Source organism: Sylvia atricapilla, chromosome Z (genome assembly GCF_009819655.1).
Source record: "Sylvia atricapilla isolate bSylAtr1 chromosome Z, bSylAtr1.pri, whole genome shotgun sequence".
Lineage (NCBI taxonomy): Eukaryota > Metazoa > Chordata > Aves > Passeriformes > Sylviidae > Sylvia > Sylvia atricapilla.
This window is the reverse complement of record NC_089174.1, coordinates 18,144,504-18,388,296: the sequence shown is the minus strand read 5'-3', so window position 1 is coordinate 18,388,296 and position 243,793 is coordinate 18,144,504. Positions and strand designations below refer to the sequence as shown.

General features: G+C 37.8%; 1 protein-coding gene across 1 annotated transcript; it reads left to right on the top strand.

Moving 5' to 3' along the window:
• The first annotated feature begins 465 nt into the window (after positions 1 to 465).
• EFNA5 (ephrin A5) lies at positions 466 to 203,712 on the top strand. The gene is made up of 5 exons (XM_066339284.1): positions 466 to 1,500; positions 166,534 to 166,826; positions 196,253 to 196,318; positions 196,714 to 196,794; positions 201,940 to 203,712. Exons 1-5 carry the CDS (start codon positions 1,376 to 1,378, stop codon positions 202,059 to 202,061), a joined length of 687 nt encoding a protein of 228 aa, XP_066195381.1. The 5' UTR covers positions 466 to 1,375; the 3' UTR covers positions 202,062 to 203,712.
• The last annotated feature ends 40,081 nt before the right edge of the window (positions 203,713 to 243,793 follow it).

The window sequence follows — 243,793 nt, the reverse complement described above, 5'->3', positions numbered from 1 at the left end:
TGCTGCTTCAGAGGGAAAAGGGGAGCAGCTGTTGGGCAAGACCGAGAAGATCTGGGGTGGTTGTTTTTTTTCGATCTCCTTATGTAGTCATCTGAGAGGTGGATTATTTTTCTCTGACCTCCTCCCTGCTCCTTCAAACTGTTTTGTCCTTCCGCAGAAGTTGATATTCATGGGACTGGACCCTGCTTTATCTCAGAGAGGCTCCGGGAGGCTGAATCAGGAGATTTCCGCACCTCGCCGTATCGCTCCATTCGTTCCCCAAGCAGGAGAGGCCAGCCAAGACCAGCATCATCCGAGGAGTTTGCAGGCTTGATTTTGCACTTCTCCGAGATTTTGCTCTTCTCCACGCCCTCTCATAAAGCAATTGTTTTTACTTGCATTTCCTTGGTTTCCACGCCGCTACATTTATTGGATTGGCCTTTTTTTTTTTTTTTTTTTTCCCTTCCTGTCCCCCGTCCCTTTTTTTAATTTTTTCTTTTTTTTAATTTTTTTTTTTCCTTTGCTGTTGCTCCGTCCTTGGTGCATCCACCGCCCAGGAAGAACAGGAAGGACAAGAAAACCACTCCACAAAGTCTCTTTCAAGACACTCCGTGCTGCAGAACAGGCTTCTCAACTCCATCAGCGCAGCAAGCAAACTCCTCAGGGCTTTTGCTTCTTCCCCCTCTTCCCCTCCCTCCCAGCTTCCCCTTTCTTTTTTCCTGTTTTTGTTTGTTGTTCATTTGCGGGGAGCGGAGGGCCAGAAAGGAAGACACAAACTTTGTACTTTGAGATCTGCGGGTACTTCTCCTCCCGCTCCCAGCCGGCGGCCTTTAATATATTGCCAGGACCCCCCGTGGGCTTCCAGGCGAAAGATCGCCTTCCCCTCCTCCTCCCCGCTCCTCTGCCCCGTCTCCCGCTCGTTCGCTCCTTCCATCCCCGCGCACTCGGGCCGTCGGCGCCGCCGGGGCCGCTCGCAGGGCGCGGAGGAAGCGCCGCTCTCGCCCGCCCGCCGCGCCGGCGGGCCGGTGTATGTCGTGCCGTGGGCTTCGTGCGGGACTCCCGGTGAATGAGCACCGCCTGCCGCTTGCCGCCGCCACCCGTCTCGGCCCCCACCACCCCCTGCCGGGGTGAGGCTTCCTGAGGGGCGCGGATCGCCCTCCCCGCCCGCTGCCCGCCCGCGGCGCCAGGCGGCCTCCGCTCGCGGCGGCGCGGCACGCCGCGGAGCCCACCGCCTCCGCGCTTCGCTTTTTATTCATTCGCCCCACAACTCCCGCGCCCCGGCTCGGTTCCGACTGCCTTCTTCCCCGATCCTTTTTTTTTTTTTTTCCTTTTAAATTTTTTTCCCTTTTCTTTATTTTTCCCGCATCCCGCCTCGGCGCGCCGCCGGCCGGGCGCGATGCCGCACGTGGAGATGCTGCTGCTGGCGGCCGCGGCGCTGTGGGTGTGCGTGCGCGGGCAGGAGCCCGGCGCCAAGGCGGTGGCCGACCGCTACGCCGTCTACTGGAACAGCTCCAACCCCAGGTACGCGGGGCGGCCGCGGGCGCGCACCGGGCGGGGGTCGGCGGCGGGCGCACAGCGGCACTCCGGCGCCGGAGACTCGTGTCGAGAGACCGGCTGCAAAATAGAGAGAAAAACTTTTCTTTTACGGAGGTTCAGGGCTGCAGGAAGCGATAGTGGGGCTGCTGGCGGGGGTGATTTTCTCCTCTCCTCTATCGCTTCCTTCCGAGACTTTCCTGGGCATGGGCCGCCGCTGGCTCGCAGGAGCCGGATGGATGCGATCCATGCCCCCCGCCGCGGGGCAGCCCGTGTCCTCTGCCAGCCCTGCTCCGGGAGCTGGGCGGGGATGAGGGGCACAGGTAGCGGCGCCCCGGTGGTGCCCCGAAGGATTCCTCGGCGGGCGTGCTGCCCGCCGCTAGCGGGGAGTCGGCCGCGGGCAGGGCTCTGCGGCACCCCGGGTGAGATGGTTATCGGGGGCGGCTTTGCCCGGCCTTGCCCTGCGCTGCCCGGGCGGCAGGGGCCTCTCCCGGGCGGGCTGGGGGTGAGGAAGCGGGGTAGGTACGCGGTGCCGGGGTCTGCCGGTGCCGCGGACACGGGACGGCGCATCGCCGGGATACCCGCAGTTGGGGCCGAGTGGTGCTGGCGCAGTCGCCCCGGTCCCCTGGCGCCGGAGGGTTCATAGCAGCAGGCTCTCAGTGCAGTTCAGTACTTGAAGGAGAGGTTTCATTTAATTTTTTTTTTTTTTTTTTTTTTTCCCTGGAGCTTTCCCTCATGTTTATCGTCAGAAAATTTCAGTCATCCTCCAAATGGTATCCGTGTGTTTACGTAAAAAGTCCTCTGGGTATTAAAAATTTTTGCCTTGACAAAGTGCCCGTGGCAAGCTTACTTTTTTCTTTTTCTTCTTCCTTCTTTTTTTTTTTTTTTTTTTTTTTTTTTTTTTTTTTTTTTTTTAACCCGTCAAGCTAGTCTAAGTAAATTTGGGGACGTTTTATCTTAGGTTATCTCTTTTTTATGCTTCTGATACTGTTGTTTGGCTTGAGATTAGCACATTGATTTTTGTCACAGGTCATGTTTTTGAATACATCTCTATTGCCTGCAGAAAACTCCGCTGCTTGGTATTCCAGAGCAGGTTTAAAATAGGTGATGCAGGAAGTAATCGGCAGAATTTACAAATGCCCAGGGTTAGCTAGTTTGTCCAGCACTTTAATACTGTGCTCCTGATCTCAGCGCCTCAGCAATTAATAGTTGGCATAAAAAACTTGAGACAAAGAGGCAGAAACAATCATGTTTCTGTATGATGAGCATCTGTGATCTAAAATGTCTCCCTGCATTTTCCTCTTTCTACATGTGTTATGTGAAAAATGCTCTGAGTAAATAAGATGAAAAGTTACATCTCACATCACCCATCAAAGAACACATGTCCCAAAAAATTGCTTGCCTCTATAAACCAGGACTTTCATTTCTGTTGTTATGCAAAATGAAATGTAACTGCTTAAAAAATAAAAAAGAAGTAACGTTCTCAAATCCCACTGGGCGAAAGGAGGATCATTGAAAGAAATAAGTTTGACTAAATTCACACATTGCTGGCATAACAGGTAAAATACTTTAATAATATCCTTAGATTCAAGATTTTTCGCTTCTGTTGTCTTATGCGTGATGATCTTAACTGTATGTAGGTGAAGTGAGTTGAAGGTGCAAACAATGCTTACCTAGGCATTATACACTGAATCCTATTTACAGGGATTCTAGCAAGTTTAATAATATATTACTACTATTAATGGAATCTTTTATTAATCTAACATCAAACATCAGCAGACTGCAAAGAAAACTTAGTTTTGTTATTTTTCCAAACAGTAGAAGAGCTGATTTTAAGATGTTTCTAAACCTTGTGTTTTAAAAACAAACATTTCTTGTCTTAAAATACTGCTCTTTCACAATGGATATGTCTATTTGGACATGCCATGTGTATTTGTGAGTTAAAAATATGAGAAAGAGCAGGGTGCAGATGTAACTCTCCTTTGCTTTATACAGCATGTGCCAGTTCGTGTGTGCTTTCCAAGTAACACAAGCATTTACAGAAAAACAGGCAGACACCTGTTTCGGTAGGTGGAAGAGACCCAAAGAAAAGCAAGCACTTCTCTTTTGAATTAGTTTTAGAACTAATTCAGAACCTGAGCTGAAGGCAAAATTGTCTTTGGCTATCAAAATTTTAAGAGCATTTAACAATGTTGCAGGAATAACTTTGCAGTGATTTGTCTTCATCTAGAGTCATACTCAGGAGATGAACGTATGTAGAAGTAAGTAGAGATGCTTACTTGTTGATAGCTATTTGAAATTAGAGGACAAAATATACGGTCATTTGATAAGCACTAATACTACCATTGTGATTTAGCTTACTTCTATATTGTATTTATTCAGAACTAACAAACTGCTATAGAACTAATTAATTCCTTTAAAAAATGAAATATTGATCCTCTTAATAATGATAAAGGCACTCTAAATTAAGGTTTCATTTAAACTTTGAAGAATTTAATGATTGTCCTTCCTTCAGATTTGATGGTTTAATTTTTTATTAGTATTAGCCTTCAGCAACTTACTGAAATACATGAAGATTTCATTCTCGTTGAAAGACACATTTAGCAAGTTGAGTGGCCCAGTTGATAAGTGTTCCTGGTGTGAACAATGTTTGGTAAACAAAAAATCATGGGAGTCTATTAGCAAAATTCAAATTACATTGCTTGGTCAGTTGCCAAAGTTCTGCTAGAACAATTAGAAAGTGTATGGTCATTATTGTCAGCATGTATGAGTAGCAAAGTTGTGTATTTTTACGGAGTCAAAGTCAGTTCTTGGAAATGTTTAAAGTCTTGCTCTGCCTTACTTTTCTTCCATATTTAATTATCAGTGTATACCCTCCTTAAATACTGTAGTCTAACTCCAGGTGAGAATATGCTTAGGTATTAAAATTTTGAAGTATAAATAAAATAACTTTCTTTAGTCCTTTTTTTTTTTTTTTTTTTTTTTTTAATTGGAAATGAATCCTCAAGTAAGCTCAAAAATGTTATTTCTTTTGTTTATTTATGTAGGCTTAGAATTAAGTGTACGCAAATTCTGACTGTTACCTTAAAGTGCATTAGTCTTTCAACACTTGCTTGCATAAATATTTTCTTATAAGGGGCTGCAAACTATTATCATCAGGGAATATTATTCTGAATACAGTGCACAGTTTTGGAATGGAGCATATGAATTTAATCTTGATTGGTAGTGTCCTTTTAATTATAATTCAGACCGAATATTGTATACCAGGGCCAAATTTTGAAGTGGTCTACCTGCTTCATGCCTGCTACTGTTTTTAATCTCGTCACTGTTCAAGCTGAACTGCTTGTTGTAATTATTGCTATGTTTTTCTGCTTGCCAGGATTATGCTTTATGATTGTGGTTTCTATTTAGATATTTCCCTGTAAGTTGTTTCAGTGTCAGGTTATGCAGCTTCATAAATTAATTAGTTTCAGGGTGGTTAAAAATACTTGAATTGCAAGTCTAGTTTCTGGTCATACATAGAGGCTGTAGCTTCTAGTCTCACAAAAGCAATTTTTTTTTTATTAGGAGTATTAATGGGGTAGCTGCATTTTGTACAAGAATATGGTATACTATATCCATAGAAGAATTGTTTTAAAGACATAGGATGCTGATTTGTTTTCTCTTTGTGTATTTATGTGGATAAAAATCAATAAATCAGATGGTAATTAGAGAATTTAGGTACTGAAAATAGTTTCAGCTTCAACTGGTGATTTCCCATAATTAAACTGGATACCACAATTTGGTCAGTGTTGCTAGAGGCTTTTTTTTTAAGATATGTATTTGGAGCCAGCAAACAGAAAAAAAATTAGTGGATACTTCTGAAAATTCTGTGCATAGACCAAAATTTCACGACCTGGATTTCTCAGCCTGTGTGGAGTTTGCCTGAGTATTTAGGCACTGTTTCAGAGAAGCACTTAACTTCTTTGAGCTCAATCCTTACACACCTAAGTTCTGCTGCAGTTGTGTGGGTGGATAGATGTGTGCTTAAGTGCCTCCCTGGGCCAGCCGAATTCACAGATTTAGTTTTGAGAAGCTGTGGATGTGGCAGCTCACGAACACCTGGCACTTCTTGGAGCGCACTCATGGGCTGGATGGATGTCTGAGTGTTCTGCCATCTGTTACGTGTTTGTGGATTTCACCATAGCACGTTGTTTTCATGTGCTGAGGTCATGTGGGTGGGTTTTTTTTTTGTTTGCTTTGTCTTTTTTGTTTGTTTGTTTGTTTTTGTTTTCCATATAGATGTAGTTCTGCCTATGTACAGAGTTGAGGGAAGCCATACAGAAATGGCTGGAACAGGAAGAAAGCTGTTACACATGTTAAGAAAACGAAGAAGTTGTGGGTGAAGAAGGGTAAAGACAAGGTGTTCCCTTTAATGTTGGTATTGCGTATGAGTTTCATATATCAAGGGAAGCATAGGAGCCTAAGTACTTGGGGTATACATACACTTCCTTGTACCTATAATATATGTGTATTATATATCTAAACCTATTTTGAAACAGCATAGCTTGCATTTTGAGAGCATTTTATACAGCAGCTTGCTCTGAGAGCTGAAGAAATCTCTGGTTCCTTGTAATTAAAAGATAAATAGTAGAGTCATCAATTCTTTATACCTACTTTCTCTGCTTCTAATAGTTTCATTAACACATTGTGTCTCCAAAAGAACATTGGTGTTTATTTTAAAAGTGGGTGTTTGATACTATTTAAAACCTTTTATGGAAAAACTGCTTAAAGAGCAATAGTTTCACTGGCCTCCACTTTTGTATGAAAGGCATCTTGTTAAAGTGGTACCTGATCTTCATGAAATGCTTCTTATTAAATCTTATCCAAGTGCACATAGTCAGGACACTTAATTGCATTCTTCCTTCTGGCCCTATATGCTTTTTGAGAGGGACAGATAAAGATGAGCCCTCCTTTCTCTCTCCTGTTGCTATGATTCCAGCAATCATGCTGGGCTGAAAAAATGAATGAATGCAATTAGTCCTTCAGGAGTCATAGTAATTGCATTCATATGAACAGGCAGGTGTAATGTATATGGCATATGTAATGAGGATATATATGTATTTCAATGTTTGTGTATATATACTTGCATATATATACACATACCTCTGTATGTATGCATTGAAGTGTGTCATTAGGTGGTGATGTGGTGTACAGTGTAGCATGAATATTGTGTGACGGAAAAAATCTGAATTTTTTTTTTTTTTTTTTTTTTTTTTTTAAGTGTTTACAAAGTGAATGGAATTTCCATCAAATTTCCAGGTTTAATCTTCCAGCTAATGTATTTTGTGTTAAAGTTCAAAGCATTAATCCGAAAATTATTTGTAGATTTTGTGTTTTAGTTCTTGGCCATCTTCCCACTTTCATGTGTTCTTCACACACTGGTAATTCTTGGGTCAGTAGGTGGGCAGGTAAATAGGCTAGCACTTGGGTGCACCAATGTAATATGAAACAGAAGAATTGCATGAGTATGCTTTGAGAGCTCTCCTAGCTTATTTGAGTGCCTTATGACTTCTTCTTCCAGCACCAGTCTGTTGCTGGGTGGAGGACTCTGGCATTGTTGAAATAGTAGACTACTAGGAAAACATGTAAAGAAGGTTGGTCATTGGGAACAGCTGAGAACAGATGCTAAAAAAGACACAACCTTTCCTAATGAAACCATGACTGGACAGTAATTCGTCCATGCCTTTGAGATATGTCTCCATTGCTTTGTGTTGCTGTTTTTCAATTATATTTTTTTCAATACAGTTAGAAGTATTTTAGATCTGAGATGTTCTTCCAATAAGTACTCTTTGCTCTGCTACCTAGTTCTGAGCATTGTTTTTAAAAAATATCTTCAGTTTCATGATTAATCTAATATTCCAGTGTTTCTGAATGGTCTAATTCACTTCTGAGAATAAAGAGCCCTGTTTTGTTTTTGTTGCACTTGTGCTTAAAATTTAGTCAGCCAGCAGCACACCAGCATAATGAAACAAAAACATTTGGTTTGGAATAAACAGACAAGTTATTGAAATTGAATTCTGATGGTATTACAGTTGTTATGAGTAAGCCATACTGTAAGGTTCTTCAGCACAGCTGAATGGACGAATAGAATCATTCAGACATTAGGAGTCTCCCTTGCATTTTGCACTCATCCTTTTCATTGTGGTCTCTCCAAGCTAGATTATGGTTGAGCTCATTTAAAGTGGTGCAAATTATTTTACATTGTGCAAACATGTATAGATATCTGAAATCCTCTTTTTTAGGAAAGTGAGCCTAGACTGTTTCATTACAAAAGCACAAATTTGTGTTCTTACACAATTTAGAAAACAATTTGTGTTAAGATGAAGTATGTGAAAATACATGTGTAAGAAAACCCCCACTGTTCTGCAAGAACTGAGATTGTATTTCTCCACCACAGAATGCCAGAAAAATGCAGAAAAAGAATAATAAACCCCAATATATGTATTATATGTATATATATATTTAATCTGGGGAAACATCTTTCATATTCTGCCATTGACAGGTTAATGAAAATACATTGTTAGATCCTAGTTTTATGAAGAAAATGAGTTTATTTTAGACTGCTGCAAAATGTAGAGACATAGTTTGGTGTCCATATTATGTTAACTGGTGCACTAAGAGCTTTTTGGCCATTTTTCTGTTTAAATGCATGACTAGTTAAAATGCTGTAAAAAGAAAAACCAGCTAACAAGAAGATGCACAAACGTCCTGTTAATTAGCAAGATCTGCTTGAACTGCTAATACCAGTTAAAGCAAATTCCTCAGGTTCTGCAATTTTTACTTGAAAATTACAATTCTTGTTGTTACTTGCATTGTAATCTAGTGGAGGAATTTTCCTATCCATGCTGACAAATTGCGTGGAAAAAGGACCTTAGACTCACAAGACATGTAAATAAGTTATTTTTAATGTTCTTTTTTTTTTTTTGCATCATTAGATCAGCATATTAAGCTATTAGACAGTAGTATCTGCAGTAAAAAAATCTTACTTTATGTTTATCACTGAGTAACTTCATCAGACTTTTGGAAAATCATTTTATTTGATAGGCACCGTCTTTAGGTTTTGATTACAGTCTTGAAATAGTGGTGCAGAATGTAGAGAAGAGATAATTTGTTATCATCTGGTGAGGCAAAAAAAAAAAAAAAGTATGAGAGATATATTTACTTTGATGCTGGTCACCCTCTGCTAAAATGTATTTGTTTCATTCTGAAAGATAAAATTTGGCATTTAAAAGGTGCATGTTTGGACAGAATATATTTTGTGCCATAATTAATGTTTGCCATGGAGCATTGACCTTCTTTATTCATTAAAACAATATAATACTTCTGCCCCAAAATTACTTAATTTTTCTTGCTTGGGGGTGGATGCTGGCAGTAGTAGGCATGTTCACGTGGTATGAGTTGTTCATCAGTAGTAGCTGAGCACTGCAGCAGTTCCTTGGTGGGTGGCAATGAAGCACTTCTTTTTTGTAAATACATTGTTATTAAAATACTATTACTGTACACAGGATTTTTTGTTTCAATTTTTACTTTTAATTTGTTTCAAATTTGTAAATAAATTTGCGTATCTTTATTCACCCTGTGTCTTTAAAACTGGAGCTGAATACATTCTAACTCTTTTAATCAAAAGTAAACAAAAAAGTCTCCCAAATCTCCTGATGTCTAATATTTTGTTGGTTTTGTAGTACTGTATAAATAAAATACAGATTTTTTTTTTAATTTTTTTTTTGTGAGGATACAAAGAAAACAAGTATTTTATTTTACTTACTGGTAATTTTGATGATGATCTTTGTAGCACAGTTGTCAGTCTTCAATACTAATTCATTAGCATTAGGTAAGGACTTCTAGGAGCATTAATGATGTTGGGTCTCTTGCAATTGTTAAAAGTTGTTGCAAGAAAATGTACCAATTAGTGCTGTTAATGACCAGTAAAAACAGTGGCATTGGATTTCTGTTTGGTGATTATGGTTCTACCCCCCACAATCCGCCCCACTTTATTTAATGCCTGATCACATTTTTCAAAAATAGTTATATATTCATACAGGAAGGGCATTTGGTGAGCAGAAGTTAACAAAGTAGGAGCTATCAATCCTACTCTCTTTCTTATTGTTTCCAGAAAAGAAGGAAATAAAGAGAGACTCTGGAATTTGAAAGTATTGACCTTCTGACATGCACACACAGCGTGGTCATTGCACTGGCACACAAAGTGCCTTAAGCCACCATAATGGCAAACTGCATTTTTGAAGTCACTGATATGAGAGCCAGCTGGATGGGGGATGGACAGCCAACAGTGATTCTGCAGCTATTTGTAAGTTACCACTTCAGAGCCAGACAGCTTCACTTTTATATTCCCAAACTTACCACTTTGGAATAATGTTGCTTTGTTCTGCTTAGCCAGGGATTTGTGACTGCTACATAGACTTAGAACCGTTTGGTCCAGAATTGTGTGGTCATTCTTCACAGAAATCTGCTTCACAGAGTAATTTCATTCATCTGGTCATGGGGGAGGGACGAGAAACAGCAAAGGAACGTTCAGATAAAGCATTCTTCAAGGAACTTGTGCATCCACATTAGCTAGTCTCTTTTTAAAGGTAAAGGCAGAGATTTGGATCAAGCAGTTAAAAGCCAATTCAGACCAGTGTTTTAAGATTACGTGTGATCTCTTGGATAGGCTTTGCATGTATAGTATGGAAAAGACCTGTTATTTTATGTACTGCAACAGCTCTAACCCCTGCCCCATGTATTTATTTATTTATTTATTTATTATTTGTTTACAGTTATTGCTCCAATACACTTTTACATAATTTTGCGGTTCTCTTGGGACTTGGTTTATTAAAAATTAGTGATCCATCACTAAGTGGGGTACAGTACAAATACTGGTGCTCCCAAAAGGCAGTTTTTGTGCCAAATCAAAAGAAATAATAGGGATACAAAAGCTGCCAGAAAGCGTGTCTCCCAATTGCTAATTAATCAGGCGAAAAAGCACCTCAGCAACTACAGCTGAATGTGGAACAGTTTATTGTAAATACTGAATAAAGATACGTTAAGAGGGCATAGCATCTCTTTGTTTGTAGCTATGTATAATTTAAAAAAAAAGTCAACTGTGTGCTGGAGCCAGTGGGGAATTCTTTTATGTTGATGACATTGTCAGTGCATAGACCTCTTTCAAGAAACTTCATGCTATTAACAAAAAAATGTAAAGATTTTGTGCATTTTTTTCTGTCAGTTTTTGTCTGTTTGTGGTAATTAATAATAATATCTCTAGACAACAACCAAGGCCTTAGAAAAGATGTTTTAAAAAACTTCTATCTTCACTAATCTGGATTACAAGGTATGATAGAAAAAGAACCATTACTGTGAATATCTGGTATCCAAAGCTGCCAATCACTTTTGGCACAGCTCCCATCATGGTCGCTGTGCCCATAATTAAATGCCTGTCATTAGTGTATTTTTCCATAACATTTACAATGGAAAAGGCAAGGGGTCCTTGCAGAGCTACAGCTGTCAGGGGAACAATAAAAACTAATTACACACTCTGCTGTCACCATTGTCAGCTCTGCTTTTGGGGCAAAGAACATGGGAAGTGTGTGCCTAATAATTATATATATATATATGTATATATATATATATATATATATATAGTATATATACAATGCCTGATTGTGGAAATTCAGTGCTATTGAAGTCATATTTACTTGGAAGATTATTATTCTTTATTCCAAAGATTTTAATTCTAGGGTTATATTTGTCCCTTCATTTATGGCCAAGTTGCATACACTTTTCCCTTTGCTTTTGAGACACATTTGCCTGTCTCTAGTTCTGTCTTGCACACTTTCTGGTAAACTGAGCTTTCTAATAAAATTGCTGTGATCAAGGCCTGTATTTGTCTGCATTTATTAAATGGGTGGGGTTTGTATTTTGTATGCTTTTGCTTGTGCTTTGCATGGTAACCTGGATTAGAAAAAACCTGAATGAAAGCAGCTAGTTTGTATGTTCATGTTTTTCCTGTTTCTAGCCCATAGTGTGTAGGTTATCTTAAGTGAAATCAGGCTAAGATTTTGGTGTACTGCAGTAGGGACTTGAGTGAAATGTGCACTTGTTCCATTTATCCTTGCACACACATTTCCATACATAAGCATAAATGCATAATTGCAATGTGAATTATCTTTAAAATTGTTCTTAAAGATGTTGAAAGAGTTAAATTTTGTATTCACTCTAATATTTACTTTATTTTTTTGCAGCTGTAAAATGAGCAGTTTATTTAAGCATTTTTTTGGCCACTGATTTAAAAAGAATGTATCCTCAAAACCATAATTTTAAATGTATTTAGGTACCAAGAATTGCAGACAGCAGCCATGTGAGATTTTTAAGACTTCTTGGTGCCTAACTGTCCTAGATTTTATTTCAGCTTTTCTGCACATGTAGTTTCTTAAATATGTTCCAAAAAAATGGTCCCTTAAAATTGATTAAGTAAAATTGTTTAAATACATACCCTCACTTTTAAAAGTAGAAGAAGTCAGTAGAAGCTGATGGGTAGTAATGAGGAATAAAAGTCTGATTTTTTTGCACTGTATGCATTGACAGACTTTGCAAGGTGTGATTTTTTTCAATTTTTTTTTAAATACATTTACTATTGCTGGATTTTTATTGCAGTATTTTTGGAGGTATTCTTATCCAATTTATTAGCACAAAAAGATTTTTGAACTATGAATGGGAGTTGATTTAGGTCCTGTACTGATGGTTTAGTTCTCCTGAATATGAGTTTCAGTAGTTAGGCTTGTCAATTTTTTTGAGGCTGCACGTGAATCAGATCTAGTGGGGGGCACAGCAGCATGGGATTGTAGAACCCTGTGGGCTTTGCCTGGTTGGATGCATATAAGTGCTAGACTAAAATTTTTTTGAACGGTTTTTGCAGAGTTGGGATCTCTACATTTGGGAATGGAAGAGGGTAAAAGCAAGCCTGGTTGAATAAATAAAGTTTTGCTGTCAGCTGTTTCAAAAGTGAGAGTTGGCTTACTACATGTGATTTCATGATAGGCATTAGTGAAACTCTGAGGTGTTGAAATGCCCTATTATAGTGTAGTATGGTTTGGTATGAGACAAAAATATTAAGATCATGAAGGTAAAATAAATCAGATAGAGTAGTACACCACTGGGATACTTGTGTTTTGTGCTTTCCAAAGCAGTACATGCAATATGTTGTTCTCTTCTTGGTGAGATACTCCTTAAAAACCAAGTGGATCTTGTGAATGCCCAAATAGGATGGCATGATTTCCTCACTGAAATCACTAAACCACTATATTCAGGAAAGAAGTATCTGTTTTCTAGAAATTCGAATAATAGCCTTCTTAGAATAAGAGAACTCCCTGGAGAATGCTACTTCTCCTTGTAAATATAAAATCTTAAATACATAAACCATGTAATTTATTACCTGTTTACCAAAATGATGAGCAGTTATTCCTGTTGTGTGTCCCTGCAGTCTGCGATTGCTGAGAGAGCAATTATTCTTAGGCATTTTCTTTTCATGGAGTATCAATTTTACACTTTTCTTGGTTTCCAGAAGACTTGCTCTTGTCTTGTAGCTGAGAGATGGAGCATAAGAGGAAGATACATCTTGAAGGAAATACTAAATTTGAGAAGATACATATTGATGAAATAAACTTGGTAAAATAGAGTCTTGTAAAACATCCAATTCTAATTTTTATAATTTTACAGGTTGTTAAACTTTATCCATCATTCCTGGGTGAAATTTGATTGTGGTTTTTTTGTCTCTGTGTTGGTAGATCCTGTTTTAAGACATCGGGCCCAATTTAATACTCTGTGCATGTTTTTGTAGGGAGTTGCCTGCAAAATTTCTGGAAATCTTTGAAATTTTTATGTGATGATTTTTAAATTACATTTCAAAGTTTCATGTGAATGTTATATAACTTCTTGTGTTACTTCAGAAATGTTATAGAAGAATGTATACACATTTTTATTGAGGAACTTCCATATTAAAAAGTCTTCAGGCAAACTACCTTCAAAAAAAGTGTAGTAAGAACAGTTGCAGACCATGATCATTCTGTAATACACATACTGGCATAGTCCTCACTCAAAAACGTGACATATAAATCAGTCTCCAAAAATCTGTATTGTAGATGGGAAATTCATTAGCAGAAGGGTTGAGGGGTTTGTGGGTGTAAAAGAGATTCTTTGTTGAAATAAAACCAAAATAAAAAGAATGTTGTTATTTGCAGTATCTTTAATCAAGGTGGTATGAAATTTCTCATTAAGGTTAAGATTCACATTATCATAACAAGTGACAGTGTGGGTGAAGAAGGAAAATTAATTACAGAAGTAGATCATACTTGCATCTTATTGTATCACAGCTATTCACTGCATTCAAATTCCAAGCAAACCCTTTCTCTGTATCATGATTATATAAAACATACTTGCCAAAAAACGTTTTATGAGGAGAATCTCCATATTCTATGCTTCTACTCCAAAGCATGATAGTTAGCTTAAAAGAAAAAAAAAAAAAAAGGTTTTTTGGTGATTTACAGCATTACTTTATTATTACTTTCTCAGATCCTGTGTCTGACTGAACTAAATTTTATAACTTACTGTAAAAAGAAATCTCCATTTTCCATTTTCCATACTAGCTGTCTTGATTTAGTGCTCATATAATGGCCTTCTTCAGAGCAAAGCATTTGGAAGACTTTCCTAAGCACTTAATTTTAGGTGTGGAGTGTGGAGGTAATGTATTGTTACTGATGAAAGCAATTTTGCCTTTGTAATCTGAGTGAATCAGATCATTGCAGTGCCCAATTAGGATTTCTATACTTGTTTTTTAATGGATGACAGAGGAATGATTGCTTCTTTCTGTTTGCATGCTTATTTACTTCATAATGCTAGTATAGTGGATACATGCAAGACTTAATTTTTAGATTAGGTTTAGTATCGGGTTGCTTTAATCCAGTCTTCCTGAATTAACAGTTTTCTTTCAGATTCAGTCTTATGTTTAAAACAAAATGTTGTCTGCTTTCCACCATGTAATGGATATGTCAGAGACAAAATGAGTCTTGGTAGTGTCTTTGGTCCCCAAAATACGTGATGTACCCAGGTGAAAAGGCCCTGTGGTTTTCAGTTAAATGTTCTAGACACTAGTACTCTCACTCGTGCTTCCTGTTAGGGGTAGATTTGTTACTGGTTTTAATCTGAGAAACACTCTCATCTTTAAGAAGGAAGAGAAATACTAATTTCTCAAGATAATTTCATTGGTTTTAGGAAGAACATTTCCTGCACTCCCCGCTACTGTAGTTGGCATCAGTGCAGTAATGCTTTTATTTAAATAATGTATCAGAGGGAAGAACATTGTTTACACAAATACTACTTGCCAGTTGAGGAACTATCTCCTTAATACAGCACATCCTGATTTATGATAAAATGGGACAACTAATTACTTGTTCTGCAGTGTTCCCTTAATAAGTGATTGGGAATAAACTGAAAGTGGTATTCTGCCATATTTATCTCATGATCGTAGAGTAAAAGTAATGGCATGGTAACATACTCTGACCAGATGCTGTGCTGTATTTGCATGAAATTCCCATTGAGTTTACTGAATCTTCTTTTATTTCCTTATGTTGTAGTAGTAGAAGGGGATGAAGTAAGTATTTACTCTTCAGTTGATAGTACTTCACTATGCCTCATTCTCTTTTTTTATTCCTCTCTAAGTTTCAAAAACATTACTAGTAATCCTAAGATGTTTTGTAAAATAGAACATGATGAAATGTCTCTAAAATTTTTTACCCTGTGTTTTCATTTACTACTTTTGCAAAGCCCATTGAATTTACCTTTTTTTTTGGTGGTTGTTTACTGAATGTTTACTCCTCATTAAAACTACCATTTTGATCATGGTTATATATTTATTTTGTAAAACTTATGCATCCATGCATTGATTAAAATTTTCACCCTGCCTATAAGGTTAGTAGAAAGTAATTTAAAAGATGGGTAAGAGATGTTTTTTTACAAATTGAACACAGTATAAAAATGCCCCTGCTTATCTGAGACTTGGAAGCCTCATAAATTTATTATTTTGAACTCTGTTTCATGAAGAAAGATTTCTTATATTCTCAGGAGTTTTACATGTGTTGTAGGAGTATTTGTGATTTCCTTTAATTATACTGTGTTTTTATACCTTTATGCTTGTAAGCTTTCCTGCATTTCCTTAAAGTGAGAGGACTGGAATTGGAAATTCCGTCTGATGTTGGCAAGGTTTTAAAATCAAACAAATGCCACGATGATAATGCAACATTCTCCAATGAAGCAGCTTGAACAATCAAAACTTCATGCATCTGAAAATTGAACATGCAAGGTGGAAAGATGCATCTGTTCTGCTGTTAATGCCCTTTAACCACAGGGCTGACATAAAATGGTTTTTTTTTTCAAAAGATCCTGACACATCTGAAGCTAAAGCTATAATTTTTCCTGCTTTAACAGTAGCTTGTCAGATTCTTTGCCTCAAAACTTTCAGTGGAATCTAACATGAGAGAGCGTGTTGAGACAGGACTCCAACCACTCTAAACAAAAAAATCATATAGCTGCCTTTCAGTTTGAACAGGTAGATTATGATTGTCAGTCCACTTGTATTTTACTGTCAGAAATGTGATTTTTGGGAGGAGTTTTTTTTTTTACTATGTGGATTCTTATGAGGAGTAAGAGGACAAGCTACTGAAGAAGGAGGGGAGATTCTCTAAATTGCAGCCTCAGTTTTCTGCCATGGCATATCTTTTCATTTTGTTGGGTTTTTTTTCCTGCAAGCTTCTAGGTGCAGGTTTTCTACAAAAAAGAAAAATAGTCCTTTAGTTTAGAAATTTTAGTGAAAAAAAAAGTTTATTTAAAAACTTTTTTTTAGTATCATTAGTTATGAAGCACCCTTTTTTGGATAAAAGTACTTGCATCTTGCATGTAACTTTGGTCCCTGATGTGATAAAAGACAGTTCTTAATCTTTTTTCTGTCTTTGTTCACTTGATAAGCTGAAAGCCTGTTTCTTATATATGAATTTTAAACTTCAGGATCTTGTATATGTGTATCTGTGGAAAAGGATGCATTGCTGTAGTCTACAGTCACTCTGCGCTTTGAGGTCATGCCATGACCTAGGTGTTGCAAAGAGAATGTGTGTTTTTAGATAGCTGCTGAGGTGGGCTTTCTTTGCAAACTTTATTTACTTGCATCACTTTAAACGGATTTGCATGTAGTACTACCTGATATGTGATTTTGAAACTTTGCTAATCAGCTTTAGAGGAAGAACTACTTTCCTAATTATAAGGCTGATTACTCTTCAAACATAAGTTGTTGTATTGTAGTGTGTCCTTTTATCTTTCTTGTTCCCCTTCCCTTCTCCTTTTTTCCATTTTGTTCTGTGACCATGAGTATTTCTAAGAAAAAATACTTTTGTTTGTAATCTCTTTATCCCTTTAATTTCATCTTGTTAGAATAAAACCAGGGAAGGTCTGGGAATTCCCAGCAAGTGTGTTCTGCCTGGAAGGAGCCATGAAACTGCAGTAAATATTGATTGGATCCCTGAGTAGAGCCTTGCTCAAAGCTCACTCTGAACACTTGAAAGGCGCCTATTGTTCCATCTTAGTCAGTACTCCATAGCCGAGGCTAAAGTATGCAAGTGTTAGGAGAAGAAGAAAGGCAGTGGGAGAAATTAAACAGCGAACACAGCTGAAGGCGTAGCTGCTCAATGCTGAGGGAAGGGAAGCTTCCAGCAGAAAAGTGGCAAAGACTTTGTGTAGCTTGCATAAAGCATTGCAGAGGTGGAATGTCCAAAACCACCTTCTTTCTTCTGAAGTGCTAGATGAACAGAGCTTTAGTATAATTTAGGTGGGATGTGGAGAAGAGGTACAAACTTCTTCCTTTAAGGGATGGTGCCTCCCAAAGACTGCAATCATTTGTGAATCAGTAAGCAGTGAAGGTGGATTGTTGGGCAGCTCTTGCTGCCTCACAGTTTGAGGCTCTAATCAAAACAGTGATGTATGAAGTATTTGGGAGAGTTCAACCACTCATGTTCTGTTCCACATAGCCGTTGCTTGGCTTTACAGAGGAAAGGCAAAATGCAGAAGGATGTGCTTTAATTAGGCCACCACTTCTTATTAATTTATTTGGAAACACAGCTTGGCAATAAAACAGAGGCTGGAGATTGTTGTCTTTCCTTGGCCAGTCCACCCTCATCGGGGAAGCTTCTGCCAGCCAGTGCCAGGTGGGTGATGGACCCTTTCTTTAAGATGCAGTGGGGAGCTGTCTAATCTGTTAGTACTTTCTTGTCCCCTTTCTGTTTTCCTCAGAAGCATTTTTTCCTAAGTTCCTTTAGAATTCTTGTTTGCCAGGATATTTCACCTCATTGTTGGAAGAGTACTTATATTGAGTGGCTGGATAGTACAGCCTACTACATTACATTCACCTGAACTGAATCTCTGTATGCATATAGATCCCTGACTTGCTGTGATGAAAGTGGAATTCATCTCGCCAGGCTTCCTAGCTCCCTCCCTCCCTTCCTGCCCAAGAAAAGCCTTCAAAGAAAAAATAGGATTAGCATTGTACCTGCTGCCAGTCTTAAAAAAAAAAAAAAAAATCTTTCCCTGCTGATTAATTTTTGCTTCTGGATCTGTGCTCCTTAAATATGATGAAAGAGTTGTCTCACACATTTCACAATGGTCACCTGCCCTCCTCCCTTTCTATTTTGTCTCAGTTATGTTCTCCGTTCCATCTTGTCTTTCAGTCTAGATGATGTAAGGAAACTTCAAAGGACCCATGACCTCCTTTTATTCCAGCTTGCAAGACAAAGCCTTGCCCTCTGCGTTTCAGACTACGGAAATGACAGTGTATCTATCTCATTATTGTAAAGCATATTGGGATATTTTGAATATGAAAGGATCTGTATAAAAGCAAATTCTGTTTACTTCACCTCAGATGGGAATAGGATTGTCTTGTTACTGCATTAGTCCTTTATCTAAGAAGGAGAAGTGCTTGACAGTGTGCTAATAACAAAGAGTCTGCACTGTGTTTTGCTTGCATCCTCTAGCAGCACTGTAACGGGGAGAAAGACAGCCTCCATGGGTGCGGTAGAAGAAGTTGAGACAAGGATCAGAATTACCTAAAATACAAAAATACCGTTGATGAGAAACTTGAAGCTCAGTGCTTTAAAGCTAGCAAAAGCATCCTTTTTCAAGTTCATAGAGAGTAGTACTATTTCAAAGTGAGAAGACTTTTGATAGGTAGGTGACACATTTTTGTAAACTGCTATGGAACAATGTTACTGAAATTTTAGTTTACCAGAATTTTATTAGAGATTGGCTTATTAAGTCTATTGAATGCTTGGAGGTATAAAATCTGTTTGCTTGAAGTATTGTATCGCCACTCCACCATAAACATTTTCCTCCTTTTTCCCCCTATTGAGAGTCAATACCCTATGTAAATATTATATTTTGTTCAAGGTCCTTTATCTGTTTTGAAGGCAGAAATGCATGGTTGAAGGCATTTGTACTTACATGTAAAAGAGGAAGGTTCATAATTCTTTCTGCAGTAAATCTGTGTTCCTTTGAACCAGTATTTTAAACACTTAACAAATTTACATCTTCTTTTTCAGTTTTAACCATTTCTTAGGTTTTGTTCTGCCTTGGATTTTAAAGCAACAGCTGGAAAATAGATTTTATTGAAAAACATGGCATCACAAACACCAACTTGAAAAAGTTAAACATCATTAAAAAGAATTTTTGTGCACGCCTCAAGTGCAAAGTGACTTCCAATACAGCCCGTATAAGGTAACAAATAAGGCCCTTGTCTGAGCCGCTTTTCTTTCCTTTTGTGTTTTTTCTTAAATACTGTTCCCATTTGGGTTTATACCTCCCTTTGCAACTACCACAACAACTTTATACTATGATTGATACTTTACAGACAGGGAAATTTGGAGTTGCTTCTTCTTCAGCAGTCAGAACAATCTCTGTTCCATATGCTCTAAGATCTTTATTTTAGCCTTAAAGCATGTGTGTATGACTGAGCGTAAAATGCCTACATTTTGGAATGTTTTTTTGTTAAACTTGGAAAACTACATATGGTTTCTTTGTACTTGCCAAATTTACTATTCTCAGTGACATTAATTTGTGAATTGTCTGGCATTTACTAAAATAGAATGACCAATCAAAAGTTCTCATATGATGCTTTTTCAGTTTCATGCTAAAAAGAAAAACTCAAAATTATGTTCCCTCACTACTAGAGCTGAAATTTCAACTGTAGTCATGACTTTTCTAGAAAGCTTACAGGTCTTACCGTTTCTGTGTCTCTGCAATGCTGTATTTTCCTCACAGCTCCATAATGCAATTTTATTTTTTACGCTACACTTCTAACCAGCTGTTTTCCCATCCTAGCAGAAGTCAGTTTGAAAAATAGATAGTTGTTGATACTAACTATTGCACAATGAGTTGCATTTATTTTCTTCATAATGTTTGGATTCTATTATTCTTTAAACATTTATCTGAATTTCAAATAAGTACAATAACGGTACCATATTAATGCAAAATACTCTGTTTCATATACAACTCATTCTAAGTTTCTCTTAGAAGTTCTACATTTACTTTAACTATTTTCTAATAAAAAAGTTATACACGACATATGTTAGTACAAAGATGAATTAATTTATTGCAATATTTTTATTTAATTATTTAAAAAAATCTGATTCTGTCAGGGTTTTCTTAAAGGGATCTCAGTTAAAATGCTGTAAGGACTGGGAGGAGTGCTGTTTCTCCAAAAATTTTCTCAAGAGTATTTTATTTTACAGTAGAAGTGTTGCTTCAAATTTGCTTGTTTTTCACTTTTTGCATTTTGTTCTCACACAGCTTCAAGTAAACTATGTATATTATTAGAATTGTTTACATTCTTCCTCTCTAGGAGGAGAATGATGATTGATGGTGATGGTCACCAACGAGGTCGAAGAGGTGGCTACCTGTGTAGCCAATCTAGGCCTGTCTGTAAATTTATATATATATGGAGTCAGAAAAATAAAGTAGAGGCTTTCCTGCTTGACCTCCTGCTGGCCTGCGTCTTCCTTTCGTGCTCCTAACAGCAGCCGCAAGTGTGACCCTCCGTCACATAGAATTTTGCAAAGAGCAGAATTTGTACAAAGACCTGTTAAAAGTGTCTCCCTCTCCACGAGGACTGAAGCAATGGATGAGTTACATTGCCTCCTGCTCTGCTAATAGTTCACATCTTTCACACCGAAAAAATCTTTGTTGAGGACAAAAGAAGAAATCTGCTCATAATTCATGCAGGCGCTGGTTTGCAGTTCACTTCACCATAAGCAGTTTTCTTTTTTTTCTTTTCTTTTTTTTTTTTTTTTTTTTTTTTTTTTTTTTTTTTTTTTTTTTTGGTGTAGCTTGTTTCCTATGGCAGTTTGGCCTTTCAATGAATTTATTAAAATTAAAAAAAATAGTAAGTTGCTGTTCTCCCAGGGCACAGGGTTTGTTCCGAGCCAGTTCCTTGCTTTGGTTAGATGAGTCAGTCTTAACGGAACACAGTTAATATGTCTTTGCCCCTGTGTTACAGCTTCAGAAAAGAGTTGAATTTTATGTTTTTCTATATTTGTTAACCAGATTCTGCATTAACTTCTTCATTTGTGATTAACAAGAAATGTAAGAATGATGTTTAGAGCAACTAAGCTTAACGTAGTTTGATTAGTCCGAAAAAATGGTACTGTAAGTGAGGAACATAATTTTATTTCTTGACAGTCAGTACTGAGTTTTGTTGCTATATTTCAGGACACAAATTCTGGACAGCATGCAGGTGTATAATCTTATTGTAATGGAGTTAACTTTTTCTTGGGAAGGGTTATTTGAATTGTACAGTCGCCTGCACTGATGATCTGAATGTATATATTGAATGTAAATTTCATATTTCTGATAATTAAACCAATTAAATAAAAGCAGTTATTGCCAAGCTCTTTTGTATAAGTAATTGCCAAGCTCTTATGTGTAAGCAATTTTCCTTCTATTTTTCCTTATTCTTCACATTTTTGTGTATCCCTTACTACTCTGTTTCTCATTTAATGTAACAGTTTTAATATTATAATTTGGATTTTACAGCCAGAAAAGTTTAGGATGCATCAATGAAGGGTCTTTTTGAAGCATTAAAATTTGCTTCCCTAGAGTCCACAACAATCATAGGCATTTTCTTCTGCATAATTACTTAAACTTTTGTGACGTATTAGAGTGGTTGTAACAAAAGGGCTTAATAAAGTAGGAACCTAACAGGGTCCTGAAGATCTCCACTGTAATTTATAATCTCTTACATGAACTAAAATTTCAAAATAACCTAGTCTTATGTAATTTTTGTAAACAGAACATGAAAATGGTTGTTTTCTCTCTGTGCATGTTAGATACAAGCCTAAATCATACTTAAAAATCAAGTGCTAGAGAGCTTACTTGTTGGTTTGACACAAGGATTCTCTCTAAAAGCTGCAGTTACTCTGCCTCATGGAATATCAAAATTGGCATGTTTTACAATGATTTGGACGAGTTTCAGCAGATAGAGTCCATGATATCTGGTTTATCACTCTACCTTAATGGAGAATAAAATGTGATACAGACTCATGTATGTGTACACTTACATGTGATGTTTGGTCTAACTGGTCTCATTTTTTAAAAGAAAGTCATGAAAATCTGGTCCAGTATCTGTTTAAATACTTTGAACGTGTCATTAAAGTGCCTGTCTGATCAGGCACCTCTCTGAAGTATGGTGACATTGCAGTATAAGATATTTTGATTCTTTTGCATAAAATAGTTTAAGGAAACTTAAAATTTATAATGCGCTCTGTAATGAATAATCAATAACCAGAAATAGTTTGATTTTTCAACCTGATCTTTTACTTGAGCAGTCAACCTCTGACATGCTTGGAAAAAATGCTTGTTTTCAGAAATGGATTTTGCAAATATAATGCCTCAAAATGCAAAATTTATAAATTTCTGCTAGTGAACAGATGTGTCATTTTATCCTTAGGGCTTTAGATTATGAATTACATTAATTCATATGCTTTCAACTATATTAATGCAGAATTTTAAAATTCTGGATGCTAGAATATTTTTAAAAACCCTATTTAAGTTACAGCAGTTTTTGAAGATATGTAAATTGCACATTCACCTTCAGTTTTGAGTTTATTTTCTTATTAAAATATAACAACTGGCTAGCTCATATTCTTCATTTCCCACATCCTGTGTATTTGACATAAGTATTCAAGAATGCCTTTTCAACAGCTTGTCTAAATGTTGAAATGAGAGAAAGCTTTCACTTACTTGGTGAATTGTAAAACACATACGCAAAAATCCCTCCTCTTTGGAAGGGCTAAAGCTTTTCCTGAAGGTTAATAGAAAATAAAGAAGTGTAGCAACGTAGTGTTTGTTTGAAGAATTTGAGCCAAGGTGTCTATTTATGTCTAATGGAGGATGACAGTGAAGGATTTAAGAAGTCACCCCACTTATTGTCTGAAACACAAAAACCTTCCGCCTGCATCTTTCAACTTGCTTCACCACTTCTGAAGAAGCAATGGGCAAACTGCTGAATTTTTATTAATCAGCTTAACCTAATGAGATGAAAAGACCTTTTCAGAATTACTGAGGGAGAGATACACACATATGAGAAAACCATTTTTGAATGCTTTCACATCTAGGCATTTTCTTCATACGGCTGGTATGGCAGACCACAGTTCTGCTTCTGGCTCCCTCACCTGCCTGCCTGCCTTCCTTCTTTTTCCTACCTCATTTTAGATCTTCTGTAAGCATAAGTTCATGATGTGTTCCCCCCACACCCTGCCAGGAGCAAGTAAAAGGAAGACATAATGTAGGTTTGGATGGAGATACCTTTGGGAACTGAGGCAAGAAAGCCTAAGCTGATAAGATGTGACTCTTCTGATGGGGGCCCTATTTGGATAGCTTGGCTCTTCTAAATTCTTCTTTTCCTTTCCCTACCTCCCTCTTTCCCTCCCCCCAGCTCCCTCTCCTTTTCTCTCTCTTGTCAAGCCCACTTCATAAATGGCAGCAGCTGGAGATCTTTTTAGTGGCATTCAGGGATTACTGCCCTTCAGGATTTTAATAAGCCCCACTGCCTGAAATGCCTGTGAGGGTGCTCTCTGAGACAATTACCATTCAGGGCTGGGATTGAGGGCTCTTCATGGCCCAGATGGCCAAGGGGCTGTGTATGGGCAGATAGCCTTCCCCGAACAACAGATCAGTGGTGCAAAGAGGGATGTGGGCTTTCCCTCCCCCCCCCTTTTTTTTTCCTCCCCTCCCCCCCCATCGCACTTTCTTTTCTCTCTTGGCTAAGTTGAGAGGTGGGGAGAAGGAGAAAAGGAAGTGAATAAGGAGGTTCTATCACTTTGCAGCTAATCAAAGCTAAGTTTGCTCATCCTCTTATACATAACTGGATTTAAACTGTGACCTCTTAAGAACTGCAATTTGAGGTTACATATCCCTATTCACTGTAAGGCAGCTGCTCTCTGTAATTTAAAAATACAATACTGCTGATTATGAGGGTATTTCTTAGCCGCCCTAATAGGAAGAAATAACCTGGAGAGGACTAGAACAAGATCTCTTCTTATTTTAGTACTGGGAACAGAGGACAAAAGTTGCAGGCAAAACTAGTTGATAGCTGTGGATGTGTGGGACTGAAAAATACAGCTGGTTAACAGAAGGCAAGCATTTAGCTGAAAGGAACTGGTCATTTTTTTTTTTGCTTTTACCTGCAGTATGGTATGGCTTCTAGATGAAGCACATAGAAATTAATTGGTGGATTTCTGAAAAGACTTTTTTCTCAGCTAAAATTTTAGCCACTGAAATAAGGGAAGGGCATGGCTTAGGAGAGAAAGTTTGAAGCTGTTTTTTTGCAAGAGCTCCTTAGCAGCTTAAGAACTTGCAAAGCTAATTTCAGTACAGCCATAGCTTTTGGGTCTTGCAGTCCTGTGCAAAAAGTGGAAAATGTGGCTTATTAGGTGAACAGCTGTTCCCCGTCTGGATGGACAGACATTAATTTTTTAAGTTTGGACCCCCTGATGTCAGAAAAACCAATTTGTGCCTCTTCACATTAAGATTAATATTTGTGATACAGAGCCCAATTGCTGTCCATTTGCTTTTGACTGGATGAATACTTCATTCATTTAGATCACATTTAATAAGAAAATAAAGTTTAATAATAAAATAGAAGCATGCAATAAATGAGAGAAATTGCCTTAAATAAAAAGCATATAGCTGGACTGTCTTATGGCTGAATAGTTTGGATGAATGTCACTAATTCTGTAGTTACTGATGTTGAGGATTCTTCTCCCTTACCCCAGTAACCTGTAGCAAGTTAATTTGTGGAATGGCTGAAACTGCAAATCAAATTTAAAAGCAGTATTTGGCTGGTCTCTCAGAAGAAATAATAGATATGAATTGGCAGTAGAATTTTGCTGATAATGTATCTACAAACAACTCTGCTTCATAAATTGTTGGTTCCGAAGAGTTACACGAAATTAAAGCAGAATGATAATTTCTTGCTTTAGAATGTGTAGCAATGGCTAGGGCACACAGTCAGGTCCTCCTGTTTATTTTGACACTTCTGAACTCTTCCTCCTTCCTCAGAATATTAAAGACTTTTCAAGTAGAGTAATTGTGTTGAGGGATATCTCTGCAGTTAAGAAGTCATTTGTAATAGAAAGAGTAATGCAGGTTGACATTTCAGCTCATTGAAATAATTGGGATAATCATGGAAGTGGAGTAAGATGAGTAAAATTTGTGCAGTTTTAAGAAATAGCTTTTCTTAATAGTATATTTTCAGTCCTCAAATTCAATTTACATGAGAGATAGCATTATAAATTAGAAAGATTTATTTAACGTTGACACTTGATTCTTAGGTTCAGCTTGCATTGATAAGGCTGGACAACCTCAGCCAAAGATTTCTTGTGTATGTATAAACAGTACTTCAAGAAGCTGGTGTATAATTCTGAGACTTCTGAGAGACCCAATGGATGTACTACTGCATTTCAGCTATGGTTGCAGGATGTGTAGTTTCATGCTGGAACATCTTAGCACTTATTTTGATCATAAATACAGGTGCAGTCATACAAATAGTATAAATTGTGCTCTTCAAGGACATCAGTGTGATTCACCAGTTGCCGTAATGTTGGATGAATAGAAGACAAAGTAAGAATGTCATGCTGAATCAGGATAAAACTATTTAGATTAATCAGGCTGAAACTATATGCAGAACTATTTACAATAATGGCAAAATTACTGTGGTTCTGTGTGTAAATGTAATATTATATTTGCTTAATGGACTCTTAGTTTATCATTTCAGATAAATTCAAAATTTTGGAGATTTTTTCAAAATATTTCAAGTCTCTGCTATGTGTGATTTATGTCAGGAATGGTGTATTTTCAGGAGGATTTTTGGTCTCTCTGAAGTGCCATGTGCATCTCATTACCTCTGATCATTGCACAACATCCAAATATTGATGAAAATAATTATTTAGGCTCCTGTGTGATATTACCTATACAAGATATATGATAGTGTTTTTCATATGCTCAGCATCTAGGATGTTCAACATCTGGATTACTTCTCAGCCTTCAAGGTTTTGCCAGATTTTTTTTTTTTAATCTCTTCTCCCCCTGCCTCCCCACTTGTAGGATAAGTCTAATTTTTAATGCCATTAAGAGGTTAATTTCTCACCCACTGTCTTCTATCAGACTTATTAGTTAATAGCAAAGCCTGCTAGAGATACCCTCCCAGATAGGACCTGAAAAACAGTTTCCAGCAAAGGTGGCTTATTTGTATCATATAAAGAGCGCATACACTGGAATACTTTTGCTCTCTTTTCTCTGTCTTCCAGCATGATGTGTCTGATTTTAGCCTTTTCACATTTTCTTTATTTTAGTGTCAGCAGACAGTGTATGTGCAGTAATTTACCTGACAGTGTCTACTGCTGCCAGGTCTGATGGAGTCACAGAACAGCATTATAGTGCTTTTCTAAATGTCATGAGCATTTCGCTAATGGCTCTTACGGTCTGAATGGATTCTCCCCAGTTTTTGTTTTAAAAAATGTGTAACCCTTAATTAGAATTTTTGCGTTTTTCTAGTTAATAATATATGCTGTGAAGTAATTCCTCGATCCTGGTATTATAAAGGCAGGTGTATAAAGAAAATAGTTTTCTTTTCATTTGTCAACATTTACTGTCTTTTTGTGTATTCTGTTTTCCTGAATAGCTGCAGAAATGATTGTGAAAATACTTCTAATTATCTTGGATTAACTGGGTAAAATAAAACCAGCAAAAGATTGGTTGACAGGCTATTCCCATAATTTGTAGATACTATTTATATACTTAACCAGTGGTTTTGAATGTCCTCCTAGTGGAAGCAACAGTTTAACATTCAAATATAAATTGTTTTATTAACACATATTTCCTTCAACTGTTGTTTGATTAACTACAAGATCACATTCTGTAAGCAATAAAATACTAAATATTTTCACTTCAGAATTTCTAAAATTTTGGATTTCTGTCTCATGTCTTTAATGTTGTTTGTGTTTTTAGGTTTCTGTTAAGGGTGAAGGGTGTTGCATTCTAAATGTCTCTGTAAATACATCCAGACCATGCTGTTCAAAGTGCTGTCCTGCAACACAGTCTGACACACTGTAAATGGACAATACTTTTTTTTAGATTGTCGCTAGGATGATAGTGTTAGTGGCAGTATGTGGGAAAATTAAGGCATTCCTAAAAATACAGTGAAATCAGCAGTTAATAGGAATCTTTTTTAAAGCATTCTATAGATATTGTTTCCCACCATTGTTTGTTGGTGTGGATTTGTTAAATTAGCATTTTTTTCCGTTTTCTCATGTAGTAAATGAGGGAAGAAATTTTTAATGCCACATAAAAAGGTAGTGGGGAAAATGCTTCAAGGAATTACTCCAAGTAAAATACTTTGTTAACCAGTTGGGTCCTTGATATTGGATCTGGTTTTATGCATCAGTTTACAAAATTGACTTAATTGGTGTTTATTCACTCCAAGTGTCTCAAACAGTAAACAGGAATAAAATTGTTCAGAAGTGTCTGCACGTCATTTCCTCACAACTTGCCATGACTCCCTGGTGCTTCTGGTTTTGTCGGATTATTAGTCTGTGAAGGAAGAGATAAAGCATTTCCTTGTATTGAATTTGAGCACGCTCTGTGCTTTGGGCAGAATGAAATATTAAAGGCTGTTTGCGATCTCACAGATGAGCAGGGCAGGCAAACTTTCTCTTGCACACAGAAGTGGGAAGCAGTGAGTTAGAGGTATCTCACTTAGTCGAGTGAGTTAGAGGTATTTAAATGTTCCTGAATTTAGGAGATTTGTTCATGGCTGTATTTCCCTCTCACATACAGGGACTTTTCACCCACATGGTTTTGAATGGCTGCTTTAATTATTTTTCTAAATGTCTCTGGACCAAATGTCCTTGTTAATCCTTTTGTTGACTGTGGTTTCATAAACACAATAAACATCACTAATTGTAATAAACTCTCCCTGTCTAACATTCCTGAAACAGTGGAACCTGCAAGACATGCTTCAGCAAATGACAGGGTGTGGATGTACTGCTCTCGTTTTCATCAATAGAACAGATTAATTACAGTTGGGAAGGACAGTAATAAATGATAGAGCCTACTTGGGGAAGTAAAATACTCTGGGGTACTGGGGTTAAAATACCAGGGGTGGAGGGTGTCATACATCTTTATTCATTTTTATAAATACATAAAAGTTACGTAATAGTATACCGTCATTATATATGTAGTGAGGTGGCCAGAAAAGGATTTCTAAAGTGTTGAGCAATGTTTTTAATACTGTGTAATATGACACAACTGGTAATTGTCTAATAGAGGGATGTTGTCCATGGCAATCCTTCTTTTATTAAAATTATCTCAGCTCACTGCTGAGACCTTCCATCCCATGGATGGCTGGTTTTACAAGTTTGGCCTTATCTGTCAAGCTGCCTGTGTGGAACCAAACTGAAATGTATCTATATTACTTAATGAGAAACTTTAAGTGTAGGGAATTCTCCTACTATGAGGCTGTCAGCTACCTAAGCCCTAAAATCCATTATAATTACCATTTCTGAAAAATGCCCCTCATTATGGCACATAAAATGCCTGGCTGCAAAGAACTGCTCTGTGAAGATTGTGTGCTGCAAACCAGTCAGCATAAAATAAAACTCTGGGGTAAACAGTAAATAAATAGACATTATACTTGATACCATTTGCGCATTTTTTGATGAAGGAGATTTTCAAGTTGTCTGGCAATGAGACTGCAATTTCATGCATATCGTATTCACTGCAGAGGAACTTCGCGGTTCTTCTGCAGTCCAGGGAGCTTTTCTTGTCTGTTACAAATGAATGTGCTGCCTCTTGGAGTAGGTGGTGCACAAGGAGTTAAACAGGGCTATTTGCCATCGATCAATACTGGAAAAAATATGCAGTAAGAACCTAGTAACCTTCCAAAGAATTTGCTTTGAAATATTCATACAATAATAAAGGTGCAAATCCACCTCTTTATTTGAAAGGAACTCGGCAAAGATGCATCCAATAGGAGGAAATATGAAAACACTTTTCCTCAATTACCAATCGTTAGCTCAAAGCAAGTAATGAAATTGTTTCAGAAAATAGCTGCATGATTATTTATTGACTTTGGCCACATTGATTTGCTAAATCATATGGATGCTATTAAAGTTTGCTGTTTTAAGCAACAACACCCTCTGCCCCCCTTCACCCCTTTCGTTCGATTGTCATGGTCAAATCCCAGCACAACATTCAAACCACAGTTTTGAGAGATCATGCATTTGAGTTATACATGTAATAGTGTCATATTTCTTAATTTTATCCCCTTGGCTATCCCTACCCCTTGTATTTTGGAGCTTTTCTGTGTAGCACAGTCTGCAACTCAGATACAAAACTATGAACTGTGTTATTAGATGTGTACTGTTGGTTCAAAACTCATTTAACTGGAGTGTGAACTGTATTTTTCAAGCTGAAATATTCAATGTATCCTACATTACAATGTCAAATTGTACTAGTGAATTTTCAAACAAAAAAAGGTAATCTAAAACTATGTCTCTCAGCTGCAGGGTTTTTTTTTTAACAGTTCCCTGGTTATTTTAAAATAGCATATGTTAGAGCTGTCCCATATCTTATTACTCTGAAGGCTGGTGACAGAAATGCTGAATCATGCAAAGGATATTATAGAAAACTTGGAATATGTTTAAATCCAGATATTGCAAACTTGTACCTTAGCCATTTTTATCTGAGGAGGTCCCTCTCTTGACCTTTACTTACACATTTTGAAGAAAGTATTGGCTATTGTGAGATCACTCTGAGTAACATTCTAGGAGCAAAACGAAACTCACAGGAACAGAATTTTTAAATTTGGTATCAATTGTCCAAGTGGCACCACCAGTGCACAGAATTGCCTAGCAGAGGAAATTAACTCCATATAGTTTATAGAAGAAACCAGATTTTTCTAACATGCTGTTACTTAAAAAGGAACGTTTCTCTTTCTCTCTTAAGTAGCCTAAAGCTGTTTGATAACAGCCTTTTATAACATTAACATTGCATTCTTCATCTGAAAACCCATTTTTGGCTTTTCCTGTGAATGGATTAGAAGGGAAGGGGTCTACAGAGTTTGCCAGTTTCTCTGGACTGTAGACTTTGAAACTTGCATCTTCTCATATGTGTGACTCTCAATGCTTCTCTTCCTAGCTAAAAACCTCTGTTTTTTAGATCTATTGTTAGACCAACAGCAGCACAGAAAATGGCTCTTCCCATGATGTGAATGGGGGAATTGTCAGTACATTAGAAGTCTGAGCCTTTCCTACAAATGCATCGCACCCACCAGCCACATATCACTGCTGAAAGAAACATGGCACGCAGGTGTTTAAATTATTTACACTCATAATCGGCCTTTATGTTACATTGCTGAGCCAAGGCTCTGTTATTCTAGTGCATAATTGATGGTGCTCAGTAGTGGAAAAGTTAGAAAAGCAGAAGTAATGTGATGCGAAAGTTGAGCGAGGCAGCTCCAGCTGGCTCAGCTGGCCCGAGCCGCCCGCACGGCCACCTGGAGAAGGCAGGGGACCAGGCTGGGACCAGGCATCACATCAGGAGCTTGATCTGGCATGTGAAGGGGAAAGGATTTCTTCAGTCAAACCACGTGACCTGCAAGAGCTTGATGCTTTTGTAGTTTGTCACAAATCACGTCTGTACATCTGTCGGAGAAGTTCCAGTTCTGTATGTCCCAAAAGGAGGAGTTTACTGTGAATCCTGCATGATTTTAGATGGTGCGAGGGCAGGTATCAATGGATGGCAAAAGGGCTGTATTGCCCTAGTCATTCTGGTTCAGATTAGAACTAGTTTATTCTAGAGCAAACAGTTCCACAGTCAGGTATATCTTATAAAGGCTGCAGACCTTCGGAAATTCTGACCACTTAAGCATACACAGGAATCTCTCACAGACAAAAAAGATCCAAAGACTGCCCTATTTTGTAATGACTTTCGTAATATTAAAACAATGTTGGATGCCAGTACATTACAGGATACACCCAGTTATTTGAAAAAAATCAATTACATCATATCCAAAGACTTTAGCTAACTTATAAAGCAACTTATATATCTTCCCTCTTTTTGATAAATATTGAAATACTTTTAAAGAAAGTATGTGATTTAGAAATATGAATTCATTTTAAAGGTTCTTTTCTGCCCTCCCCTCCCTTCGTTGAGCTTTTTCAATATTAAGTCAGTACTTTTTTTTTTTTCTGATCCTCCAACATAGTACATGTATGTGATATGTGATAATGCACCATGATGTGACAGAGGAAGAATGATTATAAAAACCTGCATATTAAACAATAATGGTTGCTGGTTTGGGCTTTGGTCTGTATCTAATAACATCTGTAAAAGTTCAGATTATTTTGGAAGAGCATCAGTTCTGTTGCTAATTTATTTAGATGAATGTCTTAATCACCAAATCCCTCTGCAATTCTTTGTCATTATCATTAGGATATAAAAAAGGATATTTCACATTTACAGAAAGAAGCAAGATGGTTATAGTAAAAACTTGGCTGCTTTGTTAGTTGCAAGTTTCTTTAGTTTATATTATTGATCTCTAGGTACGCTGATTTATGTATATCTTGTATATCTGCCCTTTTTTTTTTTTTTTTTTTTTTGGTAACACTATTTGTCTTTGAGGCAAGCAGTGCTTTGCCATGTGGTATAGTTGCAAGTAGATCTCTTGTGTAACTGGAAATGAATAGTGCTAATGAACAGGACTTTCAATCCTGTGAAAACAAGGGCTTGCAGCCTGTGTAAACACTACTGGTGTAGCTGAAATGGACATATTGTGACAAGGGATTCATGGCTGAAATAATGACACTTTTGTGCACCTTGCTTCTATTTTGACAGAAATTGGTGCACTTCTAATAGCTGGAGCCCCTGACATAAACACAGTGTCTAGATACACATGAATGGATTATGTATTTTTATACTAAGTAGAATTTTATACTTTCTTGTGTGCATGCTGTAAATGACCACTATTTAACCTCAGCATGTATTACCTTTAATACACAGGAGTAGTGCTAATGTTGGTACATTAATATAGTGTTGTCACTCTGTGTCAATTCTTAGGTGATAGGGTGTCTAATAATTCACATTATTTCTAAGTAGAGAAAATAAATTTCGTACTCACGGTTAAGAATTGTGCAGAGATCCCAAATATTTTCATCCCTATGCTTTAATAACTTTGTCTTGTTAATGTTTCTTATATTAATTCTGCCAGAAAAGCCCAAACAAACAAACAGCAAGAAATAAAAAAAAAAAATGTTGTAAGGATTGTTTTGATAATAAAAATAACAAAAAATATACAAAATTATATTTCATATAGGAAACACTGCCTTGTAACATTTAATGAAGCAACACAAATCCTACAGCTTCTCTGATGGTGGTGCTATAAAATTCCCTAATATACTTTAATGAAGGGAACCTGTGTCCTGTTGAAAATAATGACTATAGCAAAGTCTTGTTCCGTAACATTAGGGAGGCAAAAGCAGAGCAGAAAATAATTAGGCACTGAGGAAGAAAACATCTTAAACACTGTTTTTGCTTGGCACTGTTTTGACCAAGAGCAGTAAAGGTACAATAGTAAGATGTACATTTTTTCAGTTAGAAATATTTTGAAGAATTTTATTTTATTGAAGTTATCTTCCCACTTTCAATTATTTTTGTGTTTTAGAATAAAATTAGTTCTTTCAGATCATTACATACCATTTATATGTTTTTCTTTCTGTATAGATAAATTATTATGTATTTGTACAAACTCACTTTTTTAATATTCTTTCTATACCACAAATATACGAATATTAGTCTCTAAATCAAGACTCCAGCCTACCTTTGGCTTTGAAAACGAAGGTGGAAGAAAAGACCTTGTGGAAGAAAAGACTTTATGGTATGATCAGAATCTGGTTTTCCTTGGCTTCCATTCTTTAATGTTGATTCAAAACATCTTCCTGAGTTCTGGTTCTCTAGTTAAGGATTTAGCAATGGCAGAAATTCATACCCCAGATGAAGGAATGTAGTAGCAATGGTGACAAACTCAGTATTAAAGGCTGTGTCAGCAACGTTCTCATGTGCCAGCACTTTAAAATCCAAATATGTAGTCTGCTTTGCTAACTGTCAGTGCAGTTACTTTTACCAGTTAGTGAGTCAGCAAGTGTAAGTAGTTGCAATTTGAGAAGCTTGGTATTCAGTTAAAAGGTTTTAAAATGTGATATATCAATCTGTGAAATACCTTCAGCTGTATGCTACTAATATGCATGGGTTTCTTAATGTCTTGTTTGTGTCCTAAGATTACAGTGCTTCAAGGTTTATTGTCTTGTTTTTGAACTATTCTGTATTTCTAAAAATTTTTTTGTACCTTATCTGTATATTATTTTAAAAATAAATTTGTAGATATCTAGTGTATATTTTTAAGATACCTGTATATTTAGTAGCTATAAATATGTATGGATGAGAAATTAAAGAGTCCCCATTCTGCTTCTTCAGGAAAAAATGTGCTCTGTATTATCAATTTAGTCCAGTTATGTTCCTTGTTAGACTGTAGGAAGAAGGCTCCGATCCTTTTATATTTCACTGTAATTGTTAATTAGCATTAAGTTATAGAGAATCTGTCTTGTAGAACTACATAACTTGCTGATCCAAAATTAAACTGTTAATTATAGAGCTACAGGATCTACATGTCTTTTCAATTCCTCCAGGAATGATGACTCAGTCAGTGTACTGGGCAGCCTGTTCCAATGCTTGACAAGCCTTTGATTGAAGAAATTTTTCTTAATACCTAATCTAAACCTCCCCTGGTGTAACTTGAGGTCATTTACTATCATCCTATCACTTTTTGGCAGAGAGAAGAGCCTTAACCCCTTGAGCGCTTGTACAGATAGTTGATAGACAAAGATATAAAGATATAAAACAGGCTTCAACACTGGGTTCTGGAGAACCCCAGCAGTGACCAGCCACCAACTGGATGCAACTCCATTCACCACCACTTTCTGGTTGTGGACATCCAGCCAGTTTTTCACACAGTGACACTGAACCTGTCCAAGCCATGATCACCGGTTTCTCCGACAGAATGCTGGGGAAAACGATGTCAAAGGCTTTATTAGAGTTTACTCAGGCAGCATTGACAGCTGTCCTAATCCACTGAGCAGGTCGCCTTTCATAGAGGGAGACCAGCTGAGCAGTACCTATCTTTCCTAAACCTGTGCTGGCTGGGCCTGATCCCCTGGCTGTGCTGCCCGTGCTGTCCATGATGACACTCTGGACAGTCTGCTCCATGACCTTTCCCAGCACTGATGTCGGACTGACAGTCTTGCAGTTCCCTGGATCCTGACCCTCTTTGATGGATGCTGTATTTGCTAGTCTCGGGTGAACTGGGACCTGCCTACCAGGACTGCTGATAAATAATGCAGACTGGCTCAGTGACGGCTTCCTGGGACCCATATGGTCACCGCAGTCACCGCAGGTCACTGACCGTGTCTACTGCTTGGTAAACAGTAGCCAGTATTTATGGGTGGAGTTAATAGTTGGGGTGTGTTTTGAAATCTGCAATTTTTGGTTTGGTGAGAAAGGTGTGCTTTGGAGTGGCTTGTTGGAGTACAGCCTGGGACATGGCTAATGAACTGTATGTCAAAAGTGTGAGAGCTGCCTACTGGATCTCAGGACAGTCCCCCCAGGAAGGGACTTCAAGAGATGTCTAGTGCAGGTAATGTGCTGTAGCCATGATGGTCTCTGTGGCCTCCAGCTCAACTCACTCCAGTTTATCTGATGCAATAGCACACAAGACAATAACACAAACCATATATAAACCACGAGACCTTACAGTGCTGTGCCCAGAGGGGTCTGTGCAGGGTGTCCAAACCACTCATCTATCACGGTAAGTCAGGAGGGACCGAGGGTTTTACTTCTAAGATGGTGTCTCCACCTTCTGACTGTCATTCCGACTGCTGGGGCTCACTGAAGCATCAAATCCTTTCGTGAGCACAGGGCCTGCCCTCTGCACGCTATCACTGCAGAGCAGGGGCCGTGCTGGCACTCAAAAAAGAAATTAAGCAAGAATTGCCATGCCATTCCTGCAGTTAGTTCATTGTGCAGGAGGTAGAGGCTTCAAAAAAACATTTTGCCCTCATCAAGTAAATCTAAACATACTTATTAATTTTAATCCTTAGGGTTGATTTGTTGTTTCATATCTCTTTTATGAATTTTTCATATGCTATCTCCCATGCTGTTTGGTGTAATCCACTCTCAGGTGTAAATCTCAAGACATCTTCATAGCAAAAGTTACTCTTTTTTTTAAACTTTCTTCTAAGTTCTTGTAAACTTTCTATGTTTATTACATTAAAGTAATAAATTTGAGAGTTATTTCTAGAGAAAGGCTGAATTTCAGAAGCTGACAGTTGCCTTCTTGGCTGCTATAAAAATTACAGTAAGTAATTCCAAAACTTGTGTCTAAGATGTGCATTTGAATAGTTACCTTCACAGGTAGTTTTCCTCTTTTACTTTCTTGGTAGTTTTATTTTTCTTTTTTGTGTCCTGCAGTATAGTTCTGTGCTTGATTTTGTGGAGACAGAGATGTCTTTAGGTGGGTATGTTTATTGAATTGTGCAGACTGTTTCTAGGGAATTTGGTATCTGGATGGTCGGGATAGTTTCATGGCATTTACCTGAATTCTTAGTGGCATTATTTATGACTTGTGCTCGTGGAAAGAACATAAATAGCTGGGGAGAAGAACATGCAGGGAATATTGTCCTGCAGATAAAAAGAGTGTATTTCTGTATTTAGCTTATCTTTTTCCACTGGAGAGGAAAGAATTAGTGCATCATTCAGGGACATAGAAGATTTTTCTGCCAGATTTGTTTATGGCATGAACTTAGTATTTTTTTGTAGCTGCCAACTGGATTTTTAAAATGTCTTTGGAAGTAATCAGGCAGGATTGCAAGTATGAATTGTAGTGGTAGCTGGTTGCAGGCTTGCCCACTTATTCACAGTTTTTTATAGAAAGTTACGTTTAATTTCACTTAATGAATACTCACAACTGACTCCACTCAAATGCTTTGATGAGCCATTAAATTTAAAAATTTCGTGCAACTGTGAACTACTGATAGAGGCTAGTAAAAGGAGTACATTGACATACATTTCGCATGATTTACTCAATACCGATCTTTCTCCACCCTCCCCCAAACAGGAGACACACAAATGGTGTGACAAGATGTGACCTCCGCTCGTGATGATTCTTATTCTTCTGCATTAAGGTTAACTGCTTCTTAGAGTTTTGATTTCTTTTTCTCTTTGTATTTCTTGTAAGAAATAAACATAAATGTGTGTGTATATTTAATAACTCGCAGACAACAAATGGGAATATGGGAATTAAAATATGACATAATTAAATCAGATAAAAATACCTTTTCACTTGGAGAAGGAAGTCAGATGATTCTTTATTCTCAAATATTATTGACTATTTGTTCTAAAAGAAGAACATAACTAAGCAAGATTAATTAAAGTCTGTGAAAATAATTTGTATAATCAAGTAGCCATTATTCTTTGCCTTTACTGATCCTTTTTTAAGTGAGAAAGGAGTATTTTCGCATGCGTATGGATTCTGGGGGCCCAAATTGTCATTTACTTTGTATATATAATTGAGGGGCAAAAGCAGTTTGTATCTCTTTGAAACATTTTTTTTTTTTTTAATTTGTAAAGGGGACAGCTTGGGCAACAGATGAAATAATTCCATTTCTTTTCTTCTGATTATTTTCCAAGTTTATATAAAATATCTGTCAAGCTCTAGGATGAATTGTTCTTTTTTATATTCTTGGATTTCAGTTGAGTTTTAGATAAAGAAATTTGGCTGCTTAGATTACTTTTTATCTTAAACATGTCATGTTGTCCTCCCTTCATCGCCCCAAAATAGTCTTTCATTGCACTTGCTTTAATAAATGTAAAAGCTGAGGATAATAGATTAGAACTAACTATGGTACTGATGGTACTTCATGAACAGCCCACTTTTGGAGTAATAAATTGCTTTTTTTAATAAAATAAATATGTTTAGAATAAGTTAATTGTTTAAAATTATTTTGCTAATTATTTTTCTATAAAAGCAAGTCATATCTCTGTAGTTTTTCATAACCAAGATTTTGAGGAGGGGAGAAACTGTGGTTAAGTGCTTTTGAAAAGAGCCCAGTGTGCCTGTGAGGGCTTTTAAAAATATTTCTACCCCTTTTGTAGGACAGTAGGAATTTGTGGGAAGATGTTATATGTCTTAAAAATTAAAAGCTGGAGAACTGTTAACATAGATTTTTTTTTTAATTGGATGAATATTAAAATTGTAGTAGTATTTCTAGATACAAGTTAAATTTATGCTGATGATCCTATCTATACCTCCTGTGAAGACAATAAAAATTGCAAACAGATGGAAAGCTCTTATAACAAAATCATATGGAGGTAAATATTTCACTGAACACAGATTATGTGACAGAATTTTTAGTGGAGTCTTACAACAGACATTGGATTATTAAAGTACACTAGTTACCTTCACATATATTCATAATTATATTCAAGAATCTTCTGAGTCTTGTCCTCAGAAACATTTATATAGGCATTATAGATTATATACTATTCAAGAACATAGACTCTCTTATTTTTTGCACAAGAAAAGGGGAAAGCCTAAGGGAAAAAAAATGCAATTTACTATAAAAATCCTGATTGGAAATATATTCCATATATGGTTCATCCTCTTTGAATTGATCTAGTGGTTTTTTCAGTGCCATTTCTGATTTAAAGGACCGTTCTGAAAAGATGATTGCAATTTTTCAGAGCAGTTGTGTGGCATTTTATTTTCACTTTGTAAGGGAAATGCAGCAAAATGCTGCAGCTTTTCCTTTTAAGTGTTTGGGTTTTTTTAACTAGGTGAAGGCGTATTCAGTGTTCACCCTGAGTTTTGAGGCTGAGGTGTGAGATGTATTTCACATAGATTTCAGTGTTTGCAGTGTGGGATTTCCTTCCTTGGACTGTCAGTCTGGGACAACAGGCACAGCTATTTGACACAGAATAGCAGGGGAGCAGGACTGTATGGCAAGTTTTCTTTAGAAACTGAAAAGGACACTTCACATCTACCTGAGGAAACCTCAGAAAGTACAATATTTAAAAGTATTTCTGGGTCATTATATTAGGATTGCTGTCAGGTTAGTAACGCCTTTGAACCGTGAGGACCTCCAGATGTCCTGATGAATAGCTGAGTAAACTGTTGCAAGTCACTTGAACTTCCTTCAGGCAGGAATCTCAGCTGTAAAAACTGACATCGAAGCATTGCTCTTCACAGTTCTTCAGCACTGATGCCAAATAATGATTTTTAAATCCATGTTTGTGTTCTGGTATCCGTAAAGGAGTGGGAAATAGTTGGTAAAGGAGATGTGGGAAACTGGAGACCTGATCCAAACGTGGTAGATTTTTCTAACGGTGGGTAATTCTTTAGAGGCTGTTGATACAAACCAGGTGGAGTAATACCAGAATATCTTGCTGACTAGATACTGGAATTCAGCTTTTCATTTAGTTAAGTGGAAAGACCAATTTTTGACCTTTTGTTTTGTAGGGAGAGAACCCAAGGAGAAGAATGAACTGCATTTTTTCCTTCTTGGACATACATTTTCTGAAGTTCTGCTCTGCCATTTTTGACAATTGTATTTTGCAGTGAACAGTCCATTCTGAAAAAGGGTAATTGAAGATAAACTCAGATATCATTAATGTCATTAATATACAGTTTTTAAATTTTGTGTCATTACTGGTAGATTTTTCCTTTAAAACAAACAAAAAAAATTATGCCTTGTGGATAGTTTCACCTTTAAAAATGTCATCTGAAAGTCTCCCCACATTTTTTGTTTCTGGCCATGGCTACTTCAATAATGTTTAATAGCTGGTATCCAATGAAGGGAAGCCACACATGTATTAATTGCCTTTAAGGAACTGGGAATTTTAAGTCACAGTGCAGTGTTTAAGGCCCAAAAATCAGGTCTATTGACGGAAGTTTTAATATCTTCTTTAGAAGTAGGAGAGTAGAGGTAGCAGTTTGCCACACTTGAACAGTTTGGCAAAGATCTAATCTTGCTGAATTCATTGCTTGTGAGTTATTATTTCTAATCACATGCTTGATTGAATCCACCTAAGTAACTCTGACTGAAAGGCAGGGAGTTAAATCCAAAACTAAGTATGTGTTTTAACTGAAAATAAGGATCATCATAGAATGTGTTCTCAGTCAGCACTTGACATTCATCTGAATGTATAGCTTAAAAGGAGGGGGAAAAAGGTAAAAAAGGTAAGCACTGTTCTGTCCTTTGGCAGGAGCAGCATATGAAAAACTGTGATTGAACTCTGAGGATGAAAATGGAAGCCCTGGATCACACGGAGAAATAATAGAACTGGGCCCTGATGGTGTTATGCTAAGTGTGGTTAATATTGCCAATGTGCTGTGAGAGGAAAATCAAGTGACCCTCCTTCCAGAGATTGCCAAGTCATTTCAGAGTTTCAGAAAGCTACCCATAAATGAAAGAACTGGTTTATAGTGTAAAACAGGACCACATGCAAATGCTACTAGCTTTTGGAGTATACATAATATAATCTTGCCAGGACATTTCTCAGATGACAAGATCTTAGATGAATAGTCTTTTTTTCATAATGATGGAAACTCCCAAGGAGGTGCTTTTTATTGTTCCTAAATTGAAAGAAATTAGAGATTATGACACTGGAATAATCAAAATGTAAATTATTTTATTTTTAGGAAAAATGTACAAAAGAGAATTGGTGTACTGGGTTTATTTGATTTTGGCGCCCTTTTTTTTTTTTAAGCAAGGGAAAGTAATACTACTTGCGTATTCTCTTTGTGCATGTATTGGAGTTTTTTCTCTGTCCTTCAGACATTTCACAAGAAGTGTCAAATGTTTTGACTTGGTTAGAACATTTGGTTTGTTACAGGTAGATGATGCTGGTGGAGCATCATCTACCTGTAAGAAACAAATTTGTTTTACAATTTTGTAAAACAAAATTGTTGTACATTTGCAGATTTTGCATTTTCTAGATGTGATAAATGAGAGTAAAATGTGGATGCATGTTAGTGCAGGTGTTAGATGGTCTCATACACTAGGAAGAGTACTTTGTGAAGGATGGTGACCACAGACAGGTGTTTGAGTGGCTGTAGGTTCCCCTGGGATCAGAAGGTTAGACAAACTGCCCCTAGGATTTAAACAGGGCAGTTGTTTTGTGTCAGTTTAATTATCCCTATGTTTTGTGAGCCAGTCACTCAAGTGGTCTGGAGGTATTAGGAAATTGGAGGCTTTAACAGCTGTGAGGGCAAAGTTCTGATTGGGTTTGTTTGGTATTCATTCACTTTGTGATAGTCTTAATGCAAGTGATGGGCTGTTTAGAACCATGAGGCATGCTTAGTGCCAGTACAAGATTAAATCGAGACACTATCTTTCAGCAGGAAATGCCTCTCTGTCCAATTTTATTTATATGAATTTACACCGCAACTCAGTTCTCTCTGCTTGGGGTCATTACTTTGATTTTAACTTAGCAATTTAACTCCTGAAGTGCTTCAAGTAAAAATGTCCTTGAAGGAGTAATAAGTTTAAATAGCTCTGAATCAGTTGAAAATAGTTTTTTAATTTAGTTCAGGCTGGGAGCACAAACTGGCAGGAAAACAAATAAATGGATGAGGAAAAAAGAGATTAAACATAGTACTCATAGTGTGCCATACAGTCAAAGAACTAAGAAATAGGACAGAAAAGTTAAATATATCCTTTTCTAGCATCTTGGTATTATTAAATATCTAGTGTTAATAAATAAAAAGTAATCAGCCCAATAATATTTACTTTAATACTTGAGAATTTTGTTTGTTTGGCTTTGATTTTTTTGATGACATTGCTGATATAGGAGATATTAAAATGTAACTACTGCTTCCTAAATGAACAATTTAGTTACTAAATGAAGAGAAAACATCTTAACATAAATAAAATACAAATCTCTAGTCATTTCAGCCAACACCATTTCTTTTATAAAGCACTTGAGATTTTATTTTCATTAGCACTGAGAGGTACTTTGAAATGAGTAACTAGCAAATAAGCAAACCAAGATAATTCAAGTTTATATTGTTGAGTTAATAAAACTAATAAAATCTCTGCATTTCCCAAGGTTTTCCATTATTACTATTTAATTTTTTATACTGCAGAGAAAATTGTTAGGGTTATATAGGCTTAGGCATCATGGAAATTTTCTTGACCAGTTTTATGTTCTTTTATGACATGATGAAGAAAATGAGGCTCGTTTTGTAGCTTGTGAACAAGGAAAAGGCATCTTTTTAGTGGTTTAATCTGGGTGATTATTTGGTTCCTCATTGTCTTTTGTCTAATGTATTCTTGAGGGTTTATTTCTTCAGCAGCTTTTTCTCTAAAAGGATTCTGGCATCACAGTGTACATTTTACAGGATAGTAAATAAAAAGTTTGTTAGGAGCTCCTTTCCTTTGGCAGTTACTCCATTTTATTAATACCATGATGAGTATAGACATCAGGAATTGCAGTTCTACATAAAGTGCCCCAGTCACTTATGTTCTGCATAGGTGTTGTGCTTTGCTGTACAGTTGGCAGGTTTTATCTTCTGTGGTGGTGAAAATTTTTAGTTATTTTAATTTTAATCATTACTTTTATACACTATCCGGTTTTTTCCTAGTTCCTCTCCTCTCCTCTCCTCTCCTCTCCTCTCCTCTCCTCTCCTCTCCTCTCCTCTCCTCTCCTCTCCTCTCCTCTCCTCTCCTCTCCTCTCCTCTCCTCTCCTCTCCTCTCCTCTCCTCTCCTCTCCTCTCCTCTCCTCTCCCTCTCCCTCTCCCTCTCCCTCTCCCTCTCCCTCTCCCTCTTTATTTTATATTATTATATTTATTTTATATTTTATTTATATTATTTTTATTTTTATTTTCTTCCACTTCTCCTTGTAGCCAATATGCAGGCACAACACTTTGTGCAGAAGAGCTGAGAAGATCTTTTGCTTGATTGAGCAGATGTTTTGCTTTTTCTTGCTTTGTGGTAGCAATGTGGTGTCCTGAACAAAGGCATGCTTTGGAATGAGTGAGTCATCAAGAAAAAGTAATTTCAGTGTATAACTGAAGAAGAGATTATTTTTTCCCTGTACCTTTATTCTGTGAAGCTCAGTTTCCATCCCACAGTGGTCTGATTTGTGGCTCACAGCCCATTGTCAGTCCCCTTTTCTTCTCCCTTATTTTTGGCTTTGTGGGAACATCACATGAGTCAGTAAGGAGTTAATTTCCAACGAACACTGCTAGGAGCTTCTCCGAAGTGTTTCGTGCAAGTTTTTGGTGTTTTGTGCCGTCACTGCCCATCTTTGATGCCTGTGTGGGTGCAGAGGTGTGTGGGGACAGGATGGGGGGTGGTTGTAGGGTGAGTGCTGCAGCCCCCGGCTGCCCGGTGTGCCAGCGGTGCGGTCCTCATGCCCTGCCTGGCCCAAATCCTGCCCGGGCTGCTCCGCTTTCTGCCCAGGTCTGATAGTGTGACTTCATTGCAAAGACTCTTTGAATAGGGAAGCCGCAATACTTAGCTTTTCAAAGCCTGATTTATTGGAAAATATGGAAATACCAACGATGCAGCGTTCACTAGTCTGTGTGAAATGGGTATTGTAACCTCTGAACCTGAAAGAAAAAATGTGTCGTACTTCATAAGATTATTGTGCTCGGCAGAATTTCTCTGTGCATTATATTTTCTTTGTATGTTCAGAAGTGGAGGAATCTACAGTATTGCAATGAAACAAAAAAACCCCTCTGTAAGTCGGCACAGTTGGCAGAAAGTGCTATCACTTTTTTTCTCCAAATGAAAATTGTCAAAGCATGTTGTTTCCTTCTATAAAAATATTACAGCTTGGTGTAGCGTTTCATACTTTATCAATCTGGAAATAAAAGGATATAACTGAAGCTTATATTTTGAGCAGATTTTGTTGTTTTCTTACATGTTGCCATCATCTTGGGTTTTATCTGTCCTTTACTATCATTAACCGTATTGGAAATGTTTCTTTTTCTGTTATTTCCCTCCCCTTTTTTTTAACTTTATTTTGTCTTTTGTCAAAATAAATTGTATTTTTTACTGTAATCCTCGTTACAGAGGATTCTGTAAAGAGTCGTTCAACTTGATCATTTTTTTTAAATTAGCTAGAGTGGAAATAAGGCAAAAGTAGTATACTGACTAGTTTCATATGAAAATATTTTATTGGATAGAAAGTAGAGTGCAAAAGAAATAAATAACTCCCCTTTTTATTATTCTTTATTTTTTATTATTCTTTTAAATGCCCCTGTGTTATTCTTTACAAAGAATGTTTCTTGTGATTTTTCTTATAGCTGTGTTTGACTGTATGCTGACAGAAAGCCATTTTGCCAGTGATTCAGCAAGAATCTCAAGCTGAATCTCCCAGCCACCCTTTTCTTTAGGATTGTTTGGAGGGGTAACTACAAAAATTATTATTTGTTATCACTCTTATTTTTTCTTAACCAGTCAGGCTAGCATCTTGGCTGCTTGCCAGTTTCAGTTTCATTCCACTCAGGAATTATTTGCTTCATTCCTACTTGAACCTGCCACTCCTAGAGCTCATGTTTGTAACTGAGATGGACAGATCAAAGGAGTCAGAGCCCCAGGAAGAGGGAAGTAGGGCAGTCCTCATTGGCACAAGAAGCAATTAATTTTAATTTTTAAAATTATTATTTTTTTAATCTATAAGAGAGTTTAGTAATGGAAATTGTGTGAATTAAGTAAGTACTTTCAGCGATAAATTCTGAGTGTTTAAATATAATATTTTTAATAGGAAGACTTGGAGCCCTTTCCCGGTCCTGAAAACAGTCTGAGCAAGGCTGCTGGCATCCCAACAGGGGAGCAGAAAGACTCAGACGAGTAGGTGCCACGCTGAACATGATGAGCTCTTGTCACAGGGCTGAGTCCACAGAAAATACCAAAGAAGCAAGCCTGCCTGTAATGCATGTACCAAGTACTTGAATATTTGCTGTGAAGGAGCAAGGGTTTCAGCTAAAACTGTTTTAATAACTGTTTTAGATTAACACCAAACAAAGAAAGGTACTTGTTTTTGCAGTAATTTCTCCCAGATGTTATTGTGCATAAGTCTGAAGTTTGCATTTCAGTGGAATAAATATTTTGGTCAGAGCCAAAATCAGAAACAGGCAGAGGGTAAGGAGGAAGAGCTGCACCCTTTGGAAGAAGATGAGGATCCTTGCCTTTAATTAGCAGGCCTAATCTCTTCTTTCCACTAAGTGATATGATCAGTTTCCTTTTTAAATTGTGTCTTTGTCGTTTGGGTAGTAGTAAAAATAGTCCTTTCCTTGCCCTTGTCCAGTTGTTCTGCATCCCAAGGTGGGTTGCAGTTGTGCTGCTTCTCTTTACTGCCACGCTGTGGAAAAAGAAGCCTGGCTGGGATGCTGTACAGGATTTTCCACAGCATGGCAGTAAAGAAAAGCGTTGCAGTTTTATTTCACTTACATTCAGGGCTGCCTCTTATTTCCCACCCTCCTCCCTTTTCTTCCCACTCATACTAAGCAGCCAATAGATGCATCCTTACAGTTTTTGTCTGGTGTAGGGACTGATGTGCTGCAATCTCGCATACAGTGTCCGTGTGTTGGTTGAAAAATCACTATGGAAAGAAATGGATTTCAAATAATGTGTTTTGGTTTAAACATGTAGATGTGAATTTAAGCATCAGCACCATATTGGGAGTGGTGTTGAGAGTCACATTTCAGAGCTTGGGACTGAAGGCATCACGTGGCAGGAGGAGCCTGCCCAGTGCCTAATGCCGTCCAGCACTTGGGCTGGCATGAAAATCCTCCTTGAGAGGAGAAGTCTGCTCTTGGGGGGAGCAAATGTGCTTCAACAGAGTCTGCATGGAGCCAGTAATTTTTGATTCTTGAGACTTGGACTCTTGCCAGATTAGCTTTTGGTGACCAGCTGGACAGATTTACTGAATGACATTTAGGTAATAAAAACCAGAGTGTTAGCAGTTAAATTTTGTCTGATCCACTAACCCTTTACTGTTAATGTAACTTAAAAAAATGTGCTGTGTTTGCCGTCCACATGCTGGTATTTTGTTCAGTGAGGAAAGACAGTACTAATGTCTGCTTTATCTGCTCTCTCCTGCACAGTTTTTGGGGTTATGCATTTATAGATTTTTGTCTATTCCTGCCTACTCCCAGTTCCTACATTTCTCTTTTTGCCTTCAAAGTAGTTGAAGGAATACAGGAGTAAGCAGTGGGGAAACTCACAGCCCTCTCTTTCACTTTTAGTCCTTTTCAGGAGGAAAACAGTTCAAAAAATATTAGAAGGTCAAGCCTGCTCTAAGATATTGCCAATTAAAGGCCATTTAAAGACACATGAAAAATATTTGGTTTTCTCACCTTTTGTACATTAAGTGACACTAAGAAATATTCTTTCTTTCTAATTTCTCATGTGTACAAGGAATAATTGGTGCTTTAATGTAAGAACAGCTAATGGGCATAGCTGTCTAGAAATATTTAAATTTGCTTTGCCACAAGACGAAATCTTTTCAGGTTTCAGCCTCTGCTTTCTCTGCTCCTGTGAACAGTTGGGAGAATGAATACATGTGACAACAATGCTGTGACAGCTATGAGGTTTTTATTGTTTTGTTTTTTGCTGTGTGAGGGTTTGTTGGGTTTTCTTCCTTTCTTTTATGTGTTTGGTTCAGGATGTTTTCCCCTTGAGGGTGATAGGGATAGCTCAGTGGCTTAGTTTTCATCCTGTTTTTTTGGACTCAGTCAATTCTTAATTAAATTTGTGGCAGAGAGCTTTGTTGAATATTACACCATGTGATGGTGAATGGGTTTGTGTAATACTAGCATTATATTTAGTATATTCTACTAAAATAGACTAAGACTGCATGATATTTTCCAGTATGACTATGTAGAAAAGTGCTGCTGTCTCTTCCCAGAGGTTATTAGGTGTTACCTTTGAGTGGTCATACAAAAACCAGATTTAGATGTTTTAGAATTAATCCTGCATTATAAAAATAACAACGGGAATGGTAGTTACTGCTAAAAAAACCTGTAATTTTCTGGGAAAACCAGTCTTTTTTGTAATGTGTGTTCTTAGCAAGGAAAAATACCTTTCCTGCCTGAAGTCATTAAGGGTGTTACAGTGAGATTGAGGGTGAGGTAATGCTCTCTAGAAATCAGAAGTTAGGTGAAAAAATTGCAATCTTTAGCTATGAGTATATTTTCTGGTCTTTATTACAAAGAACAGAAAAGCAAAGCATTAAAAAAAAAAAGAATTCTAACCTTCCTTTTTTATTAATTTTTGTCTTCAGGGTTTTTTAACTTATATATTATCTTTTTAAGGACTGAACTGAAAGGCATGATGAATTTTTTCCAAAGAGGTGAGATATTTAATCACAGACAGTAACAGACATGGTAGAGCAGCCTCTGACTGGAGTCCCAAGTACCTTGATGTTGTGGATATTGCATTTAGAGCTTTGTTCCAGTGACACTGGAGGAAATTTTTTTTTTTTTAATGTGTGTATATATATATATATATATATATGACTATGAACAGGTCATAGAACCTACTTTCTTGTGACTGTTAGACTGCATAAAGGCATATTGTTACAGTATTGTTTTTGCTGGCATCACTTGTTGATGTGCTTATTGCAATAATAATCTGTCAAACTAGGACCAAAGCACATAATTACATAGAAAAGCTGGACTGTGAAAAGCACCTACCTGCTACTAAGCTGCCTCTGATTCGTTGTCCCAGCAGGGAACGTCAAACTGTTTGAACACTTAAAAGAAAACCAGTCTTGATTGTGTCTGTCTGCTTTGACCAGGCACTCCTTTTGGTTTTTTGTGATTGCACTTGAAACTTTTTATTCTATTCTGTCTCTAAATGTGTTGGTCATCTATGGAGTAAGGTTCACTCTTCTGATAGACTCCTTCTTAGGAGGAATGTTCAGCTCTTGTGTAATTGGTTTCTAAGCAGTTCTGATTTGTCTGGAAGTTTGAAGCCCAGATATTTGCCTTTTGAGTTATGGCTATATAGATGGAATAAACATGGAGGGAGAGACAAGAGGCAGAGAAGAGGTGAATAATAAAATGGGAAGAGGCAAAGCTCTCTTTGGGGGGACTGGAGATTGTCAGCTCTTCAGTGGTTTGGAACAGCCTGTGCTGTGTCCTGTCCACTGGTTCCCTCTGTTTTCTCTTCCATTACCTGTGACTTTGGTTTTCATCCCACCCTAAAATGACATGACCTGATTTGACATGAAGGTGAAGATGATGGTAAGGGATAGGAGGCTTTTATGCCCAGGAGTATTAATTTATCAATTTGTTAACAGTAGCTGCTGACCTTGTTCTCTTTGAGTGCATTATGTGCAGTATTACAGTAATAAGTTGGGAGATAGTCATGAGAAGATGTGAAAGGGAAGAATTCCTCCAGGGCATGAATCTTCTTTTTCTTTTAAGTTTTGGATTCTTAGTACCAGGCATGCTTTCCTTACTGCATGTTAAATTTAAATCTCAGACTATGGAGGTTTTTTATTTGTTGGCTGGGTTTTTTTCCTGGATAGGCAATAGTTTTGTACATGGTGATGTGTCTTGTTAACAGTTGTTGTTTTGGCCTTTAGAGGGGATGATGGAATACAAGAAAAGTTTGATCCAGCAACAGAATTATCATCCACAAAATAGTAGGGGAGCATGTGACCTCCAGTTCCAGTTTGTAGCTCACTTAATAATTAAAACTGATGATGTTCTGAAATTGTAGATTTACAGTACAGTATGGTACTTGGATAAGGAAAAAGGTTAATTCTTTTCTTGAATAAGTTGCTCTACCAGTTGTGTTTATTTCTGTGATGGTGTTGCCTCTTTTGTCAGATTACATTATATTCTTACATGTGCTGTGGGGAGAGATCAGTGTTCACTTACTCTTGCTTGCGCATGTACACATACACATGCTTACTTTCTCTCATAATTTAGGGGGTTAAGGGAGGGAAAGAGAAGAATATAAACAGAAAAACCACATCCTGACAGCTGCCTCCAGTTAGTCTTGGTTTCCCCCAGATTTTCAATCTTATGATGGCTCCTAATTTGTCCCACATGAGTCTTCTCCCAGTGGGGCTGTTTTCCATTTCCTTTTTGCTTTCATTTGATCCAAAGTAAGCAGTTAACAAAGAATAAATCAATTCAGACAGCTGTCAATGGACCATCAGCTTTCAGGTGTCCCAAACAGGAAGAAGAGGGCATATTATTTTGAAGGTAAGAGGAGTACTGAAACCAGATGCCTGTGTGGACCAGGGAAGTATATCCAGGTCAAATCTCTTTAAGACAGTATATTCATAGTATGTCCAGGACATAAATTTTGGGATGCCTGTTAGTGTTTTTTAACATGTGTACAAGCCTCTTAATGCAAAAAGCTTTTTAGATTAAAAATACATTGAGTGCATGACTTAAGATGAAAAATCACAACACTTTACTAGTAATTCATGAGATCACAACACACTTTCCAAAGAGACTGGTTGGTGTAAGCAAATATTGCAGCTGCCAAATATGGTGATGCTGCATTTTTTTTTCTGATTTTTAAGATGTGGTTCCCTTCAAAGTCTGAATGTATCTTCTTTTATGTAAAGGAGTGTCGAGGAGCAGGGTAGATAATGCACCTTTCTCTTAGAGATGTATAGAGCATGTCAGAGCAGCTTTCTCCTGCCTGTCCAGTTAGGTCATTCTCTTCTAAGTACAAATTACTTATCTTGCCTGTAAGACTCAACAAAGTAATTTATCATGTCACTTGAAAAATTCTCTAGTCTGTGTTTAGGAAAGCTCTAAAGGATTCCTGTGGCATTTCCTCCAAAACAAAACCCAACAAACCAACCCCAACCTAAACCAGGAAATTATGCCAAAATAATACACTTTGCATTGAGGTCTCCAAATAAGTGGCTTTGCAGCTAGTTGCCTGCAGGTCAGTATTGGCTCTGCCTTCGTGTATTAGAGTGAAACCTATCTCACTAGCTATCTATGGCTATGCAAAAACCTATCACTATTGGTGAAGCTCTGCTTCCACTGAAATTTGGAGCTCTGTCTACACAGGCATCCTTCCTGTTATTACCTAGCTTTGGTGACATGTTGTGATATTATTTCCCCCTCATCTCTTACGCCGTTTCTGTAAGAGTGCTTTTCACAGAGATGATTCTTACTACAATGATAGGTGGTACATTTTTGTAATGGAGGTCTTGGGACATAGTGCAGTGTTATGCAGGTTCTCCCATTTCTCAGAGAAGGTGACACGTGGGAAGGAAGTGAGCTGTGCATCCTAATTTTCATATTCTTCAATTTCTGTTATGTGGAAATAACTAACAGTGAAGTAATTATGCATTGATACAGAATAATGCAATTGGCTCTGAACACCTAGTTTTTTCTCAAGCAAATAGTCCTGTTTTCATCTGGAATTCAGGGAGAAGTGGGATCCAAGAGATACTTAGGCTTCTAAAGGGTAAAATAAACTAATTCTCACAGTAGTGTTCTAGAAAAGGAACATACTGGGGGCTATCTGGGGCTTGGAAGTGTTTGCCAGGAAAAGTTAGTTCTGCTGAAAATGAGGAGAGCGATGTATAGCAGAAATGGATCTTGAGATCTGCCAGCTCTCATGAGAGGGAAAAGGCAGGTTAGAGGAAGCTTAGGGTCAGGACACTTCTGGGAAAACTTTTGCACAGAGGGTTGAAAACAAGCAGACTGAGGCAAGCTTAAATAAACACTGAGTTTCAGAGAAAGCAAGCAGTAGAGCCTGTAGGTGGCATAAGGTGCCTCGTGTGGTTTTGTTTTGTTTTTTTTTTTTTTTTTTTTAAATTGCACAGCTTCCCAGTGAAATGTCAGAGAAACACAGAGATCTGTGCCTGTGATGACTGCTGCAGGGATGGTAGTGGGAGACTGAGATTAGGGGCAAATACAGGGTATTCTGGGGAGAGGGTATTGAACTGTAGTTCAATAGACACCAGGTGTGTTATCTGTATTCTGTGCACTGTTAACAGTACCAATTTTTAATTTTATTCTGCTTTTAAAGAGGAATTTGTTTATTTATTTTTTCCATTTGGCATGACTGGTAAAGCTAACATATTTCGTAGCAGTTGCTGTGAGTGTTTCTGTTAGCTGACATCTTGATATGTGAAAATACCCCAAATTTCTCTCTGCCCTCACAGTGTTTTGCAACTGTTTCAGTATTTGTTTTCATCAAAGAAGTGGGATTTTGGTAAAGTACAGCAACAAACTGGGCACATGGTGTGATTCTTGGGACTGTTCAGTGCAGGGCCCGCAGTTTTCCTTGGTGGTCCTTGTGGGTTGCTTCCAGCTCAGGATATTCTCTAATTTTGTGATAGATGTGATTCTCTAATTTCTGTTGGACATTTATGTCTAAGTGAACAAGTTGTGTTGTAAGCCATATGCAATTTTCCTTACTTATGCTAATGAGCTAAAGGCAGTGTAAATGAGAGGGTGGGGGGTAGAATTGATGAGGGGTCTGGGTAGGAGGAGTCTTTTGCTAGAGTTGGGAGCTGTAGCAATAGGAAGGCACAAAAAAATCAGATATGTTGTACCAGAGTGAGAAAACAGCACAGGCAATGTGTGTACACAAATTTATATATTTATGCTACTGCAAAGAGGTGGTTTATATTTATGTAACTATCACAGGGGTAGGTGTTGAAATAAGTATCAACAGTGCACAGTTTATGGGATTTGTATTGCTCTTTGCCCAACTGGGTATAGTAACACATGCCTGGCTCCTTCAAAACATTCCTTTCATCCTCAGCTAATGCTGCTTAATGGGCCTGGATAAGGACTGAGTAAACAGAAGCACAAGTTGCGTGGTAAGTGTGTGTATGTGTGTGTATGTGTGTGTATTAAGCTTCACTGTTTTTAGTCTCCCCCTGCCAGCTTGGTGAAATAGCAATTATAAAAACATTGCCTGGAATGGAGGAAGAGCCTTGAGTGGCTGTCATCTCTCACCTGTTTTTACATGCTTTTACTTCAGCTGAATCATTACTTTCTCTTGAATTGCCTTAGAAGTGGATTCAGCTCTGCTGGAGTAAGAGAAATAAATCAGTTGTATCTATACATATTTACTAATTTCTATGCTAAAGTGTGAGAAAATAAAAGAGGTACAGATACTGCAGGCTGATTTTGGAGAAGATGAATGTGAGATGCTTAGTTGGGAATGAAATCTTTTGCTTTGTTATTATATCCCCACCCTGTCCCCCACCTTGATATTTATCTTAATATTTTTACCTTATCCTAATATTTTTACAAATGAAGCATAGTATGAGTTTCATTCTTGACATGACAGAGCTTAACAAGAAAACTGAATATTTGCTGGGATCTTTGCTTTGGACCTCTTATTTACTTTTTTTTAAGATGGTATTTATGCTCCTCATCTACCTCTTCCCATTCCCAGTCCTTTCTTCCAGGAGAAAAAACAGCAATCCTTTTTCTTCCAAAGTTCTTAAAAAGCCTTGTCCTGCCTCTGCTCCATCTTGTACCCTGAACTGTATGAGTGGACATAAAGACATGTGTCTACTACATTGCATTATTTGTAAGAAGTACAGAGTAAAGCAAGTTCTTCAGGGATTTTCATGAAGTTGAAGTGAAGGTAACTGAGGCAGCTTGAAAGAAATACAATTTTCTGCATGTTTTTTCTGTATAAGCTGAAGCTGAGAATGTAATCAGACCACAGCAGTCATGTACGGTGAAAGAAACTGCCACTGTTCATTGTTAGTCTTGTTTCTTGTCTATTCAGTGTCTTAAGCTGTAAGTAATAGATCTTGGCCTCCAGTGTGGGGTGTAGCTGTTTCCCAGTGAGTCCCTGGTCTACTTGGTTGTTTCTGCATTTATTAAATCACACAGAGGATCTCACTTTGCAAAGAGTTGTTGCCTTTCCCATTCCTTACGAAGATGAATTAATAATTTTTCTCTCTTAATTAGGTTCCATCTGCCGTTCCTCTCTTGAATTCTAAAGGTTATAGTTATTACCATATTCATAAAATCACCCAGCTGCATAAGAGAACTCTAACAACAATTTTAAACCCAAGTTCCTCTGTTATGCCTTATTCAGTGTGCGTTTTCCCATCAGTGATAGGCAAGCTGATCATGTGGGGCAAGTCCTGCCAGTGTTTTTCAGTTGTCTTACAGCATACCATTCTGCCAAGAGAAGTATGTCTTTATTTCAATAAAACTCATACAGACTAGAGCTTCCTAACACAAAATGCTCAAATATCCATAGCTTCTGGATGAAAGTCTTTTTAATATTTTGGTTTCTTCTAAATCTGTAGTGCTTAGAATCTTGTTGCTTGGTATTACAAATTGAATGCCTAAGAATATATAATGGTATTTAGTTGAGAGTGGATTTGGCATGAACAGGCAGCCTTGGCCTTCTGTCTCAAGACATCTGAAAAGAAAGCCTGAATAGACCAAGATGAATACTATGTGAGGATTGAGTGATGATTTATATTCCCAAGAAGGGCAAAGAGCACTGAGGATCTGATTTTATGTGTGTGTCACTTCAGGTACAAAACCTGCAGCTACAAGATAATCACATTGCAGTCTTCAGCACAAGGTTAAATTTTCCTTCTCTCTCACTTTTCGTGCACTCTTACCTTTCTCTGCTTTTCTCTCCTCTGTTCTCACTTAGTCCATAGCAACTATCTGAAGGTAAGGCTTACTTTCATCTGCTTGCCATTCGTACATTTCTTCTGATCTAGGCTTACACTGGTTGTCTTTTAAATGATAGTATGTTTGCTAGAAGAAAGAAAATAAGATTATCCCTAAATTGCTTGCTGGACATAATCCCTTTCTTTTTAGAAATACCGGTTTGTTCCACTGATACCTAGATAATGTGGTCACTGTCTGAAATTTCTGTTTTAAGGAGCTGGCTGAGCGTCTTGCATTGTGGATGATTCGCCACATCATCCAGTGGATGGTTGTCATTGTTTCTGCCCCAGCTTTTCTTTCCCCTCAGAGTCTGCAGTCCTGTGCAATATACTTTGCTTCTAGGTTGATTGGAATGAATGTGCAGCATGACAGATGATTTCTGGCATGAGCATCAGACAGTTCCTGCAAATCAGAGATTGGGGGGTCTAAGAGGTGCAATTTTTCTCTGGCTGATGTTAATAGCTTATTTCTCCAGGCAACTTGCTACACCCAACTCAAAATTATTGCCTGTTCAGTGTTGTGTATTCACTTATCCCTGAGCCAGAGGTTACCAGCTTTGTACCTAGATGCTAAAAGGTAATATGTGCCTCTTCTCCCTTCACAAGTCAGTGCATTAGGGTGAGCTGCTGAGGAGAGCAAGTACACTGGAGATTCTGTATGACGATGGCTGAGAGGTTGCTCAGTAATGGAGGGGCTGGCTGGCAGCTGGTATTCAGCTGTCCCAGCATGGTTTGCCAGAGACATCTGTCAGTGCCCTCAGTCCTTTGTTATCAAGGTGGCAATTTTTTGCCTGCCTGCAGTGGTGAATTACAGTGCTCAATCTCTGTCTGTGTTCTTGTTTGGATTTATTTCAGAGGTTTTAGCTTCATGTTATTTGATAATGGCCAGGGAGCTCTGGAGCAAAGTAGGTTAAATGCTTGTTAATTACTGTTAATACCGTTCTTTGCAGTTGAAAATGATGTACACTTACTCCTCACTACCTTACATCTCAGCTGGTTCCCTACCATGCTGCCTTGACAGAGGCAGGCAGCAATATACTCATCACTGCTGTCTGTGACTTAAAACCGGTAAGAAGTGTGTGGAGTGCAGAGTTGATTTGTATACTTGATGTGCCAGTTCATTCAAATATTGAGGTACTGGAGGAATAATCTTAGCTGTGTTGCTATTTAATTAACTCTTGATGTAGCTGAGAAAGTGTGCACAACTGTGTAATTTACATGCTGACATCTATTTCAGAAACTAACAATTTATTATGGGAGCTAAAAATGAGACCACATTTAATTTCAGCTTTTGGTAATAGGGTTTTTTTTTAGTCCATTGCCAATTGTAAAGGAGCTGTGAGGCATCTCCTCAGTAGATTTGTTTATGTAGCATAAATTGTACACACACTTGCAGAGAGAGCCCTGGGACATGGATATTTGACACTAAGCAGTACATTTTCTTTATCTAACAGTCCTCAGTGGATGGAGTATATTTGGTTCCCATTTACAGATTAGTCAAAAGTAGTTGTTGCTGATCTTTTGCCAAGTTGCTACATTCATCCCTATCTCCATTGTCTTTTGATGTCTTTAATGACCTCTTGGAATTTTGGTAATTTTAGGAAATATCTCTTTGGGGGGCAAGGAGTAAGGAGAAAGTGCCTCAATCTCTCAGCATCATCTTAACTGCAGTTATGCTCAGGATTTGGAGTGTCTTCTTCCATCTTTAGTTTGCAGCTGTTATTCTTGAATTTGATGAGAATCTGTTGTGGATTTTCCCCTTTTACTAAACTGAGCAAGTCTGCCTGGACAGGAGTATGATGCATGTGTATGTGGGCAACTGATGGCTTTGTTTGTACTTTTGAAATCGAGATGCTGCTCTAGCAACTTCAGATTTATTTATTTTTTTTTTAGCATAGAAATATCAGCTCCATATCTTAGAAGGCTGAAAAGCTGTAAAACTAATAAAGGAAGAGTTTGTTTTTTTTAAATTTAGGTACCTCTTATTTGTAATTGAAAATTACATCAATTTAGGTCTAATTTGAAATGTAGAATACAAGAAGGCATTGATAATGCTCACTTGTGTGACTTGTGTCTTTCCTTTTTTTTTTTTTTTTTTTTTTTTTTTTTTTTTTTTTTTTTTTTTGTGTGTAAGATGAATGGATGGGAAGCAAACCTGTAACATTTTTTCTTTCTGACTTAACTCACAGGTCTAGAAAATTGGTAATTAGCAGCTGAGAAAGACTAATATAATTTTTGACCTTCTTACTGGAGAAGGTGTGATGGGGATGACACTCAAAAAAGTGACTGGTGGTGTTTAGAATTAAATCCTGCTTTCAGGGGGATTAGTAGCAATTGCTGAAGCGATGAATAAACAAAGACTTAAAGGCTGGTCATTTTAGAATGCCTTAAATGATAATGAGGAAACAACAGCAAAGGATTTACTTCTTTGCTTAACAAATGCAAGAAGTGCCCCTCCACTGGTCTTGTAAGGCTGAAGGTGTTACCTAAACCCTAGGAAGAGAAGTGCGTTTTTGTTGCACTGAAGTGTGCTTGCAGTAAAACTCACCACGGAACAGATAATCTTGAGTGCCATCACATGACACCTACAGGACACCAGAAAATCAGGCCCAGCCACCACAGGTTTATGAAAGGCAGATGCTGCTTGGCCAACCTGGTTTTTCTTCTATGACAGGTGTGATGAGCTTGGTGGATGAGGGAAAGGCTGTGGTATGGGTCTGTCTGCACTTCAGACAGACACCACTGACACCATTTCTCACAGCATTCTCCTGGAGAAACTGGCTGCTCATGGGTTGGGCAGCTTCACTGTTCACTGAGTAACAAACCTGCCTTGATTTCCAAGCCCAGAGAGTGGCGGTGAATGGAGCTACATCCAGCTGCTGGCTGGTCACCACTGGGGTTCCCAGTGTTGGAGCCAACCCTGCATTATATTTTTATCACAGTCTGGATGTAGTGCACCCTCAGTCAGTTTGCAAATGATGTCAGGCTGGGTGGAAATGCTGATCTGCTGGAGGACAGGAAGGCTCTGTAGTGGGATGTGGACAGCTTGGACACATGGTCCAAGGCCAAAGGAGTGAGGTTCAGCAAGACCAAGTGCTGGGTCCTGCCCTTGGCTCTCAACAGATCCTGCAGTGCTACAGACTGGCGCAGAGTGGCTGCCCGGAGGAAAAGGACCTGGGGGTTCTGGCAGACAGCAGCTGAACATGAGCCAGCTGTGCCCAGGAAGGCCAAGGGCACCTGGGCTGTGTCAGCAACAGTGGGGCAGCAGGAGCAGGGCAGGGACTGTCCCCCTGTGCTGGGCACAGGTGAGGCCACACCTCGAGTGCTGTGTCCAGCTCTGGGCCCCTCAATTCAGGAGGGACATTGAGGGGCTGGAGCGTGTCCAGAGAAGGGAACAGGGCTGGGGAAAGGTCTGGAGCACAAGTCTGAAAAAGAGTGTCTGAGGGAGCTGGGGGTGTTTAGCCTGGCTAAGGAGGCTCGTGGGGGGACCATTTGCTCTTTACAACTTCCTTGAAGCAGGTTGTAGTGAGGAGGGAGTTGGATCCTTCTCCCAAGTAAGAAGTGATAGGATCAGAATAAATGGCCTCAAATTGCACCAGGGGCGTTTTAGACTGGATATGAGGGATATTTTCTTCACTGAAAGGCTTGGCCAGATGTTTGAACATGCCGAGGGATGTACTGGAATTGCTGTTTCTGGATAAGTTCAAAATTCCTGTTGATGTGACTGGGGATATGGTTTGGAGATATGGTTTAGTGGTGAACATGGTGGTGCTGGATTAATAGCTAAATTCGATTTTAGAGGTTTTTTGCAATGTTAAAGATTCTATGATCCTTTTTCTCTGCCATGAAATAAGCTAGCAGGTTTAGGTCGTGTGATTTCAGGCCTCCTGTGAGGCTGCCATGTTACTTATCATAGGAGAAAATAAAATGTTTTCCTCTTCTCTCCCAAACAAAAGGGAATTCTGAGACAGAGACAGACAATGAAGCATTGCCTGTGCCATAAAAGCCAGAATGCTGTATGCATTAGTGCTTCACAAGAGTGATCAGTGAAATTACTAGATGTAATTGATGTTTGTGCAAAACAGGGAGCATTTATTTTTTTTCCTTCTTGTGGTTAATGTTCAGTGTGATAATACAAATGAGTCCTCCACAGTGCTCCCTACTCTGGTGTGTCACGTGTACTTTTTATCTTTTCCCTTTGTCTTGTGGGTGTTAGCAGTTGGTAAATGGCTTTTATGGAGGATAATATATTTAGAAAGCAATTTCCATTTGAGATTTTTACTGCTACCTCTCCCTCTCTGTGACCTAGGGTGTGGAAGGCTGATATAATACAGTTATCTTTCCAAGCTGAGTCACTTTAAAGCATGTGCTTGTAATATAAGGTTTTTAATAATCTCTCCTGCCACAGAGCAGAAACTGGTCTCTGAATGAGGACAACCAGATGAAACTTGCTTCGGTGTAAACATGGCTTGGGCAGAATCAGCCAATTTCAAGGCGGATTAGTGTCAGTGCACTGAAAACAGGATACGGAAAGTATGAATATAGGGAGAACTTGAGTGCCCCTTCTGAAAAAAGGGAAAATCTGGATGGGATTATTTCCCTCCCTCTCTCTCCCCAGATGCAAAATCTTGTCCTGTCTCATGAGCCTTTTGTGCTTTTAGGGTGGGGCAGCACCACAGGACAAAAGTGAAGGGAGAGCTGGCTTCCAGTTCAATCGAGCAGAGCACAGCATGGGCTGTTGTCTCCCCAGGCCTGCAAGACTGCCAGTCCAAATCAACAGGTTTCTGCTCCTGGTGGTCCTCCCAGGTGCTGCGCTGTTTGCTGTCCTATTTTTGACCAACTTAGCGTTTGTGTTTAAGTGTGGTTGGTTGATGACCAGGCTGAGGACATATATGAGGGTATATTTTAAAGAAAAAAAAGCCTTACATAGTAACATATTTTGAGAGATTAGTACCTGTTGCATTATCAGAGAGTTTTTAAGCTTAGGATATCAGTGCTTCTGCAGAGACCTTCTTTTGTTCAGAGTCTATCTTGTAACCTTTCTGTGGGAATGTTGTGTTGGGGCTGCAAGTACATCTTTTTGTCTCTTAGGAGAGGTCCTGGGCACTGTGACTCAGCTTGCAGCAGTGAGTTGGATAAAAAATGGTATATATTGCAGATTTACCCTTGAGAACCTGACTGATCAGCCTGTGGCTCATGTCATCTCTAACTTTTTTCTTACCCTTTGCACCTATGTGATGATAGCTCAGGACTTGATGCATGGCTGAATGGGTTTCTGCTGCAGGTTTGGCGTGTGGAGCTTTTATTCTGTTAACTGTACAGTGTATCTGAATATTCTCCTCCTCCAAATAATCCTTTTCTATGAAAACAGTAAAAGGTACAATTTGTCTTGGAAATCTTATTTCATGGCATTTACAAACAGCTTACTTATTCTTAGTACTCTCTCAGATGCAAATTTTTTAAATGGCCTTCTAAAATTATCTGAGAATGAAGTTTATAAAAAGCAGAGGCCTTGCATGTTTGAAATTATGAAGGAAAAGAAACCCACAGAAATTTCATTCTGATTTCCATGTTGGGAGTGATAGCTGGGGTTCTGCCTTCAAGAACAAAAGATTAGCAAGAGGCAAAGCTTTCTGCTTTCTGTAGGATTTCTGAAGTAATGATGTGTTTGTGCCAACTTGCAGCAGCTCATTGAAAAGCATAGAATATATTACTGGATCAGCTTGCTCCTTAACTGTGTAATATAGGATAGGCATAAATGTGTTTCATATTAAGTGGGGTCGTACATTTATTTATTACCTGATTAATGTAATCTTTCCTATTGAAAGTGGTGTGTTTCCAGATTACATTTCCTAGTGATTGTTAGTATATAAGTTCTCCAGGGCTGTACAGTGAAGGGGGTTTCTCTTGGGATGAAACATTTCTGGAAAAAGGCTTCTTTTTTGCTGAGGAGCTACACGTTGATTGGCAGTGTTTTCTAAGCAGGTTCAGCCAACAGCATTCACATAATTCACAGAGATTTCTGTGAAAGATCAGTTCTCTTTACCAGTGGCTTTTGGTCCCCCCAGTTTACATTTTGACCCTTTTGGCAAATGTAAATCATCCAAAGAAATTTCTTTCATTTCTCTGGTCCCATAACAATGGATGCAGTCTAAGAAATGGGGCATTTCAGCTGTAGTATTTTGGATCAGCTTCTAATTTTACTAACCCTATTTTATTTTAATCTTCTGGCACACACTGTAGATCTTGGCAAGCTGAAAAGCTGTGGTTCAGCTGTTGTTTCCATTTTATTTTCTAAAGATGTGAATATGTTTACCCAAATAATGAAGAGCTGTGAAAAGAACATGATAAATACTTTCTGCATCTCCTTTTCTCCACCGAGTTATTTCAGGATTATATTAAATACAAAATAATTACCCTGCATCTCAGGAAGTACCCAATTACTTGCTTATAGTAAGGTAAATTTAACCTGGGGACTCCACTTATTCTTTGAAACCATAAAAGGAATACTGACTGCTAGTGCCTTAAACTGTTTGTCCTAAAAGCCGTAATTCCCCTTTCTAAAAAATTTCCCCATTTTCTAAAATCACTGTTTATGACCTTTGTTTTGTTTTGTTTCTCTCATACCTTTTTAATACAGCAAACAGTGGCTGTAATGTAATTCTCTGTTGCAATATGGAAGCAAAGAAGCAATGTTTTTACAGAAGTTACTTTTTCCAGAGCAGAATCTCTCAAGCAGTTAAGCTTGCTTTTGTTTTAGAATTGAGTGCATGCACCATAGCAATAAAATTTCCAATTCAATGGGAAACAGTGTCTTTGAACCGGGCTGGGGAGCAAGTTTTCTAATTCAAGTCCTGAGCATGACTGTTGGTAAAGGTAGAAAAACATTGTGCTGGAAGGATTATTTTCAAATTGCTTGATATCACTGAGGTCTTTGAAGGAAGCTCAAAAGAGCCTAGTTCTGTTCTAGCTATTCTAGTGTTATGCAAAATTGGTAACAACAGCTTGCTCTCTTCTGTTGCTAATTTTGGTCTGTACTTATGCACCTGGCATTACTGCAATTGCTTTGCAAATTTCATAAACTTGTAAGGCAGGAGTCATTAAGCATCTGTTTATAACTATGGAAGAAATGCTGTCGATACTTTTACAGAGAATCAATTTTTTTATTCTGTTTTGTTTTTACTTTGACTGTGCGCAGATTAGGTTGGATAATAAGAGCAGCAGTATTGGCTCTGTCTTGCATAGAATCAGATCTTTAGTTCTGGTAATAACAATATTGAAGGTTTCTAAGAAAGTTCAGAAAAATGTTGCACGTAGAAATCCGTGTTCTTCCTTGATGTGCTAGCCTGGCAATTGGCAACTTAAATTAAGAAAAAAAGGAAGGAGAGGTGAAGATCCAGTTAAAATGTTGATTCAGAGTAAGATTTGGAAGCATTTTCTCTTCTTTTGACTTTTTAACATGCACTAGATTTCTTCTCTGCTTTTTTACTTCTCTAAACACTAGCATTTTACAATATCATTATTTTAGGTGTAAGGAATTAAAACAGAAGAAACTTATAGGGCTCTTCTTAGATGTTCGACTGGTCTTACTATGTGTTTGCTGTGTATTTGCAAAGTCTTTTGTAAATTAATTCACATAATATTTTCTTTAGTAGTGGGGAAATGTTTACGTCACCAAAGTGTGTTCCGAACTCAGAAATACTGCTACACTATATGAAGACACCTTCATCCTAAAGCAAATCAGTAGAGAGATGCTGATATTTTGATGACAGTGGAATTTCTGGAACTAAAGATCTTTACACCACTCAAAATGTAGAGAAGAAAGAAGTAGTAGAAGCAGATTAAATATTGAAAATTATATTTTTGTGAATGTAATTTTAAAATAAAAACAGCTGGGTAATAGAACGTCAGTACAAAGTTGGCCTAGAGATTAATACACTTAAAAGGTATTTATATGGATAAACTTTTATTTTTGCTTTTAAAATTCATTGACCTTCAGTAGTAGGAATTGCTTCGGCTGCTGTGTGTGTCAAAAACTTTTGAGTGTGTTAAATACTTTCTTGCAGCTTCTGAACTATGATTTTGTCATCTTTATGACAGAATTTAGATATTGCTGAATGCCTTGCCAGAGCATGTAAGATGTTTTTTATGTTCCATCTAGTCAATTATATGCTTTAAATGCCTCTCTGAACATTTAGAAACAAAAGATTTATTAACAAAGAACATTGTTTTCTCACAAGTTATAGTTGGTATAAGCGGGAAAGAGTGAAACAAACCTTCACATAACGTTACTGAACAAAGCAGCAACAGGGTTATAGATTAATACAGTCTTACATGTGAAGCAAGAGACCAGAAACCATGTCTCCTAAAACAGATAGGTAGAGTGCAGCTGGTGCTCCTTTAGCCTCCTGGGGTTGGCTGTTACTCCTTTTCAATTTCCCCTCATCCTGAGTTCCCAGTTTTAGTCTGGTGAGGATTTGAAAGATTTTTGCAGCTCACTGCAGGGATCTTTCAAAGATATGCATGGGAGCAGCTGAGCCATTTGAGCACAGAGAAAGCTTGAAAATGAGCTGACCTTGAACAAAGCATTTTGCTTTGGTTATCACTGAAGGTAGAAGGGCTGCCTGTTACTTTGTGCCAGACAGTTCACCCATTGAAGTGAGAACCTTAACTTCCCCTCGGATTAGCTGGCTACTAAGCACTCTTCTCCGGTGCAGGCTTGTGCAAAATCAATTTGTTTGCCACTTCCAAGTTTGAGGATTGTCTTTTAACTTACTAAATTTTTACAAAACATTTGGTACAGATGTCTGCTAAACAGGATGGAGTAGTGCTGTTCATTTTTTTCCCCTTTAAAAACAGAATGTTTATATGTACAGAGTAAAGTGCTTCTCTAATCAAAGGCATATCTCAAATCTCTACTTAAAAGATGGTGTCTCCACCCTCTGCAGCAGCCAAATCCCAAATGAAAGGCATAGCCATCAAGTTTGAAATGAGGCCCTTGGGTTGTTTTAAATTCCAGCATGCTGAGATTTTTCTCAGCTTTTGGATGGTAAACAAGATCTGTGATTTCCATCAATGATATAATTTAACTTTTGGCAAGGTATATGGCTTTGTTCAGGAAGGAAGGATGAGCTCTGTGATTGCAGCTACTGAGGGACACCTTTAAACATTTAGACAACTAATGTTGTCTTTTAGGTATCTACTAAAGCAGCTTTTTATGGTGCTCAGCAATTTAAAATAAAAATTGTCTTTGTCTTTCTAAAATGTGGCAAAAGACTGTGCTCAGATATCTTTTAGGGAGCAAGAGGCAGGATGATATCAATTTATGTTTTGTAATGATATTCTTTCTTGTTCTGTTGGACAAGTGTATTTGGATGCAATCCATCTGGAATGTTAGGTGAATGTTTCTACTTTGATAGAAAAGTCTCACTGTGGTGAAGACCTGTTCTAATTTCCAAGTGCTACTAAACAAATTGCAGCTCTGGTTCTGTCAACATTATCTCTTGAGGTTTTAATAGGTAGGAGTCACTATCCTTCACTGTCCTTCAGACAAAGACAGATGTGCTTTTTCCCCCCTTTCTGAAAACACTACTGGTAAACAGCATCGATGTACAAATACACAGCTCCTTTGCCAGAATTCCAGGTGGGTACTTACTGTTCATATGTTTGTGATTCATTCGTTCAAGAAAACAATAACCAGATATGAATTACAGCTTCAGGTGAACTTTGAAGGAGGCATGGAACAAGAATGCTGTTTACAGTGTTGAAAGTGAGGATCTTGGCTTAGGTTTTGTGACCTGAAAAGAAGTGCTGGCAAGGAAAGGTGAAAACCTGTTTGGTTGGCCTGTGGTCTTTTTGATCTGTGGACACAATTTAGCATACCATCTGGGGAAAATGTCATCTGCTGTGCTGGCTTAGAGAAAAAGTAGACAAACCAAGAACAGTATCCAAATATACTTTCTGTTTTTCTGTTGCTCTTGTAGCTGTTCAGTCTCATTTTAATTAAAGGATGAGAATTCTACATCTGCAAGGTACACTGCACAGCTATCTCAGCCACTGGATACAAAATTGCAATGATATATTTAATGATATTCTTATTACAGTGTGTTACCAGGACTGTAAAGATGTTTCCCTCTGCCTCATCTTCAGCTCCCCCCACCTCCAGAAAAAAAAAAAAAGCACAAAAAACCACCAAAAAAAAACAAACCACCAACAAAACCTTGATTTAAATACTTGTAAACTGAATTTATTAAAAGGAGCGCCACAAGCTACCAAAGAAAAACTGAGGTTTGCTACTTTCAGTATTACTTATTTTTAGTTAGTTGTTAATGATAACGCGTGCACTAGATTGCACAGGATTCTGTTTGAATCATGCATGACAGAGTGCTCTAGAAGTCACATTGATAAACTGAGTTGCCAGGTTTGTTTCCTAGACTATATATATTACAACTATATTGTACTATAGCATACAAGCATGGTTCTTTTAGTTTCTGGGGTTTTTTTTTGTCGTTGCTGCTTTTTTGGGGTTTCTTTGTTTTCTCTGTTTTCTCTCTCTTTTTTTTTTTTTTTTTTTTTTTTTTTTTTTTTTTTTTTTCCCCCCTTCGGTTTGGGTTGGGTTTTTTGTTTGTTTGTTTTTACAAACCGATCTACAGCTCTCCTGTCAGGTTAGAACCTTCAGAGACTAGTTAGAACCTAAAAGAGACTAGCTTTTGTGACTGAAACCCAAAATATATGTAAGGAATTTCCAGCTGTCCTACTCATTTCTAGAATCTAGTGCTCCTTCAATAGTAGTCAAATACCAGATATTTTCTCCCTATAAAATTCCTAACAGACATAGTGTATTTCAGACTCCTTGTCTTCCGGTCATGCAATTCTCTGCTGAGTATGTCTGGAAAATGAGAAATAAACAGTTATGAATTAGAATGAAAATGCAGTACAGTATAACTAAAGAAAAAACATAACTGTACATATATAGAAACCGAGGGATACATGAGAAGGAAAAGGGGAAGAACTTAAGTAAAGCACACTATTTATAGAGAAGGAGCCAAGTCTTCATAATAATCTGAAGAAATTTTTCTCTTTGCAGGACATTCAGGAATATTGGGCAGATAATATGTTACTGAAAGCAGAAAAAGAAGCTGCTGACATAAGTTAGTTGAACATTAAAAGGCAGTTAGATCCTCATGCTTTCTTCCATCTTCTGCTGTGCTGAATTAACCTTCTTCTAAATTTTCTTATTTATTGACTGAATATAATCATCCCTGAGAATTTGAGAAATATCAAGAGCTTCATGATATGTATGTTTTTAGCTAAAGCTGATCAGGCTGAAGGGATTACTCTCCCAGTTGCTTTTCAAAAGCAACAAAAAGAGTATTTTGATATTCTTACAGAAGGTTCTGCTGCCTTCAGCTACAGCTACAGGTCTTTAGAATAAATAATCAAGGTTGCTGATAATCTTTGGTTCCCATAATAATCTGGGTTTAAAACAAAATACTACCAGTAAAGGTGTACAAACCTGCCCTGGCTTACTAGGGTGATACCAGGCTGCATTGAGGAAGCAGAAGAGGTGTCACTGGTGCAGTGAGAGTAGCAGCGTGCCTGTCATCTGAAGCAGCAGCATGGGCAAAGTACAAGTTTATTTCTGAATCCTCGTGAAACTTGATTTACCCCTATTCCTTGGTGCAGAGCACCTCTCTGCTAGTGAGAATGTGGGGAAAAATGTTTGGGAGGATTAACCTGTCTCCTCTTGCTGCACTGTAGCCTGAGGCTACAGAGTGGGACTGAAAATAAATGTTATTTAACAATGTGTCAAACCCCTCATTTATCTAATTTGATAGTCACAGAAGATTTCTGAACTGGTGCAAAATGGTAAAATTACTTGGCTAAAAAAACACCTGTTGTCTTTTGTGAGAGAACACTTTACCAGTCTTTCACTTTATGACAGGTATTCTTACATCCCTGAGCTCTAATATTAATTCTAGTATTTGACCATTCCTCAAAATACTTTATAAACAAAACATCTTCTTTACATCTTCAGAGGAAGCCTATAAAGTGATTACTGGGTATATTATCAATTTTTTTCCCCTAGACCACTGAGGAAAACCTGGTACTATGACATAATCTTCTTAGCTCACTTCCTTAAATAACCTTCTAAAGCTATATGGTTGTTGGACTTTTCTAGGCTGTGAATCTGAATGACACAATTGTAATGTGGAAAGTACTGTAAATTTATCTTTACCAATCTAAATGTTTTGAAATGAAAGATGATCATGTGTCAAATTACTTACTAATGGTGGGAGGCACGAGGGAGTTGATTAAGGAAACAGTGTCTTGGTAATAGCTTCACTGTTTCTCCACATTTTGGACTGAGCCAAAATGTTGATCACTTTGAAATCTGGTTTGTGTAGAGCACTTGTTAAGATTAGATTTGGAGATGATCCTTTAAATGGCTGAGGTTTGGTGTGTGTTCAGCACTTGAATTTACTGTGAGTCTTCAGAGACCAAGTCAATTTATAAGGCACAAAGATATGAGGTCTTGAAGGCATGTGCTGGAGGGGGTGGTGGCCTTTGGGGAATAGTTCTTGCAGGGGAAGGGTTACTATGGTGATGCCAGTAAAGCAAAAAATGAGGTAATACATTTTGATGGTTGAAGGGAGAAGTGAACAACTCTCACAGATTACTTTTTGATACCTTGGGCAAGAAGAATATGTTTTGATTATTTTTTTATGTTTAACCTAATTGATCGGTTATGAATTTCTGTTTGCAAAAGTTACATTTCACACAATGTATTTTCACCTTTTGGACCACTTTGATTAATCATCCATGTCTTCCCCTGGATGAGAGGCAATGAAAGACTCCGGTTTCCCTCTTTGCTGTATTTCAAGGATTAATGGAAAATAGTGTCATGCTTTGTCAAGGGATGATTTTTCATATTAATGTTTGCAAAGCAGAGACAATGCCCTGTGCTGTGGCTCTTTACCATATTAAACAGGAATGTCCTTCAAAGTCTTTGTCAGTGATGGTATAAATCAAAGTGAAAAAAAAATAGTGCATACTGAATTTAACAAAACTGCATTTTTTAATATTTAAGTAGGCTGAACTTTTTCCCTGTTTTAAGTTCATCAAGATCAAACTCGAAGTAGACTTCATATCCACAACTGAAAATTGGCAACCTTTTCCTTTAAGTTAATGGTAGTCCAAACTCTTCCCCACTGCTTTTGTCAATATATCTTTTAAAGCTAGCATTAAATTTAGGTTTGCCTTAGTCTTTTCTTTTCCTAATTCTTTGTTCTTTTTCTTCTTCACTGCTTCAGACCCAAAGACTTCTTTTAATAGACATTAGTTAAGGCCGGGAATTGAGTAGACATTTGTGAAGGAGACTTGAAATTTGGAACAGAATTGTCCTTTATAGTTTTTCCATGGAGGAAAAAAAATCTTCTTATGAGAATAAAGACTTTAGCCTAATCTCTTGCCATCTGGAAAATGTAGAAGCCAGAGGTTGTTGGCACCAGGTCACATCCCTTATGTAAACTGTCAAATTCTTTTCATATTAATGGCATATCAAGTTAAACCCATGAGGTTTGTCATTGGCTAGACTAATTTATTGATATCTTTCTTCTTTTTTTTTTCCTTAATTTTCATTCTCCCCTATTAGTACTTGATAGTGTTGACTGATTTGTGATAAACGTTGATCATCTCAATTTAGTGCTGCATTTCTTAAGCTTTCCACGTTGCTCAGTTCTGTAGTAGAGGATGATGTCTTTTAGAGCCCTTAATGTGAAATCCCCATGAAGGGGAGAATTTTCTCAAGTGACTTTTGCAGCTAATTAGTTTGAAATGAAGCTGGAGACAACTGTTAGGTGCAGTGAAATGGCCTGACACATGCCACCATATATAATTCTAGCACTTCAAATTTCTGGATGTGTGCCAGGATTCAGTGTGGTAGTTATGTGTGGATGACTCCTCCACAGCCTTAAGCACAATCAATCAAATTAAGGCTTCCTTTCCCTCCTCCTCATCAGAAGGATTTAGTGTGGTGTTTGCTGTTGCTTTTTGTTTGTTTGTTCTATAAGAAGGCAGGCTGTGGGGAGTAGTTTTGCCATCATATGACATTCCCCTTCTTTGTGCTCACAACATGCACACAGAAGTAATAGCTTGACTCTGCTCATTACCACAGGAGAAAAAACTCATTACCACAGGAGAAAACAGTGTGGGGATGGGGCAGAAACAAAGAATTTTTATAATAATTAATTTTTATTCCAGGAAGGTAACTGCTTTGAAAATAGCCCTTAAGCTCTTAGCTATATTGACAGCTTTATTCAAAGAAGGTACACATGCCAACAGCTACTGCAACCAAAGTTGATATGTATTGATTTTTGTTTTCTCAGAATTTTTTCACAGCTTCTCTCCCATCGTCAAAAAGAAAGAGAAACCATGAGCTGTATTTTAAAACTTTTGATAGTCTAGAACATTTCACCAGTGAAACCCTCGAAGACTTATTATTACAGAAAGTAGACTATAATGCTGCATGTTGAGAATCATGGCCAAATAGCAGGAAACCATAATGTTTTGTTGGCAGAACTTTACATCCAGAATATTGTGCCAGAAGGTAAGTGTATGCAAGAGAATAGCATAGTTGCTTTCACTACTACTTTTCTTCTTCCCTTTCCCACTCCCTACATGATTAATACCTTATCTAAAGAGGAACAATAAACCAAAGGCAAACCTAATGGTTATGATTTCTTGTTTGCTTTAGTCATTATGACTCCACTCACTTGTAGATTCCACTTTGTGATGTTTTCTGTGGGGAAGAGCAGTCACAGGGCAGAGGTTCCCAGAGCAGCCAGCACTTCCTTACTCTGGGATGTGTTCTCCCACAGGGGATAGACAGGAGGCTTTCTCCCTGCCCCTGCTATCCAGTATGGCTCATTTGAAGTAGTGTAGTTAAGAGAGGGGAAGCTTTCAGGGCTGGCAGTGGCAGCTCTCAGAGTAAGTTGCCTGGTGCTTGTTTCCAGCACCAGCATTGCTGTCGGAGTGGGCAGAGCCAAGTGGAACATACTGGTAGATTTTCCTAAGAAAGCGTTTCCAATTGATGATAGTGGGAATGTGCTGGCGGACAAGCTCCCTGCCTGTGTTACATAGGATTTTCTGTCAAACCCTGAGATAGTACAGAGGCATTGATAAAAGGGGCCCCACTCTGGTGCTGCACAAAACTGTTGCTACAAAATACCTTTGTCAAACCCCAGTCACAAAACAATGTGAAAAGGGAGGATTGAATTAAGTATGAAGATGGGATGAAGAGTAGGAGTGTGATGGAAGGGACAGTAAGATACAAAACTCTTATGTTCAGAGTTCTTTGCATTACAGTAACCTCAAATAATGTGGTCTAAAGTTGTCTAGCAGGATGTAAAATTATTTCACGACTGTGCTTCATATGTATTTGCCTACATAATTTCAGCATTTGCTCATAATTTTAATTTAAGGAAATGTGTATTTCTCTCAGAGCTATGTCTCTGCTCTCCTGTGGGACTGCAGCCACATGCTGCTGCCAGCTTGGGTTGCACAGACTTGTAGGGTACTGTGGCTGGGACAGTATTGCAGCTTAAATCTGTTATTTTACTGAGCCATTTTCTTTTCTTCTATCTTGTGGTAAGATCTTGTAGTGGTACAGTTGATCCAGATACAGCTGATCAGGTTAAAGGTTTCTTGGCAGAGTATCAGTGTTGAGGCAGATGGCACAAGGTGCCCTGGGCAATTAAAGACAGATGTGGGGAGGGTAGCAGGTCAGCAAAGAGAGGAGGAGTTCACACAGTCCACTTCAATTTCACTCCTTTTACTAAATGAATCTGCACTGAAGTAGTTCTAGGTTTTTTCTCCATATTTCTCACCCCTTCTCCCTCCCCTCCCCAACCCCAATCCCAACTCCAGCACCCCCTCTGCTCCTTGCCCTCCCCAAAGACACTGCTATGCTCCTGACTGACGCCAGGGAATTGTATACTTTATTTATAATATTTAGTACTCTGTGTCTGTTCAAAAGGCGTTTCCTTAGCTAGGTTTTCTATGGTACTGCTCTGACAGAGATTTTGCTGGCTGTGGGGAAATTGCTGTGTATGAATAATAAATACCATCTTTAGGGAACAACCGTTACTTTTCAGACAGTAATACTCCCAAGTTATGTTATGTAGTTGCTAAAATATGTCAAGCCTTTCATTTCTTGGGAGTAAAGGAAGCTTGTACCTCTGCTCTGTATTCCTCCACACACAAGGGTGTATGTGCACTCCCTTGTCAGTATGAGAATCATTGACTTGCATTTGAAACATGCTAGAAATTCTAGCAGGAGAATACCACTGTATTTTTTCTTGTACTGCGGAGGGGAGCGTGGATTATCAATTTTGGTATGATTTTACTTGGAAAGCAAAGAGCTGAGGTACATTTGTTTGCTGTTACCTTTTAACTGTCAGTTTGTAAGGTGAGTGACATCATTTAGCATCATTCCCCCCAGACATTAACAACAATAAAACAATAAATAAACAAACAAAAAATAAAATGAAATAGAACAGAATAAAATAAAATAATTTTTTTTTAAATCTCTTTTATTTGCTTTAGGTATGTTACGGGTACTCAGACAGCAAGTCATCTGCACAGTGAAACATTCACTGATGGTGTGTTTCAAGCTTGTAACTGCAGTGTGTTGCTTTATCTCTGAGTGCCTTGGCTTGAATGACTGACCCTGTGGGTTCTCGTGTGCTACCCCCGTGTCAGATTATTTGCATCCCTCATGCTGGAGTGCTTCCCATTCTGATTGAGGCAAACCAGAGAAACAGAAGCCACACAGCAGGTTGCACAGCTTTTGACGAAGCTTTTTGCACAGACCACTTTAACTGGGAGTGATCCTCAATAACAGTTGCTACCAGTTCTACCATTAGTCCCTCACTTTCACTTACAAATCTAATCCAACAAGTTAATGTTAGCAAAATATACATTCTACAGAAGCAGTTGAATTTACATGCTTCAGACAATTAACTACTCTTGCAGAGGTTTTTTTGTAAATTTTTGTGTATATCCTTGGAAATTTATTCTGCTTTAATTGTTTTTCCTTAGAAACAGTCTTGTGAGTACTCTTTAGTTTAGATAAGGCTCACACCTATTGCTTTTTAATGTGCTCACAATTAATGAAAATGTGCATATTGTGTGTAAACTCACCTGTTAAAATTCCCTAATACACAAGGCCTTATTGTTCACAAATTAATGTCGTGAATTCATTTGGATGTCAACCAGGAACTTGTTGTAATTGCTTACACATAAGTAAAATCTTTCCTTGTGTTTTAATTAGTTGATGCAAGGGATTAATATGATTACATGGAAGGGAGCACAGTTTCTGTTTTAATAAATCAGGCAGTGTGGGTGCCAAATCAGCCCTCAATCTCATTTGGGCAGAGTGCTTTGATAAAGGCACTGATCAGACAACTAAGGCTTCCTGTGGCAGCAGCAGTGTAGATCACTGAGGTTTGCTGATACTGTTGATGTGCAATGCGGGATATTAATCAGGACTAATTATATGCATTGGCTATGAAAAATACTCAAGGCCACTGCAGGGCATGCTTCCGTATGTAATTGCTGACTTTAAGGTACTGGGTTAATTGATAGAAATTAAGAGAACCTTCCATTTACTGATATTGCATTTTGGAATACACCAGTTCCTTCTTTGCTATTTGGTCCATTTAGTTTTAAACACATGCCAGTGTATGGTTAAGTAGACATCCATTACTCTGCCTATTTTAAGCTTTCTTGTTTTGTACCTTTCAATTTTCTCTTAAACCTTTCCAGGGAGGCAGAAAACAATTAAATACTTCTAATAATGGTAGGCAGCATGGTCTGAGGCTGCTGTGTGCAATGTCCTTAGCTTATGTTAGAAAACCAGAAGAACTGAAGGATGCTGCTTTATGAATAACACTGAGGGCTACTTTTTTGCTGCGGGTTAGAATCTGCATTTTTACCCTACACATCGGTAGGTGTTTTGATAGGCCAGCAAATGTGTATATATAGGAGATAAAATCTAAGTCCAGCACACTGTTATATCTATGTATCTGTGTATGAATTTGAGTCAGTGCTGTCCTTCTGATGTATGGTGCAAGGGAGCTTTTTTGGGAGGGCTGAGGGGTGATCTTCAACACTTGTCTGTTCAGAAGGTAAACTGGAGTAAAGAAAGTTCAAGCATTTTTCGACAGAGATGAATTACAAATGTTTGTGAGTTCTTACTATCTTAATCCATCAAAAATAAACCCTGAGATTGATTACAGAACTGCACAGCACTGCCATTGAGGCCTTTAGCTAGAATAATATACCAAGAGAAGAGGATTCAAAAGGTATTTCTCCTGCTATTTTAGTATGCCCTTCTGCAACTCTCAGTGTAAATGGAAGAGGGAAATCTGAATATCTGGGTTAAACCTATTTTTATTCAGGTTTCCTGTCCCTGCTTTCTTAATGTTTGCTGGATGAACCAAACAAAATCTGTGAATCAGGTCTTGCTTTTTTAATGTGTTTTGTTGTCATCTGTGCAGGAATGAGAAAAAGGTTGTTCTGTCTTTATGAGATTTTTTCTAATAATAATTGTGCTATTGGTAATAGAGCTACCTTTGCAGAAATACTTGTTTACGTTTCACTCAGCACCATCCATAACAATCAGGAAACTTTCTACTGTCAGAGCCTTTTTTCCTTCAGTCTGAACTTTTGTGGCATAAATTGCTTGTAGATGGGGTGTGAGCCAGTCCATTCCCATTGTCTGTGCAGAACTAGCCACGTGAATGCCACAAATTAATCACATCTAGCGTGAGAATAGAAAGCTCTCACCCACTAACACATTTTTGAAAGCACTTTGAATCCGAGGGAAAGAACCTCTCAAATGAACATGAAAAATGTTGGGCTTTTGAAGGCCGGGAATTGTGCAGCCTGACCGGACCTGTCTGCTGCCATGTGGGGAGAGTGAGAGATGGAAAGACTACCAGCCTGGGAGGTTTTCTGCTAAATGATCTGCTTTGACTGACTGATGCTGGGGTCGTAAATGTGTTGCTGGCCACAGCCGTGCTGGCGCTCAGAGTGCAGTGCCAGCTGTCTGCCTTGCTGGGGAACAATAGCAGTATCCTTTGGTGTGTGAGAAAGGGACATTCAGGCATAATGCTTTATTAGACTTTGGGATAACCTTTTTTTTTGCAAACCTCAGGATTCTTAGATAGGAATTGTACTGTGTCATTTATAATTAACTTTTTTCTCCATATCTATTTATGCATAAAGTTCCTTAAAAGTTGTCCATGAATTGGTCAACATTATGCAGGTACTGTCCTTCTTTTTCTCATTAATTTTTCGTATCTGAAACTGATGTAATTTTGAAACATTCTCTTTTTATAATTTAGAAGGGGAAAAGAAAATGCAAAACACTGCATGACAAAGTTGGGTTGGGAATACTGGCAAGAATAATTACTGTATTTCTTTGGGCCATACTTGTGATGCTGAGTCTGAAGAGAAGGGTACTGACTGAAGGGTATTGTCCTTTTCTTGCTTTTCCTCAAGACTCTTGGACATAAAGAGATGATAGATGGAGAACTTTTGAGCCTCTTTGTTTCTTGGGATTCTCAGAGTACAAATTCTTTGGAACAGAAGCAGTTTCTCTGTAGGTACATGCATGAAAGCAGATACATACTAGCCAGCCAGAACATACACATAACTTCTGTATTTATATAGTTTCTGATAACAGTGAACATAAACTGAAGTGGTAGCTAAAAGACGTTTTAAAGGGTGTGTTAAAAGCGTGGCGTTTGCCTCTTCAAAAAACTGCAATTGAATAATGTTTTCCTAATCTTTGTTTAAACATTTACCCTTGAGATGCTAAAAAATCTTGTCTAATAGAAAAATTGTACTTCTGACAAACACAGACTTCACTGTGGAAAGCCAGAAATTGTATTCGCAAAGAAAATTAAAGATACCATGACATTTACATAAAGATTATAATAAATACAAAGCATCAAGTGTGCATACTTTTTTCTGGTTTTGTCTGATCACCAGAACATCCTAGCTAAATGGAAAGTAATATCTAATGTGCAGCCTCAGTTCTTGAGCTGCAGGCTTTGTATTATTTTCTTTCTTAAATCCTCGTAATCTTTGTTTTTTGCATCACGTGTACTTTTCTTCCTTCTTTCCTTTTCTATGCATAGAAAGCACACAGAGCCTGTGGCATAAGGTGGGGGCTGAGGGGGCCACACGTCTGCCCTGCAGCATCATGGACTTTTCGTGGCTTTGCCTTGGAACTCCTCTCACACCACTACTGCCCTTCAGATCTGCTGCAGCATCTGTACTTTTTCAACCTCGAGCCTCAAGTCACTCTGAAGGTCACATTACAGCTAACCCCAGAGAGCAAAAAATGAAGTAAAGGGTATACAGTTTCTCAGAGAGATGACCCTTCTGCACTTGGCCTCTGGAAAGCTCTGGTATAATGACAGAGCTTAACAGCTTGTGCAAGCACTAGTGGCTTGGGGTTAGCCCTGTTAAACAAATGGCTGTCTCACGTTACTTGCTGTCCCTATCATATTCATAATTTGATATTCAAGAAGCACCCTTTTGGAAGTCATGAAAAAGGAGGAAGTAGATAAAAGAATTGCAGAGACTGGGTGCTTTGTCACTCACAGATGTAATTTAGAATCTTTTTCTGTGTATTTTTTTTTTTTCATCTCTCTGAAATTAGCTTGTGGATGGTACTATATGAACAAGGGAACATCACTGTTTTCTGAAATGCTGAAAATGCTAGAGAATTATGCCTTGTAGCTTCTCCAGAACTAACTGAAAAACACATATCTGAAACCATGCCCTGAACCATCACCTGTGTAGGTACAGAACTTTTTTTATGCCAGATTCAAATCTGGTATTGTTGTAGGGAGAAATACAGCAGTTGAAGTAGGGAAAGGCTGGTTTTGGCACTCACTGAGATGTCGTTAGCAGTATGGTAAGTATTAGATACTTCTGTCACCAGAACAAATTCTTGACTGCACTCATCCTTAAGGCTGTTGACAGCTGTGTCTTTTTTTCTATCTGTATATTATTTTGGACCACTCATATTATCACAAGCTCTTACTAGTGTTCTTATCACTTGCTGAGAAACCTGAATTCAGAAAACCGTGTGGAAACCCTGATGGTGCACTGAAGGCAAAAAATACTGATCTTGATCACTGATGAACTATAAATCTTGTTCTCTGAGTAGCCAAATAAATTATGGAAAACCGATACCAATACCAGCTGCAAAAGGCTATCTGCTCTTCTCCCATCCTCTTGCTTCTCATTACCTCTTTGTGTCAGCAGAAACATCTGTTTGCAGCAGTTTGGATCTATGCCAGTTCAAAGGGACTTTGAACTTATTTTGTAAGTCAAGTGTTCTTTGTAGTAAAGGTATAAATAGCTACTGAAATTGTCCAGCATGGTCTGAAGTGCAGGAAAGGAAAATGTTTATTTTTCAAACCCCTTTGTTTAAATGTAAGAATTCAGTTCACTTATTCTAAAAGGTTTGTATCCTAGGTTGCAACACAAGATGTAACCAAAGGTATGTATTCTATTACCATCTGTTAAAACCAGGTGGGGCGGTGTTCTTCATCTCTTCCACAACCCATCCTCCCTCCCGGGGATATCTTCTGTTAATGGGCCATTGAGTCTCATTGAGTGACTGATAAAATTACATCACCTCGTTGTGAGATGCTCCTCCCAGGGGGAGGAGCCCAGCATTCCCATCTGGATAAAATCTGAGATTCAGAACACCAGAGCAGCCTGTTTTCCGTTGGATTCTCAGAGGAAGACTGGAGGACCCATATCACCACTACTGGACCTTCAGAGGAAAACAACACCCTTCTGCAGGATCATTGCTTCAACAGAACTCCGTCTGTCACTCCAGGAGGACTTGATTGAACTGCTACCAACACCCTGACCAACAATGTGTCAGGCTGTATTCTGACTCTGTCAGTGTTTTAATTTGTTTGATGTACTACTGCATTTTTATTATAATTTTCTTAGTAAAGAACTGTTATTCCTATTCCCATATCTTTACCTCAGAGCCCCTTAATTTCAAAATAATACTAATTCAAAGGGAGGGAGTTTACGTTCTCCATTTCAAGAGAGGCTCCTGCCTTTCTTAGCAGGCACCTATCTTTCCAAACCAGGGCAGTTTGTGTAGTTGTTGTTGTTGCTTTTTGGTGTTTTGTTTTGTTTGGTTTGTGTTTGGCTTTATTTTTTTCAGTATGATTGGAAAAAATGTATCGGGTGTATAATCACTTGATAGCTATTAGATGAAAAATAAATTTTTTATAGCTTGAGATGTAACTTATTCTGTGATGCTGTTTTTTATTTTTACTGTAGTTAAAACTGAAATTCCCTTTTACAATGACTTGCATTAGTACGGTGATATTTATTTGTACAGTATATTTTTTGTTAACTGCCAATGATTCTAATATTTGCAAAAGTATGTTTGTCTCTGCTAGATCCTGAGAAAGTGCAGATATGCACAGGTATGCTCTCAAAGTCAGAGGAATGCTGTTCAGCAGTAGGACTTCTCTGTGCCGTGGTATGGAGGCTAGCCAGTATAATAGGGACTGTGATAAGAGCTGAGTACCCTATTCTCTCCGGTTGCATATTATGCAAATATTTCTTATGACATGATAGATTTCTTATGAATAAATAGATTTGTACATTTGTTTCATAATGTAAGAAAATTTTTATAAAAATTTAAAGTAAATTTTATATAGCTCCTTTCAGGTTTTTTTTTTTTTTTTTTTTTTTTTAATATCTCAAAGTACTTCATGGTAATTGGTTAGTGACCAGAACCAATCTGAATACATTATATCAAAAGCTGGTAGACTTATCTTGTCACTTTCAAAATGTATGTTGAGGTAAGCTATATATATGTGCATTTCAGTTTAAAGCTTTCTGGATTTTTCTATTTTGAAGTGAAAATTTAAATAAGTTTCTTTTCTAAAGGATAATGGGCTTTCCAGATGTATCAGCAACTATCTTTGCTGTTTATGTTTGAGCCAAAATATGACTGACATTCTCTCTTAGCAATACCACTCATTATACTGCGAAGATCACTACAGAAACCTCCTTCTTCAGCAAAGAGTTGTTTCAAAAAACCCTTATTTTCAATAATTTATTCGCCCTGCTTTGAGAGAAAATATTCTTGCTATTCTTTAAGATATTTAATGCAATGTACATGCTGATGAAATCCTTGAGAAATAGTTACTCTGTATTTAGTCACAGACAGATCACTACTAGGTTTTGGACTAATGAGTCTTATGAATTCATGGCATACGTATTTTCTGAAAAGTACAGGTGACACTGGGCCCATATTTCTACTCTTCTTTTTAAATATGCCTTAGGTCATGGTTGTAAGCACCTAGTCACATTTGGTTTAATAAATCTTTGTAAACAAGCACACTGATGCTTCTCATTACAGCTCCATGGAGCATAACCCCCACACAGCTACATTTGACCTTCTCATATCCTCTTCCCTATTGCAAGCAATGTTGTTGTATTATGTCAGTTCTTTAATAAAATACAGGAATTGTTGGAGGGGAGCTATTCACTGGCTAATGTAATTTGAATAGTAATAATTTGAATTCCAGATTCAAAATGTCTGTTATATATAGTATTTGTATGCTATTTTTCTGCATATTTGATCAACTGCTCTCTTAGCTAGCAAGCTCTTTGAGGTCTTTTTCTATCTTTGTAGCTAAAAACTGCTCAGTATGGCATATAGTGTGGGCGGATGCCTAGATGGCTGTGTTTACTTTCTGCATTTGTTGTCTAAAGTGCTTAGTATTAATATTAATGCTGTGCTAATGTTTCTTCAAGAAACATGCAGATATGAAAATCAGAGCTCAGGAGAAGGTAGAAATAAGTGGTAATTACAACCTATTTGTTACTCTAGTCCCAGTTTTAGGGTTTTAGGGGTTTTTTTGTCTTCTGCCATCATTCCCCAAAAATCTTTTCAAAAGAGACATGTCCACTCCATGCCCTCTGCCCAGATTCCTGTAAGGTTCCTCAGTGCCACAGGCAGAATAATTTGAAAAGAGAAGTTACAGAGATGCTTTCTGTTGCCTCTGCCAGAGAGTAATGTGGACTGAAAGTTCTGCTAAAGAGAATGCTCGTTCATGTAGTTTATTAAGAGTTGAGCAGATATTTGGATTTTACCCTAGCAATGCAAGCTTGGCCTCCATAGAGCAAAAATTATGAAGCTGTTTTTTTCTGGGTCCTGATGGAGGCAGAAGAATACTCACAGAATCAGCAATAATAAGGATAAAACACAATAGAGTGCTTTTTCCTTTTTCTGGAGGGGGGGGAAAAAAAAGAAAAAAAAAAAGGTGAGAGAACGCCTTAACTTGATTAGTGTTAAGGGCATGCATGAGTCTTAGCTGGGATCTAGTAACAATTTTTGTGCAGTACAAATACCAAAATATCTTCTGTCAAGAGGGAAATACATTCATATTTCATATCCACTCCTCAGCTCTGTACACACCAGTTCTTCAGCAGGCAAAAACTATAGCTTGGTTTCGCTATATTTTAAACAGTACTTTGTACTGCAGCCACAATATCTGATGACGACTGAGCCTGATAATATAATGCAGGAAGCCTTAAAGCTATTGATACTTTAAGTACAATGTTGCAATAATGGTCTAAGAGGCACATTTGTTTTTCCGTCAAGGATGTCAACTGGTTACCCACTGCAGCTCAGAAGGCTGGCCTTTCGTTTGTTGTTAGTGAGAGAAACAAAGAAGTCACAATGAAACCAGCTAGAAAGCCAAAAGAGAATAGACCTCTGCTCCTGGGGCCACAAGGATCTGCTTGCTGCGTGTCCTGCCGGACGTTGCAGGATTGCTGTATGAAGGTTTTGCAGGTCTTATGCATAATGGAATTGACTGGCAGACAATCTGATTTGGGAGTTCCATCCAGCCACACATCCCTGTGTTGACTAATAAGCCACTGACTCACTAAGTAAGCCTCGTCCTTACCTAGTATGTTTTTGCTTAACAACTTGTGGCCTTGCAGGAGAGCCCTGTTTACATTGTAGTCTTTCCCTGTTTTATTATTTTTCCCTTGCCTGAGAGCTCTGCTAGGTTCAGAACCTCTAAGGTCTCTGCAGGAGACATGCCTGCATTTCTTCTGAGCTTGTTTGATGGTGTTACTGGTTAAAGAGGTCGGAACTGCTGACATCATACAAGTTAATCGACTGTTTTGAAAGTTGAGGCAGTGCTGTCACCAGTATAACCACTTTGATTCTTCGTAATTACCAAGCCAAGTAATTTCTTGATTTGTGTTGCTGAAGGAAATAGCTGTTGGTGTTCACTTCTGTTAAGTATGAGTTGTTTTAAAATCTTTTAAAAGGATATTTGTTACAGAATTTGAAACTTTGATTTAGGTTTCTTTGTATGACATACGGTAAATATGCATAGATAGCCCAGTATTTTTCCAAATCTGCTTTTATGGCTTTGGCATTTGCTAGCAAATAACCAGGTGCAGAGTTTTCTGTAGTGGTTTTTGTGCTTTGATATACCAGTACTTTGACATCTAAATACTCTCTTGTGTGCCTAAACCTGATGGTATCATGTCACCAATTCATAACAAAGAGAAAACTCTGAGACCAGATATTTATGCCTGCAAAATTTAAGGCCTGGTCAAAGGCAGGGTGAAGCTCATTCATTTAGTTGTTTGTGCATTTTCTTTCTTTCTAAATTCATTCTCCATTTCATAGGAAATAATTTTTCATGTACTAGCCAAAAACTTAAAATAGTGTTCCCTCTCAGTAAAGCTTCTTTCCCCTTTTATGTGAATTTTTTCCTACCAAAAAGCAAGGTAGCCAACAGAGGGAGCACACACATCTTGCATGTCGGTAACAGCCTGTGTTAGGGCAGATAACCAGGAGCCATGGCTCAGATGTGCCACAGAGAGCAGTGTTAAAATACTGCATCACTGCAGTGATATTTGAGCACATGCAGAATGTAATTGTTTTTCACTGGTAAAGTCTATCTTGATTTTTACTTATTTTGGAGGGGGATAAATCATCCTTGCGACATAAAGTATTGCTGAGGAAATAACACTTGGAAAGAGCATTTATGGAGGTTAAACCAGCACATACATTTGGATTTGAGTTTTGTTCCTTTTTTAGATATAACTGAGTGAATACAACACTGCTACTGTAATGAATACATTATTTATTAGTTATTTGTTTTCAAGATTCATGAGGGCAGGGACAAAAGGGTAGCATCTGTGCATAATTTGAATACATGAGTATAGGCCATAATCTACTTGGAAAAAATGAGACTGTAACCCTTCCATTAAAAGGACTTAGGAACAAATACTTACCACACGTAGGTGGTGTCTCTGATCCAGTATCATTTGTTGTTACTGTGATGTTCTGAAATTGGAATGTACTGCATTTATGTAGTTGCTGATGTTATTATTGCTATAGTATTTATTAAATCAATTTTCTTTGAGATTGCAAGGCTTTCCTTTCAGCTTTATATACGGTTGCATGCAGCATTGTGCACTTGAGTTTTAAATTATTGTTTTGATAGTCTGCTTCACATTTAGTCACTTTAGCCTAATCATGCAAATGTTTTAGCACATGTGTGACTGAATCCATATGAGTGGTTTCTCTGAAGTAAGTCAATAGGACTGCTTGAACAGGAAAGGTTTGAATATTAAGCAACAGAACTACAGTACGTTTTACAGAGACAGGAAAACAGATTTATTAACTTGAATTTAAAATGTGCATTCCCCCATAGGTGGGTTTTTAAGCTCCGTATTTAAAGGACATTGGGCTGAGTTTGTAAGGCAGAGCTGTAAGAGAGGCTTGCCAAACTCATCTCTCGTGTATTTACAGAGACTGCTAAGTATGGAAACGGCTGAATTGGGCTGGTTTCAAACTGGGGAAATCCACAGATGTTAGTCTTTGTAGCTTGCTAGCAGTGCTCTGAGACACCCAGCCACCCAGTGAGTACTAGTGTTAAACCTTTGAGAATGGAGTCTGCTTTCTTGGCAGGGAATTTATTAAATCAAACACTGACCTTTTTTAAAGCCAGTAAAGGCAAGTGTTTCCTCTATCTGGGTATACAAACGAAATCTGCAGCATTACAGTCATCCAAGCACACAGGCACAACCTGCTGCCCTACCCCTTTGTAAAGGAGGCACCACATGGTGATGACATAAATGGTGTTGAAATCCTGTAATGGTCTCCCAAAGGCCTTCCTATCCCAAGTGTGCTATTAGTTTTTACTGAAGGAGCAACTTTTGACTACACAATATAAAGAGGAAAACATTGCTGGTAACAATAAGGGTTTCTGTGAGTTGTAGTGAAAATGGATAGCTGTATTGTCTGCCAGGAACTTGAGGCTCTCCATGGGTGAGCAGCATGTTTTAAGCTGCGGGTTTTTAGATTAATTTGGTGTGTTTATTCTGAAAGGTAGTAGGCATGGGTCTTGGTCTTGTCTTTCAGGAAGATGCGGTTCTGTTTTCAATTCTCCCGGAATGAAATTGATGCAATATACTAGTCTCCCTTATTGTAAAAAATATGTCGTTTCTTACCTCCTGGACAACTGTTGTCCCTGAAACAGGGGTATTTAACTGCACAGTGTTTTTTACATTGCCTAGTAGAACAGATGAAAACAGAGCTACTAGGTAACAGAGAAGGCAAGAAAACTGTGCTGTAAATACATAGAATGGAGATGCAAGTATTTCTACCTCAGTGCTTGAGCCATTACAACATTTTCCTTTCGCTTGTTTATTTGGAAGACAAAGAGGAAGAAGTTCTTTACATTGCTGCAGCATGTAGAAAACATACATATTTTGTACTCGTAGCTGAATTGGCTTCTTATTGTCAGACTTTACTGCTTGGACGTGGGTAAGCAATGATGCTAAACTTGGGGAAACCACAGTGCCTAAATTTGGCACAATTGTATTTAAATACTTTCTTATATTTATAGGCTTTTGAAAATCATGAAAATAATTAGTAGCAGCTGCTCTGGAAGTACAGTGGACTATGGATAATGCAGTCTGCATGGGTAGCTGAGGTTTAGAAACAAGCGACAGCTTTTCCTTTAAGTTAAGTTTATAAAGAGGGCATTTTATATTTCATACTCTTTCAACACTTGGATTATTTATTTCCCCTTGAGCAATATGAGACTGTAATGTGAAAAGGTTCTGGCCCTTCTTCCCCATTCATATTAGTGATTAACAGAGTGAGTAATGACTTCAGGTGCCTTTGTGGCATGGTGATCGCAGGAGTAGAATCCGACCATAGTGAAATGTGGTAACAAATGTAGTGAAGTAGGAGAAAGGCAAAATAAGTTTATTTTCCTTTCTGTTTGTGTTTAAAGCCAAAGCCTAAATAATGGCATTGTCCTGTTGTTGTTCTTCAATAAAGGGAGTAGTGTTTCCTTAAATCTGTAAAAAAATAAAAATAAATTAAAAAAAAGTCAACCAACAAAACCAAAGCCCAAAAGAAAAAAAAATGGACAAACAAAACCCCCCAAAAAAACCCAAACAAAAAAACCCCCACAACCCAACAAAACCGACCTTAAAACTTCCCTGTTTTAAAAAATAAATAAACCCCAGCCTATGTTCTTCCAGGAACTATTAAGCATTTTATTGTTGAATTGTTCCATAAAAGTCCTAGTTTCCATTCACGGTAATTTTTTTAGTTTTGAGAAATTTATTAATGTGCAAGAAGTTCTTGGAGGAAAATCCATATTAACCTTGTGCAAGGGAAAGACCAAAACAACCTCGAAACTATTTTATTTGAGGACTAAGAATAGACAAGATGTTGAGATGGGAAGAAAAGCAGAGTAACTATGCCATCTTAGCATAGCATCATCTGTGTAATGGAAATTTCAGTTGTAATTGTAATGAGAGAGAACTCACTATGAACTAACTATGCAGCACTATGCACATCTGTTTTAATAACTTTGAATTAACTTCAATAAGTCATGTTCAAGTTGCTATGGAAGAGCACTGAACTATGTGGTTGGCACTAATCAATGCTAAAATATACAGGCAGACTGTGAAGAATTTAATGGGTTTCTTTGTGTGGTAAACTCTTTTAAAATGCATCTAACTGCCTTGCCATCTAAACCCCAGTTCTGTTAGGATTTTTGAACTCATTATATAAAATTGCATGCCCAACTTGCACCTGTGACATCCGTCACAACAGGAATAACTGGTTTACTACTTGCATGCCTACATATATTGTGTATACAGCCAAGTTTGTTAAAAGTTAACCAACTGTTGACATGTTTCTAGAAGTACCTCTGAAGTGAGTTGATGGGTTTAGATGAAGCTGGAAGAGATGTTCTTGAATTTTACTTCAGATTCACAGATTACGTTTATCCCGAATACTGAAACAAAAGGTTCAGCTCACTGAACAGCTTTCCTGTCTGGCTTCTAAAACTGCTTATTCGGATCAGGGAAGTGGTAGCTAAGTTTATTCATGTCTTGACTTCTTTACAGAAGCAGTATAAGCAGTACTTAAAATTACTTTAAAAGAAATGGTAGCTGCTGTGAATTGGTACCTGTCTGCATGGATGAAGGCCACCAACTTAGTTCTTGTATTTACTAAGGCGGCCTTATGTGTTTTGTCACTGGGCTTGAGGGACTTCTTGATGTAATTTTTTTGTTGCTTTTAACCACATCTGAACTGCTACAGCAGCTAAGAAATTTGGATTTTCCATAGTCCTATGTCTCAAGAAATACCAGGGTTAATACCATTGCTGTACAGACGCTTCAGTGTACAAAAAGAAGTACAGTTCTTGATACTGACGACACAAAATTTGCATCTTCTGCTCCTCCGTGCTAGGTGTGTGTGTTTGAAAGATCATGCCTTGGAAAGCGTTTCTGACGACATCAGAAACTCTCCCATCCAGCATGAACAAACTGGTGCTTGCAGGATTTTACCCTCTGTGAAGCAAGAGACACTAGGTCAAGGTGTCAAGACCCATGTGTGGGGCCTACCATGCAGTTCACATGGGTCCACTCCTCGAGGTTCTCCAGGTCCATCTTAGTGGCATGTTGAACTCATCTCTAAGGTTGTCTATCTGAATCCATATTAGAATGAGAGGGGTGCACACTCTTAGTGGCCTGTGAAATCCATTGTGGGAAACAGTTAACTAGATCTTACAAATATTCCTGTTAAATTCATGAAAACTTGCATATCTGATAATTAGTTTCTATTGTCTATGATCTGTAAGTAAACATTACGGTGTGTAAAATGTATGGTATGGGCACTAGATGGTAGGATATTAGTCATCCAGCTACTCCAAGAGAGATAAATATTATTTTTCACTTGCAGCCTAAAGAATCTGTGTGCACTACAGCACCTTTGTTGACTTTACAAGCATGTCATAACTTGTAAGTCAGGATTTAAACTGCCTGTGTTAAAGGAGTCCTTTTTTTTTTTTTTTTTTGTACATCAGAGTATGAGGGGTGATTGTTCTATTTTTAATGTGTTAACCATTTTCAGACAAATGCAGTACAATATTTCCCATGCTCTATGTTTGCAATCAGGACTAGAAGAATAATACAGGGCTACTTTTTTCCACAGTTTGATTAAAACAGTCCTCCTTATATCTGTTAGATTTTTCAGCTCAGGCTGGTATCCAGCTCTTTCTACTTCATTTTTCCATTCATCATTCCTGAGAGAACAGAAGGAGGAATAGATATGGCGTTCTGTGCTTGCTTAGGCCATGGCAAATAACAATTCATCAATATCCTAGCTTTAAAAAAGACCATTCTTTGGCTTGGGAAGAGCATTGCAATTTACCTAGAGTCCCTGGTGTCAAGAAAATCACCTGACCAGATCTAAACCAAAGAGAATCCTGCACTATATTCTTAGAGTTATTAATTAAAATAATGACTGTGTTTTAAGAGAAAGTGCATGAATGCCTTTGTTGGGTGACCTTGATATTTGTGGATATTTTTTGGAGAAAAGTGTTCAATGCAATAATCGCCCGACTCCACAGCAAGAACGAGAAACTTAAGCACCACAAAATATTGCTGAAGTGTTTTTGTTTCACAGAGGCTCTTTTAATATTGCTGTTGTTACAGAGCTGTTGTTACACGGGGGAAGAGTAATGTAATCAAGCCAATTGGCTGCTGGAGATATTTTTTAATGTACTGCTTTGGACACAGTACATATGCTCTGCAAATAAATACAGAATTAGTGTTACTGTTGGAAGCTCTTACTGAGAATGAGTGATTTGTCTTTGTTATGAAAGGTGCATATATTTCTTCTGTTAGCTGTTTATCAGACTGCTGTTTTTATGCTTATAGATTCTGAGATGGGATTCATCATTTGTCAGCTTGTGAGCAGATGTTCTAGAGACAACCAAATTGATCACAAGGATTAATTGAACAGCAGTACCAGTGTTGGAGGGCAGCTTTTACAAATGTCCTGGTTTGGAAAGACAGGTGTCTTCCAAGGAAGGCAGGAGCTTCCCTTGGAATGGAGAATATAACCTCTCTCCCTCCAAATTATTATAATTTTGAAATCAAGGGGCTCTCAGGCAAAGGTGTGGTAATAGGGCTAACAGTTCTTTGCTAGGAAAATAAAAATAGAAATGCAGTAGTACAAAAAAACCCACAGATAGAGTCAGAATACGACCTGACACTGTGTTGATCAGAGTGTTGGAAGCAGTCCAATAAAAAAAAGAGTGGCTGCAGTCCTCCTGGAGTGACAGATGTGGTTCTGTTGAAGCAATGATCCTATAGAAGTGTGCAGTTTTCCTCTGAAGATCCAGTGGTGGTGAGATAGGTCCTGTCTTCCTCTGGGAATCCAATGGAAACGAGGCTGCTCTGGTGTTCCAAATCTCAGATTTTATCCAGGTGGGAATGCTGGGCTCCTCCCCCTGGGTGGAGCATCTCACAACAGGATGATGTAATTTTATCAGTCACTCAGTGAGACTCAGAGGCCCATTAACAGAAGATATCCCCTGGAGGAAGGATGGGTTGTGGATGAGATAAAGAACACTGCTCCACCTGGTTTTAACAGATGGTAATAGAATACATACCTTTGGTTACATCTTGCATTGCAACCTAAGATGACAAACTATATCTCCTGTTCTGGCCCCTCCGTTTCCCAGTAATTTCCAGTCGTTAACTGTCCTCCAGAAAGTTACAGGATGAAAGAAAAACCTGTTTCCCATGTGTGTGTGTGTCTGTGTGTGTGTAGACAAGTTTGGTTTTTATTTGGAGAAACACTATTCAGTACAAGACAAAAAGATGACAAAGACTGAGTCTGTACTGAAATGCAACCAGTCTATAATGCCATCAGGGAAGGTACATTTAATATTGCTGGCATTATAACTCTTTAGGAAGTATTGCCTGCTGTTTTATCATGCTGATGCTATGATGATTTACTTCATTGTTTGCTTTGTGTACGTATCAATATTTCAGCAAAGTTAATGGCAAGCTAGAGATAACATGTTACTTGTCAAAATTGACTTTCAGAAGTCTGATTTGTTCTTAGCTGATACAAAAGAGAACTTCTGGAGCTATGTTGATTACACAGCTATTAAGGCCCTTTCTTGGCAAAAATGCCTCCTTTTGTACTTACGGGTTGTTGAAAATTGTGGGCTGCTGCCAGAGGACTGAAGAGTAAAACACATGATCCTGAAAGATGTGGCTTTCAAACCACAGGTTTCTGACCCCAGCCTTAAGTAATTAACAATGGCCTTTGGAATGATGCAGTACTCAGTAAGAATTGCTGAGATAAAATACCTGACCTTCTTCCAAAAAATGGCAGGGTTTGAAAGCAGACATTCTTTTTTATTGAGAGCTAAGAGCAGAAATTTAGTTCTTTGTAAGCTCTGTAAATGGACTGGGGAGGAGGTAAGAGGGGTTGTTGTGAAATGTCCTGGTCAGAATGGCAGATGAGAGAGCACACTGTGTTCAGTGCTCTACAAGCAACACTGGATTAAGAAATGTGCTTAGAAAAACTTGTATGTTTTTCCTTTAGAAACCAGAAATCTCATACATAGTTTTTCATTTAATACAGGCCTGAATATTTTCTGCCGTGTGGAACTTTTATTTCCATAGTGGTTTTCTTCTTTATGCCAAAAAGGAAGTTGATCTGCTTAACCTCTTCGATAACAGTTACATGTTCTGCTGAAGAGACACAAAGATGAAGCTTTTGATACCGTAGTTGATGTATTCAGATATTTACAGCAGTAAGTATACATGGCTAGCCGCTGAGATCACAAAAGGCATGCATTATTTGGCATGCCAAGGCCTGATACCTTGACAGATGGGCAATGTTTGTGGAAGATGTGTTTTTGATGCAGTAAGAAACGTGACAGGTTCAATGCATGGTTCTTATTTTCTCATTTATTGAGAGGTGAAGAAGGGGTTTAGATGACAGGGAAGAACATATGTTCCAAGCTTGGTGTTCAGGTTGCTGCATATTGTGAGCTGCCTGTTACCCATGTATTGGAGAGGATTCATTACCAATGATAAATATCATAGACAAGCTTGTGTGATGCTACACAAGCATAAAAAATTAGGAGAAGATTTTCACTTTCTGGGTGTGAGTTTTAGGAATTTTGTCTATCAATAGGAAAATAGACTCCTTCAAAAAGGTGCTGTCTTCATCTGAAGTTCAGTTCTCAGAAGGTTAAAAGAAATTACTACTGAAATTCACAAGCTCCCCAGTATATTCTCTTTTCCAAACATTTCTTTTGCCTGTTTTAAAACCTCGAGTTCTGCAAGTAATCACAAGAATCTCTAAGGAGTAGATCTTTTCATGCATAGAGAGGGCTGGATGTGGTTTGATATCCACACAGGTTGCAGAGGAAGAAGCTCATCTGTGGTCTGCCCAACAGTGGGAATTCCAGGAGGCTGCTGTGGATGCCAAATTCGGGACGTGTGTATACTCCTTTACTCTGTTGTGCTCTAGAGAGGTAGAAAGGCTTCTTGTGTGTACGAACTTTGAGGTTTTCCCCCTTGCCTGCATTTCTAACTCAACAAATGCTAGATTCAGTCTGCATTGAATGCACTGTCCTGTCTGGCCATGACTTAGCCCTCCTGATTTCTCCCTGGACTGCCTTCTCTGTTCCTTACATTGTTTTATTTGCCTACCACATGTGTTTCATTCAGAGATTGTTTCAGTGTTATTAAATTCAATTCTAAATTATTTTCAGGCCCAGCTCTGCTTCAAACTTGTGTGTATTAATAGCAGTATTTGCAAAAAATGTTTCTAAATTCTAATGCTCTTCTGTCTTTATCACACTGCCAAACTTAAGATATTTTTCTCAGATACCTTCTTTATGACTGGTGCTCGCTTTCTCAGGAGTTGAGGGTCCTCAGAATATCTTACATCCTCTATTTCAATGTCTCAAGTTAGGCACTCCAGACTGACTCACAGACTTAATGGACATTTTGGAAATGCAGCTTTTAATCTTTGTGCCCCAATTTCCTCTTGTAGAATGCAGGTTTATAGAACTTGTCTGTATCAAATGGGAATATGAGGTTGTGAGGATTAATTAGTTAATTTTTAAAAGTAGTTTACACCCGTGAGGTACCATATATATATATGCTGATAGGAGTTCTTAATGTTGCTGGATTTTTCCCTTATGTCTTCTACATTTTGTTGGTTAGTTTGACCTGGTTAAAGAGAAAAAAAAATCAGTCATCTCACCAAATTCTCTCTGTGTTCTTTCCCATATGTCTTAGCTATCCCCATATATCTTAGCTGTTGTTCACCTTTTTTACTATTCCTCTTCGCCTTACTATCTAAGGACTTTTCACAAAGATTAATAGTCATAGCCAAGTACTTGGGTTATCTGAAGGATTCTTGGGTTCTTCTCTTTAAAAGTAAAAATGCTGCTTTAGTTAGAAATTTTGCTATTGAATGGTTTGTTATTTTAGTGATTTCCTTTAGAAAGTAGAATTAGTTGCAGAAGCATCCTCCTGGACAGAAACTGGAACAGTCATAAGCTACATTATCCCCAAAAAACAATTTTCACCAGTGATCAGGATGCAGTGATCATAGGAAGAATATGATTTATTGAGTGAAGTCAACTTTTTCAGAAGTTTTGGTGGTGGTTTTGGGCAGCCTAGATGTTGCATAGGTAATTGCTAACTGCTTGTTCCTGATTTGCTGGGTGGCTTGAGTTGAAATTACAGGGTCTGATCTGCAAAAGTAGTGAATTCTCACTGGGGCAGTTGTAGTCTATGTCTTGAACATGAGTGACAAAGTGCTAAACACCCCAAACCATTGCAAATCAGGAGGCCCAAACTGTTGGTCACTCTTGCATTAGCCTTTTTCTGCTTCAATTCCATTTCTGTACCATACAGTTAATAATACACTTCAGCTGACAGAGGTGTTCAATGTAAGATTTGTCAATATTTGCAATCTAAGTAAATTCTTGAGTAAGAGGCAGTGAGAAGCTTCTGTCATTTTTTGTTGCAAGACTTTTTTGAATAGGAAAGGCACACTCAGATCTATTAACTGTAATGCTTTCTCCTGAAAAAAAAAAAATGTAACTGTTCTTTGAACAGACTCTTCCCTGTCTGAGTTAATGATGCAGGAGTCCCCTAGAACCAGTAGTACCATGATCATATTGTTATGGACTGTATTGTAGTAGATGCAGATTGAGACCGGGGTAAAATGGCAACTTTTAAGCATTTCATAACTTGGAAAATTTGACTTCACAACCCAACAAATATTTTTAACACTCTTCTGAAGTGTTCACATGCATCTTCTTGCATAACAAATCAGTGTCAGGGATCAATGGAAAAGCTGGTATTTGTAGTTCACCCTGTAATTCTCTGCTATTTCAGCTAATAAATGGTAACAGCAGCAGGTTGTCATCTTTTGCATAGTAACACTATGCAGGGAGGGTTTTGCTGATGGGCTTTGACACCTTCTGACAGCAGGGTTGTGGTGGAGTTGGGTGTCTCCATGCCAGGCTCCATAGGGAAGCATTTTCTAATGGGCATGGATTCTGCTATCCTTCCTTCTGCCTTCCCATCTGTACTGTCCTGTGTCAGGATTTTTTCATGTTTAAAACACTCAAAAGTAATGTTCCAGTCGTCAGAAGTTATACAAATAAGAAAGATATGAAAAATTGGGTTTTATAGATGGGAAATACTGGAATAGTTTTGTCGATGTTGCCCCCGGTGTTACTTTCAATGTAAATGTCCTTGGTGAAAGATCTGATTTATTTCTCAGTTGCAGCAATTAGTTCTATATGTTATTGTTCAGTCCTGGTTGCAGGATTGTAGTGATAATGAGGAAAAAAATGAATAAAGAAATTAATGGTAATTCCAGATACTATGCTCTTATCTGCAGAATAGTAGCTGACTTCTCACTGTGGAATAGATGAATTACCCATGCTGTTTTTGTGGTTTGAATTACTGCAGAGACCATGCTCAAACATCCTTTGTCCTAAATTTGAAAAAAATAGACATAATCCAGAGAAATTAATATAACTAAAGACCATGTATTATTTTCCTAATAAAATCCATTAAATAGCTGGTTAAAATCTCCTCCCTCCCCCTCTTCACCACCATTTAGATGCAGAGATAAAGTGGAGAATAGCACTATGTGGACACATTAAAATAAATCACAGAGTTGCTGATGCTGCTTGCAAGAGATTGGAGATTAAGAGTGATTGGGTTTTTTTCCTGTCTTCTATTTTTGTATGTGCAAGTTAGTTTTGTACTCAGGAAGGTGAGAGACAGAGAACACCTGTGTTGAAGAGACACCTTTGCAAGTGCATGCTGATGCTGCTCTTCAAAGCCTCAGATATTTTCATCTTGGACCTCTCCTGAGAAGAAACAGCCAGATGTCAGCTTGCTTTAGTTTTCTCTTTTTTTCCTTTTTCCCCCCCCTTCCTGTTTTTTTCTTCCTTTTTATTTTTTTTTCTTTTTAATTTGGCATGGGGAACACAAATGAAAAATTGAATTTTCCCTTTGGTACTCCTTTTATTTTCTTAATGCTTGGTCCCTCTGGAATCTTTGCATGAGATTGATGTTTTCTGAATGAGTTCCATTGAAGTTTGTTATATGAACAAACTCGTAACACTCACTCTTTTGTTCATGGGGTCTGAGTGAGGGAAACAGAATAAGGGGAGCAAGGAAGACAATTTGAATTCAAGTTGTCAGTCCCAAATACTGACAGTAAAATATCATTGGTATCAGTTCCTCCTAGGAGAATAATTTTCTCTCCTAGGAGGAAATGATACCTACTTGAAGTACATTAAAAAATACCCATTTATTATGTAAATTTGAGGTATCTTATGCATTTTCTAATCTGCTGCACTATTTCTGAGTCTTGCTGTATTAATATGTTAAGTGTTTCTGAATCATGCCCTCTGGTAATTGAGAGAACATTGGCTTGAATTCTTCTTTCCTTGGTCAAAGACACATGAAGGCTGTTTGTTACTAGTAGAGAAGGTGTATCTTTTTCTATTTGCCTGCAAGATGTAGGCTTTTGATATACACTGATTTTACCGTTGCTATCTTCACTTGGCCAGGTCCTGTAAAATGCATCTTCCTTTTTTGTTTCTACCCCCTTTGGACATGAAGACTTTGGGCTCTCTGCACAGCAAGCTCATCATGTGCTTAAAGAACTACACAAAAAAGAATATTTTGTGTTCAGTTTTCTTTGTCAGTACCATGATATTATTTTGTTCAAGATTTTTTTACTTTCTGAGAATCTTTGTTTTTGCTTCCTACAGATTTTCCAGTCACAAAACAAAAACATAGAGAAAAATGCTCTTTCAGAAGAAAATTATTAAGGAAATGGAAGAATTGAGATATAAAGTACAGTCTCTTACTGTGATTCTTCTTTCATCCTTTCTCTAAATCATGATTTGTAGTATAGGGCCTCTGACTAATACCTTGTTTAGGCATAGACTTGTGCAGATACTGACAGAAGTGTCTGTATGGGGATGACAAGAAGGATTGTTAATAAAAGTGGAAATATGTTGAAATCACATTAAGTTGTACTTTAATATCTTTACTAAACATCATTTATACCAGTCTTCACATGCCCAGTGTTGTACTGATATTTGTGTAATGTAGGCCTAAAATAACAGTGCTCAGACAGCCTTGAGCTGGGACATACAACATTGCTTTCTTCAAACTTAAGAATATAATAATAATTAATAAATGAAGCCTCAAGATGATCCAGAGTCTCTCAAGTAAGTATTTTTAAAGATTTATTGTGTCTTGAGATTTATTATCTCAATCTGTTTATAAGACCTCTGAATTCAGGGGTTGTAATTGCAGAGTAGTTTGTTTATAGCAGTTCTGCTTATACCCCCCTGCACAAGAAATGTGTTTCATCATAGGCAATCATCTGTAGTATAAAATGTGGCTAAAATTATATTGTTCTTTGAAATTCCCTTGTTTCTTTTGTTTCATCTCAGTCTGTGAGGCCATCTGTCTCAGCGCACAGAAATTCCTAGCCTTCCTAAAGTAATTTGGAAAAACTAGTCATGCTCCTAAGATAGCTAATGAGTCTTTTAGTCTGAAATTCCATGTAATAGCTGTGGCTGCTATCTACTATAAGTGTAGATAAGCAGATCGTTTTTTTTGAAGGTTACTTTGAACACTGATGGCATGGAGATGTTCAAATAACAAAACATCAGTAGCAGACCATTGCCTGTGGGAACATACCTGTACTTGGTGTGGGTTAGTCTGATTATTTAGGTATAAATGGTCCAACTCTTTTCATGATATTTATAAACCCCAAGGGGATTTTTTTTTTAAACACCTTTTGTGTATGGCGTAATTTCTTTGCAAGATGGCAATTTTGAATTGAGAACACTACCAAGAAACTGAACTGATGTTCACTGCTGCATCTTGCAGCTCTGCCATTAGCTCTTGAGAGACAGGCATAATCCCTTGTGAATGCAGTGCAACCTATAGCCCCTTGCATTTTCTCTGTAAAGGCTCCAGCTCTCCTAAAAACATAAATTAAATTAGCTGTGTGCACCCTTAAACAGTCCAGACATGTAAAGCATAATTCTCTTGCTGAGAAAATGATCACCACAGCATTGAAAGACCCCAGTGTCTCCCAGCAGTCTCCCAAGGACACCTCAATGTGGCATGACCTTTTCAGGGTAAATGGGATTTTAAATTCAGCCTTTTCATTAGTGTCCTCTCTGTATTATGTCTTGCAAGTTGGAGAGAGCTTTGAAGCGGTGAGTGTTGTGACAGTGGCTATTGTTTCTGTATGTGCATTGTTAATTGCAATAGCTGGAAATGTGCAAGCCATATCAAAACAAGTGAGAAGAGGGCAGAAAGGGGAGAAGCCTGAAGGGAGGAAACTTCAATGTTAATGTGAACACTAAAGGTGCAAAACCTGCAATTATTGTTACAGAGAAGTAAAACTGACAAACTGAGTAGTGTTCCCTCCATTACAGAGTAATATGGAAGCATTTGCAGCTAAAGTATCTTCATTCCTAAAACCCATTTTGCTCTGAAGGGAGTATTTAGCTCTCTCAGAAGAGGCAAAGAAGAGTGAGCCATTGATCTCAAAAAGTTGCCCAGCAATGGCTAAATTCTGAAAAGAGGTAGTACACATATCTGAAATACTGTGTTGCTCACAGAATTTCATGGGATATTTAGTACCAGCCATAGTAGTGTAGTTATATAACAAGAATTAGAATCATGGAGTAAGTAGTTGGAATAGGCCACTAAGACTTTCTGCTTGCTATATTTTGAGAAAAGAGATTGTGCTCCAAAAATGACTTCACTGATTCAAATGAAACATACCAGAGGATCAAAACACACTAGAAAAGCAAAACATGGTGATTCAGGAATTCTATGTAGCAAAATTGTAGCTCAAATATGACATGAATTTGTGAATAGTAGAGTTATAGTTTTGTTAAACATTTCTTCATTTCTCATCTGAGTGTCCACTTCTGTGGGCTCAGTGTAAATGCTGATATTGAAAAGACACAGTGCTTTCTTGAAGGCTAAAAATAACTAAGAAAAATAACTGGTATCTTTAAGGAATGTAATCAGTTTTTAGAAAGATCTCAATTAAATTTAAGGCCAGTTATAATGTGCTCCTTTTCCCCCTCTTTTTTCCTGCTTTTCTGTTTTCTGGGTGGGTTATGTGCACAAAGTGAGTAACAGGGAGGTATAATAAGAAGGCTGCAGCTGATGTCCATTTGGGTAGGCTCGGTCAAAAAGAAACTTTAGTTAAAGAAAACAGGTGCATTTGGGGAGGATGGGGAAGGAAGTGTTTTATTTAGATATTTAAGTTGAGGTTTTGCAAGGGTGTGTGTGAAGGAGGAGAAAAAGTGCATATTCTTGCCTTCTAATTCTGAAATTGAAACACCATGTTAACTATGGTCTACATGGTGTCACTCGGAGAATCACTTCACAAGGTTTAAATAACATTATTAAACAGTTAAATCACCATCAAAGAAATTCGGTATTAAAAAAAGAAATCATAAGAAAGACCAGAAAATTGGAGTCAGGTCTTTACATTCTGGTAGGTAGTCCACTTTTATATGGAGTTCTCATAGTTAAATCTCACAGAGATTGGTAGCTCCACAAAAATAATGGGTGGATGAATTTTTCTATTTGTTTTACTGTTTACTGAGTACTTTTTTTAGTGACTTACCAATATCTAAATGAATTTTGAGAAAAGCTGTGTGGGAACGGCGAGATGTTCTAAGCAGCACTGTGTTGCACGTTTGTAGGTTTCAGTCTTTCTGTGGCTAAAGCTGAGTTTTTATTTCTTGATGTCCATGATTCATTTAACCAGATTCTGCTTATTAACACTAGTTTCCAGCAGTCAGTAACAATTTTGCCCTGTGGGATCCATTAGTTAGATTTTATATCAACCCTCCCATTTTTCTTTCTTCCTGTGTACTGCCTTTTTCTGCCGAATGAACAAAATTTTATGTGCTTACTAAGAAATTCTTATTCATGGTCTCTTTTTTACAACATGTTTGCTGTGTTTCTTAGTTGTTGAGTGTGTAAAAATTTAAAGCTTACAGTCTTACAGTCAGGGGGTTTTGGCAGCAAGAATAAGAGATAAATCATGAAGTAGATTAGGGTATGAGCAATACCAGACAGAGATGCTAGCAGAATTGCGTGAATGGAAAGGAGAAGTTGCTCACATGTAAGGCAAAAGAAAAATACGTGCCCTGCTGTTGTATTGGAATATTCGTACTGGTGGCTGAAGCTGTAAACATCTTCCTAAATTTAAAATCAACCTATGTGTGCTACTGGTATCAGCTTTTGCAATCCAGCAGTGTTTACAGAATTATTAATAGCTACTGTGTTTAGTCCTGAGTATGCACTGTTTTCCCTCACTCAAATTTTGCTATTCCATGTGCATGCTCCTTCCAAAGCAGAAGGGGGTTAGATCCCAGGCTGTGTTCTTGATATAGCAGACAGCTCATTGCATCTTGCCACTTGTGTGTGTTATGTTCTGCTTTGTTCTCTCATAAACTGTTTTTATGGTGAAAGTTAGAGTCTCGATATGTTCACTGTTCACCATTTTAATTGCTTTTATCTGCTGCTATCATAACAGTCTTATCTCTGCAGACAGTTGCATAGATAATATTTGGAGATCAGAATTCAAGATCAGACACCCAGTGTCATCCAGCAATTAAGGGTTATTTGATAGTCCTGTCTGTGGCTCAGGTGCCACAGAACTCTCATCTCTGGTTGACAGTCTTTCTCCTATCATAAAAAATTTCTCAGGGGAAATCTAGGTATGGAAGGCTTTCTGAATGGAAATGGGTTGAAAAACCTGAGCAAAGTGCAGTTTGAGCCCTACTAGAAGTTCAAGTCGTTGACTGTTTGCTAATGACTGTGCAGTTCAGGTCTGGAAGATTTTTAATTATTTCTATTACTGGGCTTGGTGAAGGAATAAAAAAACCTTCTGTCTCCATGATATGGGTGCTTATGTGTACTAGGAAGGAGAACATAAAATGTTTCATTGTTACTTTTCTCATGTCTACCCTAATCTTTCATATGAGAAGTGTGTGACAAACATACGGTGTGTTTTGGAATACTGTGCGCTTGTAGTCTAACTGCATAAATCAAATTAAAAGCAGTTGCATCTCCCCAGGTGATTCACTGGTTTATTAGGTAAGGTAGTCACTTATACTGTGTTGGGATTTTGGCTTTTTTTGCTCGCTATGTGTTGAGAGAAACAAAAATATTTCACAAAGGAAGCTATGAAAGGAACATAACATTTTACATAAATAGAGTTTGTAGTGACTGTAGCATTTCTTTATCTCCTCTTTCATACCAAGACTACTTCTCAGTTCTGCCTGCCGGTTGTATGGAAGAGTGAGGTAGATACACCAAAGGTTCTGTGCCTTAGGTGCTTTAATTGCTTATTTCGCCTAATAGATGGATTAACTATTTTAAACCTTTTTTTTTTTTTTTTTGTGTGTGTGTGTGTGGTTTTTTTTTTTTTTTTTTTTTTTTGGTTTGGTTTGGTTTGGTTTTTAATCTAGGGTAGATGAGGGCAGAGACAAAGGAATAACAGGATTGCTAAGTGGAGCACCGATCAGTAGAGAGTACTGTTCATTTGGGTAGTGGATATCAGCTGTCAAAGAATTCAGCTGAAATGGGTCCCCATCTAAAAACTGTACACCATCCAATACAACCACCATTACTCTACACCCCTAATACTTGGAGGTAAATATCAGTAGCTCTGTCTTTGAGATACTAGCTGCTCTCCTTTGGTAAATTTGTCCTTTTTGCTTTGAACCATCTTTCTCTTGGATGCAGGACTCTTTTCTTGGAGGTAAAGATATATTCACATACATGTAACAAGATCCTCCTGCTTGTTTTGTTTAATAGAATTGATAGCCCTTTTAATTCTCTTGTAGCTAAAGAAAAAAACAGTTTCCTTTAAGAAGACTGAAAAACAGCTTTATTCTCCCAGAGCAGTTGTGAATAACTAGTATGACAGGGTCTAGTGATTGTTCAGGAGTCCACTTGTGTCTGAAGGTGGTGGTTACACCTACCAAGTTTTTCCAGCTGGAATTTCACTGTCACCTTTGGCAAAGTACATAAGCAAATGACATAGATATTGGCTATTAAAGGAATTTTTCCTGATGTTCATCACAGAAATCCTTCCCTGCTCATGGATGGTGATACTTTTTGGAGTGGCACTCTCCATGGCCCCTCTGCACTGCACAAGGTCCAGGCAGAAGGCTGAATAACAACACAGTTTTGTCCTGATGCTCCCCATCTTGTGGAATTTTCTGTAAATCCATGCTCCAGTATAGTTAGGTCAGCTCATGAAGACCTCAAAGGAGAAAGATTTCCCTGGTAGGCAACTGAAGACTTCTGAGGTGAGAAAATATCTCTGTATCCCCTTATCGTCTAGGGTAATAGAGGTACCCTGATCTCTGGTATCATTGAACTTAAAGGTTCAGTTTAAATAGTTTGATGTCAGCATAATGCCAAAAAGATGTAGTATTTTTTCTGTTAATTGTAACAAATTGTTTTCGTTTCCCTCATGCTTCTTGATACATTTTGATGTAGAGCATCCGAATTTCTGTGTACTCTCATCTGTGATATACTGTAAAGACCCCTGGATTGTTCTTTACAAATTAGCTGGTGTGCATCAATGTATGAAGAGCTGAACATATGTGGTTTTCTCTGTTCTGCACTGAAGAGTTGAGTCTAAAAGAGCTTTCGTGCTTCCATTTCTGTCCAAATCCTCCCATCTTCTGTGTTACAAATTCTGGAGTTCCAGAAAATGTAATCTTTTCTTCTTTCTGCTTTAATGCTTTCTGGGTAAGATTAGTTATTCTCAAATAGTCTACAGTAACACACACGTGGTAGATCCATTCTCAAACGTAAATATTGTTATGAAGTGTAGATTTTGATTGGGCAGTAAGATGCAGGCCATTAATTTTCAGCACTGCTGTTTGACTGTTAATGAGGTTGTTACCCAAATGGCAGCAATGATTCTATATGACCTATCAAATGTCCTACATATCCCAACAGTTTTAGACAGGGATCCTCACCAGTAATTGTCCCATGTGGTGTTCGCACTGTTGCTTAAGTTTTTAAATTTACCTTCTGAACACCAGTAAATTCCTTGTGCTCCTTTCTACAATAGTTTTTCTTATCCAGGACCCCTAAAACAAATCTGTGTGCCTACTCCATAATCCTATGTCCCCTGAGCCTACTCAATATACTAGGGATGCCTAAGGACCGCCTGTTTGCCATCACTGTATTTCTTAGTGTCCCTTAGTTTGAGGAGCCTCACTCACCATTGTTACCATTTACAAATGCAGCAACACATTTCAAAAAGAATAAAAACCAATGTGAACAAAAATAACAAATTTGGGTTATGTGTGGATGTTTGACACCTCACAGAAGTCTGGGAGTTCTTGCTTCTGGTATGCTTTTAATGTCAAGGCACATTCTGAAAAGACAACCTTCTTGTAATTCTCCTCTTGCTGACTGTATTCTCTGTCTCTTTTGCTGCAGCATGAAGTTTTGTATATTTGGTATGCATGGTGCATAGTATACTCTCATTTTTAAAACTCTTTAGACTCAGAACAGAAGAATGGTGGTGTGCGTTCTTTGGCTAGAATAATGTTGAAAATAATTTATTTTACCTTGCACTCTGTAGCAGACTTCATGCATAAGCTTGGACAGGCCACTGATTTTTCTGTTTCTCAAATTTCTGTCTGGTAAGACAGAAATTACACTAATTTATTCCTTCCTCACCAGTAGGGTGGGACAGCTTATCGATGCTTGGGCTGTTGAATGCTGAATATGAGACTGGAATTATCCAAGTACCCAGATGATATTAAATATGGGATACTGAAGAGACTGTCCCAGCAGAAAACCACCCCATTCCCACAGCAGTATTCTGGAATACTGAGTCAGAGCTTTTGAATGTTAAATTATGGAATGTCTTCATTTAAAACAATACCCCAAACAACAAACAAACATCCCTCCATCCCTCTCTGCATCCCACCCTGAGACACATCTAACCCCAAACCCCTTAACTAGGTAACTCAGACTCAGCTAGTAAAATTTAAATATTTCCTCTTGTAAAAATATATGGACAAGTACAGTTTAGGCTAAATTTGTCCTGAAGTTAGACCCCTGCAATGATTTTATAATGAAGAGATGAACGGTGCTAAAGGCACACTAGAATACTTACACAGAATTTTCTTATGAAAAACACGATATCCAGTAAAAACTGTCTTTCCTTATGGTTTAGCATGTAGATTCAGTGGAATATAAAAAAGAAGTAATAAAAGTGAGATATTTGTGTATGTGGTTTTGGCCTGTTTTTCAGCTGAACTGGAGTATATTTTTCAGCTGAGTGCAATACTGTCGTAATATGCATCTACTTCTGCAGTGCCACTCTAATAAGTTTAATAAGAGGTAACACATAAAAAAAAGGACTTCAGCATTGTAATCTGGAAAATAAACAAGCATGAAAGTAATAAATCCAGCTATGAAACCAGGAATTTACATGTCAACATTATATCTGTAAGTTTAAAGTATTGTAATACTGTCTTGAGTGCTATTTTGAGCATACACAAAGGGTGTTTCTTTTAGTAATAATATGTGTGGCAAATATTAAGCATTTTTTTATTATTACCATGGGAACTATTACTGATTCCTATATATATTACAGAATTTTCAAAAAGAGAATTAACAAGTTTAAATGTAATACCTCTTCTATTATTAGGACATGTTTATATTAGCAAAACCAAATTTATGGCAGAAGAGCACATAAAAATATGACGATTAAAAGCATAAAATCTCCATATTGGGAATTCAGACTTGGATTTTCAGTGTGAATCTTGAAAGGAATCCTAAAAACAAGTATTTAAAAATTCAATTTAGATTTATATGCCGGCATTCCAGCTTATGTTAGCTCAGCTGCAAAATAAAATCATTATTATAGTTTTATTACAGCTAAGCATTTTGGAAGCATTTGTGTGGTGTTCTTCTTCAAGTGCACTTAAGAGAGGCTGCAGATAAATTCACTTAATGATGACTGCAGTGCAAAATCAAAAAGTTTTTTTTGTTTACTTTGCAGAGCACACTTGCTCCATGCAGCATATAGCATGAAAATTATGACGTGTCAGTATTCTTTGCTTTGCTGTGCTGTTCAGTACGTTCCTATAATTTATGGATTTATGGAATGCTGCAGTTATCTAGTTTGTTTGTTTGTTTGTTTGCTTATCAGTAGCTTCCTATACCAAGGAAAGATCTATTTAAAATTCAGGACTTTGTTGCGAGGGTCCTCATGTTATCCTTTTTCAAAGCAGTCTCCCTGTGAAGATGATTTGACATTATATGGGGTGACACAAGCAGATTTGGGTCAGCCAGTTTTATTTGCTTATAAGAATACTTTCCAAAATAGAATAAAGTAGCTCTGATCATGATCTTCGGGAACACACACCTTTCACAGGTTAATAAATACTTCAAGTAATCCTGATTTGATTCCAGTGTTTTTTTTCTGTTCATGCTTTCCCTTTTCAGTTCTGTTCTCCTGAGAAATAATGTTCCATTTACCTTATTTGGAATTTCAATTGCCATTTTTATTCCTAAAATTTTTTTTAAATGGAAAGGACTGTCCATGCTTATTTGTGATAATGTGCTGTACTCTGGAGTCAAATTTTGATAGAGTAGGAATAAGAAAAAATTGGGAAAAATTACTCAGGGAATTATTCTGAAGATGTCATCAGTCTCAACTTTTGTGTACATTTTGGAGAACTTAATTGCACCAGTGGTTGTGAAGCCTAGACTGTTCTGATGACAACAGAGGTTACTTGCTGGGTGTAATATTTTTGCTGGTTTTGGAAAGATGCTACTCTTTGTTGATGGAAGTGAGTAGTTTCCTCCAAATCTGATAAGTGTTTATCTGTTGTGTGCAGGACACGCTTAATGATTAATGACACTTACAGGTGTTTTTGGAGCTCCAGTTCAATGTCTGTGACCTACCGGTTGTGTGTGCTAACTTCAGAGTTTTAACTTCCGTATCAAATGCTGACTTTTTATTTTGTGACTGAACAGGACAATACTGTGGAATAAATAAAAGCAATGGGAAATCTTTATTATGCTGTAGCTGAGAACAGTGTTCCACAAAGTGAAGTGACAAAAGCTCCAAGGCTCTGAGAGCACGGCCAGCTACAGAACAGAAAAAAGTCCAAGGAATTTAAGACTTGCTATTTTGTGGTAAAGGATGGCAAACTGAGCAAAAATGGATCCAAGAATTTTCGATGTCTCCAGGTTTGTAGAAACAGAAAATCTGGTTATTGCCCTAGCACCAAGGGTGGAATAAATATTGTTTTTGCCAGTACTTACTGAGCTTGTGGAAATTTCTGCCTCTGTGGCTTTTGGTGATGGGGGAGTTGAATTAATTGAGTTTCTTTTTTTAATATGTCTGCTAACATATTTTTTGTAATTTTATGATGTTTATTTTAAACTGGGATAAAGCACAGATATTCTGAGGGTCTCAGCTTCTGGCAGTCTGTATTTACATTTTCCCCTCATGACTGTGGAAAAAGGTTTGTGTGAGCATTAATCTCAATGCAGTGGTGTTTGCTGAAGTCTGTAGTTGAGTTGTGAAGTGCCCCATCCCTCTCAGTTGTGATACAACTAAACTGTAGGATCTGCTGTATAGAAGAAGAGTCACAGTTGGAGAAGCAAGCCTATCAGTTCTGAAGATTTTTTTTTCCCAGTCCTTGCAACACACGCTATGAACTTTCAGCTTTTAATATGAGAAAGAGACTCCCAAGCACTGCATTTGCAGCTTTCAGCAAGGTTAGGATGCTTGTGATATTTCAGGGGCCCAGAAAATGTTCCTTGATTCACTGTGGAGCAAAATCATTCCCCTCCACCCGATGCCCTTCCACCACCCTGCTGGGAGGCTGGGAGTTCAGTGTGCACTGGCTTTACAGCTCCACCCTTTACAGCTCCACTGGCTTTACATCCTTCTACCCTTCAGAAAGTATGCTGTACTGAGAAATTTCATCAGAATTCAGGTTTAAAATATATGTTACCAATTTGTGTCACTGTTCAGAGTCTGTTAATATTCACGATGGAAATTTATTATATAGCAGCACAGGCTTGATTGCTTTCATGTCTGAACTCTTAGAAACTAAAATTCTAGGACAGCCCCAAATATCACATTCTAATGAGGTGTTTCCAGTCTATGAATGTATAATAGCCTTTTAAAATGCACTCTTTAGTATAAAAAATTATCTGCTACTTTTAAACTAATGGTTATGGTTTTAATTCACCTCCTCTATGCAGGCTGAGTTTGAAGACAATGAGTCAAATTCTCACACGTTGCTAAATCTATGCATTAGAATACTGTAATTGGGGTGATTCACACTGTGTCTTCCTTTGATACCACCATACCAATTGAAAATTCTGGAAAGGTAAACAATTTAATTTTAAAAATCATTAGGAAAAAATGCAGTGCCTCAATATCTGATTTGAGTAGTGGTAGAAAAATTAATTCCTGAAGCAGATTCAGTGATATTCCACCCAGTATTTGGTTTATTTTGGAGACATAAATTTTACTGGAATAGAACAGTACTTTGTTCTGCTGGATATGGCTATGAATATTTTTGCAATATCAGCCATTTCATTCTAGAGAGAATGTTTTTTCTGTTTCTTGAAAGATGAAGAAATTGATGTAGAGAAGGGGGCACCTGTTGGACATTTCTGTGAAATACTGATGCCAAGGACAACTTCGTAGTAATTGCATATTCAGTGGCTTCTGACATGAGCATTATGACAGTCATCTAGCCCCTGTAATTTATTTCTGATAATGATCAGTATGCTAGGGAAAATGTTTGCATTTTTTTCAAAGTTTTTCAGCTGTGCTGGCTGTTAGATAATTATGCATATGAATATTTTCATCAAGTCATAATATTTGATCACAGAGGGAAGTGATCACCAGTGTATTTCTCTAAACCTTTTCCAGATGGAATGTGCTCAATATTCAAGCAGTGTAATTGTATCTGTAAGTGCAGATATCAAAACAGAGAACATAAAATATGATTGACCAGAACTTTTATCAGGAATCACAAGTGTATGGAGGGAAGGAAATACATTAATGCATTAAACTCTAGATAGCATATAGGGAAGGTGGGTTAGATGTGCTGTTCCAGCTACACCTGACTGAGGTTAATGGGGTTATTTCATCTAATTGTGGTGTTGGCATTCCTGCATGTGTGGCTACGTTCCAATGTACATCTCTCTGTTTTTTAAAATGCTACTAAATGCATGAACTAACCCAGGTGATACTGAGGAATCAGTGGCTGCATAGTGGTTTAGGCTGGAAGGCTGGAGAGGTTTTCATCTGGTGAAGAGCTGGAAGCAGGGACTGAATGACTGACTCAGCTTCAACATCTCATCATTTACATGGTCTATCACAACAACAATATTAGTGAAACAGTTAGGCAGCTCTAGTTTAGTCGTATGAAAGAAGGCCATATACAGGCAGGATTAAAGTTTTTGGCTGTCATATTACTTCTTAAAGTCAATCCTTTTAATGATGATTTTCAGGTAAGAAGAAATGCATAGAACTCTCTTATGTTTCAGCAACACAGTTTCTCTGCTTGCTTATGCCTGCAGTGTATTTTTGTAAAGTTGTGAATTGTGTTCATAAGATTTTATAAACTGTTTTGACTGAGAGGAAATGTGGCCTGTTTTTGAACATTATGGCCCATTATTGAACCAGTTTGCATCTTTTATGTTTAGACTATGGATGTTAAGCTGACAATACCCAATTTTTTTTTACATAGCAAATGTCTCTTAGCAAATAAATAATGGTATGATGTTTTAAGGATTAAATTTATTTACATGTTGTATTGGAATACACAGAAGAGCATCTTAAAATTGAATTAAAGTGCTTATTTTTTGTAGATAGGTAAATCCTGTTTTCAGAGATACTGTTGGTGTATGTAAGGTCAGCAGCATTTTCCTTTGGAAATAAGTTCTTCATCCTTGTTTCTCCTCTCCATATTTTTTCTTCAGAAACTGTGCTATTCCTCACTGCAAAGGTATAAGGTGTTTGCATCTGTCTCAGCAATCACAACTCTTGTTAATCAACACTCTTGCGAGTAAAAATAAAAAAGCCTGAAGTGACATAGGAAGTGAAATTTCTTCCAACTGTGACAAGAGAAAAAAAATCTTTAAATGTTTTTAGTGCTTATGAACTGCAGGGAGTAATGTTGGTACACAGGCAGTGCAGTGAAGGACAGTTTAGGAAGTCTACTAAGAAAGCATGGAGAATAAACTAAAAATCTTACAGTTTTATGTCCCATAAATATGATAGTAAGTCAGAGTGTTGTAGGGAAAGAAAGGAATGGAAAGAAATTCCAGTATACAAAGTTGGGTGTAAAATCTGCATAAGTCTTATATTAATACTTAATAAATACTCAAGAAAAAGAAAGTGACCCCATGTTTATCTCTGAAGTCTGTTTATGCTTTTCTTAGTTATGGTGCTTTTGAAGTCATTTAATTCTGAGCATGCATATACTATGCAAGAGTGGCTTATTAATTTTGAGTTGTTGGTATGCATGACATTAGGGCTTCTAAACTGCTGATGAAACCTGTGTGATTTGTTTTAAAGTGGACAGTTGAGCATTTTGGAACTAAGCCTTTATTATCTTTACACATGTGAATGTACTCTTTGTCTTCAAGCCCCACATGATAGAAATCACAGATGTAGTCAAGGCCTCTGGGCCCTTGCCAAATGAAATCTCAGGCTATTTCTGTAGCTTAAAAATTATTTTCAAAAATACTCCAAATTTTTTTTTGTGATTTTGTAATTTCTGTGTTCACTGAAAAACAAATTATTTATAAATTGCCATCTAAGGAATATGTAAGTGTATTCAGGAAATCCCTTTTTCTATATTAAGCTTTTGCTTCTTCCTTTTCTTTCTAATAGCTACAATGAACATCTGTATTCCCCCACAGAGATAATTTTTTAAAGCATTCCTGGGTACCCTGACCTCTGTAAATGTCTTATGCCTTTGACAGGCTATGGCAGGACTGTAGGAATTGGCACTTTAAATAATCTGAAACCACTCTCCTCATTTCTTGTTTCTCTTCACTCTATGCTCAGGCATTTGTTCTTGAAAAAAAAATTAACGGAAATACAATTATAGTCACCAAAATTATGTAGAAAGTTGTAACTTTAAATGACTGTGCATTGGAATTACTCTCTTATAATAAGAGTTGAAGAACTTAGTGGAGGAAAAGGAGAAACAGGGAGGTATATTTAGTTAATTTTGTCTGTGATCCCTAAACAGTCCATGCTACCTGTATAGATTGCCATTTGTCAGCCAGATGTAAAAGCAGCTCTGTCCTTCCTCGTCTGCATACAGGCTAAGTAGCAAGTCTCATTTGTTATTACAAAGGGATTTATTTCAATGGAGAAATGAAGCAGGGGGTTGGCAGATAAGGGCACTTAAGCCCTGGGAGCATTACAGCAAACTTGTAGAATATGGGCAGTGAGTACGATAAGCTTTGCCTTTGTTACCTATAGAGCCTTACTGAGAAAATAAAATGTGGTCATTTTACCAGGGCCTGTGGTCTCCTTTCATGCTTTTCTGGAAAAATCGATCCTTGCAGAAAGCCTTGTCTACAGGTGTACTACTGAGATTTCCTTCTGCTTACCTTTGAAAAGGATATGCTGCTCCCAGTGACATAATCCAAGGCATATGTTTTACATTCAGGTGTATACATATAGCCACTTGGCTTTTTTTTTTTTTTTTATGTTTTTAATGGGTTTTTTTATGCATTTTGTTTTGGGACTTGCAGGAGATTTCTTCATTGCAAAGCCTCTCTGTGGGGTAGGCAAATTTAAGTGACTGATAAAAACATCTGATGGGTTGATCCTTATGAGAAAGGGAAATTCATGCTCCTGCTTTTTGACTTTCCACAGTAGTCTCAGAAACACTGTAACTGATAAAAGTCACTTCCTCTACCATCTCAGAATCAGTCATGCTGCAACTGGCTTGTGCAATGAGCCTGTACTGTCACTCACATAGCTGAGGTAGAATGAGCATATTTCTAAAAATCTAAATTTCAACCTCCAAGAAAAATTTAAAATACCAAGCTTCTTCTCTTTGCACCTCCCCTATACTGAAGGTAACTTTTTGTTCTTATTGTGGAATGGAAACAAATCCCCAATATTGCATTCGTGCAGGGGCAGCTGTATTTAGTGTTTTTAGTGTTTTGTTTTTGAAAAATGGATTAAATCTTCTGAGGGGATGTGCTTGGGTAATGGCAGTATGGAAGGTAATAATGAGCATGTTGGTACATTAGTTGGCCCAAGTGACTAAGAAAAGGAAGTACTGGCATGAGTTTTACAGAAAGATGTTCAATAGAAGTGCATTGCACAAGCTTAGGGTTGTTACAAAGTTAATTTAGACATTTAACACATTCTGTAGAGTTATATGTGTGTGTCCCCTATTGTGTTAACAGTATTTTTTCCGTTTGAAAATGGTGATGGCTACAGTCCCAACATTTGTTAAATGCTCTGAGCAAACTTCTGTAACTGATTGTGTGTCTTTGCAGTCTTTCTTTTTCAAAATAACACTGGTGAGTCATCTTCATGGATGTCCTGTTTGTATTCTATTTCAGCTAGCCCACCTGCTTTAAATACCCAATAAAATACACATGCAAATGTTACTAAGTGTAGAAATAGGATAAAACCATATCTAAAACCACTTCATCCATCAAGGCAGGAGTAATTTGGTAATGTCAGAAGAATAAGGGAATAAGAGTAAGAGACATTAATATCTAATTCAGCTTGCATAATTTAATGTATTTTTATTTATTTAATTTTAAACAGGTATACCTTATGTATACATATGTTCTGTAAATATTTTTTTCATGTCTGCCAGCCACACTGCTACCAGACTTAAATAATGTGACTATGGGGGAGCTTCAGATAATGGGAAAAGTCACGTAGTTTTTAGTTACGTTAAAGAAATTTTATATAATTTTAGAAGTTTTCCTAGTTTCTCATGAGGATTGGATTTGTAATAACTGAAATAAATAATAATTAAAAATCTCCCGTATCTCTAAATTAACCAGAGATTAGGAAGTGATGTTTTTGCTGTGTCACGGAAATTTCTGGCTGCAAAGGTTTCAAGAAATCAGTTAAACAATTAAATCTGTTATTTTTGCATTATGAAGTTAGGCTGGGTTCACACTAAAGAAATGTGGAATAGATTTTTGTTTTGGTTTGGTTTTGGTTTTTTGTTTGTTTTTGTTGTTGTTCTTTTTTGTTGTTGTTTTTGAAATAACGACAAATTTCTCTGGTGATTTGAAACTACTCAAAGATCTGAAATGGAAATCAAGTACTCAAAAATGAATGGTGAATCCGATTAACTGCACCAGCATGACCATCATGTATATAAATAAGCAACCAAGACTTGGAGAACAACAGAAGTGTGGTGGAAATAAAAAGTTAACTAGAAAATGAAATTTTCAGGAATTGATGAAAGTTTTGTGGTTTTTTTTGATGGCTCTGCCTCAAAATAGTTTTGTCATTTCTTGCTGCCATATGGGAAGGAATATGGAAAGGGTTTCTTTTTTATCTCAGTTCTTTTGTGCTCCCTCAGTCTGTCTAGGTAAGTTTTCCTTATAAATTACAACCTTTAAACCAGCTTACCAGCTAAATATAGCTAAATATTTGGAAATGTGTGCTCCAGTGTGGGCCAGAGACTTGGGAGGAGGGGAAACCAAGGTCTTACTCAGAAACTTAAGGGATTATGATTGCTTGTGCAATTAACCTGCTGTAGCTCATGATTGCTCACACTGCGGAACTGGAGTAAAAGTGAATTTTTGGAGAAGTATCATGAACCCCACCCGCTGTTTATCAGTGTCAAACTAGATTGGGTAAAATTAAGTTGAAAAAAAAATGTGCTTTAAACATCTTAAAAATTAAGAGAGTCAGGCAAGCTTGGGAGGAATCTCCTGGTAGTGCAGCATGGCAGGTCCACAGCAGTCAGTGTGGTGTGGAGCGCACAGACAAAAACAGGCCTTTGTACTTCTTTGAGGAAAGGTGTTGTGATTTGAGCCATTATCTTGAACCTAGTAATCAGGGCTGGTAGTACCTCATGGTCTGTGTCTGTGAAAGCTGTCTGTAACAGTGCATATCAAGAGCTGAAGAACAATCTCTTGGTTTATTCCATTTATAGTAGTTAGTGACAAGCCAGCTGTGGAATTTGCAAGCTATATCAACTAGCCCATACAGAGAGGGATAACCCAGAGTACGTTCCAAGAGAACAGTTACTGTTGTATTACAGTGACACTGTGGTTTATGGAATATCTGACAAATGTGCCACTGAAGAAGTCTGTTCTTTGTATTTGTCTTTTGTGCTTACTTGTGTTGTCCTGGTGACATCCTGTCCCTCTACTTCCTGAAATACTTCTGTGCCATGTTGGAAATGAATGGAAGGCACCTCTTTCTTTCCAAGAAGGAAAATACAAGCTATGAATGAGAAATAGGAAGAGACTGGGCGAGTCACTGTGCTTTGTCACAGTTGCACTCAATTTATCACACCTGACACAAGCTGAGCAGTACTTGAGAGTTCAAAGAAGAAAACCAGTCCTTTTTCTGGTATCATTTAGTTTCAGGTCCAGAGCTGCTATAATATTAGAATGCTTCTCATGCATGGGCATGGCCTTTTTTTTGCTTGCTTTTTTTCTTTCAAAGAAAATACCCAAGTGGTTCTGTTTAAGCAAGATGGTGTTTTCTTTAACCCTAAGCATTTTTAGCAAGTCTGTAAAATAACTGTGGCACTTACTTAAGATCTTCATTTCACTTTTAAGAGGTATACTCTTATTTTATTCCTCTTGTTCTTTTTCCCACATTACATCCTTTTCCAGGAATGCCTGTGTTTTGCCAAAAAATAATTACCTGGCCAAGTTTTGTGACTTGACTTGACTAAAAAAATACCCTTTTCTTTAAGTATATAAAAAACCCTGATTTTGCTGTCTCTGGCATGAATTTACTCATAGTACCAAACTCTTTTTTTTTGTGGAACTTTTTTGCTAAACTTTCCTCTGTTTTGTTTCTGTGTCATGTCTGAACTGCATAAAAGTCGTTCAAAACAGTAGGTGAAATTAAATAGATGAAACCCTACCCTACAGAGTCTAGTCACAAAACAGCAGTGCTCCCCTTGTCTCCAATACTGAACCAAGCCCCAGATCATTTCTGGCCTGAAAAGGCCATCTGTTGGTGAATGGGAAAAAGATGAGGTGGTTCTTTGGCAGATAAATGTGCCAAGGCTCTGTGATTGTAGTAGTTTGGTTTTTTCCTCAATTTCTCACTTGAAAATGTAAAAAAAAAAATAAAAAATAAAAAGAAATGAACAGGAGCTCCTTGTGCAGTAATGGTACCTTACATGTAAATGGTGATGCCACTTCCTTTGTAAAATACTGTAGAGTTGTGTTAGTGAAAGTGTTAAGATCAAAGTATTGTTTTTATTACAAGTCTGGTGCCTAAGGTGATTTCAGTTAAATAGAATAACTGATTCTTTTTTTCTTGCAACCTACTGTTCTTGAAACTTTAATCACATTTATATTATTACTCCTATAGCCTGTGTAGAGATTCAGTAAAGCATGAAAAGTAGAGTCAATATTATTTGTCAATAGTCCTGTTTGTTGAAGGTATACAACTGAACACTGAATAGGGCTGTTTTTCCTTTGCTAAACAGACACAGCTGCCTATAAAATGCTAGCTGAATTTAGATGCAACTTGAGGTGTAACGTAATGGGTTGCACCATGCCTTCAATACTGCAAGGTGAAGTTAAAACAGGTGCAGAAGTAGACAGGCATATACACAGGTCAGATCTACAGAATCACATTATAAACCATTGGTACCAAGCATGCCTGTGGAAGCAGTTGCTCTCTTCAACTGTACATAGAAGAAATCCACTGACTCCACAAGACATGGTTTAGAAAGAGCTAGAGAAAAGGGAGAATCTTCTGCATCCCCAGTTGTGTTGCTGCTCCCTCCCATTGCCCAAGTGGGACTAGGGATGGAATGGAGACCCACTGAGAGCTGCTGGTCTTCCAGCAATGCACTGGCCGTGTTTGTGTGAGGCTGCAGCAAGCACACAGTGTGGCATCTGCTTGGAAGGAGCCTTGTCTAGCTTTAGGCTATGGTTTCCTGTATCACACCTTATGAAACCCCAGTTTTAGCACTTAGGTTATGGAAGGATTTAGAAACTCAAGCCTGTGAACCCTTACCCAGTTTGCTTTTCTACACAACCTTATTGCTCTGGTAACAGAGGAATTGCTATTCTGGTAAGGTGGGAATAGCAGATTCCCACACGGGAGCCCAGGCATGTGTGTGCAGCAGTAAGGTGCATGCAAAGGACTGGCAACAAAGCTAGCTTTATGAGAGGGCCTTGGAAGTGGGGAGAGATCTTAATTTGCATGATATATCTTACTGTCCTGCTTTCTAATTGGTACTAATTGATGGATAATGTAATTTGCAGTCTTTTAGCTGCCCCTAAGCTGATGACAGTTTGCCGGTTACATTGTTCAGCCTACTGGCTGGCTGGCTCTTATTAGGCATGGTCAGTACTCAGAGCTTGCCTCTCCAGCCATGTGTATGCATTAGCAGCTCTCCTACGGGCACCAAAGGCTTGTCAATCACTGTGACCTCCACAGCCCTCTAACAAGCCCAGCAAACAAGGCATTGAGGTCTGCATTGGTTTCTTTCTTTTTTTTTTCTTTTTTTTTTTTAAACCCTTATTTTTCAGTTAGGCTGTCTGGAGTGAGTTTCTCTAATTATTTGGAAGTGTATGCAAACACTGAAGGAGAATTAGGAGCATCAAGTGGGGCCTCTACTTTTATTAGAAGACTCTTTCTTTTCTAAACAGATGTCAAACATATTCTTTACTCTTTAGACAGTTAACCTTTCATCTCTCCTGTAGCAGAAATTCCATTCTGAGATATGCTAATTTGCTATTTGCAACATCCTAAAGTAGAGGGAAAATGTCATTTGTAATGCCCTCATTAAAAATTCCTTTATCCAGATTGTATACGTTTTTGCATTCTGATTTGTTACATTTTTTTTTATTATTATATAAAACCACCCATCTAAACCCCTTCTCCCCCAAAAAAGGCCAAATAAAAACCACCTACAAAAAAGCCTTTAAGACAATCTAGCTGTAGATGAGTCTTTCCCAGGCTTAAATTCATCATGAAGTGTCCCCTGGCTTCGTTTATTAAGATGTATGACACAGACGTCCCCCTCCGTCTCCAGTCTTCCTTCAACCCTTACTCCACTCTTGAACTTAAAAAGCCTTTTCCCACAGCTCTGTTACTGCTATTAAATAAATGTCTTTTATACAAGACAGGATGTTGTAAGGGAAGTGGGAGGCACAACAGGGCAAGGCTTGTGTGAAGAAATGTTGCCTCTGTTTCCAGAGTGACCTTCCTCTTTTCCCTCTTTGGTTGGTCTCTGGGATACAGTAAGATGTTTGAGCCAGCTCTAGCTGCAGAAGAGGATCCTTGGATCCTTGTCCACCTGGGTTAGTCTGCCCAGACGTGCTGCAGTTTGAGCAAGTGCAGGCTTCTCTGTATGATACTTTGCTACCAATAGTAGTGGTGTCACATTGTCACTGCAGTCTGTTACCAGTGCTGGATTTCTTACAGCATGAAGAAATCTGTGTTGCCTTGTTTTCTCTTTCGTTGAATTGAGAAAGGAAAGTGAGAGTGACAAAACTGGGCAAATATCTAATTAGCTAGTTTGTGGCTGCCTCCACCACACATATTTTTGCATGTGTGTGCAAGCTTACAGCTGCTATAGGAAGAGGGGAGCTGTTTGAAGAACCTGGTGTGTGCTTTGAGGGTGGTGTAGTTAAAAGTTGTGGTCAGGCTGACAATGGGGAGGAGACTTGCTCCAAGCTGAGGAGATGGACTCTTAAAAGCATGCAATTGTTTGTGGAGGAGATGTGCCTGTAGGATAACAGTAGACCTTGCTACTTTGAGTTTATCAAACTCATATGTGACATATATGCAGCAGGATTTGTTAATTTTTTATGCTCTTTCCCTGACGTTTTCTGTAAAAAGACTCATGTTCAGAGCAGCTGTGGACTATTCCAAGTTGTTCAGTGCCCAGGATTTTATCTCGAGGGAGAAAATTTTATCAGCTCCCCAAACCACTAGGTAATTTGAATAACTCTTGCCTTCAGTCTCCTCCCACAACATAGATATTTTATCTCTAGTACTTCCTTCAATTGTTTTCAGTTTGTTTTGTTTTATACAAATTTTTCTACTGGCTTCTGTTGGACAGCTAAGCCAGATCTGTGTTTTTAAAACACTCTTTTGTTGAATTTTTATTTTGTCAGAACACTCTCTTTATGGCTTTTTCTTTTAAATACATAGTTTTAATACTTATTTGTTAATTTTGTGATTTTTCTAACTGAGGTAAATTTTTCAATTTAAAAGAAATAGTTTAAAAAGCCAGTAGCAGCCATGTGAGGGGAAAAGTATCAGAAAGTCAAAAATATAAGCCACTGTACTTAAAACAAAAAATCCTCAACATTAGAAGGCAGTCTGTCACTTGGGATACATCATGTTCAATAAACAGGTTTGAAGAATTTTTAGGATATATAGCTTTTTATTTCATTTCTTTTAGAGCAAAGTGTTTGTTTTTCTGTCGAGGTAAGAGAACCATTTGTGTAATTTCTCCAAGAGCTTAAGTCTCTCACGTTCTTGGGCAAATTAATTTAGATCTTCACAGGTGAATGGTTATTCCTCAGTACTTTTGCTTTGTACACAGCTAAGTGAAAAATTAAAGCTTTGTAAATTAATTCAGTTTGCAGTACTAGTATGTGCTTCCCTCTGCTTAGCCTGGAAACAGCAAGGATAAAAGAGGGAGGAGAAATAATTATGGGCAAAACAGTAACCTTTTCTTCTTCTTCCAGACGTTCTCATAGGAAAAAAAAAATACAAAAACCAAAAAAAAACCCCCCACAAATTTCTCCTTGCCTACCACGTACATGGACATTTTGTTAAGATGGATCTTTGTGGATTCCTAGAAGGGGACTCCCATTTGTATTTATTCTAAAGCATTCGGCGGCGGCGGGGCTGGGGAGGGGCATGCCAGAAGCCCTGTGCAATGGTTCTCCTTTGTTTAGGTCTGTAATGCTGACTGTTAAGGTCTCAACAGGGGAATGTTTTCAAACAGTTTCAGGGAAATCAGAATTATTATTATTATTATTTTAATGGTGCAGCAAAACATACAGCTTAAACTAGGAAATTAGGAACACAGCATCCAGTGACAGAAAAAAAAAAACTTTTTTTTTTTTTTCCCTTTTCTTGTTTTGTTGATTGGTTTGATCCATGCAACGTGAGATGTGCTCTTTTCTTTCCTCCCTCCTTGGTACTGGCAGTTGTTTTTTATGTTTGCTGCAGATGTTCAGGAAACTAATTCCAAAGCCTGCACCTGTGTGACACTGACCTAGGTGTACCTTGCCACATCCTGCTTGTATTCTGCTGCACAGATCAATTTGTGATTTATAATTCATCCCTCTCTCCTTTGTCCACAAAAACCATCCATCAGCCCCCTCCTGCCTCCCCACACGTCCTGGGAGGGGGAGGGACAGCTCGTCTCCGTGTCTCAAGGCTGCCTTGGCAGGGAACGGAGGCTAAACTTCTGTCAGGTCAAGGTGCCCATCTATTAAAACAGTGTTCACATTTTCATTATGAGACCCTATTTGAGGGATTTATAAGTTGGCTGCGCAGACTTGCTGCAAGCTGAACTTGTCATACTTAGTTTCATCCGGGGTGGTAGTTAGTGTTCTCCCTCACATTATCAGCCAAAACTCGCGCCTAGGCTCTGCTTCCTCCCCACACGACCCACCACGAGATGGAGACGGTGGCTTTGCTGGAGAGCATTTTTGGTTTCGCTGTGTTTTTCTTTTTCGGCTTACTGGCGGGGGGTGGTGGTGGTGAGGGTGGTGGGGGGATTGTGTCTCACATGTGCTAATGCCTTCAGCTGAGATTGTGTTTTGGCAGGCTCTCACAGGCTTTCCGAAGCCTGAAGCCAGGCTGCTGCTGCCAGCTTCCTCCTTCTGTTTTTATATTGCTTATAACCAGGGCCTAAATTACCTTTATTTTACACTGACGTCAGGATAATAAAGAACAAGGAGCGAAGTCTGTGCTTGCTGGTTGCAGCGCGGAGCTGTCGGTGTGCGGAGCGGGAGGGACATCCGCGCCTCCAGACAGCGCGGGGACCCTGGCACAATGCGTTTTGGTACGGAGCAGGTTGGGTTTGTGCCACGAAAAGAAACAGAGGCAGGGAGGGAGAGGGGAGTAGAAGGACCTCTACTCTGCTGCGGCTTTTTTGGGTCCTGTCACCTGTGAGACATCCGGGAATGCAAATAGGGAGAGACTCACATTGCTAAGAAATTCTTCCCACAACTAAGGAAACAAAAGAATATTGGTGTCTCATTAGGCAGTTCCTTATCTTCCTAAATGCCAGCTATCTCACGGATTTAACGGCTAAAGAAGGGACAAAGGGGAACCTCTGCACCCTTAGCGTGGGGATGGCCTTTTGAACTTGCCAGAGGCTGTAATGTGCTGCTGGCAGACCCACCTACCAGGAACTTAATACAAGGCTGGTAATAATTGTTTTACTTCAGATTGGAAGATTTTCTATTACCAGCTGCTCGGTTAAGCATCTCAGGTTAAGTAGTCTCCTTATCCAAGGCTATGAAGCCAAGCCATACTTCCCAGAGAAAGGGCCAGTGTGTTTAATTAGCTTTTCAAATAGAAGAGTTTTCAGTAAGGCACTTTGTGCCATTTTCCTGGCTTCTGTATTTTGGCACATGCTTTAGTTAAAGAGTAAAAACTATTTTTAATGGTTACATAGACTTGCTAACCCTTACAGATTTACGAAGTTGAAAGAGGAAAAATTATTCAATGTCGAACTTAGTAAATACCACAAAGCGCACTTTAATTTCTTTTTTTGACTTGGGAACAAAAAAATGACACTAGTTATGGCAAAATCCACCTAAGAGTCACTTATGAAATAGCTTTATTGTCTAGATTTTGTAATTGGGAGGATGGATGTTAGGTTTTGCATTTACAAATTACACTTCCCCTAGATGGATTTAGTACATGATCTGCAATTTATACACAATATATCTCAGGCTTGTCTCTGCAGTAGTGAGGTTATTACTTTATTGCCTTTTTTTTTTTTTTTTTTTTTCAAATAAGTGGTAAGACTTAGAGCTTGGTCTTTTTACTTTGTTCCATTAAATTTCTGTGATAATGCTGGTGATAAAGACAGATATAAGCTTTCAGAGGCTTCTCCAAATGCAGGTATTCACCAACTTTGTCCATATAAAATGAAATTTGCTCTAAAACCAGAACATTATTGCTAATTAAAAATACTTATGAAAGATGTAGAAAATCTTATACAGTAATGAATATAGTTCCAAATCTTGAAACATGTATCTTTCAGGAAAGATGTACTTCTCAGCTTTATTTTTTATTATTCTAAATATATCTGACCTGTTTTGAAAAACATTACCGTAGCATTCCTACAGTGTCTGTTTCCTGGTTCCTTTTCATTCACTTGGGCTGTCTTTGTCGTAACTCAAGAAATTTTTTGAAACGCATAGAAATCTTTTTGCTTTTACACAGAGGGGTGTGTTACCCAAAGCTGCAGCTGTATATGACCATGTGTTGTTTGTAATGGACATGCACAGTAACCCATCTTGGCCACCCCTGAGGCTGTGGGGTGAGGGACAATAGTTGTTGCCCCTATGGGAACTTCTTCTGGAAGCATCTCCTTTTCATTAGCTCACTGGGAGGTATCAGGTGTGCCTCTGGTGTTCCTGAAGGACCTCAGTATCTGTGAGGAATTTGGCACATAACTCATCTTTTCTCTCACAATACTTAAGCATTTCCCAGACTTTAAACTGATATACGTTTATTAGCAGTGAAGTCATAGCACTTGCATCTCAACTGATTTTAAATATCTGCAGCTAGTTTGGTTTTTTGGTTTTTTTTGAAAAAGAACTTACTCGATAACAAGAAGTCTGGTACTAGGTACCTCTTCTGATTTGATTTTAAGAATATTTCTGATATTGAGAAATTTTTAGTCAAAGCCAATATTTATTAAATAACTAAAATGAAGAAGAATGTAGCTATGATCTTGGCAAAGATTAAAAAAACCCCAAACTTGTGTAGGCTGCTTAAAAAAAAAATCCATAGTTCTAGTGATACGCAGTGCAAGTATGTATAGCAACTAAATGTTGTAGATTGCAATTATGCAGGAATTTCTGGTCCACAGAGACAAAAGTTCTGACCTAAGGCTTTACATGCAGAAATGGTAACTGAGAAGGAGTTTTTCATGGCAATCACTCAGAGCTAAAAAAGGAATTAAGCTGGAGGGTGCACAAATGGTGATGTGAACTTCAAGGCTGTGATGTACGACCCAGCCTAGTTATTCCTTAAACCAGAGCTCCATGGTGTGAAGGATTTTGGCAGATCTTCTGGTTTTAGTCCTGCTTTCTTCCTTCTTGGCTGACTGCTGAGATTTCCCTGTAGTTATGCATTTGTCATGCTCTGTTGTGATGACAGGTTGGATACTATGAAATGGATCAAGGGGTTGATCAAGGTCAACACCAACTCTGCTGTGGGCCACCTGGTGCTTCTTTGACCAAATCACTACGTGTGCCAGGATCCATCTCACAGCCCCAGAACAGTTATTTTAGTACAATTAGGGGCAATACACGGCCCTGAGTCAGAAGTATAGGGACCCCTTGTGATGCTGGAGAATTGCAGCTTCAGGAGGTTGTTTTCATTTGCCTAAATTTTACAAGGTAAAAAAAAGTACCTAGTTTTTTAAAGACAGTTTGAAGAAGCGAGCTTTTATTATGATTTCTCTGTTCAGTTGTATTTTGCCATCTTAAGGTGCTGAGATAACATAAAGTGAAGCAATGCTTCATTTCGTATGTTTAGTTTTTAACCTTGGAGCAGTACTGATATGTCATCTTCAGCAATGACACTCCTAACTTTCATATGCTGAGTTTGTTGTCATCTAGATGAGAAAGTGATCAAATTGGTTACTAAGACTGTAGTTAGTTTTGCTAAGCATGAATCTGACAAACAAACGTACATTAATTTGCATGCAGTCACCATATGAAATCTTTCATTGAATTCACAGTTCTACTAGTGCAGCCTGCTAGCATGCTAAGTGTTATTTTATGTGCATATGCCAGTCTGTGGAATATATTTGATTTTTCTCTGGTACAATTGTATAAATTTTTGTTTAAAAATAGATTACTTGTTTTCTGTAGAGCGGCTGTAAATTAAAATACTAAATCTTGATACAGAACTTGCATTTGAAATTAATTTCTTTTTTTTTCTCCCTTTGCTTCTGCTTGGATTGCTATTAGTAGATTGTAAGAGGGCATGATTCCAAATTTAAATGTTGTGTTCAACCAAACAACAAATAACTTAGAGGTAACAGTGCTTTCAAGGCATATACACATCCAATTCTATGTTATAACGTTTTCTGCCGTGGTAAACACTTGTTCAGTTTTAACAGTAGTTTTTATTTTCCTAATGGAGTAAAAAGTCGACATATGAAATACTCAGGAGCTGAGGGTGATGAAAGTGTAGATTTTGCATTAAAACATTTTCAGCAGAATATATTCTGAGGGGAAAAGAAGACTGTAGGAGGTAAATGACTTAGTTAGGATGCAGCTAAAAATTCTCTCAAAATAAGCATCTATTGTATAAACTGAGGGACTAAGCAGCATGAGTATAAATATGCAACTTCAGGGCAGAGTTGATTTTCACTGACAACTTTAGATCATTATTTCGAGCCGTACTCACATTAACACTCTCTGTACCACCCAAGTTCCCAAATAATTTCGATTCCACAAAAGCCTGTAATTCTATTTGTTTGAGGTAAATTTAGCAAGCTGCTCCTGATTACACCTTAGCCTGGGACCATCTGTTGATGGTGAGCCTCTCAGTGGAGTCGTTCCTGCAGGCAATGAATGGGAAAAGGAGTGGAGCACCAGTGCTGTTACTAAGCAGATGCATGCTATCAGTGAACGTCCTTCCCGCCTTTCAAGCTGCCAGCTCTCGGTATTGATGGAGTGTCATATGCCTGCAAGCCATTGGAGCCGAAGGCAAGGAGAAGTGCTCTCTTGGGGCCCATTCATCACATCTTTCTTCTGGGGTCTGATAGAGACAAGAGTTCTGAAAGCACAGTTTTGTATATGAACAGAATAAAAGGCCTGATTCCTCCGCACTGCTACCCAAATTGCACAAGACCAAGTGTGTGCTTTGCAGCAGTGAGCTGTCAAAAGTCTCCCATCACAAATAAGAGGATACAGCTGCTGTTCATAACAGAATAAGTAAACCCCGAAGTGTCAAGGCCATGTTATTTTAAGTCAATTTCTAATACTGAGGTTCCTGGTAGTTAGTTTACTTAAAATGCCGGAAGAAATACACCATTTTAGGAGATAATGTTTAGGAAATCTGTCCTTGACGTGCTAGAGAATTTGTTACTGCTTGTTTTTGATAACACTGCTAAAGGTGGTCCTGTTGTGTTGTTTTTTGGTTTTGTTTCAGAGGTTTCCTCAGATCACTTTGAATAGCAGCCTTCTGTGAGCAGGGAGGTTTGGAAAACAGGTTGTCTAAGATAGGATGATTTGCTTCATCCTGTGTCTTGAAGCAATTGGAGGAGAGAGGTGGACAGGCAGTGTGATGGACTAGATAATGGGTTGTCTGTTAAACTCTAGGAAGCCTGAACAAGATCAGTGAAGTGAAATGACTGGTTTACAGTTTGATTGTAAGTGGTGTACAGCTCACTTCAGACAAACCAGCAGTGTGCAGATCATTAGAGTTAGCAGTTTCATTTAAATCCCTTTCTGAGTCAGCAAGGATAGAAGGAGAATTTACCAGTTCTGCACAGATAGCAGTGTGTGTTGTGGCAGCTCCACTTGATCTACAGTTTCTGTAGATGAACCTTGTAGTCTAGTCACTTCCGTTAGCACTCAGCTTTTGTGAACCAGGAATGGCAGGAGAAATAGACAAGGAAGGAATTACACATCCATCAAAACCCTTCTGTACCATACTCACTGCATTCATTTATGAACCAGATATCCTTATTTTAGGAAAACATAAGTGATGAGAGTCACTAATTCTTATGCTGCTACCAGAAGTTCCTGATATTATAAAATTAATGGATGTGTGTTCAGTTTAGGTTTATGACAACAGTTTTATGACTGCATATTTAATATAAAATGGGTGACTACAGAGTAAAGTTTGCTGATCTGTATTCAGTATCACCTGTCTGTAGTTCAGTGTTGAGTATTTTCCCTTCTTGAAGGTAATAAGTGAAAGTACTTGGTGTTTCCAACTGGGCTTAGACAGTTCAGTTTCTAATGCTGGAATTTAAAAAACGCAAGATTTAATCTTCAGTGATGATTGCCCTAGTCCAGTAAATGAACACAATTTCTGATAAAACAGCACTATGCAAGGCATAATTCCACGCAGAAACTGCTTAAGTGTATAGTGTCCACAGAAGAAGTGAGTTAAATGTGTTGGTTTGAGCTGGTGGGTTTTTTTATATCCTTTTCATTTTTCCTCATGAAATAAAATCTTATGTGTAGTTATGACAGCCAGTAATTAAGAAAACCCCAAAACCTATCCTCACAAATTTTATGAATTACTTGTTCAACAATATTCTTTGCTATCATAGACTGGATTAATTTGTGGCTAGTGTCAGTACTGAAGTGAGAGCTGGCCAGTGTGCAGGAGAGGCACAAGATATGGGCTAAGGAAAACAGAGCATATCATCCAGGGTCACAGAGCATGTTACTGATCAAACTGGGATTTGAAAAGAAATGACTACACTGAATCTGGAAGCCAGTTTGGTAGATTATGTGGCTTTGCTATCAGCTTGCACATCAAGCAAATAGAGAAATAATCAAAATCTCTGTAAGAGTTCACCTTATTCCTTTTGGGGACTAGACTTTGGTTGTACTCACTGACTCCAAAATAAGGCGTTTGAGGATGTGACTCTTCAGTTTTTATGTTCCCACTAGTCCCACACTGCTTTAATTGATGTCAAGATAAAATTTGTCTGATTTTTGAATAGAACTGATTGAGTTCTTTGTAGATTTAACTGTGGTATTTGAGGTCAGTTCTAGCTAATGATCCTTATGAAATGGTGTTCACTAGCTTCCTATAAGGTCTCTATAGGCAATAACCTAAATCATAAAGACATCTGAATAAATCTGTGTGCCTGGCCATGCTTGAAATGTCTCTTAGCAAATCAAAAGGATTTTTTTTTCCAGGTCATGGCAGCTTGCTGTTCAAGAGAGATGTTCAGCAGTACTTTGTTCTTCTGGTCTCATTTGGTGATCGAGAACTACAGTTCAGTCTTCATTTCTGACGCAGTAGTGTCAAGGTTGCATGGCGCAGCATGGCACTTACTTTGACATTTAAAGATCATGGATGTAGCACAGAACTGCTGCTCAAATTCTCCACTATTAAGACAGTGTAAAACAGTAAACAAACAATGCATGTGTCATTGACCTTAAACAAGGGAAAAGGTCTAGCATATTTGAGTTCAGCTTTTATGCCTGGCAGTATGATATGGAAGAGAAAAGAAAGATACTTTAGAAATATAAGGGGACGACAGCAACACAAACCCATTGTTTGTACATTTTTTAAGATGATCTGTTGAAGGAAATGGTAACATACAATAAAACGTAATGGCATTTGGTGAAATTGAAAAATACCTATTAATGGTGTCCTGATTTCTTCACCATAATGGAAACACCTGATAGAAATGTCAACATGCATTCTGTACCAAATTATAAATCATAGTCTTTCTTTCTTCCCACTATTCCCCTATGTAGCGTTATTTTCAAAGAACCCAAACAAACAAAAAAAAATCAAAAAGCAGAGGACTTGTTTATGGTAAGCTGTTACAATCAGGAGGAGATAATGTCAACATCTGCTGATGGGACCTTGCAGCCTGGGTCAGGTTGCAGAAGTATGCCATTTGAATTAAGAAAGGAGAAAATGCTCTAGTCAATTGTTGTCACAGAGCCAACTCACAGCTGCCTTGGAGCTACTGATCAGGGTGATTTCACCAGGCAAATTATCTTTACCAGAATGGCAGTAGAGCAACACAGAACTGACTTACTGACCTGTTTTTGTTTATTTAGCTTTCTCCAGGTATTTTTTGTGGTTTACTTCTTTTGTGATCTGTGTGTCATTCTGTGCTTGAAGACTGATCAATCTGTGTTGGTAATACTTGCACCCTTAGGGCATTCATATCTTTTCTCCTGTGTTGAAATAAATAAAGCATTACCAAAAAAAAAAAAAAAAAAAAAAAAAAAAGGCTTGCACTGACAGGGAAAGAGTGAGTGTGGAAGAAATAAACTCCTTGTCATGGAACCTTTAATTAAAAGCAGAAATTCCTCTATTTTTCCTGGTGTAGTCATTAGTTGATACCTCTATATTTAGCATACATCTGAGCTAAAGCTTTTGCCAAACATTTACTTGAAGTGTGAGGGTTTATGGGCTTTTTTGTCATTGCCTATGCCTGTTAGTTTCAAAAGATGATGATCACAGCTTCAGGGTGAAAAATATGTCAGGAATTCTACCCCACAAAAGACATAAAGTATGGGTGATAGGAACATGTGATGAAAATGCCTCAGAAAATGGACAACAAACAAGTGCTGATAGAAAATAAGCAAAGAGGATTACGTTTTCTTTCTAGTTATAAACTTCCGGTTTCTTATATACCAAATTTTTATTAATATGAATTACCTTGGATACTGTTGAGTGCTCCCTAATAACATCCTGCTTGACCATGTAATTGCGGGTAAGAAACAGAGTTCTTCAGCATTAACAGCATGTGATTTTTGTCATGGGATTTAGGGAAGCGCTGTATACTGTGTTGGGTCAGCAGGTATTCTGAATTATAAGCTGTACAGTAATTTATTTAAAGTAGATCCAGACGTTAGACTGCTACTAAAGAGCATGCAGGCTGAAGTTGTAACCTTGAAAAAATGTTACAGAACTAGAATGGCTGTTTTTTTGTGGAGCAACTGGAAAGCCTGAGCATTAGGTCCGTTGAGTATGGCTTATACAGTGGTAACATAGTTCATATATGCCAGCAGAAAAAAACTAAAGCTTCTTCTCCTCCAAACAGAGCACCCTGAAGAATAGAGGGAGCAAGAATATGCCATTAAAAAAGTGCCATATATCTATTGTAATTGTCACTGTTTCTAGGTCTTTTCTGTGACACTGAAACTGGAAATGATATTTTAGTCCCCATGCTCTCATTTTGGTATGTATTTGGAAGTGTCTTCCATTGGTTACTTTGCCTTGTCACGATTGATTACGGCAGTCTGTATGAGTAGTCCTGGACTTCAGAAAAGGCACAGTCTAACACCCTTTGAGGCCTCTCACTGTGGGCACTCAGAGGCGGGCATGAATAATCTTGGAGTTTAAAGCCTTTCTAAATGTGGAATGTTCTTAGACTGCAGTAACTGTGTCCGTGAGTATAGCTGGTTTGGAACACCTATTGCACTCCACATTCATAGTCTGTCATATTTGGGAATAATTTTTCCATGTAGACAGAACTCAACAATAGAAGCAGCTGCACAGTTTTACCCATGCAATTAGGAAGATGTTTCTTTGATTTCAGAATTCTTCATGCAGGACAGACACTTAGCAAGTATTGATCCAGGTGCAGATTAGAGCAGTCTTTGTAAGCTCCAAATGTAATCATCTGAAACACAGCTTTTTATGAGCCAGCAGGTTCTTCTCTGTCTGCTGATATGTCCCTCATTTAAAAAAAACTGGGAGGGGTAATGTGAGAAACAATGTTTACTCTTAAAATTTTAAAGGTTTATTAAACCTTAACAAAACACAACTAAAGACTGAATAAGGAAAAATTACAGCTGGAAGTTTTGTGACCCTCTGCTACGTGCTGGTCTACAAAATGGATGCTTTGCCTTTTATACCCCTGGCCCCTCCTAAAGTCGTGTCAGTCAACTCCTTCTTTGTCGTTCATTGGTGGAGATCACTCTCTTCTGACTTGATTGGAGGTCAGGTGTTGCCATGCCACGCCTCCTAGTAACAAGCCTCCCCTCCCCTCAAATGCCCGCCTGCCAAGGGCGTCCAGTGACAGCTATACAACGGGGAGGGGAAAGAGGGCTGTGGGGAGAACATAGGGCAATAACTTCACTATGCATCAATAAAACAACTCCTAACATGCACATAATATTCATCCCTTAATTGGGAGAGCCAACCATTGCATTACTCATCACCTTATCACCTATTTATAATACATTAGATATACACTGTTCTTGAATAAAAAAAATCCAGTGAGAATATTAACTAAAGGTTATGGAGTAGCTTTCACGTCTGGTTTGTACCTGTGAAAATGTGGAAACCTGATTATGGTTGTTGTAAAAATAAATATGTATCACATCAGTACTACAGTCTGCCAAATATTAACAGTTTTACTGTTGGTCCTCTTTGTATTTTTTGTAGTCTCTTAAACATCTGGTACAAAGTTTAACAAAAGAAAAGTTAGGGAGGATTCTGAGTAGTCAGTGGATAAACCTGTCTTATTCAGAATGCATAAAAATATATAAAGAGAAAGATGAATTGACATTATTGTAGTTTGTTTGTGCAAGGCATTTTACTGATACAAAATGCACCAAACTGAGGCCATTCAAGAAAACATAGCTGACTTTACAGGAAGAGAAGGCATGCTTTCCATTCTGTTGGCTCAGCTGCAAGAACATCTACAGGGCTTTGGCTCACTGATACACATTCTTAGTACAGATTAAAAATAATACAATATATTTTATATATATATATATTATATGCAATAATACAATTAATAACAGGTTAATTTGATTTCCCTTTTCATGTTGTCCTGGAAGCAGTATAAGCCAAACCAAAAAATCCAAATTCCAAAATATTAATGCCATTTTGAATCTCTTTGTACAGGAATTTCTTGTGGTACAACCATAGTTGTTTGGTTATTCTGTTGCAGTGGCATGACTTGATATCCTCCTTAAGATAAATATGAATGTAGTGTTATTTCTGGATAAATAACTCCTTTTATAACAGTAGCTTTCTTAACAGAGAGATGCTTTTTTAAGATGTTGCTTTTATATACTTACCTCTGAGTTGGCACAAAGTAAATCTGGGCTTTGTGTGGAAACTACTGTGTATCAGAAGGTTTTAATAAACCTATGAAACAGCGAAATGCAAGAAAATTATGCTCTTGCATATATGGTGTGGGTTTTTGTAGCAGGTGACTTAGGGGATTTTGTTTCATTGGGGTTTTTTTGTTGTTGTTGTTTGGGTTTTTAAAATTTTATTACTATTATGTCTTGTGTGCAACTGTGATTTCCAGCCTCAGCTGTGATTGATATTCGGAGTGGGTTGGTTTAGCTGAGAGACAGAGGAGATTTAGCAAAGAGACAAAGAGGTGTGGGAGATGGGTTCCAGTTACTTAACACATGATGCTGCTGAGCCCTTCAATTTTTCTTATCAGTTATTCACTTAAGAGAACAATTCTGTGGATAAAATTCATCTTCAAGGAGAGGAATGGAGGAGGAAGAGAGGTTTAATTGGCCTTTGGCAGCTTACTTGAGTGTTTTACTGTAAACCGTCTTCTAGAAAACCCAAAAGTATTCTGTTTGTACTAAATAAACAGAAGTCACAAGTGAGGGCAAATAAAGACTGCAATGTCTGTTCCTTGGTCTCTTGCCCTGTCCACGCTTGTCCCTATTTCTAGAAGCCCAGTAAAGGGCTACTTGAGGTTAACCAGTCTTTCCCATTTCAGGGTGAGGCCTTAGTACCTACTTTGGCCTTGCTCTCATTTGTATTAGCTTAATTTTGTTCCCAACTCTGCTCTAAGATCATTGCTTTATCTTGGGAGAACAGCACAGTAGAGCATCATTAAACAAAGCCAAGAGGTTCCTGTTTTGGACTTGCAATTATGACAATACTTAATAGTTGAGGAGAAATTGCAATACCACATAAAGATAATTATGATTCTCTGCACATTGATGGCTTCAAATAAGAGTACTTACCTGGCATTTTTTGCCATTGTTGTTGGAAAATAATGATTATAGTGATCATGTAATCTCCCTTTTTCACATGATGAGATGGTGCTTATGATAGTGCAGGGATACTTAGGATGATGAGTAGGGAAGGATGTAATTAACAAGCAGTTAGGTAATTTATTAATTTACCACATAGGGAACACTGTATGTCTCATGAAGGGTTGAGATACTTTTTTCTTTTGCAGATCTGTTGGAATAGTTAAATTTTAGAAAGAGTGCAGATTGATAAGTGTAAGCCTGCCAGCTGACTCTTTTCACCTACTGTTTTGGATGTGATGGCTGCTTTTTTGGTCTTTGGTCTTTCTTGTTGCCTCCTTCTGAAGTTTTAGAAATTGTGCAGCTGCAGTATGAAAGAAAAGCACATCTTTAGTATTGCATTCTGCATAAGGGCATCTGCTCTTCCAATCTTTACTTTTGAAAACACAGTGAGGAGCAGAGAAGAACTAAATTACTTTGTGTCATTGATCAAAGGTAATAAGATTTCAAAATTTATTTCACAACTGATTTTCTGCTGTCACCTGTGCATTGACAGTAAAAACACACAAGTGCTTCTGTGGCTGGATTTCCATCCACCCTATTGTTTCTAACTACTGATGATGATGGCTGTGGTATAAGGATCAACTCTCCCTTGTATTTAGATACAAGGCTGGTTCTGGAAGAAATACCTGCTTGCATGGTGCTCAGGCTTTCTCTGAAAGACTTTGAAACACATATATAAATCTTGGAAAAAAAGACAAAGTAGTATTTTTTTATAGTCATCATAGAGCTGACTCACATACTAGGCCAAATACTTTTTTGTTATAATTCGAATGTCTTTGGAGTGAGATGGTCCAGATAATTCAAGAAGTAACTTGGAAGTTAAATTGCCTTGTAAATGTTCTGACTTACTCCAAGCGGTACATGTTTCTTTGGTATTTTCAAAAGATGAAATTCTTTTTCAGCTGTCTGAAAATGTGCAAGAAATATGATTCAGATTCAATAATATGAAATACCATGAGACATAATATTGGAGTCAAACTGAATCCTTCCAATTTGTGTTGTGATACAAAGAAGGTGAAAGATTAGAATATTTCATTAAATCAAAAGGATCTCTAGTAACTGGGAAACAGCATGTTCATATAACTGATCCTTTTTTTTTTTTTTTTTCTTTTAAAAATGTTCTCCAGAAAGGGAAAATATGAGAGCAAAGTCTATAGTTGATTCAGTCAATATAATACAAAATAAATTTGCAGAATTACTGCTCCAGAATTTCTGTTCAAGTATTTATACACTGAAGTAGCAACTCACAGGGTGCCTGCTATCTTAAAACAGGTCACAGTAATCTAATGTGGCCTACAAAATAGGTTTTACTTTTTTTAAACAATAAAATGAGAGTGTTTATTACAATCAAACACTAAAAGTGCATACATACCTAAATATACATTGGATTATTATGTTATATTTCACTGGTTGTTTGGGTAGAAATACTGTTTTTGAACATAGTTATCACTGACTGAAGCACAGGTAAAGGCTCGTAGAAACACAGTTATTCTTGTGGCTTGCTCACTCCCGCAGTAAGGAATTTCATCAAGTTTTCACTGCACTAGACTCATTATATTCATTCTGTCAAGCATTTCTAGTAAAGAAAATGCCTAATTATTGTCTGTTTCCATCCTTTCAGTTTTAAAATATTTTTAAAAACTATTATTATTCACAATCATACAAAGAAACATAAGGGAACATAAGGTGTTTGACTCATAAATGCTTAGTGGGTTTGTTTTAGATAAACTTCCTTTATGTCTCAATATTTTTAGCTTATGATCCCTTTTTGGCTGAGACCTACAATCTCTTTTTAGCTGCAGTAATTACTGCATGAACTGGTAAAAGTAGTCAGGTTCATGTGGTAAATGCTACACTAGACACCACTGATACTATGACCTGACAGTTTTCACCAAGGTAGGAAAAATGCCATCACTTTTTTGGAATAGTTTGAAAAAACTCAGAGCATTAGCTCAACCAGAAACACAATTCACAGCAGCAGCTTCGATTTAATTTGTTATCTTTTAGGATCTCAGTTTTGAAGAGGAGTTGTTCAGGTCTGAGTAAGTCCTGGTCTCTGTGATAATGGTTTTCAGTAGAGGGACTTTATGGAAAAGCAAAGATAATATATTGTTGGTGGATTTAATAATGTAACTATAGCTTTGAGAAGCAAAACCTACTGTATAATTGCTGTAAAAAACAAATATTTTTCGGATACAAAGTGCAAAGCTGAAATGAGGCTGTACAGATAGGTAAAGAAAAGCAGTAGGTGGGAATTTTGTGTGTTCAAATTACGTAAGTTTTTTTTATGCATCTTGCAACACTTTTTGCTTCCATAATCCATTGGGGAAGGTACATAGCATCCATTTTTTCTTGTAGGTAGAACTATAATAAGCTAAAGATAATTATGAGTGTGAGATTTTTATTGGTGTTCAACAAGCACCTTTGACTAATAGTTGTGAACCAGCCTGATTAGTAATTAACAATCTGATCCTCACAAACACGGAGTGCAAACCCCAGTGGTGTTGCTTTGTGATAAAGCTGCATCAGGAGAGGACAAGTAACAGTTCTTTGCAGTCTTTCTCAATTATTTCTTAATTATGTTTTTATATCTCTGTTGGTTTCTTTTTTTTTAATAATGCACCTGAGGAGCTCCATTTAGTTGCCTGTGCCACTAGTGACCAGGGGTTTACTCATGTGTGGATGGAACTTGAGTTGTGCTGGAAACCATTCAGAGCTGAAATTGGCAGCAGAAGACTCTGCTGCTGAGGATGTGCAGCATGCAAGAGTCCTGCAGTGCTGGCAGGAAGATCTCCTCCAGTGAAGGGCAAGCAGAGCTTGTAGTGTTTGCCCTTTCAGGCAGAGATGTGTGTGTATGAGTGTGAAAAGAAAGTGAGAATTCCTTTGGGAAAGAAGCTATAACACAACATCTGTAATGCAGAACTGTGTAAAGGATTTCTTAGGGGAAAGACTTGTGCTTTTTTTCCTTGTGTAATCCAGGCTGAAATCCTTTCTGTCAGTAAATTGCGCTCTACATCGTTCAATTTATGTTGCATTTTCTGACTTGTGGTTGGATCAGAGTAGATACAATTGCTGTGGGTGGATATGTCTCTTATACAAACAACTCAGTTTGGAATACAATTTCTGGAGTTAATCTGTATTTTGTAGGTCTTTTAGCAATTACAGTTTTACTGGAGTAAGTGTTGAAGCAGACCACTGTCAGTCAAGTGAGGAGGTGTTAGCAGTGGCTGTTGCTTGCCTGGAGGAGTTAGTGTACAGTGCTATTCACTATGATTTAAACTGGGAGAGCAGGTGCAGTCAGAGCATCAGATGTCATCTGATGAAAACCACCAAAAAAACCCAAAGCAAGCCAAACAAAAAAACCCCAACAAGCCAATGAAACCCCCCAAAAAACAAAACAAAACAAGCAAACAAACAAAAACCAAAACCAAGACATAACAAAAACCAGCAACAGCAAAAAAGAAACAAAACAAAACAGAAAAAAAAAAAAAAAACCACCACAACAACAAATCCCCCAAACAATAAAACTATTCCTCCCAAAAAGAAAAAAACAACCTAACAGAAACAAAAACCCAAAGGAAAAGAATTTAAAGAGGGAAAACTGCTTCAACTTTAAGGAAAGGTAGTGGGATATCACACACAGAGAATTGAGCCAGACTTTGGATAGCAATTAAAAAAAAACAGAGCAAAACCCTCACCAAAACCCCACAAACACATGAAGTCTGCCATATGTTAATTAAATGGTATTTTTGATTGATCAGAAAGTAGACAGGTTGAGGAGTTGTATTTAGTAGGAACAGTGTTTGGTAGACTTCTATCACCTGGCCATTTAATAAGAAATTTTTTCTAGGCTTGAGCTGAAGAAGGGTTAGAGCTCTTCTACATATGCATAGATGTTTTCTAGCCGCAGTAAATCATGTAGCCATTTGCCCTTAATTCATCAACAGTGTGATAGGATGAAGATGAGAAATAAAGCATGAAATGCTATATAAGACTATTTACCACTTGAATACATTTAATATGGTGGCTGAGACTTCTGTGAATCATGATAATAGGTGCAGAAAAATCAGAAAAAAACAATATAAAGGCTCATCTGTGAAGATGACCCTATTGGCTTTTTTGCTGCAGATTGTGCTTTCCTGCTGACCAGGAAAAAAAAAGACAACTGTTTTTTTCCAGTGTTAGCTGATGCAGTTAATTTTCTTAAGTAGGATTGCAAACATCAGAATTTTGCCTGTTTCATCAGCTTCCATGAGTCACAAAGACATTTTTCTAGGAAAAATACTCTTCTCTGTCCTTGTGAGCTAACACTTAAAACTTTATAGGATATTGGGATACATGATGGATATGAATATGAGTCCTTATGAAAAACAACGAATCTGCTTCAAATATCGCTAAGTATTAGATGCAAGTTGAAAAAATTTAAGTTTTTTGCTTTCAGTGAGGGAAAGAAAGTGGGAACAATTAGGTGTCTTTCATCCTTCTTCATTCTTCATTAAATTAGTACAAAACTAGATGATAAAATGAAGGTAGAAATTAAGAAGCAAAATCTTCCCATGAATAAAGGGTTAAAGATTTCTGTGCTTGATGCAACTTTGCAGGTTTTCATCTTTCATTACTCCCAGCCACAGTGTGTATTGATTGGAAAAGTCTGCATATATTTAACATTAGACAGTTCTGGAATTGCACAGGTTTTTAAAGAGGAACTTTTAAAGCAAAACTTCAACTCATAAAGTTTTAATCCAGTAATTTAGGATCAAAATTGAAGGTTAATGGAAGTTAATGCAGCATTTGTATTTTTCATACTTTCCATTCATTTAGAAAGTTTGTTCCTGTAACATTTCAGGCATTCAGAAATAATGCAAGGTCTGCAGTCACTACTAAATTCCTGAGAAGCTGGGAGATTTCAGGTATCTTCAGTTAAGCTGCCAGCTCCCAGAGGAATCACAGGCATTGACCTTGAGGGAGAAATTCCTTGAGCACAACAGAACAGAGCTCTCAGTGGTGTTCATGTGTTCATGAAACTGCACCAATGTCACCTCTCTGTTCTAATTAAGAGTTGCTGGGAATCTGACAACTAAAGATATCATGAATCAACTTTAATGTGGATAACCATGGGAGGACAGCAATCGTTCTAAAGCAAGCAAAAACCAGAAAGGAAAACAATGCTGACCATGTGGACTTCAGCAATTTGCATGAAATAAATGTCCAAGGAGAGAATTTGATCACTCACAAGTGACACCTCCTTGTAAGAGAGCAATATCAAAGAAAATGTTTAGGCACTTAACTGCTTAACACAGAAGTATCTGACATATTGCTTAGAGATAAAAGCATTAAAATTACAGAATAATATATTTTCTCCCTCACCTTTTTTCTGAAGTTTTGGCTTCTTGTTTCCAGAACGACTTGTGCATTTTAAATGTCTTTGTATAAAACCAGAAATAACAGAGAAACTGTTCCAGTAATACATATGTTACTGGTAGAACACGCCTTTAAACTACTGGATAAAAGGCCAGCCTTTTCATACCAGCCTTCCTTTTCATATTTTATTTTGTACCCAGCCTACCTTTTCATGTTTTAAAAAGGCAGTAGTTATGACTGTTTGTTGCAGAAAGTCCAATCATGTCTGAAGATGCTGGACATAAAAGCATCCCATGTTCTTGGTCAGAATAGTTTAAAAACCTACTGTCCCCAACTCTGCATTAATACACTTTAGCATACGCTCTGACTTGAGCATATGGAAATATATAAAAATATATTTCCAGCTGTCTCAGAAAATCTAAACTTTTGGTATGGATTTACTTAACCCAGCTTCAATACTGGTTGAAGTTAGCATCATTGGCTTGATGCAGATGCTGTTCAGTGTCCATCTGGCTGTATTTTGCTGGTAATGGCAAAAGGAAAAATCACCAGCTGGGACAGTGATGTCCTGTCCTCCTGCAGGGTTCAAATGTTTTCCTACTGGGTCAAACAGGACTTGCTCCCATTTTTTGGGCCCCAGTGGGAAATAGGGAGAGTGATAGTCCACACTCCTGTGTTCTAATTTGGCTTCAGACACACAGTACTGGACATCAGCAGATGCTTTTAAGGACTAGGACACAGACATGCTGCCAGGCTCATGAATAGAGGTTATTTATTCAGTTGTATGTTTTCTTCTAATTCAAACCAATCACTGCTGATGAAAGTAAAAGATGGACCTGTTTCAGATTTAAGTGTCCTTGGTTTATTTTTAACTAATTATTATCCACTACCTTATAAAGCAAGCAGTACAAAGATTGTAAGCTATGGACACTATAATTACGTGGACTCATGAGGGAGAAGAGCAGTCATCTGATTTTCACAGGAAGGGAGACAGCTGTTTTCTGAGGAATAGCTAAAAATTAGAAATTAAACAAACTGGATAAGATTAAAAAAAACCCAAACAACCCAAACATGTAGATAGCATAATCTTGAAGGTTTATGAAAAAACAAAAATTATGTTTTTCTGTCCAAAAAGAAAAGAAAGTAAGGGAAGGTAGGGTAGTTTGAGGTCTAAATGATGCAATCTCTAGGGGAAAAAAAGACTATATTTGTTAAACTGTATAAGAAAAAAATCAGAAGATAATATGGCTTTGTTCACAGTATTACATAAAGAAGATTAAGGATGGGAAACAAGCTGCTTAAATACTGTAAACTAATTAGTTCAATGAATTGTTGTCTCGAGGTTCACGAGATATGAAACATCGGTATCAGTGCGTGAAATACACCCTGCCTCAGTGCTCTTTTCAATTTATTTTTCTGTTAGTGTCATATGTGTGTGTAAAAAACATCGGCCAAAAAGAAAGAGGTTACAGATAGAGACCAAAGCCTGTCAGATGATTGAAGCTGACATTTTGTCATCTTAAGCCTGATACAGGGGGGCCCCCTTCTAATGCCATGTATAAATACCAGCTTCATTTACTGCTATCATAGGCTCCACTGCCGAAATGATATTGTGATGAGACCCAGAGGGATTCCTGTTGTTGCCCTGTGCAAGCTAAAAAGTTACTAATTAGTTCAGCCAGCATCGGGGTGACTGGGTGGAGGCAGGCAAACAGGGACACTGCACGGGCTGTGACTGCATGTGTGGTGGGAAGTTGGCTGGACAGGGGAATAGCAGTGACAGGTGTTAGGCATGGTAAGTGTTTAAGCAGCTCTGCATTTCTGTTTTTGTCAGTTTACACATGAATGGGGTAGCAGGCCGGATCCTGCAAGTGTTTCAGATACTCTTTAGAACACACATTTTTCTATGTGCTGAAGTGGCCTTATACTAGGAAGGTAGTATTTTTAACAAATGTGGTTATTTATTATTGTAATTTGATAAATGTAACATGAGATTTCATATTTAGTTTGTTTAATCTTTTTTGTCGTGCACCATACCTATACACCTAATCAGAGATGTACATTATTGTCATGTTTGTAAAAAGATACTTATACTTCTTGATACAGAACACACTATGCAGGATTTTGTCACCCTACAGAAATTCAGCAATATAGATTCCTCTCTTTTGAGGAATGTAGGATTATGTGGGATATGACCATATGGAACATAAACTGTCATATCAGATAAGAATATCAGAGAGTAATGCTTGGGGGTGCCTGCACGAGTATAAGAATAGTTTTGCTTAGAGAAAATGAGTAGGGAGAAATCCCATTGTGATTATATGTCGTATTTTTAATAGTACTGAAATACAGAGGACAATGAACATTTCAATTTTTACAATAGCCCAAGGGCTTTTAAGTAATAACTGGGGGGCATTGAATATATAGCAGAGATAACATAATAAGGACCTAGAGCCTACATCATTTAGAGGAGGCTTCATCATCTGGAGATGAAGAGAAGAGGAGATATGACTATTTCCTGTGGGTTTTGTAATAATTTTTATGTTCCCTAGGACATGTGATATTCAGTTTTAACCAGTGAAGAATTTGGAAGTTGCTCATGTTTATATTATTACTTATGGAAAGAAGTCTTGTCTAACTAGCTTTTTTTTTTTTTTCTTCTGTAATGTTTTCCATGAATAAAAATCTACTTGCAAATGCTATGTCTTAGGTGGCAATTGCATGATGTACTTGAGGTTGAATTTCTTAAATATGCTTCAGTGGAACACAGGTTTGTTAGAAAAACATAACAATGGGTTTGGAAGGGAAGAAAAGGGAAACAGGGAAAGGAAGAGAGGAGGGAGAGCCTCTGAAAATCAATTACTCTATCGTGTCCTACTTTCTAAAGCTCCCTGGTAATGTTTGGCATCAGAGGTACCTAGCAAGTTCTGCAGCAAAGAAGCATGTCACTTGAACACAATTCACTTCTTGGCAAAGTAACAGAGGGCAGGGGTACGTTTATGTTTCAGGCCTCTTATTCCCACTCGCTCTTTTATTTTTTAGCTGTTGGGGTCAGTACATTAGTTCCCAAAAAGTAAAACAAGCCTGGGAATCTTGGTAGCATGGGTTCTACTCAATTATGGCTTTTAAATAGGCAAATCAGATTCTAATTAGCACCACAGTCAGAACAAAGTGCTATTTTTATTACCCACTACATTGCATATCCTTACATATATACTCTGCAGTTACAGATGAATTATACATTATCTGGTTTTGTTGGTCACAAAGGTACCTTTTGTAACCTATGATTTCTGAAGTTGTCAACCTGAGCAATGTTAGAAAATCATTGTTTACAAAAACATGAAGAAGAAGCACTTGTCAGTTTTATGTTATACCAAATGAACTAAATACCTGCCTAGTGAGGAACGTAATTGCCTCCCTGTAAAGGTGACAATATAACCCCATCTTTTTCCCTGGAAAAAAATGATAGAAAAGATGTATTTGTAGTTGGCAGTAAAGAAGAAATACAGGAGTGAAAGCTCTTGGTCTTAATCTGACCAATTTTTCTTCAAAATCTACTATATGGCCCAGTGCCATGAATGACTTTTTTGTGTACTTCTTAGAAACACATTCTGTGTTCCTTCCATTAGGATGTAGTGTTTAATATTGCTTAGTAATACTCCCTTGGAAGAACATATGGTACATAGTATTCTATCATGTCAATAAGAAACAAACCATAGCTTCTTAAAAAGAATATATTTCAGTGTAAAATGGTATCTGATGAAGAATGAGTTAATCTGCTGAGGAAAAGAAGGGAATAAAACCTTAGGCTTTTTTTCAGATATAATTAGATACTTAGGGACCTTTATGGGTTTTAGAAGTAAACGCATGTGACCCTGTCCTATTTATTAAGACTGATGAACCCTTGTTAGTGTATTTACCATTTCCCTCTTGCATTACCACTGTTTTACAAGCTGTCTAAAAGTTTGCAGTTTTTGTGCTATATATTTTTTTATCATCTGACTTCCATGAGTCTTTCCACAAAGTGTATTTGTTGTGGGACCCTCAGAAATTTTAAACTACTTGTTGGTTCTGGCTTAATCCATTATATAGTTATTATTATTATTAATAATAATACTTCTAAATTTTTTTCCATACATCTGTGTAGACATGTTCTGAAATTTACAAAACCTTTTTTACTAATCTCAAAGGCTGACCTGCACAATGAAACCATACAGTTTTTGTTGCTGCTAATTATTCCGGGAATCAGGCCCTTTCTTAATAGCTTTGGAAAAGCAACTAAAAATTTAGTTCCCTCTCAAGAATATTACTTACTTCATCTTTGCAACTCCAGTTTAGGCTAAAACTTGTGTTCTGCATAGAGGTCATGTCCACAAAACGCCAAGTTTAATTTTTTTCTTTGTTAATTTGAAGTGAGGAAGAAGGAAAAAAGGGAGAGACTGTATTTGGCACTGCAGTGTAACAAAACCAGCTGTGTAATGTGGTGCAAGTGGGTTATTAGATATGACATAATGTGTAGTATTTCTATCATGGCATTATATGTCTGTCAGGCTTTTGGCAGCCAATTTTTTTCTCCGTTTGAAGTCCTTCTCATGTGTTTTCAGTGGGTATCAGTTAAAATGTCCAGAAATCCCTCTGCAACCAATCACTTTTGCTTCCTCTAAATATCTGCCTTTAATTGATGGCTTGTTAAACTGAGTTAGGAAGCCATGGGGATCTCAGCCTAGTCTGTGTGGACACAGCCATAACTTGACATGAAGAGAATGGATTTGGAAATGTTTAGGCATCATTGCTACATCTTGGTTGTTTCTTTTTTTTTCCCTGATTAGAAATGTGCGTAATTGAACACATGACAAAATTTTAATTCCTCTTTTGGTCAGGAATGCATCCTGTATTGCATGTTTTGAAAATGTTATATATGCCTATTTTCTAATTACTGTTAAAGAAGAGACACATAAATAGTAGCTCTTCTTTTTTTTTGTAATAATTCCACAGACACAGGTTTTGAAAGAAGTTGAAGCATGCAGAAGTCTAAGGTGGTGTGAGAGAAAAGAAATTTTCCTTCCTCAGGGAACATGTTTTTTGACAAAGGGAACCTCCCTAGCTCTTCCCCCTAAAAACTGCAGACACAAACGAAAGCGCAAAACAACAAACCCCTTAAAAATCTGTTGCTGCTTCTCCATATCTTTGTTCACAGTAGCCTATGTCTAAGCAACTGTCTTGTTTAGATACTGTGTTAAGTCACACACTGACATCCTTGCTGGTTTAAGTCTGTCTACAGTGGTATATGATACAGACCTTTCAGATCAGAAAAAAATGATCTGGAAAGCTTTATGACATTTCAGCACATACTATTGGATTCCTTCCACGTTGTACCTTGCCTGTAATAGAATATAAAATAAGCGTCCTAATACGAAGGTCCTTTTTAACTGACTACCTGCCAGGGATTTTAGGGCCACAGACTCCCAAGTTTGAATAAACTAGTGAGATTTTACCCATAGGAAACTGCTGATGCCATTTTTTGGATGAAAATGAACCGCTGGAAGTCATAATCTTTGCATTCTGTTCAACCACTCTGCAGTTTTATGTTGCTGCAGACTGCGCTGCACTTGGGCTTATCAGTAACCAAAGCAGGTAAACCTTTGCAGTCCTAAGTTCTTAGCTCTCCACTAAGCACTGATGTGGCTACTTTCAGCTGTTATTTCATGCAGCTCTGTATGTTGCTCTTAAGTGCAGAGAGTCCCTCTTTTACTAAAAACAAACAAGAAAAAAGCTTCTTTTTTTTTTTAAAGCATATACATATCAAAATCAGAGATTTAGCTTTTTAAGTACCATTACTATAAGTCATTCTTTGGGAATGTGGTGATACAAACCTCCTGAATTTCTAAGTAGTTGAACACAAGAAATTGGGATTGAAAGAGAAAAGGTACAAATAGATTTAAGAAGAACTTAATTAGTGAGGAGGACTACAGTCAGCAAGAAGTAATTTCTATGGAACTTTCGGGGCTATAATATTGTCACAAAATTTCTCAGGGAAATCAGTATTTCTAACAAATCACCTTCAACAAATATAGCTTAGAGGATTTGAGGTGCTGCTGTCACACCTTTCTGCCAGCCCTGGCACAGCAAAGGGTCCCCAGTGCTGACTTCATTAGGCAGCCTCTAAGATCTGCCTGATTCCCAAAGTGTGGAGCTTTGGTTCATGGGGAAGTGTTTCCACCACTTGTGCTGTAGCAGGCAGTTTGTGAGGGTGAGGCTTTCTGGGGCTGTAATGGCATGAGCAACTCTTTGCTTAGGGACAGTCTGCTGGGGGCCCAGGGCTCGGCACAGTATTGAATTAAAAGTAGAGAGAGCACAATTGCTTCAGAAAATGCGTGCCAAGTAACTGTTTACAGATTTATATTTTGATCATGTGGATTGCTTATGGGAATCCTTATGTATATATTGAGGATTCTCCACTCACTTTTTCTTTAATGATGTGTTCTACAGATTAAACAAAATGGATGATTTTTTTTTTTGTTTTCCACTTGCTTTTTCTCTGACAAGTTTTGATGTGCTCAGGCATGGGAAAAAACTCTAGAGGAGGAGAGATCACTCTAAACATCTTCAGTGATCCTGTATTCGTTTATTAAAAGCTCTTGATTTCTAATGGGGAAGTGGGAGGATGGAGTTGTAGGAATGCAGAGTTCTTTGCATTCCTACAGAGATGTATTTGTGCATGTGCACAACTCTGCCAAGTTTCTTCCAGCCATAAATTTATTTTACCACTTGAATTTCTTGAATGGTGTTTGGTGTATAATATTTATTCATACAGACCCAAATTGTGATACATTATCATAAACTGAAAGATCTGTGCTTCGGGAATGGGAAACCCAAAAAATTGTAGTTTCACTTCTACGAGAATTTTTCCAAAGTACATCTCATTTTGGGAGAAGAATCATAGTTAAAGGAACATGCTTGCCATAAAGTGCAGCATGAACTCTGATTAAGCAAATTGCCATTTTTAGCTTTTCATAAAATCCTTAGCAAATATATAAGATGAAAGTAATGTAGTTCATTTTTCAGAGGAACATGTGGAGCAGACACATAATGGCTGAATAGGTGCTTTGCAGGTCGATGGAGACTTCAGTGTAAAGATACCAGTAAGTCAGTTTGCCAATGTTGCAGTTAAGGCTTTTCATCAGTCTTGTATTTGCATTACTTGGGTAGTTTCATTTCAGAAGTGCATATATCTCAGATAACCGATCAGTTTCATGTAACTGATCTGTATCTGTTTGTGATTCCACGTTTTTTACCTCCCACATGACTTGTACCTTTCTTGTGCAAATAAGCTGCCTCCACTGTCTCTGCTTGATCTCTACACTACAGATGTTTCTAATTAACTCTACTGTGACAGGCCAGGAGGATATAGTTACAGAGGTTGACAGGTCTCAGGGTCCTTGGAGGCAGTGGTGTGTCACCTGATGCATTCCTTGTGCTAACATCTTCTTGGCAACCTTTCCTAATTATTACAGCCAACCAATACCTCTGTGTTTAATATGGAGAGTGTGGAGTGATAGCATATAAAAGTCAGCAAAGAATGCAGGCTTGTGAGGATGGAAAGGTTTCAGTATCTGTTTGGTGGTTAGAGGCACTGATGACGCCATTATGCCCATTTTCCTTTATTCTGCATTGTTTTGCTTGGCACCAACAATGCTCTTAGGCTTGCTTTTTTTGCTGTTAAAAGTAAGAAATAGGATTATAAGATTTCCTGCAATTTTCTCCCCCCAGTAATTTATTGAACTTCATTATCCCACAGAAAGGACTGTGACATTCTTTTTTTCTTGGAAGATTTATATTGGAAAAGATAATTGACAATCAAACATTAGCATGCAAGTTAATATGGACTAACTCCTTCGTACAGCAGATATTAAGTGATGAGTGTGCTATGTCATGCACCTCTTCTCATTTAAGGTTTTTTCTCAGACTGGGTCAGAGAACCATCAATTGGGGAATATTTGCATACATGTGGGAAATCTCTTGTGCTGTATTAGGATGACTGCTCCTTGATTCTGGGTGACCTGTGCATTTCAAGGAATCTGGAAGATGTGAACAGTATTGATTAGAAGGATATTGCACCTGGAGATGGCTGGATATCCTGAAAATGTCTTCAGCTTGCTGCTTGATATTATCAAACAGAAGTGAAGGTGCATGCACACTTCAGTAATGAAAGATAGGACATACCTTTTAATAAAGAAAGGCCAATTCTTTCTTACACTTGGAAATGAGAACTGCCCATCTAATGAATTAAAGATTGGGAATCTCATTCTCTTAGATCTATCACTTGAGAATAAGAGTAATTATTTCCTATTGCTCTTCATGGAATACAGTTATAATTGCCTTAATGTAACAATGTTCACATTAACACTTAATTGTTAATGTCCTCCTAATTTAAGGAAATCATCATCTCTTCATATTTCATCACTAGAGAATGTTCTTACATTGAAATAGCATTTTGAATCACTGTATAAGGGAAGAACTACATATGACATCTTTTGCTGAGAGGGTATAATCTAGATATATACTCCTTTTTCTCCTTGAAATTTGTTTCTACTGTATTTTGGTTAGTCAAATTTTTTTTAGAGACTAAATTTCACAGAAAATACTGTTTATTATATGGAAACATATAAAGGTGTTCACTGACAGAGAAGGGATGTGGCTTTTTTGTCTCATTTGTGCATTCTCTCTTACCTATTAATAAGACTAGAAAAATTACATGGGAAAGATCAAGCTGACAGTTTGGTCTGCAGTATTCCCATTCCAGGTTACTTGGTTGCACCTTGGTAGTTCGTACTGGGCTGAAGCTCTTTATGGAAGTAAACCACCATTAATTTCTCTTAGACTGTCCACTGAGCACCAACATTTATGCATTCAGATTGTAGAAAGAAAGAATAGTCACAACAATGGTCTCCTCACTTTATCAAAGCAAGCAAATACTTGCATTGAAAATATTGAAGGATTAGTATCTTCTGTCATTAAAGCAGTTAAAAGTAGTAAGACCATCTCATCAACTTTAGCAATGACCATGAGGATGGCTGAAGTGCTGTTTTGTCTGGTGAGACTAAGCAGAAGAGGAAAATGTCTGTAAGTCTAAGTAGGGGCACAGCAAAGCAACAGACATTTAACACTACCTAAGTGTTACAGAGAATGTTCCTGAATATGGCAGTGTAGCTAGACACCTAGAGAATGTTCATGAGTATGGCAGTGAAGCACCATATTCCTTATGCTTTTGTGCCAGTCTGTGGACAGTGCATTGCTGTTGTTTGGACCAGCTAAGGTGGAAGTTTTGTGCCAAACTAGTACCAAGTGTGTGCTGCCAAGTACTAGTACCATGAGTGACAACTCACTGGTGTTTTGCTCTTCTATTGGCTATTTCAAAAGAAAATTTATCAAAAATAAAATTTGAGTCTTTCTATCCAGCCTCACTGAGGGTCTTAGGGAGGCTGGAAATGTAAGTGGAAAGAAGGACAGAGGGGATTTCTTGACTGGAAAAACTCTTTCCTTCTGCTTCAATTTGCCTTACCCTATTGGTTCAAGAGGTTCCTAGAACAGAGTGCCATTCTGTTGTGCACATTCTTACTGCCTTCACTAGGAGGTTCCCCCATAACTGTCTGAGATGGGGAAACTGCAAAAGGAGCAGAGCTTTCCAGGACAGGGCAGAAGAAGAATAAAAAGAAAAAATAGAGAGGGGAAAACCATCCCTGTCTCACTTGCTTGTATTCACTTCATTGCATTGTCAGCTGGAGATTAGTGGTTATTGTGAGAATAATAACATCAAATAAAAGAAAGGTTTTGTCCGTTAGTTGTTTAGAGTCAATGTTCTGTAATGCAGTGCATACTAGTATTTAATTTTATTTCAAGAATATACTTTAGGTCCATTTTTCACTAAGTCATTGCAGCACACCACATCTATGTTCTGTTTTGTTGGGGTACGTATGGTTAATCTTGGCTTTTAACATATTACTTCAGTTCTTAGATCTGTCAGAACTGCTGATTCAGTGTTGGTTCAAAAAAACCCCCCAAAAAACAACAAAACAAAACAAAAAACCTGTGTGTGCAAAAGGAAGGAGGGGGTGAAGGAGGGCTTTTATTGTAGGACCCCAGGGAACTCCTTGAAATTTAGGAGTGTGATAGTTGAATACTGGAGTATTTCAAAAACACCTTTGGAACGTGAGCCCGCTCCTCTAAATAACGTTGATTGGCATGATTATGATTCTGGAATGTCTGTGAAAGGATCACTTCTAGCATGAGCTGAAATCTTGCAAAGTAATTTACTGAGAAGTAAGGAACTATAGAATTCATTTTATTCTGTTCACCTTGTAATATAACCATTATTTTGTTTTCTCAAAAACACCTTCTCCCCTCCTTTTCTTAAAAGTTCATGAAGTATATGCTAAAAATGCTGTCATTAAAAGCAGCTTTTTCCTTCTCTACCTAAAGAAGATTATTTAAAACTAAATTTTACCTTTTTGAATTTTTATTTTCATGTATGTCTTGCCTGTTTAAGTCTTTGTTATCATCTCACTTTATTTGGTGATTAATTGGTTTTTGTTTTCAACTTTCAGGCTTTGAGAAAAAGCATTTTCAAGAGTACTCCTACTTAAATAAATAAGCATCTGTGTTGTAATGTTCCTTTAAATATAATTCAAGACAGATTTTATGTAGGTATATTTGTTCCTTCTAATTTATGCTAGCTGTGCACCTGATACGCATATTAGTTTTCTGTTTTAAGGAAACACAACTGCAGTTCTGCAGAGACCAGAAGAGAAATAGTGAAACGTATCGTTCTCACCTAAAAGCCAGGCGAGTCAAATAATCCCAACAAATAATATCAACAACCTAGCAAACTTGTTTCTTACAGAATATAGATATGAGAAGCTGGGAAGTAGATGCTAACCATGTGAAAGATGAAATAAGAAGTTAAGTAACAAGCACCATAAATTTTCCCAGCTTTAGTAAGTGCTTATCTACCCCGCAGTCTGGAAAAAAAAAATTGTATCTTTAAAACAAGCATTGATTTCTTTTTCCTACTAATTTTTTATGATTTGTGCTGTACTGTTGTATCTGCTGAAACATTCTCTTGCAACGTCCATGCAAATTATAATTTCTGCTTGCTTCACAATTGTTCAGGTGATTGTCACAGCAAATCCTGGAAGAATATCCTCTCTGTGCCTCTGTGTGTGACTGTGTGAGTGGCACATATCCTAACAAAAAAGATACATAATCCTTGTCAAGAAACGTTCAAAAAATTATCATTTTGGCTTTCCTTATTTGGATTAACACATCTAAGTGGGATGTTGAGTTTTACTTTGGCTATGCTTAGGCTTGTTCAAAGGTCCTGACTGGATGTTTATGCACCCTTGAAGAGCTGTGTATGAGATTCCCTACTATAGGGTGTATGCAGATACATGTAGGTGCTCGTTCATTCATTCATTTTCAACTTCTCTTTCTGGGTCTCAGTTACAATGTTACAGTTTTACAACTGTTATTGTAGTCACAAGATACATTATATGGTCTGTGCAACTTTGTCCTGCAGACCATGTAGGAGGTAGGGAGTATAAAGAGCATGGCTATTCATTCCCTTCCCTGGAATCTGGGAGGACTGTTTTGCCATGACCTTGCTCTGGTTTTTCTCTACATTCTTTGCTGTCCCCAGGCTGTGAGGCTGATGTGTTTGGACAACATAATTTCGTTAAGTGGAAGTCCCCTTAGAAAAACAGACATAAAAATTGATGGGAACTCTACATGATTAAGTGTTCAGTGAATTTTTTCTGAACCTATGATGAATTTACTTAGGAGCAAACTGTAATAAGTATTTTAATTATCTGCTTCATATGTTCTCAATTGGAGTGGTCTGAATTCTCTCTGTAGTTACTACGACACAAGAACAGTCTGGGCTTGACCAACATATTAAATGATGTTTGCAGAAAGAGTGCATCAATGAATTTTCTTTGACCGAGTTTTTGTTTTCAATTTTAAATGGCTATTGTAAGAGAATCTTAAATCTGTTGCATTTTATTCTTTTTAGAGACAAGAAAGAAGCTGAACATGTTTGAAAGGAAATAGGAAACAGTAGAAAGAAGTAGGATAGAAAGAAGTACTACTTCATTTCTGAGTACTCCTTAAGTCAGATTAAGACCATGCTAAACAATAGAAGGAATGCAAGCGGGAAAAGGACTTGTATTTTTAAAGACCAACAGATTCAAAACATTCCTTTGTTTAGGACAGGGTATATGTAGTCACCTGCTTGTCATGTGAAAATACCAGCTGGCAGAAAAAGCAAAAATGTGCATTACAAAATGGTCACTGAAGAAAACATGGGTTAATGATGTTTGGGTCACAGGTATAAACATTTTGGTGCAGTTTTGCCCACAGCTCCATTAACTGACATCAAAGTTGGAAAAAAAAGAGTTTTACAAATGCTGTCCCTGAGTTATGGGGAAACAGGTGGCCATGGAATGCCACTCATCCCTTAAACAAAAGAGCTTGGAATGAGCAGCAAACTGTTCTCCAGATATTTATCTCTTCGGTGTACATTTCTCTTTCGTTTGAGACAGCTACCTGCCATATACAGTATTTGATTTAATCCCAGGTTCTGTTGAAGGAAGTAATAATTGATATATTGAAACAAGTTTGTTTCAGCTGAAGTTTTGATTTAGTTTGATTGAGGAGATGCAACCTGCAGCAACTTTCCTTCCCATATTTAGAACAGTTTTGAGCATGGTGGAAACCTGAATTGTATCACTTTATTATCTCAGTCAAGAAGTGGAATTACATGCCAGGCAGGGAATGGAAAACTGCAGCATTTTATTGGCAAAGCCAGGGCCACAATACTTTGTGGTAACTTGCTTCAGAGCAAGAGTGCCTCTTATTTGTCTCTCAGTGAAATTGCATGTAATAAATTTCCTCCTGATGCTGTATCAGGAGTAATTGCTTCTACTGTGTCTTAAAAGCTTTTCATATTTAAAGTTCTTCGGTACCCTTCAGATTTTATGTGTTGCATTGAATAACTTTCCTTTACAATTAAATGTCCTGCTGCTTTGAAGCTTTACTGAAAGTGAACCTTCCATAAGAAAATTACTGCTTAGAGGAGGTTTGCCAGATAAACAGTTAATTCCCAAATATATAGGTTAATAACTGCATCTTTATACCTTTAAAACAGATCATGAGTCCTGCACAATTGTAACATCTTCAGATGTGCCTCTCACTCCCTTTTTCTCTCCATGTTGTTTCCCTCCTCCTTCCTCAAAAGAAGGGAGAAAATGGGGTGGGGAGAGGTTTGTGAATTTATATAAAACTATGTTAAGCATAAATTCAGCTGTTGTGTGGGGAAACCTATCCACCTATATCACTTGTAGATCAATTCTGGCAGGAGTTTTCCCAGTATTCTCTAGATCTAGTAATTCCACTGGTTACCATTCCGATTTATATCTATATTACATTCTTACTCTGTCTGCAGTATTAAGCCCTAGTGATTTTATTTCTGAATATTTTTTTAGAAAACTTACTTTAGCTTAATCTATTTCCTTGCCGCGTAGTGATTTAGAGGTATTCTATCCATTTATGAAATTTTGGCTGAGAAGAGGCTTTTGGGATTGTTCAGAGAAAGGTCATACAGTTAAAAGCAACATTAAGTCTCAAACATACAGATAGGGGACCACTCCTTAAGGGAAGCAATTCAATGTTAATACTTCTTTTATTTGTTTAAGAAAACTATGTTTTTTTCAGGCACAGTGTTAGTATTCAGCTGTTTCAAATGAACTTCTTAAGTTATATAGGTTTTCTGTTTACCTTTTCTTGAAGCTGTCATGGTAGAAACAGAAGTTTTCTGTTGTAAACAGAGGTTTTTCTGTTTTGTAAGGTGACAAGAGACTAATCTAAACCTGAAACAAAAAAGAGAGCTTTTAAAAGCATGAGACTCATCAGAAAAATCACAGCTGAAAGTTGAACTACTTGGGTGCTGATTTTTTTTAAAAATTATTTTATTTCTAAATCTGGAGCCAAGAAGCAAGAGGTTTTTGAAATCTAGTTTAAGATAGTGATAGAATTCCCAGTGATATTGATGGAAACAGGTTTCTGTATTAAATTGTTTCTTATGCAGCATTGTGGGTGGCATACTTGGAACAAAGTTTGCAGTTGAATTTACAGTACTAACACCAACTCATCAGTGGAGGACATGTTTTGTTTTCTGTTTATTTGATGACTTTCTTCAGTGCAAGACTTGATGCTTCAGCCAACAGCTTGTAAACCTAAAATGCTTGTCTTTTCAAATAATTGCATGCAGTTAAGATCTTCAGCATGAAATGCAATTACCTTAGTTTCATTGCTCACCTGATATACCCAAGCCAAACCTAAAAAAGAATGTTTTGAAAAGGAAATAATTGCAGGAAATAGTTGATCAAGAAATGATGTCATGTAGGACGCACTGGAATTTGTGTTGCCTGAAGCAAAAAGTTCCTTCTCAATTTCTAGGCTTTTTTCAAATCTCTAAGTATTTAGTGAGAAGTTCAAAAATCGGTATAATTTTCCATTATGCAATGTTTATTGCAGGAGCTATTGAATAAGTTAGGTGGTTATTTAAAAGTTTTGCCTGTATTAGATAATGGACTTTTTCACAAATCAGCTTGATTAAATCAGTTGATCAGCTTATTGCTCTACTTGTTTAATGTCTTGTGCTTCAAATTGATTGTTACTTTTGTCTGCTGCCTAAGAAGGCAGCCTGGATTCTATTGTCACTACACTTTTCAGCTGTATGATGAGCAAGGGGTCAATGTGGGACTCCCCAGATGCAGAAGCATCTGGCATGGGCCTGGGGTGTCCCCTCCTTTCTGGGAAGCTCTGAGAGGTGCAGGAGGTGACGGAGAAAGCAGATATCCTGGTGTTGAAACTGGGGGGTCACAGTCAAGTCAGTTCTAGTGCCAGACCATGAGCTGCACATGGCAGTGGGAGATCTGTGCTGGGGATACAGGGCAAGGACGCTGATAAGGACCATTTTCTTCTGGAGTGGAGAGGGAGAAAGGCTAGGCAGTATTTAAAACCCATGAATTACTGAAGGGCTAAAAGCTAGTGAAAAGACACTTATCCTGCCTTCAAGCTTATCTAATGTGTCTAAGACCTGAGAGATTGATGCTGTGTCTGCTGAGTGCCTCTGGAGCCAATGTAAGGTTGACAAAGCTGTGCTAATACATATCTAGCAGGACTTTATGAACCTAAGTGAATATATTGAAGTAAAATATCCAGTGGTATGTTACCCAGACTTTTCTATTACTCATAGTATTTGCTTGCCTCTTACCCTACGTAATTCAGGGATGACATTAGTCACCTAGTTCTACTGAACAGCTTGAATGGCTAGTCAGAGGAAAATACTACCCATGACTGTGTATAATGACTACATTCTTGACTGAGAATAAATTGGTGTCCATTGTGCACAGGCTGTGAATTGTTCAGAATGATACAATTGCTTACCATTTTCATTTTGAGTAATAACTTGTTTGACTTGTCTGAGTTTCAAAAATAGCTATGGAGAATCTGGATAGCTGGAAATTTCAAAACTGAAGATACTCAGATGCATATGCTGCTTTTTCTGGAGTATTTTGTACCTACAATCTCTTTTTAGAAGTACTTGGACTTAGCTGGTAACAAAGATAATGGAAGCAAGATGCTCCCAGTTTTTCATTTGTTGTGATCAAAGTTAATTGTAAGAGGAATATTATTCAATGTAACTTCAGTTACTGGTTTCCCCAGCAAACAATGTATTAAAATGCAAAGGAATGCTATATCAAGCATGGAGGTTCTCTTTTGTATTTTTCCTTTGCTGGATTACATCTTACTCAGTCAACTTTTCAAAAAATTAGTTACGCTGTTACGCGTTCTGTGAGACAGGCTGCAAAACAAATTATTATTCTTACAACATATCTATGTGATGTTACCAAATCTGTTTGTGTTGTATCCATTTTGCACTTGGGGATAGTTTGGCTACTCTTATGAGGAGAAATAGCCAGCTTGCAGTAGTAGAAGGCATGGCAAAAAATGGATGGAGTCCACTGCTTTTTTCTTTGTGGTGGGAGCCTTCTTTGATCCACTTTCAGGTTTTTTCCTTGTCTCATCAATATGTACAAAGCAGGTGCTAAGTCAAGAAGCAGATACACTCTGAGTTCTTTATCAATCCTTTTGCTTTGTAACAGGCAAAAAGTTAAATGAGGATAGGAATGTCTCTATCTTAATGGTTTGGCAGAAAATGGCCATGCCTAGCTGTAATTGCTTATTGGACGTAATTGTTAAAAGCCATTGACTTGACAAGCCAGTCTTGCCAGGCCCACGGCTCCATTGGATTTTTTGTGTTGCTGAGATGCAGTTTATAGCATGAATTAAGGAACAGTATGTTGTTACAAGCCTAGTGAATATGGAGAAAAAGAAATCTAGAAGGTGTTGCTGGTGTATTATATGTATTTAGAAATTGGGGAATGCATACTCTGTGATAATTTCACGTTCTTAATTTCCAGCTCTGTTTCCTGAATGATCTCCCGAATATTTTTTCACAAGTTGGAACTAAGATGGCAACTTAAAAGATCAGGATATGAGGTCAATCAGAAAAGTGTGTCAGAATGACTTCTTCAATCATGTCAGTGCTGTTGGATGCAGGCAGTTACCATTCCTCTCTGCCTTGTCCCATTTGCTTGCCTGGTAAGGTACACAGGTGCACTCATTGACCTCTGGCAGCTGATGCTATAAATGTATCCACTGAGGGCAAATTCCAATATATTCCTGCACTGACAGTTGCCACCCACCTCTGATGCATTTCTTCTCTGGCATGGACTCAGCTGTCTCTGCTTTTTTATTCCCCCTCACAACCTGATGAAACTTGCTCTCTGAAACTTTGATTTTATTTCTAACTCTGAAATGTGCAAAATGCACGGGGAATTAAATTACAAAGCTGATGTTACTTCATGTACTGCAAACTAGCTCCCTGAGGCATTTCATCACTGTGCACACTTGAGACTTTACAGTGTGGCAGCAGGGCTGTAAAGTGCCTAAACAAAACGTTATACAGTTATTAAAAACAAAATAAAGTCATAGTAATAAAATAGGTTAAAGGGGGAAGAAACTCTTCCAGCCATGTTCCCAGAGAGAGCTGCCAGGTGCTGCATATGCCTAGTGACATGCATTTGGCAAGTAAGTCCTTGAGACCTGATACAGTGTGCAGGGAGGCAGCAAGGATTCCCCTGTCGTTCATCCTGCCCACCAAGCAGTGCCGTTCTGCTGGCTGGGTCCCAGACACTGAGCTAAAGGCACAGTCGGAGATATGGAGGGAGTGGAAGAGAGACATGGAAGAGAGGGCTGCTGCCCTCTGGAGGAGTCCCTAGCCATGAAGCAGGAAGGCAGCTTAGGTAGAGGTAAGCCTCAAGAATCACTTCTGGAGTGAAACTCAGTGTAAAAGCAGTGTGGAGAAAGAGGAGGAGGAGAGGAATGCTTTGGATTCCTTTTGACTTCCGAGTCCTTGCCCAGCTGAAACTGATCTCTGTGGCAGCAAGTTCTAGTCCTTTGTTAATATAATCTTATGCTGCATCTTCTCATTGCTGTTTTATGTATTATGTTGACATGCTAATGTGCATGCCAAACACTAGTTTGTTGTTTTCTTGTATTCTCACTCACTGACCATTTGTATGAGGGCACTACTGCAGCTTGTGAAAGGAGCTGACTTCTGTTTGCTCCTGAAATGTCTTTTTATTGAGAGAGGAAGAAAATAAAATTGTTTCACAGAGTTCTATTTTTCACCTGTTTGTCTTTGCATGCAAATCATAATTAAAACTTAGATTCAGGTGGAGTAAAGGTGTCCATAAAGTTGTTTTCAGTTCATTGAATGCCTTTAGAGAAAATTGTTGTGAAAGATGAAACAGTTATTTCAGCATATAAAAAGGAAATCTAAGTGTTAGAAAATGCTAATTAAATTTTAGGAGTTAAATGCTTCTCTTCTTCAAGCCCAGAAGTTACTTGCACAACAATAATGCTTACACATTTATTCATCCTACATGCTACAGCTGTCTCTTTCCAGCTGATGCCTGTGGTGAATGCTTCAGCAAGGAAATAGTCTTATGTGACTTATCTTATGACTGCGTGAAGAGATTTGGGTGAAGTTTAGGTGACAGAAACCACTCCTGATGTTGGCAACTCTCCTGTCTGTGCAGCTGTTCAAATTGCATTGCAGAAAACAAAACTGAATGTTGAAATTGTTGGTAAACAGATAAATCTGAAAATTGGCTGTACTGCTCCTCTCATCTTCCTAATTAGATATTTAGGTGTCCTCATAGTATTCAAATCATCTGTGGATATTTTCTCACAGCAGTCATATACTTCTGCTTTTACCAGAGAAAACCCAAAGTAGGACTGCACACGGGAAGTTTGTTATGTGGCCAACACTGGGCCATGTTTGTTCAGGTCCCTTCAATGCCGCTTGGTGCTTTGTCTTGTCTAATGGAGGCTGTCTACCTGCCTTTTTGTTGCCAGCCTTAACGGACAAGCAAATAAGGTGGATCATCAAAGAAGGGTTTAACTTGCTGTGTTTATTAATGCATTCTTCTTCTCCAGTGTCTCAAAATATCTTGCTGAGTTTCTTGTTATTTATGCCAGCATTGTGCAGAAATTAAGTTTTTTTTAAGGAGAAAACAGGGCTACAGGTAGCAATCTCGTCATTGTACTGTGACACTTGGTGCTCATCACCTAATGGGTCTCACTCAGAATAATACCTAATCAGGTGCTAAGAGGATGAGAGATGCAATCCTCTGGGTATTCAAGATCCTGCTGAGAAATCTGTAGGTGTGGCAAAAGGCCACACATTTCTGTTCACTTTCCCAGTTTGTAAGTTAGAGGGGTGAAGCCTTAAAAGCTGTCTGCTGTTGCTTACCTTTCCTGCTGTGTTTAAGTCAAAAGAGCTGCTCTGGAGATTGTCATCTAGTTGGAAAATAACAGCCTTGATTTGTCAGAGCTTTAGACCAAAACAGACAAGAGTGTAGAACTATTGTATCTATCCTAAGATGAGGAACATGGTCTCATACAGCCCTTCACTGCAAATACTGAATCAGTAGAACTCAGCGCAGTTATTCTGCTGTCAATGAATATGTTTGATGTTGATCTGCAAAATCCATCAGGGCAGGCTGTAAACAAAGATGTGAGAGTTTTGTAGATACTGGATGTTATCCAGCCAGCCCAATCCAAATTGTCTCTGCTGAACGTTTATTGGTGATGTAAATCTTAGCCTTACTGACAAGGGGGATTTAGAGTGCAAAAACCTAAGTTGTTTCTTGAAGATGTAGTAAGTCAGTGAGTAAGGAAACTCTTCTGCACTGACCCTTGTGTGAGATTACTTATGGGTCATCAGTGGTTTGGTTAAACTCATAGGAACATTTGTTTACACTGAGACTTTTACTATTTATACCAAGAGAATGTTTAAATTTTCTGCAGTTTAAATGGGTACTGAAAGGTCTGGGATGTGTCTTTCAGCTGAAGCAGACATTGAGTACTAAAAATCTTGAAAGTAGTGCAGCTTCATGCTCTACTTGTTCAGGCAAACCTTGCTTGGCTATATGGCAGTTCTGAGAGCAGCTTGCTTTTCTGCTGTCCATAGTGTCGCTGTGAACTCCTAGTACTGCACACTGCTTTTTGTCGGGTTTGGAGAAAGCCTTTAGCCCAGAGGACAATTATTGGAGTTGAGGAGAGGGCTACAAAGACTTTTGCTAACAAGTCCACCAGTACCTCTCTGGAGACTGGAAACCAGGTGATAAACAGAGGAGCAAGATCTGGCTCAGATTCTGGCAGTGGCCACAGTTTGGAAGAGCACAGACAATGCCCCTTGACTTCTGGTATCAGTCACATCAGTGTAAACCAGCAGGCATCAACAGGGTTAATAAGTGAAAAAGGAATTGCAATCAAAAATTGATCTAATTATCTATTAGTTCTAGTTACAGTATTGTTGAGTGGCTTACTGAATTTCATATCAGAAGACTACTTGGAGTAATTTATATAAATATGTTTGTTTACTCCAAGGTAGGGTGTAGAAGGTGCGTGTGTGTATATATGCATTAAAAATGGACTGAAAGTCCTCCTAGCAAAACAAAATTATGCAGGTGAAACCTACACACTGAAGGGTCAAGGCCAGAGGTTCTGGTTCAGTAAGTCAGGGTTGCCATATATTATGGGAGCTGGAATGCCACTGTTAACTGAACCGAAATGTTGGTTTTACAGTTCATTAGAAAACTTGGTGAAATGAGCAGCTCACACTGAGCCATCTGAAAAAGTTTTTGTTTCTAGAATACTTTGAGCCCCAACTTCAATGTTGAGGAGAGACATCTGGAGGGAGTTGGGAAAAAACCCTGTTTATTCTTTTGGTGCTTGCGCAGAATTCTGAGAGCTGAGGACAGTTGCCGTTTCAAGAAAATTTCTATTCTGTAAAGACATATGGTCTCCTGGCACACCCAGGATCTATAAACTAGGCCTGCAGTAAGCTCTTTCACACATTTACCCATTCCTTCTTTGGTTAAATAATTTCCGGCAGCACACTTGACAGCTGTAAATGTAAGAGTTCTGCACATCTCCCCCCAGACCAGACCCGTGAGCTGTGCAATCGGGTCTGGGCACAGATACGAACAGCTAGCTGATTCTTGTTTATCCTGTCTAGAAGAATGTAAAAAATGTGCTGGCTTTCAAGGGTCAGAGGCTAAAATATGGATGTGTTTATTGCATATTTTGGTTGTCCTTTTAAGAGACAGTTTGACACATTCTTTTGGTGAACTTTCCAGAAGATAGATAGCTCAAAATGGGAACAGGAGAAATTGCTTCTGTCAGGATTCCCATATATGTAATTGCCTTCAGGTGTCAAATGTACTTAGTGACTGCTGATTTAATTTTTTTTTTCCTGTTCAGACATTTATGACTTGTTGTCAATGAGGTATTTAATTTTATTAATGTGGACATTCTTAAAGGGAGGACATGAAAGATCAGTTGTTTCAGACTTTGCTTTCCCTTATAAAATGGCTGGTGTCACATTGTAGATAATTGTTTTGCAGACATGCTTTTGGTCCACTTTTTCATTCAGCTCTGTGGAGGAGCCTAGATCTTCTTGCATAACTGAAGCACTGAGAGCTGCTCTTAAGGCTTCTGTGTGTGTTATAGCTGGGTCATTATGAAAAGCTGTTTTGAGCTCCTTTGTTCCTTTGCTTTTAAGCTCTTTGTGTGTGATATGCTTAACTGTTTTAGAAGTTATTAAATCAGCTAATGTACCAGGGTGCAAAAATAGTGGCAAAATGTGCTTCTTAAAATTACTAGCCTGGGAATGTAATTGTCAATACATATTACTTTGCATTCAAATGAATACTCACTTTTTTTTACAGCAGCAACTAATGGAAGGGTAAAATTATTGTAGTCAGAAACCAAAAGTCCCATAATACAGAAGAGAGCAGTATTGAGAAAAAATAGTTTTGAATATATCTGGCTTTAAGTTTTCCCAATGACTGGGAATATAAATCTTGTACTGAAAAAATGACAGAGATGATGTAGTCAATTAGAGAAAGGAAAGTGGGTGTTTTATTATGGATGTACATATTTAGATAAAATGACTCAAAACAACAGTAAAAAAGAATTCAAAATAATTTTTTGTGTCATATGCGGCCAACTCTTAATAATTTAATTAAGCCTTAGATAACATTTTGCTGGTCCAGGACTGCTGAAATAATACAGCTCTTCTGTTTCAGTTATAAAATGTGACTGGTTCTCCATATCCAAGAAAAACTGAAGGTCAGCATTTTTTAGTCTGTATGAATGCTGTCTCAACATGACAGAAGGAGAGTGTTCAAGCTAATTACAATAGGAATCACTGGTTTTGTTCGTATTGGAACCTCTTTAATATTTGTAAGAGTGGTTTAATGATGTGATCTGGCATTCATTTTGCAGTGCACCATCATCAGACAGGAAAAAAAAAAGAAAGACCTCAGTTGGCATTTTTGCCTAAGGGCTGCTGTGAGCTGATTATTCTTCTAATCAGAACCATCACAATCAAGGCAGACAATTAGCTAGGTTAGGTCTCTGCTGATTTCTCCTGTGGCCCTAAGCATCAGATGGCCTTGAGCACTCTTCAATCCTATCAATAAATATTCGAGTAGTACCTGTTTTGCTCCACCTCTTGTCCTTAAGATCCTCTTTTCTTCTATTGAAGTGCTAGGTTGTGTTCATGCTTATTTATATTACTCTGATTCCAGAAGGTATGAACTGCTGCTCAAATGAGAAAGCTTATCAGCCTAGGCAATACATAGAATTTTAGTTCCTAGTATGTAGCATGGAATTGTAGACATTATTTTGGTATATCATGCATGTGTTTTGAATGTGTACCTAATTCTGTATTTCTATCAGTAACATTTATTTCCATACATAAACACGTATATTTAAACAGTCAGCTATGTAATCAAATATACAACTTAAGGGTGTCATGGGGTGAGCCTTTGTGTTTGTAAATGGCAATATGGTCCTTCTATCTGCAGCCTGCTTCAGTTATTAATTCTGGTTTTCCTGTATTATTTTTGCACACAGCTGATGCTGTTCTGCTTAGCTGGAGTTTGTATGCCCAAGTAGTCTATTTGATGTCTAAATTATTACTAATAATGCAAATTTCTTAACAATTCTGTAGCATAAAAAATAGTATGCAGTAACAAAAAGGGTTTAAGATTTTTTTTTTTAATTTCAGAATACAGTTTCTTTCCATTATTAATGAAAATAAGAATTAATTCGTGAAACAGTCTGGGAATTTTACATCATATTTAATCTATTTTTAAAAGTAATTAGTCATGTCAAGATGGTTCTTTTTCTGTACTTGTTGATGGAAGACTTCAGCTTACTAAGTGGCTGTTTTGTAGCTAAGTGAAATTGCTATTGCTGCAATGTAATAAAATTTTAGAAAAAGTGGCTGTTTTTTCTTAGTGTTAGCAGAATGAAGATTCTTGAGTTTTATGCATTTTGAAGAATTTATATAACAATATTCAGCAGATTAAAAAAAATCTGATTTTAAGGCTAGAGAAATGAGAAAACAATGTTCGGCCAATCAACCCCAACATATTAAGAAGTCATCTCTGCTGTGCTGCACTGGAAAATGATCTCTATGTTTCAGGTTGAGAAGTCTAAAATAATTGATTTTGAAAGTAAGAGCAGGTTTCAACCAGCCTTTACACAAATCTGCTCATTTGTAGTGCATTAACAAGAGAGGATATTCCATACGCTGTGTGTTACCAGCACACTCATTTGAACAGACTGTGTTTCTGCACAGCACACACATACACAGCCAGTAGTGCTTTTAGTCCTTTGCTGCCTGAGTATTTTTAATCAAGAGCATCGTTTCAGCATATAAAAGCGAGAAAATTACGTGGCTGTAGTGAATTAAGCTTTAATGTTTGAACACATAGGAATAATGTGCTGCCACCTACATTCAGATTACTGGTAAAGATCAATGGTATTGATAAAGTCTCAGGTCATTTGTTATCTTGCTTAGTGTTGAGATAGTGATGGTAATGTTGTGACCTTCTAATGGACCGAAGAACCATATTTAAAATGTTAATCCCAGTAAGATTTTTTTTTTTGTGCTATGAAGTGTGCCCACTCATTAAAGTAAAAGCTTTTTAACCCTTTCCCTTTGTCGATTAAGAGTCAAGTATTGACCACTAACATATCTAGTTCAGTTTCCTGGAGACAGAGTAATTAAATGAAAAGAATTACTGTAATATTATTGGTAATAAATGATTCTCAGTATGAAGTTCTTCATTATCATGTTTCATATCATAAAATGCTGTGTTCACACATTCTTTTTGGCTGGGGTAGTTTTCCTCTGACATCAGCACAATAATTTTACATTTAGTCCATGCAGATTCACTGTTGAGTTGAGTGCCTTCTGTACAGTTAGGCCTCATTTCAGGAAAGTATTTAACCATTTACCTAAATCCTTTGGCTTTGTGTGTGCTTAATTCTAAAGCATCAGCTTAATTGCTGTCTTGAACAGAGCTGCTTATTAGAATAGAGGGCCTTAATAGTCACATCGGTAACCCTTTAGGAACTTTGGAGCTACTGTGTCAGGATGTATTTTTTGCATCAGTCATAGCCGTGATTTAAATGAAGAATAAATTTTAATGCCTTGTTACTCAGAACATTCTGCAACCTAACAAAAGATCTCTTAGCATATATTTAAGGGCATTCAAATGCCAGAGTTAAAAAATGGCAAGATGTGAATAAGGAGGAAAATGCAGTAAAAAGCTCAGAATACTTGATCATTAACAGAACTAGTTTATAAACAAAGGCAAAATTACTCAAATGAAATGGCAAAAAAAACCTGTTCAACAACTTGTTTCAACAACTCATCAAAAACAGTGTAGTCGTTTACCAAAAGGCAGTAATTTTTTTGTTGGCTTATTTCTTTTTGTAGGTCAAGGAACAGTTAACCTTTTTTAAAAGGATTTCAAAGGTTCAGGTTGCTTTGTTTCTTTGATGTAAAAGCTAATGTAGATGCATTATTATATTTAAGTTAGAGTCTTATAATGTATTCAAAATAGTGAATTTTATTTCATTGACATTTTTAATGTACAAAATAATTAAGATTCAAACCCCCCCCCCCCCAACTTAATCTAGGAAGGGAAAAGTTAGGGAACAAAAGTAAATAACCCCCATCTGCAGCATGTTGTTTGCAAGTTTGCTGGACTCCAAAAGTTTCAATTGCTTCTTGCTCCTGGGATCATGGAAGACATAATTTAGAAGACTTTTTTATTTGAGGGAATGAATTGGGGTTCTCTACACATGTTTCTTGCCACATGGTGGAAAAAGCAGGTGAAAACCAAGTTTGGTTGTGTTTGCTTCACAGTAAACATTACTGCAGTACATCTTTGGGCATTGATAACCTCTCAGCAACCTTAAAGAGAAAGCTTGAACAACAGAAGAGTGTTCCTAAAGAAATGGATTATGAAGTGTGCATCCTTAAAAGCACATGACAAGTTGGACAATATAAAAGTCTAAGATGTCTTTGAAATGTGGTACAGGATTTTTCAGTTGCATTTTTGTTTTGTGAGTCAGAATGTACGAGAAGAAAGGACAAATCTTGAGGTCTGAATTCCATTTCAGTCAATCCTTAGCTACTTATATTGCAGACAGTTGAAAACTACTTCATTTGTCTAGCATTTTTTAATGGGGAGACTGCTTGGAGAACTGGTGAGATGCATTTGAACAGAGATTTTAATATATTCTTTTGCATAAGCTGTTGATTTTGATTAAAATTGAGATCTGGATGGTTTGGGATAACAGAAAACAAGATTTGCATTTTCTCTAATGAGTAAATTTCTCTTCAAAAGGAACTTGTCCCTGAGTGGCTCAGGAGGAAAACTCTTGCCTCTGTTGCAGGTAGCAAAGGGGAAAATGTTAAAATGTTAATAATTGAGCAATGATTATCAATTGCTCTTCAACAGTATGCCATCACAGATTATAGATTACTTTCTTTACTATGGAAACTATGGTACGATTGGAATGTCTGGGAGAAATTGTCAGGTCTCAGGCCCAGAAATGCGCAGGAGCAATACTTTCCTGTTTGGCAACCAAGCTGTACCACTTAAATATTCACAGGCTGCAGTCTACTGGTCTTCAAGATAACGAGATCAAGTGGTGGAAAAAAATCCATCATTCTTGAGCACAAAGAGCCCAAACCTCTGACTATGCGAACGATTACTATTGTGAGATTATGCTAAGGGCATGTGACTTATTTAATATAGTCTTGGTATCTTCTGTTGGCCAGAGCTGGGAGAGCTTTGTTGGTCTTGATGTGAGTTTCTCTGGCCCAGCATGACTGCTCTCTAGCTTTTCACACTGGTGTGGTCTAACTGGGATTTTGCTCACACATGTGGTCTAAATTTTATCTGGTGCTATTTAGCACCACATTAAGTGTCTATGCCCCAGCTATCAGATTGAGATATGAACAGTTAATTCTTGAGTTTTAGGGTTTGTTTTGTTTCTTTAATACTGAACTAGTATTTTAGAGTATGAAAGGAAGAAATAGTTCGTATGCTCAGAAATTAATTTTTAACAGCTAAGGAAGAATGTAAAATCTTCCCAGTAGACAGGAATGGGTTTTGCCATACCTGTGCACTCCTTTCTTCACACCTGCTTTCTGGTGCCTTTTTAAAAAATAGGACGAAGAAAGGGAGTGCAGGAAAAGAAACCTTTAGTTTAATTTTTTGTGGTAGTTTCTGCTTTCTATCCTAATCCTGTTTGTGGTATGAAAAATAGTTACAGTATTTCAGGGAGACAAGATCATAATTCAGGTGTAAATGAGGTGATTTCACTACAGGTTGAAGATTAGAATTCATTTAAGGTTAATTTAGAAACAGTTTTAAGAAAAATGCAACAGGGAAATTAAGAAAATAGCTTCAGTTTTACCTCTCTGAAATGTCTGATTGATCTGAGACTAGTGCATTTTTTTATTTATTTCTCCTGTGCTAGTAACTTAAACATATATAAGAGGGTAAATGAGCAGGTTTTGTACTTTTTATCAATTCAGTTTTACTTATACATATTGAAAGACTGTTTCTGTCACTCTTGAAGGAATAAGAATTCCAAACCTCCATAATAGGAACCACGGGAGCTTTACAATTTGAAAAGGGATGGGAGGAATAATATGAAGTCTGCATTGCATTCCATGGTTTATGAGTCTTACTCAGTTAAAAAAAATAAAAAAAAAAGCTTGCACATCAGATCATAAACTTTGTAATTTCTTGTGTGTTTTTAAAGACCAGGTGGCATTGTATAGTGCAAAGCTTTTCAGATCATATTTGTAAACAGAGAAACTGATTTTGATCAGGACCTATCTTGTCCATATTATATACGAAGATAAATATCTCTAGGTGAAAAATTGTTTTAAGTCCTATTGTTCAGAGTCAGTATCAAGAGAAAGCCTGATGGAAAATTCTGTAGTCCATATGCTGTCTTTAGAAGAAATTACAGGAATTAAAAGAAAAAAATCCCCCATTAATAGCAGTTGTACTAATTGGTGCTCCAGCAGTCTGTAATTTGAAACTCCAGTTGTTTCTTTGCTAGTTTGCCCAGCATAAGAGAGAGACTAATATGAAAGGGTAAAAGGAACAAGGTTAAATTACTATATTTCTCTGTAGAACTTCCTCTAAAATGCCATTTCCATGTCAGGAAAGGATATACTTTTCCTATGGGTCTCTTAAATAGACAGAAGAAATTATACAGCAAAAAAAGTTCATTGATTGAAGCCCACTTTCTGGATAGCAAATTGTCTGCTAATAAATGTATGTCCTCATTAACTGTTCTAACTTGAATTTTATGTTAGTAAGTGCAAATAACTTTTGATAATGTATTTGAATGTATAGTACATTCATGTTAATAGCAAGCTGTAGTTTCATACTGAAGTTTCTTATGTTCCTGGGTCTATTTGTGGAGGTCTGTGATGTTTCCAGGGCTTTTTTTTCTCGTCTGTATTTTGCTCATGATATTTTATATTTTATCTGGATTCATTCACTTTAGCTAGAGGATGGGGATGATGACCAGGGCTTGTTAAAATATACACAGTTTATTAAACATAAAAATACTGTGAAACATCTCAAGGGTTAGTTTCATTTTACACTCTTGCATATTGGGAAATGAAATTGTAGATTTTACAAGTTGCAAATTATTAGGATGTCTGAGTCGCCAAATTCAAATTGGATGTTTTTTTTATATTTTAAAATTATTTTAAAATATTTATTTCAAGATTAATAATAAAAAGCTATAAGTTAATGTTGGAGAAAAATATTTCTGTAAAATGGCAAGCATAGGTATGTGCAACAGACAAGCAGTTTTCTCAAAACGTATGTTTCTTCTCAAATGCTGCCCATATATATTGACTGGAGGAAATTGGTGCAGCTTTTTTTCTCCCCTGGGAGTATGAAAGATGGAGTTTTCAGTTATACAAGTTAAACATCACTCTGCTTTTTATATATTAGTGAGAAAGAAAATTTGTGAAGCTGACTTGCAGTATATATACTTCCTTGTGGAAGCTGACTGCCGTTTATCTCAATCAGTGTTCAGGTCAACATGCTTGTTGGGCAAATGTTCTTTTCTTTCATTTTGTGAGTGTGAGAAGCAAGACCTTTCTGCAGACAGGGCATTGTTCTCCATATCCATTAACAGATGTCAGCACATGCTCCAGGCAGGGTTAGCAAATACCACTCATAGAATCACATTCCATCAACCCTGATAGACTCTGTCTTCTGGGTTAGACACATGGTCAACACATGTTGCTAGAGTCTAGTTCAGAGACTTCAATAGTATTCCTACCTGTGGGTTTTTATTTTATTAATTTTATTTTGGAGTTTTTTTAGAATGTAAACCTTTAAAATGTTTTCTCCCAAATGTGACTGATAGTAGAGTATGTTGCAGCACAGCAGAGCTCAGATAAAACTTGTTTGCTTTTTTAAGAAAGGTATGCAAACAAATGAATCAGCAAATTGCCATTTTTCTGATATAGGCAGGAGGCGGCTGAGATAGGTTTTGTATTTTCAAGCAAAATCATAAAATAAAATATGAAGCTGATATATCTTGTATGTTGTTAGTGCCTAAAGCAGATGAATGTAGAGTCGTGTGCAGGATATTGATGACCACAACTAAAAATATGTGAGCAGTAATTACCAGATCTCCTCATTCCACTTCAGATAAAGTGGGATAAATGTTGCCACTGAACTCCAGGGTAGTACTAAAGTGACCACAAGTAATGAGCTCGTGTCCATAAATCAAGCTAACAAAGATTGTCTTTAAGCCAGATATTTTGGATTCAAAGTGTGATTAGAGTCTCCGAACACAAATCTCAGGCTGCCCTTAGTCTCTTCTTGGGTGTGGTATCTTTCAGCTTATGTTACTAGGCTCCAACACTGAAGTTTGTCCTGTAAATCTGAGTGATGCCTTTGACAGAACAGTAGCTCTTCTTTTACCTTTGCCTCCCTTCCCTGTTCATCCATCTTTGCAAGTTAAACGCCCAGAGCAATGGAAAATAGTAGGGTAGAGACCATAGGCAGGGAGTTTAGAGGTATCAGAGTTGGGACAGCTGGGAAATGAGAGTCTGACCTCATTGAGAACATGCTGCACCCCATTTTAACCCCAACATCAACAACATGACTGTTGTTGCTCCCCAGATGCAATAAGTTCTTCACAAGTTGCAGTAAAAGAGAAATTCTTGGAGATGAGGTGAAAGTCATGTGTGCCAGCTTTGAAGGAATTTTACAAATGCAGAGTCTGAGGAAAAAGTTTTAGTAAGTCGCATGAAGAATGTCCAGCTCTTTGATTAGGAGATGCAGAATGATGTGAAGTTAAGCAGGTGAGGCTGCTGCAGTACTTGACAGTCTCTGGAGTACTCAGGTTTATAGGTGGGAAATAAATGTTGATTTGTTAATTCTATTCCTCATACCTACTCATGGAAAAGCAGTTAGTTTCTACTTTTTAATGTTTGCGTTATCACTGAACATCTATCTTTCTGCAATGATGGCTATGAGAAAGTCAGTACAGGACCCAGCTCTACAAACAAACATAGTTATGAGTGTAAGGGGAAATTATTAACCATAAGTGGAGTAAATATATTTCTGTAGAATTTATTTCTTAAAGAGTCCTTAAATCGTGAAAATAAATAAAATATTTGTCTCTCCTTTAAATCAATTGCCACTGTTAACTGTATGATGCAACTGAAATTTTTGTTAACAATAGAACTAGAAGAAAAAAGTATTTCAGGTCTTTCAGGTTAATGGAATTAACACAAGACATATCTTTCAAAGAACTTTTACATTTTAAATAGGACGTTTCCCTTTTTCATGAAGACCTACTCCTTTCCTCCTGTGTTTTGCAATCATTTTTTGCCATGATTCTAGTAGAAGACTGCTGGATGTAGGCTTTCTTTGTTTAGCAAACAACGTTTCAGCCAAGGCACTTTAGGAAGTTTTCAACAATCAGGCCTTATTAAATAGAAAAAAAATAGAATTTTTTTCCATCCAGAAGCCTAAAGACTTTGTCATACTGGTTTTGTGGAGGTTTCTCGGTTCTGAAAATTAAGAGAATTAAAAGTTTGTAGATGATCACCTGCAGCATAGCCATAAACTTCAATAGTAAGTGAAAAATGAAGTTCAAGAAAATGAAGCTTGATCAGTTATTTTTCCAGTGTTGTGGACCTTGGCCTAGCTTATCTAAGAAGATTCCAGATCAATTGCTGATGTGAAAGTAGGTGCTTCTGACATTCCAAAAGGTCTGGGTTTTTAATCAGCATAGAATAAAAATAAATTTTGTGAATTTAGTACTTTTTGTAGTATTTCTTTAGTTGTGGCCGAACATTCTGTGACTCTTCTGAGTTGCTCAGTGCTGAACAAGTTCTTTTCTTTAAAAACCTGAATGCTAGGGCAAACTGATTTGTTTCATGTTTTTTCCCATGTTCTAGTCCCTATAGTAAATCACTTGTTTTTCTCCATTAAATAGGCAGCATGAAGTGCCAGGTACAATAGTAGCTGATGAGAACCCTGTTTTTTTAGCAAGAAAATAACCCAGCCTTACGTCAGGAAGGAACAATGTGTCTCTTGTACTGTTGGCTGGTAAGAAGGGATAAAAGCAGGAGATTCTGTAAAGAGACAAGCCACGTAAACGTGATGCTTTTTCTCATGGAAGTCCATCTTAATGCAGCTCCCTTCTTTCTGATTTTTTTTGCTTCTGGACCCACCCAAGTAATGTGAAAAATCTCCCAGATGAGAGGGACATAACAAGATTAAAAGGGGAAGGTGGATCTCCCACAGATGCTTGTGAAATGAAATGCAGGGAGATCACTCGTCTCTTTCAAGAAATGTGATAGATGCTTGCAGCCGGTTGTGAAACAGTAATCTGAAGTCTGATGAACTCTTTCAAGTGCAGGGGCCTGATTCTGCTCAGCTGTGTAATTATGATGGAAGGTAGCCAGACGAAGGCAGGGACCTGGGTGCAACATTTTGGGAGGCTTGTTCTGGCAGAGTGGATGGGAGAGTAGAAGGAAGGGTACAAATAATGAGTTTCTCTGCCTGATTGATAATGAACTAGTAATAAGTGGCCTTAATATAGTAATAAGTTTCCCATGGAAGCCTGATGATTGCTGAGAAGCTTTAGCTGAGTGCATGTGACCACGTGTTATTTTGATCAGCTGTAGCACAGCAAAGCTGTGTAATTATCATAATCTAACAATTAGCCTGGCATCCTTTCCCAGTATTTAATTACTCCAATAAATGCTAATTGAATAGAGGACTTAATGACAAGAGAATAAGTTTCTTTCTGCATTGTGTATTTAGCTTGCAGTCTTTTCTAGGCAGAATTTTGAATACTGTTTTATTGAACAACAGCCTTGATTTTGCATCCTACATGGTGTTTTTTCACGGTGTCTTGAACTTGTTCTAACTTGTGATACTGTAACCTGAGGACTGAAAGGTCACGGACTGCTTCTTTTTATTAGAGGGGTTTTTTCTTTGCTTGCTCAGAGTAGCAATATCCTGCTGGAGATCTAAAATGTCAATGGCTTGCTACTGTTAGCAAACACACTTCTCTTAGCATCTGGAAATGCTAAGAGAATGTTGAATTTTCTTTTGGTTTGAATAGGGCCAAAATTAAAATAGCTCTTTGATTGCTTCATTGTTTGTGCATCAGAATCATTGTTGATGTCAGCAGAGCTATAGGAACAGAGTTTATGAAACGTTGTGACAGAAGCCAGTAAAAAGAGCAGAAAAGCATTAAAGGGGTTATTTTTCCATAGCACAGAAATAGCATGTTTAAAATTATCTGCAGTAAAATGGTACACATAATCCCACAATCCCTCAGATAATTAACAACCACAAGATTTCCCCCATCACACTTAAAGCTGTTAAGTTGGTTGAAATGAGAGGGTTTGATGTGTGTAAAAGAATAACCAGGCACAAGTTATGCTGCTGTGTTCCAGTCACAGCATATGAGGACAGCTTGGAATAGTACTAATACACTACACTTGCCATCTAAACACAGACAAAAGCTACGGGCAAGCTCAGTGCTGTGGAATGGGGAATAACTACATCATGGCATCCTGAGAGCAACTAAAATGTTGTCCTTTCAAATGATTTAACAGTTTCCAGAAAATATTTGGGGTTTGTGTATTGTGTGTGCAAACAATTACCAATACTCACCTCTCTGTTAACAATAATTCAAGCAGATTGTTTCATAACCAGTTGACAAAAAAAATTCAATCTATTTCTATGTTTGTCCAGTTCAAGCTTTTCCTGTGCCTAGAGCATTTTAAAGAGGTGTTTCTGTTGTCTGATAACATTCAACCTACTGGAGATTCAGCCTTTGTTTGGATACCTGTGAGATCTTCTCACCTGGCCTGCTTTTTTCATGGTATTTATAGGAATGGACTTTTCTCTGAAACCTCACTGTCTCCATTAAATTTAAAAAGTAAAAAAGGAGGAGTTGAGTGACCAACATTTGTAGGGGTATGCACGTGCTGCTCACAGAAGTTGTTTTTCCTTAGGAAACATAACAACTAACGTTTTGCTGTGCTGATCTAAAGAATTGTGAGTAACTGCAGTTTGTATTTATCCCAAGAATAAATCAGTTGGGTGAATTTTGTTGATGTTGTTTTACATTTCAGGTTTTCATTTGAGAGAAAGGTGACGGGGCGAGGCATTTGGCAGTGGCAGTCCCCTCTGCATGTTGGTGTTTACAGGCTGTGCAGGCTCCAGGCCTGCAGAATAGGGGCCATTTGCATCTGATCGCATCCAATACCTGACTGAAGACCAGAATTTTATAATTTGTCAGAACAGTTACTTGGAGTATTTTCTGGTTCACAGTGAAACCTTGCTTCATGCATTTGACAGGACAGATTCCAAATAAAGAAAGGTTGACACAGTAAAAGGCGAATTTTCCAGTACACTTACCTTGAAGTAGAGCATCTGGTGCGTTGATTTTACAGGAAGGGCAATAGAATATAACTAACAGGATTTGTAGGGGAAGTAACAGGCAGAAGCTATTGAAATTTTTTATCTATCTGAATGAACAATTAGTGTTATTTGTGCTGTTCTCAAACTGATTGTTTGTAGTGTTTATTCCAAGAAAGAAAGAAATATCGAGAGAAACCAAACAAAATTGTTATTGTGTTTTAAATATTGGTTTCAACAAATGGTAACTTTTTTCATTGGCCAGAAAAGTTATTAAGTTCAAGATGAGTCACTTAGGCTTCAGAACTTAAAATTATGAGGAGAAGCATGTACATAGACTGTGTACTTTCCCTTTGTTAATGGATGAATACATTATTTAGAAAATGTTTTGCTAGTCTTGTTTTTCTGTGGTTAAAATAGCCACGAAGTTCTCTGTCTGCATCCTGAATACCTGGATATTTCATCAGTGGCACTTTAGCACAGAAATATTCCTCTGACAGGCTTTTCTGGAAGTGGTGTTCAAGTTTTGTGTAGCAAGCTGATGTTTGTTGGTTATGGAAATATTTAAATGTAGGAACAAAATTATTTGTCTCTGTCTTCAAATAGCTGGCTTTGTAGTATGCAGCTTCCCAAGGCACTCTTTGAATGCCACGAAAGTACTGCAGTCACATACTAGCAAGTTTTCTGTTTGGAATGGAACTGGAAAAAGGGACAGGACATCTGCTATTCTTGTTGCATCTGCAGATATGTCTGTTATTGGACTTCATCTTCCCTTTAAATGTTTCCCTCCTCAGTGTATGTTGATGGCTAAATGTTGGTCAGTGCTTTAATTTAAAATTAAACTTTTGTTTCACTCTATTACCTGACATCACTCTGAAAAGTAAGAGGTTTTCAGCTTGTAAGTGTTAAGTGTGTTAAGTGTCAATTGTGGTTTTAAATTCTTGAAAGTGTGTTTGTGAAGTGTTTCCTTTAATAGCTTTGAGGACTGAGCTGATGAAATTTTTTTGTGAGTTACTTGCGGCCGTCCCTTCCTTTCTATTCCAGTTAGAAGATTTTACCTTTTCTCTCTGAGGAAGTAAATACAACATGCTGCTTGTAACTGCAGAAATAGGAAAGGTCCCATTTCATTCTATCAGAAACATTGGAGATGTTGTAATCTCTTTTAAAAACATAAAATTAGTCCTGCATCTCGTTAGCATACCTGATGACTTCTTTAGGATGTTGCAAGACAGGAAATAAATACCTGCTCCCTGATTCATTGTTGGTTAATAAACTGGAGTAAAGAGAATTCGCTCAGAGCTGCATGGTAAAGTACCTTGGTGCATATTTTCTCTGGAGGAAATTCACTCCTGTGCCAACAATATTGGCTAAAGGCCAGTTTAGATCATTTTAAATATGCACAATCTCCTTCCCTTTTTAGACTCATAAGTGTAAATGCTTCCTACCTATGACAGATGACTGATGAATGGAACTTTTGAGAAAACAGGGAGGAAAAGACAGTGGGATAAAAAGGACTTGGGTTTGTGCTTTTTTGTACTCAGACCTGCTTTGCAGGCAGCACTTCGGAGTCTGGGGTGTGCTGGAATGATGAAGACAACTGTTTCAACACTTAGGAAAGAAAAAATAAGAAGGAACCTACTAAAATACCACTGATCAAAGAGGATGGTTACATTGTAGTTTTTTTATCTAACAAGAATACAGAGGGAAACTTTGCCAAAAGGGAGTCAGATGAGGTTTGATGTTTCTTTTTCTGCATCTCACTGGTGCAGATTACAAGTTTGATTTCATTGCTAAATTTGAATTCAGGTGTGATCACACATTTAGGTGTCTGTCTCCTTGTACTTATCATCTCCATTATCATGGGCTGTGCAGTTGGATTCTTCCCTTGAAATTCAGCTTTTTACAGTACAGACACTGTCTAGAAAGTCTCTACTCTGCTCTTGGTTAAAGGAGAGAATTAGCTGCTTCTGGAAGTGTGATCCATCTCATTACTATATACTAAAGAGGCTGGATGAATTGAACATCAGAAGTTCCTGTTGCTCTCCATTGACTTTTAAAATAATGCCGAAAAGCAGTTCACATAAGTTATTTGTGTTGTAAAAGTCTGGTAGAGAGGGTCAGTCTGATCTTGAATGTAGTATGTAAGTATAATTCTGGAGGCATATAGTTGGTCACAAAACTGTAATTGGGTATTGTGGTGAAGGCACAGGCTGATAACAGAGGTAACCTTGAGAATTTCCTGAGAAAACTGAGTTGTTTATCACCTACATGTTTTAAAAAAACCCAAAACTGTCCACACAGAAACACACTTATATATAAGTATGTATCAATTTTTACTCTACTAAAACTGTAATTGAAAAAATAAATAGAGGTATTATTGCCTGAATGCATCTTTTCTTTGTATCTTATGCTATTTTTTATTACCTGTAAGAAAAGCATAGTGTTAATTGATTCAAAGAACAGACACCAATTTGAAAAACAATACATTTTTACAAATGTGTTAAGACATTATCTGTTCAGGTGATAGATTTTGAAAGCCCTGCAATACAAAAGTATGTATCTTGACCAATGATTTTGATAAATGTAAAAAAACTGTTGAAAAACTGTGGTTCAAAAAGGCTTTTCTACTTTTACAGAGTAGAACTGTGAGGCTGTGCACTGGCTGAAATTATACAGATCTATCATGCTTTGATGGGTATTCAGTTTTCCCCTTTAAAAAGCTATTTTATTGAAGTTAAATTATTGTAGGGATATGAAAAGGTGTAGTTTGCTCTGAATTTATCCTTGGAGGGCCAGCAAATCATTGCTTTTCCTCTGAAATTAGATAGAAGGATCCAGATGGCAGATTTCAAGCCCATCAGGTGTTTAAAATATGCCCCTCAGCTAAAAAGAAGTATTATAGTTAAATCTGTCATGGCCTTTTTATTGCTCTGTGGCACACTTGACAACTGCAGCTGTGAAAGAGAGAAGCTACAAGTAGCCCAGTCAGCCTGAAGTGGAGTAGGTCAGTGGTTGGTTTCTTTAGCTGCCCCAGGGAGTTTAATGAACGCACAGACCTGGTTTATGGAACTGTTAAATCTGTCATGGTATAAACTCCCATGAAGGCAGTGAATTTGTCCCCATGGTTTCTTCTAGACACTGTGGCAGGCATAAAAAAGTAATGTAAGGGAAACATGTAGGGGAGAAACAAGGAAATCCTCCCCAACCCCCAACAAACAAGAATCCCACATCTCTAAGGAGTCCTCAGTAGTAATAACAGCAATAATAAAATGCATCTGGGCTGGTGCCTTGCGCTGCATTTCTCAGCTGGCACTCATTCAGGTCTGTCACATTAGGCTGAGTGCTGATAATTTGTATCCCAAATCCTTTTATCTGAACAGAGCAACATCTTCAATGTGTACTTTTGGCAAAGGAGAAACACTGTTTTTCAAATCTCTTCAAAAAGCAGTACAGACTTTTCTTTGCATCTTGACAAACTGTTGCTTATTAAGATGAAATAGTAGCCTGTTTGTATTCTTGTAGTAACTACAAGTACTCACAGTCAAATCAGCTTTCAGCACACGGGTGATTACTGAGTGATTCAGAGAAAACGATATGTTTGGGTTATTTATTTGCATGCATGTGCAGATGTTTCTATAGACACTGATTTGGGAAGGCTGATACAGTTTTGGCTTCTTTGCTGCTTCTTGTTTCTTTCTTCAGTTAAAAAACAACCCAACCAAAGAAGACAGACACTTTCTTTGTTTATTATTCAATCAACCATAGAGAAAGATATCCTATAACTGGGTGGGTGATAGAACAGACTTATTTTATAAAAGGATGGAGCAAAACCTTTATCTAAAAGGCTGTATGATCATATCGCTGCATAGTAAGTCTCTGATAGCTCTGATGAATTGTAAGGGTCATTTTTGAGAGTGAATGTGCATGGCTGGAGTGAAATGAAGTGCTATTAGTGATGCCCTTTCGTACGAGAATGTCACCCTGCAACAAGGTCATCCTGAGACAACTGTGCTTACATTTGAACTCTTCCTGTGATTTCAGATTCCAGCGAGGTGACTACCACATCGATGTCTGCATCAATGACTACCTGGATGTGTTCTGCCCTCACTATGAAGACTCAGTGCCAGAAGATAAGACCGAACGCTATGTTCTGTACATGGTGAACTTTGATGGCTACAGCTCCTGTGATCACACTTCCAAAGGGTTCAAGAGGTGGGAGTGTAATCGGCCTCATTCCCCAAACGGACCATTGAAGTTCTCGGAAAAGTTCCAGCTCTTCACGCCCTTCTCACTGGGATTTGAGTTCAGGCCAGGCCGGGAGTATTTCTACATCTGTGAGTACAAAGAGATTTACCATTGTTGCACAGCAGGTATAAGAAACACAGCTAATTTTTCACCTATACTCTGTGAAAATACAGAGGGGCAAATGGTTTATAATGCAGATGATTTACAGTGAGCACAGGCTTAAATTATTCCCAGATACATTAGCTAGGAATCTAGCTAGTGAAAATGACATTAAATCATATCTTTTTTCCTTGCATTGCCAGCCTGTTCACCAAATGACTGCTGACTTTTAAAGCAAAATGCAGCATGACATTTATTGCAGCACTCTGAGATAGGGCAAGAAGGGTAGGATAGAAATTGTCCCCCGATACAAGGGACTATAATTAACCCTTTGTATGTGGAATACCTCTATTTTCTTTCTTGCTTAGATGAAATACTCTTGTCTCTGTAGTATTTATCATCCAAGGAAAGTGAGGTCTGTGTAGTCCTTAAGTGATAATATGCTGCTGATGTCAGTAGCCTAATGGTATTTAAGGCTGTAATTTCTCAGGCTAAATAATCCTAGTATTTAGCCAAGTGGCTTATTTCTTCTACCTTCCTTCCCCTCACAACATTTTCAGGCATGAGCTGTTTCTGTCAGCATGGCAGTGGGAGTGCTTGGGAGCAAGAGGCACGCAGGTGGGGAGATCTGCTCCAGACAAGATGTAGGAGACATCACGTGGGTCTAAGGAAGTGAAAACACCAGGAGGTTAAAACCCAATGGGTTAAGTCATGTCATTTCAACTATCTCATGGGTTTAATACTCTCAACAAAGGTCTTATTTCATCAACTCATTTTGTACCTGTAGCTTTAACTCCTAACAAGTTTTGACTGCTCCAGCTTTATTTTTTTTCTAGTTTTTAGTTCTAGACAACAGACTTGAAAGCTTTAGATAGACTGCAATAAATACTGCTTTCATATGTGTAGCTGGCCTTTCTACTGTGAAACAGTCATTCCACCTCATTTCACCAGAGAAACTGAGTACATATGATCTCTGTTTTCAGCCTCATTTCTTCAATATTGAGATTTTTGTTTTCCCTTCCATAATCTACAGGGAAATAACAGTCTTAGTGAATAGTTTCCCATTAATTTCTTCCATCAAGCAAAAACCTCTAGTGAGTAGTGCTTTTTCATCAGAAAAACTTATGCCAAAAACTTGTGCTGAAACACAATAATAAAAATAATACCAACAATAATATTTTAAATAATGTTATTTAAAACTGGGGTTTGATAAGAAAAATAGTATAAAGATATCAGAGTTAAGTGGATAGTGTTCAGGGATTAACAAATCTGTCTTGTGTATGCCCAGTCCTACTTATGTCACTTCAGCAAGAGTTCTGTGTAATTCAAAGTTCTGATCTCAAGCTCCCTTAGAACAGTGCAATTTTTTATGGATTTTTGTTTTTGTTTTATTTTTTTTTAAAATTCAGTTCCAGAGCATCATCAGTCAAACAAGCAAGAATAGTTAAGCTAAGGAATGCAGTCTATCATCACCAACTGCAATAAAATGTAGCACTGGAATGGCATAAGTAGCTGCAAGCCTGAAAAAAAATTGTTTTCTAAATTTTTAAAAAAGAAAAAAAGATAAATGTTTAATAAAGATGAAAACCAAAGATGAAAGTGAAGGAAAAAACCAGAAAAATCTCAGCTTAGGTTGTCTAATAGCTTTGTTGTTAGAACATACAAAATCCATTGAACTCTCAAGCATGATACTGTAATTTAAATACATCCAGGTTGCTGATACCTGGTTTTCCTCATTTGCGCTCAAATTCGATATGTCACTAAAAGTCATATAACTTTCATTTAAAATTCTTTAACATTCATTTGGCTTTCAAGGGCTCCCTTCAAAATAATTGTTCGGAAGAATTTCAAAATTTGAAGAGCTTTATGATATTAAATTGCATTCATATGGAATTATTTTTTTAAATGAGGGGTAAAATAGCAAAAAAAATAGCTAAGAGATGTAAAGTATTAGTTTAAGCTGATCTTAGTTGAAATTGAATTTTTAGTTGTGTTTTAGTGACACAAAAGCCTTTTTTCTTTTCTTCTGTTATTTAAGTATTTTTTCCTTCATTCTTTGCTTTGCTGAGAACATTAACAAGGGCATTGACATTGCAAAAATTTCAGAGAAGGACTGTACAATAAGTTAACAATAATATGCAGACCTTCTCAGGGCACAGTTGTCCATTCTGGGGTGTTTTTCTTTTAGTCTATGCTGAAGAAAGAAGATGGTGAAATGTTGTTCCCTGTTTTCACATGAAAATTGTAAGCAGGTGCTAGTTCAGGCTGAGGAGACTACTTTTGTTACCTTTAACATCTGCATGTTAAAGAAATTGCTGCTTTGCCATGAAAAGTTTCCTATGCTCAGCAGTTCTGAAACCTTTGCACTGTCTACAGAAGAGAGGGAAAACTGACTATATAGAATCAGTCTGGCATGTTCTATTAAAGGGTTACAAAATATGCTGTGTAATCTAGACCTCTGAGAAGACAGAGTTATTAAGTGGCTGGTTAGCTTATATTACTGTCTGGTGCTTTGTCAGAATCTTCACAGTTTACTTTTTAAGGATGTGGGTTTCTTCTCTGGCTACCATTATTTTCAGAAAATGAAATAATTTGTGAACAATCACTGTGTCTTTGTCTGAACTGTTCATTTGGAAAATACCACCATTCTTTGTTATGCCATTGTCTTGCTCAGATGAACTTGGATCTCCATTCTTTGCATGTTCATTCTAGGATAAATTTGATTTGATATCAAATTTACATTGAGCAAGTGAATGACTGAATTCAGCATTATAGTCATGCAATCAAAAGTACTGATGGAGTTTGATTTTGAAAGAAGAAAAGGTTATTAAATATTTACAGAGAAATTAACTTTTATTTAGTTAGGGTGTGCACAGTGTGGGCCTGGGGAAAGCAAATAATAGATCATGACCTGAAGTCTCAATTTTTACTTCCCTCTTATCAGGTGCTCATCCCAGGTTAGTGTATGCCAGCCTGAAAACAAACAAAATAGTATTACTACTGACACAGAAGCAAATTAAATATAGAGAAAGCAGAAACAAAATAGCGTCATGACAGTGATTTTAATGTCCTTTGGAAGGGAGCATAAGTTCCAGTGTTCAGGTTAAGGTGAGATACTATGCAAGGTGAGATGAACTCAAAAGTTAGGAAGGGAAAAAACCTAAAATGTGTAATGTTACATAATTATATATTTCAAAATGATAATATAACTTCCATTATTTTTAATTAATTGCAGATAGTTTATTAATGTGTTAAGTAGAAGTATAAGTGTCAATTTGGCAAGTATACATCAGGGCTGTTGAAATAAAAAGAAGGAAGATGTGTTTAGAAGCAGGCTGGTATAGATTTCTGTAGAATCCTGACCTCAGTTGCCAAACCAAGCTGTTTTGTTGATTTAAGCTAGAGCATAAAAGCTGTTCTTTTCTTGAGAGCACTGGTGTGGTGTTGAAAGTTATATTAGGGTGTGATACATGCTTTTCTCTGAGTCATCAGTCCAGTTATTTCAGAGAAGTCAGTAATTTGTCTTTATCTATGGATAAAATATCTTTGGTATTTTTTATCATGTCCTCCAAGATTTTATGTATATTGTTTATTTAGTCATTTGATCACTGTAAAAGTTTTCATTTATATATACCTATACATTTTTCCTAGAACAACAAAGTAGTTTTGCTGTTATTCAAAGTTCTTTTGCTTCTCTTCTGTTATCCACAAGATTCTGGCAATTTTTGCTAACAGTAAGCAGGCTTTACTTTTTATATATCTAGACATAACTTGTGGGTTTTTTTCTCCATTCTTCTTGAAAAAGGAACACCTTTCATCTTTTATAAATCTATTTGAAAAGTTAAAAACCTGTGATTTATTTGTATAACCTTTTTTTGCTGCTGTTTCTTTCTAGTTTTATCTCTTGCGTGTGTTTATTTCTGAGTTTATTTCAAAATGCTTATGCTATTTTTTTTGTCTCACCTTTAATGGTCACTATCACTGTGCCTTTGTTACCTCCATTTATTTGCATGAAGCTTCTGATTGTCAATTTAGAAAGTTTTGCTGAGATTGTATTACTTGTGATCACATTACGATAGTGTGCTGTTATGATTTTAATTTAATTAAGGTTATAAATAATTTTTAAAAATAGCTCATGTGTTTATGGCTAAATTAAGAAGCAGTTTTAAAATAAAGTTGTGTTTCAGTTTTACATATGCTTCTTCATAACATATAACCATCTTATTCTCCTTTTTCTCATAAAATATATTCCCAAAAAACCTGCTGTTACCTGTTCCCTTGATACTTTTGTTTTTGTTTGTTCCCCATTACCCTTGTTCCTCTGACCTAATTCCTCCTTTCCCTGAAATTTCTGATTCTGAGAGGCTTTTTTATTCAAATGATATTCCATCCTGATGGTCTTAGCTTTTGCTTCTGTAGGAAAACATGTGATTTGCATTATTTCTAATACAAAAATATTGTCTTCTGTTAGCTGGTTCCACCTCTGTTTCTGAAAGTTGTCCTCACCATGTTTGAATCCTGCTGTCATTTTTCTCTAATAGCTGCCAGATAGTTGGACAAGCATTCTGCACACATCTGGAGGCTTCTCCTATTCTAAGGATTTTAAGGAAAGAACAGTAAAAAGTATCTTAAAAGCTACACCTCTTACTTCTGCCTATTAATTAGGTAGTTAGCTTGTTGTTAATAAGGTCCCTAGCTGAGCTCTTGTTCAGCCAGTAGCAGTCCCTAGTGACAGTTAAGCTGAACTTGCTCTCTTTATCCCTTCTACCATGTTTTGTGAGTGGTTAAGTGTTTGTTTCTGCTATTATTTTTCTTTAGTCTCTGCTACAATTCTCTGTCAGTTTTTCTGTCCTGTGTAATTCCACATTTTGTGATCGGGTTGATTTTTGGTAGGGTCTTTTTATCTCAATATGTAAGCATAATTTATATTGTTATCATAGACTTGCCCTGTGCCTGTTTACTACTTTCCACTTGAAATGTTTGTGGTAGGACCTGTACTGAAATGCTCTCTCCAGTGTCTTAGCCACTGAATTTCTGGGGATGGGACAGGACTTGAAACTACCACTGCTTGCTGCTGCTGGTCCTTTATGAAATTTTGATTTTTAATGAAGAATTACTGGCATAATTTAGAAGTCTGAACTCAGAGGGAAGAACTGTACACATCCCTCTATAAATCAGCGGTTAGCATAGGAAGTGCTGTGTTCACTTTTCATGGAAATTAACGCAGACCTGACAATATGACTAAGACCCTGGAAGCTTCCAGGTTGCCATTTTGGCTATTATTCTTTTAGGATTGGGTTCAGTACAGCAAGAATTAAGAAAGGTGACTTTCAGAGGCAAGGTTGAATAGCCTGTGATACTCTACAGGACAAAACTACTGAGAAATCTTCACTGTAATTGATTGCAACAGTTGCTATAACAGATATTTTTCATGTGCTCAAAAAAGAATGATATTAAACAGCTGCATAGATCTCATTGCTCTTGCTTGAGCAGCAGCTTAGTATTAGTGGATATCAATGTTTTGCATGGACAGGCACGACTTGCTGTAAGATGGTTATTTGATTTAGGGATCTCCATGTTTGCTAAAAGTTTAGTTTGATGTAGTAAGAACAAGAACAGAAAGACTGTGAACTGTAATTTTATCGTATCAGAAAATGTAAATGTGAATACCCCCAAAATGCTACACTTCTCGTTCTTTTGATCATCCTGCTATAAACCTGGAAATCTTGCTTTATCAGAACCAGTTGGTGTCATCAGCACAGCAGTTTATGCTACTGACTTTTGGTAGGAGATACTGTCTGAGGGCATAGGTACACGTTCAGACTTTGAGCCTGACTTAACTGAGGAAATTCCTGCTGGAAAAGGAGATAATTTAAATAAAATAGTAGGACTTTTCATGTGTTTTTCTGGGTATGAGAATCAATCAAATGTTACTTTAGGCAGTTTGGCTAATAGTTTGGTTGCATTACTTAGAATACTTACTTTTTAGAGGAAGTCAGTTATTGCTGCTTTTCTCTCTCTCTCTCTTTTTTTTTTTTTTTTTTTTTTTTTTTTTTTTTTTTTTAATCATCCAGCACTTTGAATATATGGCTCCTTAATAAGCAGTCACCCTTTCACTGAGTAGTTGTACAAAAAAAATATTTCAGAAACCTTTCTTTGGGTATTTTTGTCTACTCATGTCAATGGCTTACATGCTCTAAAAGGCCTAGTTTGGATATTTTTCTGTCTTGAATCTCTAAATACTGGGGCTCAAAATGAAAGATCTGACTTGGAACAAAGTTTAGCTTTAGAGAACTGTGTGAGCTTTAGAAGAATGAGTAGGGCAGATGGATGGTATCTTGTCATACCATACTTAACTTACACTGGGGAACAGTGATGTCACTTTATTTACTCACAGACCAAACTTCTATTAAAAAATTGTTTCTAGTTGTCAAGTGGTTGACCTAAATAGCATATCATTTGTTTTGAAAGTGAAGCTGGGATTTGTCTTTCAGCGAGTGAGAAAAATGCAGCCTGTCTCCACTTCAGCAGGTGTTAGTTAATTCAGCTACTGCTGGTGCTTGTATTTCCTCACTGTTTTATGAAAACATGAAGATCACTTTTGGAACACTCTCTTCGGATATCCTAGTTTGCACCAAAAACTGAAAAATGAAGGTTAACGAAAGAAAATTATTAAAGAATACCGGGAGAATCACAAACATTTTTAGCATGTTAATTGCACTTCTCTTTTAGATAAACATTGCTTATTGCCATGCTCCCTATTAGCCTTTCAGTCTAGACCCGATCAACATAAACACTGATTCTGCTTTGACAGCAGTGGGATCAAACATGCCACTCTACTACAACTCCTGCTTTGATAGCTGGTTTACTAGAATCACTTGAGATGTTCTGAATGAAATCAAAGCAATTGAAAGGGTTTGATAAATGTGTACTTTAAAAAATAGGTTTTGTGATAACATTAGGCAGACAAGGAAGGTGACCTTTAAAGGGGATTCATGCTTAGCCTAGTGTGTAGATTAAAGGACCGGTTTCTGTTAGAAAGCATCAGAAAAAGATTAAGTACTAGTCCTGCTTAAAAGAAAGCAGGAATAATCACCAGTGTCTAATAGATTTTGACGTTGGTTGTGTTCTTAGAATCCTCAAAGGGAATATTAAAAGCTGTTGAATAATTTGGGACTTGGTAGAAATCCATATTAGAAAACTAAGAGAGAACCTATGGAAGCACCGGTCTCTGTTGCCTGAGTTTTTCAAAGGGAATGAATATCTTTCAGAAAGCAAGTTTAAAAAAGAAGATTTGGATTCACATGCTTCAAAAATTGAAGTGCCATTAAGGTCCTCACAGCAACAGAAAAATACAAGAGCGGAGCTTATACCCCCTTGCATCTCTGAACATTGTCTACAGCATATTTTATAAGGTCTTCACCCTCCTTTGAGCATCAGTGATGTGTTACATTATACTGAAGTATTGATTTTGATCATTAAAACGGGTGAAGGAGTGACCACAGAAAAGTGAACAACAGGGTTTTCTTTTCCCTTCCTTTTTTTTCTTTCTCATCTAAGCTGCTTGACAAAGGCCAGTTCATTTTGTAGAAAAAAGTATGTATCGAATGTTATCTGATAATCCAATCACAAGCATTAAAAATATAAATTGGTTAGACCTTGGTTAGAAGATTTTTAGGGAACACTAGCATACATAAATCTGTATGTGAGGCACCTTCCTTAAGACAAATGGTGACTTAATGTTCCCTACTGGTGACTGTACTTTTTTACATTTGTGATTCTTGTAAAAATCCCATTGCAATTTTCTTAAAAGTAAGTGTTTAAATTTTAGTGTTCTGCTGGAAGTACAGTTGAATGAATTGCTCACAGCTCTTTAAATCCTCATGGACCATTCATCATTCCTTACTTTAAATCAGTTTTGACGTTCTGCGCTACAAATTAACATCTCTGAGGTTGCTAAACTGAGTCAGTGGATGAGACTCATTGCAGTGATACTTACTGGAATGTTATGAGATTAATAAGCTGAAGCACGTGGACTCTGTGGATGAAAGGATTCATAGAAGTGGAGAGTAATATTAATAATTATCTGAGGACTCTTTGTACCTCACTCTGTAACAGTGTTCTAATTTGATTTCTGAGCAAACTGAAACCTGTTTAATGACCTGTTGTATTGGAAGTATGCGTTTCATAACATGGAGCAGATGCCAACAGAAATGGAAACAGCATAGCATGACTTTTGGAATAACAGTGTTGTACTTCATTTCCTCCATGTCATCAGCATGTTAAGCCTCTCTGTTCCTCAGACTGAATCACCAAGGCAGCACTTTCTTGGGTGATACTGTATGTATCATAATACAAACTTGATTATATATGCATGCCTGCAACCACTAGACCAAAACTAAATTCACTCAATGCAAAAATACTTCCACATGCTGAGCAATTGGATGATGATCTTGTTTCATAAGTTAATATTCAACATTCAACTCCATATTTTTTTAAATACTTGAATTTAAAAAAGCAAATTTGTTTCTAATGTACCTAACCTTCTGATACTAGAGGAGGCTCTGAAAAAGGAAGAGATTACAGAATTCTCAATAACTTCCTTATTTCCAGGTAATGTGTACTCTTCAGACAGGAGGGCCAGGACTCTGGGCTCAAAATGACACATGTAGTTAATACTTCTATCTCCAAGATTCTTGGCAAGTCAGTATAAATCATGTAAATTAAGATTTCTTTTTCACAAGAGTATTCAGAAATACATAGAAATGCTTTATTCTGAAAAACTGCAGGAAAAACTTTTCACGATTTCAAATGTTTTCACTTTCCCTCAGAAAAGCAGTAGATCATCCACATTATTAACAAATGAGATTTTTGCTGTCTCTTAGATCTCCCTGGCCTTCCTTACATCATGGATATTTAATATGTAGACTATCAAGCCAACTAGATAGAGCACTATTTTAGGGAATTAAGAATGGCTTGAAGGTGTATCAAAATCTCACTTGTACCATGCCTCTACACGCAAATGTAACCAGACTCCTTTTGATGGTTATGGGGAATAACATTGCTGTTGCTGATCTTCTGAGGGTGAAATGATCTTAATTATTTTAATCAGAGTGGAGATACATTAATCAATTTGAAGAGCCCTGACAATTCAGTCAAAGTGGTATTCAAAATGTGTTAGGCAAAAATAAACCAGAAAAATTTAACTCACATACATTTTGTCTTAAGAATTGTAGGTGAGGATATTGTGAAGATATGATCTTGGGTTTCTTTTTAACTAGTTTTTTTGGACACATCTGCTTTTGGTAATACTGGATCATCTTCCTTTATCTCATATCTGTAATTGCATGTGGACTACTTCTCTCTAATATTTTGAGATTTTGCAGAAGATGTTCAGGTGTGAGATATTGAAGACTACACTGTTATCCTACACCACAGAGTCCTGTGTTGAGACTGAAGCCAGGAGCTGTAACAGCAGATGCAGCAGGACTTGCTGTCTACCTTAAATGTAGTGCGTTTCTTCAGGATCTTCAGGACTGTGAAAGAATGCAGCCTGTCCTCTTGAAGGGGGCTTCGTAACAACACCTCTTTGCTTCTGGCTAGTGATGATAAGTTATGAATTTGTTTTTCCCCATGGGCATGAAGTTATTCATGCAGTTCCCATTGGTGCTTCAGTTGAGCTGGAATCTGACTTCCTTAGGCACTATCTGTAAACAACATAAAAAAAATAGAAGGGAGGAATGGCATAGTCAGAAGCCCACAGGCACTTCAGTGAGGTACAAAATACCTTTCTCAAAAAGAGGTTCAGAAGCAAAGCCTGTGTTTTTTCAGAAGTAAAGGTATGTTCCAGCGAGGATGATGATGATAACAGTGTTGTGTAGTTCATACACGAGGAATTGATATAGGTTGGTTTAACAATCTCTTTTATCAAATTTTCTTGTATTTTGCAAGACTTCTAAAGTTATTTTATTAGCACTTCAATATGAGCAGGTAAATTATAATGCTACTGGAGTTTCAAATTAATAACAGTGTAGGAATACATTTTAAACACTTTTTAAACACATTTTAAATAGTTATAGTCGAACCAGTTTTATATTATTTATTTTTCACAAGTAGCAGTTTGAAACCTCTCTTACGTGATTCTTACTTTAACGATGCATACAAGGCTGCCTCTGAGGAAGGAAGCATCTCCTTGACAACTGTTTGGAGGTGTTCTACAAAGTACCCATGTTCCAGTTTATGTGCTTTGTTGCAGTGATGAGAGTCAAAATTAAATTAGGAGGAGTCTAGCAGCCTCTCGTTGCACCACTGAAAAGTGCTGCCAACCAGGTAGCAAAAACAACAGCTCCCTCATTTGTTTTAACAGACTTCCATGCCCATTCAAAAGGTGCCACTTCCAGTTTATAGTAGGGGAGTGTTGGATAGGTTTCACTGCTGGCTCTTTCCCCCAGTCCCAAGCAGAGCAATCGACCAGTGTGGTTGGAAGTTATCCTTATCTGTAGTAATTGCACCTGTGTTAGCAACAGCATTTGTATTTTTTTTGTTTGCAGTCCCACTTGAAATACTCAGTGGCAGTTCAAGCAAAACTGTAAATTAGTCACTGTCACGTTTAGCCATTAAAGGAGGAATTAGTAATTTATATTAATCACAAATGTTTCTCCAGGTTTTATTAACAAGCAGCTTGGCTGCCAGAATGATTTTTGGAAGACATTTTTTTCTCTCAACTGTCACAGAGAACAGAACAGTTATTATGGGCATTTAGATAAAGATTAACAGTTTTGGCTATTCATTTGAGGAAAACTGTATTTTACAATGCATCCCACTTCAACGTGGACCATCACTGCCAGCATGGTTTGTCGCCTCCTTGATAAAATTATGCTGTGGAGACACAAGATGGTGTAATTAATTTTAAGAACAGAAACAGGTTAATCAACAAAGCAAAAAATGAGGTTAAAAACCAAACCAGACCCAGATTTATTAATTGTTTGGAAAGTCCATATTTCCAATAGGAGAAGTAAGAAGTCTGTCTGCCTGCGCTTTTAGCACATTTTGGTTCATTTTGTCTTCATGCTTTCTTTTCTCTTTACCTTTTTCCCTTAACATGGCTTCATGAGCCTTGCATGGAAATCCAGGAAAAAGTAGCACAGGTAACCTCTTCACATTCCACAAGTAGTTCTGTGGAACACTGTAGGAGCAGCCCATGAACTTGGCACAGGGAATGAAGAAATTACTGGAATGATAAGAAGGAGGTCAAAATTAATATTGCAGGGTTTAACAGCAATGCAGGACAGACCACCAACATGACCTTCAGATTTCATGTGTTTCAGACAAGCAAAATCAATTTCCTAGCATATTACTTTTTGAGGTTATCATGTTCCAAAGTATTAAGAGAGAGACATACTATATTTTATTCTGTTATGGTATCTCCATTTTTGCTTCCACTTTTGCATTTTAGCATGGTGTAAAATTAAGAAAATCAAAACACAAGTGAAAAATCTTCTGTTTGCTACAAAGGAGACAAACAAGGGTTGAAGGAGAAAAAACTCATTACAAAGAGATTAGAAAATTAATTGGTTGGTGGCTCTGACAGCTCCCATTGGATGTCTAAGGATACGGTGAAGAGAAAGTACAGTCTCAAACATAACATTTCTTCCTATTATTTCTTTCTTTCATGTAGTGACTCCTCTGAAGCATCATTAGGTTCCAATTATTTTCAGTGAAATATTTCACAAGAAAAGGGCATGATAAAATCGGTAGAGGTAGTGTTATTCCCCTGAGAAACTTCCTGTGGCTAATACTCAAATGTAATAGGGAAGGCTTCTGTTCAACCTCAAACATAAAGAGATTTTTGCAAGGATGATTCTGATCTGTGGAGGTTTTGAAATCTTGTGTCATGACATTAATGTGTCCTCTCTTTTCTCAAAATCAGTATGGGGCATCTGATGAATACAGTAGGTCTGAACATTTGATTATCTTCCTGGCTTAATATACTAGATTTTTTTTTCCTAAGGATGAGTGTTGTCTAAGAGATACTGTTCTTCCAAAAAGATGAAATATTTGTAACAAATGTTTTCTTCTCAACTGACTGACGTTTTTTCCTGTATTTACCATGAATTTAGCATGTGTGTGTGTATGGATATACATGCATATGTGTATATATACACTTGTATATTTATAAAATAATAATATGAATGAAAAGATAAGGTTGTAAGAGACCACAGTGGTTTGTGTGGTCCAGCCTCCCTCCTCTACATCCCAGAGCACATGGCAGAGGTGGAGTCCATTTGGTTCTGGAATATCTCTGATGAAGGAAACTCCACAACTTCTCTGGGAGATATTGGTTAGATCTGTGAAAAAAATAATTTTTATGTGGTAAAGTTTTTAGCTGTCACGATTACAAAAATGCTAATTTTCACAAACTAAGTTGTTTTAACAGGGGCAAGATATTTATAATATTAAGTGCCAATGAAGATTATTATAGATTATCATTCTCCTCTAGGGACTGATTTGACCAGCTATTGTTTCTTGTACTTGATGTGGCATAACCATAATCACTACACCTTATCACAAAATGAAAATGAGCTTAAAGATACATTTAACCCTATTTTATGTAGGAAACTGTTCATGACACTACTTGTGGTAGAGGTGTGTCTGTCTTTTCTTTAACTTTACTTCCTCTCTGTGCTCAGTTCCCTTTCCATTCTTAGTAACAAATGTGATAATCAATGTGCCTTGGAGAGGGACATTCCCTCTAAAATCTGTGCTGTTGAAGAAAATGGCGGAAATAATTATTCTTTGCAAAGTGTGATCCAGCTTCCTTAAGGGAATACATCAACTTCTAGAAAAGTTTGCCTCCCAAACCTTTGGGATGCAAAATATAAAATGTTCATTTTCCCTGAAGTTTCCCCAACTGCCTGTCGTGCCATGCTGTTTCTGCCTCCTTAATTGAAGGACAAAGGGCTTTGCCCAGTGGCTTTGCAGTTACCTGGTGTGGCCAGTGTCTGCTGTGATTTCAGGGTCCTAGACCCGTGAGCCAGTCTCTGCTTGGAAATGCCAGCTGCTTGTTCTATTCAGAGACAATAGCATTGCTTTTAACCAAATTATGGAGTAATTTGAAAAGATGTATGTTAAGAGTTAGCTTGGGGAAAACCCTTATAAAAGACTGCCTAGGGAGAATATTTCTTAATATGCTAATCTAGCTGAGAAGAGATACTTCTGCTTAGGCTTTTTTCATTTTATACTATAGAATATTTTGAATGAAATATAATCTTAATCCAAAAAATTAATCTTTCTGGAAACCTGCTGCTTCTTTAAAGTTGTGGAAAGAAAAGGAAGGGAAATGTTTTGGACTAGGAGAATGAGAAACATGCTTTAGAAATGTAAATTAAAATTAGATTCTTAGTATTTGTGTGAATACAGCTGGATTTTCACAAAGATGTATGCTGTTACTCAAAGAGCTTATGAACAGTATATGATATTCTAGTATCATATGTTTGCTAATATATACATGAAAATTTGCACTCCACTCTTATAACTATGAGGTGAAATTATAAGCACATGCACATTCTTAATAAAAACCACAAACAACAAAACCAATCAAAAAGCAACCAGCAATGAAAGACACACAAATAAAACAGCAACAGAAAGTCCCATAAAATTTCCTTAGCTCTTAATTAAATGTATTTTAGGCCAAATAAAGCAGATTCTGAAATAAAAACTTCCTGTGAGGGAAGGGGGTACAAAAGACTAAAAAGTGTTAATTTTTTTTTCTGTGCCCTTTAATGAAGAAACAGCTGTTTGAATTTCTAGGCATAAATTCCTACTGATAGTTTTAAATCAGATTTGAAAAGAAAGTATATGGATGCAAAAAAAAAAAAATCACTCAAACTGGACTTCTGAAAAAAATTCTAACAACTCTGCATACAGATATTTTGATATTCATGGCCTATTTTGACTTGAACCTCAGAAAATTACCTTGGTTTTGGTGCATCTATATTTAAATGGACTCTGTCTAGGCTTTAGGACACTGATCGGAAACATACCTGAACACACACAATTAGAAGAAAACAACAGCAACAAAATAACCCAAAGCAAAACAATAAAAAAAAATCTCAACCCAACAAAACCCACTACCTAATGCCAGGGTAAACTCAGTAACATTCTGTAACATTTTTTAGTGTAAATTGCACATATGCGTTCTCTTCTTATTTTTCTTTGATCCCAGTCCAAAGTAGGTAAAATAAATAGTATTCATTACAGGTCACATGTCAGAAGTGTTTAGCATTGCCAGTTTGAGTCATAATTTTAGGAGTACTTAGCTGTCTCTTAGGTATCTAAATAGTTGGCCTGATTTCTAAAATGTTTTGTACATGAAGCACAGAGTTCTTCTGAAAATGTGATATCTGTTGTGGATTGTAAACATCCTGAAAGCATGTGAGTAGGTTCTTTTGAATTGTATGTTTGTATTTTTACCAGTTTTTTATATTGTTTCTGTGGTTTAAGTGCAAATACAATATTATCATCAACTTGAGCCCAAGTTCTGATCTGCTATATCAAGGACTAAGACTGTCTTGTATTGTTAGCTGTTCCTTCATTTCAATACAAAATGTTTCTCTTACCTTAGAAACACATGAGTCATTATAGTGTTGATGTGGATGGAAACTGACTTGAAAGCACAAGATTTCTTTTAAGGAGAAAAAAAATCTCAAAACTAGATTTTAAATATCTATCTTTCAAGAGTAAGGATCTCTATACAGGTGATACCTTAATCAGATGGAAGTATTTAGATGGAAGGACCAGTAATAGTAGGAACTGGAATACTGCCCCATTCTTGGTCTTTTGCTCAAGGATCACCTCCACAGAGGTAGTGAAGGCAAGACTTGTGCTCTCTCCTGGTGTGGACGTACCCCACTGCTTTAACAACAGGATTTCCTGTAGATCTTCACAAATTGTTCAGCAGAACCCTGAATTGACATCAAGCTGATGGGATTTTTTTGGGACCCTGTAGATGGGTATTTCGTCAGCTCATGTGTCTTAGGTGCAAAAATTTTTAAGAAAAGTAATTTAAAAACCCTGCATTTTTTTGTGAGCCACTAATGACCATGACCTGTGGCCCAGGGATATGAAACTCCTCCTCCCCCAAGCAAGCCCACACCATTTCTATAATTGGACCTGAAACTTCTCTTTACAAGCACCATCACCTTTGGATGGCCTATGTGTCACTGCTCAGGCTTGGCCTGAAAAGCAGAGGTAATGAAGGAGTTTTCCAGCCCTTGGTGCATCTGTGGCACTTGCTCTCCCTGCTGTGCTGTGTAGTGCTCTGGCCGCTTGTTGGCAACTTCATATTTCACGCTGCAGGGAATTGAAATGACTGAACAGACAGGAGAGAAGTTTTATTTGCAGTACCCTGCGTATCCCTAGACTATGATTTGGCATAAAACATCTGCTTCATGATCTGTTTCAAGGCCAGTTCCCTTCTGCCAACAAAGGTTATGACTTCAGGCAAGCTGTGCCTTTGCTGGCGGGGGGGAGATTTGCCTGAAGACTTGATTTAGTCAGAATCAAAGCATTCTGACACAGAAATCCTTATTTCAATTATTCTGAAAAAGCAGCCAAATGTTACATGTATCAGCATATTAACCTGTGAGCAAAGGAGGCATCTGACTTTTGTTGTGTGAGTTTTGATAAGAAGTTGATGTAAACAATATCTAAGTGTATGTGTGGCTAGGAATAAGCTTTTGTTATTGTTCTGATGGTAAGAGAAGTGACAGATCCTCTACATGCGCTTGTGTAATGAGCAGAGTCAATAAGTAAATCCATCAGTTTCAACTACTATTTGTACATATTTTCAGTTTGCAAAATTAATTGTAATATTGATACAGTTTCTGTTAAAGTCTTAAGAAATAGGTCCTATGTGATGCAATATTTGGAGATAAATGGATGCATTAAATATATTCTTGTACTCACAGGGATCTAATTTCAGGGGGTTTTGTCTCCAGCCAAAAAAGGTCCATTTTTCAAAGACTGATACAGATTTCTTTGCAGAACTGTCATCTTGATCCACAGTTACATATCTACAGAAAGAATCCGTGTTATTTCTTGCAATAACATAGATAGATTTGATCTTTATTACAGTAAGTAGCATATTACTGTCTGTGTACTTCACTGCCATTGATGCACAATCTTTCCAGTGTATGGCTGGCTTTCCTCCTCAGAAAAAATCCTTTTTGTAGCTTTAAAAAAAATAGTAATTGAATATTTGCATATCTCCAAGGAGCCATGGGGGTTAAACACAGCATTCATCTTCTACTGTTCTTAGGCTGCTTTTGGTTTAGGACTAAGAACTATTGCTTTTATGAAGCGCCTTTTTCTATAAAGTCAAAACCTCACAGCAGTGCACAGAAAGCCAATGCTATAAAGGAGCTAAGTAGAGTCTTTAATAGAGAGAGCTAGGTTGTAAGTGTTTTTGTTCCTATGGAGCAGATAGATTTGGTTCCATCTGTTCCATATTCATAACAAAGGAGCTTACTTGCAGGAGGACTGACTTCCTGGGACTAGCATGGTAATGATCTTTTCACCACAGATTGAAAGGATCTGAAAATGGTCACTTCAGCTCAGCAGAAAGCAGCTAGCAGTGATAGCACTTCAGACCTGCTATTTTTCTCTAGCTCTGTTTCAAGGGCTCTGATGTCCAGGTGGAGACCAGGGGCAAACAGCATTCCTTGGGGCTCAGTGTTGGGACTGGGGCTTTTTAACGCCTTTGTCAGCGAGACAGAGAGTGGGATCAGAGCACCCTCAGCAAGTTTGCAGATGACACCTGCAGTCTTGAGGGAAGGGATGTCATCCAGAGTGACTTCAACAGGCCTAAAGTGGGCCTGTGCCATTTTCATGGGGTTCAACGAGGCCAAGTGCAAGGTCCTGTACCTGTGTCAGGACAATTTCATGGACAAAGAGGATTTAAGTGCATCCCTGAGTAGAAGGACTTGGGTGTGTTGGTTAATAAGAAGTTCATTAATAGAATGAATATGAGAATATGACCTAGCAATGTATGCTTACAGGCCAAAAAGCAAATTGTTTCCTGGTTCACCACAAGGAGCATGGCAGCAGGTTTAGGAAAGTGATTGTCCTCCTCTTCTCCGTGCTAGTAAGATCCCTTGTCTGTACTGTATCAGCTCTGGGGCCTGCAGCATGAAGACTGTGTTGGAGTAATTCCACAAGGGGGCACAAAGGAAATCAAGGGGACTGGGGCACCCCACCTTCAGAGAGAACTGGGGTCATTCAGCCTGGAGAAGGCTTGAAGGAGCCCTTACAGCAGCTTTCTTGTATCTAGTGAGGGCCCGTAGCAAAGATGAGCAGGACTTTTTACGAGTGCATAAGTGATAGCACAAGAGGGAACTGTTTTAAATTATAAAAAATAAGTTTAGATTAGAAATTAGATATTATTATATCTCTTTACTCAGAGAGAGTGGTGAGGCACTGAAGAAAGCTGGCCAGAGAAGCTGTGGATGCTCCATTGCTGGAGGTGATCAAGGCCAGGTTGTATGGGGTTTTGAGCATCCTGATCTGGTGAAAGATATGCCTGCCCATGGAGGGGTGGTGGTGAGAGTGGAACCAGATTATCTTTAAAGGGCTCTTCCAACCTAAAGCATTCTATGATTTTATAAAGATGCATGTTTTTGTGAATAAAAAACATAAGCCCTCCTCCTTTTGGTGTTCATTGTCCCCCACAGCATCAGTCAGTTCTACATCTGAGGAGTTCAGGATGTTTTCTCAAGAAAACATGTTACAAATACAGGATTAATTTTTCTTAATTTATCATGGTAGTAAAGGCAGAAGTGAGAAATTATTTACTGCCAGTCTGGGTTCTGTTTCCTGAATTTTTCTCATGGTCTCTTCTTTCTCAGCAAGAATATTCTGTGAAGAAGAAATATGAAGTCCACAAAATGTGTGTGAAGGTTCCTTGCTGGGTTTCATAATTAGGATGCTCCAGTGCCAGCTTTGATTACACACCTCTTGGGCTTTCAGGAAAAAAAAAAATCCATTTTTATCCAAGAAAAAAATATTCCTGTCTCTGCAGGATATTTCACAAGGGCAGAAGAGAAGAATGCAGGAGTGTACCACAAGCACTTTTACGTGGCTAAGAACAAGTTATTCAATGACCCCTAAGAGGTGAACTGGAAGTTTATAGAGATCTTAAAGATTAGCTAGGAACACAGAACAAGAACAGTCATTCTGTGTCATTGGTTCTGGGTATGCAGTCTCTGGAACAAGGCTTGAGGCCCGCAGGTTTACAGTTGTCCTGGATGGATGATGTGCTGGACTCCACACCTCTGAGTGCTCCAGGATGCCTGGTGTCTGAGGCAGCTGTCAGAGTGGGACGGGCAAGCAGCAGCCGTGGTGGCTGCTGCTGCAGCATCTGTGCAGGCATATTCAGGGGTATGTTTGGCCTTCAAGCCAACAGTACCATACTGTATAATTCATAGATATGTATGAAAGCATCTGCTTCCCTTGCTGCTGAAGACTCCAGATCAGATGGTACACACGTATTTGCAGATACCATGCTTCCCCACACCCCAAAGTGAGAGATGTGATCTCTGATGCGGGGGTGGAGGGGTTATTTCTGTGTCCTGTGTCAGTTTCTGAGTCCTGAAAGTTTTGCTCCAGCAACTCAGGGAGAAAATCTGTGAATTTCAATGACTCTTTTCCTAACTAAGGTAAATGGCAGTGTATCCAGATTTCTTTGAAGAAATGGAACCTTCTTTTTAACATGAAAGGAAAGAAGCACCTGGTGCACACTGTCATGAAACTCTTCCAAGCTACCAGAACTATATCCAGTGCAAATGTTTGTTGATGTATATTAGCCTGGAGCTGAGACACAACATTAAGTGGATCTTCATAATCACAGAAAGTAAGATGGGGACTGGCAGGACTACTCTGGCAGGATGAGGCTTGAGTACTCTGCAGTATGAGGAGTGAAGACACCACATATAATAGATTAGAAGCACTTAGATTGAACAATGGTGGACACTTGTGTGGTTGAGAGATTTGGTGGAATTTTAGTCCATCTCTTTTGAAGTTAGTAAGTATCAGCAAGTACTTTTCCAGTAAGTTGTTTTGTGTTGTCCTATATTGTTTTCCAAATGTATGGTCTCACAGATGAAAAACACCATTAGAAACTGCTCACAGCATGATTATACTGGTTTCTTAAGTGGTTAACGTGTAAGGAGTAGATAAATAAACTTCCTATGCAGTGGTGGTTGCTTAGATTAGGAAGTAGCAGATAGAAAATAGATATTAGAATTTCCCAATCTGCTTAGTCAGGTCATTAGTGTGAAACTGAGTCTTTTCTGGTAGAGAGGTAGAGTTCTCTCCTCACTTCTGAGAAGAGTTGTTAGAGCATTCAGGAGGAGAAAAGCTCAAGAGGTACCCATGTGTTTCAAGTCTGATGCAGTAGTCATTGCTTTTAAAATCTTTTCCAAACCACTTGGGCTTTTAAGTCCCAGTTATGGAAAAGTGTACACATACATGTCTAATTTTGAGTTCATCTGGGAACGATCACTGAGAATAGGGCTAAACATCCTGTGGTATACATTATTCTTAAAAAAAAATAAAAAAATAAAAAAAAATAAAAAAGGCTCAGAAGGAAATAATTTGTGGCAGAATAAAATGAAAGGTTAGCTCTCCCATGAGTGTCTTAGACTTTCCCACAGTCACAGTTACAACAGACTACAGTCCTTTTCTGGCATAGATGAGACATGTCAAATTCCTGACAAGTTCTCTTTGATGAGCCTATGGTTATTCTCACATAGTTTGGCTTTTTAAATATGGATTTCAAAACATGAGTAAGAACTGTGGCATTGAACACAGGCTAGATAAGTGATATCCACAGAAGCAAGGGTATAGAAATTTAAATAAAAGTGCTATTACCCCATACACTGGACAAATTTTGACTAAAGAGAAAACTTCAGCTTTGACTAAAGAGAAAACTTCAGATGTGTTCCTGAATTTTTTATGGTAAAGGTAACTAATTGAAGAGTTATATCCATTCTAAGGACTGGATATAGATTTCTGGCTTGTATGATGGAATGATTCAGGAGTCATGCCCTCTGCAGGACTTGAACAAACTGGGAATTCACATGATAAAGGTGTACTGTTATTAGTACAGTGCTGGCATCTGTTGTGTCTGTACTCAGTCTGGTCTAGGACTGTTGTAGGTATAATGAAATAAAAGGCCTCTGTCCTGAGAATCCTGTTGTGTCATAAAAAGAGCTTCAATTGAATTCAGCTAGCATGTCTTTTCCAAAGTTTAGCTTTCCTAATTTATGCCTGGTTTACATCCTGCAAAATTTGGAGTTTATCTATGTAAAGGTGGTGCCAAGGTGCTATTAGAACCTTTCTGAGAGATAAACTTTTGAAATCTTTTGAGCAAAGGTATTATCTGTAAAACAGCATGTTAACAAACTCTCGTCTCTGCATGTGCACTCAAACATTCAAAATTGCATTACTCTCACTTTTTTTGATTTAAATTTAAAACTCCTCAACAATTCCTGTTTTGTGCTTTTTCCCTAAATTTCCCCTGAAACTTTTTGAAGATCCTTCTGTAACTTTACATCTTCTCCCTTCTCCACAAGACAGTAACAAACTTAATTGCCTTGCATAAGTGAATAGCAAAAGTAACATTTCATGTCTGTGTATGTGTTCACAGCCCTAGAAAAATACAACATGTAAAATTAATTCCTTTCGGTTTGTAAACAGACAGAATTTACAAGTATAACATGGAAAGACTGAACATTTTCTAAATATTTTTAAGATGGGGAGAAGCCCATGAAGATGGACTAGAATAGAATCCTTCCCTCCTCTTTAATTATAGTGTCAGCAGTGGTAAAGCTAGTAATGGATAATATGAAGTCCATTAAAGTATATGAGTTTAGTAACGTGATACAATACCCACAAATTCCATGTGGGTGAACATGTTGCTTTAAAGATCAAAAAGCAACTTTACTAACAAGACTATAATGTCTCTTCAAAGGATATACTTGTGTCTGGTTCTTAGAGATGGAAATTTGCAAACTGGATAGCCTGCTTGAAAAAAAACATTTTATTTTTAGTGATACCAAGGGAAAATCAAAGTATAAAAGAGCTTATGGGAAGTAAGAGGATATATTTTTCTCGAAGTGCTTTATTTGATAGTATTAACTTGTTTTATTAGCAATTTACTCTAATACAGTCTTAATGTAGTACAATAACTGTGTTTGATTTTGTTAATGCCCCTGAAATCAGTAATGAGATCTGAGGAGTTTACTTCACTCTAGCTAATAAGTGTTGGTTTGCTGCAATAGAAAATATTACATCAGTTATTTGAATTGGGCTAGGGCGGAAATGTTAGCACTTATTTGCAGTTATATAATACAGTTAGCATTTATGAAAGAGGAACCTTTTTATATGAGAGAAACGCCTGCAAATATTTAATATGGAATCAACTATATGGTGTTTTTCATTCCTACCTCCTTATGTTTCACTGGAACTTACATGCAACTAAAAGGCCATTCGAGTAAGATACAGTTTTCATTTATTTTCAGCAGAGCTTTATTTGTTTTTTAATGAGAAGAAACACCACAGAAGCATAACTGATTCAGTTGAACTCAAGCTGCAGATACATGACAGCTTTACTCTAAATGTAAAAGTTCTTGCTTTTATGAAAAAACCAAAAGTCTTTGCAAAGAACTTTGAACTTTGTTTTCTTACTGGTTCGAGGCTCAGTCCAGAGGAACAGCACAGGCAGAGTTGGCTTTTCCAGCATCAAAAACATCTGTTCTGTCAGACTCTTAACAGTGTAAAGGGTACAGGCTGCCCTGCACTGAAGTTTTGCTGAGCTCAACTGGACTCAGTGACTTAGGAGCACAGATGATAAAAGTTTAAGTACAAAAAGTCTTTGGACTACATTCAAAGTGTTGCCTCATATGAGCCCTGAGCTGCTGTGCACCTCTGGTGGTATCCAGTGCTGATGAATGGTGCTTTGGGTTGCTTTGATGTTCTTCACTAAAAAAGTCTGACTCCAGTACACCATCCAGGCCAGAAATACGGCTTGTCATTAAATTCCCCCTTAGAGGAGAAAAGGGACCTTCCTGAGAGAGACATAGGGCTAGGCCATGCTAAGAGGAAATACTAAACAAGTTGCTTAATAAAACCTGAAGTCCATGGTTTATGTCTCCTAACACACATGGCTGGATTTTTTTATATGACTTTGATACGAAACATATTTTCAGTCTCTACAGCCTTCAACCAGATATATAAGCTGCAATGGATTAGAAAATGCAAGAAAAATTATATTCTTCCTGGCCAAGCAGTTGCAGTGGGGCAGTTAATTCAGCATTAAGTGCAGAAACAGTAACACTGTATTGCTTTCTTCCAAGAACTCTCACTAAAATAGCATTTGTCTGGCAACTCATTTCCATTTACTAGGCTATTTTTAGTAGGTCTGAGAATTTTAGTCACTTGTGAGATAGGCCATAATAATCCAGTGGGTTTACACATTGCAATGCCAGTGCAAATTATGTAAAAGACATTAGGAAATAAATGTGGCATTTCACAACCTGTTTGTTGTGGACATGGCTTTTATCAAGTCTTTTCCCTCATGATGTGCACTTTATCATTTATATTTTGAATGAAATGCAGAGTATAAGTCTGTGTATGTGTGTGGACATGTATCTATACACATACAGAGATCAGCGCAAAAATGAAATCCAGATGTAGTTGAGAATGCAAGAATAGTGCAAAGTATGCATTTGTATTAGATGCCCTATTAATAGTGTGGAGTTTAAAATACGCAATTGGAAATGTTAGTATCCACACTACTTTTGCTTGTATTAAGTCATGAGCAGTATTCACTGTCACCTTTCATGTTTGTTTGTTCACTTATTTATTTATTTTGTTTCCATTTTAAGTATTTTTTTAATTTTAGTTTATGAGTGTTGTTGGCAGTCTTGGGTCAAAGGGTTTTTCAGATTAGATTGTCCCTCTGTAGGCTTGAGATTTCTGAATCTTTAAGTTTTGCAGTATTTTTTTTTACTCTCATCTTGGTTATTACTAAACACAGAGATGATAGAATTGGCTAGAACAAAGCTACCAATAAGTTTAGTCATAATTTATTGAGGAATTGTGCTTAATTATTAGGTCTGAAGAATGACTAAGTCATAGTCATTCAATATTTTAATTTTCTCAGAATGGAGTCATCTGTGTGCTACCAGAACAAAGCTTTTGCTGATGGGTTGGAATGAAAGAGCAGGTATGCAAGGATTTTTAATTTAAACTGAAGTACTGATGAAAGACATGGTTTCTGTAGGAACAGTATTAACCTATTTAAATTGTTTTGTTTTGTTTTGAAGTGTACAGAAGAAAATTATCTATAAATCCTTACAAGTAACTTGCTTTTTGGTAAATAATTTTAAAAAAACCCTTTATTGTCCTTAGATATGGGTCTTACTTCATGTATGCACACAGAGGAATGCTTTATTGATTGATTTAATTCTAGCTGACTTTTTCAGTTGTACCATTTATGCAAATTTTAAACTTTTTTTCAATCTAAACTGTGAGAAGAATATTAATAACTAATTCTGCATTTACCTGGCTAATTTGCATACATTTGTGTTGTATGGTAAATCACATGAAAACCTACTGGGGAAAGGCTGAGCTCTTCTAACAACTAATAGGCTATTTTTTTCTTCTGACTTGCACAAATTGAGAAATATTGCCTGTGGCAAACATAATGGAAAACTGCATTTTTAATGCTTTCACACATACTCATTTCTGTTCAAAGAAAGAAGCAGGTGACTCTTCTTAAAAATAAAACTTTCAAAAGCTCTAGAGCTGACACAGGATATTGGATGTTAAAATACTTCAAGTTGGTTGGAGTTATGATTTGCAGGTTGTATAAGGTTACCTGGGTATTGGATTTGACTAATGGGAGTGCTATTGTGCCTGAAAGGGCTAGAGGCAAATCACAGCTATAAATATTTTCTCCTGAAGAGATTGTCTGTAAATTACAGGTCTAAGAGAGTGCAAGGACTGAGTAAAAGTGGGTTTCTGATCTACGACATCCAGCATCCTGTGTACTGGGTTGCTGCAGACTCTCTCTTTGTGGTGTTTCTCCAGGTAGTTACAGAAGTTGTATGTGCAACACTTTTGATTGGGCAGTAAGTGTTAGGTATTTAGTCAAGCTGTATGCATGTGGCATCTCGATTTGTTGTGCTGGAAAGTTCAGAATTGATCCTCTGTTGACTTCCCAGTCTGAAACAAAACATCTGTTCAGTGGTTGTGGTTGGGAAGCACTTATCAGTGCCAGAGTCTGTGTAACAGAGGGTGCTGGTAGTAGTATGTGTGCAACGAACTGAGGTGAGATCTTGGCATGATTTCTCACTTCTTCCCCACTAGGACACCCTGTGTGCTGGATTTCCTAGCAGACAGCAGAAGAGAATATGCATCACTTTTTTCAAAAATGCAATGAGAGCATTGCCTTGTCTCCTGTGTTTCACAAACTGTGCTTTATAATCCCTTCAGAGAATACTCCAAGTGAACTGGTAATAGAAATTGAAATACAAAATAGTAAGAGAATTGCCATCTGCAGAGTATCTGCAGAGAAACAGCATCTGCAGAGGGTGTTGTGTTTCTTCTGCATAGGGAAAGGATGCTCTTTACCAGTGTCCCCCCATTCTAAACAAAGGTGCTGTTGGAGTACCTTAGATAAATGGAGTGCTATTTCCAACTGAACCAGTTTCGCTTTCTAATAAGGCCCACTGTGGCTTGTGCCATGAATGTTAAATGTCTTTGTAGTGCTAAAGAAGGATTTGAACTGCATTTGTGATTTTTTCCTCTGTATCTGGATTTGCATTTTAGGGAAAAGCACAATCCTGTAATTAGAAAGCTAAAAATTAGTGAGGAGGCAAGCAGAAGTAATGATTGATTACGTACGAATATCAATAAATAGGATGGTTGAGACACTTTAAATGTGGCAGCCTGGTAACTTGCTTCTGTGTTAGAAACTTAGCCTCAGGTACTCACCAGCCAAACTGTTGCCTCTCTTAGGAAAGGAAATAATTACTGCTTCTGTCACAACAATAGCATGTCCTGATAACTAAGTTACTTTTGAATTATTTATTTATTTATTTACATTTACTTTTTAATTAGCTTATTTTGTATGTTGATGGTCCATATTGTGATGGCTCCTTGAATGAGTTTTTGGGATTTATTTTAGTAAATTGAACTGCATAACTGTTTTCTGTATATGTTATTTTTTTGTTCTCTGTCTGCAGCTTTTTGCAGTCATTGAATAAGTCTGCTAATTGCTACCAGACTGATGAAGGACCTAACCTGTTATTTATATTTAATATATTAATAATGTACCATGTGTTTTTTAGGCGAGAACTACTTAGGAGTGAGATGTGGGAGTTGTATAATTTTTTTTTATATATTTAAATATAGCTAGCAAATACGGAAATATTTATGATCTGGCTGTAGATGAGGAGAGAATAATTTTCATCACTTTCTTTCCTTTCCTTACAGGGTATAAAAGTGGTAACCAGAAGGGATTCAGAGATGAGAAATTTTCCCATCTAATTTGTCTTTATAGGCTGTTTTTGGATCCAGCTTGGACCTAGTCCTGTGTGCAGTAGTTCATTGTATGTTCTTTTTCCTAGCTTAATGAATGGAATTGGAATTCTCATCTGAACAATGCAGAGCTCATGACTTAGGTTTTTTCTCCATTGTTGAATTTTCCTATTCTAAAAAAATAATTAAGAGACCAAACCAGTTATTTTTATAATCATTCAGATGTTTTAATGTATCTTGTGATTTCAGAGGGATTTTATTGTTCACTTTCTTCTCACCCCTAGTCTTTGTGTAACCATGAGGTCTAAAATGTTTTCTCTAAGAGAGGAACCCAGGAGATTTTCTTGAAGTTGCTGGTAAAGGTGAGGAGGTATCATAGGAATTGTAATTACATGTAGGAACTAGCAAAAGTCCAGAGTTCCTCTTCTGTTTTCAGTTGCGATTCTTCCTGACACAAACGGAACCAGTCTGATCTTTTCCAGTCTAATATCATTAATGAAAAAAAGAAGTGGATATGACCTATTCTGTTCCTTATAAGGGAGTTTCTTCAAAGGGTTTTTTTGGTTGGTTGTGGTGGTTTTTTTTGTGGTTTTGTTTGGTTTTTTGTTTGTTTGTTTGTTTGTTTGCAGCAAGGATTCAATTGCCTATTTTTTTTTCCTTGGGAATTCTGACTTTTGAAATGGAAAGGGTTACTTGGGACAGGTTCCATTAGCATCAGAGGCTTCTTGCTCTCAGAACTGGATTGTGTTTTACAGCTAATATTACCTTTAAAATGGGCAAATATAAAAGCCTTGTAGCAAAGCCTTAGGGCCTAACCTGATTTCATTCAGGAAGGAGAATGAAATTTCTCGTTGTATCACCTAGAAATGACATATTTTCTTGTACTGTAGCTAATTTCAGTGGAATGTAGCAACAACAACAATGGTTTACTTGAGAAGCAGCTTTAACGAATCCCAGCTGAAAAGGAGCAGTTCTCTTTCTCCTTTCCAATGGGTTAAACATCTGGTCATTTAAAACAAAAACTAACATTGGTGAATGTTTTGTTTTTTTTTTTTTTCTTTTAAGATGAAAGGGAGAAAGGAAGAGGAGGGAGGGTGGAAGAAAAGAAAGGAAGAAAGAAAATTGATAGCAGTCATGCATCTTGGCAAACGGCATTTAATTTCTCAGGAAGGCCAAAGAGGTTGCAATGTGTGCCTTCATCACCTTGGTCTTGGTTGTTAAGGAAGATGGAAGTGCAGAAAAATTAAACTTGAATTTTTTTGGTAGCCATTATTATTCTTTCTGAAGGTGTAAAACCCAGATTAAAGAGGCATCTTTCTGAGTTTACAGCAAATATTGACAGTACATAATTTGAAGAAGACAAAGACTATTTCATATTTCTCACTAAGACTGTGCCAGTTTCTGGAATGGTGACTCAAGTGCAACTGTTATAGTTGTTATAGGACATTTCTTCATGATGCACTCTATAGTTGCAAGAGAGTATAAAGACCAGTGGAAAATATTTCAATAGTGAATGGATTTTAATATTTTTTTTCTCAAGAATATGTCAAATTGCTAGCTGTTATTTGCTCCTGTGTGTGTGCAAATACTACGTGAACGTACGGACATCAGTGTACAAAGCATGAATTTTCTGTTTTTCCAGAAAGAGTAGATTTTATTTCCAGATGAGATATTATTAGCTCCTAGCTATCCTAGCTAGTCAGTGGTATTCTGATTAGTCACTGACTGACAGACCATTCTGATAAACAGCAGTTTAAATAAGCAAAACATGCTTATTTTATGGACAAAAGCAAAAGCGTGAAAGCATCAAAGCAAAAACTTGCCTTTAAATAAATGTGTGCCATAATGCACTTCTGAAATAATTTCCTGGCAGAAAAAAATTACCAGTGATAAATTTACTGTAGGGATTCAGTTTTGTCTTACATTGCAAATGTGATTTTTCACCTTTATCCTAGTAATTTGGTAATGATTATAGGATTTTTATCTTTGGAGAAATCTATAGCTGCCTGTTTAGTCTTAACAAAGTAATTAGCCAGTTGTGTGTGTTCCGTGAGGGCCACGGGAAGGACACCATTTCCTGAAAGTAGCCACAGAGTGCAAATACTGTGCCCTAAATAATACACAAATTAGTGTAAACTCAGTGGAGTTTCTGACTTTGTAAAATGCTATAGTCAAAGGCAGCTGTTAACTCTTAACTGCTTGGCATTGTGAGGGGGAGCATCATTCCTACATGCTTTTAACCACAAGAGGTAGATCAATTTTTCAAGAACTTTGATGATGCAGAATCACAGCATGAGCTGTATTAGATTCTTGCTTTGCTCCTTTTTTTGTGTTTGTACTGAATTTGCTAGTTCTTGGTAAGTTCTAGGAAAAATCTGATGCCTGCCTGCAAGAACATCATTGAAGAGTTAGGAAATTTATTTCAAATTAGTTGAGGAGCTGTTCAGGTGTGAGCTTAACATGAAGACAAAGAGTTCATATGTCTATGTATAAATAATTTTAATTGTTTGTCACACACAAGGACAGAATTTATAAAAGTGGATGAAATAAGGGTAAATAGAGGAAACTAACATCTTGTCAGCCCAACCATCTTTTCCAGTAGGGGCCATCTAATGCAAAATGCAATTCATTCTGCCCTAATACATAGATTTTGAATTCAATGAAATAAAAGCTACCTGGCAGTGCTTCAAGTAATATTTTTAGCAATGGCTCATGAGGAGTTCTCAAGAAAAAAAACTGTGAATGGTCTTTCGCAAGTGAAAATCTCCATGCCCAAGTCAAATTGCTTGGTTGTGTATTATGGGCCAACATACGATATCAGAATTGCAGATATTGAGGAAATTTACCAGTGTGTAAATATTGACAAACAGTGCTCAAGGGATACCTTGGTGGTGAGACGTAGGAATATTTCCTTATTACATTGTATTTTGGGGCAAAAATGGTTATAGAAAGGAAGTTTTCACAACAGCACTTTTTTTCTGTGAAATAAGTAGGTGCTGCCACTAGACCTTTTTGGGTGACCTTTTGCACTAGAGCTAGACATATTTCCACTTAGTTTTTTTTTTCCTAATACAGTAAGTATTCCCAAAAATTAAATTCTTTGAATGGGAAATGATGAGGCAGGGCAAAAATAAGGAATAAGTTGATTTTGGTTTGTTAGCTGCATAACATGGGGAATCATATTTTGACTGAAGCGAGTTAAATATTTTCTCAGCAAAGACAGATGCTTATGAAGATTGAGTTTGCTGTAAAATTTAGTGGTGTGTATTTCTGCTTTGCTTGAAGTATATAGATTGTTCCATTTTTACCACTGTCATCTTTGGTGTAATTTTGGTTTTTCATCCCTTTTTGAATTGTTGAGGTCCATGGCCTAATGTTTCAAGGTTGGCTTTTCTCTGAGCGTTCTATATTCTGAAGTATTTTTATAATGTGAACATATGAATTATAGTAAAAACCATATTAAAGTAAATTATTAAATTAAAGTAAAATTAAAATATAAATTAAAGTAAAAACTTTAAGTGTTCAAGAAAAAGGTGTGGAAAGGTGAAAGGAGGTAATGAAACATGGAAAATAGCATGTGCTTCACTTCTTCCGTGTAAAATAATAAAGAAATTAATTTGAATAAAACTGCATTTTATGCTTTTGGATAATCAAGATACTTTGTGTACTTGAAGTCCTTACATTCAGGGATTAAAGTGTATCAGGAATTAAGAAAAAGGGAAGAGAAAGAATATTTTATTTCAGTGCAAAAGATATTTTGGATTTTCACTACCTTACTCTTCCACTTATTTTTTCCTTTTTCTTCATTTTACAGCTTCTGCAATCCCAGATAATGGAAGGAGATCCTGCCTAAAGCTTAAGGTGTTTGTGCGACCAGCAAGTAAGTTCTTCAGCTTAAGCTTTTGAGGGTAGCCTTCTAGTGCCTGCTTTACTGTGTGGTCTAGTAAACAACAGAATTTTATTTTTTTTACCGTTAAATCTTGTATCTGTTCTTTACATACAGCAATGTTTATGTTATACATTTATATGTATTTTCTTATCATTTTTCATAAAGCTTTGTTTGAATTACTTGGCAGTTTCTAACTTGTTGTTTCTTGAACTTTGTACAAATGGAAGACATACATTGGCATTTGGACAAGTGCCACAGACTTTAAAATATGAATATGCTTAATTATGTATGGTAAATAGACAGAAAAAAAGACAGGAAAAAAGAAAATGGGGAGTGTAAGGGTGTTTCACTAACATATCTGGCTGTTATCTCTATTTTTGTTATAGACAGCTGTATGAAAACTATAGGTGTTCATGATCGTGTTTTCGATGTTAACGACAAAGTAGAAAATTCATTAGAACCAGCAGGTTAGTATGCTTAGAGAATCTCTTTTAACAAATGCGTGTATCCCTCTGGTGCTTCAGTACTTTTTTCCTTCTCTCTGCATGCTTTGCATGGTACAGCTGCCCTGCTTTTGCACATTCCCAGCAGTGCTAATACAGCTTATGGTGTATTTCCTGTATCCTTGTTTAATGCAGGGAAGTAAAAATGTTGCTTTATTTGGGTTTTTTTGGGGGTGACATGATTTAGTGAAATTTGGTGTGTGCCAGTGTAAAATTTCCACCACTGTCTTAGAGCCAGTGGCCCATCCAAGCCAAACACTCAGCATATTGACAACACACTCTACTTACTAAGTGGACTCAAAGTTTTGGAAACAAAGTCAATGGGCACACTTCATTTGTTATGTGGTTATTGGTCTTTCAGAAAAACAGGACCATTGCTTGTTGAAAGCCAATGCATGACACAGGTATTCAGCTAACGGAATTTTTGTTTAAAAGGAAACTAGTTCTTTAAAATTAAATCTAGTTTTGTGTATACTTGTTTAGGCAAAGTATCATTTTACACATGTGCATGTACACACACTCACACACACTGATATATAGATAAATATATAAATACAAATTCGTCTCCTGCTTTTATTGAAGCAAACTGAAGTTTCGGGGGCTTTTATTGCAAAATACTGCCTTAGGAATAAGGATACTCCTCATCTGCCCAGGACAAAGTTCCATTAACCTCCACCATCAATCAAGCTAATGTACCTCCATGTGGAAAGTGCATGTGTATTGTTTGTGTGGCTGAAGCTTGTGACAGAAGTGTATATAAGTCTAGGGGTATGAGTAACCTGAACGACTTAAAAGGAGTTAAAATTAGGTAGGTATGTAGGAAAAGTATTTGCAGTAGTGGTAGACCTGTTCATTTTATATGTACCTACACATTGCTCACTTATTGCATTAAAGCCTCAATAATTAAAATAAACAGTCAAATACACAAATCATATTAGAAAATACTACACACATATTATTTAGTACATACCCTAAAGAAGAGATTATTGACATCTTTTTCCTCTTATGTTATTTGCATGTGAAGCAACATTCTCTTCACATAGAAAACAACATATTAATTTTTTTGCTCTTTTTTATATGCGGATCCTTTAATTAAATTTTATTAGTTATAGATAAGTATAATCAGGCTTTTACAGTTTAGCTGGTTTAAATTATTTATCTGTGGATAAACAATAGAATTTATTATTTTTCTTTAAAATAATTTTCAGATCTTTCCTAAAAATTTGGAGTTGTGTGAGTCAGAGATGTTCTCTAGGTAAATCTAAATGCAAGGATAGTTGTGCATTGCATTAATAGTTGTACATAGCACTTACATTGGCTATATTTGTACATTTATTAGCAGCATTCTTCTACAAAAGACCCTAGGATTTTCTCTCACTGTCTCTACCTGTGAGTTTGAAACTCAGTGCACCTTTTTACATTTGTGACTTGGTGAACATGGTCTAATTAATGTGTCTGATACTGCTTGCAAAAAAGATCATCTGAGTAGCACATGCCTGATTTTATTAAACTTGCTAAATTTTTGTTTCAGCAGTGCTTCTCACTTCCTACTGATTGGCTGTGACTAGCTAACATCATCACAAAAGCACATCATTAGAAAGCAGCAGGCAAACGAGGCAAGCAAAATCAAACAAAGAGCATCCTGCAATCTGAGATGAAATATTGTTTGTGTTATCAGGGGGAAGTAATAGCTTTAATGAGAAGGTTTGGTACCACAAAATTCCCACTCCTGATACCCATGTATATTTGTATTATTAATTGGGCCAGTCACCATTAGATAATCACTCACTCTGAGATGTGCCAACTGCTGTCACATTTCTCTGTTGGCCTGTTAGGGTTGCTGCTGCCTTGGTGGATCTCATTGCATGTGTTCTGTGTCTTGTACTAATTTACATGTCTCTGACGAGCATCTTCTGCTTCTGTGCTCTCCCCTAGCCTGCCACAGTAGACAGAAGAATCGGAAGGCAGGAGGGTCATGTTCAGCAGATTACTCACGGTCATCTTTCTTGTAAAAATCACCATTTGTGTGATTTTTGAACCGTCGTAATTTCACTGGTTTTGTTTAGAAATTTGTAGGAATCTACAGTGATTGCACTTTTACAAGTGGTGGGAGTAATTGGCTCTATTCCTATTCCTCCCCTCTCTTTCTCCTTAATAATAAAAAAGAAAAGGTCCTTTTAACAAAAATTGCAGCTGTGCATATCTGAAAGTTATACCTGAAGCATGTGATGTAAGGCTGTGTGATCTGAAAAATTCATGGCTGTCAAAATAATTTTTTCTATATTGCTGGTATTCCCAGTGTTTAGTAGTGACCACCTGGATTTTACTCAGGAGTCTTTTCCTCTTCATCAATTGTCTTCAGTGTTTCAAATGAAGCAACCCCTTTCCCCCAAGCCTTAAAGCTGTGCAGTTATGACTCTGCACCTCCAAGGAAAATCATATTTATAAAGTGATTTTCATAACTGCAGATTAATCGTGTTCTAATATATGAGTGCAGAAACCTTGCAACAGCAAACCTTGAGAGAAAACCCAGATGATTTCTCAAAAGGAGTCCCTTAATGCTACATGGAAATTAATTCTTCTGTGAAGAATGGCTTTATAAAAATGGCATCATAGGATGTCTCTGTATTTTTCATTTAAGAGATGTAATCTTTTTAGCTTAGTGCTTTTTCATTGAGTTTTTCCGCAGTAGCCAGTGTTCCAGTTGTGGCAGTATCTGATAGTTGGAGAGAATGAGGATTTATTGCTGCTATACACTAGTTCTGCCCTATTGTGTTTTAGTGCTGACTCACTGATGTAATTAGGCCAAAATTGTTGACATTCAGTGTTGCAAATTCAGACTTATTTGCAATTCTAGAGATAGAAGGTAATACATATTATTCTCCTGTGTCGTTTTTGTTCATCAGCTGTGAGTAAATGTTTTAGATTAGGAAGAGCTAGCTTTCAGTATATGGAGGGAGGTAGAACTGACAACACAGGGATGTTTTTTCTCTGTAACTTCTTAAATATGTTTTAATTGGGAAGCAAGCTTTTGTGAAGTACTGTATTGGCATTGCAGTGTCACCATAGTGCAAGATTGTAACTCAGAATTGAAATGTGAAACAGTTTTTGATGACCACTGAAAGTAGCAATTTCAGAAGCTGGCATTCACTGATATTTTTAGATTCCTTTGGAATAATTTTGGAGGAAAAATACTGGGGCCTCGTTTGGGCCCAGTATGCCTGGGAGAGTCTCCTTGCCATACATGGTGTGGAGCTGCAATTTAAGCCATCCCAGCCAGACTTTCCCATTGGTGCCACAGAGTCACAGAATGGATAAGGTTGGAAGGGAGCATCTTCTAACCTCCATACACAAGCAGGTCCTCTAGAGCATGTTACTAAGGATTATGTCCAGATGGCTTTTGACTAGCTCCAGGGTGGAAGACTCCACACCCTCTTTGGACATGGTTCCACCCACACAGTAAAGAAGTTCTCCTCTTCAGGTGTATCTTTCTTCCCTTTGCCTCCTATGCTATTGCTTGGCACCACCAAGAAGAGATGTCTCTTTCTTATAAACATGAACATATTTATAACTTATCAGTGCTTGCTGTTCATACATTTGCCTTGAGCAGCACTGAAACCTGTTGATAAGCCTTATGTGATTATAGCATCAATTAGTGCTGGAGAAAATACATGTGATAAATAGCTAATTCAGTTTACTGTGCATCTTGCTGTGTAACTGAGCTGAGGCTGAAGAGCCTATTAACCTAAATTATGCTAAGTGCTCTCCTGATTTTGTGCTAGGTGTCAAGGGTATGAAAGGGAGGGAGCTTGCTTGTAGCTAACGCCAAGTGACATGAAAGGCTCCATGACAAAGCACCATGGTGATCCCAGTGCCCTGACTCCTGCTTCCATTAGTCCCTCTAGCTGGAACTGCTCAGGTCTCACCCAATGTAATCCTGGCAGTGCAGTACTTTGAGATGAGCACTATGAGACAGAAACATCATAGACACATTTTATCTCTTATAAAATAAGGAGCTTATTGCATTAAGTTAGGTGAGATGCTATTAGTTGTGCTGGAAACTTTGGTGTTCCAAAACAAACTTACAAATACATTTTGAGGCCACTTCACACTTCCTAAAAAGGTTTGGCCTTTTCCTTTCATTCAAACAAGAGCTGATTTTTTTATGGGAAGCCTCAGACTGATTGCTTTTTGAATAGCTAAACTAGGTAGCTTTGGATATGGAGGCTTTTGCAGAGAAAAATACCACTGCTATAACACCAAAGTTGATGCTGACTTTGCCTACCTTTACTATTTTATAAGCTGTGGCTTTTATACTTATCTTAAGCTTACAAAAACTAAACAGGGCTTTATTATGTATCATAGATTTAGTATTTGCTACCTTGTTTTCTTCTGCAACTAATGCATAAGCATGTTTTCCTAACTCAGCTGGTTCTTTTCTCATTAGTTCTAGCAGCATATATGTAAATCCCTATGTTATGTACCGTGAAAGGTAGTGAGATTTTCCAGATTGAGTATATATTCTATAAAATTGGTGACTGTCACGTGTTAGCCTTCAAAATTTTGTTTCAAAAAAGAAGGAATAATGTTACATCTCCCGCTCATCCCCAGATGCAACATACTTCAGTGGAAATTTTGTGCGAGGAAGAGCTTGGGCTTACAGGCTGTCATTTCAAATTCAGGAGTCAAAAATCTATAAATTGAATAAGGGGACTAACTGCAAAATTAATTCTGGGCATGTGCAACACTTTTGAAAAGCAGGTGTTTTTATTTATCTGCCTCCCAACTGATGTTGCTATTTAATGAGACACCCAAAGCTAGAGCCACAGTGTTTTACTGAAGAGGAATCTTTCATTCCTCAATCTGCTGAAATCAGATTTACTTTCTGCTCCTCTGGTCTTCAATGGGAGTCTTGCCAGTAAGAAATGCAGGACTTGGCCCCAAGTTGGTTACATAATGAGGTATTACACGCTTGTGGAAGTCAATGACAGGACAAGGTTCATTGCCCTATTTCATAAAGGCACTGAAATCTACTTACAGTTGTCAGCTCAGTGAGAGTTTATTAAGGATGCAAAATCTCATTGGAATGTATGCTTTCTGTTTGAACAGATGATACCGTACATGAGTCAGCCGAGCCATCCCGTGGTGAGAACGCGGCACAGACACCAAGGATACCCAGCCGGCTTTTGGCAACTCTATTGTTCCTCCTGGCAATGCTTTTGATATTATAGCACAGTATGCTCCGGCAACCTGTCACAGAAAATACCAGGGTCTTGGAACATCAAAGATCCACCTAACTGCTCATCCCAGGAAAGGGACTTTATTGTTTTTGCAGATGTCAAATTGTTATTTTTCCTTTTTCTTCTCCCTTTTAGCCTGAACTCAGCAAAATTTGAAGGGGATAACTAGCTTCAGCACCCACCCCTACCTACCCTGTGACTTTCTTAACCCCTCCGTATAAATAAAAGGACTCCAAATGAAAATGCCAAACTATAATAGTGACACTAGTGATTCTTACTTTCCTCTGCATTCTCCTTTAAGAAGTCACCTCTGTTAGCTCACTGTGTCATCTGTGCGTGGACGAGAAAGTGTAGTGGCAGACACAGTCAGTGAGGGATAAGGAAAGCGAGTGAAAACCTGGGAGAGTCTTTCTCTGCGATACAACATTTATGCCTTCTTGTTCAGCACCGTAAGGTGGTCGTGAAAAGCATTGTGTCACCATGTCAGAACTGGAGGGGAGATATTAAGACTAGACATAATATAACACCATTTCCTCTAGAAGTTTCTAAATGAACAGGCTTCTGAAAGGGGAACATGATGTTTCTTATTAGGACTGTCTTGAAACATCTTTGACAGTAAAATTTTTGCTCACAAGTAGACATGCTGTCTTTGGTGAGAGGAAAAAGTTAGTATTTAGGAATGTTAGCACACAGCAGGCAAGGTCAGATTTAGGAAACTTCACTGGGGGTGTGAGTGCCTCTGTTATTTCGTTTTAAGGGGATAATGCACACCGGCTTATTTTATTTTAAAACAAATCACCGTGGTGCTAAAATTTTTTTCTTGAAATGCAGAGGCACTTTTGAGAATAAAGTGACCTTCCCCAGCGCTGACTTAGTAGCTGATAGCCTTGGATGCTGCTCTGGGTGTTAATACATGCTAAAAGAGGACATCAGTGGCCAGAGGAAACATGTTTGGGACACAGGATCTCCAGTGTTCTCTTGATTTGTCTCTCCTGTAAGTTCCTCAATCACGGGAATAAATCACATGTGGAAGAAGCCAGGGCAGTCTAATAGCATTGTTTGGTGGGGGGAAAGAAAAGAAGTGTGGAATAGGAATTCAATGTTGATTTTTTATCTTTTCCCCTTCCAGCACAGTTTGAAGAGTAGAGGAAACGTGTTTATCAGCCAGAGATAAACTAGATGGGCTCCCAAAGACTTAACAAAATATTTTTTTAAAAATCCACTAGAATAGAAAATACATTATTTAGATATACTTTATGCTGAGAGTGAGTATATATGCTTGTCCTATTTAAACATATGAGAGAAGTGGTAACCCTTGATGCAATTAGGAAATGGGACTGTCTTGTTTGATGAAATTAGGAGTGACCCTGTTTAAGGAATCTGAGCCTTGGCTAACAAAACTTTTTAAAGTAATTTGCCGGGAAGTGCAAGCCTTGGGGTACTTTTCGGCTAGGCCGCCATGAAATTTGGTCTGCTAAGCATAATCAGTGACACTTCAGACCCAGACTGAAACAGAGCTTTTCTGACAAAAACTGTGGTAATTAAGTTAAATGGGAAACAAAACATGGAGCATATTAAAGCAAAACAAGATTTTTCTGTATTAATTATAAGGAAAATTCTGCCATAACAAAATTGAGTGATGCCATTCCATAGGCTTTTTATTTTTAAATGAAGAAAAGCCTTCCAGAAGTTGAGGCAAGAGAGGGGAAAATAAATTTGATATGTAAAGGGAGGTTTTATGCATGCTGAGCTATGATCTGGGCTTGCCTGATATCATACATGTTCATAAATACAGGGCCGGTACTTACAGGAGGAATGCAGGAAATTTCCTCTAGTGTGAAGTGTACAGAATAAAGATACACAGTCCAAACAGTGAGGGAAGTCATAATCTCATTATAGGCTGTCTGGTACTTTGCTCTCTTTAAGGTGTATATACTCGATACACACACTAGTACTTACTGTAGGTAGGAATTAAAAAGCTTGGGATGAGGTTAGCTTAATCAGAATGCACCTTATCAAATGGATTATTAGCCAGAGTACAGATAATATTGCATGATGTGTAACCATATTAAAATGATTTGTAGTAATTGCAGGCAATCACACAGGTAGTGCAAATTTGATGTAGAAATGGTGACTTCATTTGTCATCTTTTGTCGCTGAATGATGTTGAAGATGTACATTTACCCACGGCAAAGGATTTTCACTAGCATTACTCCTGATGAATCACCCCTTCCTACCGTCCCGGAGCCTTGCTGCGTGGGTGAGGGACAACACAAGCGCTGGTCCCTGGACTGCCCAGCACGACTGGGAGCAGCGTTCCAGGCACTGCCGGTTTCATACCTGATGGCATTAGGCAATCCCAGTCATACCAAGTACATAAATGTTGGTGAGTTTTGTGTTGTGTTGCAAACCTCTGGATGCTTTAAATGCAGATGTTGCTGAAAATTAAGGGGTCTGTTGCTCCCTTACCCTTCTTCTGCCCCTGCTCAAGTCTGAGGTACTGATTCTCCCCAGCCTAAGTGGGTTACTTGCACCCATGACCTGCACTCCTGGCTGCCAAGGTCATTGCAATGTGAAGCAGGCAAAATAGGGATCAGTCAGTTTAGTGGATACTGTGTATCCTTCAATAGACAAGGTAACATTTCGTGTTAGTTTAGAGTATTGTTTTGTACTGTACTTACCTGGATGGCGAAGGAAAGACAAGTAAAACTTAAAGCTATGTTCTTTAAATTCTGTATTATTAGCAACCTCTGTTGTATATAGTGTTTGATAATAAAGTATTAATTTGATTCTTATGTCTTTTGTAAGTGAGAACAATAGACTTTCAGGATATTAAAATCACGTGTTGATTACAAGATGGAGCTTTGAAGCATCAAGTGTGATCATGGCTGAGAACTGAGAGACAAGTGGCCATGACACTGCAGCATACAGGACTCATCTTTGAAAATCGTTCATCTGTTGCAAGACTTCACAGTGTCAAGACCTGGAACAACATGACTTTTGATGATCAGTGTTTTGTCCTCGGTGTTTAAAGGTCTTACGTTAGAACCCTGTGGTTTCTGTGTTAGTTTTGTTCTTTTGTATCATGTTTGTTTCTAAAAAGGCTTTGGGGATATAACAACTTTTCTGTTATTTTGTTTGTTTGTTTCTTTTTAATTTGTATTTTTTTTCCTCCTGTTTTCCTTTTGGATTTGTTCCCATGAATAGCTTTTTCCAGGAGGGATCTTGCCAGTGTCATGTGCGATATATGTATGTACTTGGTTCCAAAAGAACTAGAGACAAATTTGGGAAGTACTGAGAGTAGTTGAGTAGATTGTTTCCTTTCCTCTATAATTGTGGAAGGAAAATGGTTGTATTTGTACCTGTTGATCCCACCCCTGACCCTCAAAACTGAACTTAATCCATTGCCTTATGAGCGCAATGATTCAGTCACTTTCAGAGGTTTAGAGTGTTAACTCTTCCCCTCTTTTCATTACACTTGGATTTTGTAATCACCAATTTTAATGTGCAACCCTCCACACTTCTCTTCCCTCTTCCTGCCCTGCCTCCTCTCCCACCCTCCTTTTTTAATTTGGAGCTGTGAATGGGCAGATCTGTTTCTGGTCTGGCATCACTGAGTTTTTCCCATGCATTTGCCCTCAAGCTTCTCAGATGTGAGACAAATCTCCGTACAATAGGCTTGCTGCCATTGTCTGTACAGTTTAATAGATGCTGGCATGTTGGAGGTTACCCATGAGTCTGCGAAATCCGCTTACCATGCTTACTCTTGACACCCCATTGAAGACACTCATTGTGTATGCATCTGGGTATGAAAGTCCAGCTCAGTGTGGTCCTGTGCTTGTACTGCCCTGCTTTGCAGTTTCTTTGCACTTATTCATTGAGTGCTGTTTTTGAAATGCTTACATTATATAAACGTAAAAGAAAATGTTAAAAAAACCCACTCAAACCCCCTGCCCCATAAGATCTGTATTTGTATATACACGTGTCCGTACAATTATACTTAAATAAAATTAAAGATTTTCATCATTTTAATTGGTTATTTTAGACTACATTTTTGTTTAATTACCTGCATTTTCATTTTGTGGGCTGTTTGTACCTTCCTTAACCATAATGATAGAATGATTGGGGTTGGAAGGAACCTTTAAAGGTGTTCTAGTCCAATGCCCCCACCATGAGCAGGGATATCTTCAATCAGGCTCCTCAGAGCCCAATCCAAACCAATCTTGAATGTTTGCAGGGGCAGAACAGGCAATGAGAGGCGTATTAGTGGGAATGGGTGAAAAATGCACATTATGGGGACAAAAACTGAGTACCTAGGGCTGTGACTACCAATGTCTTGACAAATCTTCACTGTTCACCCTTTTTAGTGTGTTTAAAGCTCTTCCAAATGCTTAGGAAGGTAAGGAGCTGTATCAGCCAAGTGGTGGTGCATTACATGGTTTCCATCGTCACTTTGCCCGGCTCTGGGCCTCACAAGCAGTCTTCCTCCCCTGGGTAACAAGTGGTTGTAAGGTGAAACTATTACTTCTTGAAGACTGGAGCCAGCCCCAGACTTGTGCAAACAGGGCAGCTGCAGTACTCCTCTCCCCAGGATGTCTCTCAGACTGGCAAAGGGATGAGGTTGGAAGTGGCTTTGAAATATCAGCCATATCTTTCTTTACCAAAATTGCTCAGAGCAGCCGAACCTAAGACCAAGGGTTCTTCCTGAAGGGAAGGGAAGAAAAGTGGTGGAAGCAAGAAACCGGATGGCTTTCTCCACCTCCTTCCTTCCACCCATCCACCAGAGGCTGATGTAGTAGTGCCTCTCAAAAAGTACAGGACTGCATTGATGTTGACTTGCTTTTTAGGTCTGAAATAGTTGTCTTTGGCAGTGTCTACTCACTACCCATGTGACAGGTTGAACCTGAGAATTAAGGTCATAAAAGGTGGGGAGCACATACCAAAACCTGTAGTATATGCACTGTGCATTCAAAGCTGCTGCAATTGCACTGTGTTAGCATTAAACTCACAGAAGGCTTTTTATTATATTTAATTAGTTGATGGAACCAAATACTAATTACAGCTTACTTTAACCTTCTTTAAAAACGAGAAATGACAGCTTGGTGAGAAGAAAAATGTGAGTATTTGATACGAAAAATTGATGCACCATTTTTTTTTGTCTGGAGCTGTGATCTTACAACCAGGACAGGGTTATAAGTGACACGTTCAGTATGTTTTAACTTAATAGCCATGTCCAGAAAATATCCTGCAGTCTGACACACTTAATAACCTTTGCTCAGAAGACACTCTCCTTTTGGTGAGAATGGTATTTGATTTCATTTTTCTGCATTAACGTGCACAATGGGCCTTTGTACTCCCTCATCTTCCCTTCTGCAGAATATTTCTGCTCACAGAGTAGCTCTGAGGGCATTCTTAGGAATATTCAGGCATGCATCATACTGCTATAATATGATTGTGTGCCAAAGTGGTTTTATTCATTTAAAACAAAGCTTTGATTTATACCGGTTAGAGATGTGGTAACCAGCTGAGATGGTTAAGTTTTTTACAGGCTTTAACAGCACAGGAATGAAAAGTGCCTCCTTCCTTATAACTCTTTTTTTTTGTTAGCATTTGCCCATACTGGGAAGTTTAGTTTAAGACCTGATCCCACTTTATATTACAGGTGTATGCATAAGAGCCCAAACTGAGTCTTCACTGCAAAGGCTGCAGTGCAGATTATTTGTGGCTGTATGTGTTTGCTTTCAGCACATTTGATCTGCATCTGCTAATCTAACAACCTCAAATATCAGCAATTTGAATTTTCTTATAAATTTTCCCTTAGACTACATAGAACCTTTAAAGCAAAGTCTTTGTTGGATGAAAAAGTAAAATCTAAGGAAAAATTTTAAAAAAAGATACTACAAACATTGTTGTACTAAGTAGGTTTTCTATTGGTTTCCTTACCCCCAGATAAATCTGTTAGCTCACTAATACTGTCAGTCATATTTCTTTCAGAAGAATTCACACCACAAGATGACTCTTGCAGCCACCAGCATATCTTGAAACACTCATTTTTCCTATGATGGTTTTTCAAGCAAGTTATTAGGTCATTTGATTTCCCAAGGAGAAGTATAAATAGGAGAAATTTTAGGGTGGTAAGCTAGATGTGTGTTTGGAGGGAAAGAATTTTATGTTTTCCTAGTACTTTGTGAATGCATACAGTGAATTCAAGATCAAGAGTATAGAGTGATTTCTAGATGCCTCTCCACCTTGTAATGTATCTCTGAGGGATGGAACCTGCTGTATATACACCTGCTGTATATACAATCTCACATATCACAGTTCCTGGATACAGCCTGTCTCTCAGTTCTTATGTTCAAAGCATGCTCTCCCTGAATACTATTTTGTGGGACTTGTGGGACTTTCCAGTATTAATTTTAGCATTTAGACACTTTTATCTATCCACAGTCAAAGCACTGTTGACAATACTGAAGTTTTTGTCTGGGTGGTATTTGTAAAAGGAAAGGTTGAGTAAATCGATAGGAAACAGAAGGTATAAGTATCCCTCAGATCCTTGTTCTGCTGAGGACCAACTGTGCTTTTTGTTCTCACGTACTGTAAGTTAGGGTGTCTCAATTAATTGCTTGACTAATCACTGATCACTTGAACACGAAGTTTATGGGGCTTTGTTTTTTCTCTCCTCACTGACGCTTTACCTACAGCTGAACAAAACAATAAGAAGTCTAGAAACAGCAGAAGCAAAGCATCTTGGGGCCTAACGTGGCAAGCCTGATGTGATCCTGAAGTCCCAACCCATTTACACTTCAGTATTGTATTGAAATAAATGAAGTGTTACATATTGCAGATGACAAACTGTGATCCTGCCACAACTGTCCTTGTCTGAGGAGGGTCAGAAGAATCAAGCCCTTGGCTGAGTGTAAATGCTTCAGTGGAAACTTGGTATGCTGCATATTATACAGCATTGCATGTGTCCCAATGCTTCTGTTCACTACAATGAGAGTCCAGAAGGGGTGGGGAAGAAAGAGCTTATTGAGTCACAGATGGCTGAGCAGCAGTGGGAAGTGTACAGCAGACTCCAAGCACAGAAAGTAGTTACTGGTGTAAACTGCCTGTGAGTACACTTGCTTGTTTGTGGAAATTTGTAAAAACATGAAATAGAAAACCTGGAAAGTGCCTGATTGTGTTCTCTGGTCTGTGCTTGCAGAAATCATGGAAAGATTTCCCACTGAATCAGGCCAACATTTCTCAGGTTTGAAAACTCACTAGCACTTAAAAATACACACCTCACCTTGCTATTCTAAAACAGGAATAACTTGGAAGTCTTGCACTCTTCAAGGCTTCTTCTGGAGCTGTAGCACATGGAGCTGGCAGCTCGGGATTTTGATGAGGCAGGTCCTCATGAGAGGTCTTCTCCAGCTGCTGAGTGCTCTCTGTAGCAGATGTTTTAATGTTAGTTTTTAGAATTTGTTTTGGGAGTAAATTCTGTTTTTATCTCTGCTATCAAAATGATCTTGGAGTGAAGAGTGTAGATACAGTGATTTTTCACAGGGCAGAACACAGCTACATTTTGATTTACCATAGCTGCAGAGACAAGAATGGCAGTTCTACCTTGAGAAAGGATTGAACAACAGTCTGGACCATGCACAATGTTAATGGTTAAATTTCAAATGTGAGGCAAAACTGAATAAACCCATGCAGCGATGCTTTCTACTTTAGTTTTACAATATCCTGGTTCTTGTACATAATTGCATTACAAAAGGCCTTGCATTCCCCTTGGCAGAGAAGCCAAAGCAAGTGTGCATATCATCCATCTGAATTCCTGGTGAATTCGTGCCCCCTTTGTGATTGTTTATTTCATTAGTTATTCTGCATTTATTTGCAGGTAAAAAGAAAGGAAAACTCATGCATACTTCCTGTGCTCTGGTCTCATTAGCCAGATTTCCTCAAAACTCTTGTACTCCAGACAAGTTTTGCCAAGCAGCTCAATGAAATGCACATGGTATGAATATTTATGCTGCTTTAATGATCAGATTTTTGCATCCATGAATAATAAAGGTTTTAACAAGAACAGATAACAAGATTGGCACAAAACAGTGAAGTCGTTAATATAGCAACCTCTTTGTTGCAGGATTCCCCTGAGAGTAGCAGACTGAGCAATCTTCCTCCTCTTCCTCTAGCACCAAAATTAGTCTGATGGGACACGCAGGTCCTCCAGATAGCTTTGCAGAAAACAGGTGTTTTATCTACAACTGGTTCTATAGCCCCCTCTTGCCTGCTTGTTTTGAGGAAGCTCAAGGTTTTTGACTAAAAAAGGACCTTCAACTTTTGAACACGGTTTTTATTTCAGATGCTCTCCAGCAGCATTTGCATTTGAATCTGAAGCTGCTACTTTGCTACTTCTTTTCAGCGGCAACTGGCTGACAAGTGTTTGCATTATTCAGAAATTTGGGGGGCTGCAAGTCAAAGCAGCGCGTTTTTCGTGAGCTGAGGTAGGAAAGGGTAATCCTCTCAACCCCCTGTGCCAGTTCAGTGATGCTGAAGGGCGGTGCCTATATCTGCAGCTGCTAAAAGCGTAATCTTTTCAGGGTTAAAGTGCTCTAAGTTCATTATAGCATTGCGCTTGGAGGAGACATTGAGCATTTTACCCTCCGATGCTTTTTAGAGCAAGGGTTTATTGCATGTTTACTATACCCTGGTGTGCAGGACATGTGGGAGCAGCTGATACACGTGTAAATTAGCAACGTCAAAGCAGCAAACTCCCACTTAGAGGATATGCTCACCCTTTCCCTCTCAGCTCCTCCCTGTGCTGTGCTGTTGACAGTCTGCCTTGCTGCCACCCCAGCTCAGTGCAGGTGTTGGTGGGCATCCAGGACAAATACTCTGCATTCCGGTGGGGATACAGGGTAAATACTCTGCATTCCATATTTTTGCCACTTGAAGATAACGAAAACCATTTGTCTGAACTTTGAGCTTTGGCCAAAGTTCTGTCCTTCAAGGCTGGTATTAAATGCTGATAGTCAGAGTTGCCTGCCACTACACATCTTGAGAAGGTCAGGCCTCAAACTGGGCCACTGATGGCAGCCTTGCCCTCAGAGTGGGTGCTAAAAGATTCTTCTGGTAATAGCTGGCCTGGAAAAGCTGCTTAGGGCTAGGTACTGCAGTCTAGACGCGTCAGGCAGATTATATCACAGATATTTGGAGAAAAAAAAAGGAGCTATATAAATCTACTTTTCTTAAAAGAAGAAAAAAGGAGATAAAATGTAAAGCAAAACAATGACTTGAAGTCGCAGATGAGTGCTTTTAAAAAGTTTTACTTAATTTTATTGATTTAATGGATGAACAATCAGGGAAATAAAAGAAGATTTTAATATTAAATGCAGATTAAAGTAAATAACAATATTGCCATCTTCTGCATGTACAGGTTAATTTGGTGTTACATCCAGCATATTGAGAAGAAAAAACATCCTTCAGATTTTAAACAACTAAACTGGTTTTAAACTATTTTTAGAACTTCCATCAAGGAGCAATAAGCTTGCTACGAAACAAGCAAATCCTTTTTTATTGTGTGTTTATACATGACATGCAGTCAGTATAATGGAGCAAGTTATCACTGACAGTATTATCTGGATGTCTTGTCACTGCTCTTGTCAACTGTTTGCTCTTTTTGCATCTTTTCAGTGAAAACTTGCCCCAGAAACCACCATGGAAGCTATTTACTTTATTTCAAACATAAGTAAAACAAGAAAATTGCAAAGGAGTAAATTAAAATCTCAGGCACTACCCCAGTTCCGGCTCTCTTAGGCAACAGATAACTGCATAACAGTGGAGTTTAATACACTGAAGAGTAATAAACCTCTTCTGTTTTGAGACATAGGACAGTTTGCTACCTGCTTCAGAATGCTGAGTACTTTACCGAGTCTCTGTATTTCTCCTCCTGAATAAAATGTAAAGTCTGAAGAAGTTGATGTGGGCAAGACTAGAATGAAAACATACATCTCTGCCACATGAAGCACCTGTTGTATTTGAAGGAGCAGGGATATATATAACCTAGGACAAGTCCTCATAATATATATCCCAGCACTAAATCTGTGACTGAGGAATCAGAAAATTATGGTTTTGTTAACGGAAAAAGAAAATGCAGGCTTGCAATGAAATTGGAAGGGATAGGGGTGGGGGAGGTGGGAAGCGAAAGAATGTCCTAATTGGATGTCCTACAGAGAAATGAAAAAAGAGAACAATTCTTGTGGTGGAGCATGAGGGTGTGGAGGTTCCCAAGAAGAATCATCTGAAGGAGGAAGAAAACACACAGTGACTCATTGGGCAAGTAGTTTCCATTTGGAAAAATTAGGCAAGAAACATTAGCATGCCAGATTTGGGAGCTGTTTATATCAACATAATACACTGTTTATTGCATATACAGAATGAGTGATACTAAGTCTGGAAACTATCATGCCACATCTAACCTCAGAGTATTCACTGCTTGACAAAAAGGGCAAGAGAAAAACAATGCAAGTGTTTGAAATCTAGCAGTAAACAGAGAGGAACTTTCTAAACTGATTACCTGGTGCTGTGCTGTGATCCCCGCTTTTAACTTCTCATGTGTCTTCAGCAAAATTAGGAGAGAAGGTTGTGTATCCAGTAGAAATTCTGTCTAGAGGGCATGCTAGAAAGAATCAAATTGAAGCACTGTATTAATCAAACAAAGTGTGTCTTGTAAACAGTCCTAGTACAGCTACTAACAAATAGGCTCACACACCACTGTGCTGTATGTACCCAGCTGTGTGATTTGCCTATCTGTTTATTTTCAGGGAATTGTTCATTCTACCAGTAAGATGTTAAATAAAAACTTAGGAGCAGAATTTGAATATTTTGAAACACAGCTGTTGAATGGACTAGGAACAAGAATAGGTAGGAAACCACAGCAGAATAAAGGAAAAACATTGGTCATTCCTTGTGAGCCAGCATAGTCTCTCCCATTTGCCCAGCTCCAACAACCAGTCAGTTCTTAGTAAACAAGCTCGAGACAATTCCTGTCAGTAACAATATGCTGCAGGAGAGGTGTCCAAAAGAGATCCTGTGACAAACATGTTTGGGTAGGGCATTAGGTGTGGATACAAACGTGGCTGAAAAGTCTTTGCACAAGCAGAGGTCATTTCATGGACTGTTTGTGATACAGGAAGGTGACCATGGCTGTTGCAAAGTACATATTTATCTGTAAGAGTCTCCAGACTCTAAGAAACATTGTAAACCCACTGTGCCAAGCCTGGCTATTGAACACAGGAAAGACAGTCCATTTTGCCCAGAAAAGTGGACCGTAACAGGATAAGGGCCCACTGGGGCCATACAGGGGAAGACAAAGGTGATAGCCATTCCATGGACTGCCAAGTTTCCAGTTCATTCCAAACTGAGTTTTTCCCATATGAAGTCAGCCTGGCACTCCACACAGAAACAGGGAGACAAGAAAACCCCCTAAGACAAACATATTTTAGCGTTATGATCAGAGGTTGGCATTGCTCCCTGGCTGGTTCCCAAAATGATTTTAACATCTTTTCTGCTCCTTCCCCTCTCCCCACCCAGCCTGTTTCTTTGAAACTCTTGATACATTATAATAAACTTTGCTTTGCCCACATTTTTGTGATGGTGAAAAGAAGGATGGAGCATTTTGTGTAACAGGTAGATATTCCCCAAATCAGGAAACTCTTCTTCTAAGATGCAACTTTTCTTGTACAATGTGTATTCTGTGGAAGAGTAGAAGACAGTCACAGCCAGAAAAGGGCAGTGGCAAATAGTGCGGTCTCTTTAAATGGTTTCTAGGCTCCTAGGCACTGTCTCTCTCTGGTCCAAAGATCTAGTGGGTTTTTTTGTTTGTTTTTTTTGTTTTTTTTTTTTTTCTTAACCAGAATTCATTGACCTCTCACTGAATTTGTTTACTCAGTGTGATTTCCATCAGATGGGCAATGACCTTGTTTTCTTCTTCAAGCCTTTTTTTTAAGTATTGTTTCAGACTTAATTCTGTGCTGTCACATCACATGCAGCTTTTGCCAGCCCCATATGGTAGGAAACACAGCTGGGAGGCTAAAACCACTTGTGATGCCTCACACTCAAAAAACCACTCATAACAAATCTCACTAAAATATCCTGCCAAATGGCATCTTTGTAAATCTCGGTGTCTAACATCACAGAAGGGAGCAGACATCAGAAGCTCAGTGTACAGAAGTAGGAGCAATCACCAGTTACCCACCTGAAGCAAACAAGTGAGAGTGCTTTGCAGATCTGCCCACTTCTTTTTTTTATGTGACAATATAAATCCTTTTCAATGGCTGTTAAAACTTGGAATAATTAGAATGGCTGGAAGGCGTAAAAAATTAACTAAGATTTTGAACTACATGATATAATTCTACACTCTGTAGGCAGTCAGATTGGGCTATTTTAAAATTAGTTGCAATTTGCATAACATATTTTACTGTTATAATTCAATGTCGGTATTTATAGCCATGTCATAACAATGTAGGATTTTCTTTTTATTTTTCCCTTCGGCTGGAGTTTATGATGTGTATGAAAACTGAGTGTAAGTCATGCACTGTTTGTTCCAAAAACACGAACCAGATGAAGAGATACTGAGATGTCTCAAGTTTAGAACACTGATATGGTAATTCCGGCCTCCAAGAATTAGTGTCACTAACTCTTTTTTTCTGCCTCTTAACTAAAGCAAACGTTTTGGAGCAGAGTAATAGTTTGAAATAGCCAAGGATGTGCAGTTCTAAATTAAGGCTGGCCAGAAATCTGTTTAAACAACATGACACTTTTGTTTTTTACATATTCATGCAGGAACAAAGAAGGCAGTGAATGCCAATGTCCTGCAGAAATAGTCAGCTACAAGCCCTGTAAATCACTACATGAACACACTGCTGCAACAGAACAAACAGAAGAAAAGGTCATTTCACTGCATTTTTATTTTGGGAGGATTTAAGCTCTCCCAGCACAGATACATCTTTGCTTTCCAGTAGAATTGCCACTTAGCAACACTCCTGAACCTCACATCAGCAGAGATGGCTGGACAGGAATTGCCAGAACAAAATTCTCAGAGGCCATGTGTGGAGGTTTCAAGCTCCAAAAGCTGTTCTGGGGAGACATCTCAGCCTGTCAGGATTTGATCCATAAGCATATTATAGTGAGACAGATGAAAATAATTTCTGATTGATTTGTGTGAAACTTTTACCTTGTCCAGCATAAGCCCAGCTATAAATATACATTTCAAACAAATATATTTGTTAGCAATTCCATAGCTTGGTGTCCTTCAGCACTCTTCTGTCCGACTACAAAAAATGAAAAAAAAAAGATCTAATCAATAAACAAAAAATATCCCAAAACAAATCCAAAACTAACCAAACAAAAAAGTTATGAAAATATTTCTAAAAAATTTTTGGGATGTCTCTTCTCCATTTTTCTGAGAAGTAAAGTTGAGAAAATGTTAGTGACACAAATCTGAAGCTGGCTGGTTGATCTGCCCAATGGCAACTGTGGATGTCAGGGTTGCTTCCTGTAAGAGCAGCAACTCTTTCAAACTGCGTTTGATAAACACAGACCTTGGGCCTCTCATCTTTGTTTGCTGTCATCTTGATCATTTGTGGGACAGAGAGACAACACAGAATGAAAGTAGACAGAGCAGCAGAGAGAAACAGGGAGGATTGGACATGTTTTGTCAGGTTGAATTTCAGCATCTGACCAATTAACACTGATTCTTTGGATATATAAATGTGATATAGTACTGGGCTCTGTGTCATCTGGCTGAATGGGCCAATGGTAGCAGTGCTGTTGTAGGGCAGCAAAAAAAAAAAAAAAATTACCTGAACAAATCTTTTCAAGGGAGACCCATATGTTAGGCCCACTGTGTCCACACAGACATACTGGTGCCTAAAACTGTCCTGTTCATACCTGTATCCCTATCCTCTGTTTCTATGAAGAGATGCTCTTCGTTTTCTACTGTCTTTTATTATTGGAATAAACTGGTTTTGTTCTGGCAGAAAAGCCTTTGGAAATGACATGAACAAGGTTGCCTGCAGGTCATTATCCCTTTGTGTTGAATGATCATTTACATGTACTAAGGTATATACATTTTTGTGGAAGTAGTCAAAGAAAGGAGGCAATAGCACCTCTACTTCCTGTTTCAGTGCTATTTTCTTAGCTAATGAGGTATGTAGGGAGAGGAATTAAGTAATTTCTAATGTGCAATTCAAATATTGGGCCAAGTCCTCCCTCGCTCCCTCATAAATAAATAAAAATAAATAAAAGCAAATAAAAAACAAATAAAAGAAACAAAAAACCTAGCTCCAGACCCTTGCATACCAAGGATAATCGGGCAAAATGAAAAAAAAAACCAGCTATGCAGCCTGCCAATTTCTAACAAGCCCAGATGGAGATTAGCCAATGGAATACACTGCAGCAGGCACCAGACTTTTCTAAGAACCTGGCACCTCCTATGATCTCATTAACTTTCTCTAAACTTCTTGGGATGGCATGACCAGCTGTGGTGGTTTGACACTATCAGGACACCAAAGGCTCACCAAAGCCACTCAATGCCCTCCTCAATGGAGGGGAGAAGAATACAACAAAAGACTCACGGGTCAAAGTCAGGCAGGGAGGGAGATCAGTCACCCTGCAATCAGGCAAAACAGACTCGGTGAAATTAACTGAATTCATTGCCAAAAAATCAGAGTAAAGTAATAAGAAATAAACCCAAATCTTAAAAAACCTTAAAAATCCAGCTTAGGACCCCACAGGGTCACAAGTCCTACCATGAAACCTGCTCCAGCATGGAGTGTCCACGGGCTCTGCTCCTTGTTAATCTCCCATGACTGCAGGGGCACAGGAGCTTCACCACAGGTTGTACCGTGTTACTGCAGGGCAATCTCAGCTCTGGCACCTGGAACATCTCCTGTCCCTCCTTCTTCCCTGACCTTGGGGTCTGCAGAGCTGTTTCTCTCACATATTCTCACTTGGCTCTCCCAGCTGCTTCTACAGAGTAAAGTTTCCCCCTTCTTAAATTTGGTATCCCAGGGACACAGCTACCGACCATCACTGTTGGCCTCAGCCATGACCATCAGTGGTTCCACCCAGGTGCCAGCTGGGATTGGCATCAATGGACAGGGGAAACTTGTGACAGCTTCTCACAAAACCCAACCCTGTAGGCTCCTTCTCCCCTGCTTTGACAACCTTGCAACACAAATCCAAATTGTCATCCACCCCTGCATGGGAAGAGCATGGATATTTCAAAGCATACTGTGACAGGGTACTGAGAGTGCTGTCCACAGATTCTAAAGTTCCTAACAGATGTTCCTGTCTGACCCTTGCCAATGTGGCATTGCTTATGATAAAAATCACAATTTTAATTTCTAAGGAACTTGTTACACCAAACTGCTGAATACAGTCTGGTTCCTCTTCCTTACCTTCCTCTCACATAGGATTCCATTTTTTATTGTGCACATGCTGAACGCTGAATGTTTTCTCAGTATTTTCTGAAACCACCCCTATGGCACTGACTGAAATGTCTATTGTTTGCCTTGAAAATGTTTCACGTGAGGAATAGATGCAAGGGAAGGAAAAGTATGTTTTTATTCAGCTCATGTTTGAAAAAGTTGTCCTATAATATATGTACTTGTCCAGTGTCAGCTAGTGTAAAAATCCAAATACAAATGGTAATCTAAGAGCTGCAGCTTGGTGTAAATCTATGTGCCAATGGGGTTCTGTCAATTCACCTTGATAAATATAGGCAATTCTTCTATTTTTGTGTCCTCTGTTAGCACTATAACTCTTAGATAGTCTGAATGACCTTGGTGTTGTGAGAGACCTAGGAGAGCAATCGAGGAAAAAATTCCTCAGATGCATCAGAAAAACCTAAGAATTTTTGTGTTATCTCTGAGAGACAATCATACTCAGGGTGACTTCCAGCCATCAGTGTATCTGAGTTAACACAGGATGAAATCCTCCCTCTGCAACTACATTCATGGACTTGTAAAATTCAGTTGTTTTAGATGATGGAACACTCTGTGAAATACAGTGTCAAGGGCACTAAACTGGTAACACAGATCAGTCCTGGAGATACGAATTTTGATTTCATCTCATGACTCCTGAACAGCCAATAGGTAACATTAAGCCATCATTAATGTCACAACAGGTGACATGAAGCCAAACATAACCACTTTTTCACAGTTTTGGATAGCAAACATGCTAACTGGGTAAGATAGTCAGAAACTGGGGGTGGTTGAGAGTAGAAACTTGAATACAATATGTCAATTCTGCATTGTTATGTGGGACACACTAAAAGATCTAAGGAGGTCATATTTAAAAATAGAGTAATAAAATTAGTACAGTGCTGTCTACCCTGCAGGGCTGACACGACCCAACTTGATGAAGCTGCACATACAGAATGGCTTTTATTTTTAGGGCACTCTATCTGGGATAACAATGACTCGGCTGATAGTGAAGCAGTGGATATAGTTTGTCTTGATGGTTGGCACGTATTCTTGAAAAGAACAGAAGAGCATATTTAAGCTGTCAGGCCTTAATTGTTTCATTAGGTGGTGGTACCTTTTGTACAAAAGGAGAAAGGGAGCTGCTGAAAGAAAGAATGATGAGCAGCAATTTTAGAAGGGCACAAAGGTGCTGCAGGAGTTACTTCTCTTCCTTTGTTTCTTCCCAGCACATCATTGACAAAAGGAGAAGTTTTATTTTTTAAGATAATGACTATTATTAAAACCAGCTTGAACAATTTCATGAGCACTGTGGTGTATATCTCCCATATTTTTAAATATAAATGAAATGAAATAATTTTCATGAATCTGAATCTGGCTTTTGTGTTTCAACATCTAAGTTATTGATGACAAAGATGACTTGCATTTCTAAATATGTCTTTTGTCCTGTAGGATGCCAAAGTCTTTTTAGAGACAAAACATTTGTGTATGAATCACTTCACCTACCCTGTGAAGTTTAACCACCACTGGGGTGTAAACTGTTTGACTCTGGAAAGCAACACATGAAATCATCTTGAACTAGAAAGTAAAGAACATTAATCATATTAAAATGAAATTATTACAGAGCGCCCACACATCTGAGAGCCTTAATAACACAGCCTCTAATTGGGTAGTGGCACCACTGTTGACCATCAAAGGTCTGAATTTACATGTTGTCTGAAAGGACAGCTTTGGAGTATATTATGCTGCAAGAAGTACATGTTTTCCCCTTCTTTGCTGGAAGGTATCCCGAGATAGAGACATTTGATGGAAATCTTTCCTATTGTAACATAGTGAAACACACCTAACTTCCCACTTACACAGACACAGAAATTCAGAACCTCTCCAACAAAGAGTTGGTTATATTTCATTACAAAATCAGATCCCAAAGGTGGGTGGTTTTTCTGTCATATTATTCCCCCTCACCCCTGAGTTTTTCCTCAGATACAAAGGGTAGAATGTGATTAATGTCTACCCAACTCCCTCACTTGCTACTCTGGAGAAACTGAAGGGAGGACTTTTCACAGTTGTTCTCCTTTATCCTCTGGAGAGCGGGTGTCAGTAGCTTGGCTCTTTCTCCTGTGTGGGCTGTGCTTTTCTGCCTTTTAAGATGAGTTAGCTGATTTGTTTTGCATTCCATTTTTTAATTAGTTATTTTTAAGTAAGGAGGCATTTTCTTAGTCCACTTGCATTCTTTTCTTCATGCATACAGACATACCACAGCTGAGTTATACAAAACTGAGAGGCCCTGGGTCTGATTCTCATCTATAATGAAGATTTGAACACATGGTTTTGACAGTGTAAATTGGTTAAAATCTTCCCTAGCACTTATCCTGCACATGCCAAAGTACTGGAAAAGGCCTGATTGTAGACAATAGTTTGGCTTTCTGGTACTTGAAGACTAATTTTAAAATCAGCTGTTTCTTCTGCATGGTGTGGTGTGTCTCCAGGCTGCTTTCAGTAATGGGTCTCCAAGTAGATACACGGGAAGAAAAGTTTGTTTTTCCTCTGCTTTTGGAGCGCAACTAGAAGAGCAGAGTGAAAGAGAGAAGGAGGAACCCTTCAGCTTTCCACCAAATGTCCACTTCTCACAGACTCAGACTCAGGCCATCTATTGATTTTAGTTCAGCCCTCACAATTTAAAATCATGACAGGTCTGAACAGAGCAAGGAGAAGAGGGATACCCTAAAGGAGATTGGTCAAATAACATGAGAATTCTTTTGAAAGCCTCCTCTGGGAGTGCTGTGCCTGAAAACAGGAATGTTTAGAAAGCTGCTGCAGAGAGCAAAATAACTAAGAAAGGGAAAGACTGTTGCAGAGAAAGAAAATGTGTTCATATACTTCAGTGGTATTACCTGTTGCATTTGCATTTGCAGTGAAAGAACACAGGAAAAGAAGGTGAGTTGCAAGAAGTCTTTAAATTAGTAATACCAGGTACTGGGAAGGGTTAGCTTTCTCTAATGAGCTTGCTACACACAAAAGCTGATGTTAGCGTTTTATAGCTCCCTCCGCCCAAAGGTCCAAGCCACTAATTTTTGCTTTGAAGTTAAATTGCAGTTTCTGCCAGGTGATTCACAATGATTCATTGTGTTGCCTAGACCAGTGTGATGCTTACTTGGTAATTTAAAATCCTCACAGTTCTTTAGATCTACATTTTAAATGCTTGAAGTGTTGTAGCTTATTAAGGTCTTAGGTTTCTGTCTATTTAGACAGGTGTGAGCATTATTTGGTAGTCAGATTACTCTTAGTTATCAAAATGGTTCATGTTGTGCCACCATTAGGAAATGATATTGCTACATATCCTACATAGTTAGTGTGTGAATCTATGCATAGGTAGTCTTAAGAAGCTGATAAATATGCAAATCTATTGAAGTTCAAGAACTGGAGAAGGTGGAGAGTGTGGTGAGAGCTTGATATATATCAGATTAAGCATTTTTGTTCTAGTGTTCTCTCATTTTCTGGAACAGATTATAACATATTCTGTTCTGTTTAGTTTGTTGTTGAACACTTACAATTTTTGGGTTGAAAACTATTCATTTGGTCTTGGACTCACTCTACTTTTGTTTTGTACCCTGAATTCTTAAGGGTTCGTTTCAGAGATTTCTAATTATGTTCTTGTGCATTAGGTCCTATTGTCCTCATATCCTTTTCTTAGGATATGTAGCATGGGATTGATGTCCAGATTAAAATGTCTGAGTTTAGCTGTCAGCATCAGCTTTTGAACAGTAGACCTAATGTAAGTACTTACTCTAAAGTCCATGGAGCTTTCCAGATTCTGTTGAGCAGATTCTCATTGACTATAATGCGATTTTGGACAGCAAGACTTCTGCATAGCTGTGACTCACAGTATTTATCACTTAATGCTTTGTGGTTTTGAGCCAAATTACGTTCTTAGGTGAACAAAGTTGAAGGTTTGGGGGTTGATTTTGTTGAATTGCATAAATATTTAGATGCCCTAAAGTGCCTAAGACATCTGCCTGAAGTGGTAGATGCAGCACATGAGGAGGCCTGCAGCCTTCTGGAGAGACAGATGGAGGCCAAGTGGGATACAGCATCACATGCGACGTGGCACCAGATGTCTAAGGGATGGGAACTGAGTCAGGGCCTTGGAGCCCATTCAAATAGCATCACTCAGCTGGCACTCCTCCTAGAACTAAATACCCTTGGTCTTCACATTTACGCCCTTTTAAAAAAATTAATCCGATGGTTGCTATAATGACTTCATTATTATTATAAAAATCTTTATTCTAAGACTAAAGCTGGTTGGGATGGTCAAACACTTTGCTGAGACCATACTTCTTGAACTGAAAGTACTTCACTTGGATGTTGGCAATTCCTGACCAGAGCATAACTCACAGCTGAATTGCCTGATGGAACCTGTCAAGATTTGATGGCAAAAGACTGTAAACAGATAGCTAATGAACAATCAGCCTTGAGCCTTACCTAGAGACACAAACCATAGAAAGGATTTATTATTGGGCAAAGTGAAATCACAGAAATATGTGAACTACTCCAGGTAAGTTTTTTTCCTTCGTGACTTGTTACAGTAATAATAATAATAATAATAATAATAATAATAATAATAATAATGATATGTTGTCTTTCTTGGCGTACTCTCTCTCACACACATGCAAAATATATGTGCACGGGAGTAAACGGGTTTTGGTCACTCTCCACCCAAGTCACTTGACGAGGCACATGACACCATTCCACCATGATGCAATGGGCCCTTCTTTCTTACATCTGGGTCACCTCTCTGTAGATCCTGCCAGACTGATCCCAGACAGTTTAAACAAAGTTGTTAGCTTTATGACCAAGATGCCTAACAAGATTAGGCTATTGTGAGAGACAGAGGACACCCTCTCCAAAATGGGTTAAATCTATCAGATAGTTTGGGGTTGGCAGCTGTCCTGGGAGCTACTCCACTGGGACTTCTCCTCTCATGAAACTATTCTGTAGCCAATTTTCTCTTCTCTTGTTAAGTGAATTTTTCCTAATTTACAGCTCCTTATATGCTGGTCTTGAGCAACCATCATCTTCTTTCACTTCTTCACTTTTAATTTATCATAACTTTACTTCCCTGTGTAGTCCATTAGTCTTTTTCTCACTCTTAACTTCTTCAACATAGACATGCTGCACCCGAAAAAAGTACTACTGCAATTCTGCATGTTCCAAAGCCTTGTGATGTTAATTTTCCTATTTTCTCTTGGTCTTTACATTTTACCTCTGCCTCCTCTATTTTTAAAGCATCATGGTTTGGGCTTCATAGCAACTAAATTTAACTCTGATGATTTTCATAACCTTGACAGATATGCATTGTTTAATGTTTACTTAGTGTTGTCTTTCCTTTGACAGCTTCAGTCTACTTTTAAATCAAATTTCAAAACAGCAGGAGGACACAAAAAATCAAAATTAATCATGAAGACCAATAAGAACTCAGTATTTTAAATATATGAAGACATATCCACAAAGCTGGAAAGTAAATAATGGCAATTATGAAGGAAAACATTTTGAGCAACAGTTACAGGGACATCATGATTTTTAGAAATCACAAATAGCTGCAGAACTTATATGTGATAAAGCTAATTACATTATGGAGATGATCTGATACCTCAATAACTGTTTATATATGCAGAGGAGAATTGCTATACATCTTTCCTTTCCTTCTTTGAAGTTAGCAGAACATAACAGTTGAAAGCAAAGGAATAAAGAAAGGTGGAAAAGAAAGGAAGGAAGGAAGAAAGAAAGGTGGAAAAGAAAGGAAGGAAGGAAGTAAGGAAGGAAGGAAGTAAGGAAGGAAGGAAGGAAGGAAGGAAGGAAGGAAGGAAGGAAGAAATAGAAAGAAAGAAAGAAAAAGAAAAAGAAAAAGAAAAAGAAAAAGAAAAAGAAAAAGAAAAAGAAAAAGAAAAAGAAAAAGAAAAAGAAAAAGAAAAAGAAAAAGAAAAAGAAAAAGAAAAAGAAAAAGAAAAAGAAAAAGAAAAAGAAAAGAAAAAGAAAAAGAAAAACCAAACAAGAACTGCTTTGAGCTTCTTAAAAATTTGGAGGAGATAGCATGTTGCAATACAATTTTTTTTGTGGTTGCTTAATATGAGTCTGTACATGCATAATATATACATACTTTTCTAATCACACAGTGTGCTGCAGTCATACACTATTAAATTGCAAATGGTTAGAGTTGAACAAAACAAAGACTGTTGCTTAACTATACATATAAATTACTGTGTTCAATACAGTTTTAAAGTCATCAAAGTCATCTCACACAATTGCTGATTTAATAAATTTTATGAAGCATGGTTTGGACTAGAATTTCCAAGGGAATTTAGAAGTAAACAACCACACAACTTAGTAGAGGATTCTGGAGGTTATAGAAATCTATGATTTTTTGTTAATTGATTTATTGATCCTCTAAATTCATGTCTTTTTTTAGAATCTATGAGGTGTCTGCTGGTTAGTAGTGGTATGCTTTCTCATTTTGTCAAAGAAATTTGACGGAAAATGTCATATTTCCACTAGATCTGGGATACTGGGAAACGAGAGGCAGGGGGCACATTTTATGGCATACAGAGAAATGCAAGACAGACAGAAAATGGATCCTGGGATCATTTACATGCTCCATCTCTGCCTTACATGGCAGTGAGTGCTGGCCTTTTTCCTGCTGTTGTGGTATCACGAAATGCCTTGAAGCATCCAGCAGGAATCCAAGACTGAATAACTGAAGTTAATGGCTGTGTCTTTTCACATTATCTTAAGATGGACTTGCCAAAGCTAATAGCCAGATACTTTTTTCCCCCCTCTATTTGGTCATAGTTTTCTATAGCTGTTCATTTAATATTTTCTGTGGGCAAGCTACTTATGGTTTATTGGACACTTTGACTCCAGAAGATGAAAATTTAGAATAGCTTAATGATGCAAAGAGACTTCTTAGCCAGTATATGTTGTGCATTTCTCTTTTGTTTTAGTCCAGATTTCATACTGTCTCTCTTGTCAGATCAAACTAGTCTGAAAATAACTGGATGGTATCAAGATTCATTGCCTTTTCAGTCTGTAAGGGTTTGGCTGAAGGACTGAAAGCACAACATAACAAATTGAAATTCTTCCCTAGGTCTTGAGCAAATAAAATTCCTAGTTACCTGAGTGGATTTTTGTCTTAATGAGAATCACATCAAGATCTCGAGATTTGGCTCTGCATCAATTCAGAGAATTACAGGTACCATTAATGAAGTTCCTGGCTGTATGAGTTTAATTAATTTGTGACATCCAGTTGCTTCTGTCTCTCAATGACTCAAAAAGGGAAATAATAACCTGCTCTCTCAATACTAAAATACTGCAAATATAAGTTAATTTCCTGCATTATCTATTTGCAATTGTGAAGGGAAATGATAAGTTGAGAATTTAAATGCACCTAGCATCAGAGCTATTGAAACACACCTACAAAATAAAGGCTAAGGAAGTAAACTGCAATAAAAAAGCAGTGCTACTGAAAAAACACTTATATTAATTCCAGTAGTAGTTCTTCCTCAAGAAGAGGATTGAGCAAACTCAATAGGAAAATTTTATTTCCTTCTCTGTTCATAAATACTTTTTTAATGTTATATTGCTAGCAGTAAATGAAAATTGAAAAACGTGCTTGAAAGATTTCCTGTCCATGTAAGTAACTCTGTGAGCTATCAACCAGTCTATGGAAACATTCAGCTGTGGGACACCCCCTCAGGAACCTGTCACATGGATGTGATACACATCTCCATGGCAACTTAGAGCTTGAGATTTTTTTCCTTAGTTCTTAAAATTAAATAAATTAGGCTGAAATAATGCAAAATCACACCAAAAACCTAACCAGAAACAGTCCAAGATGAAAGACTAGACTGGTCCATGCGAGGTATTTTATTTTAGCAGCCTTTATTCTTTGTATTCATGCAAGTACTTCTCAAATGTATCGACAAGGAACATCCAGTGTTATTTCTTCAGAAGGAAAGGTAAGAAAAGAGATACAAAATGTTGTGTTTGATTGGCTTCTTCCATACTATATTACTGAGGTGTACTTTTAGTGTGCTGTTGCTAAACTTAAAACTGTCTTTAAATTAAAAAAAATAAAAAAAAGTGTGTAGATCACAATCAGAATTCCACACCAAAAAAGCTACCAAAATATGGTATGTCCTAGGTTTCCAACATGGCTCTGGGGTGAGTATGTAGTTATGGTCCTCTTTTCTGCAAAAGTCTAATATCTAGCCTCAGGTAGACCCTGTTATACCCTGTTTTTCTTCGATTCATGCACCCTGAAATTCTTTAGTATTTTAGTATCATCAGTCCTTTTGAAAGCTTCTTGTGGTTGAGTGTTTAAGTGCATTAAGAGCTGAAAGGTATTTAAATGTTATAATGATTCCTTAGAATTAGATTTACTCTTTTTAATCAAGGATGCAAAACAGTATTTCTACCTCTCAATGAAGCTTCTGCTGAGACAGAACCAGTACAAAACCAGCCGAATATGTTTTTACACATCAGAATAATTCTTATCATTTTCTAATGTCCTTCTTGGTGAACAGTTATTTTTAGAAATGGTTATATACCTACATACATATGCATACAAACATTTCCTAACAGACTTTTCAGCTAAGAAGGATGCCAGCCTAGCTGCAATGCTGCTGTGCACCATGAAGAGAATGATCTTTGAGCAGGCAAAGGCAGTGAGAATACAGGCAAGGAGAACAGGAGAAACTTGGAACTTCTGAGAAACTTGGAGCTGCTTCCAGCCACTGTGTTTGCAAGATTCAGCACCTGTCACAGGGAAGCCAACTAAAGCAGGATATTGGAACACAGAATTCTTGTTTCTTTTAAAGCTGCTATGGACTCGGTAAAGATCTTTTTCCTAAAACACTCATTTATCTAAAATGAATTTGTCAGTTTCAGAAACCAGTTTTCAGCTAGCTCCAGATGAAAAATAATCTTGTTTTGATTTATGTATTTAATATTTCACACTGAAAATGTAAAACTGCAGCAGTTATTTTATAGTGACTGAGATCAGAAAATATAAGGGTAATTTATTATATTTATTATTTTGCTTTATAAACCAATAAATCAACATTATTGAAAATTAAATGTACGTTAGACTGTGAGGAACTTTTGATGTATAATAATGTTTTACATATGACCTTTGAAGATATGATGTTAATCTGAATTATTCATGGAAACCTTGGATTTTCCTTTGACTTAATCAAATTAATAAAAGAATTTCATTTCTAAAACCTATTAATGCTCTGCAGGAGGAAAGCAACAGTAATGAATTTATCTTCAGAGGGATTTTTTTTGATTTTGCTTTGTATAGGTCTGTAAACAAACAAAAAAATGCAGTAATTTTAGAGCTTCTACACTTTTCTTTGTAGTAGAAGCTGATCATAGTTTAGGATCTGAGACTGGTCTTGTTATGAGCTCTACAGTTCAGAACTATTTCAGTTGTAAAAATTGATCTGGACAGAAACTGCAACAAATATGTCAGACCAAGAGAAATTTTTAAAATCAACTATTAAAAACCCACATTCATTTACAAATGACAATATCTATTTACTAAAGTAGCTTGGCTGTTTCAAGGTTTCCATTATTTTTTTTTTCTTCCACCTTTTAAAATATATTTTTTTTTAATTTTTTTAAATTGTGGGAATGTTTTACTGTCTTAGTGAAGAAATTATGTGAGCCATAAAACCAGCTCACCCTGTGCTGCCTCAGATTTAAGCATAATATTGGAGAAATACTTTCAAATCTTTCCTGTAGCACTTGTGCTGTTCCAGTGAAGTTTCCTATACTTGTCCTGTTATTTTTCTTACCTTTACACCCTACACTGAAGCCAGATCAAGTTTGCAACTCCCTAAAATAAACTTTATAAGATTCTGCAGATACAATCTTGCTGTAGAACATTCTTATCTGCATCATGTGTTATCCTGAAAAAAAAAAAAAAAAAGAAAAGAAAAATACTGGTTCAGGAGTACAACACATGATATTTAAACCATATTTTAATGTTCAAAATATTGTCTACATTTGTGTATTCTCTACTTTCAAAATGACTAAAGTAATGAAAATTGTCACATGTATTGTTACAGGCAAGATTTCTAAAAATATGGGTCTCCTGTTAGATTTCAAAATTTACATGAGGATCCATATTTACTTAAGTATGAGAGATACTAGGGATTCGAATACTTGTTAAAACAGACTATTTAGGTGTTTGAATATAGATTTAAGAAGATATCCTGGGACTGTGGAAATCCAGGGGAATTTGTCATAGATTTAAACAGATTTGGGATTTTAGTCTTGGTCCTTAAGAACCAGAATTTAAAAGTACTTAGCACCGAAAACCACAGATGGACAGCAAAGTTTTCTGCTGTTTATATCAATGTAGTATCAAGGGGAAATTAATTCCCATGTGCATTTTAAAATCTCACCCCATCTCTATCTACAGTATCAAAAATCTCAATATTGTGAATACCTCTGTGCAGCTAATTGTCTTATTGATAACATGATTATGGAAATTTAAATAATAACCACTTCTGTTTGTGTAGAATAGGAAATATGTCATCATAAGAAGGGTTTCTCCTATTACCCATGTACCCTTGACAAGAAGACGGGCAGAAGCTGGGTGGGGTTCTCTGAGAGAGAAGGCTGTGTGCTGGACAGAAGGGATGCTGCCACAGGATGGATGTAGACACAGAAGGGACTCACATCCCTCTCTCACAGTGGCAGGAATTGCCTGTGAGGGACACCTGCCCTGGGTGAGTGATGTTTGTACACCTCCTTTGACGCTGGTCAGGGGTTTGTGCAGCCTGGTGAGGCAGAGTTCCCCAGGGCAAACTGGTGTATCTGCCCTGACCTGGTGCTGCAGCCACAGCTGGGGAGTGGCTGGACCAGGAGCTGCAAAATCCACTGGCATGGGGAGCTTGCACCAAATGGTGTGCTGGGAGCTCTGCCTTTGCTCTCACAATTTATTCTGAACTTGAGCTGCTTTCCATTACAGTGTGGGGGAAACCCCTGCTGGATCTTGGCTCAGACGCAGTTTGATACAGTCAGGCTTCAGCACATTGTTTTGTTACTGGGATTTCACGGAAAAATGTTCTTTAATAGTCTCTCTTCCCAAGTGCTTTGTTTTTTCTTCCCTTCAGAAGGCAGTAGCACCTATCTGTGTGGTGCAATTAAGCCCCAAACTGTTCCTGGTACTCCCAGAAGTGATGTACCATAATTCAAAAGAGACCAATGCTCCCTACCCTTAGAGCCTGGTCTGCATTTTTTTGGGTTTCTAAACTGCAGTGTGAAACTTAGTTTAGTGCCTCCATACAGAAAACTGGACTGAGCAAGGAATAGATTCTCCAAATGCTTTCCTATGCCCCAACTGGCTTCAGTGGAAGAAAAATCGTTCCTCAGAGGTGATTCGTCACCTGTCCTTCATCACATCATTAGTTGCACTCAAATGGAAGGTTCCTTTTGGCAAGACTCCTTACTCCAATCTCTTAGCCAATAAGCAAAGTTGCATTTCTGAAAAATTTCTACCAGTTGCAACATTTTTGTAGTTTTAAGTGATTTTGGTATGGCTGCTGGAAAACATAAGGAAATGGATGATTATCTACAGTCTTCCTAGGAATTTAGAAACATTGTTGAATACTAGCTCAGATTATAGAGAGTACTGGCAGAAGGTAATATATTTAGAATATATTACCTTCTAAATATATTTAGAAGGTAATATATTTAATATATTTAATATATTCAATATATGCTGCTTTCAATGCAAATTAAAAAAATAATATATTTTTTAGGCTAACCATTAAATTTCTTTTTATATAAATCATGTTTCTAATACTTGGAAAAGTTCTTATAAGAGAAGGTTGTATGGCACAGCAACCTTCCAGCATCTGAAAGGGGGCCTACAGGAAAACTGGGAGAGAGAAACCAGAAAACAGGGAAGGAGGAAACAAGGAAAGGGACTCTTCACTGGGAACTATAGTATTAGAAGAAGGAGTAATGGGTACAGATTGAAAGAGGGGGAAAATATACTAGCCATTAGAAAGAAATTATTTACTTTGAGGATGGGGAGACAGGAACAGGTTGCCCAGAGAGGCTGGGGATGCCCCATCCCTGGTAGTGTTCAAAGTCAGGTTGGATAAAGCCTTGAGTAACCTGGCCTAGTGGGAGGTGTCCCAGCACATGGTAGGGGGGGGTTGAGACTAGATTATATTTAAAGTCCATTCTAGCCCCTTAACCTTTTTTGATTTCTGTGGAAAAAAAAAAAAAAAAAAAAACAACAAAAAACAAAACAAAACAAAACAAACAAACAAACAAACAAAAAAAACCCCAAAAACACAAAAAACCACCAAAAAACCTCCCAAAAACAAAACCCAAACAAACAGAAAAAACCCCCAACAACCCAACAACAACAACAAAACAATCAAAAACAATCACCCAAAAAAACCTACCACCACCACCAAAAACCAACCAACCAAAAAAAAACAAACCAAAAAACCCCCATTCATATTACTATATTTAGAGCAGCCTGTGTCATCCATATATTCAACTGTCATATAAAGTCATGAAACGGGAACACTGATGAGCAGAATTTCATCTAAGATTGATGGCAAATGGGCAAAACTGAGTGCTGAAAAGGTACAATGTTGTAAGGGTCAGTCTCTGCTAGAAGAACACGTAATTCTACGGCCAAACCTTCTGGCTTGGTCTCTCCTGGCTATTTCCTTCCAGCCATAGATGGCGCCGTGTGTGCTGACTCTATTGAGTTGTCTCTGACAGGCACCTCTTCCATTTCCTCTCGTTCCTATCTCCTCTGTCAGCACAAGTGAAGCAGAAAAAAATCCATGCTTAAAGCAGGGTTATCTCCTCTTTCCTGGCAATATGCTTCTTAAACAACTTGTTTTTCCTGCACTTTTGCATGTTTCATCCTATACTGTTTAGCGTCATCTTAGCTGTAACGTCTCTCAGCTACTTCTGCTGCAGTAAATAACAAGTAGTTCCTGTTTGCCTTTCTTGCGGCTCACTAGGCTCCTGACCATGCTAACAATGCTGCTAAGCCTGTAATTTGGTTCAAACTTTGAAATATTTGGGCAAAATGATTGGGGAAATAGCCAAGTCTGAAAGGGCCAGAAAAATTTACAAGACTGAGACACTCAATGTCCCCCTGAAATGACAATTCAACACAGGAAAATAAATACTTCCCCTGTCTTGCAGTTAGGTCTCATTAGCATGGTGCCTAGAAATCAGAGACAATTTAGGATTAAATAACTAAATTGATATGGATATGAACCACAATTCAAAACCTGGGAACTTTTACATTAACAGAAAATCTCATACTTCAGTGTTTGTCTTTGGGTATTAAGGGTAGAATAAAGCCTTAATTACTGTGAGAGGTTGAAGTAGATATTGTGTCATGGGCAGAGATATTCTAACCTCAGAAATTTCTGATGCTGGCCACTGGAGACAAAATGCTGGAGTAGATGGACCACATTTCTGTGTTTTGTATGAAAGTTCCAAGTTTATTGTGATATGGTAGATGAAATTTTGATTAAAGGCAGCTGTATCTAAATAACTAAATCTTCAATATAAAATAAACATTCAGTCTCATGCAGTTTTCTGAACAATGTTTTCCTCCTTTTTCTTCCTTCAAACACAGTAAGAAAAATAAAACCTTTTGGTTCGCAATTACAAGTAGTCACTGTTGTACTTGAAGAAATTACATGTTAGTGCTGTAGACTGAAGTAAGATCACGGGTGGAGTCCTCCCTACTTACTGTAATAATGGTATTATCATAGAATTAATGTCAGGGAATATGATCCTATCAAACAGTTGTAGACAATTTTTCTACATCTTCCAAAGCTGATTCTTTGTGTTTTCCCCCCCTCAAAACTGAGTGTTTGGATGACATTTGTGAATGGCTACTGGAATTAAGTCAGTATTTTTTAAGCGAGAGCATTTCACACTTTCATTCTGCAGGGGGGAAAAAACCGGCCTAAATTCCTTCAAAATGCTTGATGAAGCAGGAAGTGAGGAAACTCCTAATTGCCTCTCTCAGCTAGTCCAAGCATGCTTTGATATTTCAGCATGCAGATTGCATTAAGCACGGTTCCAGGATTTCAGATGACATGGAGGGATTCTCAGGCTCCTTGTGTGTACACATGCTTTATAAGCAAATACTGAGTACCTTTGTTGTGGTTTCATGCCCTCATACAGCAAGGAAAATATTTTCAAGTACACATTGAAATTGAGTGACTAGCAGTAAAAATTACCAGTGGCTTATTTGTATCATTTTGCCACAGGATAGTCTTTGCCTAGCTCCTTTGTTTTTAATGTAGGTGAAGGAGAAATAAGGTTTGCATGACTGTGCTGCATTAAAGCTCACAGAAGAAGAAATTCCAAGCTGGTTAGGGAGGCTCAGGTTGTGCTGTAGGTCTTGTTCACTGAGGCTCCTGAAATACTGCTTCTGGGGAGAGCACTGGTGACTGTGTCCTGCAATCACATGGCTGATCTTCTGACAGAAGTTTTCCTGCTGTGTGCTGACCTATGCCAGCTACCCATATATACAGTGGAAATTAAGGGAGAATGTAATTCCTGATCTCAAGCTTTACCCCACGTTATGGAGTTCAGATGAGACAGAGAACTAACTTCATACTAACTTTCTGCCCCAGCTGACTGGAACTCATTAAATGTCTGAAGAGGAAAATACACAAGCATTTCTCAAGAAACAGGCTGTGCTTTTTGACTGAAACTCCAGAGTAAACTAATCATAAAAAATGCCACTGAGAGAGCAATATGAGGCAGGCAAATCTGACTGCAGCCTAGGTGGATATGTAGGGACTGAAGACATCACCTAGCCAATAACTCTATCCTTGTACTACCAATTGCTCCATTTATTTTTCCTTTATTTATATTATATGCCACAGTCCCATTGCAATGGGATAATGAAATCCTATTTTTGGATTGACTGATGCAAGGGAAGCATGAAAGAGCATCTAAAAATGCTCTTCACCAGAGCCTCATGACAGAAAACAGAGGCTCCTACTGCTTCCCTGCAGAGCCCCTGTTGGCAGAGCAGTAGGAGGAAATCTTCACTGGAATATGTCTGGTTCAGAGCAGTGCCACTTACTATACATTAGGTGGATTTTGCTGAATTTGGCCTGCTGCATCAATGTAATTATCTTTTGGTCTTCACATGAATAAGATAGACACAGATTAGCAAGCCTGGAACATCTCTCACTCCCTCAGAGATACGGGGGTTTTTTTAGGGAGATGTTAAAGCATGGATAAATTTATCTTGAACGGAGAAAAACAGTGTTCTACCACAAACCAATATCAAGAAGAAAAATGTGGTAGATCAGCTATCATGTAAAATACTGGACAATGACTTCATTCAAGTTAGTCTGACTCATGTGGTGCTGAACTTTTGGGACTGATCTTCAGCTGTCAGGGTGGTGAGGCACTGGCACAAGCTGCCGAGAGAAGCAGATGCCCCATCTCTGGAAGTGGGGTTGCATGGAGCATGGAGCAACCTGCTCTAGCAGAAGGTGTCTTTGTCCATAGCAGGGGTTTGGAACTAGACGATTTTTCAGGTCTCTTTCAACCCAAACCTTCCTATGATTCTATGACTCAATCTGTGATCAGAGTCAGCCCATGGTGATTTAAGCCAGAGCATGAGGTCATGGTCTGTATCATTTAGCGAGTAAGCAAGTGATATCTAGCCATCCTTTCTAAGAAGTCAATAGATTTAGAAAAGAGCAGAATGGACTGGCAGCTCTTAGAGAAGTGTTTGTAAGACAGACAGGGATGGTTTGCTAACATAGACCTTCAGTAAAGAAACATGCAGTGTTATGGATTGACATCCAAGTATAATATACTTGACTAGAGCTTTTGTAAATTTCACTACTCTTTTGTTTCACTATAACCTTAGGAGGCTGTACACAATATGCTATTTTAAGGACACTGTTTGTTCCTTAAGGGAAGAAGAGAAGGTTTTCTACTTTGACCTGATGCTATGTTTCCAGAGGGGTGTAGTATCATCTGAGCTGCCAGATTGAATTACTGATAATCCATTAATATTATTAAATAAGTAAACAAATACCTCATGTAAAAATCCTGATTGTGTTTATTGCCTCCAGGGCTCAGTAAACCACGTTTGTTTATATCATGTACAAAAATATTTGGTCAATAAGGGATCTCTGCTAAATAATTACTTAGGAACAAGTAACATGTCAAGTTGTTTGTTATTGAAAGCCATGCTCTTTTACTTACTTACAGAATTAGTGCCAAGAAAGACAGGCAGATCAGGAAAATGGGTGCCTGTCACTAGCTGTAACAAAGATGCTGCCAGAAAAGATTCATATTTGTGAAACTTGCCTTGTAGGGTCAAGTGCCAGTGCTAGTTTTCTCTCTGATAATGCATATTCTTCCTTTCCCTTTGTACTTTTGAAATTAATTATTTTTCTTTTTCCTTATTTATTTATTTATTTGCAAATTTGAGCGTTATGTATGGCTGCAGCGGGCTGGCAAGGGCAGATACCATCATGCAGCCTATACGACTCAGTGTTGTTGCAGAAGGAGAAAGAGTTGGGAGGAGTCATTCTATTTTTCTTCCATTTAGATTCATTGCATGTTTACCAAGGTGAAAGGATTAGCGCCTTGGAGATCATTTGCTTTCATAAGCTTTAAACTAGAGTAGAAAAAGTTTCATGTCTTGATTCTTTTCCAACAGCTCGCTCTCTTCTCAGCAAGGCACATAGGAGCAAGCTGAGACATATTGATTGCCAGCAGACTCTTCCAACAAAATTGCCCTGTCTGAATCAGTTAAACTGGGTGGGAAGAGATAACTTCTGCCAGTTTTCTACTATCATCTCTCCTAGCATGTGATGAAACACCCAGGGCATTTCCCAGGGTTTTATAATCAAGACAAAATGCTCCAGATTTCTTTATTCAAGTAATGTCAAAACTGTAGCCCAAATGTATATATACTTCACGTAGCTTGTAGCCTTTTTGTGTTTTATATAAACTTGCTGTGAAATATTGATTCTCTTCATGCTTCATGGAGGGAAAAAAGGGTTTTAAAACAGTCAGGAAATAGGACCTTTCATATTGTCCTTATTTAAAGCTAATATGAAGGGTAAGTAATGATGTCTAAATCTTTGCACTCCTTAAAATATACTTCCAGAGGTATGTGTGTCTGATAGCAATGATGAAAACCCCAACACAAATAATTAAAAAAATATCTGATCCAAACAAAGCTAATTCCATCTAGAGCACACTAAGTCTCAGAGCAGCAAACAAAATTTCTCTCACTAACCAACAGTGTTAGAAAACTACCAGAATGATTTTTATGACTGTTTTAAAGTAACAGTCAATAATGAAGATTTATTTATTGTTTTGGAAAAAGAATTGTGGAGGTACTTAAGGAACAAAAAGAGGAATCCTTCTGGTTTGGTAAAAGTAATCCAATTCCCAGTTTGCAAGTGGATTAACAACCAGTCTGAAGGTCAGATATTTTGTCTTAGCAAAGTTACCTGATTAGCCCTGAGGAAATTAGTGCTTTTGGCAGTCAATAGGTCAAGTTCTTCTTATTGAAAGTAAAATTAAGATTTCTTTCAACCACTTTGTCCACTGCACTTGAAAAGCTCAATAATAAAATGAATTTGTTTTTTGCTCTACTGTGGCAGAGAGAAAACCTGAAAACAAGGGATCTGGAGCAAGGAGCAGCCTTATAAAAGCAAACCAGTCTCCTGCTCCTTGTGTCTCTCTACAATAGCAGCAACAATGTCTAAATGTCCCTCAGTAATGTTAAGCAGACTAATTAAATGCCTTGTTAATTTATTGAAGTAACTCAATCCAAGCAGCCCTTTCCTGTATCAACATTCCCTGTTGTTATAGATGAACAATGCAATGGTTTGCCCTTGCGATTAAGGGATGAATATTATGTGTAAAGAGAAGTTTTGTTGATGTACAGTTCCGTTACTGTAGTTTGTTGTTTGGACATCCTCTGCTCTCCCCACACTCCCCTTTCCCTGGGCATGGTTCCCAAGGCACGGCCCCGGTAGCTGGGACATGCAGAGGGCGGGAGTGTACCTGTGCTCTCACATGGGGCATTAGGGGAGGGCAGCCTTGTCGCTAGGGGGTGTGGCATGGCAACGTCTGACCTCCAATCAAACTGCAAGAAAGCAGCCTCCACCAATGGACAGCAAAGGAGAGTTGATTGGCAGACTTTGGGCGGGGCCAGGGTTACCTGACGCAACACCAAAGGTACAAAAGGAGGAGCAGCCATTTTGTGAACGAGCCCGTCGCTGTCGGGTCACCTGCTCGTGGCACACTATCCTTTTTCCTTACTGACTCCTCTGTTGTATTTTGTTAAGGTTTTTATTAAACCTTGGACATTTTTAGAAGTGAGTGTCGTTTCTCACACTATTCACTACCTGATTGAATCCTGGAGTGGTGCACTGAAAAAATCATTGATCTCTGTGATCTGTTATAAACCATCTGGTGGCTTCTCACAGGGTTGTAGGATGTCTGTCTCCTACTTTCTAGAGGCAAAAAAGGGAAAAAGTGTTGGAGAGATTAATAAGGGGGTTTTTTCTGCTTCTGTAGTAATGATGAAGCACCTTTACTGTGAGGAAGTTAATGAGCCACACATTCCTCAAAGCCAGAATTTGAGTGGTATAATATTTCCATTTTGTTCCTTATTTGCTTTTTAGTGCATTCTGGTTTAAATATGATCATGGGAGAAATCCAAAGCTTACCAGGTCAAAGAGTGTTGACTTTTTGGTGTGTGTGTTACGTAGTTTAGATTCCTTGTTACAGCAAAAAAACCAAAATTAGCCTAGTGTGAAAAGACTGTTCCAAAAGCCCATGTAAATTACACTTCTGCTGAGTAAGACTAATATAGCTGAGCTAGGACAATTGCTGTAGACACAATATGGTTTTATTTACAATTACTCATTGTGACGAACACTCCCCACCCACACACACTTAATTCTAACTAGATTTTGTGTATCAATCAGAAGAGAAATACAATAGGGATTACATTATTGTTTTATGTATACAAATAAATACCAGAGTCAGCAGATATTGAAACCCAGGGAGGTGTTTTCCTTACAAAAGACTTGGATGCTTCACATACTTATTTATTTTCTCTAAGAGGATGTTAAATGGAGACTTCATGATCACAATTATTTCCATCATAGTGCAAACTGTGCTAGACTCATTAGTGGTTTAAATGTCATTACCCCATTACTAAGGTGACAATGTCTCTCCACGTGTTGAAATTTCAGGATAGTTGATTATCCAGAGTTATTCAGCAAATAGTGAAGCATAATCTTGTATTTAAATCTCCATATTTTTTCCTTCAGTGAGTGAGAAGGTAGCCTTTATTCTGCAAATCAATGTGCTAAGGTTTTGTTGGTTCCACAGTCTGGAGACTGAAACACAATGTGTGAAGTTCATCTTAATGGGTTGTTAATGACTTTCAAAGGGTGGCTGTGACCATCTAAATGGGAATGCCATTAGTAAGTGATGGAGGGGGGGAGGGGAAGGGGATGCAGAAAGCACAAACATCCATCTTGAGTTGTAGAAATGTAATTGCATAAGGCAGATGAGTCCAATTCTGGTTTCTGAATGAAGATGCATGTTTAGAAACATAAAAAAGGGGTTGGAAGTCCGTAATTCTGTGCTTTAACAAAAGTAAGGGACCCCCTCCCCCAGCTAATGCTTCACTGCAGTTCTAGAAATATATTGCTACCACAGTCACAAATTAGAGAATCTGCAGGAAATGAGTAACTCTCAGCAGTGCTGTCATTTTGATTATTGCTACAAGACAGCAACTTACAAAATTAAATTTCCTTCCAAACAGTTCTCCTGTGTACTTTGATCACGGAGTTCAATTTAATAGCTGACTCCTCCAAAGCCCTTCTTTTGGGCTTGGTCGGGAAGATTTTATTAGCCATTTTTTTGTGTGCTTATTTTTTGTGCCACACAGGTTCAGTCACTCCAACCTGTCCTACATTTGCAACATCATGTGATTTGGGGAGGGTAGATGGATGATGCTGACACTGTGTCTTTGTGGTTTTGGATAACCAGGGTGTACCAGAGCTTACTTATCAAGAGCAACAGCTTTTGAAAGGTTTTGAGGAAGGCAGTAGGATTCAGCAGCTCTGTTCATTGCTCAGTGCATTTACTGTGACTATTTCAGTCTATTTTCACAGAATCACAGAATAATTAGGTTTGGAAGGGACCTCTGGAGGTTGTCTAATTCAACCCCATCAATTTTGTTCTTCTCTAACCTGATACTATTTCTTGGGCTTTCTATGCTGGAAAAGGGCGCATTCCTCTGTGGTTTGCTGGCACAAGGAGGAGGGAATTGACAGGTCACTATGAACTCCACAGTTGTGCCACTAATAAAAACAACTTATATATTTCATCTTTTTTCCTCCCTTCTCCTCTTCTTCTATGTAATCTTGTTGAATCATTTAACTTCAATGGGTGCCCTCTTAGTCCCACTCTGCCCCCTGTCTGGATTTTTCCTCAACCTCTGCATGAATTATCCAGCATCAAAGCTTCCATTCTGACATTTTTCTTGTTTCTCTTGCTGATGTACCTATCATTCCTGAATAAACACTTGGGTATTATCTTTGGGCTGGAGGGAGGTGTATTGCATAAAGGATTTGCCTTGGGATTCTGATGTCACCTTCCTCTAGTCAGGTTTCCACCACTATCAATATTTCTCTCCAACAATGTGGAGATCTAAAATCTATTTAAATGCTTTTTTCTTTTCTGTAAACTAAATCTTGTTTTCAGTCTCATAAAATATTATACTAATCTGTCCATTTTCCTTCAGTGCTTCCTACGTTGTTTTATTGGTCTGCATGAAATTGGCAGGGAGCCCTGCCTTTAAATGATCTGCTGAGTCCATTAGGTGTTTCTGTGGGGTGTATTGGACATAAGCAGCATGGCTGTCAATCCACAACAGGGTAACTGGAGGACAGATACTATAAATGCAAGTTCAGGGGTCATATGTAAGCAATTTCTTGACTGACCTTAGGAAGTAGGAGAGGTTATAAGAAAACGATCTCTTATGTGAAGCAACAAAAGCAAAAACAACCAAATAGATAACTCAAAAGTTATCCATGTAAATGAACCCCTTGAGTGCATTTAATGGGAAGGCAAAATAATCCACAGTTCAGCTCCAGAGTTCATCTAGATTCTGAATGCCTGGTTTTGGGGTATTCACTAGAGCAACTTTCTTAGGCTCTTTGGGTTTGCCAACGTTAAATGGTGGTTCTCCACTGCAGACAAGTCTTAAAAGAACAGTAATACAGCACTAAGTGCATTCATGTTAGATCTTATCAGGCTGGTAAAGTTAAAATGTTGTACCTTCATGAGGCTCTGCTGTCCTTCCAGCCTAGCACCATACATCCTCTCCTCATCCACATGCTCCCATCTATCTCCTTTGCCTCCCCATCTCAGATCCTCATAATATTTCTGAAAGGGTGGAGTGAAAATATGGTCACCTGTTCTACTTGAGCTTGGGCTGTGGAGCAGGAGGCTGCCCTGACATTACAGAGAGATTAATCATCCCAGCCTCAAAGCCTTTGAACTAAAGCTCCTCTACATGTTATTTCTGAATTTGGCCTTATGGTATTGTCAGGTAGCCTTAAGGTAAAGGATAGTCAAGCTGGTACAAGCTCTTGTTGAATGCTAATCAGATGGAATTTATTATTACTTTGTTTTTGGCATTGCTGACGCATTGGCTTTGCACAACTTAAAAACATCAAAGCTGACAAATGGGCAAGAAACAGCAATGCCGACAGCACCACAGAAAGGAACAGGAAAAGGCCAAATTAAGGAAATCATGAAGAAACTGGTACCAGCAAGTGAGTCAGCAAAACCCATTGTATATGACAGGTTTCCTGCTTCAGCATTGTCCTGGAGAGCTTCCTGCTTCTTGCCAGGCAGGGAATAGGTCAATTCAATGATACTGCATACTCCTGTCTCTCCCATCTCTCTCATGGTTTCTTGTTACCACCTTGCAGCTGGGCAGCCTATAGCTGTCAGTGAAAACAACATATTTTCAAAAGGAAACATGGAAGGAATTTTGAAATATTTTTATCCGTTGTTTTGAAATGATGTATTAGGAGTTCGGGTGGAAGGTGAGCAAATGGAAAATCAGCTGAGCAGTTCTGTTGTGGACCCGAACTGTAGGAAAAAAGTGTAGTAAGTAGAATGATAAAATAAATAAGGAAGGCATAAATTGGAAATACATTTCCCCAAGATGAACTGTTTATTTTCTTTTACAAGGAAGTTCTAGAACAACAGTTTTTGATTTCCAGGTCAGCCAGGTGTTGAGAAATTGTAGCAGAGGTTGAACACTGAGTCACTTTAGTGACCACTCTTGTGAGAATTGCCATAAATAGAGCTAAGACCATCAATAAGCGTTATAAAATACCGTCTAAACATCATGCACATTTATTGGAGCAGATAGATGAAACAGGACGTCGAAGCTACAGATGCTCACCAAAGGGCACAGGAATAAATGTCAGACCATGGCCTGCTTGGCAGAAGCAATGAGAACTCAGAATCTGGACTGATTCATCATGTGAGATAAGAATGCTTCTAATATTCAAGTTATCAGTATTTTAAGATAGATGTTAGCAATATTTTAAGTTATGAAAAGGTTAACATTTGTTGGATACTAGGAAGTTGTATGTAGCTGGTCCACAAAGTGCCCTGTATTATAGAGAAAGAAGACAATCTATGTAGAAACCATCAGCCATCTCTGAGGTAAAAGTTGACCTTCTTTAAACACCCATCCACTTTCACACTTTAAATGTTTAGAGTCTGGGTTTGTATGCAGTGAGTTCATTGTGCCTCCCTATGTCTGACTTAGTGGGTTGGCAGCACGAGTGAATCTGTGTCCAGTGCTCCAGCTGGCACCTCCTGGAGTCTGGTGTGTAAGTGTGAACCACTTTCACCTTCAGTGTAAGTTGATTTACTGAGCTGTAAGCCACAGCTGCTGAGAGTTTGGCTTACACTTGCTTCTTGTAATTTCAGCAGAGGAGCAGGACAAGCAGCTGGAGTAGAGTACTACATAAATCCAGTTCCTATGGAAAGACTTGCTTGGCAGTTCCTTTGGATGTCAAACGGGGGGAAAAACATAAAGAAAGAATAAAAACTAGCTTAGCTTTTTCCTCTTAGTTGGTATAAAAACAACAAATTAATTAAAAACTTTGAAAAAGTCATGCCTGGATTGAAAAGAAGGCCAATACTAAATTATATAGCTCCAATGAGAGTTAAACATATTCAGTGGCAGTCACTAGGCTTCTTCTTCTTTCTCTGTTCTGTAACCCTATTTTCACATTAAAGCTGAAAGAGCAAAATTTATGAACTAATGTATTTAATAAATGAATTATGAAATCATAAGTATATTGGATCAAACTCAACATCCTATGATTAATCTTCAAGACCAGTGATGAACAAAACTCCTAATTTCCCTGACAGGACCTCTTCCTTGCTAACACCTTTAGCAACCACGTTCCTTCAGAAACTCTGAGCTTGTCAGCCTCAAGGGTGAAGCTTGTGGGAGCAGGAGATAGGGCTTTCTTGGCACCAAGGCAAGTGGTTTGGATCTCATTATCAGAGGAAATAAGAAAGACCACAAATTACATTGCCTTCAGAACAATGTCTACGACTCACTTTTTCAACTTTGATTTTCCAAAGCTCCTGCTAAAAATACCCAGGAAGAAAGAACAAAGGCAAAAGAAGAAAGAAAAAAGAAGATATATAGAGGGAGAGAAGAGAAAGTTACATTATTTTGTCCCCAGCTGCTTACAGAGAGTAGGAAGAGAATTACACGCCTGTTGTTTTTTACTGTGAATTTGGTGATAATATGTTACTAGCTGTTACAACAATTGTCATGGATAATTTTATATAAATTGTATTTATATGCAATTATATTATATACAATTGTGTAATTGTGAAGGAAATTGTATATAGAACCATAGTGATTTTTCTCCTGCTTTCAGTTCCATTGTTAAATACCTTAATCACTCAGGTAATCAGAAGATTGATTGGCAGATTAAATAATCTGAGAAACAACAATTTATATATTTCTCAGTGGAGACTGATCAATTGCACCTATCGTTGCTAGATATTTCATAATTTTTCAATGTACTGACACATTTGTATACTGCTGTTACAGGGGCATGGGAGTGATAAACCATGAGATGAATTTCTGAGCACTGTTAGTACTATCATTCTGTATGTAATCTTTTTATAAGTATTCCAAAGAATTGGCTTTGGTTGCTGATTTAGAGATATAATTCAGCTTTCATCTCTCAGATGACGAAGTTAGTTGAGCTCCTTATTATACCTGACTCGACATTCACTGGACTTAGTTACCTACCTAACTTAGTTACCTTGGTTAACTACAAGCCTCTGTAGTTCCTTGGAATGTATTTGTATTTCACAGCAGAGCCTGGTCAGTCACACCCAAGAAAGCATGATTAAACTCGGACCGCATCCAAAAGCAGTGCAGACCCTCATCAGGATGGGATGGCATCAGGATGGGATGGGACTAATGGTAATTAGTCTGATGAGTTTGGACATGATTCCACTTAGTTTGTGCAGATTCATGGCTGCCTCTACTAGGCCATGTACCCTGCCTCTGCAGGTGTCCGCTGACATCTCCCAGTATATGGGCATCTTCCTAGCCAACCCAACAGGTTCCTGAACTCCTTTACAAGTAACTTTCTATCTGTTGGTGTGTGAGCATGAGAAACACCCACGTCTCAGGTCTTTATCTTTGCTTTTTGAGTCGTCACTTCTCCTCGTGGCATTTCCTTCTGTTCAGGAAGAGATGATTCAGCTTTCAGGCATCTGTGAACCCCGTTCACATGGGTTAGACTCAAAGAGTAAAGATTCCCAAGGCAAGAAGATAGTTAGAAAAGTGATGGCACAATTTTTAAATTGATTTATTCCATCATGGGGATAAGTTTTCTTTCTTTTTGTACATCAGAGACTTTTTCTGGAACAAATACATATCTACAACTAGCTGGGCCAGATTTAATTTTAGACACATATGAACGTTCCCTTGAATTCATAAAATTTGAATATAGCTCTTAGGCCATGTTTTATGTGAATACAGAGTAATGCTTATAGTTAATAGGTATTGGCTTCTATATTACTTCTCTCCCATAAGGGAAGGCTGATAGAGTTAAAGATATTCGTCCTGGAAAAGAAAAGGCTCTGGGAACTCTCATCAGTGTATATAAACACATGAACTGAGGGTAAAAGGGTGAGTCCAGGACTAGAGGTGATGGGCACATGCTGAAACACAGGAGGTTCCCTCTGAATATCAGTAAACACTTTCCCTGTGACAGTTCTTGAGCACAAGTTATGCAGGAAGGTGGGGGATTCTCTGTCCTTGGAGATGGTAGAGAGCTCTCTGGGTAACTGACTGGCTGACCCTGCTTGAGCTGAGTGACCTCAAGAGGACTCGTCCAATCTCAAAGACTCCGTGTGCACTTGTTATGTGAATTTCACATTAAAATCAGTCAACGAAATTCCCAAGGGCTTATAGGGAAGTGGACTAAAGAAAACCTCTCTAGGAGTATCAGAGTGGCAAAAAGTGGTGCGATTTGAGTTGGAAGAGTAAGGTGTTTGTCAAGCTTTTCGCACCTTTTACTGTCTTTAATCTACTTTCTCTGAACATAACTAACTAGTATTTCTGCATTTGAAACATGATTCCTCTAAATGGATAGTTGTCTCTGCCAAGAATCAAGGCTTTGATGTAAAAATTTGTAGCCTTTAGAAATGTGGCATTGGTTCTGATATAAGTTGCAACTGTAAGATGCAGGTAAGTACATGATGAAACCGAGGTGTTTTGCAATAACCTGATTTTGTTTGATAGTGCTGTGAGCTATCTCTTATTTGCAACCAAGCTTAGGAAATATGTATTATTTTTACTGTGGTGAATTTCAGGAAGTTTATCTAGGTGTTTTTAAGAGCTTCAGACCTAGAATTGTTTACCTGGTGTTTAAAAAAGACATAATTTCATGCCTTGTTGTATTTGTCTTCATCTTAAACAGAAATCTTTGCCTCCTTGTGAACTGATGTATCGTATTTCCTCTTGGGAAGAAGCCATTAGCTGAACAGAGAGACATCATTGCGTGTCTATCATTATATCTGACTCAGAAAAAATGGGATGGA

Coding starts and splice junctions, on each gene's coding strand:
- EFNA5 (XM_066339284.1), top strand. CDS start 1,376: ATGCCGCACGTGGAGATGCTGCTGCTGGCGGCCGCGGCGCTGTGGGTG. Junction 166,827..196,252: donor CCGGGAGTATTTCTACATCT/GTGAGTACAAAG, acceptor TTCATTTTACAG/CTTCTGCAATCCCAGATAAT. Junction 196,319..196,713: donor GGTGTTTGTGCGACCAGCAA/GTAAGTTCTTCA, acceptor TTTTTGTTATAG/ACAGCTGTATGAAAACTATA.